The sequence below is a fragment of the Thermobia domestica genome, chromosome 3 (assembly GCF_964235325.1).
Source record: "Thermobia domestica chromosome 3, izTheDome1.hap1.1, whole genome shotgun sequence".
In the NCBI taxonomy this organism is placed as follows: domain Eukaryota; kingdom Metazoa; phylum Arthropoda; class Insecta; order Zygentoma; family Lepismatidae; genus Thermobia; species Thermobia domestica.
Genome location: NC_137456.1, coordinates 20,413,527 through 20,701,884, shown reverse-complemented (window position 1 = coordinate 20,701,884; position 288,358 = coordinate 20,413,527). Strand labels below are relative to the sequence as shown.

Sequence of the window (288,358 nt, the reverse complement as noted above, 5' to 3'; positions counted from 1 at the left end):
TTTTATTCGTCTCAACACTTACTTTGTTAATCGTTTCAGCACCTGCCTTTATATTCATTTCAGTACTTTGTTATTTATCTTAGCATTTACTCCGTTATTAGTTTCAGCACCTGCCTTTTTTTGTCTTAGGACTACTTTGTAATTCGTTTCAGCACCTACCTTTTCATATCAGCACTTATTTGTTATTTGTCTCAGCACTTACTTCGTTATTCGTTTCAGCGCCTGCCATTTTTTTCGTCTCTGCACTTACTTTGTTAATCGTTTCAGCACCTGTCTTTATATTCCCTTCAGTACTAACTTTGTTATTCGTTTCAGCACTTACTTCGTTATTCATTTTAATACGTGCCTTTTTATTTGTCTCAGTACTTACTTTGTTGTTCGTTTCAGCACTTACTTCGTTATTTATTTTAATAACTGCCTTTTCATTCTTCTTCGTACTTACTTTATTAATCGTTTCAATATCTACCTTTTTCTTCGTTTCAGTACTTACTCTGTTATTCGACTCAACACTTTCTTCGTTATTAAGTGTGAGCACCTGTCTTTTTATTCGTCTCAGCACTTACTTTGTTATTCGATTTAGCACTTAACTGACTTGGTTGAATTCGAGTTCATCATTTTCTCTCAGCGCCAAGATTATATGAGACTTAAAGGTACAGCTTAAGGTGGAATCAGAACTAGCACCCTGCGTTCAAATTTTTATACTTTCATGCCTGGAATCAAGCCCGGAACCTTGTATCATCAGAAGCAGGGAAGCTACCCACTAAACCAGGGACATAGCATACCGGTATATTATTAGTTTCAGCAATTACTTTATTATTCGTTTTAGTGCTTACTTTATTGTTAGTTTTAGCACTAGCACCTACTTTGTCATTTTTTTCACCACTTACTTGTTATCCATCTAAGAACCTACTTTATTATTAGTTTCAGTCAGTGGCGTATTTAGGATTTCGTTTCGGAGGTGGCTATGCACAACACGTGAAGAAGCACTTATATTTTTTTTCCTTTTGGGTGCCGACAAATTTTAATGAAGTTGTGCATATAAAAGATTTATTTCAGGCAGGATTGAGCCCGATAGGCACCCCCTAAATACGCCACTGGTTTCAGTTATTCAAAGTCACTAAGCCAATACACCACATGTTGAATTGCCAATCTCTTTCCCGTGTTGACTAAAGAATATATGGCAAACTATGGAGATTTCCTATGTAGTATTGCAGAGACAGATTCTTCATAAAGAGTACTTTTTATTCAAGGACGGGAGTGCGCAAATGAGAGGGGTCCACCAGATCCGAACTCCTTCCCAAAATACGTTTTAATTTTTTGTAACATAATAGATTTGTGTCTAATTTGCTCCAGAGGCGAACGCATGCAGGATCCACCCGGCACACCAGTAGTATTAGGATTCGTAAACAAGAGGTACGAGATTCAAAACAGCGCCCCCTCTATATTTATACCGAATACAAAAAAAAATTACACTAGGGATGGCCACAAAGATTCCGTTTCGGCGAAACCGGTTCTTGAAGACCCGGTTTTCAGAACCGCTTCCAAACCTGGATCCAAAAACCCGGTTCCAGAACCGAATCTTAGGAACCGATTCCAGTCTGGATCCAAAAATCCCTGTTCCAGAACCGGTTCCAGACCTGGATCCGAAATCCCTCGAAGACCCTAAAGAAGGCACAAAGTTCCCCCTTCAAAACACTTCGATGAGGACCACGCGCTTGTGCCCTCCCCGCAGAGACCCACTTGTGCCCCCCAGAAAAAAATTAATGCATCAGTGGGTGTTTAGCCAAATGAGTTTGCCAGTTTACCCAATGAGTTTGCCAGTTACACAGTTTTTTTTTTTTTTTTTTTTCAGGCAAATGAGACAAGCGGCCACCGTCTGGGCGCCTGCCTGTCGCTTCCACCATTTCATCTAGCACACTGTTCACAGCCTGCCAGTAGCTCAGATTTAGCGTAGGGATGGCCACAAAGTTCCGGTTCTGGCGGAACCGGTTCTTGCAGATACGGTTTTCAGAACGAGTTCCAGACCTGATCCGAAAACCTGGTTCTGGAACCGAATCTTGGGAACCGTTTCCAGACCTGGATCGGAAAACTCGGTTCCGGACCTGGGTCCGAAAAAAACGGTTCCGGAACTGGATCTTCTAGAGCCGGATCCGTTCAGAGCAGAAAACCGGTTCCACTAGGAACCGGTTCTGGCCATCAATATTTTACAACGTCTTTACCAAATGATGTGACTAATGTGCAATTTACTGCAAAAGCAAAGAAAGTACAGAAGCAAACCTGTTTTATTCACATCAAATTCCAAAAATTTTTAAATTTCCTAATTTTCCAATGATTCATTGATCGTTTGCACAATAAAAGATTCACTCGTGCATTTCTCTGCTAGTAGATAATGCATCATATTAACTTTTTATAGCAATTTTATGAGTCTTAATTATGTTTGTAAGTTTAATAACACAGTATAATTAGCATAAGAATTTTTTTTATTGCAGTTTGTGCACACACCCTTAGTAAAAAGTATCCCACCAACAAAACTATTAAGGCCTCTATATTATTATTATTATTATTATTATTATTATTATTATTATTATTATTATTATTATTATTATTAATAATAATAATAATAATAATAATAATAATAATAATAATAATAATAATAGCAGTATTAGTAGTAGTAATATTTGTTACGATAAAACGTAGAAATGATACGAGTTATTATTACATACAATATTTTTTTTTTAATATATGTTCCGAAAGACGAAAGTTGACTTAGGAACGACTATTAACCCTAAACGTCATTGATTTCTGACCTCCCTTCAAAGTAATACCATTCATCTTACACTCTAAACAGAAAATGAAATGAAATCTTTGAGTTTTACGTCCCATGGTTATGCCGTTTAGGCTAAAAGAGACGGTGATGCTGAGAGATGAGTGAAATGAAGAAAGTGGGAGGAAACGGGAGAACCCCGATAAAACCCACGAGCACGGTGTTTGTCCACCAGAAAGTCCACACGGCGCGAGCTGGGATCGAACCAGGAGCCCCAAGCACCAGAAGTGAACGCTCTACCACTGAGCCACCGCGCCTCCCACACTCTAAACAGAATAAACCTAGTTTCTCTTGTGGCGCCGATAGAATAAAGGTTTATTTATTTTTTTCTTTTGGGGGGGGGCACGTTGGCACAGTGGGGTCCCTCAGTGGGGTAGAGCGCTTACCTCTGGTGAGTGGGGTCTCTAGTTCAATTCCCGACCAACTAAGTCTATCGTGTACAACATCGTGTTCATGGTATTACTCTAGTTATCCCATTCCAGCATTTCTTTCATCATCACTCACTTGCCTTAATCATTCGTCGCCCTGAACCTAAAAGGGCATAATCGTGGGACGTTAAACTGAAAGATTTCATTTTAATTTTTCTCTTGTTTGTACTGAAGTTTGTATTGTATGGGTCAGAAATATAGACATTAGGCGAAAATGATGAAAAACGACTGGAAGCCTTCGAAATGTGGGTGTGGAGAAGAATGGAGAGAGTTAGCAGGGTCGAACGGTAAACGAATGAGAGGGTGTTTAAAAAGGTGGGGGAGAAAAGCACAATTTTAGATATTATTAACAGGAGGAAGAGAAACTGGTTGGAACATTGGCTAAGAAGGAATTGTATCATGAGGGACGTAGAGGGTATAGTGGTAGGAAAAAGAGGGAGGGTGCGAAGGAGACTACAATTAATGGACGATATTAAAACAGAAAAATCGTACGTGAAGATGAAGAGGTTAGCAGAAGGCAGTGGAGGATGGAAGCTTCTCAGTTGCAGAAAGTGACATGCCAATATTTTCAGAATACCTATGATAATGATAATCTACTGAAGTATTTGTCTATGTTAAAGATACCAAAGTTAACAGTTGAGTTTACAAAAGAAGCCTCTGCAAGCTATACGCTTTGTATCTATCAATACAGTCCGAAATATTAATATTTCTGCACAAGTTGATGCAGATATTAAGATTTCAGTTTGTGATCTGGCTTCATGTTGTCAGGGCAACCATGAAACAAGATGAGGTATGGCTATACTATCGTACCCCCTCTGCAGCCGCCAGTGACCCGGTCCGTACTTCTTCCAACCTTTCGCTTTCAGAGTCCTCCTCAGCGACTCAACTAGACTAGTTGTCGACCGGGGCTAGAACTCGCCTCAGCACCCTTCCCCTTTTGACCAACCAAACGAAAACTCTCCCCGACTACATCTGGTATTGGCATCACACAGTAATTCTTCTATTCCATTTTTTCTTCAAGTAGTAAATCTCGATTTCAAAATTGCAGTACATAATTTAATTATTAATACAAGATAAAACACCGAACTAATTAGTATTTGATTGCCAACTCACCTGTGGATAACATGCTTGACATATTCTTACAGTGGGACCGCGGTGGCACAGTGGTAGAGCGTTCACCTCCGGTGCTTGGGGTCAATGGTTCGATCCCAGATCGCGCCATATGGACTTTGTGGTGGACAAACACCGTGCTCGTGGGTTTTCTCGGGGCTCTTCCGTTTCCTCCCACTTTATTCATTCCACCATTTCATTCATCCCTCATCATCACCGTATCCTTTAGCCTAACCGGCATAATCGTGGGACGTAAAACTTAAAGATTTCATTTCATTTGCATATTCTTACAGTCTTATCGTAATAACTAGAAATCACAATGTTTTTTTTTTTTTAATTCTATCGAGATGTGCATATGTGTAGAATGAATCAACAGTCTGTTGCTTTAGAATACAATATTTAATTATGACAAACAGTCAAGCTGTTGTCTCGAGTATTATACTTGGACATTTTGCAGATTTCTTAAATCGATGTAAGTTAAATGAAAACACAAAAAGCTGGAACTAATATTTACCTTTGCGGGCTCTTTTGACTGCAAAGATTTTTACAATGTCCTCAAAAGATAGCTTTAGCAAGTTAACTTATACTTTATGGGTATGATCCTAAGGTTGGTGAGTTGTTGTACTGTTAAGTTTCTGAGGTAATTTTTATGATCTTTAGTTTGCTAAAACTCCTTTCCTTACTTTATAGTGAAAATAAATATTTGCCCAGTTTTGCGCCCCAAATCTGGCTCCCGAAGCACAAGCGCCGTTTACCCCCTTAGTTACGTCACTGCCCCCCTCCCCCCCAGCAACAAAATTTCTATATACATACCTCTTCAAGGATATACAAAATATGATTTTCCTCAAGAAAGACGATCAATAACCAGAATTTATAAGATTGCAGCACTGATGCTTAAAGATCGCGCTTTTGTTCGTTTTTAACAGCGCAGAAGGAACGAAGCAATTAATGGTAGAAAAGACGCTGAATTCATTTGGTGTTGACGTACTCCTACGCACAGAGCTTGTTGCCTAAGGCTTGTTTTCCCTTTCCTTGCATCGTTCGATGATGCTGACGGAGCGCTGTATTCACTTCTGTTTTCTCTTAATTCCCGAAAGGAATCGTAGCATCACAAAAAAAAGTAAGAACTTCCCTATAACTTTGTTCATACACAAAAGAGAAAATGCTAAATATAGATTCTCCATCCACTGTGTGTTCTTATTTCCTTTTCAATTGTCAACCATATTATTTTTCTTGCCGGTCGAGAATAAAAAGAACTTAATGACTGTTAAATAGTATTTAAGATAACCAGTACGCAATTTCTCGGTGTTACCAAACCTGAAAGCAAGATTAACACAAGATAAAGGCTTGTGATTCTTGATTCTTATCCACAAGAAAATGTTAAATTAGGTCTATAACAGTGGCGGATCTTGCCCGGGGCCGGGGGGCCTAGGCTCCCCCAGTTTTTTGAGTGCCAAAAAGTAATTTAAACTATTATTTATCTATTTTTTTGAAAATTTATAATAGACTCATGATATCGTAGTCTGAGTTGTGGCTGCCCCCCCCCTAGTTTTTACCTTCTAGATCAGCCCTTGGTCTATAATTTTTGTTGATCTTATTTCTTTTAATTTTGAAGACAATATTTTCGCTAGCAATTTAGAAAAGTAGCAGCTGTTAGGAGCAAGAAATTAGTGTAGGAAGTTAGGTTAGAAATGTTTAAATAATAGCACTAGCCAGAAGAAGAAAAGGAGGACAAGAATTTTTGATGTGGTTAGAAAACATTGTTGATTTTGAGTTTCAACAGAGAGGATAAGAGATAGCGCTGTAATCAGTAAGTATTGGGGAGCTTTGCTCTCATTTTTTATTCAATTTTTACTATTTACAATTCATTATTTTGGACAATTTCATTATTCAATTTTTCTGGTTTTCAATTCTGTGCATATGCGATCACGAATTATAACGAAATAAATATATATATTTAGATACTTAAATATAACAATGAAATTTAATCATTGAAAATATTAAATGGAAGGTATAAGTTACTTTCTGGAAAATAAAAGAGAACGTACAAATCCTTTGTTCTCTCATCACGCTAATACGGCTGAACCAATTTCTTTTATTTTTGGGGGGTTATTAGGATTTGGACCCTAGATGGTTTTTATCATATCACTTTAATTTTTAATTACCAGTGTCTTGAGATAATTGACCATTCAAGTGTCCATAACGTACAAATCCTTTGTTAGTTCATCATAGGTATAAAAATAAACGTATTTATATGCAACCCGCATGACCGTGTCACTCGGCGGGTTAACATAAATGACAGGCGATATAATATCACTTGAAAGCGAAAAAGTAAAAATTATCTAAGTAACAAAGTTTATTGCGTTCCGGGGTGACCGCAGCGAAGCGGGGTGAACGCTGCTAGTATACTATATTTCATTTTCAATATGTTCATGCGCCGCTTATCCTTCTGTATTCTTACATTAATACTGTGATAAACAATTTTATTTAAAACAGGCAAATTCGACCATCTTGGCTCGTGCCATTTTAGTACATTTACTTATTTCAAACAATTTATAATTAAAACAAATATAGTGACGTCACAAGGGCCTAAGGCTGGGACTTCATTTATAAATCTCCCGTAAGGGAGGTAACTGAAGGAAAGAGAAATAAAGAGTTTAAACAGATTGAAGTTAAGGTAGTTGATAAATAGTAAATAGAACTTCAAGAAAGTTAGATGTAGAGAAGAATTAAATAAAAGTGAATTAGTAGAAATGTGAAATGATTGATAGAAGTGAAGTAAGGAGTTGTGTGATAGTTGTAATTGTATAGGGTGGCCCAAAAGTAGGTATACAGTCCCGCACTGATCAGCTCACTGCATTTTATATAATTTATGATTGTTATTCATAGTTTCTTTATTATTTGTTCGAAGTATGTTTAGTAGAAGGGGTCCAGAAGCACGTAAAAAAACACAACATTTACAGGAGAAATGGGTCATTCAAGTACTTAGACGTAACATAACGTATCCAAATCTAACCTAACCTAACATAAACTAACCTAAGCTAACCTGAGCTAACCTAAACTAACCGAATGTTAGTAGAAATATGCGAAATTCTATCATTTTTTGAAAATATGCTGGACCCATATACTAACATAATACAGTGAAACCTGTCTTTAGCGGAATCGAGTGGGATTCGCAAAAATTTCCGTTGAAGTCAGGTTTTCGCTTAATGGAGGTAGACCTTGAAATTGAAAAAAAATACATGCTTGTAACGCACATACTGAGAAAAAATATTGCTGTACGTACCTTGTTTAATTATATACTTCTTTCTTGTACGTGTTAATATATACACATTTTTAAATGAATACAAAATATGCTATGTACACGTTTTCTCTATTTTTTTCCAATAGTCAAGCAGGGTTTTCTGTATACATTGCTGCTTGGCTGCTCAACTTTCCAGTCACACTTTAGCCTGAGACACTACAGGTGAACCTCTGATTGGAAAAAGGGAATAAGTACAATTTTTTGCGATTTTAACCTGAGATAGCAGATGTGTTCCTTTAAGATAGTTACATCGTTGAGTAGAAAATAAGAATGTTTGGGCAACTCTATATGGCCAATGTAGAAGACAAAATCTCTCGCTGATTAGAAAAAGGGAATAACTACGTTTCTTATTCCCTTCTTCCAGTCACTACAGGACACCACCACAACTGTGAGACTGTGTGTAAGTAGACAACCACCAGAGCCCTGTGCTGTCGTTACGATACTTCGCCTTCTTTTCGCATTGCACAATCTATAGAAAACTTTTTGCCCCAATCAATTACAGATTTACATGTTTTCAGTGATACAAGTGGTGGTCAAAACTGCAATCGTTCAATGACATGAATGCTTTTCAGCCTGATCGTGTCATAACGGTTCAGCACTATACAGCAATATTTGCCTGTCAGAGGTCACAGTTTTTACCATGTGACCGAAATTTTGCTGTTATCAAACCAGAACTCAAACGACACAATCGTATTTATTTACCAGCACAGTATAACCACATGATTGCGAATGCAAGAAATACTAATTCTCCATTTCAGATTTACGAAGTTGTCAATGAAGAAATCTTAGATTTTAAGCATGGATGGCAACCGTTTTACAAGAAATCTTCAGGTAGCATTGTGGACAAAACAGTGAAATTCCAAGTAAATAGAGACACTGTTTACAAAGCAGAATCTCCAGGTTATTTGCAAGATCATAAGTTTATCAATGGACTAAGAACTGATATTTTTCGATTACTCAAAAGTAATGTCACAAACGTTCCACTGCCAACGTCAAAGGCATACGATTGGCAAGTCTCTATCAATCAGAAAAAGATCAACGATTCTTCACAAATCATCAAATACATACCTGACCAATACAAACAGTTTTATAGGATGATTTGTTCATGGAAAACCACTGACCAAGAAACTGTAGAAAACGAAGATGCACACGGATAGGACCCTATGTAAAGCCATTCTATTGTGACAACGTATTTTGCTACGTATTTTGTTCAGCTGTCTATTGTATTACTTTTCTTGCTGTACGAATAACATGTGTTGTACAAAAAAAAAAAAACGAACGGTGACAATAAAAGTGTTAGAAGCCTAACATTCGTGATAGTTCGGATACATGTATCCATGATTAACATACAACATTGTATTCAGCATGTACATTTTCATAGCTCTCTATCATAAACTGCACATTACATACCCTACACACAATTACAATTGCGTCCAACTCTAATTGATTGGAAAAAGAGAATATTTTTTCCGTTTTTAAGCTTATCTAACCAATTGCTAATGCAATACAAGATTCTTCTTCTTGTCTTAGTGTTTGTTAGTTCTTTTGCTACAAGTAATCAATTAGACACTTTTTGCAACAAATAGAAACAACGCATCGGGAAGGTTTTTTTTTTTTTAGCGTTTTTGAAAACTTAGATCTTATGCACTTATTCCCTTTTTCCAATCAGTGATTCAGGTAAATCAAGTCATGTTTTCGTAAGGCAAATTGTTGCAGTTCTTTTAAACTTCTGAGAGCATCTTAATACTTCAATGTTCTACACTCTTTTTGGAACACGGTACCACTCCCCTTCTTCCTCCACCTTGTCTTCTTTCCGATTTTCCGTATGATTGTTGATGAAGATGGGGGGATTAAAGACAAATTGTGTGTGGTGAATATGAGTAGTGGTTGGCAAAGGTCAACAGTGTCTAGGAAGATTTAACAAAATAACTAAGACTTTATCGCAGTATAATGTATATGTTTACCCTCTCATAGAATATCTCAACATTTTCTAGTCCGGAACTCAAAATTTTCCGTTAAAAGTTTTCCGTTGTCCGCATAACACAGTTTCCGCTTAATGAAGGGTCCGTTGAAGGCAGGTTTTACTGTATAATATAAACTAACCTAAACTAACCTAAACCTAACCTAAACTAACCTAATGGTAACATAAATTACCAAAATCGTAACATGTTTTTAGAAGAAACAGCTGGACTGCTTCTACTAAACATAGGCCATTTGTTCTTAAAGCCTTTTAAGCTTGAAAAAGCCGAAGCGAATAAACCTGTAAGCTAGAATATTATACTTGATCAATACAGGGGAGTATACCTACTTTTGGGAATATACGTTACCTTTGTACTTGTGTAAAAGTGACAATAAATAGCTGAAGGCAAGAAATATATGGAGGCATTGGGCGCTCATATGTTATGAGAGATATGGTTGTAAACTATCTCAGGAGATAATAAATTAGCGGGAACCAAACCTAACAGTTGTTGTGTGAATTAGAGAACTTAACGTAAATACGAATTTAATATTATTTAAAACTTTTTACACCTTATCAGCAGCCACCTATTGTGTAATCTATAGTATCTTCAAAGTACTTTTCTTTTCCAGAATTTAATAAAACAGGGGCGTCATTTAGGGAGGATAGGGAAGCAATTGCCCCCCTGAGTTTCAAAAGTACGTCTTTTTTAATAAACTGTATACTAATATACAAGTACTTAAAGAAAGTAAAACTCTTTATCGATCAACAATCTTGTCTCCCCTCGTAAACTCTGAAATGCCTCTACTGATAGCGAAACTAGGCGTTTCTGTTAATAAATGATGGTGCACGGTGGTTCAGTGGTAGAGTGCTTACCTCTGGTTCTTAGGGTCCCTGGTTCGATCCCAGACCAAATAAGTTTGTGCTGGACAACATTGTGTCTGTGTGTTTTATCGGATTATTCCCGTTTCCTCCCACACTCCCATTCCATCTTTTTTCCATACTCAAGCACATGCCTTAATCATCTGTCTGTCTTAGCCTTTCGGGCATAAACGTGGGACGTTAAACTGAAAGATTTGTTAATAAACGATTCTAATGGAGAAAAGTTCCAAATAAATAGTTTTATTATTAAGGGCCACGGTGGCTCAGTGGTAGAGCGTTCACCTCTGGTGCTTGGGGTCCCGTGTTCGATCCCCGCCCTCGCCAAGTGAACTTTGTTGTGGAAAAACACCGTGTGCGTGGGTTTTCTCGGGGTTCTCCCGTTTCCTCCCACTTTCTTCATTTCATTCATTTCTCATAATCACCGTCTCCTTTAGCCTAACCGGCATAAACGTGGGACGTAAAACTCAAAGATTTTTAGTTTTATTATTACGTAGAAATTAGTTTACTAACTAGTATATATAATATATATGGATTTTTTTTAAAAGTTTAATATCCCACGGTTTAGGGATGTAAGATTTAGATTTCTGGGCTTTCGGCATCTAAAGCCATGTTAGCCCTTCACGTTTTGAGGGATGACGTCCCTTGGCGAGCACACAATCCAGGGAAAGGGAAGGAAGAAAGGATTGGGGAAGGAAGGAAGCGGCCTGGGACCTATAAGTTAAGTACACTCATGTCCAACATGATTGTCGCATATCTATAACTGTCTTCTTGTAAGAATATAATTTGATAATAATTTTGTAGGGTACTTTCAATACTGATACTATGTGTATCATCAAGAAATGTATGTTTGTGGTAAATTTCACAGGTAAAGAATTATAAATACGAAAATTAGAATAAGTAAAACAAAATGTTGCTAAATGGAAAATATGTTTTATTTTCGTTTCATTGTTCTTATTTACTGCTCTTTTGACATGAAATTTGTCACATGCATGTCTTCGCCGATTATACACATTAACATTGTAAGAAATACCGGGCGAATTCGTCATCAAATTATAGTCCTACAACATATTTATAGACACGCGACAATAATTTTGGACATGAGTGTACCATCCCGGCATTTGCCTGGTGTGAATGAGGAAAACCCAGGAAAACCTCATTCAGGGTGGCTGGCCTGTAAAAGCTTTTACACTTTTTCGACCGTGTGCCCCCACTGGGACCGCTCGCACCAAAGGTGAGAGCGTTACCGATTACGCTACGCGGGGTCACTTAATATCCAACGGTTATGCCGTGTAGGCTAAAGGGAACGGTGATTATGAAAATGAATGAAATGGTGAAATAAAGGAAGTGGGAGAACCCCGAGAAAACCACGCACATGGTATTTGTCCAGCACAGTCAACTTGGAGCGAACTGGGATCGAATCAGTGATACCACGAACCAGAGTTGAACGCTTCATCACTGAGCCACCAGGGCTTCTATAATATATATGGAGAGAGAGAGAGAGAGTTTGAGAGAGGGGGGGAGGGATATTTCGGAGTAAACTTAAAAACTATTTCTAATTTATTTTCAGATCTGCATTCCCAACTAAAGAAATTTCTGTCTTCTCCCCTCGGTATGGTTCCAAACAGGGCCGGATTTAGCGGGATGCAAAGGTGCACGTGCATCTCTCTTCGTTGTAAATATACACAACCAAAAGTGAGAAGCTAGGAGTGGAAAGAGCAACACTCCGAATATTTCTGCTGTTATGTTTCCGTTTGGGCTTAAAGAGAAGTTTTGCAAAATCGATACTTCAAGTAAATTTTCTAAAAGTTGAAAGAAAATTATTCACCGAGAACAGACACTTGGCATTTCCAAGGTATTTCTTCATTCACGCCACAAAAGTTTAAAACCATTTTTCTAAAAAATCAAATTCAATTCAAATGTACTGATAGTTATGGTGCACCCCGTCAGAAAATCCTGGATCCGATCATGGTTCCCAACCTTTTCTGACTGACGACACACTTTACTCAACTTTCACGACAATTGGACACTCTTTTCGATATTTTCTTAATATAAATTATAATAATCATATTACAAGAATCATATGATAAGTTTCTATCTGGTGACTATAAGTATCTATGTTGAATTGAGTATTGCTGATGTTATTCCAAGTGTTTACTATACAATTTGTCTCAACATTCATTTTAAAATACATTTATAATAACAAAATGGTTCAAGATTTCATAGGAAAACTAGAATGTGTCGTGTAAATACGTAGATTTATAGGCCTTCTGGAAGCTGTAAAATTTCTTTTTAATTCTAAAATTTCGCGACATACGAGGGGTTATCGTAAAATTGAAATTACCACCACCAAGTTATTAAGATATGATAACGATATTTTGCCTGTGTTATATTTGGTTCTTATGTACATGATGTTAAGGAAATTAGCTCCTAATGATTGTTATTTTTTTACAGGGTGTGTCAAAAGTGACCAAAGTACAAGGTGGATAAGACTGAGGCTCGCAGTCTGATAAAGTTTCTGAATTTGATGAGTAATAATGCCAGACAAATTCATGACGAGATGACGGCTGTGTATGGCGATGATTTCCCATATATCAGTATGATCCGGAGACCAAAACCATGAGAATGCAGTGGAAGCATGCCAATTCACCCCCTTCCCCCCTTAAAAAGCAAAGGACAAAAGTCAGAGGGAAATGTCATGTTGTCCGTTTTTTTGAAATTTCGTAGGATAATCCTCATAGATTACATTGCAAAAGGACAAATTGCCACTGGAAAGTACTACAGCAATCTCCTAGGCAAATTGAGGCCGCGGTGGATCAGTGGTAGAGCGTTCACCTCTGGTGAGTGGGATTTCCTGATTCGATCCCAGCTCGCGCCAAGTAAACTTTGTGGTGGATAAACACCGTGTGCGTGGGTTCCCTCGGGGTTCTCCCGTTTACTCCCATTTTATCCATTCCACCATTTCATTCATTTCTCATCATCACCGTCTCCTTTAGCCTAACTGGCATAACCGTGGGACGTAAAACTCAAAGATTTCATTTCATTTTCCAAGACAAATTGCGTGATGCTTTGAAAATTAAACGCCGCGGCATTCTCTCGAAAGGCATTCTTCTTCTAGTTAACAATGCACCAGCTCATTCTTCTCAACTTGCTGTCGAAAAAGCAAGGGCGACCTGTGGTCGCCATTTTGACAACACAGATGACATCATACATGAGGTGGAAGAGTGGTTTAAAGCACAATTTGCAAATTTGTATAATGACAGTATACATAAAATGAAGAAACGCTGGGAAAAATGTGAAAATCTGGGTGGTGACTACATAGGGAAAGCTTAAGAACTACAAATCACAAAAAAAAAAACCTGTATCCTAATTTTTTTACTATGATAATTAAACATTACGATATCCCCTCGTACCTCACGGAATCTAATTAAAATAAAAACCTTAAGTTTAGAGTTTCTTATAGATATACTACATTGAATAGTGTGAACTCTAGCAAGTGTAAATACAACGGGTTCAACAGACGGACAGAGATCAAACATTCATCTTCTGACTTTCAGAGACATTTCAATGTGTAAATCCATTGAAACTTCGAAATTGATTTTTTTTTTCACCATCATAATCACATTTTTTTTCCTACTGTTGCTCGAAAGTAAAAAAGGCGTTGATTAACAGAACATATTTACCTTAGATCATCTGAAATGTGTTAAACACTTTTTTTTTTTTTAATCCAAATTAACGTAGCTCTGTATATGGCTATATGCAGTTGCATACTAATTGCTAATTGTGAAAGTGTATCAAATATCGGTGTTGCCCTTTGATAATGCAGCTACAACATGCTGTGCAGAAACGCATATTAAACTGAATTTTCCGCATGGTAACAGATGCTTAAATATCTTCGAAATTGCGGACAGGTTCAATGACATTTTACCAGGTCAACATTTTTGCCCAACGATCTGAATTCTTGCTGTTATAACCTCCTTTGGATTTCATCATTTCTAAAAGCAGCAAAGAGAATTTGTTATTAATATAATCACTTTTAATTACCTTGTTATAATATTATGCGTATTACATTCAATAATACCCTTGAGAATAAAAAATTATATCGGTTATAATTATTATTAGTACTGCAAATGAAATAACGGGCTCTGAAATTTCGCACATATAGAATCTACATAAAACAGATGTCAATATTATATATTCATACAATTGAGGCCCCGCGTAGCGTAGTCGCTAACGTTCTCGTCTTTGGTGTGAGCAGTCCCGGATTCCATACTCGGTGAGGACATTCAGTCGAAAAAAGTGTGAACGTTTTTTCAGGCCAGCCCTCCTGAGTAAGGCTTTTCTACGTTTTCTCACTCACACCCGGCAAATGCAGGGATAGTACCTAACACATAGATCACCGGTTCCTTGCTTCTCTTTCTTCGAATAGTGTGGTCGCCAGAGAATGTCATCTCTCTTAGGTGACGGGCTAACATGGCCATAGATGCTGAAAGCCTAGAAATCTAATTCCTAATCTAATCCTAGTGACGGGCTAACATGACCATAGATGCTGAAAGCCCAGAAATCTAATTCCTAATCCTAATCCTAGTGACGGGCTAACATGGCCATAGATGCCGAAAGCCCAGAAATCTAACTCCTAATTCTAATCCTAGTGACGGGTTAACATGACCATAGGTGCTGAAAGCCAGAAATCTAATTCCTAATTCTAATTCTAGTGATGGGCTAACATGGCCATAGATGCTGAAAGCCAAGGAATCTAATTCCTAATCCTGACAATCATACATTTTTCAATCTATTTTTATCGTTTTACTATTAAATAATTAGTTCACTTTCTTCTGTTTTTGTGTTTGTTAGATTAAAATTTTTGAACTTTAATTCCATACCAACTAGAGTTTTGAAATTTTGAAAAGATATGCGTACCGTATACAATAGTTTTAATCTGATGATTATATAATAGTTTTTTTTCACCTAATTTCAGCTGTAGTTTATCGTTTTCCTTAAAATTAATTAAGTTTTGAATTCTTCTCTACTAACTACCTAGGTATTATATCCTATTCCGTTATGGAACCAGTATTGCCATTAACGAATCCGGCTAGAATAATCGCTCTAGCTATCTACACTCTGTAAAGAAAAAATAGCGACACTTCAATTCTCAAGGTAACTTACACAGAAAACCATAGTTGCTGTCGGCTAGAAGAGGAATAGAAGGAAAGTATGACTGTGATAGTTCATTTGCATTATCTGTGACACCTATGGTGTACAACGGCGGTTACTAATTATTTATGTATCAGTAATATTCTCACCAGATGGCACCTGGGAATATCTCTTAAGTTATTGAAGTGAGAATTCTGCATTACATTTGTGATGTATAGACCCAGGTAATTAACATTTTGTGATTGTTCTCTGCTTTGTCATAGTTTGAACAGTGTCAAGTGGCAATATTGTTGTTGTGCAGCGTTGTTTTTGTATGAAATTGTTGCTACATGTGGACTGTAAACAAGTATGATAGGTAAGAAATGTGAACTTGTCGCCACGTGAACAAGACATAATTCTTGCTTTGCACAGCTAAGTTACATCTCTAAGGGAGATGGCTGGAATACTCAAAAATCCACCATTCGACCGCAGAAAGAGTAATTTACAAGCAAAAATAGTATAAGAAATCATTGAGCAGATCACCAAATAAAATCAATAGCGGTGCAGAATTAAGGAATGACTTCCCCAAAAATCGTTCCTATAATTTGAGATGATCTTGGAACTGCAGTAACTCCTACGACTGTATTATCTTAACTGTATGAAGAGGATATTACGAAGAAAAAACCGCCTGGAAAGTCGAAACTGACAAAAAAAAAAACAGAAGACTTAAACACGTAGATTTGTAAGACGATTTGCTACTTGGACTTATGACAACTGGAAGCATGTTGTTTTCTCCGTTGAAGAAAGTTTAGAATAGTGGAAAACTATAGTGGTGTAAAGTTGTGGATACGAATGAACGAGGAACTTCATACGGATTTTGTTTAAGAGATGCAAATATTCAGTTACTGAGTGATGGTATGGGCTTGCTTCACGCCAAAGACGTCAGAACAATGTATATATGTGAAGAGTCATTTGATGCACAAAAACGTCTTCAAATTCTGGTACGTAAAATTCTTACAACAGCTAAAGATAACTTTCCTGAAGAAAATATGGACTACTTCATTATCCAGGACGTTAATGCTTCATGTCACCGAGCGAAAATCGTTAATACGTGATGCAAGAATGTGACTATTCAAAGACTCATGTGGCCTCCAAACTCACTTAACATGAATCCAATTGTAAAATTTGGGTCAATATGAGCAGAAGACTCAATAGACAACTATCTCGAATAGAATGGAACTCACGGAACAGATAATCCGGGAGTGATTCCATGAAATCAAGGATGCATAATGCAATAAGCCTTGTCACCAAAAGCCCTCGACGATTCCCTGCATTTCCTAAAGCCCATGGTCCACATACGAAATCTAGTTTGATGTATTGTACCTCTCAATGTTCGTACACAATATATATTACTCTTAAGAAATTACATTTTTTGTTTTGTGCTATTATTGTTGATCTTTCATACTTTTATGTATAATTCTTCTCACAGCCGTTTTTGCTGAAAACACACATAGCTACAAATATATACATATAAATTCATTATGTGCATATAAAAAAAACCTGAAACTGCAGCGCAAGTATTAAGAATGAACTGCTCATTAAGAATATGCATTGTCATATTATCAGCAATTCATGTAAAAACTCATATTGGTTAATGTATGTTGTAAAAACCATATGCGAGCAAGTGTCGCTATTTTTTCTTTACAGAGTGTATTGCAAAGGAAGAAAACACAATTCAAAATTTGGTTACATATTAATTGATTGATTGATTATGGTTTTAATGGGGACGTCAGCATCGAGGCTACTTGTCCCCGTCACGAGGTTTCATATATAGGATATAGGATACAGATAACCATTGCAAAGGTCACCGTTAACAGTTATGTTAACGGATTGACTCAAGTAACGAATTCAAACGACATAACGGCTTTAAATATATGTCCCAAAGAACAAAATTCAAAACTTCACTTTCGTATGTGAGACGTGAGCTATAGATAGCCACTATTTAAGTAATGAGAGCTATAAATACCCACTGTTTAAGTAATATGAGCTATAAATAGCCACTATTTAAGTAAGGTGAGCTATAAATAGCCACTATTTAAGTAATGTGAGCTATAAATAGCCACTATTTAAGTAATGTGAGCTATAGATAGCCACTATTTAAGTAATGTGAATTATAGATAGCCACTGTTTCAGTAGTGTGAGCTATAAATAGCCACTATATAAGTAATGTGAGCTATAAATAGCCACTGTTTAAGTAATGTGAGCTATAGATAGCCACTATTTAAGTAATATGAATTATAGATAGCCACTGTTTAAGTAATGAGAGATATAAATAGCCACTTTTTAAGTAATGTGACCTATAGACAGCCACTGTTTTAATCACTGTTACTCTTGAAGATTTCAACGGATTGATTCCATTAACGAACGCGCCTGACATAATTGTTCTTGCTATGTATTGGAAAAGGTCTAGTGGTTAGAGTGCTGGACTCACGTCCGCGTGGTTCCGGGTTCGATTCTCGGCCGGTGCTCGTGAGGAAAATTGCTGGGAAGTCGCGTGAATAAAAGACGTGATGGTCACTAAGTCTATACCGCTCGTGAGACGCCTATTTGATACAGGGCGATACAGCCCGCTGACTACATTATTAGTTGCTAGGCTGCAGGTAGTTTAACCGGTAGCTAACAGATGGCGTTAGGAGCGGCTTACGCCAAGTGGTTTGGCTTCGCTTTTTAATCAATTACAAAAAAACAGAATTTAAAAATTCGTTTTTATTCAAGAGTTATCGTGTCTCACTGTGTAAATTAATAAATATATACACGATCTTTTGCCAGTATAAAATAAAGAAATGAAACGAAGACTATTAAAGCCTTGTGCGCGATTAATTATACTAGATTATAGCGGACCACTTATGAGCCTAAAACTTTTAAAGTGTTAATTCCATTTCTTTTTCATATCCCACCTAAACAAATTGTCTCCATCTTCCGTGCATTTTAGAAAAGAATTGTATATTTTCTCCCACTGAGTTAGTCGAATTTATTTAACTCTATTTTGTTTAAGTAAATCATTTTTCTTCTCTTTCGTTTTTCTCTCTTTTTTTTAATATTATTTCTTCATTCTTATTCAAAACATTACATGAGATAGATCGTAAATACATAAATTATTTATCTTTTCATTAATCACTGCTAATACAATTTTCAGTGAGTATGGATTCTAGTTTTGTATATTATGAAATGCAATTAATAAGAAGTCTTTCTGGATTTTGTTGTTAGTTTACATTGAAAAAGAAATTTTGTTAAAGACAATACGGAAGCTTACGCAAAGGTATTTATCTTTTATCATAGGCAACCAACAATTCTTTGCTGATGTACAGGTTGCATAGAAGCTAGGGAATGTCATGGTTTTATTCTAAACAACATGTTGAAAGTCATCGTTATCCCTGTAGTAGCTCGGCAAACCACTAAAATGCTTCGTTTAATGAAAGCATTGAATGTAAGCTTATGAATCCGGTAATATTGTGGCACTTCCACCCAACAATGTTGTATTCACCTTTAAAAATGATATTTAATTTATTTTTGTTGCCATGTGTTTCATAAGTGATGTATATGGACTAAACTGACAGAAATCTGGATTTTGTTTTATAATTCCAGGAGTGAAACTGTCAATTTCATATACGAATGGAATGAAATCTTTTAGTTTTACAGGTTCAATGGTTATGCGGTGTAGGGTAAAGGAGACGGTCATGAACCCAAGTGAATGAAATGCTGGAATGAAGAAAGTGGGAGACAATGGGAGAATCCCAAGAAAGTCCCACACACATTGTATTTGTCCATCACAAAGCCCATTTGGCGTGAAACTCGGATCGAACCAGGAAATCCCACGTACCAGAGAGGAACGCTCTACCACTGAGCCACCGCGTCCTCACTGTTAATTTCAATGTTATACTTATATGTACAGTAGCGGTATTTAAGAGTTGACTCTGATGAAAGTTTGTTGATAACAAGTAAGGTTCTTTTTGACATTGTGAAACTATGTTAAATCAATATTGAAACCAGAAGTAGTATATGCATAAATTTCGGTTGCTATAGAGAGATCATGTGAGAGATGGAACCTGTTCATCGGACTCTGAATCCTCATCAAAAACAGTTTCTTGCTATCTCCTACAATAATAATAATAATAATAATAATAATAATAATAATAATAATAATAATAATAATAATAATAATAATTATTATTATTATTATTATTATTATTATTATTATTATTATTATTATTATTATTATTATTATTATTATTATTATTATTATTATTATTATTATTATTATTTTGAAAACAATATGGAAATCGCAAGTAGTATTAGTTCTTAACTATTTCCGGTTTCAGGAAAAGAATGAAGCTAAGAGAAAATTCGAGATTCTTGAAATTCGGAATACCAAACACCGTATGTTATCTCTTATTTACCGTTCTCGCTCTATCGAAATCAGTACTATTAGAACCGGAAGTGGAAGTTGGTTTCTATCAATTTTGGTTGCATTAGAGAAATAAATTCGGAAATAGAATTTATTCTTGTGGTATTAATTTAATATATATGTATATATTTTAAAAAAAACAGATACACTTCTACGCTTTCTTTTACAGTTTTTCATTATGGTAATCAGTGTTGAAACATATTTTTGGGACGCAGAACCGCTTTGCGATACCCTTTACCGTTTTTTCTCTATCTATCGACAGACAGACATTTCTGTTGTATAAGACTTCCAATGTTTAACGCAAAGCATAGCTTGGAAGTCTTAAAAATCATTTCCAATCTAGAAGATTTCAATATTTTTTTTTACCTTCTGAAAGCCTTAAACTGCTTCGTTGACAATTATCTTATCCATACTTACTTATGCATAAGTATAATACATAACGTTCCTCTCGAGACAAAAGGGCGTATCTCATTTTCTTAACTTTTTCAGGAGGCAAGTTTAACTCTTTTCTCATTATATCATCTTTTTTTTTAAAAAAAATTAATTTGTTCTCGTAACGTACATACCTGACACGAAGGATATCAAACTAAATTTTAAAAGAAGAGGAAAGAACAATAATGGGAAAAGGTTTAAATTTGTCTCCTGGAAAAGTTAAGAAAGTGAGATACGCCCTTTTGTCTCGAGAGGGACGATAAGTATAGCAATTATATGATGTATTACTACTACTACTACTGCTATTACTAATACTACTGCTATTACTACTACTACTGCTGCTACTACTACTACTGCTATTACTAATACTACTGCTATTACTACTACTACTAATGCTACTACTACTACTGCTACTACTAATACTACTGCTACTACTACTACTACTGCTGCTACTACTACTACTGCTACTACTAATACTACTGCTACTACTACTACTACTGATACTACTAATACTACTACTATTACTACTACTACTACTACTACTACTATTACTACTACTACTACTACTGCTACTACTACTACTGCTACTACTACTACTACTACTACTACTATTACTATACTACTACTACTATTACTACTACTACTACTACTGCTACTACTACTACTACTATTACTACTACTACTACTCTTATTATTATTATTATTATTATTAGTAGTAGTAGTAGTAGTAGTAGTTCAATAATAATAATAATAATAATAATAATAATAATAATAATAATAATAATAATAATAATAATAATAATAGTAGTAGTAGTAGTAGTAGTAGTAGTAGTAGTAGTAGTAGTAGAATTGGTTTTTAAAGTGAAAAGCATATTTAATTTTCCTGTTCATTGGTAAGAGATATAGGTCAGATGTTGGACATTCATGCATGACATTTGATTTTTTTTTTTTTTGTATTATATCTGATGATCAGGATGTACGCATGAACGCATGAATGGATAACAATCCACATAATATGTGGTAGGAGGTTAGTATACGGTAATGACCCCCTTCAGAGTTGATCGGTGAGTTTTTAAGTTAACAATAAAGAAAAAGAAAAAAATGGAACAATGAATTACCAATTTCGATTTTCCTACATGCGATTACCCAGAATTTAAGTTGTAAATCTAATCTTTGGTTGTTCTTGATAGTGTTTTTATGCCATTTTTGAGCCTTTTTCAATGTCTTGTTGCACTGTGCACTTTCAAAGAAGAATTTTAACTACATTTTAATTACGTAGTGATAAAAATGGCTGCGTCAATTCAACATAGTAACTCTGCGTTGTCCAAGTTGTATTACATTTTGACTCAAGTCTGATGCTATTCCACCTCCATCGCACCGCGGAGTAAAATGTTAAAATGGTAGTCGATAAATAAACCATCTGACATGATTAGGAGTCATTTTACTAACACACCATTGGTATTGATTTATACAGTGTGTTTCGAAACAACACCGACAACGTTTGGGAGCTAATTCTTGACACCCAGATAACACAAAAGTATAGACGACCAACCTGGGTGCATAAATGCTTCCTTTCGGAGTTATAGGCTGACGAAAACATAAAAAAAAGAACTTTAAAGGTCCATAGCTCCAAAACTATAGGATCTAGCGTAGTCCGGTCAAGACTTCACTTAGGAACTAGTATGTGCACTATGCAAAACTATATGTTTCAGAATCCTAAGATACTCACAAACAATTTTTATTGAGTGAGTTTGGCTACGGAAATTTAATGTGAAGTACTCATAACTATCTCTATAAAAATCGTTGCGGAAGTACCGCAGGATTCTGAAACTTAGATATTTGGATAGGACACATACTAAGTGAAACCCAACTACGCTAGATCCTATAATTTTGGAGCTATGAACCTTTAAAGTTCTTTTTTTTTTTTCATGTTTTCAGCAACCTATAACTCCGAAAGGAACCATTTGTGCATCCAGGTTGGTCTATACTTTTTGTCTTGTGGTGTCAGAAATCACCTCCCAAACGTTGTCAGTGTTGTTTTGAAACACCCTGTATACAGTTGCCAAACAACTACTTTTACAAAAAGAATATTTTGTTTCTTATTTAAGTGGACATGACACTTATGAGAGATAATATGTTCAATAAATGTTGTGGTTACGAGAAATGAACTACAGTCGACGAGAAGAGAAACATAGTTGCTGGTTTTCTTGTTCTGCAACTTATTGCAGCTAAATAGCTCCTCAAAACTTCATAATTCAATCAAAAGTATATATCGAAAAGAGAATAGTTTTAAAATATTAAACGGCGTGACAAACATCTTGGCATTTGAAGGCGGCGCTCCAAGTTCCCTTTAAATACTGCTAACAAATGAGAGGCCAACGTATTGCCATGTTTATATATATATATATATATATATATATATATATATATATATATATATATATATATATATATATAAAAGTTGCCTCACCTCAACCTACTGAGAAATTGACAACCGAAAAGAAGAGAGAGATACAATGAAACAAAAGCAAAAGAAAAAGGGAGAAAAGAAATACAGAGACAACGTTGTTACTATCCTACAGTAAGTCTAAAACTAATTGACCAAGGTAAGGGAAAGTAGACACTTTTAAAACAAGAAAGTCTAATAGCTCCTCAGTTCTTCTTATGGAGCTGGGTGAACGCCGGACGATGCGGCTCTAGCTCTAAACGGCACAAGAACTAAAAAATTAACTACTTGCACAAGCCCTAAATGGGAAAAGTTCTAAGCAGCACAAGACCTAAATTCATAAGCGCTAAAAACATCTTGTGGCGCTATCGGTGGCTCAATATTAGAGCGCTTACCTCTGGCGCGTGGGGACTCTAGTGTGAGCACCGACCAAGTAAGTTTGTGGTGAACAACATTATTCCCGTGGTGTATCTCGGGGTACTCCAGCTTCCTTCCACATTTTCATTAGAAGTAAGAGGTTTTTTTCGACATAAACATTACCAATATGTCAGGAAATACGCTGATGCATTAATCAAAATCTTAGTACAAATGACTCTGCATAGATCACAGAAAGTTTATCTCCGTGGCTTAGAAGTACAGCGCTTACCTTTGGTTGAGAGAGCCCTGGTTCGATCCTCACCCAAGTAAGTTTGTGGTAGACAACATCGTGTCCGTCGATTTTCTCGAGGTTCTCCCATTTCCTCCCACACTCTCATTCCACCAATTCTTCCATCATTATGCACTTGCCTTAATCATGTGTGTGTCCCTTAGCCTAAAGGGTAGGTTGTTAAAACTGAATATGTTACTTGTAACATGAGTGAGAAACAGCATTCGTGTTGAATTCCTCTTCTAATTGTAATATCTGTCCTCCATTGATTATAGCACTTACGTACTTGCTGATTGTATTCTTCCAAAAAAAAAAAAAAAAAAAAAAAAAAAAGAATCACGACTAACAAACCAAATTACATGCTGCATTCCGAAATTAGCTTAATGAAATTCGCTTATTTGGCAGTTTTGCAGTAATGCCTGTACGATATGCTTCTGCTCCAAAAACCTTACGAAAAAAAATGTTAATAGCTATGTGTTTGAACGTTGACACGACATACAAACAATTCTCTGCTCCAACTAAATTTATAGAAAAAAGATGCGAAAGAGATAACATTTCGAACGGTTATTACACTTTTTCCCCGTTTTTCATTTTAACTCCAGTTACAAATAAGGTCAATGCTTCAAATGCTATTAGGTCAATAACACAAGTGGGTTAAAAGAGACGATACGTTATAAAACACATTTTAAGCGCTAGGATTTTTTTTTCAAATAAAAGGGGGAAAACAACTGCGGTTTGATTATCGTGCTTAATTTGGTGTTTTCAAGTGGACCGTACTGGAAACATTACACAGTTCGTTACCCTCTTTAATCTCGATATTTGAAAGGATATTTTATTTTTCTATGGCTTTTTTTTAAAAAACTCCCACACAACATTACAAGCAGTGTGTGCGTCAGTGTTGGGAATAGGTGTGGTCCATAAAGTTACTATCTAACCGCTAGAGGCACAATTGGCTCCACTATCTATTTGATTCCAGCTGCAGCACGTTGCCAATTGAATGTTCGTTTGTTTTCCTGGTGTGTGGCAAAAAAGCAGCTACGTCCTATTTGTTTCAATGTATAAGCGATGTTATGAAATGGAGAAGATCCAAACAAGATTTCTGACTAGAAGTCACTTAAAACTTATAAATTATATACGACGCTACGTGTCACAGATACGAGTATATGTGTCAGGGGTAAAAGTGGATGTGAAAAAGTAAGGGGATGTATGACATCACGCTGTTCCCCGTGCCTATCTTTGCCCATTGTATTTTTTATACAGTAAGGGGACGCATGACGTCACGCCATTCCCCGTGACTATCTTTGCCCATTGTATTTTTTATGAAGCGAGGGGACGCATGACGTCACGCCATTCTCCGTGCCTATCTTTGAACATTATATTTTTTATGAAGCGAGGGGACGCATGACGTCACGCCATTCCGCGTGACTATCTTTGCCCATTGTATTTTTTATCAAGTAAGGGGACGCATGACGTCACGCCATTCTCTGTGCCTATCTTTGAACACTGTATTTTTTATTAAGTGAGGATACGTATGACGTCACGCCATTCCCCGTGTCTATCTTTGTCCACTGTATTTCTTATAAAGTAAGGGGACGCATGACCTCACGCCATTCCCCGTGCCTATCTTTGCCCATTGTATTTTTTTATAAAGTAAGGGGATGCATGACGTCACGCCATTCCCCGTGCCTATCTTTGAACATTATATTTTTTATACAGCGAGGGGACGCATGACGTCACGCCATTCTCAGTGCCTATCTTTGAACATTATATTTTTATACAGCGAGGAGACGCATGACGTCACGCCATTCTCCGTGCTTATCTTGAACATTATATTTTTTATGAAGCGAGGGGACGTATGACGTCACGCCATTCCCCGTGCTTATTTTTGAACATTATATTTTTTATAAAGGGAGGGGACGCATGACGTCACGCCAATCCCCGTGCCTATCTTTGAACATTATATTTTTATACAGCGAGGGGACGCATGACGTCACGCCATTCTCCGTGCCTATTTTTGAACATTATATTTTTTATGAAGCGAGGGGACGCATGACGTCACGCCATTCCCCGTGCCTATCTTCGAACATTATATTTTTTATAAAGGGAGGGGACGCATGACGTCACGCCAATCCCCGTGCCTATCTTTGAACATTATATTTTTATACAGCGAGGGGACGCATGACGTCACGCCATTCTCCGTGCCTATTTTTGAACATTATATTTTTTATGAAGCGAGGGGACGCATGACGTCACGCCATTCCCCGTGCCTATCTTCGAACATTAAATTTTTTATGAAACGAGAGGACGCATGACGTCACGCCATTCTCCGTGCCTATCTTTGCCCATTGTATTTTTTATGAAGCGAGGGGACGCATGACGTCACGCCATTCCCCGCGCCTATCTTTGAACATTATATATTTTATTAAGTGAGGAGATGCATGACGTCACGCCATTCCCTGTGCCTATCCATGAACATTATATTTTTTATACAGCGAGGGGACGCACGACGTCACGCCATTCTCCGTGCCTATCATTGCCCATTGTATTTTTTATGAAGCGAGGGGACGCATGACGTCACGCCATTCCCCGTGCCTATCTTTGAACATTATATTTTTTATAAAGGGAGGGGACGCATGACGTCACGGCATTCCCCGTGCATATCTTTGAACATTATATTTTTTATAAAGCGACGGGACGCATGACGTCACGCCATTCCCCGTGCCTATCTTTGCCCATTGTATTTTTTATGAAGCGAGGGGACGCATGACGTCACGCCATTCCCCGTGCATATCTTTGAACATTATATTTTTATAAAGGGAGGGGACGCATGACGTCACGCTATTCTCCGTGCCTATCTTTGCCCATTGTATTTTTATAAAGCAAGGGGACGCATGACGTCACGCCATTCCCCGTGCCTATCTTTGTCCACTGTATTTTTATGAAGCGAGGGGACGCATGACGTCACGCCATTCTCCGTTCCTATCATTGCCCATTGTATTTTTTATGAAGCAAGGGGACGCATGACGTCACGCCATTCCCCGTGCCTATCTTTGCCAATTGTATTTTTTATAAAGTAAGGGGATGCATGACGTCACGCCATTCGCTGTGCCTATCTTTGCCAATTGTATAAGGGGATGCATGACGTCACGCCATTCGCTGTGCCTATCTTTGCCCATTGTATTTTTTATCAAGTAAGGGGACGCATGACGTCACGCCATTCTCTGTGCCTATCTTTGAACACTGTATTTTTTATTAAGTGAGGATACGTATGACGTCACGCCATTCCCCGTGTCTATCTTTGTCCACTGTATTTCTTATAAAGTAAGGGGACGCATGACCTCACGCCATTCCCCGTGCCTATCTTTGCCCATTGTATTTTTTTATAAAGTAAGGGGATGCATGACGTCACGCCATTCCCCGTGCCTATCTTTGAACATTATATTTTTTATACAGCGAGGGGACGCATGACGTCACGCCATTCTCCGTGCCTATTTTTGAACATTATATTTTTTATGAAGCGAGGGGACGCATGACGTCACGCCATTCCCCGTGCCTATTTTCGAACATTATATTTTTTATAAAGGGAGGGGACGCATGACGTCACGCCAATCCCCGTGCCTATCTTTGAACATTATATTTTTATACAGCGAGGGGACGCATGACGTCACGCCATTCTCCGTGCCTATTTTTGAACATTATATTTTTTATGAAGCGAGGGGACGCATGACGTCACGCCATTCCCCGTGCCTATCTTCGAACATTAAATTTTTTATGAAACGAGAGGACGCATGACGTCACGCCATTCTCCGTGCCTATCTTTGCCCATTGTATTTTTTATGAAGCGAGGGGACGCATGACGTCACGCCATTCCCCGCGCCTATCTTTGAACATTATATATTTTATTAAGTGAGGAGATGCATGACGTCACGCCATTCCCTGTGCCTATCCATGAATATTATATTTTTTATACAGCGAGGGGACGCACGACGTCACGCCATTCTCCGTGCCTATCATTGCCCATTGTATTTTTTATGAAGCGAGGGGACGCATGACGTCACGCCATTCCCCGTGCCTATCTTTGAACATTATATTTTTTATAAAGGGAGGGGACGCATGACGTCACGGCATTCCCCGTGCATATCTTTGAACATTATATTTTTTATAAAGCGACGGGACGCATGACGTCACGCCATTCCCCGTGCCTATCTTTGCCCATTGTATTTTTTATGAAGCGAGGGGACGCATGACGTCACGCCATTCCCCGTGCATATCTTTGAACATTATATTTTTATAAAGGGAGGGGACGCATGACGTCACGCTATTCTCCGTGCCTATCTTTGCCCATTGTATTTTTATAAAGCAAGGGGACGCATGACGTCACGCCATTCCCCGTGCCTATCTTTGTCCACTGTATTTTTATGAAGCGAGGGGACGCATGACGTCACGCCATTCTCCGTTCCTATCATTGCCCATTGTATTTTTTATGAAGCAAGGGGACGCATGACGTCACGCCATTCCCCGTGCCTATCTTTGCCAATTGTATTTTTTATAAAGTAAGGGGATGCATGACGTCACGCCATTCGCTGTGCCTATCTTTGCCAATTGTATAAGGGGATGCATGACGTCACGCCATTCGCTGTGCCTATCTTTGCCAATTGTATTTTTTATAAAGTAAGGGGATGCATGACGTCACGCCATTCGCTGTGCCTATCTTTGAACATTATATTTTTTATACAGCGAGGGGACGCATGACGTCACGCCATTCTCCGTGCTTATCTTGAACATTATATTTTTATGAAGCGAGGGGACGTATGACGTCACGCCATTCCCCGTGCCTATCTTTGAACATTATATTTTTTTATACAGCGAGGGGACGCATGACGTCACGCCATTCCCCGTGCCTATTTTTGAACATTATATTTTTTATGAAGCGAGGGGACGCATGACGTCACGCCATTCTCCGTGCCTATCTTTGAACATTATATTTTTTATGAAGCAAGGGGACGCATGACGTCACGCCATTCCCCGTGCCTATCTTTACCTATTGTATTTTTTATGAAGCGAGGGGACGCATGACGTCACGCCATTCCCCGTGCCTATCTTTGAACATTATATTTTTTATAAAGCGAGGGGACGCATGACGTCACGCCAATCCCGGTGCCTATCTTTGCCCATTGTATTTTTTATGAAGCGAGGGGACGCATGACGTCACGCCATTCCCCGTGCTTATCTTTGAACATTATATTTTTTATAAAGGGAGGGGACGCATGACGTCACGCCATTCCCCGTGCCTATCTTTGAACATTATATTTTTATAAAGGGAGGGGACGCATGACGTCACGCCATTCCCCGTGCCTATCTTTGAACATTATATTTTTTATAAAGGGAGGGGACGCATGACGTCACGCCATTCCCCGTGCCTATCTTTGAACATTATATTTTTTATAAAGCGAGGGGACGCATGACGTCACGCCAATCCCCGTGGCTATCTTTGCCCATTGTATTTTTTATGAAGCGAGGGGACGCATGACGTCACGCCATTCCCCGTGCCTATCTTTGAACATTATATTTTTTATTAAGTGAGGGGACGCATGACGTCACGCCATTCCCCGTGCCTATCTTTGAACATTATATTTTTTATACAGCGAGGGGACGCATGACGTCACGCCATTCTCAGTGCCTATCTTTGAACATTATATTTTTTATACAGCGAGGAGACGCATGACGTCACGCCATTCTTCGTGCTTATCTTGAACATTATATTTTTTATGAAGCGAGGGGACGCATGACGTCACGCCATTCCCCGTGCCTATCTTTCAACATTATATTTTTTATAAAGGGAGGGGACGCATGACGTCACGCCATTCCCCGTGCCTATCTTTGAACAGTATATTTTTATACAGCGAGGGGACGCATGACGTCACGCCATTCTCCGTGCCTATTTTTGAACATTATATTTTTTATTTAGCGAGGGGACGCATGAAGTCACGCCATTCTCCGTGCCTATCTTTGAACATTATATTTTTATGAAACGAGGGGACGCATGACGTCACGCCATTCCCCGTGCCTATCTTTGCCCATTGTTTTCTTTATGAAGCGAGGGGACGCATGACGTTACGCCATTTCCCGTGCCTATCTTTAAACATTATATTTTTTATAAAGGGAGGGGACGCATGACGTCACGCCATTCTCCGTGCCTATTTTTGAACATTATATTTTTTATAAAGCGAGGGGACGCATGATGTCACGCCGATCCCCGTGCCTATCTTTGCCCATTGTATTTTTATGAAGCGAGGGAACGCATGACCTCACGCCATTCCCCGTGCCTAACTTTGAACATTATATTTTTTATACAGTTAGGGGACGCATGACGTCACGCCATTCCCCGTGTATATCTTTGAACATTATATTTTTTATGAAGCGAGGGGACGCATGACGTCACGCCATTCCCCGTGCCTAACTTTGAACATTATATTTTTTATACAGTTAGGGGACGCATGACGTCACGCCATTCCCCGTGTATATCTTTGAACATTATATTTTTTATAAAGCGACGGGATGCATGACGTCACGCCATTCCCCGTGCCTATCTTTGTCCATTGTATTTTTATGAAGCGAGGGGACGCATGACGTCACGCCATTCCCCGTGCATATCTTTGAACATTATATTTTTTTATAAAGGGAGGGGACGCATGACGTCACGCTATTCTCCGTGCCTATCTTTGCCCATTGTATTTTTATAAAGCAAGGGGACGCATGACGTCACGCCATTCCCCGTGCCTATCTTTGTCCATTGTATTTTTATGAAGCGAGGGGACGCATGACGTCACGCCATTCTCCGTGCCTATCATTGCCCATTGTATTTTTTATGAAGCAAGGGGACGCATGACGTCACGCCATTCCCCGTGCCTATCTTTGCCAATTGTATTTTTTATAAAGTAAGGAGATGCATGACGTCACGCCATTCTCTGTGCCTATCTTTGAACATTATATTTTTTATACAGCGAGGGGATGCATGACGTCACGCCATTCTCAGTGCCTATCTTTGAACATTATATTTTTTATACAGTTAGGGGACGCATGACGTCACGCCATTCTCCGTGCTTATCTTGAACATTATATTTTTATGAAGCGAGGGGACGTATGACGTTACGCCATTCCCCGTGCCTATCTTTGAACATTATATTTTTTATGAAGGGGGGGAACCATGACGTCACGCCATTCCCCGTGCCTATTTTTGAACATTATATTTTTTATGAAGCGAGGGGACGCATGACGTCACGCCATTCTCCGTGCCTATCTTTGAACATTATATTTTTATGAAGCGAGGGGACGCATGACGTCACGCCATTCCCCGTGCCTATCTTTGCCCATTGTATTTTTTATGAAGCGAGGGGACGCATGACGTCACGCCATTCCCCGTGCCTATTTTTAAACATTATATTTTTTATAAAGGGAGGGGACGCATGACGTCACGCCATTCCCCGTGCCTATCTTTGAACATTATATTTTTTATAAAGCGAGGGGACGCATGACGTCACGCCATTCCCCGTGCCTATCTTTGCCCATTGTATTTTTTATGAAGCGAGGGGACGCATGACGTCACGCCATTGCCCGTGCCTATCTTTGAACATTATATTTTTTATTAAGTGAGGGGACGCATGACGTCACACCATTCCCCGTGCCTATCTTTGCCCATTGTATTTTTTGTGAAGCGAGGGGACGCATGACGTCACGCCATTCCCCGTGCCTGTCTTTGAACATTATATTTTTTATGAAGCGAGGGGACGCATGACGCCACGCCATTCCCCGTGCCTATCTTTGAACATTATATTTTTTATAAAGCGACGGGACGCATGACGTCACGCCATTCCCCGTGCCTATCTTTGCCCATTGTATTTTTTATGAAGCGAGGGGACGCATGACGTCACGCCATTCCCCGTGCCTATCTTTGAACATTATATTTTTTATGAAGCGAGGGGACGCATGACATCACGCCATTCCCCGTGCCTATCTCTGCCCATTGTATTTTTTATCAAGCAAGGGGACGCATGACGTCACGCCATTCTCTGTGCCTATCTTTGAACATTGTATTTTTTATTAAGTGAGGGGACGTATGACGTCACGACATTCCCCGTGTTTATCTTTGTCCACTGTATTTTTTATAAAGTAAGGGGACGCATGACCTCACGCCATTCCCCGTGCCTATCTTTGCCCATTGTATTTTTTATAAAGTAAGAGGATGCATGACGTCACGCCATCCCCTGTGCCTATCTTTGAACATTATATTTTTTATACAGCGAGGGGACGCATGACGTCACGCCATTCTCCGTGCTTGTCTTTGAACATTATATTTTTTATGAAGCGAGGAGACCCATGACGTCACGCCATTCTCCGTGCCTATTTTTGAACATTATATTTTTTATGAAGCGAGGGGACGCATGACGTCACGCTATTCTCCGTGCCTATCTTTCAACATTATATTTTTTATACAGCGAGGGGACGCATGACGTCAAGCCATTCCCCGTGCCTATCTTTGCCCATTGTATTATTTATGAAGCGAGGGGACGCATGACGTCACGCCATTCCCCGTGCCTATCTTTGAACATTATATTTTTTATTAAGTGAGGGGAAGCATGACGCCACGCCATTCCCCGTGCCTATCTTTGAACATTATATTTTTTATTAAGTGAGGGGAAGCATGACGTCACGCCATTCCCCGTGCCTATCTTTGCCCATTGTATTTTTTATGAAGCGAGGGGACGCATGACGTCACGCCATTTTCCGTGCCTATCTTTGAACATTATATTTTTTATGAAGCGAGGGGACGCATGACGTCACGCCATTCCCCGTGCCTATCTTTGCCCATTGTATTTTTTATCAAGCAAGGGGACGCATGACGTCACGCCATTCTCTGTGCCTATCTTTGAACATTGTATTTTTTATTAAGTGAGGGGACGTATGACGTCACGACATTCCCCGTGTCTATCTTTGTCCACTGTATTTTTTATAAAGTAAGGGGACGCATGACCTCACGCCATTCCCCGTGCCTATCTTTGCCCATTGTATTTTTTATAAAGTAAGGGGATGCATGACGTCACGCCATCCCCTGTGCCTATCTTTGAACATTATATTTTTTATACAGCGAGGGGACGCATGACGTCACGCCATTCTCCGTGCTTGTCTTTGAACATTATATTTTTTATGAAGCGAGGGGACGCATGACGTCACGCCATTCCCCGTGCCTATCTTTGAACATTATATTTTTTATACAGCGAGGGGACGCATGACGTCACGCCATTCTCCGTGCCTATTTTTGAACATTATATTTTTTATGAAGCGAGGGGACGCATGACGTCACGCCATTCTCCGTCCCTATCTTTGAACATTATATTTTTTATTAAGTTAGGGGACGGATAAGATCATGCCATTCTCCGTACCTATCATTGCCCACTGTATTTTTTTATAAAGTGGGGAACGCCACAGATATTTTCTGGAAGTAGGGGGATCTCGTCCCCCGCCTTCCCCTCACTTTTACCCCAGGTTATAAGAAGAGAAATAATAGATATTCTAACCAGGGGGTAAAAGTGAGGAAGAACGCTATGAGAATTCGTTCCACAACTTCCAAAAATATCTATGATGTCCTCCACTCCCTAAAAAAAATTACTATGGGCAAAGATAGGCACCAGAGACGGCGTGGCTGCGTGCGTTCCCCTACCTTTTCAGATCCACTTTTACACCCTGATTCCAGCACAGTAAGAGTTATCAATTATTATTGGCAACAAACAGTATACTTTTAGCGCCATAAGAGATTAGTTTTCTCGAATTTGGCGAAAATTGGCTACAAACGTGAATTTACCCTTAAAAGTATCTCACATTGTTTGGCTGGATATGATTTATGCATTAACATAACTTTGGACAATGTGGTAGTTACACAAAAATTAGAAGTTTGAGAAATAATAATGATTGGTACTATATCTTATTAAGCATGTGAGATAGTGTCGTAGTGAAAATATAATGTACTTCAGGGTAAGTTAGATCTCAATAGATAGTGTTGTTATCGCAGGGGTGGCTTTACGCAATTTGCTACCCCTTTCTCCAGAAAGAACAAATCTTAAAAGCCACGATTACCTCATCATAAAGAACGAAGGGGAGGGAAAGTGTACTCGCACTCAGAAAGGCATAAACACTACAAATACAATCTCGTTGTGTCTCTTTTTAAATAATACTCTCTTATGTTATTGAAAGATAAAGCAAACACACCTGTAGAGGAAAGGTAGTAAGTAATCCTTTTCTATAAATTTCAATATTAAGCTTCAATCTCAATATATCAGTTTGCAATTCCAGTGCGACTAGCTCTTTTATCTTTATTTCTAGTGTTCGAAGTGGGTTAAAAGCAGAGACGATATGTTTTATTACAATTTTGACTCCACATATCGGCTTTTTAAAAATGTTGAAATACAGTGAGGGCACGAGTGTGTTGCCTAAAAGATTGCATTTCTATTAACATAATGACTGAGAACCATTAGAGAGCTTCTTTTTAGTTACGGGGGAGGGGGGGTAGACATGGAAAAACTGGTTTCCAGCCAACAGCTCTCTGAAAAAAGAATTTAAAATATCCTCTTATTTTTCAAAAGATAGAAACAATTCGAGATGGCACATCAAAATATAAACTAGACGAACTTCTTTGAAGACACCTCATTTTTAAAGCAAAAGGTAGAAAAAAGATAACAAATATGTCGATATTGTCAACTTAGAAGTTATTTCTACCTAAGAAATAAAAATCTGTTTACGTCTAAAGCTATTCGTCAATTACTGTGTATAATGATGGATTCATTAAAGGTATTTAGCATCTACTCTTCAGTAACGGTATGTAGAGACAGTATGTAGAGACATACCACCGCATACCGTCTCACTTCGATCACTGTTTATTTCTTGGTTTTCTTTCTATATCTGTTATTTTTTAAATTGCTCCCACCTTCAATGATAAGGAACTTGTTTGTGATACAGATAAGACTAGTTTTCATATACAAAACTGAGATAACTAAATGGAACAGGTGTTTGCTACTGTTCAAGAATTCAGTTCTTGTATTTGACAACAATCAAGGAATTCGTGCTGGGATTTATTTGACCATTTGTTTCCATGTGACCTTAAACTAATGCGACCTAAACATGATTTATGAATGTAGTATTCAAATAAAAAGCCAGCTTAGTAAATTTAACTACCATCATCATAAAGTCTGTTTCCAACCAGAAATATTTATTTTAAATAATACAGTTATGACAGATTTCGGCGTCCCTCGAAATTTGGCCCCCCGTCCAAATACATGTTTTGCACATACGGCAGAGCCGGCCCTGAGTTTTCGTTTAGGTTTAAAAAAAACAGTTATTCCCTATTTTCTCGAAAACTACGCTTGACACTTTAATATCATTTTGTTCGGCTGAATAAGAATTATCAACTTGTATTTGTTCCATCTTTGAACATTTTTTCCTTAAACGCTAAAGCATTACAGGATTAGATAGTTCTATTTAGTAGGGATAAATACAAAACAATTATGTACTGTATTTCTTCTCATCCAAATTAACATACGAGGGACCTATAAACCACACTCCCTTTGTCGCTTTATAGGTGCTATAATCGTGGAGAATAGTACTCCTTTCTGCTCAAGTTGCTACCACGCGTGCTTTCTGTATATGTGATCCCGGGTTCGATTGCTGAAGGGAATCCTAGTAATAGTTGGAACTTTACTTTAAACTGTAGGGCACGTCACATATAGCCAAGGTGCTGAGAAGGGACGGAATTACTGTTCTAATCAGACTCATAGTCTGGGAATCTGTTAAGTCTGCTCTCTCGTTATGACTCTCCCTGTCCAAAATACCTAATCAACTTAATACATCTGTGTCCTTGTAAGTTATCTCCAAAATGTCTAAATATATGTAAAAAATTATACCTGTACATTATCTGCAAAATTGCTAAATTCAACGAGCCATATATCATTACTTTAGATGTTTACTGTACAGAATTATTAAAGTTCATAACGATAAAATCTTATTGTGGGCCATCCTGTACATAGAACATAAATAGAACGGGTACTGTTAGGGGGTATTGCTTTCTCAACTTTCGGATTTTCTTTTTTTTTTTTTCTTTTTTTCTTTTTTTTACTTTAATGTTCCACGATTACACAGTAAAAAATGGTTGTGTTAATTCAACGCAATTTTAACATAGGGCAGTGGTTCCAGAGGTCTTAGTTCAACACAGACAGACCCCGTGGTGTTGGCGTTTAACACAGAGGGTGTGTTACGTCTTTATCACACAACCGGTGTTGAGCGGTGTTAAATTCGGATCTGTGTTAGTATTTTCGGTGTGGATTTGACACCATGTCAGGGTCGGTGGTGTGGAGAAAAGTGTTGAGTGTAACTTGTGGCGGTGTTGCACCAACACGAAGAAAGTAACACAGTGTGTAGTGTGTTAATTATTTTGTGTTAGTATTACACCATGTCAAGTATCAATATAACACAGTCTCTGTGTTACTTCATTTTCATATTATTTCAACACACAATCTCTGTCATAATTCAAGATCAGACCACCAGATTAACACCGTTTTTGGTGTTACTTCGCCTCCACTTCTGTGTTACTACGACACCTATTTCGGTGTTGAAATAACTCCGTGTGTGGTGTTGATGTAACCATTTTCCTGTGTTGGAAAGCCATGTGGTGTGCATGCTTACGCTTACCGACGATTCTAATTTTAAAATAAGAATAGTAAACTACAGAATACTTCATATAGAAAATCTTCATAAGAATTTTTGTCGTCCTCCCAAACATTTATTGTGACGTATTTCTTGATGGTGCGAAACACAACCTTCACCAACATCTTGTTCAAGAATGATAGGAAACTCTTACCTATATCTTTATAATATCTTTTCCTCTTAATCGGGACTCTACTTGTTTTCCGCCATTTTTGAAGCACAGTCCCCGGTCTTGACTGGTGAGCTCTAGTGCAGTGTAGAAGTGACACAGTAATACAGTGTTGTTTCTCGCTGTTGACATATTTCTTCAGAAACATTATGTAAAACAATTGAAAACACATCGCGTGGTTTGCATGTTGAAATTTTGCGTATACCTGGATTTGTTTAAGTATTTCTTTCTACTGTGTTTGTCTGTAGCTTCAATTTACCTGTATAAGCCTTTATAATTAGATGCCCAACATATTTGGCAATCACGCAGAAAACAACACCGAAGATTCTACACTTGTGTTAATTTAATACACAGGCTGTGTGTCATTTCAACTACCGTCATTTGACACACAACTCCAAATGGAGAGTGAGTCGGTTCTAACCACCTGTTTGTGTTATATTTTAACACAATCGTGTTAACACGTACGCATGTCGTTGAAATAACACAACCTTTTTTTACAGTGTACCACTAACCACATAAGCACGAAGAGTTGTTAATTCACGCCAATTCAAAGAACTTGGTTCTTGTCGTGGGTTCTTTATCAGTTATTAACAGGACTAACTAGGGAGCAAACGGTGCTTGTGCCCCGGGCGCCGGGTTGGTGGAGGCGCAAAACCGGGCAAATATTTATTTTCACTATAAGGCCAGGAAAGAAGTTTTAGCAAACTAAATATCATAAAAATTATCTCAGAAACTTAATAGGACAACAACGAATCACCAATCTTAGAATCATATTTGCATAAGTTACCTTCAAAGCTATTTTTTGAGAACATTGTAAAAACCTTTGCAGCCAAAAGAGCCCACAAAGTTACATTTTAATTCCAGCTTTTAGTGTTTTCATTTAACTTACATCGATTTAAGAGATTTGTAAGATGTCCGAGTATAATACCCTAGACAACAGCTTGACTGTTTGTCATAATTAAATATTCTATTCTAAAGCAACAGACTGTTGGTTCATTCTACATAGGAATGCGCATGAGACAAGTCGAGACAGAATTTTCCTGACGAAATTCGAGTTGAGAAACAGCTCTTCCAATAGAAAAATATATATTTTTCGAGTCGAGACATTACTTTTACAGCACATTTTCGAGATGAGACAGTCTCAAATCTTGTCTCGTGCGCATCCCTAATTCTACATATATGCACATCGCAATATAATCCCAATATAATTCCATTGTGATTTGCAGTTGTCAAGTATAGTACTCTCAGATGAGTTGGCAATCAAATACTAATTAGTTTGGTGTTTATCTTGTACTAAAAATTAAATTATGTACTGCGACTTTGAAATCAAGCTTTACCACCTGAAAAAAATGGAATAGGAGAATCATTGCGTGATACCAATATTAGGCGTAGTCGGGGAGCGTTTTAGTTTGGTTGGTCAGGGGAGGGCGCTAAGGCGAGTTCTTGCCTCGGGCGACAACTAGCCCAATTGCGTCACTGGTTATTAATCTTTAATACTGATGTGGACAGTGGCGTATTTACGAATTTGTTTTGGGGAAGGGGGGCTTTGCTAATTTTATTCCTTGAAATGTGAAAATTCTGCAAGATATTTCATTTACTTTAAAATAGTGAATAAAATTTCGGAGGGGCTTTAGCCCGGAAATTCCCCTTAAATACGCCACTGGACGTGGGTATGCAAAGAAATCAGTTCATTAATATAGGATTTAGGATTGCGAAACTTCCGAATCATATGAACTCACATTGAAAATCGAACACTACTTCTCATAAGTCAAAGGTCAAGAAATGCTAATTGTTAAACCAATCCAAAACTCATTTTATGAACAAAAAGAAATGTTGCACGTATGCCTTCCCTCGGTTAGCTTTTGTTAAATAAACCTGACCTGATATTTTTCACGTGCCTGTTAATTCGTTTCCAGAAAACATGATCTTATTTCTGTCAATTTCGATTTCTATTCTCGAATCACGAGTTCAGTGCACAAGCACCAACACGTAATTTTCTAGATCATTTGACAGGAAATTAGCAGCGAAAAGAAAGAAGAAGAAAAACCTTAAGCGATAAGAACTGGTGAGAAATACAAATTATAACACGTGAATGAATCTCTATCTTTCTTCTGAACTCTCTGTTGTTATCATCTGCTCACATTGACACGACAAAATGAAAAAGAACTGGAGAATTGTAATGATTCACGTTGTCGCTGACGTCACTATCAGATAGCGTGGCACGTGATTGGATAATTTCTTTTCATCTTTTGTTCAATGACATGACGCTAACATCAAGTTCCAATTGCTTTCGTCGAGAACGTTCCCAAATTGTAACCTTTAAACATCACGTGCGATAAAGAAGAAGAAGAAGAAATTGCATTCGTCAAATTGTTACATCACAGCATATAGTTCCAACAGGAAATGAATCCATACAACGACAATGGTAACATTAAAGTAGTCGGATTAATATTTACTACTGTAGGCAGTAATAACTGATTCTTTGTTACTAATTAATTAATCTTTAATAAAACGAAATCAAATTCACGTTTGAGGTTAATGTTTCTTCATCGAATAAACATTCACAGGTGGGGAACGGTAGAAAAAACAACTTGGATTTCCGGTGTAATCACACGTTCCAATTAATTTACGAAAATTGTTTATTTTCAATTTATACTTGTATTCATTGTATTCAATGTATACTTGTATTGTGGGTAGTAATAAAAATCCCACATAAAAAAGTAATTAAGAGCTGAAATTCTCACATTTCAAATAATTTCTAGTCATGCACTATCAGACACGTTTTACTATTCAAGATTTAACCCTCGCACTAACAACAGGGGCGGGGAATACTTTGTGCCCACCACAGTATATTTTTTGTGATTACTCTTCTCAGTGGCGTATTTACGATTTTGTTTCGGGAGGGACTTTGCTAACTTTCGGGGGGGGGGCTTTGCCTGGAAATGTGAAAATTCTGCAAGATATTTCATTTACTTTACTATACTAAGTAAAATTTCGGGGGTGCTTAAGCCCGGAAGCCACCCCCCTAAATACGCCACTGACTCTTCTAATAGTTTCTTTAAAATTGTAAAAAAAAAAAAACTTTTATTGCTCAATGTTTAGCTGAACATATACCTTACTATGGTGCAAATTGAACGTTAGTGTGTCTAATAAATTTGCTACTTTAAATTGATGGGCACAAAGTATCTGCCCGTTGGTAGTATATGTGACTGACATTTAGAAGCATCAGTCCTACATGGCAGTTTAATAAACCAGCTGGATCCCATCTTTTCTGAATTTGACGGTTAGTTTTATCCCGTGTGCTGTTCACTTGTCACTGTATTAGTGTGTCACATAAATTTGTTATTTTAAGTTGGTGGATACAAGGTAGTGATGGGCACAAAAACCGGTTTTTCGGTTTTCGATTTTTAGAAAAGCCGAAACCGGTTTTTGAAAATGTTCAAAAAACCAGTTTCGGTTTTCCACCGAAACCGATTTCGGTTTTCTCCAAAACCGGTTCGTTTTATCACCGGAACCGGTTTCGTTTTCTTCAAAACCGGTTTCGTTTTTTCCAAAATGTGTTCTGACCGAATAGTGTTTCGTCGTTCTCCGGAAACCGATTCCGCTTCCACAGAAATAGTTTTATGTGTTTTCCAAAAGTTTTCACCGAAACCAGTTTCGGTGAAAACCAAACCGGTTTTTGGAGAAAACCGTAACCGGTTTGGGTGAAGAACCGAACCGGTTTTGAAGAAAACCGAAATGTCGGTTTTTCGGGTTTCGGTTTTTCTAGAAACCGATTTTGCCCATCCCTAATACAAAGTACTTCCTTGGTTGGATACTTTGTCACTAGTGTGAAGTGTCACCACTAGATGGCAGTATAATTTAGAAGTGTCACTACTAGATGGCAGTATAATAAAGAACTGTTCACTTAAGTGACTGTAGGAGAGTTTCTAATTTGCTTCTTTTGCGAGATTTAATCTTAACAGGTGGATACAAAATTACTCCCTTGGTAGTCCGCGTTACAAAAAATATCTAGGTAATGCATGGGTTAAAAGTAGGAATGGCCACAAAGTTCCGGTTCTCGGAGATTCGGTTTTCAGAACCGGTTCCGGACCTGGATCCGAAAACCCGGTTCCAGAACCGGATCTTAGGAACCGGTTCCATACTTGGATCTGAAAACCCGGTTCCAGAACCAGATCTTAAGAACCGGATTCAGATCTGGACCTGAAAAATCCGGTTCCGGAACCGGATCTTCTAAAACCGGATTCGTTCAGACCCGAAAACCGGTTCCACTAGGAACCGGTTCTGGCCATCCCTAGTTAAAAGAACTCGTTATCTAAAAAGTCGCGAAAACTATGAAATGTGGAATGAATGTGGCCAATCCCTATAAACAGTGGTCGAAGTGAAACGGTATACGGTTGTATGCCATACCGTCTCTGGTTTTCCAGTGATGAAGGCATACTACCTCTTGTTTTTTTTTTTTTTTTTCGGTGATCAAGACATACCGTCACTGGAAGTAGAAGCTAAATATCTTTAATAAATCCATTTCTATACAGAGTAATTTACGAATAGCCTTGCACGTAAAAAGATTTTCTTATGAAGAATTAATTTGTGAAACCGACATTTTTCTATCTCTTTCGTGCTTTTTATTTTTAAAAAGAGGTGTCTTCAAAGAAGTTCATCTAGTTTATATTTTAAGGTGCCATATTGAATTGTTTCTTTCGTATGTATGCAAGGGCGCACATGTTGTGGTTTCCAAGGGGGGGCAAATATAAGCGACGTTTCAAATATAGTTTCAAATTTTGCTGTAACTAATGTAAAAATTCTATTGGGTTTTCAATATTCCCAAGTACAATTTTCTCTTCTTCCCCTCTCCACCTTGCCCATTCTGATGGGCGCTCCACCTTGTATGTATGTGTGCACCTTCTTGTCTTAATTCATATAAATGTCTTGTTTTGAGCATGGGCCGATTTAGGGGTTGTCTGCTGTAGAGGCAGATCTCACGGGGGTTTGGAAAACCCCTCATTCGACTGGGGTCCGGGAGTTTTCCCAGAGGAAATTGTTAATAGTATATAAAAACTTGTTTTTGAGCATTTTCGTGTATAATTCTCGATAATACAACGTAAGGAGATTTTTATTTAAAAAAAAAAATCAGAAAGTTGTTGGCGAGAATCAGTCTCTCCATGTCCCCCCGTAACTAAAGAGAAGCTCTCCAGTGGTTTTCAGTCATTATGTAAATAGAAGTGCAATCTTTCAGGCAACATACCCTCACTGTATTTCAACATTTAGGTAACCGGTATGTCGAGTCAAAATCGTAATAAAACATACCGCCTCTGCTCCCCCCCCCCCCACACACACACTTCGAACACTGCCTATAAATGTAATTTTCCATCTGAATACGGAAAAACTAAACCTTTTTTTTTACCTGATATCTAATTTATTCAAAGAATACTATAATTTACAACTTACAACAGTGATTAGTTAGGTAAAGATGTGAATTTTCTAAAAACTTTATTCAATTTCAAATAATATCTTTATGGATTTATCTCACGTCTGGTGCTCAAATTAAACCACATTTGAGTTATTGAATTTAGACATGAGCTCTTTTTCTTATATGGCTTCTGTCAGACCCTTTTATGAACTTTTAGCCTATATATAGCGTTCATATTATATCTTATATGTTTTATCTTGAGTACATTCCTTCAATATAATTCCTCAGTTTAGACCTTACAGAGGATTTGGTTTCATGTCTGGTATCTACTTTCAGAGAGAGAGAGAGAACATGATGTCTGACTGCTATACATCTTCATAACTTGAGCTCCTTCGTGGCTAAGCGGTTAGCATACACACCTGTGCCGTGGGAGACCGGGTTCGATTCCTGATAGGAGCTCATGTGGCCGTCTCATATAGATTCGCTGCTGAAAGGGACGTTAAACTCCAAATCACCTCTGAACTTGATGGAACATGATAATATTTGAATACTTAGATAATTTTAATATTTGCAGGTTGTAAATTTAATTCACCAAGCACTGATACAGTGAATACAACACCGTGTGCGTGGGTTTTCTCGGGGTTCTCCCGTTTCCTCCCACTTTATTCATTCCACCATTTTCATTCATCACCGTCTCCTTTAGCCTAACCGGCATAACCGTGGGACGTAAAACTTGAAGATTTCATTTGATACAGTGAACACATTTTTAAAATAAAGTACTAAGCATGGACGTTCTAGTGAAAAGATGACCTAAACTATATTGGAATAAAAACTCTTTCACATTTAAAATTTCCCTGCAACCTTTAGGTGTAAATAATCTGTAGTATAGAGCCGTATGTATCACACTCAGTGGCGCATTTGGGAGGGCTATCAAGCTCAAGTCCCCCGCCCGCGAAATAAGTTTGTTAGTTGTTCGCATTCCACGTATAACAATAATCCTTCTTACTATTTCTAAAAATTTCATTGACTTTCCATTTTTTATGCTCTTTGTTCAGAAATAATACTGTATTTGTCAAATTTCATTCCATGTAAAAACTACGTTCTTTTTTCCTTTCTTTCGTCCATTCTGCTCGTATGTTTCTTTTTCTTAGTTGTTACTTTCTTTCGTTTCTCCTGTCATATTTTCAACTCTTGTTAGTTGTGATTCAAGTTGGCCATCGTCAGTAACACCAAAACTAAGAGAAGCTGATAAGCGAAACGGGTGTTCCACACCAATTTGCACGGATATACACATAACGGGACTTTAGTTATTATAGCAAAGAAATATTTACATCGTTTAGTTAAAGAAAGGTAAATGTTTGAATTTTAAAAAAATCAAGGGAGGGGAATAAGTAGCCCGGGAAATTAGGTAGGCCAAGAGGATGTTTCCTTTCTGTTCTATGAATAGAATAAAAGGTTAGATTCACTGCTAAATGTTTATGTGAAGCATATCACATAAAATTCACTAGTCTGGAATTCTTTCCATTAAAACTGCAATCAGTATATTTCAGCTTCAACTTGTCTCAACATTTTCTTTCGGGTGAAAACGTACACAGATAAAACTGAATATTTCCATTTTTTCTGCTAAAATGAAATCAGTTAAGTTGAAATGCGATTACAAATATTCAGGAGCGTGATTTTAGACTTGCCTGGGGGCTAAGATCTTTTACCGACATACGAGTTTCACGTTTTTTCCTAGTTTATTAGTAGACAATCGGTTAAAATATACTTAATTGTCGAACTCAGCTGGGCAATTACCTCTGCTTCCCCGTGTTAAACATAGCCCCTAAACAAAATCCTAAATACGCCACTGACCACACAATATTAATATACGTATCATATTCATATAATGTAAACATTTCTGTTGTCTGTAAAACAGAAAGATTTATTATTATTATTATTATTATTATTATTATTATTATTATTATTATTATTATTATTATTATTATTATTATTATTATTATTATTATTATTATTATTTCAATTCGTTTCCTATGAACCCCAGAAAGATTATTTAAACACCAGCCCAACCGTAAAAGCCATATTGATATCTCAGACAGAACGATTCATGTTTCCTTCCAAGAAACACAGAAAAAAATCAGAATAAAGTAAACTCAAAGGGCAACTGAACGAAAATTTAAAAATAAAGTCTGTGCATACTTAGGTATTGGTTTTAGCAAATGCAAATAAACTTTCAAGAGACGCTGACATTTACAGATATCAATTTTCAGCTAATAATAAAACGTTAAGTGCAGTTACAACAGCACAAGTGGAATTATGGGATAGTTCCAGTAGACAGATTCAAAATGTGGTTTCAATTAGGAAGTTATCTGGTTCTAGTGTAAATTTCTCATCATCAAAGTACACGCGAATGCTCATATGACAACTCAAGTGGAGCAATGAATAAGTATCTTGTAAGCAAGAAAGATGGATTTGGGGCATGAAACTCATTAATAATTCTGACCTTGGCCTTGTTTAAAAATTGCATAACCTTTTTCTTCTATGAAAAGCTTGCAGGCAAAAAGAAAGTTTTGCTCACACACAGAAAAAGCTTTTATGATCCTACTAAAAGAACGATTGAAGTACATCTTCCAGGAATTTCCGTGACAGAAGTTGATCGATGACTGAATGCTTTGTCATCTAAACATGGCCTCTTGTTTGTTTAATTTCTTTTGTCTTACTGTGATTCATACTATTCTAGTTCTAATCAGTTGAAACCGGTTGTTCCCTGTATAGACCGTATTTAAATAAGTAATTGAACAAATTTTTTTTGCCTTTATTTACTTTTATTTTTGTTTGGGCTTTAGTCAGTGCCGGTCTGGAGCAATCACGGGCCCTCGGCTAAAGTTGGTTGTGGACCCCCCTGATCGAGAAACTTTTCACGGCGTATCTTCGGTACTTACAACAATGATTAAAGGTTTGTTTATGAAAAAAAAAGTTTCTGAAGTATTTTAAATCTATCTATGTTACGATAAATGACAAGGTAAAACATACTTAAGCAATATAACGCAGATATAAATCATAATATACGTTTCGGCGTCAGTTCAGCATTGTACTATATGATGTAATGATGCTATGAGTGAAATAAAGAGAAATATATTGATATGGCAAAATTATGCAAAACCCGCATAGTTATAAACATTTTTTTTATTCAATGAGAACTAATGACAAATATTTAACGTGTATTACAACATTTATATGACCACATAACTGTAAAAAGACGAAAATATTGGTATGCACTAACAAAGTGAAGCTTATTCTAGATTTATATTAATACAAACAGGCAAATTATTGATTACTACTAATAAATGATTACAATATCATCAAGCACATAATTGTAAAATTGAAAATGACTCAGACACACACAGAAATTACAAAGTATCAGGAGAATATGGGGGATGGCCGAGCAAATTGTACCCCAAATCCCTCAATTTTCCCATCGCCAACGCACCCTTGTGCACAATGCGTTGTCCTGGTCAAAGATGATTTTCTTCCTCTTCAAGCCAGGCCTCTTCTCGCGAATTTTCGCATCCAGCTGGTCAAGAAGGTTGGAGTAATATTTGCCTGTAATTGGTCTCCTTTTGCAAGGTAATCAATTAACAGGATCCCTTTCGCATCCTAAAATACACTGGCCATGACCTTTCCGGCCGATACGATCGTCTTCGCTTTCTTCGGCGCTGCACCACCGGCTTCCACCCACTGCTTGGACTGCTGTTTTATTTCTAGCATGTAGTGATGAACCCATGTCTCATCCATCGTCACAAATCGCCGCACAAAATCGATCAGATCCCTTTTGAATCGGTCCAAAGATTGCTGCGAAAATCGTTTCCTCATTTGGTTTTGGTCGTCAGTCAGCAAATGCGACACTCATGTTGCACAGAGCTTTTTCATCCCTAGTTCTTTGTGCAAGATGTTTCGCACCAGTTTCTCCGATATCCACACACTCTCAGCTATCTTACTCACCTTCACTTGCCTGTCTAGCGTGTAGTGATGAACCCATGTCTCATCCATCGTCACAAATCGCCGCACAAAATCGATCAGATCCCTTTTGAATCGGTCCAAAGATTGCTGCGAAAATCGTTTCCTCATTTGGTTTTGGTCGTCAGTCAGCAAATGCGACACTCATGTTGCACAGAGCTTTTTCATCCCTAGTTCTTTGTGCAAGATGTTTCGCACCAGTTTCTCCGATATCCACACACTCTCAGCTATCTTACTCACCTTCACTTGCCTGTCTAGCGTGTAGTGATGAACCCATGTCTCATCCATCGTCACAAATCGCCGCACAAAATCGATCAGATCCCTTTTGAATCGGTCCAAAGATTGCTGCGAAAATCGTTTCCTCATTTGGTTTTGGTCGTCAGTCAGCAAATGCGACACTCATGTAGCACAGAGCTTTTTCATCCCTAGTTCTTTGTGCAAGATGTTTCGCATCAGTTTCTCCGATATCCACACACTCTCAGCTATCTTACTCACCTTCACTTGCCTGTCGTCCAACACAATATCATGCACTTTTTCGATTGTTTCCGGTGTGGTTGCAGTTTTCGGCCTTTCTTCACGTGGGTCATCTTCGAGGGATGTGCGACCACGTTTAAATTTAGCTGCCCACTTTTTAACGGTTGGCATGTAAGGAACAGAGTCCCCGTAAACTTTTGTCAACTTCGGATGAATTTCCGTAGGGGTTAATCCATCCAAAACGAAAAACTTGATTACCACACAATATTCAAGTTTATCCATTTTCACAACTAACACGCAAAACGTCTCACTGCAACAATGCCTGCACACAAACTACTTGAGAGAACAAGTTGACACTTGTTATACGAACAACTGAAAAGCACCCCCAGGCAAGAACAATAAAATTTTGTTGATTGGAGTGCCATCTCTAGGTCAGACCGAGAACTTTTCAACCCGCCCTCGTAGTTTCACCTCAAGTGACATCATACTTGTAGTTTTGCCTCAATAATTGGAATGCTATTTATATAGTTTCGCCTTAATAAATGACATGCTACTTGTATAATTTCGCCTAAATAAGTGACATGGTACAGTTTCGCCTTAAGTGGCATGTTGCTTGTACAATTTCACTTCAATAAGTGTTATGGTACTAGTCTCAATTTTTAGGTTTATAAATTATTTGGTCTTTCTCCAGTTTCTGGAAAAGAAAGCATAAGCTTTTTCATTCATGCATATCATTTTCTTTTTCTTTGATTCAGTAAGACCTACCTTCTGGCATATCTCAACTTTGAATATTCTTTTTTGTTAAATGCTAATATTGTTGCATTAGATAAACATTTCACAAAAATAATTGGGATCATCGGTATGAATGAGGATAATTATCATCATTGCTGTAATAATAATGAAGTAATTTTCTTTCATACTTGTTATTACTATATAATTTCGTTTGTGTAACATTTTGCCTTCTTCGGATTATATTTGAAGCAGAAAATGACTCTCTCTTTTTCATTATACGCTATTTTTAGCTATCTTTCCTTTCGTTTCTTTCACTTTAAGGAAAAAAAAAAAGGAGTAAGTAACAAGCCAATTATGCTTTGTATTTTCCAAGGTCCATATTAACAATGAAATACTTTCCACTGATGTATATATTCGCTCAATTTCCTTCTTCTTCTTCTTCTTATTATTATTATTAATTGTCGAAGGACTTATATAGACATTTTCGTTTTTACGCATAGTAAAATGAATGGAGTAACCTTCACGCTAACAATTAAAAAGAAATCATATAAAGATAAAATTTACTTCTATAAATAAAATTTTGCATTGCAATTATCGTGAAACAAAAAAAACTACATTGATTTGGTATACCTCCTACCTGGGGCTCTGAGATATACGTTTTGTATTATCATCCGTAGATACACCGCCGCCATCATCGTCATACCTTCAGCTGGGCTCGATTGACATCCATACATTTCTACAACCTCCAGTGAAATCCGTGAATGCTATTCCGTCTGGCGTCGTCAGAAATGTCATGAATCACTTCACTAATCTTAGCTTTCAGATTAGTGCAAGTCCTTTGTTTTTTTTTTTTTTTTTGTTTTTTTTTTCGCATACACCTATGTCTTAACGTGACCCCATGACCAAAAGTCACAGGGTGTCAAATTGACGGACCTGGGGGAGGCAATCCACCTGCGCCCAATCCACCTGCCAAATAGCTTACGGTGAAGGTAGTCCCTGACGACTTGTGCAAAATGTGAAGGGGCTCCATCTTGCTGGTAGTAGATGCGATCCTTGATTTCCAACCTAATCAATTCGAGCATCAGGAAATTTGTAAGCATTTAAAGGTATGTCTCTCCTGTCATAGTGTTTTCGTTAAAGAAAAACGGGCCTATGAGATGGTCCATTGATACGCCACACCATACATTTACTTTCGAGCTGTCTCTTTCGTGCGTTTCATATTCACGAGGGTTTTTAGTTCCCCAAACAAGACACTTGTGTCTGTTTACCCTCCGTGAAACATGTAAAGTTGCCTCATCTGAGAACATGAGTAACTGCCGAAGTTCCCTGCCATCTTCCAGTCGTTTCAGCATCAGTTCACAGAACTCCAATCTCGTCTCTTGATCTTCTTCTGTCAGTTCATGCACACATTCAATCTTGTACCGTTTCACTTTCAAATGTTTACGCATTATCTTGCGCGTTGTTGACTGAGGAATTCCCAACTCCAGCGACTGCCGCGGAATCGATTTTCTTGGACTTCTCCCCAGGCTGTTGGCAACCCTTCGCACCGGTTTGGGCTCAATTGCAGCCGACCATTTCTTTGCATATCACAAACACTCCCGGTAGTCAGAAACTTGGTGTGCCAACTCTTTATACTTCTGACACCAAAAGGTACTTTTTCGTACACCCGTCTGAAGTTTGACTGCACCAACACACACACATATATATATTGTGCTTTCTCTTGTACCGTCGCCATTTTAATTACCTTCAGCGTTGCCAGACTACGGAAACAAATTTATCGTCACAATACCTACAAATTATCGAATATCGGAACAAATTATCGTATATATATATATATATATATATATATATATATATATATATATATATATATATATATATATATATATATATATATATATATATATATACATTGTGTGTAGCATCCTTGTTTATTCACCCTCTACATGATTTGTAAAGTTTTTATAAGGGAGGGAAAAACTGAAAAAGCACTTAGGATCGTCAATTCTCAAAATTTGATGTACCATTATTCTGTTGGATTGGCCAGAAAGCCAACTCTCTATTTCTTGTGTAGAGGTACAGACATTTGTTAACCTTGTCCACCAAAAATATAACCTAGTTTTATTGAGATTTTATGGTCATCTTCCTGACCCGAAATTTATTCGCTGAAACGGATATGGATTCAAAAAGTGTCATTTTGCTTGCTCTTTCGTTTTATTGTCGAGTTTTTTTTCTCTGTTTAACTCCGCCCAAACCGTTGTTCCTCCTTATGCAAAAAGAAAATAGGAGTGGAAAATGTATATTCTATCCAATCCTAAAATTATCGTACGTTTTATAATTATTATTTTCTATCAACCGGAGTACAAAATTATCGTATGTTTTGATAATTATCGTACACTCTGGCAACGCTGAACCTTTGTTGTTACTAGTGTTGCCAACCTCGTCATTGTGATAGTGTTGCCAACCAAAAAAATACAGGTTATCATACAATTTAAATTGTATTTCACTGCAATACCATTATTTTTTTTTTTTTTAAATATAAGCATTTGTTTTATAACAAGGACTCTATAACAGCCTTGTATATATTTCTTCGCGTGTACATACATTCATTAAAAAATGTCATAATTGGAAGTATCAGCGGCTAGCACGCGCCCTTGGTGGCATGGGATTCCGGGTTTGATTTCCAGTGGAAGAACTTTGAAATTTAAATGCATTACGGTTATTCGGATTCCATTTTAAAATGTCCTCATCTCATATATCCTCAATCCTGTAAAGGGACGCTAAGCTAAAACTAAAATAAGCTAAGTTTAAAATATACATCGGGTCATAAGAATAGACAAGTCATTATTTTAACTTTTTTTAAAAAAAGTGAACTGTTAAACCTCGTCCCACCAGTGCTGTGTTGAATCCTTTGGCTAGCCATTTTGATTTCTATTTTTTCCAGTTTCTGCCTCAGTTTCATAAGGAAAGTGGTCTGTTGTGCCTTTCTATTTCAGATGTGCCCCTTCTGGTGCTGCTGTCGTTTTTTTTTTTTTTTCTTATCCCTCGAAAGACGAAGGAGAAGTTGCTGCGGCCGAGATCTTTCAATTGTTGGGTGCGGAAGCGTTGCCACAATGAATTACTTCACGGATTTTGCTGTGCTCTATCTTGTTATCCATTCTAAGTAGTTTACGATTTTCTCTCATCTACACCAAACGACAGTGACAAATTGGCAACGCAGCTGAGGCTATACACTTCTTTTCCCTAAGCGGGTCTTCTCCGTTAGAGGGTGGCGGGGTGAAGCTGAAGTATGTTTCGCATATTTTCCGAGGACACGCCTGTAATATCTAGATCTTAAAACAACTTAACGAAATATGCTTTCCATTTTACGTTGAAGTTTCTGCATGTTTATACTTCAAAAATCATAATAGAGACTGTATTACAAATTTCCCTTTTAGCACTGAGGCGAGACTTACTGAGCAAAGACCAATCAATATTTCTAATGAAGCAATAAAGCATAAAATAATACATAAATAACTGTTTAATGTGCAACCTAAACTACTACGTAGGTCTGTATCAGAAACAAATATTCTTCCCAGAAATCAAGAATGGACCTACACGTACAGAAAAAAAATGAAATAAAATCTTGTTTTACGTCCCACGGTTATGCCAGTTAGGCTAAACAGACGGTGATGATGAGAAATGAGTGAAATGGTGGAATGAAGAAAGTGGGAGGAAACGGGAGAACCCCGAGAAAACCCACGAGTACGATTTTTGTCCACCACAAAGTCCACACGGCGCGAGCTGGGATCGAACGAGGGACTCCAAGCACCGGAGGTGAACGCTCTACCACTGAACCACCGCGTCCCCAACACGTACAGAAGGCACGTATGGTAGTCACACAGTCAATAAGGTGTTCGCGTGGACCTACACTTTAATTTGTAATCCAAACCGTTTGTATTCACAGGTGATCAAACCCGTGACTTCCATGACATAGGCCGTTAAACTAAGCATTAGAGTTCCTTTTGAAGATATTGTGTACCTATTAAATAGCCTCATTCAATTGTGTGTATTTAGTCTTATTTCTAATAATAAAACATTCATAAGTAATCTATATCGAAGTCCTTGAGTCTTAATTTGCTTCTATCCGATCTCGGAAGCCCATAACTGCTATTCTTTTATACCTCATTTTCCATGGTTGGAATAAGCGGTTGAGCGATAAATGATATCAGTGTAGATTTTCGGCCATTATTCCTCCTTCAAACTTATTTATATTTAAGCCCTTTATCAACAGTGATGCTAAATAGCACGATACTTAACTTTAAAGTGTGATCTGAAAAAGTATTGTAATACGATACAATGTCTGGTAATTTAGAATTGGAAAGAAAAAGGGGCATGCTCCACCACTCGCAATAGCACGAACTAAATTGAATATGAATTGCAACTAAATACCATTGTTGAGGAATGAAGTACTGAATGAAAATCCTCAAGTTAATTTTGACAATTAGTAGCAGCTATTCAGGAGTCAGGACAAACAGGTAATGCCACTTTTTATGGTTAAGTCTCACCCATGAAGTCGGTAATTTTCTAAGTTTCACGTCTTCGTATTCTCACACATCGTGGCATGAGGATAAGAGGAACGCATCTCCATTTTCGTAGGTTTACAGGCGAGAGGACAAGAATATTATTTTCTTAGAAAGATGTGTTTTTAATAAGATGGTAATTGAGCTACAACAGATGATCGACAAGGAGAACAGATGGCATTACGTTCCATTTACACTAAGTGAGGCTTTCAAAATTATGTCCAAACATGAAAAAAACGAAAACCGCATTTTTGGAGTTACGTGCTTCTGGTTCTCATGCGACGACATGAAGTGCACTCTCCAACATAGTTAGGATCCAAAGTCCCCAATCTCTGACTATTCTGCACGTCTCTCTCTATCCCCAGTAACTCGTATTCAATGGTTTTGTTCTCGACTCGTGTGTGACGTAAGATAGAAAACGTCGAAAATTTTCCACGTGTGGCCAAACGTCACCCTGAATTTTTACGAAACACAAAATCAAAACTTCCTTTGACAATTTAACGTTTCTGGCATATTAAATATTCGATTATATTTTGTCTTCAAATAATAATAATGTAAAATTAAAATAAACTAACTGTATGGCCTAGGGAATCCGGCGGTTCAATACACTATTCACAAAAGCTCTCCATTGACTTCTGGCCATAGCCAACTGGATCCAGTTTCTACTTTGTATTCCTATTTCTGCGAGATTCATCTTTACATTGTCCTCCTATCTGTATCTAGGTCTTCCTAATGGTCGTTTTCCGATTGGACTTCCAGTTAAGACTTTGAAGATGTTCCTACTTTCTTCCATTCTGGCTACATGACATGTCCACCTGAGCCTCCTAGACTTGATGACCCTAACAATGTTTGGTAAATGGTATTAATTATGTAGTTCCTTGTTATGAAGTTTCCGCCATTCCCCCTTCCCATTCCTCTTGGGTCCGAATATTCGTCTCAGGATCTTGTTTTCACGTACTTCCAGTCTACATTCTTCCCTCCGAGTAGCGACCACGTTTCGCAACCATACAGAACAACAGGCAAAAGAAAGTTTGAATAAAGTTGGGTTTGATAACTTACGTTTCAGTGACTGTGTATCAATCCAATCAATTTCACCCTCACTGTTTTGCTGTTAAGACTGTTTTATGCTTCCAGTTAACTATAGTTCGAAATATTTGCTGAGCCATTTCATACTGTTCGAACGACTCGATATGGTGTCAGAAGTATCGAATTGGCAAGAGCGATTTTAGAATGCTTACTTCTTCATAGCTACTCTCTGTCCCACCCTAGGAAGATTATAAAACGGAAATGACGTTCAACTAGCGCGATGTTGCCACTTATTATGAGTAGGAGGAAGCCGATTTGAGAAAATAAAAAAGAACACAAACCAAACTGCGCAGCGGTAAGCGACTCAATAATAATAATAATAATAATAATAATAGAAGAGGAATTGTAATTACTTACCTCACGTAATCTATTCCTGGAGGCAAGAAGCACCCAAATCTTTACTCCACACAAGTTCAGTGGGAGGGAGTTCGCAATGATAAGGGGGAGACGAAGAACTTAATGCCTTCTATTCTATAGGAGACTTCTGTGTTAGAAGCAACTTTATTTAACATTTGTATTACTTCAAATTTGTTGCAGCTTGAATCACATTCAACACTTTTCTTTTTAATCACTCTACAATTTCTTTTTTGGAACATGATTTCGTAAGGATTTTTTCGTCTTTTATTGAGTATGTGCGGTCATTATCTATAACAATCACGAAATTTGGTGGTACATTCGGAAAGAGTATTTCTTGGAAATATTCATATTCTGCTGCTCAAATTCTTTGTGATAATCAGCTGTTTTTGTGCCGCGAAAAACGAGGTCAGCTCCAGGAATTTACCCACTCTCAGTCATGGTATGAATCACACTATTACTCCTCCCCCTTTTTTTTTCAGAGATGCCTTGACGCCTAAGGACAAACCCTCTCTCCAGCTTCACTGCCTGGTTTCGAAAATATGAATAAACGTTTAATAACATGATTTTTTCACCAGTAGAAAGAGGTTTCCCTTCTTTCTTTGCTTCTTATAACAATGTGGGAATTTTTAGCCACTGTCTCCAAAAATACCACTATAGCAGTTAAACACAAAATTAACTACTAACAGCACTAATAATAACACAGATAACACGGAATAACTATAACAAGAAAATAACAAAATAAAACAAAACAGAAGAAATTTGCACAACAAAATTCACTGAACTATCACAGAACACAATGAATCAAAACTGTCATCCCGCTTCCGCCGACGTGGCAACAACTGAGCTCATGTTGCCAAACTTACCTTATCGTAAGAAGTTAAACTGATAAAGAATGAGTTTGCATACCTCTATTATTATTCTAACAGTCAGTCTTACTTTCTTCGTGTATCTACTGCAAAAGTAGCTCCATTTTTAAAAAGTTTTTCGATACACTAATATTTGAGTGAGAGTAAATCTGACAATCTTACTTGTGTCATACTTCTGCTGTTGTTGTCGGCTACCGTTAGGGTTGCAAGCACTTATATTAATATGCTAGATGAACTTACCAGCTACGCTGGACACACGAACAATTATAAACTGCCGCGCAAGTCAACTCTGAAGTTTAATTTGTTTTTATCACAATCTTCAAAAACATTTTAAATTCTGTCACTAACCGAATTCACCAAAATGTTTTTGGTCTTAAACCGGCTCGTTTTTCTACTAAAAAACGGTTCGGTTTTCTATTAAAATCGGCATCAGTTACAAACGCAACAGTTTTCAAATTCGAAAGAATTTTCTCTGAAAATCGGAATTTTCGTAATCTTCCCAGTTTTTGAAAAAATCTGTCGGTTCTTTTAAAAACCGTTATTTCTTTACGCACCAGTAGTATGGAATACCACACAGGATAGTGGGTGGTCCGGAACCCTCCCCCGCAAAAGTTGTTTTAGGCTTCATTTTTTACAAATTTATATTCCCCCACCGCTTCAATGACTTGTTCAAGCGAATTTAGTTTTGCTTAAATACTTTCAATAGAGAAAGGGCAAGCGCATTTAAACAGGTTCTACATCGTAAATAACAATAAAATACATAAAATACAGTGCACTGAAAATAAGAATAGCATAGGCTATTAACTTTGACAGTTTTAAAGTTGGCTACCTATAACTTTGACAAAAATAATAATGCAGGAATAAAAAAAAAAAAAAACTTTTAGGGGTGTATAGCTCCGGATCGTCCTCCCTGGCCACACTACTGCTACAAAAGTTAACATATTTTAAATGTTTGTTACCTTTCGTAAACCTTTCGTGATGAGGAAGGAATCTCATAATTTGTGGATGAAATTAAGAAAACTCAGGGCATAAATAAATTTACAAAACAATCCGAATAAATTTTGAGATAAGACGAGAACTAATCCTTCGATAATTGACACGAGAAGTAAGTCTTCCATGATCGAAACGAGACGAGAAAACCTAATTTCTCGTCTCGTGAGCAACACTATTTGCACAAATTGGAGATTGTCACTATTCATCTAGCGACCACGAAAACTATGAGTTCTACACTAATCTTAATGAGTTTGGACATTTTAATTTTCATCCCCACCATGTGGATGGGGCTAAGCTTAGACTTGAACAGCTTCGGGAGAGTTACTATTTATCTCAGTGACCCCTAAACTATGAATTCGACACTAATATCAATCGTTTCCGATTATTTTTACATATCAACCCACTACCAACTCGTAATATACTAAAAGCGCGACCTCCCACTAAAAAGGGAGTCAATACGTACGCCAGGAACTTTTTCTTACAGGGATGTTCAAAATAAAAGGGGGTGTATTCACAAAGCAATATATTCTGTAACTCAACTATTAGTGATAACTGGTTTAATGGTCTCTTCCCTTTCAATCTTCATTATACGTATCAATTTTCCTTAAAAAAAAAAAGTTAATTATTTCTCGGAAGGAACTGCGGCGCCCAAAAGAGAAGGATTAAGCATGTCTATTTTGTTGATTGTCTTGATCGAAACTCCGAAACAATGAAATCATATGCTTTACAAAACCAGACATGAGCATGTGTTTACTTCATATTTTGAAAGGAAAGAAATTAGCAAACCTTTTTTTTTAATTGATACAATAAACATACAACACTGATTGATGGAAAATGATGGAATTGGATTTGAAGAAAGAATTGGATTCCTTTTCTATCCAGGGGGGGGGGTGTAAAAAAAATTGAATGTTAGAAGGGTTTAGAATCTGAAGGGAATTCTCAAAAACGCTAAAATTCCTGGGCTGTCTGCTTATTTTTAAAAAATGTCAAATTTCAGCTTTCTAAGTTGAGCGGCTAGTGAGATACTTAATTTTTTTTTGCAAAAATTCGGACTCCTCCCCACTCCTCCTTGGTATGCTATTATAATTAATGTGATATGATAACATCTTAATTGGGATTGGGGTCTAATTTAAACCGAAAATCTTTTCATTCTGCTTTGCCGTTTGGCCATACATAAAATTGGATTACACACGCTATTAAGTTATTTTAAGTAAAGATATAAATAACTACATAAAGTGACTTGTGTTGTTCACTTCCCACTTGTTCTACGAATAGAGGCAACCGTAAGGTCTGTAACCTTGTTGTATGAGACTATATGCACATGTATAAAGGGACAATAGTCTTTCATCCTTTCTGACAGAAAAGTGCACTTTTTGCTACTGGCTACACTGGTTTGACGCGTTTGACGTATTTCCGTTTTATATTCTTCCTAGGGTGAAACAAAGATTAGCTCTGGTACATTGGCTAAGAAAATTGGGCCAATGAGCACAGGTAGAATAAAGTAAAGTTAAACAACTTTATTTTATTTATTTACTTATTTAAGTTAAACAACTTTATTTTATTTATTTACTTATTTATTTTACTTGCTTCGTATGCGAAACTTAAGTTTGAAAAATATACGAACATAAAATAAACTATGGCACTAAAATTTATAGCACTTTTGAAGGGATTGGGTTGTTTGACAAGAACTCGAACGAAAAAGAACTTAATATTTTTTTAATCAATTTTTCTCAGTACAAAGTATAAAGAAAACAGGGCTACAAAATTCGGTCTGCAACCCAGCCCTGGTATTTCCTTGATTTTCGGTATTTTTTCTTCAAAACTTTTTTTTTCTACTATCATCAGATTTCCCTCAATCTTCCAATACTGTTAGATTTGATGTTTTGTGCCCACCGTTCCACATAATTTAACAGGATACGATTCATCGCAGGAAACTTTCTCGCTAACTTCTTAAACTGAATCACATCGCACTGTATTTATAACGGAAACATTTATTTAATATGAAATATGAACAAGACTAATAGGCGTTTTCGATATCTACGTAGCGAAGAAACCACCCCACAAGCAAAGTATCCCCTGTGACTTTTTTTTTTTAAAAATGAAATATAATTTATACTATATTGTAAGTTTGTTAGTCAAAAATATATTTATGAAATACTGTATGAACAAAACTGTCTGAGTAGTTTTTGAGAAAATCGTCTGAGAGAAGCTCAACTGCAGAAGTAAACTACCGCTTCTGGATTTTTTTTTTTTTTTCTTTCTTCAGAGAAACGTTTTATACTATACTATAGGGTTGGTACTGAGATATTGATTTATAAAGAACACAAAATCGTTCCAGCCATTTTCGAGAAAATTACATTTTTTTAATTTTCACTCTTCAGTAAACTACCCTTATTTTACAGAGGTAGGAAAATAATTCGGAACATTCCTCTGGAGAATAAGAAACATACAAAGTGTAATCAAAAAGTACAGTGAATGTAATTGCACAGCGCCATCTATTGACATTGTATCCATTTCAACTAGTAAGAACGGTAGCCTAAACCTTTGGTACAGTTAATATCGAGTTTGAACGAGTTGTGACATGTTAGCAGTGTTGCCAGATCTACTGATTTTGCAGGAGATCTCCTGCTTTTTCTACGTTCTACTGATCTACTGCGAAAGAAAATGAAAAGTGAACAATCTCCTGCTTTTTCCTTACTTCGAAAAGTTAAAGAAATATATTATTATTAATATTGAAGTTTTAATGTTTCCTCACATAAAAAGACGTAATTTCTGTTATAATACACAAAGCTCTGTAGAGCATATAGTTATAGAGTTTTACTGTATATAATATGAATCCAAAGAATACAACTGTACGTCATCTTCTATATGCATTATGGTTAGCGTTTTTATGACTTTCTGGAAGATTTTCAAGTAAGTGTTGTTTAGATTTGGACTTGGGTTGGAAGAGTGGGTTAGATCGTTTCTCCACGATCGTCAGCAAGAAATCGTCTTACGTCACGATGACGTGTGACTGCACAACACAGTTACGTTATCGCTACGTGCATGAAAAGACATTTTCCCACTCCACTTTCCTCTTTCACTACGGTTTACGGTGATATATGTGTGTATCAAATAATATTAATATAAATCGGGACTTTTCCCTTTCATTTGCTCAACGTAGTTCATCGGAAATGAATTCTGGACTGCTTGTTTTGACTACTGCCCCCTTAATAATGGCAAATTTTATTGTCTCCCCTCGGATTTACATTCAAGCGCCAACACTGTATGTGTCTACTGATTTCTCCTGTTTTTTGTCTTCGAATCTCCTGCTTTTCCAACTGGCTGGTCTGGCAACACTGCTTGTTAGTTGGCTTCCAGAGGCAGAAGAGTGAGGACGTGTTAAGAGTGTCTGTCGCGCACCAACATTAAAATTTGTTCTAAGCATCAAAAAAAGAAAAAAAAAGTACCAAAGAAGCTCACGAAATGTCGAAATCAAGGTATGCTGATGAAGTGGTGAAATTGAAGACTGTTTACAAGTGGTATGAACGATACGAAAGCGTCAAGGAGTCGGTTGGAAAAGAGCAACGATCGAGACGTTCTTCGATGTCAAAAACAGACAAAAAGTGGCACAAATGATTTGAATGACTATTCGAGAGCTTTCTGAAGAACTTAACATCTCGTATGGATCCGTAAAAACAATTTTAACCGTCGATTAAATGGACACGTGCTTCCTTCTTCACCACGAAAACGCCGTACGACACCTTGCTTTTGATCCTCGAGTTTTTGGCCGGGAAAAGTGTTCCTGTCTGTCCACATCTACCTTACTCACCAGATTTAGTACCATGTGATTTCTGGCCCTTTCCCAAAATTCAAACCGTGCTTAAAGGAAAACGTGCAGGGTGTCTACCAAGCAAGCATGATCAAATTCCCTGACTTTCCCTGACAAAATTTTAATTTTTTCTGACTCGCTTAGTATAACTCATGAAAAATAACTTATATTTAACGTAAACTGTTAAGTTTTCATCATGGTTTATATGCTTATACAATATTCTACAAACGTACAAACGAACCAATTTATTTATCTGTAATTTATGACTATTTTAGTGGACTCCCTTCACCCCTCACAGCCACCCTTTTCACTCCTATTTATTTAGTCATCACACCATAATAGAATTTAAATGCAAAAACTTTTGGGAATGGATTTTCCTAGACAATAACTTTCTTGTTTAAACAGATGGTTAACTTAGACCATTGTCACAGACGTTATACAATTTTCCACATAGATGCATAACTCTCACTGAGTAGTATTAAATGTTCACGAACAAATATACAACCTTAAAACTGTATTTACATGCACTTCACAACGTTAGTCAGATTCTTTACAGTTTCTGCAACACTTCTATTTGGTTGTCCCAGCTGGGAAGCCTGGGTTTCTGATAGCCTTATCTAAGTAACAAAAAAGAATCAATTTTAGGTGGGTTTTATGGAAAATTAAAAAAATCTTTCCCATGTTCTTTAAGTAGCACATATTCTGCACCCCAAAATGTTGGTACTTCCGGTAGGGCTATAATGACGAGATTTGGCATGCTTGTACGTTTATGAGGTGCGAGACCGTAGCCCGAGCTAGCGCGAGGGTCTTGCGGCGAAGCCCCAGCTAGCCTCAGGCTAGTTCCCATTATAGAGGTCCTGGGAAATATTTTTCCCTGACACATAATGAAATTCCCTGACTGGTAGACACCCTGTTTGACATCATTCCCGACATTGAGAGGACCACGGAAGAGCAGCTGAACACCCTTCCAAACGAAACCTTCCAGAAATGCTTCCAGTCATGGATTCAACGCTGGAATAAGTGCATTGTTAGTCAAAGATAGTACTTTGAAGGAGATTAAATCAAATTCCATTTAAAGCGTATAACTTTGTTTCTAATAAAATGATTCACAGTACTTTTTTTTAATCAAACCTCGTTAGTTTAAATTTTGGTCCAGATAGGTTGAAGAGTATGACCTCTAAGCCAGTGTACATCAGGACGAACGAACAGATAGACATCGAAAAATTACTTTTTCAGTATGTAGGTGCCATATGAAACGCAGATCCGCTGAAATCTCGAATTCGAATTCTGTTTCATGATCATCATACTTCCTTCTTTCCTGTCATCGCACAGTGAACTGAAAACCCAAAAAGCTGGTAAAAATATGAAAATGTTGGTAAATTTGTATATTATATATATATATATATATAGGTATTCGAGGTCACTGTTAACGATTATGAGGTCACAAATCAAAAATTTAAAATGGCGGATAAAATATGGTGGGTAAACATTAAAAAAAAATAATCTCCAAATAGGCTGAAAACTAGTTTCTTCATATATTTGAGGTCGCTGATAATGATTATGAAGTCAAAAAACAAAAATTAACATGGCGGGTGGAATGTTTTAAAGCTTCTCCAAATAGGCTGAAACCTAGTTGAGTTGATTTTAGTTTAGCGTCCCGTTCAGCAGCGAGGCTATATGAGACGTGGACCTACTGATTAACGTGGAATCCGAACCACATGAGCTCCCGCCGGGAATCGAACCCGGGTCTCCCACGCCAAAGGCGCGTACGCTAACCGCTTAGCCACGAAGGAGCTCAGGCTGAAACCTAGTTTCATCATATGTTTGAGGTCGCTGGTAACGATTATAAAGTCAGAATTTCAATACTCAAAATAGTTATGAAGTAAACTGCAATATAACAATATAGCATATATATTTATCATTGCTATAGTGTCAAATTACCAAAAATTGTTACATATTGGTATTCTTGACATCTACCGGGAAACACGTGCATAAATTTTGCAAGGGCTCCTATGGGCAGCTGTTTTTGTGAATTCCGTTAGCGTATATTATTATGTATGTCGTAAAATTAGTATGTCAACAGAATTATACGAATTCATAACTGATTTTCTTCATTTATGTACTTTCTTGTTCTTCCTTTTTTTTTTTTAATTTTTCGTTAACTGTATTGATACTTTCATCTATTTTATCAATTTTTGAAAATCCAAAAAATGTTGAAAATTAACAAGGTTATGATACAGGGGCGTCATTTCAGATTTTGCTTGGGGAAGGGGGCAAGAGCACCACCGACATAAGACTTTCACGTTTTGTACTAGTATATTAGTAGGCAATCTATTAAAGTATATGTATTCTTCAAACTCTTGGGGGGGGGGGGGCAATTGCCCCCTCCTGCCCCGCCCTAAATGAAGCCCCTGTTATGATACTTCAAATCAAAGTGTTGTTTTCACATTCACTACATCCGAACTGGTCAAACGATACTTTTCAAATGATTGCCTGCCCGCTGTGTAACAAAGGAACGGATGTTTTAACGAAATTTGATACTTCAAACATTTTACTACGAGAGCCGTTCGGAAAGTGACCTCCGATTCATTAACAAAGAAACACCAAAGTAAATAGGAAAAAATTATTATATATGTCTGAAAACTACTTCTTTACTCTATTTTTTAAATCTAGTTTTCATAGTCCATTCAAGCACTTATCATATCTCTGCACTAGCTTAGAAACTCCATGAGCATAAAAATCTCCCGCCTGTGCCTTGAGCCAGCCTGTGACCACATCTTTCACCTCCTCATCATTACCAAAGCGCTGAGATCTAAGTCACTTCTTCATATGTATAAAGTGATGATGCTGGATGCCAAATCTGGGCTGTGAGGTGGATGACTGAAAAATTGATGGCCTGCCACTCCTCTCTTCGTCATGAATGTTTGTTCGTTCACTTTTAAATGAACGAACTCCTTCACTCATCACACTTGGTCCATACGCGGCACAATGTTCCCGATGAATAGCTACTGCCGAATATATTTTTTGCCGTAAGAAAGCGTACAACAGCTTGCACTTCATACCTGGCGGGGTCTTCTACTGCAGCACACATTTTCAGGCGCTACAAAAGTAGAACGAGTGATCAGACAATCTTCACCCTACCACGGTTGGATGAAGACTGATTTACCGGGCAGGTCTGTGCAAAGATGGTAGTGCTGCCTCCCCACTACTTCACGCACAGTGACAAATCGGAGGTTACTTTCCGAACGAGCCTCGTATATGACCTGAAAATTCTCAATTTTGATTTTTGACCAGCTTTTTTGGGATTTCAAACCTCTGTGTGTCGCTCGAAAATAAGAAGTTCTATAGAACGTTTAAGGAACACCTTAAAAGAATGCTTTTATAAATAAAATTTAATTTCTGGATAATATATTTTAAAAGTACCTCATTTTCACAGCATGTGAGATTCATTACAACATTAAGCTATTCATAATAATAAGAACAAAGTATTTCTGAATGTAGCTTATTGCAACTTCACCTCACTTCTCCAACTACATTCCAAACATTATGCATCCACTTAGCTAGAATTTAAACCCTTTAAAATCATAACAAGATCTTTAGAATATATAGTCATTGATAACGAAAAATTTAAAACAATAGTTTTCGTACCAACAATTAATTTAGTATACATATATTCTTCGTGATACAACCTTCAAGTAACAACACTTACAGCTAATTTTTAGTTCAAAATATACACAACTAGTTACGATAGGACACAACATAATGCCCAGGAATACCAACAAACAAATTTTACTTGCAGCATAGCAGTTTAAAATATTACTATATATAAAATATTATATTATTTTAAATATTGCCGTTGCCTCAAGCACCAACCTTCTTATTGCGTTTAAAAACATTTTAAGATATCCTGCTGCCAAACTATTTGATATATACTTGGACGTTTTTATAACACAATTTATTATTCAATTGACACTTCGTTAAATAAATTTTGAAGTGAATAATATCATCAAAACCAATCGCATCCATTCGAACACAGGGCGAGTACACGTAATTTTATAATAATAACAATGAAGTTTAGGTCAAAAATGGATTTTCTCTCTCTCTCTCTCTTTGATTAGATTTTCTAGCGTCCATAGAGATAGGTCGATCTCAAAGTTAGGAAGTATACATCGGTATTTACAGCTCTACCGGTGCTCCCGCACACGTACCACAACTAACTAATTCTATGGCCTATGGAACCAGGAGGTTCAATACCGCGTTCACGAAAGCTCTACATTGACTTCTGTCCTTAGTAAATTGGATCCAGTTTATTTATTTTTATTCTTATTTCTGCGAGATCCGTCTTAATATTGTTCTCCCATCTGCGCCTAGGTCTTCCTAATACTTGTTTTCCGATTGGATTTCCAGTTAAAACTTTGAAAGCGTTCCTACTTTCTTCCATTCTGGCTACATGACCTGCCTACCTGAGCCTCCTAGACTTGATGATCCTAACAATGTTTGGTAAACGGTATAAATTATGCAGTTCCTAGTTATGAAGTTTCTGCCGTTCCCTATTCACGCTCCTCTTGGATTCGAATATTCGTCTCAGGGTTCTATTCTCAAATAATTTCAGTTTGCGTACTTCTCTACAGTAAGCAACCATGTTTCGCAACCACACAGGACAACAGGCTTGATCATAGTTTTATATATATTTTAAGCTTCAAATTCAACAGAATTCGCAACGACAAAAGATTTTGAACTGAATAACAACACGAACTCCCTGATTTTAGTCGACATTTAATTTCTTCGTGGATATGATTTTGGTCTGTTAATATTGATATTTGAAAGTATTGTTTGATATTTTAACACATCCATAATTTGCCTTAATTAGGATCCCAACGAATTTTTATCTATCTATTTTTTTCTGCATTTACTTCTAAACCCACGACCCTGCAAGCATTTAATAACACCTCTGCATTTCTTTCTATTGTTTTCCTATTATCCCCTATTATATTTATATCATGAGCATATGCCATAACCTGGTGAATGCCATTAAGCTCTAGGGCCTGGCTGCTATCTTTGATTTTCCTTATAGCTTACTCCAGGACAAAGTTAAATAATAATGGCGACAACGCATCTTCTCGTTTTAGGGAATTCTCGACCTGAAAGTACGTGGATAAGATTTTTCCTACTCCGGCTTACCAGCTCGCTTTACTAAGGACAAAGTAAAAAAAAGTTTGGCGTAGAGCATGAGAGGAAACGAAAGCAGGTGGTGGTAAAGTGGTCAAACACAGAACACCATTTAGCCTAAATTCGATCTTTAACTGTTCAACTGTTCTAATTGGTCAATTCATAAATAAATAAATAAAAAAAAACGGAATATATTTTCGAATATATCTATGCAACATCACAAATCTGTGAATTTCTCTGTACTGTATTCGATCCAATCGGTACGGCACTGTAATTATTTCAATAAAAACAGCGATATTTTGTGAAACACGCATGTTTATATTACACTACGTGACCGTTTCTATTGTTTTATATATATATATATATATATATATATATATATATATATATATATATATATATATATAGAGAGAGAGAGAGAGAGAGAGAGAGAGAACGCAATTAGGACCTCATGAACCAAAAAATAGAAATACAGGGTGGAGCAGAGGAAACGCATGTTTTTTAAACCGCTAGTACTCGTCGACGAGTAGGAGTATTGATTTTGAGCGACCGTTGGCAGACAGCTCAAACAATGTTAGTTTCAGTCGCTATAAAGCGTTGGAGCGTAGAGCAATTCTGTACATTAACATAACCATCCAGATGAAAATGGGCTTCGTCACTTATGCATAAGGAGCTCATGTGGTTCGGATTCCACGTTGATCAGTAGGTCCACGTCTCATATAGCCTCGCTGCTGAAAGGGACGTTAAACTCAAAATCAAGTCAAGTCAAGTCACTTATGAATACTGTGACATCTGCATCTTCCGTAAGAATAGCGTCCATTATGCCACAAAATTATCTGCGCTGCATAAAATCCGTTTCACTTAGCTGCTGGACAATCATTATTTTGTACGGGTGAAATTTGGGATCACCATGTAAGATGCGACGAAGCAAACGACGTGACATACCCAGCAATACAGCCAGTCGCCTGGCGGACTAGCAAGAATTGCCCTTTTTGCTCTGTCGAACTGAACGTGGAAGACCAGGTGGTTTCTTTTCTATCACGGATCCAGTACCTCTGAACGCTGTAACCCATCGGATATATGGTGTTTCGATCTGTGACTGTACCTCGACGTTTGACGTTAAACTTTCGACGGAAAATACGTTGAACCGTGACCACAGAATCATTGTTTCTAAAGAACTGCTCGACCTCGAACACACGATGCTCTACGCTTCAACGCACCAACATAGCAATTATTGTTTGAGCTGTCTGCCAACGGTGGCTCAAAATCAATACCCCTATCCGTCTCCGAGTACTAGCGGTTTAAAGAACATGTATTTCCTCTGCTCCACGCTGTATTTTCGGATTAAGTCAACATCAACGGAGCACAAAATACATTATTTCAATCAAGAACAAATCATATTCATTCTCTTTCGCAAATACATAAGCAATTTTAAGCAGAATCTTAAGACATGAACACAAATTATATATTGGTCCCTTTACGTCAATAACAAATAAGCCTATCTTATTAAAATAAGAAATTTAAAAAAAGCTGAAAGAAAGGAAAAATCACCAAAGCACACATTTAACCTTCATTTTACATATACAATACCATATTTTTCTCAGATATACAGATATCAAATATATCACAATGCGCGAGAAAAAAAAAAGCCGTACAATCACATTTTTCATAAAACGACTAGCAACATTATTATTTATTAACTTTTTTATTTACAGCAAATATTACTTATTTTTTGCATATTTTAGTGGTAACAGTTTACAACAAAATGCCCATACTTATTTATATATATACATACAAACGTACACATAAAAGCATATGTTGTATACATATAATCATATGCACATACCGAATTAATTTTATCATAAACGACCATCTAGAAGTGAAATCGAGATCGAAAATAAAGTTTTTTTTTTTTTTTTTTTTTTTTTTTACTTAAGCAAAAGGGTCAGTTATAAAATTAATCATATAATTAATAACGGAAAATCAAATTACCTCTCACTTAAATTTGTAATTTTATACAATTCTATACAGAAATCGTATACCAATGGTAAAATCACTTGTTGGTACGCAAATTGGGAGAAGGTGGCTTGTAGAATGTAGTCATTATAGTTATCTGACTTTAATTCCGTAGCAGGACCGGCCCTAGGTAGTTTGCTGCCCCCTTCCTTTCTTCAGAAAGACCAAATCTTAAAAGCCATCATTTTAAGTATGCTACTGCATCATGAACGAAGGGGAGGGAAAGTGCAGTAGCACTCAGAAAGGCATAAACACTACAAACACAATCTCATTGTATCTGTTTTCTTTTTTCTTTAAATAATAATTTATTATGTTAGTGAAAGATAAAGCAAACACATCTGCAGAGGAAATATGTAAATTCTTTTTACAGAATTCAATATCGAGCTTCAATCTCAATATATCAGTTTGCAATTCCACTGCAACTAGCTCTTTTATTTCTATTTCTTGAATTTCTTTCTACATCTGTTAGAAAATTTAAAAAAAAAAAAAAAAAGAAAAAGAAAGAAAAAGAAAAACTTGTTTCTACCTTCAATGATAAGGAACTTATTTATGACAAAGACAAGACTAATTTTCATATTAAAACTGTGATAACTAACCAAATGGAACAGGTGTTCGCAACTGTTCGAGAACTGAGATCTTGTATTTGACAACAATCAAGCAATTCATGCTGGGATTTGTTTGACCATTTGCTTTAGCACTGTATGATGTGACCTTAAACTAATGCGACCTGAACATGATTTATGAACGTAGTATTCAAATAGGGTTAGCTTAGTAAATTTAACTGCCATTATCACGAAGTCTGTTTTCAACAAGAAATATTTATTTTACATAATACAGTTATGATAGATTTTGTCGCTCCTCAAAATTTGTCGCCCCATGCAAATGCACGTGATGCAGATATGGTAGAGCCGGCCCTGTTCCGTAGCTATACCATATGAGTATTTTGAAATCACGCGTATTATGTACAAATTCGAGCAGGAGACAGGGCTCATAGCGAGTCACTTTTTAAACTAAAAGTTACTTTTTTTTTTCAAGTTGGTCACTAAAAGTTACTTTTTGGGAGGTAAAGTGACTTTTTCGTGTGATTTATGTTTTGCTTTGGCAGTTTTCTAAGAAAAATATTACAAAAATAAATGGAAAAAGGCAGAAACTTGTTACTCATCATTACTTTTCTGAAAGCTTCAGTACTTGCTGCCATATATAAAACAGTCAGCTTTTATTCTTTCTAAAGCACAGTGGATGGATGCTTAAGCTCTCAAAATGGGGTTGAGAACCCATCTGTGTTTATTCTTTCTTCTGTGATAATAGACTTTTAGTTTTCTCTCGTAATGGTTAACGCTCCGCTCAACGTTGTGTGTGTGTGTGTTTGTGTGGTTCATCATGTTCGTCTTGTGGTATGCTTCTTGTATGTTCTTCTTAAGAGTAGGTGATAAAGTTGACTATTTCATGGCTTTGAGAACTCTTAATGCGAAGTTAAATATAATGTCTGGGATGAGGAAATTCGGAAATAGGCCAGAACTGGTTCCACTTACTCAGAAGCTTCTTACATCTGCTAAGTTTGCTTACCGTAACTACAAAGCATACTTAGAAAACCTAATCAAAGAGGAAGCTCAAAAAGAAGAAGTAAAGAAGAAAAGATGAAACAAAACAACAAACACAGAGAGAGAAGTGATGGAGAAATTGACAAAGGGAAAAAGGGTCATGATGAGATTTTGGTCACTTTTCGTGTGTTTTTAGTCACTTTTTGGTCATTTTTTTCGTGTGCTTTTGGTTCACTTTTCAACTATTTACAAGAGACCAGACCACTATGAGCCCTGAGGAGATAATCATCATAATGGAATATTTCAAATACGTAGGGTACAACCTTGTTCAAGAAATGTTGGCCACCCACCTTGCTTTAAAAAAACTATATTCTGGATACTGTTCATAGGAAATTCTAATGCTGTAGCTTGATATAATTCCAACTGTAGATACAGTCAGCGACAAAAGTTCTTTCAAAATTGTAAAATTTATTTTTGGGAATAACGGTGGTATGACTTGAATGTACAGAATATTATATCCTTTTTCAATTGTACTCAAATTGTTCTCCCATTCTGAAGTTATTTACGAAACTAATTTCATCAAATTTTTGTCCCTGACTGTACAAGGCTTTTCAGACAAAGATGGTTGGCCAAATTTCACATATACATAAACAAAATTGTACAGCATTTGAGTAAATATGTTGGAACAGAGGCAAACGTGTAGTTCATTCATCTTTTCATGGCTTGAGACTTTATAGCACATATTATTATAAAAACAGTAACTAAGGCGTCTGGAAGCCAATATGGAGTTAGATATGACAATCCACAATTAGTGCTGCTGCTTTCTGTAATATGTATTTCTCCCTCCTTCTTCAACTTCTTGTCTGATGAAATGTGAGCAGAAGAAAAATGAAAATGAAATCAGTTAAGTTTTACGTCCCACGGTTATGCCGGTTAGGCTAAAGGAGACGGTGATGATGAGAGATGAGTGAAATGGTGGAATGAAGAAAGTGGGAGGAAACGGAAGAACCCCGAGGAGAAAATCCACGAGCACGGTGTTTGTCCACCACAAAGTCCACACGGCGCGAGCTGGGATCGAACCATGGACCCCAAGCACCGGAGATGAACGTTCTACCACTGAGCCACCGCGCCCACAATGTGAGCACAAGAATCTGGTTATAAAGTTTGTCTTGTTACATTTTTATCAAATTTCTGGCAAGGAATTTGATTTTCATGTACGCTTACGAATTCTCTGTTCCTACCCACGTGCATAAATTCATATTTACGCATATCGTTATGACTTTGGATCTAAGTCAGATAATAATTCCAGGAATGCATACTATACAAACCTTTAAAAGTTTTTTTTTTTTTTCAAATCTCATTTCGTTTTACAATAAATTAACTGTAAGACTATTCATGGCTTTGGATTAATTGTTTTAACAAAAGAGACACTGACCAAAGCTTAAAACTTTATTTTAAATTATAATTTGTAACTGTTTCGGATATCTAGCATATCCTTCTTCAGACACAATCGAAATTCTTCAGACACGATACGAAGAAAATGGAGTAGGAACAGAGAATTTCGATCGTGTCTGAAGAAGGATATGCTAGATATCCGACACAGTTACAAATTATAATTTAAAATAAAGTAAAGTTTTAAGCTTTGGTCAGTGTCTCTTTTGTTAAAAAAAAAAAAAAAAAAAAAAAAAAAATTAACTGTATAAATCAATTTCAGATACCTAAGATACACTATACTACACATTTTACTTTTTTATGTTAAAAGTTTATCCATTTTTTGTGTCGATATGGCTAGGATAGCCAAGTTTAACTATAGTACTCGATTTTATTTTATATTTCACATCATTATTAGTTCATAGACTATGTCTGAAACTCTAGCTTTATACTTTGAACTTTTCAGATACTAATTTCCTATTTTTCATCTAGTTTCCAACCACTATCTATCTTCAAAGATGTTTAGGTCGTACCTGAAACAAAAGTCTATAAAAAAGTTCGATTGACTATAAATACTGTACAGGGTGACCCAAAAGTAGGTATACAGTCCCGTACTGACCGACTCATGGCATTTTATATAATTTACTTATTGTTACCTATACAGTGACTTACAATTTCTTTATTATTTGCTTTTAATCCCTTTTCACTTATATCTAAGATTGGAGCAAACAGAAGCAAATAAACGAATTATCTTAATGAACTAAAATGTCATACTTTGTAGAACTGTATACCTACTTCTGGGTCACCCTGTATATTGCACTTGAAAACTGTATACCAAACCTTACGGAATCTGAAGGAAATGTTACCAAACCACTTGGCGTAGCAGCCTTTTTTAGGTCTGAGCCGCTCCAACGCCATCTGTTAGCAAGCGGCTGAAGAACTACGTCCAGCCTGTCGAAGGCCACGTGATCAGCAGGCGTATCGGGAACTTTCTAGACTTATATAATGGCCGTCACGTCTTTTATTCACGTGACTCCCCAGTTTTGTCTCACGACGTTGGATGGACGCCGAAAGTTGGGGAATCGAACCCGGGACCACGCGGAAGTGGTCCAACGTTCTAACCATTATCCTATGGTGTACCCTACTAAAGAGAAGGTGTTCCGAGTTGTGAGCACACACTCAGCAAAGGTTTTATTTCCTGAAAATGCATTCTGAATGGTCAAAATAATTATGCACTTATTTTGAAACTGAATTTTCTAAAGGAAAGACAAATCACTCGCATAAATTATACTATAAGGACAAGAGAACTGGCTGCCACAGAGCAGTTTGGTATTACTCTTCAAATACCTCACAAAAGGAATTTCTGAGCATTCAGATCTGTGTAAATTTTCTCGAGTTCGCCCTTACTAATCGGGACACCTCACCTCATCGTAGGCACATCAGAGCTTTTAAGCGCCTAGAAATGGTCCACTATCACTTTCAGTCCTACTATAATATTTTTTTCCTTCATTTTCCTTTCTTTCTTTTCATGAATGTCCCATAATATTGCACAAATCAAATCTATGGAAAGCGCATTCAATAAAATACATCCATACTTTGTCGTGTCAAGAAAATAATGGATATCGAAATGAACAACTACCAAGAATATTGTAATAAAGTGTACGTTAACATTCATATTGAGCACATCTCTACGTGTACCAAACACAACATAAAAACATGGATTTTTCATTATCCAAGAAAAGGGTGTCTTCTTTGTTACTGTCTAATAGACTGACCACTTTACGTTACTGACCATTTTATACAGGGTGTTAGAAAAATTTATCGCAATATGTTAGGAACAATTCCTCATATCAAAATAAGAAAAAAGTTTATATGGACCTTGTGCTCAAAAACGGATAGTTTCGCGGTTATAAGGTGTCGAAAACGTGAAAAAATGAACATTAAAGGTCTATAGTTTTACTCACATAAGACCGATCGTAGTCAGGTCAAGACATCAGTGAGGAACTAGTATGTGAACTATCCAAATATGAATCTTTCAGAACCTCCGGTACATGCACAATCATTTTTAAAGAGGTTGTTTGGGAGTACTTGATCACTCTCCATCTACCTCTCTAAAAATTGATGTTCAAGTAGTGGAGCATTCTTAAACATGGATATTTGTATAGTCCACATACCAGTTCCTCAGTGATGGCTTGACCCGACTACGATAGGTCCCATAGTAGTAAAGCTATGAACTTTTAACCCTTTCCAGCCCGAATTTTTGTGTGTGATGGGAAAACATAGGTTCACAGTATTTCCTGTTGCAGTGATGCCACGTCCTAGATCCTCTATTTTGCTTCACCGCGAGTAACTACAGTTACCAACTTATGAGACTGACCCGAAAGAAGAGTGTAAGGATTACATGGGGAAACTGCATGAATTAATATTAGATTTATGATTATAAAAAGTTAGTGATTCCAAACGTTATCAACGTTCACTTATTTCTCGTTTTCGGTACCTTAATAACTTCGAAACTATCCACTTTTGAGCACAGGTCCATGCGAACTTTTTCCTTTATTTTGATCTGAGAAATCTCTTCCCAAAATATTCTGACACATTTTGTAACATCGTGTATGTAAAGAATGATTCTCCTGTAATATCACATACCTCACTTTAAAACAATTAACATTTTACAAACCACACTCAAAAACATATGGTGACCCTTTATGTTACAGGTATGTAAATTAAAACTAAAATTCTTTTTCTCCCTTCCGCTGTCTTACTTCTAGATCCTAAACGCGAAGGAAGAAGAAGAAGAATATTTTATTTTAACTCGTATTTTAAGAATAATTTATACGCTTACGGCTACAGCTATTCAATAAATTCTAATGGATATTAACCCAATATAACTTGACACTAAGATACCTTAGTTATATAAATGCATATGTCATAGGTAAATTAAAATAGATAATATCGTCTGTAATGACTAATCCCTTCGGTGCGTAACACTACGTTGTTTGTTTACGAAATCCTCTTGCACATATATGTTGCCAGCCTCCCTGTTAATAAATAAATAATAAAATATGAATTAGTACGGTTCTTAGGAATCGAAATGTTTAGTCTTAAAGCACTCACCAGCATGGGCGCCCAAAGGGGAGGGCAGGGTGGAGCCCCCCTTCCCTCCGGCTCACGAAAATGTATCGTAATATAGCAAACCACGTATATTAAATACCAGACGTAATATAGCGAAAACGAAATGCCCCCCCCCCCTCCCTCTAGAAAATTTTCTTCGAGCGCCTCTGCTCACCAGTTCAGTCACTTTTATTATTTTCAATTTTAAGTTTTGTAAAAATCGAAGACTAACATTAAACAGCGATAAACTGTTTCAACGAACCATCGTCATCTTCGTCAGCATGGCTGAATATGAAAAACTTGAGTTGCTGAAAGTTCACATTATGAAGCTACCGCCAACTCACAGATGATAAAGAATACAGGGTGTTTCAAAACAACACTGAAAATGGGAGGCGATTCCTGACACCAAGATAAAACAAAAAATACAGACCAACCCGGATGCAGATATCCGTCATTTCGGAGTTATAGGCTGCCGAGAACATGTAAAAAAGGTATGTGCCCTATCCAAATATCCGAGCTTGAGAATTCTGCAGTACTTCCGCAAGTAGTTGATGAGTACTTCAAATTATATGCCCGTAGCCAAACTCCCTCTATAAAAGTTGCTGCGGAAGGATTCTGAAATATGAATATTTGGATAGGGCACATATTAGTTCCTAAGTGAAATCTTGACCCGATTACGGTAGGTCCCATAGTATTGGAGCTATGGTCCTTAACTCTGAAATGACGGATTTCTGCACCCAGGATGGTCTATACGTTTTGTCTTATCTTGGTGTCAGGAATCATCCAAACGCTGTCGGTGTTGTTTTGAAACATCCTGTATATACAAATGAAAGGGATGAGTTCTTGAACAGTATATACAAGTGAAACAGTTACATTCTGGATTCCTTGAACTGAAGAAAAATGCATAATATGAAGTGATCAGCAGATTACGAGTTTTGTTTTCAATATACACTGACGAAGATGGAAGTGGTTCATTGAAACAATTTGATACTGTCTACAGTGTTACAAGATGCTTACAAGTGAGTTTTTTGATAATCTGAATATGCGTTCAATATTATCTTTCAGCAATATTAAAATCTTTCGTTCTAAAAAGGAATTCAAACCAAACAATCTACTATTAAACCACCGTCTCCCAGCGTTTTTTAAGAGCACTATAAAATATTTGTGTACTTAAAATGAGCCTGTAGCCACTGCTGTAGGTGCCATGGCCAAACTATCTCCAGACAGCGTCAAAGGAGGTTGATCTGACCCACATTCGGTCGACACATGAGGGAAATATTCCAAGAAATTCTCTTCAGTTCAGTAGTAATTGCAATAACGTGTCACAAAAAGAACATAAATGTGCTGTTTATGGCTTTTTAGGGGAGTTGCGTCATCGAAAGACTTTCTTACTTGAGTACCAAGACAGCCAATCGGAGATCCATTAGCAGCATCTATTATACGAACCATCGCACGGAAGGAACAATTTCTGATGCTGGAGTTATTATTGGTTCCCTTTAATAGTATATAATGCTTCAGCTCTACCTGACATGGAATCCAGTAAGTCATCGATGACATTTTGTGACATGCTGTTTCATTTTTCACAAACTGTCTCAAGTAATTCTTCTTCGTTTAGGGCTCTGTGAGGTTGTTTCTGCAATTTTAGTAATAAAGGAAGCCAAACATTTTTCTGTAAGAAAGTCCGGGTACTGTCGAACCACAGCAAAGTTTGAACCCCATTTTGCTTCTTACAGCGAGTGGTCAGCCTCGCTCTATAACATGATGACATGAATTGCGTGGAGTTCCGCAAGTTTTCCTGTTGCATTTCACAATATTGATGTGCTTACCGTTAATATATATATATATATACGGTAATATACTTACGTTAATATATATATACAATAAGTTAATACGAACCGTGCGCTGGTTCGATATATGACTACCTATCCAAATTGCACCAACACCATAACTTCTGCCGTTGCATTTCACCGTAGGATGGTTGAGTTGTGATGATTCGTAGTTTCTCGACCACTGTCCAAGAATTGGCGAAGCTGACTTTCATCGGAGAGAATGTACTATTATTCCAAAAGTTCTTGTCGCAAATACAAGGGACTTAATTGTATCCTAATGTCAATTAGTGATTTTGTAAGCAGTCTTCTATTTTGGCGATGCGTTAGTATATTTCCTTGCCGTAGCGTAGTGTACAAACACCGCTCGACGCTTCACGCTAATCTGTCAACCTCGGATGTGATGTTATTGGTACACTTGGATGGCTGGGTCCTTGCATTCAGAAAATGTCCCCAGTTTCAGGTGTCACGTTAGTCAACGATCCGATCGATCCGATCTTCAGCATACGCATGTATTTTCGACCAGCTTAAACTGCAATCATGGAGGAAAGAGATAGGGGAATAAAGCTACATAAGAGCTACATGTGCATCTTGCTACTAGTGACATCTAGCGTGCGTTGTTCAAACTAACTTGATACTTGTTTTTTCCATCAGTAGATAGCAGCACATGTCCGATTCTCATCCCAGAATTAGAGCTGATTTCAACGAGAAAGGGAGACAGGAAATTTACAAAAAAGAATCGCTGGCCCTTGCGATGTAACATTAAGGTATACCACTTTTTGTCCGCACAGAAGGAAAATTTAATTCTTTTTTTAAATTTTATTTGAAAAAGATTCATGAAGAGCACGAAATAACAAACTGTAATAATTAAGTATATGGGCTTTTGTTCTTAATATGGACGCCTGAAAAACGTGTTCTGTGCTTAAAAACACGAATTTCTTGTTTGAAAGAACGAAGAGGTGGGTTGAAGTTTGTTGCCCGAGCACCATGGAGACGGAAGGAACCTTCTGTTTGAAGCAGTGCGAAGGTGGGTTGAGTCTCGTGGTCGAGTAGCGCGGAGAAATATTTTTTGCCCAAAGCAGCGTAAAGGTAATATTCCCCCCCCCCCCCAATGCAGCGCGGAAATACGAAAGGAACCTCTTGCCCGAGCAGCGCAGAGCTGAGGTTAAGGCTTTTTTCAGAGCAGTGCAAAGAGAAAGGTAGGAGTTATTAGTAAGAATTGACGTTTTCCTAGTCTTAACATGCTCTTCTATAGCTGTCCCTTGGTGTGAGAACTTGTGGAGGGGTTGTTAGAATTTTCTGTTTTATTTTGTATTTCTTTGTACATTTTGTAGGTGGCTTTTATTGGTTGCTTGGGGATTTTCGTGGGGGAAGTACATACTGTTATTTATAAACATGAGAGGATATTGCAATATATATATATATGTGTGTGTGTTTTTCATCTTGTTAGTACGGTAATGTTATCAGTTCCTTAACTCTTGATGTCTGATTCATGGACAGTAGGTCACCTCCTGCGAGAATACCCACATTTTCCTGTTTAAAGAAAATAATAATAATAATAATAATAATAATAATAATAATAATAATAATAATAATAATAATAATAATAATAATAATAATAATAACACGTACCCCAATGCCGTAACTCCAACTTGTACCCGTAGGATTCTCTGATGAAACACCATGCCTGCGACATATGACGCCAGTAACTCCAGGACTTCCTGTGCCAGCTACAGCCCACACTTCACCCTCTGGCCCTACCGACACTTGTCGGAAACCCTCTGCTACTTTCGAATCAGGTTTCTTTCCTTGATCTACCTGTTGCCAGCAAGTTCCTTCCGGAAAAACCACCGTCACTTCTCGCCTCACATATAATTGTCCATTCTGGTCCACCACCCACACATTCCAATCGCCTACAGATACTTGTTCCAACAGTTTTCCAGCCGGTGGTTCTACTTGCACCCATACTTCACCTAGAAATTAACATAATAAAACAATTAATAAGTACAATATTTATTTTTATCTATTTATTTATTTTGTAATACCGCGAAAGACTAGGATTGAATGAAAGACATCAGTACTACAACATATATGAACTTGGATATCTATGAATATGCAGACCCAAGAGGAACGGGAATAGGGAAATGGAGGAAACTTCATACTGAGAAACTGTATATTTTGTACCGGTTGGCAAACTGTATTAGGGTCATCAATCTAGGATGGTCAGGTGGGCAGGTCATGCAGCCAGAGTGGAAGAAAGTAGGAATGCTTTCAAAGTTTTAACCGGAAAACGACTATTAGGAAGACCCAGACGCAAACTATTACGATGAATCTCACAGAAATAGAAATGCAAAGTAGAAACTGGGTCCAGTTAGCTAAGGACAGAAGTAAATTAGAGAGCTTTTATGAACGCGGCATTGAACCTATGGGATCCATGGACCATAGAGTGAGTGAGTTAGATATCAACAAATCAATGAATGACTAATCCAATTTGACATTCGAAGTTATTATTTTTTTCTAAACAGACTAAATTTACGGGAGCAATATTAATATGTCATCACGTTCTCCGTCAGCGATTTGATTTTTCTCAACAAACAAAACATCAATTCCAAGAATAATCCATATAGTATGCGATCTACAGAATTCATCCAATTTCGACCAAACGTAATATGGAGGTAGACCTTGGCTAATTTTTAGTATACCAAACGTAATATGGAGGTAGACATTGGCTTATTTTTAGTTAGAGTTGCAAATGATGAATTGATGTTTTTTTTTTTTTACATAAAAAGCCGGCTTTTTTGGAAAAAAAAACGAGAATTTTGAAAATTTTGGCTTTTTTCATTTTCATGATTTTTCTATCTAAATAGCTTTCTTATGGTATACTCTATAGTTAGATAAGATTTCCATGACCTAAATGTCATATTTCGCTCTGAAATTCACCAAGATGAATGGAGCATGTTTTACGAATTAAAGCAAACAAAGAATGTAGTATTTGAGGATAATTTTAGAGGTTATTTAACTTTATTTTAACTTTTGAGTTAACATTTTTTTTTCTTCTTTGGATCATTTTAGTTTGTCATCCGTGTTTCATTTCTAAGAGCTTAGTAATATAGGGCCTTATGCAGAGTCGTTTTGACGTCTGATTAACGCCATACTACGGGGTTGACTAACGGTTGGTTATCAAAATTGTATTCAGAGTCTCTGATTAGGACGTAGTATTTGACGAAGTTAATCACATTTGACTAATTAATCTAAAGCAGAGGCTAATCTTTTACCCACGGTTTAGCGTGCGACACAACATTTCGTATTTCGTATTTCATGTGTTTTCATTTTTACAGACTACGCATGCACTGATCTACTTTTCCGTAGTTTCCACATTTATTTTTCTTACCCGATGCATTGGGGTTATATAAGTTAATCATATCTAAAACATCTTTTTAATTGTACTCAAAGTAGATTATGAATACCAAAAAGTGCACCATTCTTAGTAAAGAGTTAGTATGCTACTAACTAGACTCTGACTAACACTCGATTAACGAATTCTCTCTGAATACCGGCCATAGCTTCTAGCTCAAAAGTTAAACTTATGTTTTTCTATATATCCGTCAAACCGTACTTCCACATTTCTGTTATACTGTAGCTGTGCAATGATTTAGGAATAATTTTTCGGATACAACCTTGAATACCATTTTATACAAATAATCAGTAGCGGATTTAGAAAAGTACTTTGGGAGGGGTTTCTCTGATTGTTTCGTTTTTTAAAAAATCCTTAATTTTTATTTGGGAGGAGCTTGAAGTTTATGAGTACAGGCATAACTAATATTTCATTTTTTTATATATTTAGCAGTAATCCTCCGGATACAACCTTGAAGATCATTTTACACTGAGAATCAGTGGCGGATTTAGAAAAGTATTTTGGGAAGTTTTTTTTTTCTTTTTCTTTTTTTTTTTTTTTTTTTTAATATTTAGCTTTTCTAAAAAGTCCTAATTTTTATTTGAGGAAAGCATAAAGTTTGTGAGTAAAAGCATAACTAATAGATATTTCGTTCACTCAGTCATGTTTGTTGTGCAGTTGTGTTTGGCTTAACTTAAATATATTCCGTAGTTTTTATGGGGGTGGGGGTGGGGGAAGGGTTCCGTAAAGATATGAAAGGTGTGAGGTAAGAACATGGTCACCAGATAGAGCAACGCATACCGCTTCGTTTAATCCTTCATGTATAGTCTTACGTGAAAAGTCATCTTTTCGACTTTGAAAATGAATTGTGCACCAGAAAACCTTTAATTTCTTAAAATAGTAAAATTGTGGGTTACCATGTTCTTGCCTCATACCCTTCATATGTTGAATTCCTCTTGTTAAAGATTCAGAAACCTTGAGGACTGGGTAAACCATGATGGTGGTTATATAAAACTTTACTTGTAGAATTTCAAGAATATACAGAACCACCCAAAACAAAGCTCTAGATATGCGACCTTTAAGTGTATCATATAAATGTAAGTATTTCTCTTGTTTTATTTTAATTTTATTTTGTTTCAAAAAGAAGGTATGGAATATTTTGTAGTAAAAATACTACATACAATTTTGCTAGTTATTTGTGTGTGTTTTTTTTTTTTTTTTTTAATAAGTATTTACTTTCAGGGTTGGCTGGTTTACACCAGGTGGTTTAAAAAAAGATTCAAACCTAAAAAAGTAGAAAGAACGACAAATGTGAATCGTGTGAACTTCATGGTGACGTTTCCAAATATCAAACCATCTGCATTAGATTTATCTCCTTTTACCTTTTAATCAAGGTGTCCCATGTTCAATTCCTGGTCGAACAAACCAAGTAGCGGTTCGGATGTCACTTTAAGCAAAAGTCTTCTTGATAACCTCGGTATTACGTAAGGATGTTAAGCCTAAACATACGAAACGAAACTAAATTGTATATTTCTGCTTGCCAGAATGCCTATTGTTTTATAAAGAAGCCAAGGTTGCTTAAATATATTGATAGAAATTGGCAAAATTTATCGACTGCCTACGTAGCTTCCAACATTAGCTTGGATTGGATTTTCAATGATACCTACATACTAAATTTGTAATTTAGTACCTGTTTTGGCGTACTGATTATGATACATGACCTTAAATTTTACATGCAAAGCAATAACAGGATTTTTCTGTTATTGTTTTACATTTAAAGTAATGACGGGATTTTCCCGATGGCTAAGGCGGGAGTTTCCCAATTTATGAAATTTACTGACCGGATTTCTTTAAGCTTATGTGACCTCTTCCAGCATAACCCTGTTGCATAATAACACCAAGGCGAAACAAACTTGTTTCTGTCAATATGTAATATAAATACATACAGCAAAATACTTAAACCCAAAAACCCGATTTAAACAAACAAACAAACAAAAAAACTAATTAACCCCTCCTCCCAAAAAGGGTTTTTTGGCTTTTTCAAAAACAACCATGATTCTTGCCAACCCTGCTTACTTTTGTATATAAAAGGCTAAAAAATTCTTATTATATACATTAGTTAATCCTTTGGAATTCATAATGCAAATATGTTAAAAATTTAAATTGTTTGAAATATCTTTTCGAAATTCATGGTTTATTTTCGGTTTTATATTATTATCGGCATCAACCACTAATTAAATTAATTTTTCTGTTATAGAGAAGCGAAACAAAGTCTACTTTATCAATTTAAAGCAGAATTTTGAAAAAAGCCCAAAATTTCCCAAGCAAAAAAGCGAAGCAGAAAAAACAGAGTTTTTTTTCCAAAACAGCCGGTTTTTTCCGAGCTCTTGCATCTCTATTTTTTGTATACCAAACGTAATATGGAGGTAGACCTTGACTTGCTTAGTACGTATATGAAATATCTTTCTGTACAGACCTTCGATTCCCGAATTATGGAGCCTTCAAAGTTGGGGCTTCGACTACTGCTCATTCTAGTTTTGGAACTGTGTACAACTTAATTCAAAATGCATGTAATACAGGCAATGATATACTGACAAAACTACGACCGATACGATACGTTTGCTTTAGCCACATTATCGTTTGCTTGCTCGCTCGCACGCACTAACTAACAAAAAGCAATAACAACAATCCTCTCATTCTAGTTTTAGAACTGTACAACAATGTTCTCCAATTCTGTCACTGATTCCAGATTTTTTAGCTATTCTTATTTTAATACCGTAATACATGTACAAAGATAACAAATTTATTTTTGCATGATACTGCTAGGCATCACGCAGCAAACACTGTGCAAGATCTCCTGGGAGGCATTGCCTGGGGAATGTGCTGGAGTAATTGTCAATGGGAAGTACTCGAACATTTTACGTACGTGACTAATTGTAAATAGATATTATAGCAGTTTATTAACGGGACAGAATATTTTATATGAGCCATGAGATAGTGATTTTTGCCATTGACTTGCTCAGTGCTTGCTGCAACCTGCTGTAACCATTTTGAAGCAGACGCTTTTATCTTTGCCTCCTGGTCTACAGAGAAAGCAAAGCTCGTTTTCATTTCTCTAACCATCAGATGGAGTACAACTCAAAGCTAAAATTGCTATGGTAACTTGCCATCCCTTATACTGTAATGAAATAGTTCTACCATAACAAGGGCCATCAGAGAAGTCAGTCCTCGAACATAGGGCCCTGCAAAACAACGATACGTATTTCCCGGTGCAATTATGAGCACTTTGCTAAGATAGAAGAATAACTTCGTGGGAAGTATTAGAACGAAGAGAAGCCACCGGTACCATACGGCGGTCCCTGCGAGACATCGACAAAGATGGACGTGTTGATAGTATGCGACGCTTTTCATTAGTGTTATATAAGATCGTAGATGTGATAAATCATATAACTCTACTTTAATCTATTTACTCTACCAATAAGCCCAGACAAGAAGTATAACACTGTTATTACTACTTTTCATTCAGCCTTTGTAGAACCAATTTTCAACAATACTGGAAGCTGCTGACACATAAATCATTCAGAAAACATTCACTTAATTTACCTGTAGGTCTAGCAGATGAAATACCAAATCTCCAGAAAGCAGATCCATTTTTTCCAATCGCCCACACTTGCTTTTTAGCACCAACACTAATGCTTACTAGCGGTTGCTCACTTGGAACATGTTCCCACGCAGTACCCTATAAATAATAGAAGAAAGGATTTATTTGCTTTCATGATTGTAAAGACTAGATATCTAAACAATATAAAAGCAAGTTTAGAACAAATGAAATTTCATTTCACACTACGAAACAATGATACGCGAACTCCCAAAGTATTGACAGATTTGTAGCATTTCTGTTTTTAACAGTGATAAACAAGGGAATGTAATCTACGGTTGGAGCAGTGAATCTACAGAGTGGCTCTCAAAAGTAGGTATACAGCCCTGTATTGATCAAGATAGCCCTGTTTACTAAGATAATGAGTTTTTTTTTTTTGCTTCAATCTATTCCTAGTTCAATATATGAGTAAAAAGGAATTAAAAACAAATGATAAACTAAACTTATATGGATAACAATAAGTAAATTAAATTTTATAAAATGCCATGCGCCGATCAATATGGGACTGTACACCTACTTTTGGGCCACCCTGTATATTACGAAACCGTTTCTTCTTTACTCTTAACTCTCGACAGACTAACAGCAGTGTTGCATTAACCCTTTTAAAATCCTGCCTTTTTTAGGTAAATTAGAGACTCTCAGTTAACTTTCATGGTTTATACCTCGTTTCTTTTACAATGGAGCAACTTTTCAAACGGTGCCATTCACATTCCCCTATCATGTCCCCCAGGCGGGAAATTATGAGAGAACTCGGGATTTTTATTTTATTTATTTATTTATTTATTTATTTTTTCAAATTTTGAACTTTTCCCCTGTGTTAACGCATAGATCTCAAAATCAACTGAAAAATACTAAGGAATACACTAAATATGTATCCAAAATTTCAATCTTTCAGATGCAAAAGTAAGCCCGCCAAAAAATAGTAAAAGTAGGCCTAAAGGAAAAAAATTCAACTTGTGGCGTCATCACCCCCTATGTGTCGACGCAGAGAGGCATGAAACCATACATAACATGTTGTACAATGCCTCCATGCTTGCAAAAAAAAAAAAAAAAAAAAAAAAAAGCTTTATTAGTACTTTTTTTAAATCGAATAATGAAGATACTAAACTATCGCAGTTATAACTAAGGAAGATTTTTAAAAGGGTAAAGAATTCGAAACTACGCTGAAAGTCTAAAATAATACTTTACAAGGAACTGTTACATACTTTCAAGGTGCGACTATATTTATGTTTCTGCATCATAATAGCTTTTTACATACCATGTACTTTCAACAAGCCACTATCTTAAATGGAACGTGTAAGGTGCAGGAATTCTCATTTTGCAAAAGGTTCGTTCTATGTTAGAATCCTACAACCGTCCACTCTGATTACATTTTTCCTCAATCACACAAGTAAGTACTGGAAAGGATTTTTGACCAATTTCTTTTCATCGAATACAAAAATAGCATCGAAACTTGCTTTCTTTTTTAATCTTACCATTATAAAATAACGTTATCAGCTTTGTTCAGAACGCTCGAAATAAACGAATACCTGAGTCACCGAATCAGAAACGCTCTTAATCGTATCACAATGTTTCTCATAGCATGGAGACAACGCACGATAGACACACGTTGTATGGAATGTAGGAAAGTCCTCTCACCAAATATAAATTGAATTAAATTGAATCTTTCAGTTTAACATCTCACGATTGCCAGGGGCGTACGCACGGGGTGGGTCCTGGGGGTCCGGACTCCCCCCCCCCAAAAAAATCATGACTTTTTTTTGCAAATGTGGTCTACTTTTAGGGGCAATTTTAGAAATGTTCATATAATTTAGCCTCAAATTGTATTTGGACCCCCTCAAGACGCTTTAGACCCCTCCCGAAATAAATTCCTGCGTACGTCCCTGACGATTATGCCCCTTAGGCTAAGGGAGAGGGATGATAAAGGCAACTAAGTGATGAGGGAAGAATTGGTGGGAGGGAACGTGAGTATCCCTAGAAAACTCACGGGAAGCACCACAAACTTATTTGCCCGGGGATTGAACCAAGGACCCCACACACCAAAGGTAAGCGCTCTACCACTGAGCCCCCGTATATCCTATTCCTCACCAAATATAAATTGAAGAGAGGGTTCAGGAAGAATTTCCCATCCCTGCCTCAAGAGCAAACAGGTAACTTACACGTAAAATTTGAAATCTGGATTTTTATTATATTAATGTGCTAAAAGAAGAACAGGTGTACAAATAAAGCATCCAGTTCCCATTCCTCAAATTGATCGAATTGAAAATGTTTTAACTGTTCACTGTTTTGCACTTCAGGACACACGAGTTCCTTAAACTTCATAAAGATTTCTGAAAATGTATTTGAACGTTCGAAGCTACGAGGGCTGTCAGAAAATACCAGACGTTTTGGCCTATCGCGGCAGTGAGCGTGGCTACAGTCGCCTTTTTGGTGTCACAACGTTGCCACACTCAGTACGCATCCAACTGTGGTAGCGTAAGGACTGTGACGCTCTTACTGTGCTTTCTGTGACGTGTTACAATGTGCACTGCAGGAGAAAATCCCACCTCTTGTGAGGTGTGTTGTGTGATTAAGTTTTAAAATTAAGGAGCCCGATTCAAAACAAGCGCCATGAAAAACTTAGCGGAAGGTGTTGCTTTTTTCACGGCAACGCACGTCCAAAAATGGCCAAGCGCACCCGAGAGCTCTTGGATGGTTCTGGATGGAAAGTGTTCGATCATCCACCATACAGCCCGGATTTGACTCCGAGCGACCACCACCTCTTTCCAGCGATGAAGACATGGTTCGCTACACAATGCTTTGATACTGATACTGACACCGAACTGCATGTCGGTGTAAGCCACTGGTTGAAATTGCAACCGGCAGATTTCTACTGCGACGGTATTGAAAATCTTGTACCACGGTATGATAAGTGCCTTAATTTGCATGGCGATTATGCGGAAAAATAGCTTAAGATTGTACCTTTCAAATGTATATAATACAATTTGGTTTGTTCATTCTTTTTACTTTTTTTTATTTATTTCAAAACGTGTTACTTTCTGGAGAGCCCTCATATTTATTGGAATTTCAATTAGTCTGATGACCAGAGCAATTGATCAACTGTAAAATTAAAATAAATCAGGGAAATACTGGAAGGATGGGATTGATTAAGGAAGTTTACTACTTATTTTACAACTCTTCCATTTTCTATCCAAGGAAAAATTTATATATTGCCTCAACTTATTAAATCTGTCTATTATAAATAATTAAAAAAGAAAGAAAAAGCTCACCTCAGGACAGGACTTGGTTACACCTAGTCTAAATAACGCATCACCATTTACAGCAATAGCCCACACGTCAACGGCCTCTTTCATATCTCCTGAGTGATCCACCTACAAAACGATACATAAACATTTTGAGCATTGTCATTTCATTATATTCTGAATACATGGTGTTCCAAAATTCATGCAAGATTTGAATTTTACGTCATTTGTGTAGTAAAGTGTTACCAACGCAAAAAGCTTGACAACTAACAGTTTAGGGTTATTAAAAATGTAGCGCTACACGAAAGAACAAAGCGTTTTCATTATTGAACAATATTTTTAAAATAATGCGATTTAGCGCCGTTGGACATTTTACTTTGGAGTTTTTTTGAAGTCTTAAGTTTATGCCAACAAACCCACGACCACCCACATCTAGAAGGAGAAAATTAAGCGCTGTATCAACGTAATTCAGCCACGTTTATGCAAAAACGTCATAGACTGCATATGTGCCAGTAAAGCCGTGGAAGCCATTTACCCGATATGCTATTCCATACATAACCCTATACTGTATACTTCATGAATCAACAAAAAAAATTTACTATTTTTAATTATAAACCTGTGCTTCCTATGAAAATTACTTCTTGCGTGAATCTTGGAACACCCTTTAGTAAAATCTACTAAACACAATATACTTACAGAGTATCTATGAAACAGTTTACTGAATAATCTGATAACATGAAACCAATTTCGAGAAATATGTTTTTCTTACACAAAATGTATATCATTCTAATATTCTAATACATTGGTTAAAAAAATAAGTCTGAATATTTTCCTTTCAATTTGAAACCTGAGAGGAAAAATGTGAGATGTGTTAATGGGAGATGATAGTATATGGAGAGCTGCAACTTGTAGGGTGCATGGCGACCGCACTTGCCATGTCCCTACAAGTTAAGGCATTTCAAACAGGAAGGGGGTATGCTGTATATCAAATAATGCCGGTGTGACCTCAGGGATCCAAAATTATAATAGCTTCTTTCGTATGGTTGGCATTTATGAATACTGTACTGAAAGTTTTAAAATCATTTATCTACTGTACGCTTCAGCACATGTATATGGTGACTTTCTAGTCTAATGTACAACTATAGTCACCCTATCCACTCGAACTGCATGGAGAACGTCCGGTGAAATGTGGGCACACGCATGCTGAATGCGTTCCTGTAAGTGCCTTACATTAGGGAGATTCTCAACACACCTCTGCTTCAGATGACCCCATGGATAGAAATCAAAGACTGTGAGATCAGGTGATCTGGGCGGCCATTCCACAGGATCACGGCAACCAATCCACTTACCTGGGAATTGTGCAATGAGACAGTGACGCACACCAACACCATAGTGGGAAGGAGCCTCATCTGTAAAAAGTAAGATGGAAGTTGCAGTCTGGCTTCAGAAGGGAGGAAAGCAATTGTTCCTGCGGGAGCGTCGGGTACTGTTGTGCCCTTAAGGTAGTGACAATGAAAAATCGAGCAATCATGCAAGTATCCCATATGCCACACCTCACCATTACCTTTGCAGTACTATGTTCATCACTCGGGTCAACCCAGTTCGGATTACTGTCACACCAGTACGACAGTAATGCCGATTGACTTCCCATTCAAACAGAAATAGGCCACGTCACTGAACAGTATGGCATGTATAAACGAGAGATCTAGTCGTGCTGGTCCGCAGTTCACGTGCAGAACTCCACTCGTCGATCTGAGTAATCCTCATTAAGTCCATGTTGCATGTACAGCTTATAAAGATGCCAGCGATTTGTATGTAATGTGTGGACAGTGTAAGAGTGGCACTTACAGTTAGGAGAATAAAAATCACCAGTTAGGAACAGGGTTTTTCGTTCACAAACGAATATTACCAGCAATTAAACGGTACTGACAGACTTTCTTTTATTACTCTTAAGGGACGGTGGTGTGATATTATTGTTTTAAATGTACATGCTCCAACTGAAGATAAGGTTGACGATATAAAAGATAGTTTTTACGAAGAAGTGGAACGGATATTTGACCAACTCCCGCGATACCATATGAAGATTCTATTAGGGGATTTCAATGCGAAGGTAGGACGAGAGGATATTTTCAAACCGATTATAGGGAACGAAAGTTTGCATAAGGAAAGTAATGACAACGGTGTTAGACTCGTGAACTTTGCAACATCCAAAAACCTAATCGTGAAGAGTACAAAATTCCCACATCGCGACGTTCATAAATACACTTGGACATCACCAGACGGAAAAACACATAATCAAATTGATCACGTTTTAGTAGATAGAAGAAGACAATCTAGCATAATTGACGTCCGGTCGTTGAGAGGGGCTGATTGTGACACTGATCACTACCTGGTAGTAGCGATAATACGGGAAAGATTATCGTTGATTAAAGGTAATATTCAATGTCCGAAAACGGAGAGATTTAATTTAAAGAAATTAGAAGAGAGCCAGGTAAGAGAGAAATACCAGATTGAAGTCTCGAATAGATTCTCGGTCTTAGAAGACTCGGAGTGCACTAGTGTTGAGGATACTTGGATTGAAATTAGAAATAGCATTAAAAGTTCAGCAATAGAAAAATTGGGACACGCGGAAATACGTAGGAACAAACCATGGTTCGACCAAGAATGCATTAAACTAACAGAGAAGAGAAAACAGGCAAAATTACGGTGGCTACAAAATCCGAATGAAATAACTACACAAAATTTCGCAGATATCAGGCGGGAAACTTCCAAAACTTTTAGAACAAAGAAACGTGATTTTTTGAAAGCTAAAATTAAGGAACTTGAAGATAATAGTAAAAATAAAAATATTCGGGACATGTATAAGGGGATCAACGATTTTAAGAAAGGCTATCAACCTCGTGCTTATATATTAAAGAAATCAGACGGAACAGTTCTCACTGATACGGATAGCATCTTAAATAGATGGAAAGATTTCTTTGACGATTTGCTTAACACGCAGCCAAAAACTAATGTGCGTGGAGAAAAGGAGATACACACCGCAGAACCGTATATTCCAGAACCCAATCGAATAGAAGTGGAAGCCGCTATAAAGAAATTAAAGAAACACAAATCTCCGGGTGTAGATGAAATTCCGGCTGAGTTAATTTTAGCTGGAGGCGAAAAATTGTGGAACAAGATACACAAACTCATTCTCCTTATCTGGAACAAGGAAGAATTGCCACAAGAGTGGAAAGAGTCAATCATTGTTCCAATTCACAAGAAAGGCGACAAAACTGACTGTAATAATTATCGAGGCATTTCTCTTCTGTCAACATCCTATAAAATCCTTTCAAATATTCTGTTAGCAAGACTGACCCCATACGCGGATTTAATTATTGGAGATTATCAGTGCGGATTTAGACGAAATCGATCAACTATCGACCAAATATTTACCATTCGCCAAATACTCGAAAAGAAGTGGGAATACAATACCCCGGTACATCAACTATTTATTGATTTTAGAAAGGCTTACGACTCGGTTAGGAGAGAAACATTATACAACGTTCTTACAGAACTTGGAATACCGAGAAAGCTAATTAGATTAATTAAGATATGTTTAAGTGAATCCCAAAGTAAAGTCCGGGTAGGAAAATTTTTGTCCACGAGCTTCCACGTCGACAATGGCCTAAAACAAGGAGATGCGTTGTCGCCATTATTATTTAACTTTGTGCTGGAATACGCCATAAGGAAAATCAAAGATAGCAACCAGGGCTTAGAGTTGAACGGCATTCACCAGGTTATGGCATATGCTGATGATGTAAATTTAATAGGGGAGGATAGGAGAACAGTAGAAATAAATGCAGAGATCTTATTAAACGCTTGCAGGGACATGGGTTTAGAAGTAAATGCAGAGAAAACTAAATACATGGAAGTGCGTCGGGACCGTAATACGGCAAATTGTGGAGGCGTTAAAATATTAAATAATGCTTTTGATAAAGTGGATACTTTCAAATATTTAGGATCAATGTTAACAGACGAAAATCATATTCACGAAGAAATTAAATGTCGACTAAAAGCAGGGAATTCGTGTTACTACTCGGTTCAAAATCTCTTGTCGTCGCGAATTCTGTCGAGGAATTTGAAGCTTAAAATATATAAAACGATAATCATGCCTGTTGTTCTGTATGGTTGCGAAACATGGTCGCTTACTCTGAGGGAAGAACATAGACTGAAAGTATTTGAGAACAGGATCCTGAGAAGAATATTCGGACCCAAGAGGAACGAGAATGGGGAATGGCGGAAGCTCCATAACGAGGAACTACATAGTTTATACGGTTTACCCAACATTGTTAGGGTCGTCAAGTCTAGGAGGCACGTCATGTAGCTAGAATGGAAGAAAGTAGAAACGCTTTCAAAGTCTTGACTGGTAGACCCATAGGAAAACGACCATTAGGAAGACCTAGGCGCAGATGGGAGGACAATATTAAGATGGATCTCGCAGAGATAGGAATACAAAGTAGAAACTGGATGCAATTAGCTAAGGATAGAAGTCAGTGGAGAGGTTTTGTGAACGCGGCACTGAACCTCCGGGTTCCATAGGCCATAGAGTTAGTTAGTTAGTTATTATTTAATATTTTAACGCATTCATAATTTGGGGGCCGCGGTGGCTCAGTGGTAGAGCGTTCACCTCTGGTGCTTGGGGTCTCGGGTTCGATCCCAGCCAAGTGAACTTTGTGGTGGACAAACACCGTGTGCGTGGGTTTTCTTCATTTATACTCAACGCATTGTAATTTTAACACTTATTACACTAATAGTTTCTAACCTGTAGAGACACATCGATGAGTTTTGTAGTTCCCTGCTCTTCCCATGGACCGCTTGTGCTTAGGCGACACTTGCGCACCCAGCGTCGACGCCGAACATAGTCAGTGAAATGTTTTCGTCCGTGATACGAAGCTGGGAAGTCAACTGCATACTGCCAACCTTCTTTGTCAACACCACCAGGAGTGTGGTAATCTATCGACCAATCTGTCACCTGGAAAGACATATTCAAATTTTAATATTAGAAAACTTAAAGCGTAAACAAATGGTTATGGGCACTGAGATTGAGAAATTAATAATAATAATAATAATAATAATAATAATAATAATAATAATAATAATAATAATAATAATAATAATAATAATAAGAAGAAGAAGAAGAAGAAGAAGAAGAAGAAGAAATGCTGATTCTAAATACTAAAAATTACAAATTTGATAATTATATTCGAATTAAACCTTAAGAGCATACGTTCAGTATTCAGCAAACCAAACGGAATTCAAAAATAAAAAGCACATTTGCTTCTACTAGAGGAAGGGGAAAGTAGATGAGATCAATCTTGTTTCAAGACGGAAGTAAAATATGCAACTGTGCCACGGTTCACCTGAGCAATTGTTGCTTCAGTAATTGTAAAAATGTAATTTTTGCATTTGTCCGTAAAAAGACAGGCAAAAACAAGATGGTTCCAATGTCCTACATCCTTCTGGCAGTAACAGAGAAGAATCCGTTTGGCGTTGTTTATTGCATTGAACTGACGATTGTGCGTGCGATTCCATGAGAATTCATTAAACCATAGGGGGGCATGGTGGCTCAGTAGTAGAACGCTTACCTCTAGTTGCTGGGGTCAATGGTTCGATCCCCGGCCAAGTAAGTTTGCGGTGAACAACATCGTGCTCGTTGGTCTTCTCGGGATACTCCCGTTTCCTCCCACTTTACCATTCCACCAACCCCGTTTCCTCCCACTTTATCATTCCACCAACCCCGTTTCCTCCCACTTTCTCATTCCACCAGTTCTTCCATCATCATTTACTTGTTTTAATTATCGTCTCCCTTAGCCTCACAAGCATAATTGTGGGACGTTAAACTCAAAGATTTCATCTCTTTTTATTATTATTATTATTATTAAACCATCGTCAAGTAGCGGATTGTTCTTATAAGTCTAATAATAGTTACTACCGTCAGTGTGTTATTGACGTTGATATATCTTATTCGCTTGCATGTATACACGTCCCATTTTCTGAATTCGATTTTGAGTAAACAAATACTTTCACTGTATATTATAATGATTAAAAAATATAACAAATTATATTTGAGAAAGAAACATGTATGAAGTTAACAATATTAAATTACAATAGCACGCGCGTCTAAAAAATGTCTTAAGCGGACATACGTCCCGAGAAAACGGCGAATAAAGCGATTGTATCCAAACTATATTTACCGAGTCACTGAAATGTACGTAGCTGCAATCGTGTCGCACACCATAAGGTGAAAAATGAAGGCACGAAACAACACAACAAAATTAGAAATATAGGGTGACCCAATGTAGGTAGAAATGTGTTTATTCAAAAATAATTTTTTAAAAAGTATTGAATTCAGTTTGTAATCGCTTTTTTTCTGATTTGAAATGAAAGAACTGACAATGCAATTTGAAGACGATTTCTGAAGGCTAAAGTTTGTAATTGCTCAATATTCTCAGACATACGAGCACTTTTAGGTCGGCCAGATTATTATTATTATTATTATTATTATTATTATTATTATTATTATTATTATTATTATTATTATTATTATTATTATTATTATTATTATTATTATTAGTTTCAAAGGTGAGCCCGTTGTTCGCAAATTCTCGATCCACTGCAAGTTAGTCTTACGCATAAAAGTAAATTTTAAGTGATGAGCTCTCTGCACAATAATCACAGAACTGTAGCTTTTGAAAAACATTTCGGCGATGAGCACAACAAATTATAACGAGGACTGAAAACAGCAGGAGAGATAAGCGGAAGGTATAACCACTTCTCTCGCTTCTCCTCTGACAGCGCTGCAGCAGATAAAGAAGTGGAGGGTTTTATTGAGTATTATTGATAACAACTGTACTGTCAATTGATGTATCATTCCAACATATAAAGCACTACAGCAATTTAAATCAGAATAAAGTAATTACACACTATTATCAACGCCATTTTATATCTTCGATAATCAGTCACATTAGTTTTTTAACACACCATGTATTTAACACACCCTTTGCCTAATTTTGTCTCTCTATACTTTGATACCTTTGGAAATTCAATATACTAGTCTAATTTGCACTATATTGTATTTTTCTTGTCCTTTAATAAATAAATAAATAATGATAATGAGATGATGGAATCATTCTTCTTTTACTGGACTCTTGACTGGAATGCTATTACTTATTACACTAGATAGTACGGTAATACATAAGATCATGGGCTTGGTGATGGTGAATGAGTGAGTCTTTTGTCTTTTGCGTTCTTCTACAATACCGGGGCTTTCAAAGACGGGCTCCGAAACACGACTTGGGACTTGAATTCAGTGCAGTTTGTGTGTACATAGCCCATCGAACACAATCAATCCTCACAGTATAAGCCGTTCCCACCTCACTATCTGCACCGGTCCTAACTAGAATTATAATTACATTATATGGTGACACACAAAATCGTAGGCATGACATGATGAATGACGTATAACTTACGACATAATACGATGAATGACGTATTATATCACATGGTGATATATATAAAAATCACAGACATGGAAGAGAATATATCACAACTTCACTACGTTATATAGTGACACACAAATTCATGGATATGAAGAAATATAACTTGATTATATCACATGGTAAAAGATAAAAATCCCATACATGGAAGCGAAGTTATCACAATTTCATTATATTACTTGGTGACAGAAACCATGTTCATGATAAAGTATAACTTGATTATATCACATTGTAATATATAAAAATCACAGACATGGAAGAGAAGTTATCACAACTTCACTACATTATATAGTGATACACAAATTCATGGATATGAAGAAATATAACTTGATTATATCACATGGTGATATATAAAGATCACAAACATGGAAGCCAAGTTACCACAACTTCATTATATTACACGGTGACACAAACCATGGGCATGATGAAGTATAACTTGATTATATCACATGGTAATATATAAAAATCACAAACATGGAAGAGAAGTTATCACAACTTCACTATATTACATGGTGACACAAAATCATGAGCATGATCATAAAGTATTATTATACCGCATTATTACAAGTGACTGACCCAATTCCATAAATTCACTGCAGCTTTACTATTGGACATATTATCTCAAAACTTTGCAGATGTATTGAAAAACTCACAAGCTTATGTTGTGCTCGAGTTTCATTCACATCAGTCTGTCCTTACAGTGCAACGACACTTCTGAACGAAGCTCTACCAACTGCCAAGTCCATTCGGCGACGGTATGCGTAGTTTACAGCTTCAGGATGCCTCTGTAAAAGGGAAATCAACTGGTCGCCTACAGTGAGAAATGGTTGAGCGCGTGCGAGCGAGTTTTGCACGAAGCCCACAGAAGTGGACGAACAGCTCAACATTCCACAACCTACCGTTTGGAAGATGTCACGGAAACGAGTGACCCAGTAAAAACCCTGACGCCTGATGACAGTCAGAAGCTTTGAATTTTCGACACAGTTGCAACAGCTTATGGGAAAAAATGAATTTTGTGAGACACTCATCTTCAGTGATAAGGCAACACTTTTTTGTGAATTTTGTGAGACACTCATCTTCAGTGATGAAGCAACACTTTTTGTGAATTTTGTGAGACACTCATCTTCAGTGATGAAGCAACACTTTTTTGTAAATTTTGTGAGACACTCATCTTCAGTGATGAAGCAACACTTTTTTGTGAATTTTGTGAGACACTCATCTTCAGTGATGAAGCAACACTTTTTTGTGAATTTTGTGAGACACTCATCTTCAGTGATGAAGCAACACTTTTCGTGAATTTTGTGAGATACTCATCTTCAGTGATGAAGCAACACTTTTTTGTGAATTTTGTGAGACACTCATCTTCAGTGATGAAGCAACACTTTTCGTGAATTTTGTGAGATACTCATCTTCAGTGATGAAGCAACACTTTTTTGTGAATTTTGTGAGATACTCATCTTCAATGATGAAGCAACACTTTTTGTGAATTTTGTGAGACACTCATCTTCAGTGATGAAGCAACACTTTTCGTGAATTTTGTGAGATACTCATCTTCAGTGATGAAGCAACACTTTTTTGTGAATTTTGTGAGACACTCATCTTCAGTGATGAAGCAACACTTTTCGTGAATTTTGTGAGACACTCATCTTCAGTGATGAAGCAACACTTTTCGTGAATTTTGTGAGATACTCATCTTCAGTGATGAAGCAACACTTTTTTGTGAATTTTGTGAGATACTCATCTTCAATGATGAAGCAACACTTTTTCTGAATTTTGTGAGACACACATCTTCAGTTATGAAGCAACACTTTTTTTTTGAATGTCACTAAGAAACTTTTTGAATTTTTTAATACGTCTGCATATTTTTGTGGCAATGTGTCCAATAAATAAAGCTACAGTAAATTTATGAAATCGGGTCAATTATTTGTAATAATCCTGTACTAGACGGTGCATTAAAAAATGGTAAAATACCGACAATAAAATCATTATTGACAAAATCCATAACATAAAAACTATTTAGTTACTCAAATTGTGTACCTTTAGTTCTCACAGTGACAGAGAATAATATCTTACCCACTGCCAATGCATTGATAATAGTTTGACTGTATCCATGGATCTCTTCTGTCGGCCACTCTTATCACTCCACATATATCGGTCTGTTGGCAGACCCCTAGCCGTGTAGCCAGTCAGTGGGTTCCAACGTTGGTTCTCATAAACATAAAAACAATGGGTGTCACTCATTGGATTAATTCCACCACTACTACTGCATAAACCTGTAAGAAAACATCACACACACTTCATTAAAGTTGTTCCAATTGGTGTCCACCTTTATACATCAAGAAAACTTTCTCTTTCACGATACAATGAGGTGGGTGTTTCACAAGATATTTCACTTAGAAGAAAGTTGAAAAGAACATTAATCCGAAACTACAACTATAAGAGCTATTTTTTTAAACCTGCTTTAAGCCATCAGAGATCCCTCTCCACCTGATAGACGAGTTCATTGTGAAATAGTGAGCTTGGAAACATATCGAAAAATGAAATAAAATCTTTCAGCTTAACGTCCCACGTTTATGCCTTTCAGGCTAAAAGAAAAGATGAATACGGCAAGTGAATGATGAAGAAAGAATTGGTGGAATGAGAAAGTGGGAGGAAATGATTGATTGATTGATTGGATTATTGATTGATTGATTGATCGATTGATTGATTGGTTGATTGATTTTGAGTTTTTTACGTCCCGTTCAGCAGTGAGACTATATGAGACGTGGACCTACTGATTAACGTGGAATCCGAACTACATGAGCTCCCGCCGGGAATCGAACCCGGGTCTCCTGCGCCAAAGGCAAAGTGGGAGGAAATGAGAGCATCCCGAGAAAACCCATGGACACGATGTTATCCATCATAAACTTGGACGGGAATCGAACAAGGAACCCCACACACCAAAGGTAAGTGTTCTACCATTCAGCCACCATGCCCACAACACATACTTTCAAAATATAACACTCATAATATAATAAACTTCAAATATATCATCCACAATTCTTGAAACAACAAACACACACATAGTAAATTCATTAACGTAAATAAATGAAAGATTTGAAACAACTCATTATATATCAAAAAGCTTAAAACAACCTGTTTTAAAAAGCATGTAAAAAAAACTCACAAGGAAACGAAAACAATGACTAATCTTTCCTAAAACACAAATCCCTATAAATATTTTTATCACACGTATTTTCTCATAAGCGTGCTGTAAGAGTAATATATTTGTCATTCAAATTAAAACTTCTAATTTCCCATCATCAGAATCATCATTCATAAAATTCTTACTATTTTCTTCCACACTTTCTGTATATCAGACTCAGAGCTTTATTCCTAAGTAAAATAAATACTTTCATTTTCAGTGTACGACTTTGAAATTGGATTTGATGAGCAATGTATCTCCATACCGTTGCAACGGAAATATCTCACTGACTGGCCAGTTGCCCGAATCACAGAGTAACTAACGAAGTAGCTGTCACGACTACCAACATTATACAGGGCTGTTATAAAGTCCTTTCTATGAAACAAATGCTTATAACATTTTTTAAATAATGATATTCCAGATATAATGATATTCTGATATTGTGCGATGATCTGTAATTTTTTTGATTGGCAACACTATCACAATGATGAGGTTGACAACATTGGTGACAACAGTCATGAAAATGGCGACAGTACAAGAGAAAGCACAGCGTGTGTGTTGGTATGCAGAATTAAAATATGGTGTGTTCGTGTAGCGAAACTTCAGACGAGTGTGGAAAAAAGTACCTCCTGATGTCAGGAGTATAAAGAGTTCGTAAACCAAGTTTCTGCTTACAGGGAGTGTTTGTAATATGCAAAGAAGTGGTCGGCCGCCAGTGAGCCCAAACACAGCGCGAAGGATTACCGACGGCCTGGAGAGAAGTCCAAGAAAATAGATTCCCTGGCGGTTGCTGGAGTTGGAATTCCTCAGTCAACAACGCGCAAGATAATGTGTTAACATTGGAAAGTCAAACCGTACAAGATTCAATTTGTGCATGAATTGACAGAAGATCACGACACAAGACTGGAGTTCTGTGAACTGACGCTGAAACGACAAGGAACTTCTGCAGTTTCCCATGTTCTCAGATGAGGCAAATTTCCATGTTTCACGGAGGGTAAACAGGCACAACTGTCTTGTTTGGGGAACTGAAAACCCTCATAATGTGAAATGCATGGGAGATAGCCCGAAAGTGAATGTGTGCTGTATCAATGGATCACCTCATAGGTCCGTTCTTCTTTGACGAAAACACTGACAGGTGAGACATACCATCAAATGCTTACCAATTTCCTGAAGCCCGTTGCAAGAATTGGGTTAGGTTGGGAATCAAGGATCGCATTCACTACCAGCAAGACGGACCCTCCCCCCCCCCTCCCCATACACACATATTTTGCACAAGTCATCAAGGACTACCTTAAAAGTAAGGTACCTGGCGGGTGGTTTGGGCGCAGAAGCCCCAAGCCTTGGTCCCCCGATTTGACACCCTGTGCTTTTTAGTTATGGAGTCACGTTAAGACACAAGTGTATGCGGAAAAACCAAAGGACTTGCCGGACCGGAAAGCTAAGATTAGTGAAGTGATCCATGACATTTCAGACAACGCCAGACGGAACAGCATTTACGGATTTCGCCGGAGGTTGCAGGAATGTATGGATGTCAGCGGAGCCCAGCTGGAGGTGTGGCAATGATGGCGGTGGTGTATCTATGGATGATGATACCAAATGTAAGTCTCAATAAATATCTTAACATCTATTTCACTGCAATATAATTATTTTAAAAGAAAGTTATAAGCATTTGTTTTATAGAATGGACTTTATAACAGCCTGTATATATATATATATATATATATATATATATATATATATAGTTTATAAAACACCAATATGATATTCCATAAAATTTAATTAGGATATCATGTGTAAGTGATTTACCTTTCAAAAACGTGCCTCCCCATCCTCCTGTATAAACCCATGGAGTATTATCATAACCTATACCCCACGACACTCCCAAGGCACAAGTTTCAACTTTTCTTAAGTGGCCGCCCATTTGACGCCAGAACATTTCCATTGGAGATACTATAACCTGAAAATAGATAGTTTTAAAAAAAATCATTACACAAGTTGAAAAGAGAAATGAATTAACATAATACACTCGAAATTCATCAATAAAGACAACCGGAAACTAATAGGATATTAACCCTTTTAGCATATGGCTTAAAAAAAAAAAAAAAAAAAAAAAAAAAAAAAACTTATGTAGCTACTGCTTTAGCACTATTCATTCAAGCAATACGTTTGTACGTCATTTTCTTCAGATTGAAACCAAATTTCAAATAATACCACACATACGTGCTTGACGTACGTAGATAGGAAAATTGGGAATAATTTGAGAATCTTCTCTCCAAAAATCCTTTCTGGGAAATTTTGCTCCTCTGGAGTTGTGGCCCCAACTAAAGACTACACGAACACAATGTACAGGGTGTTTCAAAACAACACCGACAACTTTTGGGAGGTGATTCCTGACACTAAGATAACACAAGAAGATACCAACCTGGGTGCACAAATGCTTCTTTACGGAGTTATAGGTGCCGAAAACATGAAAAAATGAACTCTAAAGGTCCATAGCTCCAAAACTATGGGACCTATCGTAGTCGGGTCAAGACTTCACTTAGGAACTAATATGTGCGCTATCCAAAAATTAATGTTTCAGAATTCTAAGGTATTCACACAACAATTTTTATTGAGGGAGTTTGGCTACGGGCATATAATTTGAAGTACTCATCAATTACCTCTATAATGATTGTTGCGAATAAAAATTACTCCAAATCATATTTATTTCTCCCTATCACAAGATGGCGTCCAGTAGCAATGATGTGAGTACTTGTGCTTCTGTAAAAGTTAAGTTGAAATACGATGAATATTGTGCAAAGTGCAAAAGAATTGTGAAAAATGGAATTTTGTGTGACTCCTGTGACAGATGGATGCATTTTAAGTGTGGTAAAATAGAAAATGAACATAGAATTGATGAAGATTTAGAGTGGTTCTGTCCAACATGTGAACAACATGGCGGCCCAATGAACATGAATTCGTCTGATGATTATTCCAGTAACTTGCTAGAAATCATAAACATTCTACAGGAAGATATGAGGTTATTGAAATCAGAAAACGAAGATTTAATAAAAAGAGTGAAGGTATTAGAATCAAATGTTGATGCAAACAAAACTTCACACTATGAATGGACAAGAGTATGTTATAATAGACATAGGCCGAGATATAATCAACCTGAGCCAGTACTAGCTAGCCCTGTAGAGTGTGCGAATAAATTCAGTGTTTTAGCGAATTTTGAAAGTGAAGCTCTGGACAATCCAAAATCAGTGAATATTAGTAGCAAAACTGTTGATAGTTTGAGAACAGTGAACAAGAAGAAAGGGAATTTCATAAACGCGAAGGGTAGTGCAAGGATGAATATGATTAGTGCAAGGACAACTCCTAAGACACAGCCTAAGGTGCTCATATATGCTGACAGCCATGGTAGGGGATTGGCTGAAAAAGTGAACCAAGATTTGAAACACGATATAATAGTAGAAGGATTTGTTAAGCCTGGAGCTAAAAGCGTAGATATATTATCCAGTGTTAATAGTCAAACAGTAAACAAGGAGGGTAACTATATTGTGATATTAAGTGGAGCTAACGATGTGGCTTGTAATGAAGGAAGTGAAGTCGTGAAAAGAATTAAGTGTAAGCTTTCTGAACTAAACCATTGTAAGGTAATTGTGAGCAACATTCCACACAGGTATGATCTTACTGAAGAATCGTGTGTAAACAAAGCAATTCAAAATAGTAATGTAAAATTAAAGAATTTGTGTAACCGCTTCCAAAATGTCGAAATTCTGGATGTAAATAAATTAAGTAGGGAGATGTACACGAAACATGGCATGCATTTCAACCAACGAGGGAAAAGAATATTGAGCAACATGATTTGTGAAATAATTGATAGGGATCTTTATGGCAAATCTAAATTTAAGGTAGCAATAAGAATGCCATGGTTAGTTCAGGGAAACTAAACACACCCGACTCCATGAATACACTGAATACTATGTGGGGCCGGGTAAAAACCTCAAGTCTAACGAAGAGTGTTGAACTGAATGATGTAAATGACTTAATAGATGTGAAAAACAATCGCAACTTTTTTCAAAATTGTAATAATCATATAGAGAGGCAAAATTTATTACTATTTCATTTAAATTTGCAATCAATAAGGAACAAACTAGCCGAACTTGAGTTATTTTTAGGTATTCTTCCTTGTGATATTTTATGTGTCAACGAACATTGGCTAACAAGTGATGAAATGTACATGTATACGCCAACAGGTTACACGTTAGCTACTATTTTCTGTAGGGATAAAACATTACACGGTGGCGTAGGCATTTATGTAAAAAATGGTATAGGTATTGAATACTCTGTTCTTGACTTAACTTGTTTTTGCATAGAACAACATTTTGAGGTAGCTGGTGTGTTACTTAAACATAACAGAGTAATAGTTATTACGTTGTATCGGACACCGAATTCAGATATGCATATTTTTCTTAGTGGTTGGGAGAAATTAAACAGCTATCTTTATAAATACAAAAATCATACAATATTCTATATTGGCGATATAAATGTTAACGTCCTTATTAGTACACCCATTAAAGCACTACTTTGTGATGTTCTTAGGTCCCATAACTTTTATTACATTAATGATCAGCCCACAAGAAACTTTGCATGTTTAGATAATGTTTTTACTAATGAAAACAAAACTAGCCTGTTATGTGGTACTGTACAACCTTTGTTGTCTGACCATGAAGGTGTATGGCTATTGTTTCCTGTGATGTCACATATGAACGCTACCTATCAAGTAATTAAACGATTCAGATTGTTAGGTGAACTTAACATACAAAATCTGAGATATACATTAGTGAATCTTAATTGGGAAAATTTATTTTCTGAATGTGCCAATGTTTCCGAGGCTTTCCATAAGTTTATCAATACTTTGATTCTATATTTAAATCAATGTTGTCCAGAAAAGATTAAGAGGTATACCACATACGGAAGTAAACATTCACAAACAGTTCCTAATTGGTACACGCCACATCTTAGATCTCAGCGGGATAGACTAATCACATTGTATAATATTGCTAATATAACAGGGTTATCTAGAGATAAAGAGAGATTTAAAATTGCTAAAAAGATGTACAGAAAAGAGATTAAAGCAGCAAAAATTACTGCAAACGAAAATTGGATAAATAATTCAAAAAACAAGTGTGCAGCGGCTTGGTCTATAATCAATAAGGAAATCGGAAAATGCAATATTAAAGACCCCATACCAATATCCGCCAATGAATTCAATGAACATTTTGTAAATAACATAAGGAAATTAAGTGATAAGTCAAAAAGTAAAGACTTTTCTTCTGAAAATCAAATCTATAATTTTAGTAGTTTATTAGCACAGCAAAACCTAAATAACGTTAACTTGAATTTTCAGTGGACTAGAATAAATATCAGGACTATTTTACAAATTGTTAACAAATTGAAATCTTCAAATAGTGAAGATCTTTATGGGTTTTCTAATAATTTGTTTCGAAAAATAATTGATGTTATAATTGATCCTTTGGTTTACTTATTCAATTGGATACTTTTAGATGGAATCTTTCCTGACTGCCTTAAAATGACAGTTACAGTACCTATACATAAGAAAAATGATAAAAGTGATCCTAATAACTACCGTCCTATATCATTAGTCCCAATTATTTCAAAAGTTTTTGAACAATGCATCAAAAGTCAATTATCAATGTACTTTGAACAAAATAAAATATTCCACAGTTCGCAATTTGGATTCAGATCTGGCCTTTCCACGATTAAGGCCGTAGAAAACGTAGTATCACACATATTAGATAGCTTCGAAAATAATTTAAGTACGTGTGCAACATTGATAGATCTAAGTAAAGCATTCGATACGGTGTCACATCATATATTGGTTGAAAAATTATATTATTATGGTATTCGGGGAACTGAGTTGTCATTGATTAAGTCCTATCTTAGTAATAGACGTCAATCTGTCCGTATTATTAACGAAAGATCAACATTTTTGGATGTAACGGCAGGGGTACCTCAGGGTAGTGTGTTAGGACCTTTACTTTTTCTTATCTATATAAATGATTTCCCGAGTTTCCTACCTTGCAAATCTGTGTTATATGCTGACGATACAACTCTTCTAAATACGGGTAAGAATTTAGTAAGTGTTAAAAATAAAAGCAATGAAATGCTTGAAATATCATCTATATGGTTAAAACACAATAAACTTTATATAAATGAATCTAAAACAGAGACTATATATTTTTCTCTTAGTAATCATATGAATGAGATAGATATGCACCATTCCGTAAAACTACTGGGAATCCATCTAGATCCGAAATTAAACTGGAGTGAACATACTGAAAATGTATGCAGGAAATTATCTAGAGTGATATTTTTATTACGTAAACTGAAAACAACAGTTACAGAAACAATGCTTCTTGCAGCATACTATGCCTTTTTTCATTCTCATCTACAATATGGCATAATATTGTGGGGAAATTCACCAGGTGCCCAGACTGTCTTTAAATGGCAGAAAAAAGCCATAAGAGCGATAAAGGGTTTAACTGATAGTATATCGTGTAGAAAATATTTTACGGATTTACAAATTATGACAGTTCCCTCTCTATATATTTATAGTTGTCTTATGTACGTTAAAGAAAATGAGAGCAGTTTAGGTTATCGTAATAATATCCATTCATATAATACTAGACATAAAGATGACTTAAATACGCCTTATATTAGGCTAAGTATAACACAAAGAAGTTATAAATATACAGGAATGAAATTATATAATACATTGCCAGTGCATATGCGAATGATGCGTGACAATGATTTCAAAAAATATTGTAAATCTTTTCTTGTAAGTAATTCTATTTATAGTATCAACGAATTTGAAGACAAGTGTAAATTGTAACTTTTTTTTTTCTTTTCTTTCTTTGTATATATTTATTTATATGCTGACAATGTCTATTGCAACAAATGTTGTTTAATGACAATAAATATTCTATTCTATTCTATTCTATTCTATTCAATTAAATATGAGTCTGCAATGTTATGGCTACAATCTCTAAGATGCGCTGCTAGACCAGACAGCTGCTGAAGGCTTCGAGACTTCGAGGTACGAATCTGTTCAGTTATTCTAGTGCAAATATTCCTTTTTGTTTGACCTATATTACACTGATATTTTACCCGATGGACGCCACTGCTTTGTAGAGTGTCAGTAAAAAATACCTTAAAATTTGTTATGTATTTCTCTATGGATTTAGGAGGAGCTTCTGAAATTTTGATGATGTGTTTTTGCAGAATCTTCTTAATTTTTACCGAGAAATGTGGAACTAGAGAAACATGAATCTACTTGTCAGTTGTAGCATTTGTTGTTGGTTGATGGTTGGTGCCGATGATCTTCTGTTATACCTGTTGGTACCAATTTAATAATAAAGATTTTTGGAAACCATTTTCCTGCCCAATTTCTAGTAAATATTGGATCTGCTTCATGTTTTTAAATCCCCTTTGAATTTTAAGTAAGCTGATGATGGAACAAGATTTAATCGAAAGCGCTTCTTACATGTAGAAGAAAACTATTACTTTTTTTTCCGATGAGTATTAGCCTTTTTGCTTGTTTCTTACATCTCAATTACTTTATTTTTCTTTATTATTCTCACAAATCAATAACCAATACGCTGGAAGTAAAGAACTCACTGTGTCCATCTATTTTTCCTTTTTATTTCTTATCGAATGACAGATTTTCTTTTATTCTTGACAATTTTCATATTTTTCTTCAAAACACTGTAATTAGAGTTTTCTCGCATCATAATGGAAATAAGTGGAATGTAGTTATTTGTTTAATAAAACTGAAATTGGAATTAAAATTCTAAAAAGAAACCCAAAACTTCCCAGACAAAATAGCCAGGAAATCTATTAGCAACAAAATCCTTTTTTTGGGAAGGGGAATCTTGTATCTCTATTTGCTATACAGACAAAGAATACATTACAATAACCAACGATACATGCCTTGCGATCCAAACATCACTATACTCGGATGAAAATAAGAAACGGATTGACACTTAGAAGAGCATGCTTGCCGTGGTGCCACATCGTGCGTATTCCGCTGTGCTTCTTTCACCTCGGTTGAGAAAGACTTCTGAACATGTGTTACAAGGCGGCAACATTGTATTGTTATTTACTCTATCTACAGAAGCCGTTCACTCGTAACTATCACCACAATCTTTAAGACTGGCCCTTCTCTCGGTGTACTTTAATAGTCCCGTGATGTAGTTTCCCTTCTCGACACAGATCTTCACATCGTTTTGAACTGTCAATTTTGCTCCACGTGTAGTATTTGCATTTCAGTTTGTTTACATTAACGCACTTGTAAATATATAGTGTGTCCAAGAAGTCTCTGCATCTCTATGTTTGAGTATTACAGTGTAGTTAAGTACATATAATTTAGTTAGAGATATTGCAATTGACCAAGCGACAGTAGCACATGTTTCCTCATGCACCTTCTTACATCCACTACGCACCATGTCATTGACACATCCTGAAGCAAATGAACATTTCTCAAACCAAGTAAGGTTGCCTTATGAGGTGGATCTTTGCCAAAGCGATATCTAAACGACGTCATTGTCTGTCATTGTTTACCTTGCGTGTGGTCAATCATGTACCCACATACATCCCACTAACCTTTCTTCAACTGTGTATCTGCAACCACCCATGTCAATCATGGCTTCACAACTGAAATGGTTCAGGTGACCTTAAATTCAGGGGTATCAGACAATATTTGCAACCAAGGATATCAGTGTTGTCTGTGACCATAAAAGCAGCGTTACCACTACCACAACTGGCATGGTTCTCTGTAATACTCAAATCTAGGGTTAAAGAAATGATCCTATTTCCTAAAATACTGCTTACGCTTACCATACTTGACTGATACTGCATTCTATTCAAAACAACATCTCCATTGACTTGGACGTACGTTACAAAATCCGGTTTCAATCGATGTGCGAAGCTCACAAATGGTGTATCATCAATTATAATCTGCAAAAACCAAAATAATTTAGGAATAAAATAAAGCTGTAACTTTCTACATTTAAATACACACTCAATTAAGTTGTAATAATACAAATATTTAAGAGTAAGAACACAACAAAACGTTTCAGAAGATTAAAAGTTACTTGTGTGTAGCCGAAAGCCAAACGAAAGATAATTTATTTTGACTTCAAATACTTCAACTTTTTCGCCTCATGTACAGTCACGGACATTAATAAATGGAGGTTGGAGCCATAAGAAATAATGACTTCTGCCTCCATTTATTAATGTTCGTGACTGTACCATAATACTACCAAGATCTTACTAAATGGCAGTCCAACGGGATTTAATTAACTAATTTTAAAAAAATAAATGAATAATAGTTAGTGCAATGGATTTTTATAAATCCCTTGTGCATTGGTAAAATTAGATACTATATTATCTCGTAATAGTTTTATAATAAAAAATGTCTTTCATTATTGTGCATTCTACATAAAAAATTATATACTGTAGTTATTCAATAAGATCATTTGAAGTACGTGACTTGTTAATATTAATTTTGTATTAAAAAGCGCTTAATATGGATACTTTTCTTTAATATAGGCCATTTTCATTGGTCAATTTATAGTAAAACTATCGGTGGCAAACATAGGGAGGTCTCACTGTATTTTTATTTCTTAGTTACGTACTAGTCCGTCCAGGCATTGCATCAGAGATATTTTATTCATTATTTTGTGCTTCTAAAAGTACACATCACTCGTTGAGCAATTACGAAGAAATCAAAATCTTTCCTTCGGGAAGTGAATACAGTTTGTACCAGAAATTGAAACAAAACATTCCATGGCTTATTTCGTTTAAAAAGTACAGACTTCAGGAACCTTTCTAACTGTTTCCTTGACAATATTACTAATGCAATTGTAGAAGTAAAATTCTGGGAAACAATTTGGATATACGAGGGTTATTTCAAAGGTCTTGCACATAGCGCATGAGCGACCGTTGAGTGGTGTGATCAAGTTCAATTTTATCTCAGTTGTAAGTCAGAGTTTGGGCTTGAGGTTGTCTCTGTGTTTGTTGGTTCCCGAGGCTGTTAGTGAGAAATTCAGTGTTAAAATGAAAGGTGAACCTGTGTTACCTCAGGTCGGATTACATATAGTGATCAGCGTTACTATATCAAAATCGAAGCTCTACGTAGAAAGAATCCAACTGAAAATTACAATACTTTGCGAGAGGTTTGTGAAAACAGTGTAGTGGATCGTAGCACTGTATAACGGGGGTCAGCTCGTTTCCGTGAAGGTCGTGTAAGCACTGCGGACAACACAAGAAGTGGAAAACAATCAACTGCAACAAAGGATCCACGAAAAACATGTGAGGCCAGACTGTCTGTCACTCAGTTACAGTACAGACTCAGTTTACACAATCATTACTGAAAAGTTAAAGATGAGAAAAATCGCTACCAGATGGTTTCGCATACTGCCCTACAAGTGAGGGAAACACTCGACAAGTATGGATGGGAAATACTTCCCCACTTACCATATAGTCCTGATTTGAGCCCACCAGCCTTTGATTTGTTTCCCAAACTGAAGGAACCACTACGTGGAAATCGTTTCGATACAACTGATGAAGTTTATACTGAGGTGACCCGAGAGATCAGACAGCTCTACAATGAAGGTGCCCTATCCGGAATACATAATTTACCAAAATGTTGGGAAGCTGATATAGGCAAGAATGGAGATTATATTGAAGGCCTGAAAAGGTATTTTGTACAATAAATTATTTACTTCCATAATATCTTTCAGCGTACAGAACTTTTGAAATGATCCTCGTATTTACACTTAAAATTTTGAACAGAGTGTATGGAAATAAATACCTTGAAACAATCTTGTTCACATTGAATAACTAACGTGAAATCACTACCAGCCTTCATCACCATTTCTCCATTTGATTCTTCTTCCTCCCAAACCCCTTTCCTCATAGAATTCCGTATTATCTCCTGGGAATCAAATCGAGGATTGAAATGCAAAGCAATGTCGCGAGTATCGCCATCCGATTTTTCACCCTGAGTCCGGCTCATCAAATTAATAGAAAATCTGAAAAGTAGGATGAATACTATCAGACACTAATTAAAAATACGTAATCTATATTATATATATATATATATATATATATATATATAGGGTGTTTCAAAACAACACTGCCAACGTTTGGCAGGTGATTCCTGACACCAGGAAAAGACAAAAAGTATAGACCAACCTGGATGCACAAATGCTTCCATTCGGAGTAATAGGCTGCCGAAAACAGGAAAAAATGAACTTTCAAGGTTCATAGCTCTAAAACCGTGGGACCTACCATAGTCGGATGAAGACTTCACTTAGGAACTAATATGTGCCCTATCCAAATATCCAAGTTTCAGAATCCTGCTGCACTTCCATAACAGTTTTTATAGAGGTAGTTGGTGGTACTTCAAATCATATGCCCATAGCCAAACTTTTTCCATAAAAATTGTTGTGTGAGTGCCGCAAGATTCTGAAACATGTATTTTTGGATAGCGCACATATTAGTTTCTAAGTGAAGTCTTGACCCGACTACGGTAATCCCATAGTTTTGGAGCTATGGACCTTTAACGTTCATTTCTCCATATTTTCGGCAGCCTATAACTTCGAAAGGAAGCATTTGTGCACCAAGGTTGGTCTGTACTTTTTTTCTTATCTTCGTGTCAGGAATCGTCTCCCAAACGTTGTCGGTGTTGTTTTGAAGCACCCTATTATGTATATGACATATTTTGTTAGCCAATATAAATGATTAAGAAATTAAGAACTTACCTTATTACATCACTGTACTTTTTTCATGTCACGACAGTTTCAATGAACACTACTACCTTCATCAGTGGGTGAATCTTCGTGTAAATACTATTCACATCACTAATTCATTTTATATACTAATGAAAGGAGGTAATAACCGTTTTTTTTTTTTTTTTTTTTTTATCCAACACACCTAATCCTCTGTAGGTGTGAATTCTAACGTAAAGAGGAAAAAACTGACCGACTGGACAGGGACTCGAACCTGGGACCTCCGATCAGTTCTTTCCTCCTTTTATTAGTAGATATGAAATTACAACCGTCATAAGATGCTCGATATAAGGACACACGATTGTCCAATCACAGCAGGGGTCTGTGGTACAACCCACATGATCCAAGATGAGAGCCCGACATCGAGAGTGAGTGCTGCTCTGGGTGGCGTATTGGTTAACGCATCGGCACGGTATGTTGGAGGTCCCGGGTTCGAGTCTCGGTCCCGTTGGTCACATTTTCACTCTGCGTTTTAATTCATTTTAGTCGGTTTCTTCATTTCAGCTGCAAAATCAGGTTGCTATTCCTGCCAAAATTGTTATGTTGCGAACGCAATAAAATTTATAACGTTTTCACTCATTTAGCAGGACAAATTGACCAAAATGAATTAGTGATGTGAATAGCATTTGTACGAAGATTCATCGATTGATGAGGATGGTACTGTTCATCGAAACTGTATCGATACAAAATTAGGACAAAAAAAGCAAAAAGAGCAAAAAAAAGTAAGCTCTCAATTTCTTAATTTAACAACATATATCAGTTAGGTACTCTCACTTATTAGTCAAAATAATATATATATATATATATATTTGTATATTTCATTTAAAAAACACACACACACGCACTAAAAGCAATAGAGGCACATAGCTTTCAAACCTTACTGTTCGTCAACGGAAAGAGATACGACCGATCGACTAACAATGACACACAACAGGACCTATCTCTCTAATATTCCATTTTCGTTTCTTTTCTCTCTACTCTTTGTTGACGAGCCGCTCAAGGTCTGGGAGGTAAGTTTCTTCATTTAGTGGTTTGTGAAGCAGATCAAAGGACAGAATGGAAACGACTACGAAAGACATAGCAAATGCAAACTATAATACCTTCTCACAAGTAGTAGTTTCCAAATAATATGAATTCCCTAACATCCTACCAACAAAGGTACTATGTACAGTCCGCAGCAAAAAACCTGCAACATGAGCATGTAAGTTTATTGTGAAACGATGAAGTCTTTTGTTCCAAAGTAAATATGCAGGGGAAGACGCCGAGGTTTCTCCTGGCGTTGTTCGTGCACTTAGACGTTATGTTGATTCTCTGCGGTATTAAGCGTAGTTTCAAAGTAAACTTACACGCTCATGTTGCAGGTTTTTTGCTGCGGACTGTACACGGAATTTCAAATTAAAAGATAAATATCATAAAAATTTCGCAGTTATAAGTTAGAATTAAGCATAGAATGGATTATACCTATATGAACAGAAACGTACTTAGATTTCATTGTCATTTACGTCTTGAAATGAAGTGAAATTTCTAGTTTACCATTTCACCGGTAGGCTAAGGGAGATGGATGATTAATGGAAGTAAATGATTATGAAACAATTAACGGAATGAGAATGTGGAAGAAAACAAGAGAATTTTAAGAAAACAGACAGACACGCTGTTGTCCATCACAAGCTTCCATAGCCTGGAAACGAACCAAGGGCTCTTCGCATTAGAGATGGGCGCTCTACCACTGAGCCACCATGCCCCTTTGGTTTATTTTAGGGCCGCAGTGGCTCAGTGGTAGAACGTTCACCTCTAGTGTTTGGGGTCCCGGGTTCGATCCCAGCTCCCACCAAAGTGAACTTTGTGGTGGACAAACATTGTGTGTGGGGGTTTTCTCGGGGTTCTCCCGTTTCCTCCCACTTTCTTCATTCCACCATTTCATTCATTACTCATCATCACCGTCTCCCTTAGCCTAACCGGCATAACCGTGGGACGTAAAACTCCAAGATTTCATTTCATTTCTGATTTTTTTTTATTTTATTTATTCATTTATTTTAAGATTTACGGTTTCACAATACGGATAAGGGATACAGTGATGATGAGATAGATAATAATGGTGGAATGACGAAAGTGAAAAGGAAACAAGAAGCCTGATAAAACCCCCCCACACACAGTGTGTATCCACCATCACGTGGGGGAGCTGGGATATACGGGAATATATGGCATATATCCACCTAACATTTTTAGAGCAAATTTTAGCATTACATCGATGATCAACAGTGATGCAGTTCTTCTAGCTATGTTAGTTATCGGAAAGAATCCACGGGAAGGATGACAATAATCTTGTATCGAAACGTTCACGGTAAAAGTATATTCTGACTGTCTTTGGTAAGTAAATTTTAGTTAATATTTAATACAAAGATTATAGGAGAGAGACTCAGAGATGACACATGACAGCAAAAGAAGTGGTTCTATACCAGATAAAGAAATGATCCAATCTTTGCACCTTAATCCACCTTATGCAGAACACTCAGAAAAGTACATACACATTTTAAATAATTCTGTATTAACACAATTCTAATGATTAAAAAAAAAAAAGAAAGAAAAAAAAAAGAGAAATCTTTTCTTTCAGACTAACCTTTTCGCCCCAGCTTTCACATGTCCTTCAATGGTGAGAACATTTCCAGGAGGAAATCCGTTTTGCAAAGGAACTTCGTAAGCAGTTGCCTTTCCAGCTACATTCAATTCCTGTGTGTACATTTCCCCACTGAACTGATGAGTCTATGAAATAAACAAAACGAAATATGCATACAGAATGAATTCACACAACTAATTTTAGATCCAATGAGTCAAGCAGCAACATTTCTCGTCACATTGAAAAATCTGCGAATCTAACACACATACGCAAGTCTCTCTAAAATAAATGTACAGGTAATAATAATACGGTAATAAGGTAATTCCCTCAACAAATCTATGAAAAATTCAGCCATTGTATAATTGTTTATTTAACGAACTTTAAGATACAGCCTGTGCGATCAATTTAGACTGGCAGTGGCGTACGCAAGGAGAGATTTGGGGTTTTAACCTCCTTCACCAAGACATGTAAAAATAAACTTATGCCATATTAAGATATGTACACAGTGTGTCTACTAAATTTCAAGACTGGCAACATTGTAAGATAATCACTGGAGCCACCAAGCGGTTATTATGTGTAGCTTTTAATATCATTGTGTGAAGAATTCACGAATTCATGCTCCGAATTTTGTGAGTTACAGTGATTTCAGTAAACTGTGTTTTTCTTTGTTCGTCATGGATAGTCTGGAGCAGAAAGTAGCCATCAAGTTCTGTGTAAAACTTGGTAAAACAACCACGGAAACCTCAGACATGATTCAAACAGTTTACAACAATGATGCTCTTTCTCGAGCGAACATTTTAGTGTGACATCGTCGTTTTCGTGAGAGTCGGGGGGTAACCTGGCCGTCTGGTAACTGTTCGAACTGACTAAAATGTTGAAAAAGTGTAAGAAAAACTATCTGAAAATCATTGTCAGTTCCTCAGAATGATTGCGGAGGACTTGAACTTTGGTAAAGATAATGTTCGAAAGACCGTGAAACAAGATCTACAAAAGAGGAAAATTTGTTCCAGATTTGTGCCCCACAGTCTGACAGCAGAGTATAATGAAGACCGGGTATCGTCATGTCAGTAGTGGGTTCAACTGGCCGAAAATGACCCAGAATGGTTTAAGAAAATCATAACTGGTGATAAATCATTCTTCCACGCGTACAATTCTGCAACGAAGAGACAATGCAGACATTCAAAGGGCTGTGACGAATGAACTCAACACTGTCGAACAAGAGGACTTCCAGAAAGGAATCCAGAAACTATACAGCCGTGCAATTGCCTGTGCACAACAAGGAGGCTAATATATTGAAGATTAGCAGCCAATCAAGGTCATTATTTTTGCATTATTTTCTGATAATGCCAGTCTTAAAAATTTAGTAGACACTATATATATATATATATATATATATATATATATGTTATGTTATGTAAGCACCTAAAATTGTATGAACTTGGGAGCATGAGCCCCCCCTCACCCCACTTAAAGAATTTCTGCGTACGACACTGTTCACTAGAATCATTTAACAAATTAATAACAACAACATGAAAGGAAGAAGTCGGTCAGGACTTACATTTAAAGATTCTAACCTGACATTCGCTTTGTAAAACCAGGGGGATTATTTCATTTTATTGCGTTTGCTTTAGTGCAACTAAAGCAAGCGTGGGACAAACTTGATAGAATGTGATCCAAGCGTATGAAGCGAAGACTGTGACGCGACCCTGCCATGCGGAAAAGGAGTGTGGCTGAGGAGACGAACTACAGAGTGAGCAGGTGGCAAATAGACTGACTTGAATGTATGAGGTAACAGTCGTACTTCATTAATATATTTTTTTATACATATTATATTGAACTGTAATGGAACAAAGTTAACCATTTTAATTTTATTGTAATATTATTGGAAATAAGCTTGCACGGCCGGCCTCTCCTCCTAATTGTGAAGTTACCACTTGTAATATTTTATTTGGTCTGCATAACGTAGTTATTATATGTCAACGAAGGAACAGACCCAATGGAAAATTTCAATTGATAATATGTGATGTGGAAGAAACCCAAGGGTAACACAATGTCAGAAGAATGTTCCAGAACCGGATATAAAATAAGTTTTTGGAGGTACTGGTTAAGAAATAGTCACCAGGCCTTACACATGACTAGTACGGTTGTACCAACTATCAATGTATATATTTTTAATGTAACAAAAATACTTGTAGTATACAAGGGTCGTTGAGGTTAATCCAGAACGTTTTCGAAAACAAATAGAACAAATTTTAAAGTGTGGAAAGTGGATTTATTTTTCCTAACTACAGATTACACACCCTTGCAATTTCACGTCAGGTTATGCGACGATTGTCCAGGATCAGCTGTTCCATGCACTGAATGTTCTCAGGAATGACTACCGTGAGCTGTGATCCACCACGACTGGGATCGTCAGTAATAGAGATACGGTCATCTTTGAAGCGCCTACACCATTCAAATGTCCTACTGCGACTGATTGTCTCATCACCATACTGAGCCTGAAGTCTTCTGTAAATTTCAGCAGGTTTTATGCCCTCGTTCACTAAAAACTTCATCACAACACGCTGTTCCACGTAGACGTTCACACTGTTGTTCGCCATCTTCAATAACGATCTATCCAGAAGCGCGGGAAATGAGCGCCGAGTCCCAGTAACAGGACTCAAGTGCCAATTTCTACTGCATACAAAACTTCGAGCCTACGCGTCCATTTAAACCTGGAAAGAAAAAAGTCCCGGATAGACTTGAACGACCCTCGTATATGCACACCCAGCAGTAGTAAAATGAATGAAATCTATAAGTTCTACGCCCCACGGTTATGACGGCTAGGCCAAAGGAGACGATGATGATGAGAAATGAATAAAATGGTGGAATGATGAAAGTGAGAGAGTAGAGCAAATCGGATCTATCAGGACCAGGAAGAGATCAAGGAGAGATCAAGACCCCGCCCCTGCATGCTGATTGGCTGTCACAGACCACGTGACACGCATGCGCACTAGCACAAAAGAAACAAACCCTATAGAACATAGAACATATGAGATTATAAAAAAAAAAAACCGTGACCATGTTGATATGCAAAATAACATAGAAACAAACGACCCGTGATCATCCATCATAAAAGCCGATATCATAGAAACATCCGAATGAAGTCGACATGCTATATTAATGTTCCCTCCTCTTTTATCTGGGCTTGTTCAACCCCTATTTTAACATAGCAAAAATTACGTAAGACTATGAACAAATTTTCCAACCCTATTTAACATAGCAGAGATTTCACCAGGTATAGTAAACTTTTTCCAACCCCTATGCAGCATAGCAGAGATTATCAAATAGGTACGAAAATAATTTGAGCGACCCCAATTTCGGCGGCAACGAGATTTAGTGATTTTTTTGGTAACCAGATTTAGTAACCTTTTGTTCTCTTACGACCCTGCAATGAGTAGCTCAATTAGTACATTGATTAAAAAATAAACAAATCCTTATGCCATTAGCTTGGGAATACATTAAAAAGACCACATAAAACAAAAGAATTGCAACTTAATATCCTGCTTTAGACAAGTATAGCCTAAATAATTCATTTTAGAATACATACAGATTAAACCATTAGGGCAAAAAATATACCATAAAATAAAACATATAAAAGTCTATTTTAAACAACAGTAAATACTACTTTCTCCTTATGCTTATTTAGTGCAGTCTTAAGAGTTTTGGCGGTATTACACTATACTTCGATAACAATAATAGTCTATAGTAGTATAATTAATTTTGCTATTAATAGTAGATTTTACAGGCACAGTAACAGCGGTTTTCAATAGGTTATATTACGCAAGAGTTTCCAATTAATAGCGTGTTTTACAATTCCAATAATATCATTTTTTTAAATAAATTTCACTGCATACAATTCTCCAATTGTTTATTTCTATTATATGTTCTAAGGTTTTCTCTGTTTTAAACTGTTTATTATAGTGTACATTGTCTAGCCACAGATAAATGGTCGCTGAGATTTCTACACTTTATTCTCTTAGAGAGTTACTGGGAGGAAAAAAGAAGACAGCAGCAGATATATTTAACCAATGGTTACTACTGGAAAACTTACACAATAACAATTTACTTACGAACATTGGAAATAATATTTATGCTAGTGCAGAACCAAGACTTAGATCTTTAGAATCAATTAACCACCATTCTGTGATAATTTAATTCTTTTTAAAGTAAGCTCCTGGGAACTATGTTGCAAGGGAAAAAGAGTTAACAATAAATTTCTAATAAGAAGAATGCTTGTAGTTCTTTTTAACACTTTTATACTAACTTCCCTGAGTTTTCTTTAGCTTTACATGGCGTTAAGGCTAAGTTACCTTTCTAAATTCTTCTACAGAAAGATCAATAGGTGTACAGCAAATTGTGCAAAAATATTTGAGGGATATAACTAAAAAGTACAAGGATCCTATTATTTTACCGTATAAAGTAGAATTATAAAGTAGAAAGAGTGTCTTATTAGTAATTTTAATTTTAGACTGGAAGGATTTTCTATAACGAATTTCGAGAAGGACAAGCCTATTAACACTATTTGTAATAACGATGATTCCGTAGGCTTAGATTGTCTTAGATGGAATACTGGTAATTGTTCTACTAAAATTTGCAACAAATTTGTTTGTCAGGTTACTTCTCCAGGGGTATCTATAAAGTTTTGGGTAATCACCTAATTGATTTTATTCATTGTCCAAACAAGCGCTTACAGAGCACTTTCGAGATTAACTTGGCACAACAAAATAGAATTATGAGATTAGAAGCTACCATTTTTAACTATTCTATTGATGAGTGGACAAATTCTAATAAGTGGGATCCGATACACTGCTTAGATCTAATTTTACACATCAAAGAATATTTTACAGAAGCTCCATTTTATAAAGTTCCGATTTCTGAGATGTTGATAAAGCTAACAGATACTTTGCAGAATAGTTGTTTAGTAGTTCATGAGACACAACAGCTTTTAAGTTATGTTTATTGTGGTAATTGTAATACTAAAAAGTTAACAGGTTTCCAAGTAAAGTTACTGGCTAAAAGAGAAGATGGAGATAAGTTAATAATGTTTGTTCTTTCTGCTTTTAGTTTAAATACATTGCCTATTAATTATATTCTCGTAAGAGAGTGTGAGGAGAATCGAATTTCTATACAGCATAAGTGTTATTTAAAAGAGGAAATACATATTTTACTACGACAAATTCTCTTTTCTCTACTATTGCTAAAGACATTGATCTAGCAGCTCTGGGTTTAGTGAACACTAGTAGTGTTCTTCCGGATGTGTTTCGAAAAAGGCTTAATATTACCCATCGTTTGTATCCATTTACTGTTCGAGAAATACCTCCACCTAATAAGGTTTATTTCCAGTCTATTAAGAAGAGAAATATAGAATGAGAGGAGCTTAAAATACAACAGATGCATGCAGAATATCGAGATTTAAATAAGAAAGCCGTAGAAGAAAGAAAGAGTAGATATCTTGAATTATTAACCGTTATTAAAGAGAGAGAACAAGAAGAAGAGCTAAAAAATTTATTTTATAACTTTTGGAGCGAACTCGATATTGAATCTTCTTATTTTATCTTTGCTTTTACTGTTAGAGAGGTTAAGTTTTTTAAATATGTAGGTGCATTGGTAGCTAAAAACAATCAACCGGGAAATAAGCTTGTTTGTTATGTAAAAGGTGGTTACAAGAGTATTTTTTAAACTTATATTCTAATATAGATTTCCTAAAGAAAGAAGGATTTTGTTTTTTAAGGCATAATGAACTTACAATTGTTTAATTCCCAAACAATGTCAGTTTTGCTACTTTGGTAACAGATGGTATAAGTTATTTTAATGGTTATTCTTGAGCGTTGTTTGTCCTCGACCACCTCCCGTCCTTCCTTGAACGCCGTGTGCCAAGTGTAAGCTTAAAAAAAAAAAAAAAAAAAAACGTAGCGTTGTTCCAAAATGCGCTCCATTGTCACCAAAGCCACTAAATGTAAGTTCTCGACGCGAATGTTATTTCGGTGAACACAACACGAGTGACTGCACCTCAACCACTGATTGCAGGCTACTGAGCGAGGCCTTGTTTTGCTCCCGACTGCCACATGGCACTCCTTACCCGCACCCTCGACCGATTCTCGCGTCACACTGCGGATAGTTCGTATACTTTCAGAATAGACCCTGTTCCTACGTGGTATGACCTACCCTTTTTCAAATACTTCCGACCCACCTAAAGGATGCTTTGGTAACGTGGGTTAAAGGTATAAAACTTAAATACCCTTCCGTCTGGTCTAGCTGTGACTTATATTTCCGTGACTTACATTAAGTACAAACAAAGAAGATAATTTTATTATAAGAATTACGCTTATACCCAATGCAAATGAAACTGTCATGCTTACCTCCATAGTTGCGGGATCAAACACAAAAATATCACCAAGGGCAGTTGTGCTCCATATTGAATTCGGACTTGGTGGACCATGAACACCACGAAGCTGACAGCACACTATAAGCACAATATCGAAACAAAATATTAGGGACTCCAAGGACAAGAATCAAGTGATTTCAAGACTATCAAAACAACAACGTTACAATAAGCACATCATAAAATAGACATTTTTGCACAAAACTTCTTTGCATATAAAAACACAAGCGTACGGATCCTTTATCATTAAGACCAATCAGGGATGTCCATAAAGAAGACAATTCTGACAAATGTCGTAGGTCTGAAACCATCATCTGCTTTTGAGTTTACTTCAGTCAACCGTCATTTTTTTAATTCCCGACAGTGACAAAATAATCATAACTTTCCTAGAGATTAAATTAAATAATAATATATATATCTTTTTTTTAATGTAGATTTAATGACCCTTCTACACTCCCTTTGGTGACACGAATAAAGTTTAATCTATTGATAATACAGAAATTTTGCGTCTTTTGAACTGTTACTTGGCTATTTCCATACATTGGCAACAGTACTGACAATCGCTGGGAAAGACGGGAAATAAGGGGTCACGCAGAAATTTGAGGAACCCTCATGGTAATTTGTCTGACAGTGCATGAAATACATGGGCGGCCCTGGGGTCAGGAACTCTAAATTAATTCTGAATAAGGTAACCTAGAAAAGCAATGGGGCATCATAAATTACAGTCCAAAAAAAAAAAAAAAAAAAAAAAAAAAGTCTTACGCTTACTGTTACGGCACCAAAATTTCCACATCATTCGCGTAAGTATCTTCCACGACACATCAATCTAGTTTAATGTCAATGGATATGGAAACAATGTTGTTCTGATAAAGGAAGATGGTGGGAGTCATATGCTCATCATAAAGACTTGTATACAATTTGACAATTTTCAGAAGAGGATAGATGCGTACTGTTCTATTTAATTTCAACTATAGTTGCTAATTTTTTTTTTTTTTTTTTTTTTTTTTTTTTTTTTTTTTTTTTTTTTTTTTTTTAACAAGAGAAAGAAAACATGAAGTAGCAGTTTATGAAATAATCTACAGAATAGGGCTGCATGAATAAATGAACAGTGAGAAATATAGCAGCAAATTAATATACCATGACGTGCCACACAGATAACAATAGTTGTTCTTTCAAATTCAATGCTTTCAATCTGTACCAAGAATTTCTCCTGTGGACCCGACAACACGCAAAAAAAGGACCTTAAGAAATATATTATAAAGCCTCTAAGGAGACTCATTCTTAACATATTTACATGATCTATGCTACTTACAGCTGAAGTATGCAATCAACACACTTTAGTTTTCCAATGTTTTGTTTACTTAAATCAAAGTAGAGTAGACTGTGACTCAACAGGGTTCCCACTGAAGCTGAATAATCGAATACACAGCTCCTTCACAGTTTTCACGGTCTCAAAGTTTGTAATCGCACAACGACAATAAAAAATGTCCTGTGCAGGACTGAAAAAATAACTCAAACCGACTTTATATATTAATGAAGGGAGGAAACATAGGGATTTTTTTACACATCAAATCTACTGTAGGTGCAAATTCAATGATATACAGAATGACACAGTGGGTGACGAGCGGGACAAGAACCTGGGATTTCTTGCAAGCAGTGCCGATGAGTTAACCACTATGTTACTCAGTCCGCTTCCCAGAACAGCAATACACCCTCCACCAGACCTGCAACTAGAAGGAGGCTAGGGGAGCCTGACCCCCCCTAAACTTTTCGTTGCCCCTCCAGATCTCATACAAAAAACACAATTTAGATATTTGTACGGGAATTTTTAATGACTTGGTCCCCTTAACATATTCATGGCCCCCCCAAACCTCTGTGGCTAGTTCGGATCTGCCCTCCACTCGAAGTCAGTGCTCTTTACTTAGATCGCATGGCTTGTACAGTCCGCAGTAAAAAACCTGCAACATGAGCATGTAAGTTTATCGTGAAACTACGCCTAACAGCCCAGGGAATCAACATAACAAATCACGCCAGGAGAAACCTTGGCGTCCTCCCCTACACACTTATTTTGGAGCAGAAGACTTCGTCATTTCACAATAAACTTACATGCTCATGTTGCAGGTTTTTTGCTCCGGACTGTACCCCAACCTAGCTGTTGTGCTTGGATAATCCAATATCCATATTCAGAACACCTTCGACGGTTGTATTATCATTATATATTAATGAATGAAGGAAACAGCTTTTCTTTAACACACCAAATCCTCTGTAGATGCGAATTCAATGATATACAAGAGTGACAAGTGGATGACTGGATCGGGGATTTTCGGCACGCCGTGCCGATGCGTTAACCATTATGATACCCAGAACAAACCTACACCCTGTCACTCTAAAGGTCAGTGCTTTTTACTTGGACTGTATGGCTTGTAGACAACTTTCAACACAACATGAGAATAAAATCAGGGAGACCATTTGTGCTAGTCCTGTATAATACAACAGTCAGCGGACGTGCAGGGCTGGGTTGTATAAGCGCAAGAGGAGTTGCGATACATTCCAAGTAGTCTAAGAACATGGTTCACACTGAAATTCAGATATTGATTTCCCTGAATTTCTACGACTGAGTAAATAATTTTTTCCTGACCGTAACATCACGTACACTTTCATTTGTAGTTAGCTTTAGAAAATAATAAATAATAATAATAATTGACCTCCATAATCTCCAACACATTACTTTTCAATTTTTAAAATAAATTCTATGTTTGCTTTCTTACTGTAAATGTTTATTATGAGCCAAACTTCCTGAGTTTGGAATACAATAAAACATTAGAACCAAACAAGAATTATATACTAACGATATCTTTAATATCTTATCATTCTGAACACATTCATGACGAAATAAATATATATGACAATTTATCCTACATCTTTGATTATCTAAAACGAACGAACCTAACTTATTTATTTTCTTTGTTGAAGTTTTTACAACTTATGGTGCTCCTCAAGCTCCTTTATTTCTAAGCGAAATTTTATTTTTTCTTTTAACCACCTTCTTTCTAAATCTGTCCTGATTTTTTTTTTCGGTGTGTACAAATCATCTGTCAGCAGCTAAAGAAGAAGCTCTGACTCTTCTGCAAAATATAGCAGCACTTCCTGACTTGTGGCACATTCTGAAGCATTTCTCTGACTTTCAAGGTCAGTGTGAACCTTGTGAGCACTGATCTCAAGAAGATGGAATGAAGGAAGCGGACTGGGCTGCGTAGTTAACGTATCGGCGTGGTAAGCTTGAGACCGGGTTCGAAATCTTTCAGTTTTACGTCCCACGCTTATGCCGGCTAGGCTAAAGGAGACGGTGATGAAAAATGAATAAGTGGTGGAATGAAGAAAGTGGGAGGAAACGGGAGAACCCTAAGAAAACCCACGCATACGGTGTTTGTCACCACAAAGTTCACTTGGCGCGATCTGGGATCAAATCCAGGACCTCATGCACCAGAGGTGAACGCTCTACCACTGAGCCACCGCGGACCCGCTAAGAGACCGGGTTCGATTCGGCTCCAATCGTACATTTTGCACTCTCTGTATATCAGAGAAACAAAATATTAAGAATCACACTCACTATTGTATGTACGGAAGAATATCTATCTTTTTCTTTTTCTTCCTTACGGAATTGGATCAAATTTTGTTGCTTATAAAATCCCTACGTAACACATCTTTTAATATCAACTTAACACGTTTTCGCATATAAATATGATAATGAATCCAACTTACCAGAAGTGATATTTGCCATCCAGTCTTCCATATCAACATCACCATAGAACTGCAACCTCGCTGGCAGTAACTCTGCTGTTAATTTTGGAGTGTGCAAAGCAATGCGAGGATTTGACGGTTCACTACAACACGAGATACAGGTTATTTCTGAAAGACTAAACTGCACCTGGAAAAGAAAAGAACGAAAAACTTTTGAGAACGTATTCTTATTATATGTATTTATTTAAGAATAAATTGTCCTTTTACATTACTTTCTTTATCAGCCTCATGAAGTAAAGTTATGTGTACCTAATCCGCACTCAAATTAATTCACTCCAAAATAAGTTCACCCAAATCAAGGCGTCTTAAAAATCTAAAATAATGGACAAATTACAGGAGGTATCCAGCACGACTTCCTTAAAAGTGCCGATAATTCTATTCTCCACTGTTCAATTTGCTTCAAAATACTGCACGAATCAAGTGAATATTAGAATACTCTATGCACAATTTTCTACAAAATACAAAACGTTACTTCAGAAAACAAGTCACAACATGTTTTTGAGACAGTCTTCGTTCTTGGCCAGGACCAGCTTATCCCCTACAGCTACGTCAAAATTGTCTCAACTGATTTGATGACACATCATTCTTTCATTATAAGAACTATATCAAAACCACAATATATACTGTATATATAAAAATGAATGTCATATTGTTTGTTACTTCGACGTTACCTCCTGAACCACCAGATTAATCTCGATCAAATTTTCAACATAAATGAGGTTTGGGCCTGGGATGTTTTTTATCATTTCATTTTGGCGGTGCAATTTAGTGGACGGGGAGTTATTTAAAAATGATCGAAAATGATCAATATTAGTGTCGAATTCATAGTTTTCGAGGTCGCTGAGACGAACAGTGACAGTTTCGATGCCGTTTAAACTCAAATTCAACCCTGGAACTTACAGGACGGAGGAGGGGCGGAGTTATAAAAATGATCGATATTAGTGTTGAATCCACAGTTTTTGGGGTCGCTGTTCGCCGTTTAAATCCCAATTCAGCCCTGTAAGTCCAAATGAAACGTATTCTCACGAAGAACGAGTATTTTGATAGTACTTTCTAAATATTAAATAATTAGAAAGCCACAATTACATATCTAGCAATTAATAACGCAAGGGCTTGGGGAAAAAACAACAGTGCCACTTGTATACTACAAGAAGAAGTTTGGTTTATATGGCGTGATATTTTCTCAAATTAATACTGAAATCGAATGTGGTAGTTAACTTTTACCACTTCCAGTTTTAATACAGAGATTACAGAGGACATGGAATATATTCTTGCAACTCTTAACTGATTGCGAAAATCTGCTTCTCAGCAATCTATTACCGTTTTTACATCATAGCAATCAACGTTAAAACCGGAAGTGGTTGATTTCTGCCACTTCCGGTTAGAATAGATGTTTAGGAGAAAATATGTTAGTTATTCTTAGAACGATAAATCGATTCCGGAAAATCCGCTTCTCGTTTTTTAAAATCATTTTTGCTCTATGTAATGTACAGTATATATTGAAACCGGAAGTTCTAATGAATTTTTATTACTTCCGGTTTTAGTAGACAGTTAAGACAACGATTAAATGTATTATTGGAATGCTTAATCGATTAGGAATTAGCTTGTCGCAATCTGCTGTTTTTGCTGTACAATGATCAACGTAAACGCTGAAAATGATTTATTTCTACCACTTCTGGTGGACAGATCACCTCCATCAATGAACCTGTTCCTAATTTTAAACCCTCTACATCACTACGTATAGTTTTTGAGACTTCGTTTTTGTCTCCCGGACGCACGGACACATATTTTTTGTGTCCCGAATAGACGGAAGGACAGACGGGATAAACTTATAAAGGAGTTTTGGTAAACCAAACTTCTTAATAAAAGAACGTTCATCCTTACATAGCACATACGAGAGACGTTCAGTTTATAACTGGAATTTCTTTTTTTCCAGGTGTTGCTCAGTACAGCTTGGCGTCCGTGTCCCATCCTGTGATAGGGTAACCCTGATACTTTTCTGCGACAATGGGCAGTTGCGGAGATAAAGTCTCAGAGAGCGGCAATGGTCGATAGCAACAAACCTTGCAGAGTTGAGCCGGAGGCCACAGTGGAGCAGCACTGCATTACCAAGTTTCTCTTGAAGGAAGGTGTGAAACCTGCTCAAATCTTCAGAGGATTAAGTGTGCAACATGGTGAAGAAACTCTCTCTCAGTCGCAAGTATTCGAGTGGTGTTGAAAATTCAAGGCGGGAAGAGAATTCGTTCTCTTGTTCGTACTCCACGCCAACATTCGTAACCAACATTCGTCGGATGAAGCATCTCATTCTGAGTAATCGAAGCATCAGTGTGAGAGATTTGAGTGCGAAAACAATCAGCAGAGAGGGAAGTATGGAAACGATAATCCACGAACACCTGCACTTCCGGAAAATCACAACCAGATGGGTTCCAATAATGCTAACGTTCTACCAGAAGCAGTGTAGAGAAAACGTCTCGTCTCAGCATCTCCAGAGTCAAAGCGTTCCAACATGGAGCAGAGGCATGACTCGCCGGAGCCGAAAAAATTCGCGGCATAAGCGTCCGCTGGCAAATTGATGGTGACGGTATTCTAGGACAAATACGGGGTGATATGCATTGATTTCCTAGCCATAATCAATGCGGCGTACTATAGCAACTTCCTCCGGACCAAAGTCAAAGAGGGTTTGAGTAGAAAACGGCCACAGACGGTGAAGGATGTCGTCATCATCCTGCATGACAACGCGTGTCCTCATACAGCCACGGCAACGGTCACATCTATCACCAAACTTGGTTGGGATATCCTATACTATCCCTCATATAGCCCCCATCTGTCGCCTTGCGACTTCCATCTTTCTGGTCCTTTCAAGGAGCCCTTGGGAGGACAAAAATTCCACACCGACTACGAAGTCAAAACGTGCGTGCTGAAATGGCTCAATGACCGTTCCAAAGAATTTTATGCCGCAGGATTAGGGGATACGTGCGTGTGTGTACATGGAGGGTACCTTGAAAAAGAACATATCTTGATTTGCATGTTGTCTTTTCTATGTAAAACACACACACACACACACACACACACAAAAAAAAAGAAATTTCAGTTATAACTTGAACGTCTCTCGTAGGATTTCAAAATGTACATACTTGCGTCTTATATTGTTTAATTTAAGTATAATTGCCATCTTCATATTTGAGCTACTATGTTTAGGTAATAATCAATAGTTAAACAGTGACTTTATTATTAATGTTTTAGGAAAGTCCTACTGTAAATAACACGTAAAACTATTTAGAAACCATAGTTCTTCAATGATGACGGCGACAGGATTGGTTATTCAAATAACAGGATGAAAATAAGTCATCAGAGTAGGAACCCCATGGCATATAAAAAGGTTTGTGATTTTTTTGACTTGCTATTATACTTAACTTACCATAGTCCTGGTTTTGCTTGGTGAGAAGACAGTGAGTGTCCCACAATCTAAGCTACCTTGATCGCTACCAACCCACTCTAACTCCACTATACAATCTTGGAAAGTGTGTGATGCTCCTTTCAGAGAACATCGAGCTTTTCCAGTCTTCACCCATGATGATCTAGCAAGAAGTTAAAAGAAAATACACATAAATGTTTCTGTATATACGAGAGCACTTCGGAAAAAAAACGCTGTTTTTTTATTAATGGCATACACTTGAAGAAACAAAACTTTTATTACACACATTAGAAAAGTACAATATTACATTACTTTTCAACTTATTCACCATTCAAATTGAGGCACTTGTCATAACGTTTTACAAGGTCTGAAATTCCTTCTGCAAAAATATCCCCCCCCCCCTTCCCTTTGGGAATAAAGCCACCCGCTAACAGCGTTGTGAAGCGCATTGTCATTGTCGATGCAAGTTACTGTTTCATGTAGCTGAAGAGGGGGTAGTCGCCTGGCGTCAAATCTGGGCTATCGGGAGAATCATCAAAAACATCCTAGTGGAAATGCTTCAAACTTTTTGAGTCCATCTTTAAACATGCAACACCATTCACGTACGATATCTTTACTTATTACGTTTGGTCTGTAAACACCATACAGTTTGCGATGAATTGCAAAGTTTTTTCGCCATCAAAAATCGTATTACCGCAAGCACTTCACATCTGATTGGATTTATTTTTTATTGGAGCGTTTATTTTCAATTGTTATAGCGGATGAGTGAACTGCAACGCAATCTTCTTCTTCCACTGCCTACTTAACTAATGCACATAGTGCCACAGACGTCGCTCTTCTTGGTCATTTCTTGCACATGCGCAAACGGAGGTTTTTATTCGAATTGCTCTCGTATTTTTAAAGAAATATTTGTAGCCCAGATTTTATTTTCTTTTTAATTATTTTAATACATATAAATACTCTGCTATTTTAAAAGTTCAAAATTAGAATATATATATATTATATGTTACATTCAAAGAAGCAGTGGCGCCTTGTGAGAGAAGTCATATTAGTAGAAGTTCATCGCCGGAGAAATAAAGGTTATTACGTTCAGAAACTAAGGTGTTTCTGGAGTTTTGTCTGTTATAGAAGAATAAGAAGTGTGCGGTAATTTTAATACATAGAGTTGGCAACTGTGCAGTTTCAGTAACCCGCCACTTGCGGCGCTAGTTGTAGGTAAACACAAATGGCGACTCCTTTGGAAAACTGGTCTCGCAAAGAAGTCCGCTCAGTTATTCGATTTCTGAGGGCGAAACATGTAACCGTGGCTGAAATTCACCAGCAGCTGGTAAAGGTTTAAGGAGGGACTGTAATATTTCGTCAGTATATCGCAGAATGGTGTCGAAAATTTGCAGCTGGTAGAGCAAACGTCACCGGCGAGGACCGCAGTGGCCGACCCAGCACGGCATCAACAAATTTGAACATAACTCGCGTGGAGGAGCTAATTCAAGACAACAGAAGGATCACGTTGCGGATCTGATGGCAGAATCGAGAATGTGGTTCGGAAGCGTTCGCCACATTGTACCGTCGCTTCGCTTCAGACGAGAAGGTGAAGCACTTTGTGACAACGTGGCTGAACATACAAGGACAGGATTTTTAACAGGAGGGAATGTTCAAACTCATCACACTATGTGATAAGTACCTCAACCAAAATGGAGATTGTCGAAAAATAACCTAATGTATGTATTATCGGTTGGCTGTATTGGTTGTATGAAATAATATATACACGTTTCACTGCAGGCTTTGTAACTTTACTTTTTGATCATTCCTCGTAATACCCACTTTTTTAGATTTATATTATCTTTTACAATTTTCTTCGTCTACTTCGAAGTTCTTTAACTACAACAGAATTCTATTAAACCTTGTTTGTGATTTGCATGTTAGCAACATACCTCGCTCGACATCAATCGTAAATTTCATTTTAAAAAATCATTAGAGCGATAACATGAAGTTTCGCGTTATAAAACTTTCTCCATTCACCCCTTGATACATGTACTTTTTGCTCCAAATATTTTTGTTTTTAAAAACTATCAGTGTTCAACAGCATATATGAGTTTCAAATCAGTCAGAAAATTAGTTGTACTCCTTCGTAAATATTTTCAGTCAAAGGCTGAAAGTGTGTGGCAACACTACGGCTATATACAGTCATGTCCAAAATGATTGTCGCATATCTATAACTGTCTTCTTGTAAGAATATAATTTGATAATGATTTTGCAGGGTACTTTTAATACTGATACTTAAATGTATAATCGGGAAATGTATATTTGTGGTAAATTTCATACGAAAAGAATTATAAATACAAAAATTAGAATGAGTAAAACAAAATGTTCCTAAATAGACAAGGTTTTATTTTCGTTTTATTGTTCTTATTTACTGCTCTTTTCACATGAAATTTGCCACATACATATCTTTGCCGATTATGTACATACTAACATTATAAGAAATACCAGGCGAATTCGTTATCAAATTATATTCCTACAACATATTTATAGACATGCGACAATAATTTTGGACATGAGTGTACCTGTATCATGTAGCTCAGCGGCTTTCACGAGGCAAGTAGAGATGTTCTGATATCAGCCGTAAACATGTCTCGACAGCTGCAAGTGGCGTCCAAATTGGAAATGCGTGCAGTGATTCATTTTGTGTGGGCGAAAAGGTGTAGCTGCACTGAAATTTCTAGGCAGTTGCATGAAGTGTATGGTGAAAATGTAATGTCACGTGAATCTATCGCGAAGTGGTGCAACATGTTTGAGAACTGACGTATAGATATTGATGATGCTGAGCGCGAGGAATGACCATCAACTGCAACACAAATCCGAAAATCGCTGCTTGCGTGAATGAATGCATTCTTGCAAACAGACGCATAACAATAGACGAACTTTCAAAGCGATTGTACCACTCGGATGATGAGGTGAAAGCTGCAGCCCAAGAATGGTTATCGGGCATTGGACGGGATTTCTTTGCAGAAGGCATGGAAAAACTTGTACCACGCTTCGACAAATACTTAAATAACGGCGGTAATTATGTTCAAAAGTAACTTGTGAATGAAACTGTACGATACAAATAAAGTTATATTAAAATTTCTATTTTGTTTTATTTTTTTTAAGAGCCTTCATCCCGGCGAAATTAAAATACCGCTAATTTTACAGTAATTATGTGATATCTTCAAATAGATAAAAGATAATTGAAATATGGGACAAGAGCGCCCTAGACAATATTATTTTGCGTGAGATACCGTTATCACAAGTCACCTAGCGGCTTTCCATTTTCAGCTGTTTAGAAACGCGAAAATAAATGCCGATTTTCAAAATGGCTCGAAATCGAAAGCAGATAAGTGAGTCGTGATAACGGTTTCTCATGTAAAATAATATTGTCTAGGGCGCTCTTGTTCCACATTTCGATTACCTTTAATCTATTTGAAGATATCACATAATTACTGTAAAATTAGCGGTATTTTAATTTGGCCGGGATGAAGACTCTTAAGCAGTGAAACTAACTTTATGACTAAGCCTCGTATTATAAAACACATATACACTATTTATTATATTATAAAACACCTATACACTATTTATTATATTACCTTTCCACAGCCCTTTCGTAGTCTTCGTAACCCGAAGTTTCTCTCTCAGATCGCTTGCGAAGCTCTTCTACCACTTTCAAACGCCACGGCTCTAAAACGTGTGTCTGCTGACTAGGAAAAGCTTCGGTAAACCTGTAGAAATGTAACAAATTCATTTAATACTCATCCAGCACATTATTCGCTACTTCTAACCACGAAATAACATTGCCTTGCTCCGTTATTTTATCGAAGTTCTACCAAGCAGAAAAATAAAAGAAAGAAAAAAATATGAAATGAGATTATTTAGCATTTTCGACAATTGTTCAAAAAAAAAAAAAAAAAGTTCGGAAGTCAGAAACGAATACAAACCGAACAGCAGGAAATATACTCTTTATTTATTTATTTATTTTGAAAAGACACATTTTTTTTTTTTTTTTTTTCACGAAACGATGGCATGGCATCACAAAAGATCTTCACTCCACGTTCAGAGTTTTCCTATGCTTACAGCAGAGTTTTCTAATCCTTACAGCTGAGTGCATACAACTACACAGTTTAGAATGTTAAGTTTAAAAATGACATAAAAACTTTCAGTTTATCGTCCCATGATGATGTCCTTTACGCTAAAGAAGATGATTGATTCAGGCAAGTGAAAGATGATGGAAGAATTCGTGGAATGATATGTGGGAGGAAATGGAAGTACCTCGAGAAAACCCACGGACACGATGTTGTCCACTATAAACTTACTTGGCCGGGTATCGAATCAAGGACCCCGTGCACTAGAAGCAAACATTCTACCACTGAGCCACCGTGTCCCTCAATGTTAAGCTTGAGTTTTTGTGTTTTCCGTCCTCAAGTAATTCCGAGGTTATGAAAGACATGGTCTGTCCAAAAAGTATTAAGACTATTTATGAAGAAAAAAAAAAAAAAAAGAGAGAGAGAGAGAGAGAGAGAGAAAATATTGCAGATATAAGCACAGTGTTTCGAAATTCTTCGAAATAAAATCCTTTTGCGTCAAAATACCGTTCTGTCATGCTTGATACGTCTCTTGGAAGTCTGCAACCAGAATCTTCTTCAGGCATTATGTCGAAGCTGCTCGCACTCTTTATAGTCTCTTTACAGGCTCCATTTTATCCGAAAGGAGAGAATGAAATCGGGTGGAGCCAGACGTGCACTATAGGGAGTCAGTAGCAGCATTTCCACGCTTTTCTTCACCAGAAATTTTCTTACGTGTACTGATATGGGACCCAATGCATTGTCATGGAGTATTGGATGTGATGAACCTTACTTCAACCGCTCGAGCACCAGCACAGAATTGACAGTTTACTGTTTGTCTAGCACATACAAACTCCCTGCGGGCTACACCCTTTGAGTCAAAGAAAACGATGAGAATTACTTTCATTTTCTTTTGATTTGTTCCTGCAGACCTTTGTGGGAGACGAGAGGTCGAAGAGATGTGGTTGAGTGCCACCTAGCGCTTTGCCTTTTCATCTTGGGACCATACTCGAACACACATGTCTCATCACCAGTTGTCACACTGAAAAAATCAGGTTCACATCCCACACGTTTCATTAGTTTGTAAGGGACCGCGGTGGCTCAGTGGTAGAGCGTTCACCTCTGGTGCTTGGGGTCCCAGGTTCGATCCCGTCTCCCGCCAAGTGAACTTTCTGGTAGACAAACACCGTATGCGTGGGTTTTGTCGCGGTTCTCCCGTTTCCTCCCACTTTCTTCATTCCACCATTTCATTCATTATTCATCATCACCGTCTCCTTTAGCCTAACCGGCATAACCGTGGGACGTAAAACTCAAAGATTTCATTTTATTTTTTTTATTAGTTTGTATCAAATCGACATACGAGTTTCGTTCTATTAAACGTACAAAACTTTTGGAGCCACTTTGGAACATACTTTCGTCTGCTAATGCTCTGATAACTGGATTTCGGTAAACACAACTTTTTTCGCTATCATTCTAACATTAAGACATCATTATTTTACTTTTACCACATTTTTCTCATTTCGGCTTACTAATGGACGCCCTGCATGTTACTCGTTTCTCGACGACTTCACTTCCTTCTTTAAACTTCTTGTGCTACTTGAAAACTTGTGTTTTGGAAATGGTATCCCCCCGCAAGAGTCGCAGGCATCGGCTGTTATCAGTTTCATACAACATTTGATCGCATACTACTGTTCAATGATGCGCTGCATTTTGATTCCTGACGACATCACAAAACAATTGCTTATTTCGGGTGTGACACACTCTGTAGTAGCGGAGGCAACTGAGCCATGTCGTGTTGGATTCCTGATACCGCTCTACCTACATTCATGCTCACGGAGACCACGTTCGCTAGAAACAATCACTCCCGATATTTTTTGGGGGGTGGGGGGCAGACCCTGTATTAACATGGGCTCCAAATCACGACGGGAGCTTGAATCTGGTGTAATTGGTCAGTGCACAGACCAATCGTCATAGTATAAGCCGTTCCCCACCACAATATATTGCCTCCAAAAAAGCTAGATTACGGGACAGCTACTAGCTTCGGTAGTTTAGAATGTGAATATTACCATATCAAGTAAGCCAGTTCACGTACAGTTTTTAGTAAATTAAAACCCAGGTAATTTTCTTTACGAAAACAATCATAGCACAAAAATTAGTATCAAGATACAGGCGCGTCCAGAAAATGACTATTAAGAAAATCAGAGATTGTTTTTCTTGTCGGAATGGCCGACAGCGGATACAGAGCTTTCCATATATTATTTGTTTTTTTATTATGCTTGAGCTTCGATAGTCGCTAACATATTCCACAGTTTTTTCTATATTGCTTTGTCAGTAATTTCGGAATGAATTAATCTTTTCAAGCAAGCTTTTCCTGGCCTTGGGAAAACGTACTTTTATACATGGAACAAGAAATAATGCTCAAACTGGTTTTAAAATGTTCTGAAGTTCACAACAAAGCAACTATTATAGACGGAATATGTTACTGGTGTACACAATTTCTTGATTATTCAGAACTGAAAGCAGAAATGTGATAGGGAAATCTCTTCCCTCATAAATTGACGCAACTGTTTCAGTATTACGGAGCACTGAGGGAAGTTCCTGTCATTAGCTTTCTGAGGCACGATATCTAACACGATATGACTATTCAGATAAATATCAACACTATGGGCACACGAATTATCAATCGTAAAATGATGTAAGAAGCAAATCAAATAATGTAACGGGTTATGTAACATGATTTCCTAAATTTTCTGACTTTTAGTTGAGACATTTCGGGTCAGTGTTTTTAAGACGCATCTGATAAAAACGAGAACGAACTCGACGAAGTGTCTGCTTGTATCGGTGAAACAAATATGCTTGTGAAGGTATTAGTTTACTTTTCAGGACACTGAAGGGAGATGAAGCCAAAATGTCTTTACTTTTTGACTAGAATTAAGCCATAATACTTCAAGTGTAACCCATAAGATTAACACAGCATTCGGCGAAAACAGAAATGAAAATGAAATTTTTGAGTTTTACGTCCCACGTTTATGCCGGTTAGGCTAAAGGAGACGGTGATGATGAGATATGAATGAAATGGTGGAATGAAGAAAGTGGGAGGAAACGGGAAAACCCCGAGAAAACCCACGCACACGGTGTTTGTCCACCACAAAGTCCACTTGACGGGAGCAGGGTTTGAACCCAAGACCCCTAGCACCAGAGGTGAACGCTCTACCACTGAGCCACCTCGGCCCCCCGGCGATATACTAAAAGTTCCTATTCGGGTGATTTCAATCTCAATAATGAACGTGGAAGATGATCGTTATGTAAGAACGAAGAACAACTGAGCGCAATTTTTGACAAAAACCCATGTCTAACGATACAAGAGGTATCTCCCAGATTTGATGTTTGCCCCATTATCCGACGTTTCATGTTACACAATCCAGTAAGTAATTCAAATATACTATTTACAAAACTCTGCTTAGTGGCATTTAAGATTAGAGTGTAAACGTTAGGAACTTAGCAGCTCAGACCGTATATTTAATTTTCACGTTTTGATTTTATGACGTTTTAATTTTTCAATGCGAACCATCTTTTCATAGTACGACGAAGCTAAGAATTCATCAAAAACTTGCAAGAATCAGTTATTTTAACATTAAAACTTAAAATGTTAACAAAACAACATATTGAATCCTGACATTTCGTTCCAAATGAAATAGTATCAAAGGACAGAAAAAGTTCGTAAAACAGATAAAAATCTGAGAACTGAAGCTTTCCTGGTCGTTGTGATGAATATAACTGATTACGGGCCGTCACCCAGGTGAATTCCACGTCGTCCAAAATTTAGAGAACTGACAACATTGTTCTCGTCTTCATACAGTATCCCCGAAACGTTGGACGACGCGGAATTCATCTGGCTGATTGCCCGAGATATTCAGATAAAAGTCTGCATAAACAGCTAAGCAGTGATTGTGCTACTAGCAGCACTACTCGTACATAAAAGAAGGTTGTGTTAAAAATGATGGAGATCATTCAGCTGCAAAGATCAAACCCACGCAAACAGTTTCTTCCACCACAAAGCTCATTTAGTGGAAGATGGGATATAACCAGGTTCAGACTCACCAAAGGTGAGCGCTCTACCACTGAGCCACAGCGGCTTATTGTCTGTTTTCAGATTAATGATATCGTTCAACACGAGATTTCAACTCTTATTAAGACTGACTATTCTGTACATCATTCTGTGATTGAATAAAGAATTATTCAAAAGTGTTTCTCCTCCCAAGGTATTTTCCGATTTACGAAATATATCACTTGATAAATTCTCTAACCTGATTCCTGGAAGCCTAAGATGGAATACTTTCTAATGAGTATCATGTTCTGTTCAATTCTTTCTTACTATTCTTTTTAAACACTAGCTGAACCTGTGCTTCCTACAAAGCGCATCATTCACATATGAGCATGAATCTCCTTGACATTTCCCACAGCATGTCCCTTTACAGACACAAGTGAAAGACGTCTTGATAAAACCCGGCAAGGGGTAACATAAAGGGGAGATATTCCTTTTCAATATCTCGTACCGTTTGCAAGATTTGAGCCAACTTCCGATTGGAGTTTCTATTTCATGTACGATCAGCGTTTTCTTTCTTCTTGCACGCAGTATGTAATAAGCAAATATTTACACAGACAAGTAGTTATGTCTGTAATATATGGTGTTCACTGGGCAAAAAAACTCCTAACAATAAAGATTCATCTTAGCCTGGAGAAATGGTTATACTTCATTTTTCATTATCATTTGGGCATGAAAGAAACGCCGGATAATTATGCAACCCCTATATACAAATATGCGCTGTTGGAATGTATAACTCGTAGAATATGGTGTTTTACTTTTTTACAATTTCAACACTTCCAGTGTACCCCTAAAAAATGTACAAAATAAAGAAACATGGGCCATGTTTTATATATATATATATATATATATATATATATATATATATATTCGAAAAGAACTAAACAATCTATACAAAATTTGCAATCGATCAGTGAAAACGGCATTTTCTAGAGCATATGGTTCCCGAGAATCCACTGTCGAAAGGATTCGCCACAAACAGACAAACTTTTCTAGCATTTCAATGTATAGGTAGCAAATAAATTTCATTACAAATGCAAACGGCTGTGAAACTTTACAAGAAGAATCAGTCTCAACAGAATATTTTCTTAATTTGGTAAGTGAAATTTTTGTTTTTAACTTCTAATATGACTCAAGCTAAATTAAAATTAGTTGTTATAGAATGTGTCTCAACCTCTTACGGAAAAAAAAAAAATATGTAATTTGAACCTTGGAAGCATGTCTTGTTAGACTTTTATCAAGATTGCTAAAAATTTACCAATACATATAATTCCTGGAAACTACACAATGGCTACAGAGTCAAACCATTCTAAATGATCAAGCATGTGCAGCTCGACCGTCTCCAAAAAATCTAATTTTTTCGTGAATGTTTATCCTACATCAGGGTACTTCAAAACCTCAATTAATTATTTTTTACAACATCCCATGCCGAAACAAGGGCTGCTTCCATTTTGAGTTTTTTTCGATTTTAGGCGTTTACGCTGTTTTGAATATCTCAGTATGCATTTGTCCTACCAAATTGAAAATTGCTGGACGTCTCCAACTCGTGCAGAGCTAACACTTTGATCTCTTAACATTTTTTCCTAAAACCACTTGAAGGGGGTGAAATCAGGGTCTGCAGTAGCAACATTTTTGGACATTGAAAACATGTTTGGGAACAGGAAACAACTGACGTAGAGGTCTGAATTTGTGTGTGCATGTAGTCCGGGATCATAAGTTAATACACAAAATTTACAGACCTGTAGCTGCTCCCAAAAGCCTGAAAAAAAAAACGTAAATTTGGGGAATTATACCAATTTAGCATATTTCACTGTCGAATATCTCCAATGGGCCTGGATAAAAAAAATCTGAAATTTTGGGAATAGTTAGTCCTTTAGTATTGCATAACACAACGAAGCGCGTTTTGTGTTTTTGAGCAGAAGGGGGTCAAAGTATTAAGTAATGGCATTCCGCAGGCAGTGTTTACAGCAAGTACGTGTTCACTGACTTGAGAATGTAGATAAAACGAAAGGACAACAGTCTCCTGCATGAGTTGACACTTAAAACAAGAATAAACATGATTGAGTATCATTTCATTGATACAGCAAGCAGCAAGATCATGGAGTACTTATGGACTTTTTTTTTTTTTTTTTTTTTTTTCAAGGGAGCATTTTGACTTTCCTCGCCTTCTACCGCTAGCGGCATTCTTCACCAGTGCTGCTGTGGGTGTGATAAGACAGTGTCACAACTAGAGGAAAGAAACGAGCCTGAGAGCTTTGACTGGACTAACCATTCATCCTACTTCATATTTCTTCACAACAACAAATTTCAAGTAGATTTTATCAACAAAACACCTCCTAGAGTAGGACGTCATTACTTAATACTTTGGCTGCTCAAAAACACAAAACATGCTATGTTGTGTGTTATGGTATACTAAAGGAAGGACTAACTAACTAACTAACTAACTCTATGGCCTATGGAACCCGGAGGTTCAGTGCCGCGTTCACAAAAGCTCTCCACTGACTTCTATCCTTAGCTAATTGGATCCAGTTTCTACTTTGTATTCCAATCTCTGAGAGATCCATCTTAATATTATCCTCCCATCTGCGCCTAGGTCTTCCTAATGGTCGTTTTCCTATGGGTCTACCAGTCAAGACTTTGAAAGCGTTTCTACTTTCTTCCATTCTAGCTACATGACCTGCCCACCTAAGCCTCCTAGACTTGACGACCCTAACAATGTTGGGTAAACCGTATAAACTATGTAGTTCCTCGTTATGAAGCTTCCGCCATTCCCCATTCTCGTTCCTCTTGAGTCCGAATATTCTTCTCAGGATCCTGTTCTCAAATACTTTCAGTCTATGTTCTTCCCTCAGAGTAAGCGACCATGTTTCGCAACCATACAGAACAACAGGCATGATTATCGTTTTATATATTTTAAGCTTCAAATTCCTCGACAGAACTCGCGACGACAAGAGATTTTGAACCGAATAGTAACACGAATTCCCTAAAGGAAGGACTATTCCCAAAATTTCAGATTTTTTAATCCAGGCCCATTGGAGATATTCGACAGTGAAATATGCTAAATTGGTATAATTCCCCAACTTTACGATTTTTTTTCAGTTCTTTGGGAGCAGCTACAGGTCTGTAAATTTTTGTGTATAAACTTATGTCCTCAGACTATATGCACACACAAATTCAGACCTCTACGTCAGTTGTTTCCTCTTCCCAAACATGTTTTCAATGTCCAAAAATGTTGCTACTGCAGACTCTGATTTCATTCCCTTCCAGTGGTTTTAGGCAAAAATATTAAGAGATCAAAGTGCTAGCTCTGCACGAGTTGGACACGTCCGGCAATTTTCAATTTGGTAGGACAAATACATGCTGAGATATTCAAAACAACGTAAACGCCTAAAATCGAAAAAACGCAAAATGGCGACAGCCGTCGCGTCTCCATGGGATGTTGTAAAAATAATTGAGGTTTTGAAGTACCCTGATATAGGATAAACATTCATGAAAAAATTAGATTTTTTTGAAAAGGTCGAGCGGCAATTTTTCTTTTTTCTCGATCACTTTGCATGGATTGACCGTACAATTATCACATGGTGGTTCAAAGGTAGGCCGCTCACCTCTAGTGCGAGAGGTCCCAGGTTCGACCACCAATCATGCGAGTTTGCGGTGAACAACATCGTATCCGTAAGTTTTCCCAGAGTTCTCCCGTTTCCTCCCACATTCTCATTCCGCCAATTTTTCGTCATAATTCACTTTCATTAATTATCCACCTCCTTTAGCCTAAATAGAATAGTTGTGATACGTGAAACTAAAAATTTCACTTAATTCCATAGCTATTTCCTAGAACTTACCAATTAGGAAGCTGCAAGGGATCTACCATACATGCACGTGCACACATCCAACTCCACAACACATCACATTCTCCAAAACACAGTGAATCATCATGATCAAGTATTGCAAACACTCCAGAGTCCGCATCCGTTTGTCGGTCAGTTTCATCATCAGGGAATGTGGCAACAGTATTATTATTAAAACACTCGTTATCTTGAGTACTAACTGAATCTACATGTAGTTCACTCATTTCCGACGTAACACCTGTATCACCCGCATCGAACTGGGGTTCAACCGGGTCCAAATCGTTCGCAGAAGGAACTGCATCATCACAAGATTTCGATGTGGTTTCTGTAATGTTATCTTCAACAATTGGAGGTATTGGACTTTCCCTCCCAGCTGCCGAAGCTATTTGAATTAAGCTTTGGGTAACAGTTATCGATGTTCCATCAGTACTTCGTTGCCACGGTGTCAACGACTGAAGAACAGGAGAGCCGCTAACTGCCGGTGGAGTTGATTTCATTTCATCGCTTCTGCTAAATGGTTCATTTCGTGAAGCACTGAAACTACGATGTCTCTTATCGCGTGGGGTACTGTTAGCACTACTGCAACCTGCACTTTTGGTGTTGGACCACAGACTAGCATTGCTACTCGTTCTACTAAGCTGCGTTGGTAAGCGGATCTCCTTCCATGTTTTTCCTGTGAGTTCGGACGGTAAAACACCTGTTCTGTGGTATATAACACGATCTTCAACTCCAAGACCCCATACCTAAAACATAATAAAAAAATTAATCAAAATTATTGTGTTTGAGTGTACACAACAAATGAACTGAACTCTATAGCAAAGCTGAGCTCCTCCGTGGCTAAGCGGTTAGCGTACGCGCCTTTGGCGTGGGAGACCCGGGTTCGATTCCCGGCGGGAGCTCATGTGGTTCGGATTCCACGTTAATCAGTAGGTCCACGTCTTATATAGCCTCGCAGCTGAACGGGACGTTAAACTCAAAATCAACTCAACTCAACTCTATAGCAAAGTTTCACAGGAAGAAAGGAAAGCAACCTTATGCACTAAGAAAACGACATACAGTATTTAACACAAGAATTACTCCAAAATTTAGCCAGACATAACTGTAGATATGTTCAACTTTCAGAGTACTAGATTTTTATATCTTACGAAATTAAATAATTTAAACGTGTTTTCAATTTTCCCTTCAAATCTATTACGAGGAGTGATCGGAAAGAAAGGTTACAAAGCCTGCAGTGAAACGTGTGATCAGAAAGTAAGGTTACAAAGCCTGCAGTGAAACGTGTGATCAGAAAGTAAGGTTACAAAGCCTGCAGTGAAACGTGTGATCAGAAAGTAAGGTTACAAAGTCTACAGTGAAATGTGTGATCAGAAAGTAAGGTTACAAAGCCTGCAGTGAAACGTGTGATCAGAAAGTAAGGTTACAAAGCCAGCAGTGAAACGTGTGATCAGAAAGTAAGGTTACAAAGTCTACAGTGAAATGTGTGATCAGAAAGTAAGGTTACAAAGCCTGCAGTGAAACGTGTGATCAGAAAGTAAGGTTACAAAGCCAGCAGTGAAACGTGTAATCAGAAAGTAAGGTTACAAAGTCTACAGTGAAACGTGTGATCAGAAAGTAAGGTTACAACGTCTACAGTGAAACATGTGATCAGAAAGTAAAGTTACAAAGCCTGCAGTGAAACGTGTGATCAGAAAGTAAGATTACAAAGCCTGCAGTGAAACGTGTGATCAGAAAGTAAGGTTACAAAGCCAGCAGTGAAACGTGTGATCAGAAAGTAAGGTTACAAAGTCTACAGTGAAATGTGTGATCAGAAAGTAAGGTTACAGAGCCTGCAGTGAAACGTGTGATCAGAAAGTAAGGTTACAAAGCCAGCAGTGAAACGTGTAATCAGAAAGTAAGGTTACAAAGTCTACAGTGAAACGTGTGATCAGAAAGTAAGGTTACAAAGTCTACAGTGAAACGTGTGATCAGAAAGTAAGGTTACAAAGTCTACGGTGAAACGTGTGATCAGAAAGTACGGTTACAAAGTCTACAGTGAAACGTGTGATCAGAAAGTAAGGTTACAAAGCCTGCAGTGAAACGTGTGATCAGAAAGTACGGTTAAAAAGCCTGCAGTGAAACGTGTAATCAGAAAGTAAGGTTACAAAGCCTGCAGTGAAACGTGTGATCAGAAAGTAAGGTTACAAAGCCTGCAATGAAACGTGTAATCAGAAAGTAAGGTTACAAAGCCTGTAGTGAAACGTGTAATTAGAAAGTACGCTTACAAAGCCTGCGGTGAAACGTGTGATCAGAAAGTAAGGTTACAAAGCCTGCAGTGAAACGTGTGATCAGAAAGTAAGGTTACAAAGCCTGCAGTGAAACGTGTGATCAGAAAGTAAGGTTACAAAGCCTGCAGTGAAACGTGTGATCAGAAAGTAAGGTTACAAAGCCTGCAGTGAAACGTGTGATCAGAAAGTAAGGTTACAAAGCCTGCAGTGAAACGTGTGATCAGAAAGTAAGGTTACAAAGCCTGCAGTGAAACGTGTGATCAGAAAGTAAGGTTACAAAGCCTGCAGTGAAACGTTTGGTGCCTTCCATTTCAATTCAGGCAGAGCATGTACCATCACCATCTCAGATATTGTTGAAACTTTTTTTATAGCAATTAGACATGTTTTTAAGGGACCCATATTTTTTGTTTTGTCGAAAAAAATTTTCCCGCCAAGTAATGGGCCATCAAAGACGGGGAGTACAATTTATGAATTGTAGAAGACGTGGAAAATGGTCAATTTCGGAGCCTCACCGTTCGGCTATGGAGACAGGTAGAGTTATAATTCTTGTTGTGGTATGTACATAGGGATATAAATAAACTATATTTTATTATAGTTTGGTTTGCGCATGCGTATCTTTTTGTACATAAATTAACAAATGAACGTCAATTTATCTGAAAAGTCGAAGTTTGCGAATTTTTTTCGAGCACTTCCGGTTCGAATTTTAAAATTCTGTTTTCACGGTTGGTAAGACCTAGTTACCCGCTTTCCGAAAAAAGTTTTGTATCGCTTCTGTGGTCAACCGTTTTGTCGCAAAAAATTCGAGAAATTGTAAAATTTTCAAAAATCGCCATTTTTGGGCGCCATTTTCTCAAAAACACCATTTTTTTAAATTCTGAAATTTTGTCAGATGGTTCAACTTTACCTGAATAATAAACACACCAAATATCATTCTCGACCAATGCTTCATGGATTAACTGTAGCCTTTTAAAGTTAGCGAAGTTTCGCTAATTTTGATGTCACAGTTAGCAACACTGGGAACAATAAAAGTGCAATGATTTGATGGTGTTTGTGGTTCATATTCATTAAATGAAGAATAAAAGGTTTTCTTGGCTAGTTTTTTATTATTTTGAACAAAGAGGCTCTCTGAAATAGTAAAATGAGCCCCCCCCCTACTCCTCCGTTTTCTTAAACTGAAGTAATCTGAGGTGGAAATTACGATTACGAAACACACAAATTTTAAGTTTACTTGAATTGGCCATCCAATGAATTCTGATGATCTATAAAAGGCCTAAAGTATTACCTCAGTATGATTTGGGATGCTCCAGACAAAGTCTCAATTAAGTGCGATGTCATTACAGTGATCGAAAAATGACAGAAAGTTAAAAAAAATCGAAACGTTTTCTTACGCGTTCCAAAGAAATTTACTGAATTTTTAAACAGAACAATCCCAGCATAAAAATGGGTCACTCGGAATTTTATAGTATTCGACTAAAGTGTGTCAGTCCGCAACCTGAGAGGGAAGTGTGTGTGTGTGTGTGTGTATTGTGCAAATTTTAAGTTAGCTGCTACTGCGTTGCTACAAATCAAAGGTGCAACCTGTATTGAAGCTGTCATGAGTGACCTATTTCCTTTAGTAGTATGATCCGTAGAAAATGACAGCTGTCTTCTTCAAGAATGTGGTGAATGTCCTGGAGTGGAAGAAATAAGTGTGGTGTCTTTAATTATTGATCCTGATGAAAATGAAAGTGGTTACGTATGCCATATGGGAGGATAATGATCTCGTTAAAAAAAAAAAAAAAAAAACTGTGCCACTTTCTGTTTTCGTATCGTACATTGCCGGTTTAACTGTAAGAATTGTAATTCATGACTACATCAAGAAAATTTAAAGAGAATCAATTGCTACCGAAGACCACCGTATAAAATTTCAAGATACAAATTCTATTTTACTTCATGTGGACTTCGTTGAAAACTGGACTGTTATTCTGCAAAGTGAAATTCAGAGTTATCACCGAAATATGAAACAATTGACAGTTGTTGTAATAAACGACGATAAAACACACGATTCGGCTCATGTACTCATAGTCATAGACAAGATTCTAAACACTCGAAGAAAAGCGAAAATATATTTTATAGAAAAAGGTTTGAATACGTGAAAATAGGTGTCTACAATTTCCCAAACCGTGTCAGTGATTTCTGATGGTGCTGCATCCCACTTTAAAAATAGCTTTCAGATGTTCGAGATGCAGACAGGTGAACTCGCATCTCGAACATCTGAAAGCCATTTTTAAAGTGGGATGCAGTGTTTTTGCAGTGAAATCGGCCATGCAAGAGTCTCTGCGACGGTAGTGGGGAAGGAGGGGGGGGGCAAAGAATGTGGCAACGCATCATAGCCTTAGGCTAAAACAGATACACAGTATTAAAACCGCAGAAGAAAAAAATGAAATGAAATCTTTAAGTTTTACGTTCCACGGTTAGGCTAAAGGAGACGGTGATTATGAGAAACGAATGAAATGGTGAAATGCAGAACGGCACGAGCTGGGATTGAACCAGGGACCCCAAGCACTGGAAGTGAACGCTCTACCACTGAGCCACCGCGTCCCCACTAAAACCGCAGGAGAATTCGTGAGTATAGTGCAAGTACAAACTCCGGGCATTACTCTCGTTTTGTTACCTGGAACTGAATTCGACGACTTCCGGAAGAAAAAAGGGAAAGTATGCGACCGGTGACTGGTATTCAACGAAGTTATCTTTGGCTTTCGGAAAATTGCGAAGTTTTTATGGCAGTAACGGGTCACCATGAACTAACTTCATACTTCCCCCAAAATCGAACTTTTGCAATTCAAAGTGTAGATTTAAGAAATCTGCAAAAAGGAACTTTTGTTATATACATATACGTATGATAACCAGTGGTGCGTAGCAGAAATATTATGAATAAATCATGAATTACGTGAAGTTAGGATGCTGTTTATGCTTCCACATAAACCTTCAGCAGGATACAGGTTTCCAGAAGAGCATAAGGGAAGTGAAAATAAGTGTTTTGTGACTATCGACAATGTGCTACGCAGGGGCGGATCCAGGACGGACTTCTGGGGGGGGGGGGATTGTAATACTGCTACTTAGAGTTACTTTTAAGAGCTCCAAACTCTGGGATGGGTTTTATTTATATATAAATAAGAAAGTTTCTTCTTCTGGGGGGGGGGGGGGAGGGCGGCAATCGGCCCCCTAGATCCACTCCTGGATGAGTTATGAGTGAACCAACATCTATTGGAGCATCTGCACGGTTACATGCTATTAGCAAAGAAGACAACCAAGCAAATGATTGGTCCATGTAAAAAAAAAAAAAAAAAAAAAAAAAAAAAGTGGAATTTTGTTTTCGAAGACCATTTTAAGTAAGTGAACTTGAAATTTGTGTGTTTCGTAATCGTAATTTCCACCTCAGATTACTTCATTTTAAGAAAACGGAGGAGTAGAGGGAGGCTCATTTTATTATTTCAGAGAGCCTTTTTAATCAAAATAATAAAAAAAAAACAGCCAAGAAAACCATTTATTCTTCATTTAATGAATGTGAACCACAAACACCATCAAATCATTGCACTTTTATTGTTCCCAGTGTTGCTAACTGTGACATCAAAATTAGCGAAACTTCGCTAACTTTAAAAGGCTGCAGTTAATCCATGAAGCATTGGTCGAGAATGATATTTGGTGTGTTTATTATTCAGGTAAAGTTGAACCATCTGACAAAATTTCAGAATTTAAAAAAATGGTGTTTTCGAGAAAATGGCGTCCAAAAATGGCGATTTTTGAAAATTTTACAATTTCTCGAATTTTTTGCGACAAAACGGTTGACCACAGAAGCGATACAAATTTTTTTTCGGAAAGTGGGTAACTAGGTCTTACCAACCGTGAAAACAGAATTTTAAAATTCGAACCGGAAGTGCTCGAAAAAAATTCGCAAACTTCGACTTTTCAGATAAATTGACGTTCATTTGTTAATTTATGTACTACCATGAGCAAAATAAATGACGCGTCTCTTTATTTTGAAGTTTTTTGAAAATATCTCCGTTTTCTTTATATGTTCGAAATCTCGGAAGGTTTCCCCAGCAGGACAGGTTAATAACAAACCCGTTTTTAATATTTGTGTTAGATATTAGCTTAAAATAAAGAAATTAGAAGCAAAAAACATTAAATCGACAGAAATCTCGAGAATTACCAACTCTGCTAAAGTGGGAAATTTTCAAGAACGCGAGGGAATTCTGCATTTCAACACGAAGCAGCGACATCTATGTCAGTGAGAGAAGCGTGGATTAGATCTACAAACGAAAATTTTAACGAAATATTTCTAGTATGTCTTATTATATGCATTATCAGCGAACTCCAAATATATGAATCTATGCTAAGTATTAACGTATAGATAGTGCAAATAGTGGAAATTACCTATGGAAAAAGACGAATTGTTAGCCCAATCGTAATGAAAAATAGTCTTTCCTGTAGAACAGATTCAGCTTACGTAAGAAAGCAAATAGCTCAGTTAGATAAAGCAACGAGTTTGTATACCGAAGGTAGACGGTTCGAGTCCCGTGAAGGACTGTTGTCATTTTTATCACTAAGGTTATTTTATTTATTTTTTATTTGGGAAAGAATCAAATTGTAACATATGTGTAAAACTCATGACGATACAAAAAAAAAAAAAGAGAAAATATCGTCGCATTTGCATTAGTGTCTCTAATTTTTGTTTGCAAACAGATTCGTAATTATTTCCCCTGTGCTCACTGATGCATAACGAATGTTTTCCAGTAAATGTTAATTCTAATTTGGAGAATTTTATAGTTTCACAATTCCTCACTACATAGTCTTCTATCTACGTGTTTGGATATTTTGATAACAGATGTCCCTATTAAATGTTTAATTTTCTCTATAAATATTTGTCTTAAATTGAAATTGTTTTGAATTTACTACATAAGCAAAGTTGCCCGAAGGAGGAGAGCTCAAGTAACAGATATTCTACGTAAAAGCAACCTATTGTAGAATGATGATGCTTCTTACCTTCAGCACATAATCTTAACGTTAGAGAGTCAGAGAGAGAAAAATCCTGTTTTTCCTCCCCTATGACCACTCATCTTAAAGCTCTACCTATAATGATTCGTGTCACATAATTTCGGCTCTCCAAAGACATTCATATTTATTATTATTATTATTATTATTATTATTATTATTATTATTATTATTATTATTATTATTATTATTATTATTATTATTATTATTCCTGTGACTTTTTGGCGCCCTTCCCCTAGTAGTAGCCTATATTTTACATTTTATCATAGTGTTTTTAATAGTTTAAACCAGGAGCGTCATTTCAGATTTTGCTTTGGGGGGGCAAGACCTCTTGATATAAGTAAAATTTCGCGTTTTTCACTGATTTACTACTATTCTAATGATAAACTCTATATACATCTCAAACTCAGGGGGGGGGGGCAAATGCCCCTCCCTGCCCTCCCTAAATGACGCCCCTGTTTTAAACCCATTTTCAAAAAGAAATCCTTACCTAGGAAAACTTCACAAAGAATATGGCCCGCTATAAACAATACCAACTCCACCCCCCCCCCCTGGTCTAGTGGCTAGCACGCCTGCCTTCTGTGGTACCGGGTCCAACTCCCGGTGGATTACTGTTGAACGATAAAAGTGGTTCGGATTCCACTATAATTAGTATCCACATCTCCCTTGCCCATTAAGGCATAACCGTGGAACGCTAAACTCAAGCAAACAAACAAACAATACTTAATTCCCGGCACTCTTTATTCTACATGCCATCTCTCAATTTTTCGATACAGCCCCCTTAGTACTATGAAACTCTCTTCTTCCATAGTGAAATGGAAAAAGATCATATAATTGCCACTACTTTACAAGAATATAAACCAAAAACGTCAGTAGAAAGCACATTATAAAATTTACTTTTTGAGGCTCGTTTTGGTGCCCCTCTTTCTTTGGCGCCCCGGGCAGTCGCCCGGCCCTTAGTCCGCCCTTGAAAGTACGGACGCATAACTAAGGACTGGGGAGGAGAGGTTAACCTTCATGTTATGCCACTGGTTTGACGTGTTTGAAATGTTCAGTAAGTGATCGGTTAGTGAAATAATTTCGACAGTTACTGATGTTTAAAGTTTAGCTAAGACAAAGCTACCTAATCAAATACATTTGATATCGGGATGTCACAATTTGATTTTTCCTCACATAAAAAAGATAAAAACAATAGTAATAAAAACCCTTACTCGTACTGGGCTCCTAACTAACTAACAACCTAATTCTTACAGACTAGTTGCTCTGACCAACTGAGTTTCGATTTCTTACGCGAAAGAAGTCTGTTATATTAAGAGGCATGCTTTTCATTATCAAAACTGTTCGAAGTAATACGAACATGGCTTAAGAATAGAGACGGAACTGAATTACCACTCGATTGACCTTGAGGGCAAATCACCAAAGCGTAGCTATAAACGTAAGTTCCAGCATGCATTTCTCTGGAGTTGTGTTCAGTATTCCTATCTGCCACTCATGCTTGTTCGTAGGAGTAATATGTTACAAACCTTACCTTTCGATACAGCACAATAGCAAAAGAATAAAAGGGAAGGAATTCTTGCCCTTGTGAACAGTACCGGCGGAAAGGCCGGGCGAGCCGGGCAACCGCCCGGGGCGCCAAATTTTAGGGGAGTTTGGGGGCGCCAAAATCCTTGCTAAATTTATATTATTGTAAACGGTGAAATAAAAATTAAATTTTTCATAAATTTCGTAGCAACATTGGTTACTACCTCATGCCATAGGCCTCACTCTTTATAACAACCCCGGTTTCTTCTTGAATCTCCTATAAAGGAAATCCCTTCATCCCTTCACCTTATTTGTCTATAAAAAGATCTCCGCTGACAAAGCTAAAGGCTATTGTTGAGAGTTGGGAGTTTTGAGCAACAATAACACACTCTGACACTTACAACCGCCGCGGTGCCGACAATTGCACTCCTTGCGATAAAGCTATGTCGGCCGCTCTAACAATACACACAAACAATATTGAGTTATCGGCAACCAAAAAGAAATTAGTCCTGTTTGTACTGTCAAATGTCTCGTGAAAGAAAATTATAAACCAGAAGTCATGTACATGTAGTGCAGGCTTCATGCTGTGCGTGTTCTTCTTTTGTCTCCTGAATTTCGACTCTTAGTAGAAGAATCATGGCGTTAATGTGTTCTTTATCAACATGTCGAAAAAAAAAGCCTTCTGGAAATGTATACAGAAAAAGAAGAGCACAATTAGCGGCTGAAAATGAGAAACAGGCAGCAGCATTAAAGGAATTGTTTCGTACTCCTGAAACAGACAATAATGGAAGTGATGGAAGTGAAAACGTAGAACCAGAGAATGAGGAAACCAGCAAGAAATCGACAAATATTCCAGAAGATAACAACACAGTACAGGTAAGTAGGCCTACAATACGTAACGTATTTTCGTTTTATTATGTTTAATAGAGAAGAGGTGTTTACACACGTAGCGTCTTAGCAGGCTGGGGTGGGTAGGGTGGCGGCCTCTCAGATAGGCGGCGAACTTCAGGCTCAAAGAAAGTTCTTTCCCCATTGATATAAGTAGCAATAATTACATTCTATACCAACACTGATGCTTGATACATGTACCAAAGCGATAAGACTTTTACTCGTTAGATGTGTATTAACCAGCTTTAGCTGTATTTCAAACATTCATATATTAATTAAGTAGAGGGCCTCAATAGTCTACAGGTTAAAGCGTTGGACTGATGTCTACGTGCTCCTGGGTTCAATCCCCGGACTTTCCGCTTTTCAACGGCAGGAAAACTGGAGAGTCACATAAATACAGATATGACGGTCACTTGGCCTTCTCTTTGGCAGTTAACAATGTTGTGTATGTATATATGTGTAAATAAATGCTGTATCGCATCATCAATCTTAATTTTATATAAATCGTTGTTTCTTGAATCGTTCTGTAAATTTCTAATCAGTGACGTAGAATATTTTGCATGCTCATGTGTAAATAATTGTTTCGTATATCGTTTACCAAAACTTACTCTGTGTATTTAACTGACAAAAGTTAAGATCTTACTCAGTTTGATAATTGATTCTTATAGTTATAGTTATAGAGTTCAAGGAGTTATCCTTTAAAAGCAGCTATCTGTAAGGTAGCATAGCAAATTTAAACTCAGTAATACCAATGGGTTGTAGGGGGCGCCATATGGATTCTTTGCCCGAGTGATATTTTCCCCTTCCGCCGGCCCTGCTTGTGAACGTTGGATACCACCATGTGCAATAAAACTGTCGCGTCTCCTTGAAGTGATATTTTATGGAAAATAACTCGTTTTCCTTTATATAGTCTATCCGAAGTTTTTGAGGGTTTCAAAATGAGGAAATGTTACTGACAAACAAGGACGCATTCAGGGGTGGGTCCAGGGGGTCCGGACCCCCTCTGAAACCCCAACTTTTCTGTAAATTTAGCCTAATTTTGGGGATTATCTTTTAAAATTTTATTATAATTTATCCTAATATTGAAGTCGGACCCCTCCCGAAATAAATTACTGCATACGTGTCTCTGACAATTTTCAATATATTCGTTAAATAATAAAGTAAAATAACTAAATTAGGAGCAAAAAGCTTTAATAATAATAATAATAATAATAATAATAATAATTGAAGCGAGCTTAACGAGTTTCAACCGTACGACTCAACCAACGTTTGGGTGCCTGTTCGTTCGTCTGCTCCTCTCATAAAAGACATTTCATTTTAATGAAACTAGTAAGTGCCTTCTTTTAGCTCTGCGGAGTAACTATTGCTTGGAATATGAATCTGCAAAACATAAGAGGTAAAATTAACCAAATGGTGCAAGTTTCCACTTATATATATAAAACAATTTTGCAATATCAACTACGTGAATCTTGTCCCATAAAGAAGCCGAAACCCCTACACCGAAGAGCCCTCCGAGATTTGATCATTGTCCACACGGACTGAAATTGTCATTTGAAGCCAAGACTTTAATATGAAGCCAATAATTTCTTTAAAATAGACGGAAAATTCGGAAGTTATAAGCATTTTCATATTTTTGCCTTTTCCCATAAGGGAGCCGTAGCCCCCTATACTGAAGAGCCCCCCCCCCCCCCCCCGGAGATTTGATCATTGTCCACTCGGACTGAATTTGTCATTTGGAACCAACACTTTAATACGAAGCAAAATATTTCTTTAAAATAGACGAAAAATTCGAAAGTTATAAACATGTTAACAATTTTGCCTTTTCTCATAAGGGGGCCGTATTAGCCTACACTGAAGAGCCCCACGAGATTTGATCATTGACCACTTGGACTGAAACTCTCATTTGAAACCAAAACTTTAATATGAAGCCAAAAATTAAACTTTTACATCAATTTAAACTGACTGGGTTCCGGTTCCCCCCACTATTGTTTAGTTTAGTTAAGTGGTAATTTGTGACAGCTTCACATCATCAAAAGAATGTTTCACTTCCCCTCCCCTCCCCCAGGAGTTCGTGCTGGATCCACCACTGGAATCAATAGACACTTCCTATTCTTTTTGTCACCCTTGATTGTGTAGGAGCTCCCTCGTACAAATAAAGAAGCGGTAATATTACAATCAAGGGGCGCTATATATTAGGTATTCTTTTAGTTACCTACCCCTAACCGCACAGGGCCATCTTTCGTAGAATAAAAAATATTACGTGATATTCCAATCATGAAAGGGGAGAGGATGCTGTAAATATATTTCTTATTCATTTTGTCTGTCCTGCTTATCAAAAATTACTTTCTGTTGGAAGGGTACTGAAATGAGAGGGGCAAAATAAAAAGTCGTACCCCCTCCTACATGGTTGCTCAAATAAGTACTAAAGAAAGCATTTTAAACTAAGATATTTAAGATTTAAACTAGGAAACTAAGATATCCTTACATTATGTAAGGATGGCATATTCAGGATTATTATTATTATTATTATTATTATTATTATTATTATTATTATTATTATTATTATTATTATTATTATTATTATTATTATTTAAATGTTTTTGGAGCACCGAAATTTTGTGAGACGAACAACGATATGTAGAGGTTTAAGATGGGTGGTCATAGAGGAGGAAAAACAGGATTTTTCTCTGTCTGACTCTCTAACGTAAAGATTATGTGCTGAAGGTAAGAAGCATCATCATTCTACAATAGGTTGCTTTTACGTAGAATATCAATTACTTGAGTTCTCCTCCTTGGGTCTACTTACCTTATGTAGTAAATTCAAAACAATTTCAATTCAATACAAATACATTGTAAAACTTTTCCGTAATTAAACATCTAGGGAAAATTAAACATTTAATAGGGACATCTGTTATCAAAATATCCAAACACGTAGATAGAAGACTATCTAGTGAGAAATATTGTGAAACTTTATAAAATTCTCCAAATTAGAATTAACATTTACTGGGAAATATTCGTTATGCGCCAGCGAGCATATGGTGAGCAGTGAGCACAGGGGAAATAATTACGAAACTGTTTGCAAACAAAATTAGGGACGCTAGTGCAAGTGCGACAACGGCATTTTTTCTTTTTTTGGTATCGTCATGAGTTTTACACATACGTTACAATTTGATTCTTTCCCACATAAAAAAATAAATAAAATAATCGTAGTGTAGTGATAAAAATGACAACGGCATTTCCAGGGGGATCGAACCCGCTACCTTCAGCATACAGACTCGTTGCTTTAACTAACTGAGCTATTTGCTTTTTACGTGAAATGAGCCTGTTCCGGTAAAGGCGATATTTCATTACGATCGTCCTACCAATTCGTCCTTTTCCATAGATAATTTCCACTATTTGCTCTATCTTTATGTTAATACTTAGCATATATTCATATATTTGGAGTTTGCAGATAATGCATATAATAAGACATACTAGAAATATTCGTTAAAAGTTTAGTTTGTAGATTTAATCCACATTTCTCTCAATGACATAGATGTCGCTGCTTCGTGTTGAAATGCAGAATTCCCTCGTGTTCTTGAAAATTTCCCACTTTAGCAGAGTTGGTAATTCTCGAGATTTCTGTCGACTTAATGTTTTTTGCTTCTAATTTCTTTATTTTAAGCTAATATCTAACACAAATATTAAAAACGGGTTTGTTATTAACCTGTCCTGCTGGGGAAACCTTCCGAAATTTCGAACATATAAAGAAAACGGAGATATTTTCAAAAAACTTCAAAATAAAGAGACGCGTCATTTATTTTGCTCATGGTAGTACAAAAAGATACGCATGCGCAAACCAAACTATAATAAAATATAGTTTATTTATATCCCTATGTACATACCACAACAAGAATTATAACTCTACCTGTCTCCATAGCCGAATGGTGAGGCTCCGAAATTGACCATTTTCCATATCTTCTATAATTCATAAATTGTACTCCCCGTCTTTGATGGTCCATTACTTGGCGGGAAAATTTTTTTCGACAAAACAAAAAAATATGGGTCTCTTAAAAATATGTCTAGTTGCTATAAAAAAAGTTTCAACAATATCTGAGATGGTGATGGTACAATTTTATATTTTTTTGCCTGAGTTGAAATGGAAGGCACCGTGTATATATTGTTTCATATAACCAATACAGCCACTATGTTATGTTTCGACATAGTCTCCCTATTAGTTGAGACACTTGTCGCATCGTGGAATGAGTTTGAATATTTCCTTCTGGTAAAAATCCTGTCCTTGCGTTTTCAGCCACGTTGTCACGAAGTCTTTCACTTCCTTGAAGCGAAGTGATGGTCTCCTAGGTGCTCCTTCAAGTGACGGAACACGTAAAAGTTGCTTGGAGCGAGGTCTGGGCTATAGGGAAGGTGGTCGTTGAAGTCCCAGCTGTATCCAAATCTGTTGATGCCGTGTTGGGTCGGCCATTGTGCTCCTCGTCGATGACGTTTTCTCTACCAGCCGCAAACTTTCGACATCATTCTGCGACATGCTGACCAAGACATTACAGTCTTTCCGTAAAAACCTCTACCAGCTGCCGGTGAATTTCAACTGCAGTTACATGTTTCGTTCACAGAAATCGATCAAACTGAGCGGACTTCTTTGTGAGACCATTTTTCCAAACGAGCAGCCATTTCTGTTTAGATATAACTAGCGCCGCAGGTGGTGAGTGGCTGAAACTCTGCATAGTTGCCAACTCCATGTATTAAAATCACCGCTAACTCTTCATTCTTCTATAACAGATGAAACTCCAGAAATATCGGCCTTGTAACCTTCCTAGTATATGAGAACTTAGTTGCGAACATATATTAACTGCCGATACAAAATCAGCGTTCGAACATAAATAAATATAAGAAAAGAAAATGAGACTAATCAACCCATCTTCCCTACATAGTGTCCCTTATAGGGTGCAGGTTCAACGAAAATTCCCAGTAAAAAAATTCGACTACTCCGAGGATTCGAATCCAGGTTTTCAGCTTATAATGTTGGTGCCATAACCATTACGCTACCCACGCAGTGGACTGGACAGCGTATTGGTTAGCGCATCGATACGGTACACCGCGGACCCGAGTTTGATTGTCAACTCAGTTCACTATTTTATTCACTCATTTATTTCATTAAACTTTGAAACAAAGCATTGGATGAAAAAAAAAAAGTGGGTAAAATGCAGGAAAAGAAAAGTTTAAATAGATGAAAATGAAAGAGAACCACATATATGGAATTATACAGGGTTAGCATAAATGATTAATTTGTTTTGAAAAGATTATATAATATTTTTAAAAGTATTACACGTACACACATGAAAGATATACAGGGTGTCCACTAAAATTCCAAAATGAAATTTCGTGACTTTTTCGTGACCTTTTCTTTACCAAACCATAAAATTTCATAACATTCTCAAGAGCGAATTTGGGTGCGAATTAGGCCGGATTTTCATGCACGCGATAGAAGCGTGCTTTGCTTGCGATTTGGTAGCGTCTAAGGCCGACCATAGACATATTTGGTGGTGAATTTTGATGTTTTATAGAACAAAATTTTTCAGTCTGTATTTATATTTGTACGGATGGAAAAAATCGTGACCCAAAAGCTAAATTTCGTGACTTTTTCTTGACTTTCATGACCGTTTTCTGATTTCGTGACTTTCGTGACCGATAGACACCCTGATATATGAAAAGAACCACAAACCCATCAAGTTCGCATTGTGTATTCAGGGTGGCAGCACGAGGGTCACAAGACAGGGCACCCCTCATTAGCACATCCAGCATCGTTGGGCGTTGAGTTGACTTTGAGTTAAACGTCCCTTTCAGCAGCTAGGCTACACGAGACGTGGACTTACTCATTGACGTGGAATCCCAACCACATGAGCTACCGCCGGAATCGAACCCAGGTCTCCGCCAAAGGCTGGATTGCGGATATTGGTGATAATGACATAGTTCCCTTGGCCTCCCAGATCTCCTGATCTAACGCCCTACGACTTCTTCCTGTGCGGGTACATGAAGGATCTTGTTTACGTACCCCCACTACCACAATCCTTAGTCGAGCTCAAAGAACGCATCAGTGTTGCAGTGCAGACAATCGATAGGACTATGCTACAAAATGTATGGAATGAGCTCGAGTGTCGTCTGGTCGTGTATCGTGGCATCAAAGAGGCACATATAGAACATTTGTATAGGGTGTATAAACTTGGTGAGTTTGTGGTTCTTTTCATATATTTTCTGTGTGTGTATGTGTAATACTTTTGAAAATATAGCCTTTTCAAAACGAATGTATTATTTATGCTAACCCTTGTATATCACAATTGGAGAATTAACCGATTTTATGTCGGCCCAATTCTTCTATAGACATGAATTAAATGACATACAAATGATGAAAATCTGCACGACTGGACTGAAAGTTATCAAGAATAAATACATTAGGATTTTGAAATATCACCCTACTTTCAATACAAATGAGCAAATCCTAAGTCAAAACTTGATTCAGAACAACTGCATAAAAGGTAATGACAAATCGTGAATTCGTCCATAACGAGAAAAGGGATGGTAACATCAATGACTCAGTTCCATTTAGGACTTCTGTTCGTTGACAACAGGTCGCTATTTCAGAAGAATAATGTGTGTATTTACACACTAGAATCTTAAATAAGGTAATTTCGTGTTACGATACGCACACCCGTTAAATGTATTCTATGTGACTGTAAACACGCGTTAGTAAAATAGCAGCTCCCTATGAGAACGTTAACCCATGCCGACTTGATGACAAAGTCATGAAATGACGTTTCTACATTATAATTTAGAATGTCTAATCGTGATAATAGAGAAACCAAAAGAGACAGAGAAACGAAACTTTACACTAAACAACTAAAGAAAGGAAGACACCTGCCCGTGTATTGACAAACATTACCGTGTGTTGCGATACTTCCGCAACAATTTTTATAGAGGGAGTTTGACTACGGACATATACTTTGAAGTACTCACTAACCCTCTATAAAATTGGTTGCGGAAGTACCTTAGGATTTTGAAACATGGATATTTGGATAGGGCACATACTAGTTCCTAAATAAAATCTTGACCCGACTACGGTAGGTCCCATAGTTTGGGAGCTATGGACCTTTAAACTTCATTTTTTTCATCTTTTCGGTAGCCTATAAATCCGAAAGGAAGCATTTGTGCACCCAGGTTGGTCTATCCCTTTTTTATCTTGGTCAGGAATCATCTCCCAAACGTTGTCGGTGTTGTTTTGAAACACCCTGTATAAAGGAGTTTGGGACATACACACACACACACACATACAGACAGGGTAAATATAAACGAGTTTGGGACATACACACACGGACAAACAGGGTAAATATACAGAAGTTTGGGACATACACACACATGAACACACAGGGTACATATAAAGGAGTTTGAACATATTCATACGGGCAGACAAGGTAATTATAAAGAAGTTTGGGACATACACGGACAAACAAGGTAAATATAAAGGAGGTTGGAACACACGGACAGACAGGGTAAATATAAAGAAGTTTGGGACATACACGCACACGGACAGACAAGGTAAATATAAAGGAGTTTCGGACGTACACACAAGGACAGACAGGGTAAATATAAAGGAGTTTGGAATATACATACAAAGGAAGAAAAAAGTACCTGGTCATTTGCAGCAACAGAGACCATCGCCATCTTGCCAACCATTTCCACCCATCCAGACCCTCTGGCAAATTCCTCGTTGCTACCAGAATATTCGCCACGAATGCCTTTTCTAAACCACACACGGTGATCTCGCGTGACAGCCCACACGGCATTGACACCAACAGAGACCTGAGCGAGATGGAGACCTTCGCTTGGAGGTGCAACTTCTAACCAAAATTCGCCTTTAAAGAAAATAAATAATTAACTATCTTTTCATACCAATTATGTCCTGCAATACTACAACTAGATTTATTGCGAGGGCTGTCTAGGAAGTAACAGACATTTTGAAATAAAAAAGTAACAGAATGGACAAACGAAATTGTATTATATACATTTGAAAGGTATACTCTTAAGCTATTTTTCCATATAATCGCCATGCAAATTAAGACACTTATCATACCGTGGCACAATTTTTTTAATACCGTCGCGGTAGAAATTTGCTGCCTGCAATTGCAACCACTGGCTTAGACCAACATGTAGTGCGGCGTCAGTATCAATGCGTTGTTTAGCGAGCCCTGTCTTCGTTGCTGGGAAGAGATGGTAGTCGTTCGGCGCCAAATCCGGGCTGTATAGTGGGTGATCGAACATCTCCCATCCAAAACCATCCAAGAGCTCTTGGATACGCTTGGCCGTGTGTGGACGTGCGTTGTCGTGAAAGCACAACACCTTCCATGTCCGTACACTTCACAGAGTTGGCGATGAGTTTCAACTGGCTTGTGCTTTTTGCCAACAAAAACCTAATCACAGAACGCACCTCACAAGAGGCGGGATTTTCTATTGAAGCGCACATTATAACACGTCACAGAAAGCACAGTCAGAGCGTCACAGTCCTCACGTTACCACACTGGATGCGTACTGAATGTGGCAATGTTCTTACACCAAAATGGCGACCCTGGGTTTACCCACTGCCATGATACGACAAAACGTGTGGTACTTTCTGGACAGCACTCGCATATACGCGAGTTACTCCACAGGTCCTAAATACGACATGAATGTTTGAAAGATTAAAATGTAATAATTCTCTCACCGAACATACAGTAATTATATTAAACAATGTAAGAAAAAGTAATGACCATATTCTTACAAAATACCTAGAAGATTACGAAATATATTACACTGGTCAACAAAGAATTTGTCTCAGAGCTGAAATTAACTAATTTTGCTGAAGCTGAATCAGTACTCGAAATTTATCCATCACCCACAGTTTGTCAGAGTCAGTATATGTATATACAATACAACTAACCCTGTAAACCCGCTGCAGGTTTATAAGAAAGTAGCTACTGCTGCAAGACTATCCATCCGAGACCATAGTTCGTACGTCATTCTCTTCAGAATGGAACAAGCTTTCCAAGGGTATCATGTGCATATGTGTATGATGTACGCAAAAGGGAAAATTAAGGATATTGCGGGAAATCTGCTTCAAAAAGTCCCTATTGGTAAAATTTGCACCTCTGGAGCTACCCTGGCTACAGGTATCAAAATATGATGTAATACTATAGGTTAGAGGTAATTTGTGTACTAAGTTGCATTGCAATACCTTTCTTTGTAATGGGACAATCGGGACAGGCAGAATCACTATGTTAAGTAGGTATGGCCGAAACGAATATCACTGACTCCAGGGGAAAAGAACGTCATGTATCTTCCTTTAGTTGATCTGCAAAAAATCTTCCTACCCCTTCTACACATAAAACTCGGTCTGATTAAGAAGTTCGTCAAAAGCATGGACAGAACTGTCAGGGATTTCTAACATCTGAGAACTAAATTTCCCAGAATGAGTGATGCTAAAATCAAAGAGGGTATTTTTGTAGGCCCTCAGATCAGGGAATTGTTCTGTGATGTGCAATTCATTGACGAACTTAATGAGCTCGAGAAAAAAGCATGGCTGGCATTTAGAACAATGCGCAGAGATTTTTGTTGAAGAATCATAGGTCCGACAATTTAGGCGACGTTTTGTTTGACCTCGTGACTGTCTATCAGGCATTGGGATGCAATATGAGCCTTAAAATTCACTTCTTGGATTCCCACATAGACTTCTTCCCCCAAACCTTGAAGCTGTGAGTGACGAGCATGGTGAGAGATTTCCGAAATGAAGAAACTTTATCAGAGTAAATGGACCCCCTCCATCTTAGCTGATTATAACTGATTGTGCAGAGGAATACTCCTGACGCCAAATACAGACGAAAATCATACATCCAAACATCTGAGAGGTACGATTTCAACATGTTTACATTGCAAAAGCACTTTCTTGCATTCATAAGTTACGTGAACCGCAGTGCACATTTCTTTCCCCTGTCTCATCAAAACTGTGGGTGACAGAAAAAAAAAAAAAAAAAAAAAAAAAAAAAAAACCAGATATGAAATCACCGCTGTCAATACTACTAGATTCAGCTATCGGAGTTCTTGAGACAGGAAAAAAAAAACTTTTTTTTGCCACTGTTATCGATTGCGAATATAAAATAGTTAAATCTGTCTACTTGATTTTATAAGTTGTTTGTAAAAATAAAAATTAAATATGAAGGAACAAATGTAACAAAAAAAAAAAAAAAAAAAATTGCAAAACTTTTAAGAGGTGTATCTCAATTTGAATTAGTATATGTGTCAATTTGATATAAATTACTATAGCATAATATCGATTGTGGCCAAATCACAAGTTCCATATTATTTTAGTGGTGAAACATAATGACAAATTCCACTCAATCAACACAAAAACACAGTACTTTTAGCTTCAACACGGTACATGTCAAATGGGCAATGGATATAGAAAAGAAATGAGCCAGTCAGTTTTCGTATTTAATCGTTTCAAACTTGATGGTTGCAACTGTGCACTTCTTTTTTTGTTACAGTAGGCCTATGCGGCAAAGAGTATTTTAAATATCAGTAAATCAATAACAGATTGAAGTTGTTGTAAGAGATGGTCCGCATACTGGCTATTTGCAAAGAGCTAAGTCTCAAATCTTCGGTCAGCTGGCCCGCGTACTGGCTATTTGCAAAGAGCTGAGTCTCAAATCTTCGGTCAGCTGTTTGTTATCGTGTATCACCATAAAATTGCAACATCAAAGAGTGGCCGAAAAATGTCCCAGAAAACAAACATGACTTTAAAAAAAAAAAAGTTTTGTATGATACAGTATGTATGTAAAACGTATTGTGTATTTTTCTATGTTTTAGTATACTGCAATATGCAACTCCTGTATTTTAAAAGATAATTTACAGTACGTAGTACTGTACCCAATAGCAGTTTATTTCCGTATTATCCGAGTTTTTGCTTATCCGTGGTAGGTTCGGTTCCAATTACCTCGGATAATCGTGAGTCTACTGTGTTAATTTCTATATAGTATGAATTGTAAGAGATAGCAAGGAACTTACATCTTTATCGTCATTACTTGGGTTTAGAATTTAGATTTCTTGGCTTTCGGCATCTAAGGCCATTTAGCCCGTCGCGTTTGAGGGATGACATTCCTCGGCGAGCACACTAACCGAGGAAAGAGAAAGAAGGAAGCGGCCTGGGATCTATAAGTTGGGTACCATCCCGGCATTTGCCTGGTGTGAATTAGGAAAACCTCATTCATGGTAGCTGGTCTGAAAAAGCGTTTTACACTTTTTTGACTGAATCGAACCCAGGACCGCTCGCACCGAAGGCGAGAACTGTCATTACTTGGTTGGAAGCGCTTTAACATTACCGACACCTTCTTTATCATTAATTGCTCGGAAGCGCTTCAACATTACCGACTCTTATCGTCATTACTTGACTGAGAGTGCTTTAACATTATCGACATCTTTATCATTATTAATTGGTTAGAAGAACTTTAATATTACCGACACCTTCCTCGTCATTACTTGGTCAGAAGCACTTTTAACATTATCGACACCTTTACCGTCATTTCTTGGTTGGAAGCGCTTTTAACTTTACCCAGAGCTTCCTTGTGATCACTTGTTGAAAACACTTTACTATTACCGACACCTTCCTCAGCATTACCTGGTTGAAATCGCTTTAACATCCCAACACGTTCCTCGTCGCTTCGGAGATGAGAACACATCAATGCTCTACATGCTTACGGATTTAAACTCTTGAAAGTAAGCAGATTTCTAAAGACAACATATAAAAAGTTATGTTTAAGTCTTTCTTTGTTACCTCATCTTATCTGAAGAACATTATTCACCTTTGGGACTATGTCTTGTTACACCTGCTCGCACGAGAGCTCTCCCGTTCCATAGAACACACCACGTTAATCCAGTCGGCCCCGTACTGATCTGGCTAACTTCACAACCTGCAGGAATGCTAATATTGGACCAATGCGTACCTTCGGGTGAAGTACTCGTGACACCAGCGCGCTGCAGTACCTATAATAATAACAGTAATAGTAATAGATAACATCAGAGTTTATCAAGTACGCATTCGTACACTTTTAAAACTTAAATACTTATTTTATTAACCAACACATTCTTCTACAGTTTCTCAATCACTGGAAACGCGACCCATTGATGAATTATGCAGAACGTAATTGTTGGGTCACGAATTCCTCGTATTGGGTGAGGCAAGGCGCTCCAAACCTCCTTAAAAATTTTACAACTGTATGTCAGTATATATAGTACAGTATTATTAGCATTATCATTTTGGTAATGTTTACTTTCAAACAATGACCGGAGTTCTGTCATGACGAAAAATGTATAATATCAGATTTTCGTCGGAGCAATCAAATTCATTACGAATATGGAAGACAAGGGCCAGAAAGAATTGTCCCGACTTTGCAATGAAATATATGAAACAGGATAGTGGCCAAAAGACTTCTTAAAGACGATCATGATACCGAAGGCTACGAAATCAAACCCACAGAGATGTGAGGATTTTTAGAACTATTAGTCTCATATCTCACGCAGCAAAAATTTTGCTTCGAATACTGAACAAAAGATTGTATAGAAGACTAAATGAAAAAGTTGAGAGGAACGGTTCTGGTTTAGGAGAGGTAAGAGCACGATAGATGCAATTGGATTAAGGGTGATCGGTGAAAGGTTTTTAGAAAAAGGGAAAGAGGTGTATGTTATATTTATTGATCTAGAAAAGGCTTTTACCACGTGAATTGGGAATTGTTGTTGGAAGTTCTAAAAAAAGGTTGGTTGAAAAGGAAAGATTGAAAACTCATATGAACCAAAAAGTGTTAGAATAGGGGAGGAAATGACAGAGGAGAGAGCAATTAGAAGGGGAGTTCGACAGAGATCTGTCTCTCACTAACATTATTTAATATATATCTAGAAGAGATAGCGAAAAAGAGCCTATATAATGAAGATAGCGCTTCAGTACGAGACCGAATGATTAGGTGTGCAGTATATGGTTTGCAGATATGACGTTTGTTGCGGAATCTTTAAAAAAAAAAAAAAAAAAAAAAATGTTAGAAGACTTGAGGAAGGGCTGTGAATACGGGAAAGAAAGACAAAAGCTATGGTGATTGGAACGAAGTGGTCGGTGTCAAATATAGAAATAGGAGGAGAGAAAATAGAACAGGTGACTAGACTTCGATACCTGGGTAGTAGTATTAAGAGATGATATGAAGTGCGAACGTAAAATAAAAGCAAGAATAGGAATAGCGAAAGAAGCCTTTAGGAAGAAGGAAAGTCTATTTTGTGAGACCTTGAATAAAGAGTTGAGAAAAAAAAGTGATAAAATGCTTTGTGTGGAGTACTGTATTGTATGAGGCAAAAACATAAACACTACGCAAAAGTGATGAAAAACGACTGGAAGTTTTCGAAATGTGGATGCGGAGAAGAATGAATAGAATTAGTTGGGTCAAGCGGAAAACGAATAAGAGGATGTTAGAAATGGTGGGGAGAAAAGAACAACTTTAGACATTATTAAGAAGAGGAAGAGAATCTGTTGGGAGATTGGCTAAGAAGGTATTTATCTTGAGAGACGTGCTAGAAGGTATGATGGCATGAAAGAAAGGGAGGGGACAAAGGAGGTTATGATCGATAGACAGTATCAAAACAGAAAAATCGTACGTCAAGACGAAGAGGTTAAATGAAGATATGGAGCATGGAAGCTTCTCGGTTACGGCAAGTGACCTGCCAATAATGGCAGAATACCTATGATGATGATTATGATGATATATATGGTAAAAATAAATGATTCTGACATTAAAATTAAATGTGTAGATTCGAACTTGACGACTTTTTCAAATTTGCTACCGCAGACAACCTTCGTTGTTTAATTTTAAAAGTAAATTAATAAGTTCTGCCTGTTGGTTAATCAGTCCAAATCTTCAAACTGTCTAAAATAAAATTTTTCCAATATGAATTCGTACAGCATAGGTACAAAGACAGTCCTTGATTTCCAAGGAATATAATATGTTAACATTATTAGAATGTTCTTAATATTGGTAGTTACAGTTACATCAATTATTTAAGTGACATGTGGTATCAGTTTGTATTATACAAAATTTGTGTGTGTGCCTATCCTGTAACTCGGCAAACATCAATGCGATAATATACCGTAAACAAGACTCTCCAGTATGATCAGTTCACAGTTTCAGTGCATTCCTACATATCATCCAACGTTGTGGGTAATGTTGGTCTCATACACTCTGTTTTGTTGGATTGGAGTTTAGCGTCAGAACCAAAGCTATATGAGATAAGGACCTACAGCTTAACGTGGGATTCGAACCACATGAGCTCATATCGGGAATGGAACTCGGATCTTCCGCGCCAAAGGCGCATAAGCTAACCATATAGCTACGAGGGAACTCGCTATACATTCTATCCTTCACGTACCCCTAAAGTAAAGTCACCAACAGTTAAGTCTCGTGAACTTGTGGATCATTTCCAGAACAATTAGTTATTTAGTCCTCGAGGCCAATCTATGTGTTTGACAAGTGCTAACTGATATCTTTTTTCGGATAGCTAAATATAGGTGCAGCAAATCGGTATCTTGCTGAAAAGCAAGTCACAACCTCAGCAGCTAGTTTCGGAATCAACGAGATGGTAAGCATTTCTTGGTTAACTTTGGTCTGTAACGATTCGACTCCCAAAGATAAACGGTTGTACATAGTCCGCTCTGATACGACACAAAACACACTGATTTTGGACAATCACGTTCAGCTTAGAAGGTGGCACGCGAATTCTCACTTTTTTCACATTGTGACTGTGCACCTTTCCATTTAACTGCAATGTAACCTCATCACTGAAAAATCAACTTTTGACAGCAAGTTAGCATCATTTTTCAATAACATGTGGAGATTTATGCAAATTTCGAGTTGTGTTTGCTTTTGGATTAATTCCAGTTTGCAAGAGTGGGACTGCAAGCGTAGCGTAAGATCCTGTTCACAGTTCTTTGCTGGACGTATAACTCTCGGACAGCACTGACCACTGACTTCTTGGGGCTGTGCAGAATGCTTTTCAAACGTAATCAGCAACTTGCTTCGAGACTGACAGCCTCCTTTCTCTCATCACAGATGTACCCTTTGTCAATTGTGTACCACTTCAAAATGAATTGTATGAGGTGTAATCAGAAAGTTAGGTTACAAAGTCTGCAGTATATTATTTCATACAACAGATAGTACATTACGTTATTTTTCAACATGTCCCCATATAGGTTGAGTCACTTGTCGCATTGTGGGACGTGTTTGAAGATTCCCTCCAGCTAAAAGTTCTATCCTTGCGTGTTCAGCCACGGTTAGGAAGTATTTCACATCCTCATTTGAAGCGAAGCTACAACAGGAGAGAGAACGCTTGCACACGACATGCCAATTTTGCCATCAGATGCTGTAACGTAATTATAATTACATGGGCGCATGGGAGGATATTCAAAATTAACAAAAAATTGGCTACTTACCAATGAATCCTCCCTTGAAAAATTTACAGATTTTGACGTTTCGGAACTCTCAGCTGGTTCCTTCCTCAGTGGCAAGGTAAAAAGGATTAAAACGAAAAGGAGATAAAAGGAGTAAAACCAGGAATACATACCACTATATAAAAGTAACGTACAAAAAAGATCCTGAGATGACCAGAGCAGAGTGAAAAAAGAATGAACTGAATCAAAAAGAACACGGTGTCTATGTTAGGCCACTATTGCCAGATCCAAAGTATGCATCAAAGGTAGGTACCCAAGTTCGATCAATGTTGCCAGTTATTGATCATTGGCAACATTGATCGAACTTGGGTAGAACCCTGAACTGGCAACATTGATCGAACTTAGGTACCTACCTTTGATGCATACTTTGGATCTGGCAATAATGGCCTAACATAGACACCGCGTTCTTTTTGATTCAGTTCATTCTTTTTTCACTCTGCTCTGGTCATCTCAGGATCATCATCCCAATGATGTAATGTTTGTTAATGCTGTAACGTGATCTTTGTGTTGTTTTAAATCAGCTCCTCCACGCAAGCTATGTTCAAATCTGTTGATGTTGTGCTGGGTCGGCCACTGCACTCCCTGCTGGTGACGCCTTCCTCTACCAGCCGCAAACTTTTCGATGCCTTCTGCGACATGCTGCCGACACATTAGAAAATTTCCGAAAGCTTCTACCAACTGTCGATGAATTTCAGCCTCGGTTACATGTTTCGCACGCAGAAATCGAATAACTGAACGGATTTCTTCGCGAGACCAGTTTCCCCAAACGAGTCGCCATTTGTGTTTACATACAACTAACGACGTACGTGGCGAGTACTGAAACTTTGCACAGTTGCCAACTTCATGTATTAGAATTACCGCACACTCCTCATTGCTCTAGACGAAACTCCAAAAATATCAGCATTGTAACCTTAGTTTCTGATCTTCCCTCGTATATACATGAGTAAAAGATATTATTGTATACACATAACCTTAAAAAAAAAAAAAAAAAAAAAAAAAAAAAAAAAAAAAAAAGTTAAATGCAATTCTTAGAACTTACCCTTCCGTGAGCAGTGACAGCCCATACTAGAAGATTGCCAGGAGTGCCACCTGGAAGCTTCTCACCTCCAACAGATATGTCGATGAATGGCTCCTAAAATGTGGAAAACAATGGCTTAAATTCAATGTGTTCATTAGGAACTGAATGTAAAATCAAAACTATTTACAGTCTTTATGAAGCAGAATCAATGTTTTACTTCCTAAACCCGTGACATGCCTACGTAACGATTTTCTTGAGATGTTTCAAGAGCTTCTGCTATCATCGCTAGTCACATTTCGGAATAGTGAAAGCTGGTGTCACTGAATTAACATATCTACATTCCACAGTAATGGCATAGCTAGGATTATTTTTAGAGCGGGCCACTAAAATTGTGAAGGGAACACACACCATAAAGGAAAAGAATAATAGACTCATAATAATTAACTATTACTGTTTTAGTGCTCATCTGAAAGGTCATAAATGGGACTAGCTGTAGCAGCCAGTCCATTAAAATATAATAGTTTAGAATGTTCGATAGCAAAAAATAATTATCGACCAGGGGCTTCATTCTGTCTGGTTTCGAAAAATTTGCGGATCAAACCACAACGCAAAAAATGCCACAAAGAATTGCTATGTTATTTATCACAAACTAAAACGCATATTTTGCGTTAAATTGACGGAAACTGTTATTGAATGAGGCCACAGTACTACGTTTTTCAATACTTCTAGTTATAAATATACCACATTGACTTGACATTTGGCCTTCCGTTCCAAGCGCTGTTATCGGCTGAAGGAATTCCACTCCCATGGCTGCAAAGCTCCCACGATTAGCAACAACTCAACCCTTATTGGCGCAAAGCGTGGGTGTGAGCTTAAGTTCTCACTTTTGCCACGGATCAAGACATTTTGGCAGCACTATAGTAGTATAGCATAACCAGGGGTGCTACTAGGGAGGGCAAGTTTTCAAGTAGGGAAGACTGGCCTCCCTTTAGCTCTGCCACTGTTAAGTAGAAAAGCATTATAAATTGAAAGAAACGTTGTTAAATATCAGTCTCTAAAATTTTAAAGTTAAATTTGAATAAGGGCAACCTTGATAAGAAGTGGGATTGTATGCAAAATGTGGGTTTCACTTATATGAATCTTACGTAATAATATCTCTATTTTAGATTTAAGCTCGGACTCGAAAAAATCATACAAGAGCAACATATAAAAATTAGCAACATTTATTCTACGTGAAGTATATAATTCGTTTATATGTACAGTGTCCGGTGAATATTTAAAATTGTATATAGCATTGATGGCACAATGTCCCGGTCTGCCAGTAATTTTCATCTGGCCTGTGAATACAAATGAAAAAAAAATGTATGATTTGTTCGTTTATAAGGAGTCTGATTTATCAATCACAACTCCCTTTATATATTTACTCTTTCTGTGTATCTATACGTCCAAGAAACAAAAAATTTGTCCGTGTATCCGTCTGAAAAAAAATAAATAAATAAATAAATAAAAATAATCAAGAACTATTTAATGGATTACCATCAATTTGAGTCAACATGTAGAGAATCGAAAGTTACGAACAGAATTCGTGGAGGGGTTGATACTCAACCATTTCCGGTTTTAACGTTGACCACTATAGACCTAAAATAGCAAAAAGTGGTTTCCTCCAATCGATGAAGTGCCCAATACATTTCATCTCAATCCTCAACTGTCTTTAAAACCAGAAGTGACAACCCACACCAGAAGACTGCCAGGAGTGCCACCTGGAAGATTCTCACGTCCAACAGATATATTGATGAATGGCTTCTACAATCCTACAATGTCCTGTTTCAATATTGATCTACATATAGCAAAAATGATAAAACACAGCGAGAAGTTTTTTTTTTTTCCCTAATAGATTTAGCGTTCGAAGAATAGGTAAAGTCCGCAGCAAAAAAAAAAAAAAAAAAAAAAAAAAAAAGAAAACTGCAACATGAGATGTTAGTTTATTGTGAAACTACACATAACAGCGCAGGGAATCAACATAACTTCTAAGTGGCACGAATCACGCCAGAGAAACCTCGGCGTTCTCCCCTGCACATTTATTTTGGAGCAAAAGACTTCGTAGTTTCACAAAAAAAAACTTACATGCTCATGTTGCAAGTTTTTTGCTGCGGACTGTACCATAATCATCTCTCTTAACCCTATATTCAAACCAGAAGTGGCAGAAATAACCACTTCCCGTTTTGAAGTTGACCGCTATGGAGTAAAAAAAAATGTAACAGATACCAAAAGCACCCGGTTGGAAGATCGTTGATACTAAAGTTTTTATAGAGAATTGCAACCGAAAACTTTTCACAAGTTTGACGCACGCGCTTCATTCTATGGAAGTAAATTAGTAAATAAGCCAAAAAGGCACAGTTTGACCTTCTATCTCCATCTTGTTATAAAATCATCAAAACTTTACGAAATCGCTCTCTTTTAAAATACATGCAAATGACTCTAATATGCCAAAATGACCAAAATGAATAACATCATCTGTTGCAAAAATCTGTCACTCAAGATTAATCCGAAAACCCAATACAACGATTGTGGGTAATATTTAATTACTTCGACACATACCTGTGTAGGATCTTTATGTAGAGGTTCCACTGCGCACCAAGAATTCAAAGCACTATAGCGCCTATAACGAATCCATTTCCTTCTGCGAACACAAGATTTCCATTGCTTCTTCGGATGGTAAGTTGCTGGGAAATCAAGGGCATACGTCCAACCCTACAGAGAAAGAAAGAAAAAAAAAAATGCAGATCTCAACGTGACAAGAGTCCAACAAAATAATGTCATTTCAAGTTTATATATTATGCAGGTGCGCGTTACCTTTAAGAGCAAGCAAAAAGCTTCTAAAAAAGAAAATTAAGATCTGTCGGATTCTTCTGCTATTTCTTTTGAAAAGGAAACATTAGAAAGTAGCTTTGCCCTTTTAAAAAATAATTCTTTGTTCAAGCCCCTATGCGCCATACTTCCTACGCAATCAATTCAGTGAACTTGATCAAAAAAAGGCATAGGAAAATATAGCCAAGTATAAGAAAGCTAAGGTGGGCGAGGGAAGTAGTGCTGTAGCTTTGCATTGCATATAAAGTTGAATGATTTCAGCTCTTCACAAGTATAATCCATGCTTTCCCTTAGGATAGATATATCTCAGTCCACCCCTTTTCTTAACTATGACAAACTCAAGATCCACACATGCACACAGGGGAGGAAGGTGCCTCAATAGTAGAGCGCTTACCTCTGGTGCGTGGGGTTCCTGATTCGATCCCCGGCCGGTGACAAGATCGTGTATGTGGGTTTTTCTCGGGATACTCTCGTTTCCTCCCACTTTCTCATTCCACCAATTCTTCCATCATCATTCACTTGTTTTCATCATCGCCTCCCTTAGCCTATCGTGGGACGTTAAACTGAAAGGTTCCATTTAATTTTCATTTCAAGATCTATACTTTACTTTTTTCTATTATTATTATTTGGCAGTGACAAGAAAATTCCATCTTCCGTTCATTATCTACTCTTTTTCCTCCATTTTTCTCCTATACCACTTTTTTCTACAATCCACCAAACGAGATCCTCTGCTCAATATATGTTCCACATGCAGGGACAACGATTCCACATGATTCTGTCAACGGCATACTAAATAAAGATCATGTATTTACTGCTCACATTTATACTGGAGTTCACAATTTACAGATATATAAATCAATAAATTCTACAATAATTAGAAATGAAACTTAAATGCATCAAATCACAGTTACTGTGTTTAGAATTTGACGCATTCGTGCATTTCCACTCTGTATTATATTTACATTCAGTTTCTCTGATTTGAAATGATTACGAAATTGGTCAGTCATACTCCAGTGAAATGGAATAATTAACGATAGTGGTAAAATTTACCTATTTCTCTTGAATCTCACTTATTATTTAAAGGTAATAAGTGCTGAGGTTTAAAATTATTCATGTAGAAGTTGGTAGAAATAGCTCCGAATAGACTTCACCATTCAAAAATAACAAATTAAAATTTAAATTAGTGATTGTGTTTCGATTAAAGACTATTTTGAATAACTGGGAGCAACTATTTTGTCCATATTCAGATGCAATGAATTAGATTTGTTTTATTTTCCATATCTACTGAAGAGTCTCAAAATAATTTCCCAAACAGTAATTGACATTTAAACTAATTTCGAACGTAACCTTTACAGTGTATAGATTAAATAGTACTTGCATAGGCAAGTTCTACAATGAAATGAAATGAAATCTTTGAAGTTTACGTTCCACCATTACTACCGGTGATGATGAGAAATGAACGAAAATGGTGGAATCAAGAAGGTGGAAGGAAACGGGAAAACCCCAACTAAATCCACACACACGGTGTTTGTCCACCACAAAGCTCATTTGCAGCAAGCTAGGATTGAATCAATGACCCCACGCACCAGAGGTGAACGCTCTACCACTGAGCCACCATAATCAAATTTTCTAGTGTCGCCACAATTTTAAATTTTCAGATTTATTTTTGAATTTCCTGATTTTTTATAAAATCTTCCATTGTATTAAGATACCATTAATACGAAATGAATATTAAAATTATTTTCTGTTTAACCTCGAAATGCATTTCCAATTGACTTGGTTCGAAAGAGCATATAAATAAAATTTAGGGTATTATTTAGTTTCTCCCCCCAAATCATTTCGTAGTGATTGGCTCACTTACTATTGATCACGGTTCGTTATTTTTGATTGTGATGAGTATAAATACAGTATGGACAGATATAATAAAAACTACAGTGCATAAAACACGAACCAACTTGTGCTAGGTGGCCTCTAAAAAGCACGAATGTTATCTAACCGACTCAGGGCAGCAGAGAGGCTCGAGCGGTAGCAAGGGTGTGCGTCCGCAGGGAGCACACTGGTCAGCGATGTTGGTTACCTATAAAACGAAGTTGTTTACAACGGCTCACTAAAAGTCAAATACCAACTCCGGAACCGTTGATGGATTGGGAGGAGATACTAAATGCCATCTAAAATTTATTTTTGTACTTTTTGCTTTGTCTATTTATTTATTTATTTATTTATTTTGAAAGGTTTACAGAACCGTACATGTGATTACTGGCTGGTGACGTACACCGTCGTCTCAAATAATTTGGCCCTGATCTTTAGACAAAACACGCTGTGTCAAAGGTCAATCTGAGAACCAGAGTTGAGAACTGACAAGTATCTAATTTCAGTTTACTAGTTGGCGTGGCTATCGTACAGGATCTATTTTTAGGTTTACAAAAAGAGTTTTTTTTTTTTTTTTTTTTGTCGGTTTTCTCAAAAACTACACATTCTCATATAATCTGATCCAGCTGAATGAGATCTGTCAATTTGTGTATGTATTTCGTGGACAATTTTCTTTTCTGTTTACTGCTAATTTTGTTGAATTATTTTGTAGGTTAGATATATTCGTCTACAATCGACAATGGACATCTTAAACAGTTTTTACTGTAGATAACATTTCACGTCTAAATATTAATATTTATTATTATCTATGAACAACTAATATAAAGAAATTACAAACAATAATACAAACCTCATTATCAAGTGGATGTCCATCTAGTGTTAATTCTAAGTGCCAAGGTCCTTCCCAATCCCACGCCATGGACGGAAGTGGGATTTTCTCAAAGCTTCGATCTCGAGTGCCATCTTTGCTCGAGTAATGGAATCTGTCAGTAGGTAACAGCTTATCACTAAAGCCATCAAAGGGCGTCCAACGCTAGAGAAAAGAAAGAAACGTACGAAATGTTAACAACTGGAGCTTATATCCTTTAGACCAGTGGTCACCAAACATATGAAGATTCTGAGCTACCATACCGTTTTTAAATCCTTCTGTAAGCTAACAACCAAAAGGACTACCAACTTAAAAAAAAAAGTCTTACGTTTGTCTATTGCCTATAAACTTACATTTCTAATAAATACGAAATCAAACTATCCAAGTTAGCAAATGTCTAATATACACACGAAAAACAACGTTTAGCAAATGTCTAATATACACACGAAAAACATAACGTTTAGCAAATGTCTAATATACACACGAAAAACCTAACGTTTAGCAAATGTCTAATATACACACGAAATACATAACGTTTAGCAAATGTCTAATATACACACGAAAAGACATAACGTTTAGCAAATATCTAATACACACACGAAAAACAACGTTTAGCAAATGTCTAATATACACACGAAAAACATAACATTTAGCAAATGTCTAATATACACACGAAAAACACAACATTTAGCAAATTAATATACACACGAAAAACATAACGTTTAGCAAATGTCTAATATACACACGAAAAACATAACGTTTAGCAAATGTCTAATATACACACGAAAAACATAACGTTTAGCAAATGTCTAATATACACACGAAAAACATAACGTTTAGCAAATGTCTAATATACACACGAAAAACATAACGTGCACAAACGCGTATACAATCAACTGTGAGATAAGGTTGACAATGGCAGTTGCGCGGGAGACAGTGCGAGAATTCTGAGAAAAGCTACAAATAAGATGCTGTTTACTACAAACACATGGTCTGAAGCACTCACAACAGATTTTACTGCTATTACTACTGAGATACCGTCTTTCAAGCGATTCCATATCGAAATAAGAATAATAAACCGTAAAAAATAGATTTAAAATGAATGATCTTATCAAATGCACTAAAAAGAGCTGTAGCATTTATTCTGTCTGTTTGCACGAATTACTTAATGCAATGGTTCTCAATCTAATTCTTATCACTACCCCCATTTTATCACACCCTCTTGCCCAAGACCCCCTTATAATTTCTGGTTTGTATTAAGCTTGTATGGGGTTTTTAATATACCTATTGAGGATCTCACGATATCCATCTATTTTTATAATAGTAGAATCTCAATTTCTTATATATAGTGGACACAGTAACTTTCCTAAAAGCGAAGGGATTAAAACCAAATTTGGTCAGTTCATTTATATTACAAATATCGAATCCGTTCCGTCATGTTGTTTCAAAATGAATACCATTGGCCGGAATGTTTTTTCTTTCATAGTAAATACTAAAACAAAGACAAAACATTGCTTATCAATTGAAAATGATTTGATAATGTGCATCACGAAGATTGAACCGGACATTGCCGCACTAGTGAAATCACACCATGCTCAGGTATCTCATTAGTTTTCAATTTTAAATGTATTTCAATATGTAGGTTTTGTTGAATTTGTATTTCTCTGGTATTTCAATATGCAGTTCTCATTAGTTTCATATCGTATCTCTTTCATTTAAATTGATTTTTAAACAACTCTGCACTTGTTGGAAATGTTAAGTAGACTTTTTTCTCTTTTGTTCTTAACAATATGAATAAAAACACAAAAATATATACCTATCAGAACAAAATTCAAAATAATATTTAAAAATATTGTCTGGTATTAGATTCTAATTATCTCTTCCGCTTATCTTCATGACCCCCATGAAACCCTCTCGCGATCCCCAGGTTGAGAAACCCTGACATAATGGATCAGCATCTATATTGCTCAGGATGTAGGGAGTCAAACGTTAGGAATCAAGTTTGTTGATCCATCCAGTTGATCCCAAGATCATGAAAAATCGGTTCCACATGCATTTCTATACGAGTGTGGGAGTAGTTATTATCCTAGCTTGCTAGACTACCCGCAATTCAGTTGAGATTAGTGGATTAACACTAGAACGGCGGCTGGGTCATTTTTGACCCATTTCGAACTTTACGTTTTAACAACTTTTCTATTTTCTCACGAATCGGGTCGAATTTTTGTGACTTTTACTCGTTTTCTTGAAGAAATATTTGTGCTAAGTATCACGCTTATCCACACTTTGCCTTTCGAAATAATAAACAATTATACTAGAACGGCGGCGTGGGTCAATTTTGACCCAATTCTTTTGTTAGTGATATTTTGTTGCATTGTAGCAACACTGCTGGCTAGTGTCTTTATCTATTCTTTCTCATAATACTCTCCCAATCCACCTCGTGTTCAAGACCAGCTTCTCAGCAATTTTGTCAGTTTAGTTGGAGTTAGTAATACTTTAGAAAGTCTGTTGATTAGGAGAATCTCATTATTTTCGGACTGATGTGCTATTTCAAACACTCATTATGAGCAAGAAACTGATGACACTGGATGAAATACTTGCAAATTTCAATTACATAAGTGAGGCCGAGTCTGACGCTGAATGCCTTGATATTTCTTCAGATGAACACTACTTGCCGAATAACAACGAATATGATGATTCGGATGAAATATTGAAAGAGGAAGAGATAAGCACAGAAAACCATACTTCTGCAAATAAGCGTCGTAAAATAGGTAAGACTATTATTATTATTATTATTATTATTGTTAAACACAAATTATATGTCTTGCATCGTAACAAAATATTCATAATAATTTCAATCATTTTAACACAAAAATTGCAAACAAATTGCATGCTATTGTGAAAATATATAGCTAGTGTTTTTTTTCTGGTATCACTATGTTGAAATGTTTCATGAGAAGACGTTTATAGCACAAATAAATAATAATAAATAAACCACAGCCATATTCGATCCACTATTGGATGAGGCATCTCCCCGGAGGGAGGACTTGGTTTACTGCTCCCACGCTGACCAGACGGGTTGGGACAAGGTTCTTATATACCAGACGGGTTGGGAGAAGAAAGCCGAAGTTCTCACTGTGATCGCTACTATATGACCGCCCCGCTGGTCTAGTGGTGAACGTGGCTGAGTACGGATTGAGGGATCCCGAGTTCAATTTCCGGCGCTGCCAAGAATTCTTAGACTACTAGCCTGTGGCATAACACGAAATTTCGAAGCTACCGAAACCAAAAAGATTAGAGGTCTAAATGGGAGACAACTTACTTTCTTGTATGTTTCGATAAATTATATTTCAACCAAAGAAGTAGAATCTCTAACGGAGTTGTTCGAAAGAACAGGTAGTTTACCATTCTTTTCATGTCAGAGCTTTCATGATTAGAAGCTAGGATATCCTATTTATAAAACAATCACTAAATGCTGACTTTTTCTGGTTTGAACTACTGCAAGTTTACGACTGTGTATGCTACTTTAGGTTATGTGTTTCCACAAATGCTAAATAGGGAGAGGAAAGTTATAGAAATGTATAGATGCGTATTACAACCATATTAGTAAAATATTTTTTGTGTAATACGTCACGTTTTTATTTGCGAACAATGTTTTTGTATGACCCTTCTCCTTGTAGAGGAGTGACTGAACTTTGTTCTGTGTAAGACTGCAAGTTTAGATGTGTGCAGATTAGGTTAGTTTAGTTCAGTTAGGTCATGCGCTTGAACAAACTATCTAAGTATAATACCTATGTAGGAATTAGAATGATATATAACATTACTATATAATAAACTGACATTGTATATAATACATTCAATAATATCATTCTAATAATATTATATTCATAGAAAATAGCATGTTTCTTAAATTTGTATTATTGGCAAAAAACACATTGATCAATAAATATTAAGCTAGAGTTCAAAGAAGTTTTTTGTTTTATTGAATGAAAGTCACGTTTTATTATGCAATAAATGTTAGTGGTTTACAATACAAATATTTAATAAAATTGGAACGGGTCATTTTTGACCCACTCCCGCCGTTCTAGGGAGTATCAAAAACACCGCCGTTCTAGTGTTAATGTAATAATTAGGATCTGAAATACTAATTTATACGGGAAATAGAACGATAAAATGAAACAAAATGAGTTTGTATTCGACAAATCTAAAAAGTAAAATATCTTCCATTTTCAAATAGTCTTTCACCTTCCTGAAGTGTTTGAGTAAGGGAAACGAAGAATGAAAAAGGAAATGGAAAAATTTAAACTTCAAATTCCACGTTGTGCACATTGTCACAAACCAAGCTCCTCCCAACCAGCTTCAGGTGCTTGGAGATCTTTATAAATTACTTTTGACTCATTTATTATGCGAAGTCTTTCTATAAGTATCGAAATCGAATGTACAGTCCACAGCAAAAAATCCTGCTACGAGTAAGTTTATTGTGAAACTACGCCTAACAACGCAGAGAATCCACATAACGAATCACCCCAGGAGAAACTTGGCGTCCTCCCCTGCACACTTATTTTGCAGCAAAAGACTTCGTCGTTTCACAATAAACTCACATATTCATGTTGCAGGTTTCTTGTTGCGGACTATACAAGGTAAATATGTTTCTATTTCTTTCACAAGGCCCAGTCAGCTCCAAACAGAAATTTTGTGTCTTTTACACGCAGATATTCACTATACAGTAGAACCTCTCTTGTCCGGCCTCGTCTGGTCCGCCACTCCGGTTGAATCGACCGTGCTCGAGCCGGACTCGTCGGGTGACTCAGGAAACCTATCGTCGTTTACTGCCGTTGCGGCACTGGTGTTTACTTGCTGTTACCGCTTGTCCGCTTTAGTGATCCCTCTCTCTTGTGTCGTTTCTTCCCTTACGCGCGTTTTCCGCATTGTGCTGTGCATATAATGAAATCTTTAAGTTTTACGTCCCACGGGTATGTCAGGTAGGCTACAGGAGACGGTGGTGATGAGAGATGAATGAAATAGTAAAATGAAGAAAGTGGAAGGAAACGGGAGAACCTCGAGGAAACTCACATACACGCTGTTTGTCCTCCACAAAGTTCACTGGGCGCGAGCTGGGATTTAACCAAGGACTCCGTGCACAAGAGGTGAACGCTCTACCACTGAGCCACCGCGGCACCCTGTACTGTGCACTTTTCAGTGCTTACTTTTCGTTGGTTTTACGACATTGTTCTTCTGTGTTCGTTATACTATAGGTTTTCCTAGTAAATACTGTACATGCAGTATGTATTGCTCTTTACAATAATAACAGAACAGTTTTTATGTGGCTTTTTGCAATATTTTTACTGTGGAGAACAATACAGTCATTTTTTAGTTTAGATATCGTTCATTTTATTGTAAACTCGTATTTTTCTGTATTTTCTGATAATCAAACCCTTTTTGCCTTCCGACCATATCCTCAGTCCTAAAGGTGATGGATTAGAGGGTTTCTAATGTACTTATTTATTTCAAGTTACGAATGAACTGACAAAAGAACAATAGAGCAATTTATTCTCAACTGCTACTGACACATAATTTAACTTACCTGATTCTCGTAAGATTCTTCTTTCACGCGGATTGGAATTTCCAATCCGTAGACGTAAACGTATACTTGTCTATCTCCACCGATAGCCCAAACAAAATGAGATATGGCTGAAAGATGTTTGAATTCTATTCCCAAATACGGAAGTTCTGTCCATTTATTGTCCGAAGTCGAAAGAGTGAAGACTCGCCCTCCATTGTTAATAGCGAAGAGGAAGGTTCTCGGCATCAGGCATCATCAGACCTGCAAACACACAGTCATGCACCTTTTAATAATAATAATCGTGAGTTTTATTTCATAGGGTGAAACTACGGTAGACTTACAAACTATACGAATGCAATATTCAAACTTGTACTAATACATCTACAACTATTCGCTGAAATCTATATTATAAAGTTGAAAGTGACTATGATTGTGACTCCTAATCTCTTGAGTTGAGTTGAATTTGAGATTAACGTCCCGTTCAGCAGCGAGGCTATATGAGATGTGGACCTACTGATTAACGTGGAATCCGAACCACATGAGCTCCTGCCGGGAATCGAACCCGGGCCTCCCACGCCAATGGTGCGTATGCTAACCGCTTAGCCACGGAGAGCTCTCCTAATCTCTTGAACCACCCGACAAATCTCGATTAAATTTTTCACATAGATGAGGTTCGGGCCTGGCATGGTTTTAATCATATCAATTTGACGGTAGAACTTAGGGGAGGGGAGGAAAGCAAGGAGATATAAAAAAATAAATAAAACTTAGTAACTCTTGAACCATTCAATCGACCTCGATCAAATTTTCAATATAGATGAGGTCTGGGCCTGGAATGGTTTATCATCTTACTTTGGCGGTGAATGGATGAGGTTTGGGCCTGGATTGGTTTTTATCATCTTACTTTGACTGTGAAACGTAGGGTGGGAGGATATATATATATATATGTAAAAAATAAATAAATTAAAGTGACTGTCTTTGTGACTTCATCACTCTTGAACATCCGACTGATCTCGACCGAATTTTCAACATAGATGAGACATTTTAAAAATGATAAATGACCGATATTAGTTTCGAATCTATAGTTTTTGGGGACGCTGAGAAGAACAGTGACACTTTCGATGCTGTTTATATCCAAATTTAGTTCCGAAACTTGGGGGAGGGGAAGATTATATATATATAATGATCAGTATTAGTGTCCAATCCATAGCCATCGGGGTCGCTGAGATGGAAAGTGGCACTTCCGATGTGCCGTGTCCTGCAACATATATATAAAATCCTCGGAAATGACCGATATTAGTGCCGAATAATAGTTTTCGGGGTCAGCCACGCACCATGGGAGAGGAGGAGGGGAGAGAAATATAAAAATGATCAAAAATGGCCAATACCAGAGAGCGCTTTAGTAATAGTAAAAAGTGACTAATCAACGGAACATATTAGTATTTTTTCTTAATTTAACCCAACAAACCAGGTAATTGATGCTAGTCAATACATATCAATAACAATAAACAGAAAGATTAGTAACAAAGACAATAAATAGTACTAATAGTAACAACGCAAAAAATATATAACAAGAAAAAGACGGTAATAAGAATTAAGATCTCCAACAAGTAAAACTTCAGAGGTTAACGTTTGAAGAGAACCCTTTCATGGGGGCCAAATACCGTTTACCCAGTATCCCTCAGTTCGTCTCCCACCATGTCAGATTTCAAAGAGACTATAGGCGGCTTACGAACAAGGTAGATTATGTTGAAACCGGAAGTGATTAAATCGAAGTACTTCCGGTGTGAATAGACGGTTAACGGAGGAAACGATACCTATTCTTGGGACGATGATTCGATTGCACGGTGACTCAGTGGTAGAGCGTTCACCTCTGGTGCATGAGGTCCCTGGTTCGATCTCACAAGGAAAGGACATGAGCATTTCATCCAGACATCCGAATCAATCCTAGTTCATTCGATAAACACAACGAAAATATGTTCATGCACAAAAAAATACGTGCCATGAACAACGGAGTAAGTCTCTGGGGCCCACTAACCCTGTTAGTATGAAGAAAATCCTAAACACGCAGTGAAATAGCTATTGCATCAACACTGTTCATAGGAAAGTCATGATTTATAGTTAAGTCTCTTCAGCATGAAACAAGCTTTCCAGAGATGCTATGTATTGATGGAAAAGACATGAGGGAAACCTTGTATAACAGTATACATTTTTCCCCTCATATCTATTCCGTCTATCAATACAAAATTTGGTACACTCTTTCCTAACCCGTATAGATTTTCAGAAATACATTTGGATCGTGTGCTTTTATCCAGGGCCACTCCAGAGGGGACCAAAATTTATGGTAGGGATTTCTGGAGGGAATTTTCCCGACATTCTCCCAATTTTTCCTGTTCAAGTACATTTATGGGCCCCAATACATAGTATCTCTGGAAAACTTGTTTCATGCTGAAGAGAATGAACTATAAGCCATAGTGTTGATGCAATAGCTATTTCACTGCGAGTCTACGATTTTCTTCATACTAACAGGGTTAATGGGCCCTAGGGACTTACTCCGTTGTCCATGGCACCTAATTTTTTGTGCATGAACGTATGTTTGTTATGTTTATCGAATGAACTAGGTTCGATTCGGATGTCCGGATGAAATGTTCATGTCCGTTACCTGTCAGTTCGAGCCAAGTGAGCTTTGTTGTGGACAAAAACGTGTGCGTGGGGTTTCTCGAGGTTCTCCCGTTTCCTTGCACCACTGCGTTCATTTCTCATCATCACTGTCTCCTTTAGCCTAGCCGGCATAACCAAAGGACGTAAAACTCAAAATATTTCATTTTCATTTCATTTCGATTGCAAGAAACGGTTTCCCGATATATTTTACCACCCTTGCTCTATGAAAATAAGTATTGAAACTAGAGTACTATAAAATTTCAGCTACTTCCGGTTTTTGGTAGAATGTTGTGCTTGGTAATGGTATGTTCTCTTGAGACGCTGAATTGATTCCCCCCCCCCCAAAAAAAAAAAACCTTCTCGATAACTCTTTTACAGTTTTTGGTCTGATCTAGTCTAAGAATGACAAGACAGACCAACGGACATAGCCGTTTCATAAGACTTCCAAAACTTATGCACAGCCCACTGAACAAAAAACACAGCAGTAGAAAGAAAGTTATTGACGAAGATTTCAAAGAATGTTGAAATAATTTAATAAATATAATACATTGTTTAGAAAACAAGGTTAGTAGCCTACTTAATTTTAATTTAGATACTCCTGTATTGATGCATTATACAGTATATATGAGAGCCGTTCGGAAAGTAACCTCCGATTGGTTAAAAAAGAAACACCAATAAATGAGAAGAACTTATTATATACATCTGAAAACTACTTCTTTGCTCTATTTTTCAACATAGTTCTCATTAATATTCAAGCACTTATCATATGTCTGTACTAGCTTAGAAATTCCATCAGCATAAAAATCTCCCACTTGTTTTTGAGCCACAATACTTCCTGTAGCCTAACCTATGTGTCACTACATCATATAACACAGTCCTGGAAATTTGTGTAAATTCCTCAGAAAGCTCCGAGATTATGAAACGTCGATTTTCACGAATTTTTCCATTAATTTTCTGAACGAGTTCATCATTGACCACTGATGGCCTGCCACTCCTCTCTTCGTCATGAATGTTTGTTCGTCCACTTTTAAATGAACGAACCCATTCACGAACAACTTGTTCACTCATCACACTTGGTCCATACACGGCACAAAGTTCCCGATGAATAGCTGCTGGGGCCGAATATTGTTTTGTCGTAAGAAAACATATAACAGCTCGCATCTCGCACTTGGCGGGGTTTTGTATTGCAGCACACATTTTGAGACGTTACAAAAGTGGAACTAGTGATCAGACAACCTTCCCTCTACCACGGCTAGATGCAGACTGATCTACCGCACACGTCTGTGTACAAAAAAATGATAGCGCTGCACTAACTACTTCAAGCCCAGTGACCAATCGTAGGTTACTTTCCGAAAGCGTCTCGTAACTCCAGTGATAAAGAAAGAGCGGTATCAGGCAGTACTATTATTTAACTTAGCAAAAGAACCAAACCTAACAAAAACTCTCCCCTCCTGGATCTAACAAGAAGAGCAAAAAAATTAATTCCGGGTTTTCTTCCTCAATGTGCGCTAAAAATACTCAAAAACTGAAACGCTCATGGAAGAATCACAATACTGAAATGGTTTCGGATATCGCATCGTTCTCTTTCCGTTCACTGTGGAAGCATTTGAAATCAAAATGCTCGTTTACGTGCATACCAACCGTCGCTGATGTACCAGCTTTTTACGCAAGCAGCTCCCGAACGGGCTCGGTTAGATGCAATTTGTTTTAGTGGCATCCTAGCACAGATTTGTTGGTATTTTCTTGAATTGCAGCTTTTACACCGTAAACCGGACGCTGTATTTACACCCATAACGACTAAGTGAAAATGCATGGTTGGCATCCAGGACATAAAATAACGAAATTAACTATGTAGAGTAGCAAAGGGTGAGATATTACATTTTAAAGCAATTTGTTACGTGAAACATTCTCACTCATATATGTGGAAAAATGAAATGAAATGAAATCTTTGAGTTTTACGTCCCACGGTTATGCCGGTTAGGCTAAAGGAGACGGTGATGATGAGTAATGAATGAAATGGTGGAATGAAGAAAGTGGGAGGAAACGGGAGAACCCCGAGAAAACCCACGCACACGGTGTTTGTCCACCACAAAGTTCACTTGGCGGGGGCTGGGATCGAACCCGGGACCCCAAGCACCAGAGGTGAACGCTCTACCACTGAGTCATATATGTGGAATACATCCCAGAATCTCCTATCAAAGCTGGATATCTTAACAAGAAAGAAACTTGGATCGCTGTTATACAACTAGCAATACGTCCAATATCTCATATTTTTTTGTTTGACAAAGAAAAGGTACAAAGCATATAATACTTCTGACATTCAACTGTGTTGTTTAATATAAATTTGATAATTATATTTGAGTATAATTAAAACTTTTTTAAAACTCATTTAAACATAAAGGCAATAGCAACACTCTTTGAAAGCCAGATATTTCATCAGACGTATAAATCTTTGTAAACAATTTGGTGAAAGGGAAAGTGTCTTGCCACAATCATATAAAAGGACTCACTTTTAACAACAAAGGATGGAAGTAAGATTCGAGTTGATTCGACAACCAAGGTTCTTCGAAGTCTTTCAAGAATGGCAGCACACTCTCCTGGTCAGTAAGTTGTCCTTATTCTCCTAACTGCTTATTTGTTATGATGACATTTGCTATGCCAGATTGTTGGTAGGTCTTCCAACAACAGGCTTCACTTATACTACTGAGCATTCAGATTTATAATTTGTGTAATTATCATGATTGAATAGTACATTTGTTTTGAGAATGCAAATCTCAAGTTGGCTCCCATTTATTAATGTGTTTGTTTAAAAGATATCTGCTAATGCTAATGGCACATATATATAAATAATTAAGTAGTGTCTATAACTGTGCCTATAATAGCGAAAAGGCAGAATGTGACTTTGTATTTTATCTGTTCATTATCAATATAATAAATCTGTTAACAGATCCCAACCATTTCATTTAACATAATAATAATTATGTAAGGAAACAATAACAAATTTTTTAAGAGACGAAACACAACAGTACAAAGAAACCTGTTATATATTACGTTACAATCTGAAAGTCCACTAAACGAAACAAACAAATAGAAATAAATAAACACAACACACAGAACAGAATTATGTTAAGCTACAAACTGTAATGACGGATTTAGAAAAATGTCTTCATGCAGATAGAGAATACGGTTGATGAGTGTTCTTTCTGTACGTTATCTGTTTAGCACCTTTTTCAGCACCGAAACTCTATGGAACATGGCCCTACAGTTTAAGGTGGAATCCGAACCCCAATAATGCGTCCATATGTTCATCTTTTCACACCGGGAACCTAACTCAGGACTATTAACCATTTTACATTATTTTACATTTTACTACGTAACGAAACACGTTCCGGCTATTGTTTAGCTTTGGGGGCCCAGTTTTTTTTTATCGATTTTTTCTTTTTGTTTTGCGATATTCAAATTCGGTTAGGTTAGGTTAGGTTAGTAACATCTAATTCACAGCATTGCCAAGAGAGCGTGAGCGAGTGAAGGCAGGTTAGAGCTCCGCAGAGCACGTTGATTTCTCTTTAGTTTTGTGCTCCCCATTACTAAACAATTACCCACGTTCCTATACCTACTAGCAGGAATAAGTTTCGAGAGAAGTACTACAGATGGAGGTTGTGATTTACTTTAGATCCATGTAGAAAATGAAATATCACTCATAAACTTTACTTCACAGTTATATTTAAGGAAATGGGTTAAGTTTAGAGTTACCCCTCCGCTTTTTATAAAAATCAGGAAAATTTACAGGAGAAATGAGGTAAGAAATGATAATTTAAAGATTTTATTTGATGTTTAGGAATGTAAGTTCGGCAGGAGAGTTATGTTTAATGCGAGAAAAGATATGTGGAAGTTAGTACTATTTACCGGATGCGGAAGGTTTCAGCAGCATGGTAGTTGTAAAATATGGCGAACAGGTGTAACGGATGCGCAAAATTAATGAAGAAAACCTTTTAAATTTTTGTGAAGCCAACGAGTACTGAAGTTACGTGAAATGTAACAATTTTTAATACTTTAATCATTGTTTTTTGTATGTTGCAAAGTACAAGGGCATCTTCAGACTGGAGGGGCAACTCTAAACTTAAGCCAAGGAAATTACTGAAGGTGATTAAGGAAGAATATCAAATAATTTGTCAGTACCATTACAATTCCCGAGATGTATAACCAACCTGTGCTAATTGGCACTGAAATGTACGAACTCCAGTTAACTGGTACACCACAATGGCATAGCAGATAAGTCACGCAATAGCGCGTATCAGTAGGGAGCATTGCGCGAACAAGAACGCTACACAAGAGTAATACTGAATTTTTCACTCCACGATGATCATGATAATGATATAATATCCGAAACCATTTCACTACTCTACTCTAATTTTTCAATTTTTGAGTACTTTTGGCTCACATCTGCGGAATAAAACCCAATTCCCATTAGAAGCACTGCACACAGTATGGATAGTTCAGTATGTGAATTCCAATCTTGGGTAAACTTTACAATACACGCTCGAGCTCTCATCAATAACTAGGACCACTTTAAAGTAACTAGATATTCAATAAATAATTCCTAAAAGTGTGAGGTTTCTCGTCCTTTCCTAAGCAGGAAGCGCGGCTTCTTAACTATAACCTCTTTCTCTACATACTTTTACAGAAGACTATAGTAAACCTACAGTATTATTACTTTGATTACTCATCGCCCTTAATAAATAAAATGTATATTATACTTTCCTTCTAGCATTATTCATTACCGCTACATAATTTTCAAATTAGCCAAGCCCAATTTTCAAGACACAAGAAAAATTAAATACAATATTTATTATAAATACAGGTATGCTCCTCTATTCTCATCCTGCACGTATACCTATTCTAACAAAAGAATAGGAATTATTTCGCAACACTTACTAATTCCACCAAATTAAAACGTTTTGTGGGGTTTCAATTCTCCAAATCCTATTTTTCAGTATTTCAGCATTTTCTTGATATAAAATAATATCAAAAAAGTGTATGATTCACTTTAATATATAAAGGAGTTTCCTCCGTATCACTATTTCCAATGACACCTCGCAATTCAAACGTTCAACACCGCCCTGAACCTGCCGAACACCCTTCTCGACTCGACTGAATGCGATATGAGTAATAACGAAAGAGAACTGTTTCATACAATAAATGTTTATGTTTATATGTCCCGAATCTATCCTTTAACTATGAAAAATTTATGCTTTTAAATCATGCGAGCACCTTCAGTAATGGTTTGCATCAATGAGTCTCAACATTTGCGATTTTGTTTAGTATAATACAATAGCAATCATAAAAATGTTGTATGTGTGCAGATGTCAAACAAACAGTCCAATAAAAACTATTTCACATCTTGTAAGTGATTTTCTACAACATTCTATGGGAGTTCGGACGGATCTGACGTCGGGGTTGGTTGGTTCGTCTCAAGCTCAAATTTTTGTGTTATGAGTTTATCTTCAAGAAATGTTTTGTGCATCGTCACACTTTTTCTACAATTCTTTTACCTTACTATTTTGCCTAACACGAGGCGATTTCGGATTTCCGACCAACGTCATTTTGGTCGTGCTGCGGCATAACCACGTTTTATTTCAGTGTAAACCATTTTCAGTTTAATACATTTTCCTGTTTCCCCCATTTTTTAGTGTACTTGAGGACATGGCTACTACCGCCGCCTCGCACTTTATCTAAAACTTTAAGGGTTTTAACTAGGGATGGCCAGACGGATCCGGATCTCGGATATCCGGATCCTGTAAGATCCGGATCCGGATCCTATAAGATCCGGATCTCGGATCCGGATCCGAAATTTCGGATCTTGGATCCGGATCCGGATCCGAAGTTTCGGATCTTGGATCCGGATCCGGATATCCGGATCTTGGATCCGGATCCGGAATTTCGGATCTTGGATCCGGATCCGGAATTTCGGATCTTGGATCCGGATCCGAAGTTTCGGATCTTGGATCCGGAATTTCGAAGTTCAGATTCGGACTCCTGTTTTGAATATTTTAGGCCTTAGATTGAGACCCAGAACTAAAATATCCATATGTATAAAATTTACTAGGTGAATTTTATCTAACTCAGTGGGAAGACAATTCAATTCAAATGAGAAAAGATTACATCAAAATCTCATTTTCACATTTTTCGGGGTTAGACCACTGTTGCGCACACCCCATCCATCATTTAGTCTTTAGTATATCTTTAAACGTACTACAAGTATGCCACTTTCATCTCAAGTCAGTAGTTGTATAGATCTGCCTTTTGTTATACTATATTAATCAAGTTAGGATTAAAATTCGATTGTTTGTGAGACCTATGATAATATTTTCAGAATGAGTTAAAACGTTGAAAAACTGCATAGTAATGCTGCATATTTTCTTTGTGCCACATTGGAAATTAATGTAGTCTATCTGATACAGTCGGCTTTTATGATTAATCCAATGATCTGAACTCCTGCAGTATTACGCTAAAATCATGGATGTCTTTGAATTTTCATCGTTTCTATTTTTTTTTTTTTTTTTATTACGAGCAAAATAAATATCATAAGCGGTATTTTACATAATACATATAGACGCAGATCAGTCAGTTGATTGCTTAATGTTTATAGCAAAGCTATTACATTTCTAAGACACTGGCGGCCTTAGAACAAAATCCATGGCTTTCCTATAAAATCTTAAATCTCTCTATATAAAAAGGGCAAAGTCCTGAGTGAGTGACAGATCATCGTACAGGCCAAATCGTTTAAGCTACAAATTTGAAATTTGGACAGTTTATAGGCTTTGTGACGTAGGATACCACTAAGGAAGGACTTTGGGAAATTCGACGAGGAAGGGGGAAAATGGGGTGGAAAATATTGATGATTCTTGACGTTAGATACTTCAAATTTGGTATTTGGGTTTCTCATTGAAAATAATTTGATACTTGTTTAAGTGTTTTTTGATATTTAAATTAGAAGGGACAGAGAAGATGTAGAAAGTAAAAGAAGGGGCAGAGAAGATGTAGAAAGTAAAAGAAGGGGTGGTAATAGCAATTATTGCAATTAGTATAATAATATGTCTATATCTCGGAAACTTAAAGGTTTAGAAACATGGAATTTGATATTTGGACTTTTCACTTAAAATAAATAGATACGTATTTCAACGTTTTTTTTTATATGTGCTCCAGAAGGGAAGAAAAAGGGCGAGAAGAAAATTAAGTGGGGATTACAATTATTTTATTAATATGTTCAATCCTTTGAGGTTAGAGACTAGAAATTTGGTATTTATATTTCTCATTGAAAATAATTTGACATGTGTTTCAGTGTTTTTTGACGTTATAGTAAAAAGGAAAAGAAAAGAGATGGAAAAGAAAGAGGGTGGGGATTGTAATTATTATAATAACATGTCGATATCTGGGAACCTCTGAAGGTTAGGAGCATAGAATTTGGTATTTGGACTTTTCATTTGAAATAATTAGGTATGTACTTCAGCGTTTTTTTTTTTTTTTTTTTTAATGTATGTCTTAGAAGGGAAGAAAATTGACGGGGAGAAAAGACTTTTATATCTCGGAATCCTGGAATGTTATAGAAATGAAACTTGTTATTTGAACAAAAATTCGTTATGAAATGAAATCCTTGAGTTTTAAGTCCCACGCTTATCCCGGTTAGGCTAAAGGAGACGGTGATTATAAGAAATAAATGAAATGGTGGAATGAAGAAAGTGGGAGGAAACGGGAAAACCCCGAGAAAGCCCACGAGCACGGTGTTTGTCCAAAACAAAGTCCACACGGCGCGAGCTGGGATCGAACCAGGGACCCCCAGCACCGGAGGTGAACGCTCTATCACTGAGCCACCACGCCCCCTTAAAAATTCGTTATGTTTGCAGGCATATGATGTGCGAGGCCGTAGACCGAGCAAATGTGTGGGCTGGGGGGAAAGCCCCCATGTACTCGCACTGAAATTCGGTATATCTCGGGATACCGGATATTACATACAACTTGATATTTGAACTGAGATTCGGTATGGTTGTAGGTTTACGAGATACGAGGTCATAGGCCGATCAAATGAGATATCAGAGGGTCTAAGGGCAAATCCCCAGACATTTCTTTTTAAATTGATTATGATTAGAGGCTTTTGAGGTGCGAGGCCCTAGTAACGGTGGTCTAGTGGCGAAGCCCCCAACTAGCCGAGGTCTATTAAGTATATAAATGTATTTGCGTAATGACTGGAAATTGCATGTATGCCTGTGGACAAAATTGTATAAGTAGCCACGAGAAATGACAATCCTTTAAAATGAAAATTTTAAAAAAGCCACCAAAATGTACTCTTGAATGAGTTGTATATTATGTTTACGCAGGGGCGAATCCAGAACGGACTCTTGGAGGGGCCGGATGGATTCTTAGGGGGCGGTTGGGGATGCTAGTAGTGAAAAATTACTTAGATGATCTGAAATTGCCACAAATTACTACTAAAGTACACTGTTAATGGTGGCGCTGGGTAGGGGTGAACGACTTTTCGCCCTCCCCCTGGATCCGCCTATGTGTTTACATGAATGATATAGCTCCTTATACAACCTATGCAGAGTTAATAGTAGTGGATTACTAATTACAAAGATACGTGTTACTGCTCGAGGCTCCATATGGTATTTTGTATACATTAATACATTGATTTTGATACCTTAATTGCCATTTAGAACTTTATTTCTACTATAATTCTTAATTCTATCTGGAGTGGTACGGTCACAGAGAAACGTATTTTTAAAGAAAGAAAAAAAGTTTATCAAGAGCAAGAAAAAGAAGTTGCTCCTTAATTTGATTTGATCTATATTTTATGAGCTGTTCTATTAGCAATGGCCTAGCCCATCACGACTAGGAAATGGCCTCATTCAGTGACCACAATAACTCAGAAAGAATTAGGAAACTAAGCATCCTGAGCCTAATGAAGAAGCTTGTGCTTGAGACTGTTTCATCCCAGCATTTGACTAGTGTTACAGAAAACAAAGGACAAATTTTTCCACTAGAATCGAATCTGACAATGAAATTGCTCTCACCAAAGTCGACAGTTTTATTCAATCAAATTTGGAGTAATTGTGACATATTAAGGCACGAAAACCAAATATCAACAGAATGAAGAGAACTCAAGGCTGTCACACGATAACATACCAAAAGTGTCTTAAAATCTTATTTTAAGCATAGGAATGAAAATCACTTTGTCAATAATTTCGAAAATTTTGCTTATTCGGAACACCCTAATTTTCTGACACAGAGTTTCGGATCCGGATCCAAGATCCGGTTTTTCGGGTCCGGATCCAAGATCCGTTTTTTCGGATCCGGATCCAAGATCCGAAATTTCGGATCCGGATCCAAGATCCGGATTTTCGGATCCGGATCCAAGATCCGTTTTTTCGGATCCGGATCCAAGATCCGGATTTTCGGATCCGGATCCAAGATCCGTTTTTTCGGATCCGGATCCAAGATCCGAAATTTCGGATCCGGATCCAAGATCCGTTTTTTTGGATCCGGATCCAAGATCCGTTTTTTCGGATCCGGATCCAAGATCCGAAATTTCGGATCCGGATCCAGTGTCCGGATATCCGGATACCGGATATCCGGACCCAAGTGGATCCGGATATCCGGATCCAAAAATATCCGGATCTGGCCATCCCTAGTTTTAACCTAAACATGAACAAGGCAAGTCCAGTGTGACCACCCCTAGTACTTTGGTACTAGATCTAGTACCTTTTATAATATTTTAGTGTTCTAGTACGTTCGTTAACAAATCCAGTACTTTTCTCCACCTTTTCTTTTCTCATAAAGACATGTGGGAGAGAAAAAGAAACCTCATGAAAATAGGACTAGCTCGGGAGAGTAATGCTCCCGGAAGTAGAAACGAGAAACACAGTTCTTGCCACGTTGCGTTAAAATCGCAGAAATCAAACGCTTACTTCTGTCGGCCTTGGTGGCCGATTGGGTTAGCGGTATATGCTAGTAATAAAAGTCTATTTTGGCGTGAGTTCAAACCCGGCCCGAGGAAAGTTTTTTAAACATTTTTTTACATTTTTATAACAGATTAAATTATAATAATATGAAAATAATACTTTAAAAAAGTGATTTATTTACTTTTGTGCAGATAAGTGGTTGTAGTACTTATGCCCTTGTACTCCATGATATAGGGCTCGTTTTGTTCCCCTTGTACTTCATGATATAAATTTTGTGACCAACTTAAAACAACTGGTTAGGATAGCGCGTAAAACAGCTGGCTAAAGTAGCGCGCGGAAATACGTACTTCCGGGAGTATTACTCTCCCGAGCGGGTCGTATGAAAATTTGGCTTGTAGTTCATTCTATTGGGGAAAATAGGAAGTACGAAAGTGCCAAAGAACGAAAGTTAAAACTAATAAATGAACACAGTAAACAGTATTACATATTTGGTGATTCGTTTAAACAGTAGGCAATTAAGGAATTAAAACTCGATTTTCTCAATAAGCCCATTTTATGATTTTTTTTCTTCCGACATCCTCTATATTTGTCATACTTTTGTTACATATATATATATATATATATATATATATATATATATATATATATATATATATATATATATATATATAGAGAGAGAGAGAGAGAGAGAGAGAGAGAGAGAGAGAGATAGATAGATAGATAGATAGATAGATAGATAGATAGATAGATAGATAGATAGATAGATAGATAGATAGATATAAAGTTCGAGTTTCTTTGAAGAATGTGGAGGAGGTTACTCCGCAGTTCTCATCCACATGGAAAACGAAGCTGCCGGAAACCTTCTAATAAGATATTAATATCGTAAAATGTCATAAAGTTTGAAACGGAAGCAGATAAAATTTTAGTACATTTTCCTCAGATCTAGTACTTTTTTCTGCATAGGTTAGTACGAAATATTTTTACTCTGTGGTAACACTGTGCCCAAATAATTGCGTTCAGATTGATATGTGTGAACTAATGCGACACAATATGAGTATAATTACACATCCCAACGAACGCTATAAAAACTACCGTACGAAAAATACTAACCAAATTGTATTAGGTTACCACTAAAAGACACAAATCAGTATTCTGCAATTGAGCTTCCAAAAGAGTGATACCTTATGATGATATTAGAAGTCCATGATATCAAATTTATAACAGGAATCGTGTACAAGTTATAGCACTTGTCATTTTTCTCGCTAATAACTATATATTTCTAAGAATAGAATATACGTTCCTTACATTGTACAGAAAATCTGCTGGAAGAAATTTAAATAAATACCTTTCATATGCACTTACTCATTTTAATCGTATGGTAGCACTTGTAATTTTGGTACGGAATGACTTGTTTCCAAGGTAAAATGGCACTAGAGATATTTAGTTAGTTAACTTTACACGTGTAAACGTAAAATACTAGTTTCATGCATAGTATAGAAAGGATTCGCCAGTATAATTTATTAACTTAGACTGTCTTTCATATGAAATTACTATTTTAATTATAAAGTTACCACTATTATCACGGTGTATTTTAAATCTAGACCATTCTAAGAATTTTGCGGAATGACTAACATAACACATGGTATAATTTAAAATAAAGTGGTTTTTAAGCTTTGGTCAGTGTCTCTTTTGTTAAACAATACATGGTAATTACATTTTCAAGTATTCAAAGAAAATAATTAGTTTTCACTGGTATACGTAGGATTTAATTTCAGAGGCGACTGGAATTGTAAAATACATGCACATATTTAACAAGTTAATGGAAACATCTGAAAACACATCAAGTCAAGGATCTTATAAAATAGAGGATCTACCTTTACAACAAAATCTTGAAGCCATACGTCACAGTTTCGCCACCCGTCCTCTGCCCACGCCCTCCAATAGGACCGCTATGTTTTGAGCCAACAATCATGGCGGAAACGAAAGTAACAAATCAGACGATAGCGGAAACGAGAGTAGCCAATCAGACGTGCTGATGCTCGCTTGTTTTTTGGCGTTGCTGTACTCAGAATTTTGGTTCGCAATGACCGGTATGCTAAACCCTGTTCGGCGTAAGCTCTAAACTGCGGTAAACAAAGCTACGTCACGACAAGATGCTTATCAAAATGCTACCGTGTAAAAGAACAATATACTTTTATGCCATAGAATATTATAAAGAGATTTTTGGCAACACATCTACTACGAGAAATGCCACGATACATGGTCCCGTATAAAACTAGCCTAAGGTACAAATAGATTTTAGTTGTTACTATGAATTTGATATAGTTTTGATAATGATTCATTAACTATATTACTTGTAGTGCTTTATGGCGTATATAGAATAGAACTACACTAAACAACGCATAAGTATATTTCTACTCTGTTTCATTATCCTCAAAATTGATGTATTTATATAATCTCGTAAGACACATCTTTTATCATCATCCAAATCTAATGCTAGTTTTTAACTTTTATAGTTTATACATCATGCTTACGATTCTAATGATATTATCTCTATACGTTTTACATTATTGAATAAACAGTTTTAATAGCCATTAAATTGTATTTCATTTCGACGGCTTAGTGTCAAAGGAACGTATCTACAAAAAATATTTTTTGAGATACGAACATTTCTGACATATCAGTGGTCGAATGTTTCTTTCTGTAAAATGATTATACTTCCGTGTAAAAATGGTTGATAAAACAAAAAGCATTATATATTATCAAAAAGTAAAATCAAATACCAAAAAGCAGATTTCTTTTCGCGATTCTAAAAAAAACTAACTTTTTGTAACTATAACTTCCTATAACACTAAGCCGTAGAGTTAATATTACACCCTCAGTTATTCCCTTAGTTTTCTTGTCATTCACATTTTCTGCTTTAAATGTGTACATCTTTGATTTTAATTCAACAAATTATGCCATCATTTTTCCTTCATCCTCATCCTTTATCTTTGCTAATACTTTTTTCTTTATTAAATGGTTTGCCACATTTATTATTTTCTTCACAATCACTTGTGTCGAGTTGATTAATCATTTCTTTTAAGTCTTTATAGAAATCATCTGTTTCAATTTCGTATATAAAATATCAGTGTCCATATAACATAAATCTATATTATTCCCATATTTCGGTTTTATAGAGTTATGATAGAAGTCATACATTAATAATTTTGATAATTCTAATACGTTCATACGCACACATGTCGGCTTATTAAAGGTTAGTATTTCTTTTTTCATATGTATTGAACACAAATCTTCAGTAAATACTGTTCTATAATCGAAGTTGGCTTTTGGAATTAATTTTCTACTCTCTTTGGATCAGATTCCAATTGAATTGGTTGTTTCCGTTTTGAATGTTTTCCACTGTCTTTCCAAATACATCAAATGCCTTCCCGAATTCATTAACTTGTAAAAGTCCTTGTCAAATATATTCTTAGCTTTTGTTCTCATTCCTGTATTAAACTCAATGCACTTTTTAACTACTCTGCATTCTTAAGTTCGAATATTCTAAGCAACTTTTTCAATATCATTCCAAGTGATATGTACAATTTTAAATTTCGATAGTGAGCAATATACCTTTTTTATTGTAATGTGTTCTTAATAGTCTTGATTGCTTTAATGTTGGTGGTATTGTATTTTCCCGAGATAATGGTAAATCAGAATGTTGTTATGTAGTGTTTTGGATATTTAAAATAATAATAGTTATTAGCAATATCTAGATTTGTATTTTCTTTAGCAAACGCCTTATTCCGTCCATTTACTAAATAAATGTTCTTCAGTTTACAATGATCACATTTACTAGCATCTTTAGTCTCAACTTGGCTTCTATCAGTTGGGAAAGTTACAACTACAAAGTCAGGCATATCGAATTGCCTTGAGTTAAACTATATAGTTACAAGAAACTCAAAGAATGAGCCTGTTACTGCGTTTTGAATATATTGAAATATATTAAATGAATATTTGGATTTGGGTTCTTTCAATATTTCTAATTTTAACTTATTCTCGTTAACAGGCTCGTATTCAACTAGAGATATTCTTCATTTAGTAAATGTTACTCGCAATCCTCCTTTCTACATTATATCTTTATAATCGCTTCAAAAGCCGGTTAATAGACCTAGTGGAAATTGAACATTAAAATTATTTTTCAATTCTAACTTTCCATCTATTTCGAAACCGGCTTGTTTTAAACATGAAGCTTCAGCTTTAGAATTTTTTGATGTTCCAATTACATGTAATGCTATTCCAGGCAATGCAATTTTATTTATAACAACTCCATGCTTTTAAATCTCTATTTGTGAGAAGAATGCAAAGAAATTATCTATAAGTTTTATCATATTATTTGCAACGTATTTTCCTCCGGTCTGTGCACCTACAACTTCAAATTTCATGTAACATTTGCTTTGTATGAATGGATAAACGCATCACCAATTTCTATGTCAGACTGTTCTATTTATTAGGCTCATTCAAATTACTAAATGTTTGTCTGTTTGGTGGAAAACTTTGTAATTCATTACTCTTGAGTATTTTCAATTATATCCATTTATTACAGAGAAAATCTTTGTTCGTAAAAGCATAGTTGTAGTTGTTCCGCCAAAATCCAATTGGCATACTCATCTGTTATTTTTATTTCAATTGCATTAACATTATCTCTTGTTACAGGGTAAAAATAAAGAATAAAAAGATTTGTATACAATTCTATGCTTGAACTCTGCATCTCTTGTAAATAATTATAACTTTCGTGTCTCTGTGCATAATCATCACTTTTAACAAGCATTCCATGAGCTAAATTACAGTAAATATTTTATTATGTTGAATGGGTTATATTTTGCAGTTTGTCTCCAATATATAGTTGATTCTTTTCTAAAATTTTAAATCTCAAAACCAAGAACAAAGCCTATATTTCATATTGTTACATCATCACTATCTGTTTTTGTTTCCACCAAGGGCGGATCCAGGACCGACTTCTGGGGGGGGGCGGTGGGTTGTCATACCACTACTTAGAGCTACTTTTAAGAGCTTCAAACTGTGGGATAGGTTTATTTATATATATAAAATAAGAAAGTTTCCTCTTCTGGAAGGGGGGGATATCCCAGATCGCCCCCTTCCTGGATCCACCACAGGTTTCCACTCAGTTTTTAAAGTATTCTCTGATAGTACAATACTTGCATTTATAGATTGAGATTCTAAATAATCGTTAAGATCTTTTAAATTGCATTGCCGTGTAACGCCCCATTGTAAACGATTCTACAATTGTATTATTAGTACAAGTTATTACTTACCTCTTGTAATCCTCTTGTATTTGGCAACCCTGCCGAAGCATCATGTTCGCGGGTTCGCGCAAGGGATTCTGGGTACCCGAAGTTAAACATGAAGACATCATGGTATGATTAATTTGGTGCGCGTTGATAAACTACGTCAAATCTCTAATTTACAGCCGCCATCGTCACGTTTAATATTGTGTGTGCTTCACTTTATGCTTCAAGGAACTGTTTCACATGTTTTGGCAAGTGTGACACTATTTAGCATAGTATGAAATTCCGAATGTAGTTGGGATATACTTATTAGCCCAGGCTGCCACATGAATCATCTTTGTGTAGATGTATGTTTTAAGTTGGCTCTGTTTGGTTGCTTCTGCATATTCAAATATCTAGTGACTAACATTCTCAGAGTGGACTGCTCATCATGTTTTTCGGTGAACTATATTTTTACTTGCAGTCAGAAATGATGTATCTAATGTCTAACTAATTTCTTAGCAGCGGGCTCCCCCAACTCATTCGCAATGTCCGTGAAGCGCCTCAGAAGTAAGTACATTCCTCATCAGTTTTATTCAGAAATATCCGTGCCTTTATGTAATATGGAAGCATCAGGAGTTTATGGTAAATTTGCCAGTGAAAATATGACATTCCGGAAGTGGAATCCAGAACATTGTCATCGTTGTGATTTATTCGAGTGGCAAGTACGGATACAGGTTTATCACTTGTTCCTGCTAATTTTGCTTGTGCTGTTTAGCCATTTAATCGTACGTAACCTGGTGACTTATGTGATCCAGTTCTCCCGAGTGATGATTTAAGAAGTCGAGAATTCAGCATTCTCCCAAGAAGTTGGAATGGAACTTTGTACATAGGCTTACAGTTTGAAGTGTCTATCCATAAGAGTTAATATCTACACGTTTAAGTTTCATCAATACACTATTTGTGTCTCTTACGAAGCGTTCAGTTAATATGTCCTCAGTAAGATGTTATAGTAGCGCCACTTATTAGTTAAATCTCCGTGAACATTCATAATATATACTGTATCTTCATTTTGTCTGTTATATTGTCCAGTGAACGTCATGGATTGTCAGCATCAGGATCGGTGTGTTTACTTTTGGCGACGATGCCCCCCGGCTCTCGCCTGCCCAGATCTGGTCGTGTGCAAGACGAAGAATTCTCTTCATGTCCTATCTTCTAGACGTTATAGCTTAAGGGAAGTTCTCCACAACAGTGATCAGTTATTCTGTCTCAGTTTCTGTGCATCGTATGCGTTTTGAATAGCAGTTAGTGTGTATTTCTTTTGTTTCCAGTTGGAAATGTGTTCCGTTAATAGTGCAAGTGCATTTATGAAAGGTATAGCAGTCTCTGCTTGTTTACACCTGTCAGAAGGGTAAGTACCCTGTGTTGTGAGTGCCCGCCTTTGTAGCAGGCTGACCATAATTCTGCTTTGTACAGAATTATCTTTTCTGTTGCTGATTCATTGGAATCGTAATCGCATAGCGCCCGTATGGGGATTCGCTGATGCCCGTCTTAAGAATGTAATTTCGACGATTGTCTGTTTGCACTTATCAATGCTGAAGTAGGCTATAGGAACACCACTACCTATATGATTGTCTAGTTAACTGCTGTGTATTGAATTTATCACTGTCGGAAGCAGGAGTGTGCTTTCAGTATTTAGAAGACACCTGGCCGTCTAGCACAAGTTGATTCGATATGTTATCCTTTTGTTTCTCCACTTAAAGATAGTGTGACTTTTACTTTTATCAGCTTATATGGATCACGTTACCGTCGCTTTCTTGCAAGTTTTGTTCAAATATGCCACTACTTGACGATTACATGGGTTTGTTAGTCATAGCATCACGTCTGTAGAATTATGATGCTCACTTGTACCTAGCATCCTGATCAACACTGGCGTTCAGCAATACATTGTCGGTTTTACTTATAATGTCTAATATTTACAGTTGTTTAATTTGTCCACCCTTTTATTTTCATTCATGTCCTCATTCATTTGGGACGAATCACTTGTGTTATGTTTACATACTATGTAGCGAGAACCTATCTAGCATGATGTTTCTTTGGGGTTCCTTACGGTTATGGTGGTTACTAGTAAGTGCATCATATTATACTTCTGAGTATTACATAATTAGTGTAAACCCGACTAGTCGTGGTAAGTAAATCTACGTTTGCTCGAGCCATTTATCCTATTATCTGTTAGTGTCATATTACTCGTTATGCAATTTTATAAATATATATATGTATATGTTCCAATATTTTGTTCTATATGAGTGTTGAAACCCATATCATTATTTTCAATTGCAGTATAGCAATATGCGGGGTGTGAATTTATTCAGTTAAGTAACTGAGCAAGTCACTAAGTATAACATTGCAGGGTTATCTCAGAAAGCAGTCACAATGGTAACTTCAATATGATTTTGGTGTAATAATTGATGAGCTCCCTTATTCTAAATCTGTGAATGTTCTTAAGTCAAATAAAAATGTTGCAACACCCTACCATAAGTGTTATGTTTTGCGAAATTAACTCTGCAGTCTTGTATTTCAGCTTTGGCATTCTCATAAGCTTCAAATAGGTAAGGAAATCACAGCACAAGGGAAGGGCTGTGTTCTGTGCATTCGTAGAGTGTACAGGGGGCAGTCTCGCACATGTTGGATTCGTTTTACCGTTGTACTAAAAGTTTGTTTTTTTTTTCTTTCTTTTTCTCGTTCTTTTATTAACGCATTGATTTAGCGCAATCTTATGCAGTGTTAGCATCTTTTGCTATTCTCTCCTGTGTTCTAAGTAGATCACAGGTGGCGACCCCTTTTCATATATCTATCAACTCAGTGCCCCGGCACTGAACATCAAACTTAGCGGTAGCCTGCCAGGGATTAGGGCCCTCTGGGGCGCTACAGCCGTTCTGGAACAACAATTTCTCCATCACCACATTTCAGTTGATTTATTCCTTCTCTAAAGTTGGAGGTCAGGAATGTGCTATAAAAACCAAACAAACCCATATTTAAATCGTTATTACTATTCTGAAAATATCGCGTTGGACATGATGAATCATGTGATTTGTGGATTATTATTATTATTATTATTATTATTATTATTATTATTATTATTATTAATAATAATAATAATAATAATAATAATAATAACAATAATACAAATTTTGAACGTGTCATATTGGACTGAAATTCTGTGAAAATGACAAATATTATCTATTTTATTTCATGGACAGTGAATTTTCTTTATAAGATCGATGTTAAAATTATATTTTAAATTTCAATTTCTTTTAGTACAACTTACTGTACAGTTCATTTACATTCTCAGACATAAAAGAATTTCTGTATTATGTTAACCTTTTGCTTTTATGTATTTCTTAATGAATAAATATACAAATTGTCCCTTTATCCGCATTCCTAAAGATTGCCTCATCTGACATCAGTCTACACGTACCGCCTTTCATCAGCCTTTCTTCGATTCAACGAACTAGGAATTCAATGGCCGATGCCTTTGAACAAAACCACAGGACACATTGTGTAGAGGGGAATTCAACGACAATGATGACGATTTACAAAGGTATACTCCGTAATCCACGATTTTTAAGGACTAGCTCGGGAGAGTAATGCTCCCGGAAGTACACAGTTCTGATTGGTTGGCGTTATCCATTTCTTGCCATGTAGCATTCAAATAGCATAAATCAAACGCTTGCTGCTGTCGGCCCTCGTAGTCGAGCGTGCTAGCGCTATGTGCTAGTAACGAATGTCGCTTTTGGCGTGGGTTCAAACCCGGCCCAAGGAAAGTTTTTTAAAATTTTCATAACACTTTTTAATTAAAATAAGATGAAAATAATACTCAAAAAAGTGATTTACTTACTTTTGTGCAGATAAAGTAGTAGTATTAGGAGTAGTAGTAGTAGGAGGAGGAGGAGGAATCGGTTAGAAGCCCCACAGGGCTCGTTTTGTTCCACTTTGACCCCCATTATATAAATTTTGTGATAACTTCCCCACGAGCAATTGTCCGCCGCACATCGTCGGGCCGATAGCTACTATGGCGGTATATAAGCGGATTTCGAGCGGGAACGAGCCGGGAAATCGAGTCGGTTGAGTAACTGCAACCACTGGCGGACCGATGACGGTTTTGTCGGGGTACCCGCCAACGTGGTACTGCGACGGATGTAGCCTTCGGACCATACGCTGATCGTCGTGGTTGTCCCTGATTACGGTCGTGTGGCGGGAATGGATCGACTTTGCATTACCCACAATTCTTCACTCTTCGCGTGGTGAACGTCATTTGTTCTGGTTTTCATATGAACAGAAGAGAACTCGGAAACGTCTGCTGACCTAGGATATAAGAGCAACAGGTAGCAGCACTGTACTCTATTGTCAGACAGTTCGTTGGCTTACAAAACTATTTCTGCTGTGACCGGTTACAGCAGAACATGTTACGTTATTTGTTACTTGGCAAAATGTCAAATATACTGCCTAAAGCGTTGCTCATTGCAAACAATCAACTCCAAAATTAAAATTCTCACTGACAATTACGAGATATTTCAGATATGCTTGGAAGGTATTGCCTTCTACAGCCCACCCATCCCCGGATGTGAATGGAATTTTTGAAAAAAAAAATGGTGTTAAATCTTTGTATTTAACCATGTATTGGTATAAAGGTTTCAGCGCTTAAGTGCCAATACGTTGGGGCCAAAATTGAGAGTAGATGATTAAAGGCGGCGTGAAGAGAAATTTCTGGGGGCAATCCGCCGTAGTTTGCGGTAGATCCGATTACGTCTTGAACATGGAGAAATACGTGGGGGGATTTCAGCGGCTCGGTATCGGCTAAAGGCGGGGGAGCAGCGGAATTATGGCGGATACCCCGCCGGCAGGACGAAGGTGTAATTAGTGTAATCGAGCAGGTGGCCCGGTGGCGTCGTCCGCCAGCGGCCCGCCATTCGCACGTCGATGCGCCTACGGTGGTCTTCTGGCGGAATGTTTATGAGGTTAAAACAGCTGATTAGAATAGCGCGTAAAATAGCTGGCTAGAGTAGCGCGAGAAAAAAACGTACTTCCGGGACCATTTCTCTCCCGAACGGGTCGTAACTTTTGGTGCAAAGCTCTTACCCAAGTCGTTATTTATTGACGTAATTCGTTACGGAATGAGGCTCTCGAACTTAGTAATTCTAGGGTTAAAAGCCAGCTATGTTGGAGAGAGAATTGTAGCACAAGGTAATAATTCTTTTCTAACTTGTAGTGTAACTATTTTTATTATTCCTTAGCAGCACATGTAGTAAATCCAGTTATCATCAGCTACAATAGATATAGGGCCGTGTTCTTAAGTGCATCTTAATGGAAAATTTTCTCAAGATCTGTTTTGAGAAGTGAATTGCTGTTTCATAATCTTACTCAGGCAAGATTTTGAGATATAGGTTTTCAGTAAGAAGGACTTGATGAAAATAAAATTTTGACCTTGTTCATGAACATTTCTCAATACAAGCTTTCGATCTCGCTAATTAATACAAGACAGGAATAGCAATATGCATTTTCGCTAAGAACTTCAAAAACATATTTATGAATAAAAGTTGTCTCGAGACCGAATGTTATCAAAGATTAAGTTTTACTGAAGACACGATATTGAGTGGACATTATCTATAAATACGACCTTTAGTGCTTTTCTAAATACCATGGACAAGCGATGGATTAGTTCCTTTAGCGACCACTGTGGCGCTAGTTTCCTGTAGTAATATTTTCTCTGGCTATGAAGTTGGCAAATGAAATACAGAGTGAGCCATAAGTCCCAAAATGGTTCGAAAATAGCGTATGTTTGAAATGTGTATTGAGATGCTGGTATAACGTACATTACATATAGATTATTTCTGTCATCTACGTGTGAAAAACAATTTCACGTAAATGTATACCATAATGCAGTTCGTATGCCGAAGCTCTTACTACAACATTCGTCATTACACTTCTCACAGTTGTTGGAGTCATTTGGATTTCCGCGCGAATGTTCTCCTTGAGCTGTTGTATTGTTCGAGTTTTATTTGCATATACCCGTTCTTTGAGGTGGCCCCCAAGGTAAACTACTGGTTCCACAAATTTGGTAATCATGGTGGCCAAAGAATGTCTGCATTTCTTGAAATGAGTTAATTCCCTAAAATAGTTCGCAGAAGTGCGATTGTATCTCTGAATGTGTGCCATGTGGCGTCATCTTGCTAGAACCAAATGTCTGACATGTTCTTTACTGCAGGGCGTAAAACTTCTTGAATCATCGTCCGGTATCGAGCACCGGTGATAGTCATTGCATTGCTATTGCCATCTTCGTAGAAGGCAAAATAATTACCTCGAACGTATCACCACACCATACCATACATTTCACAGGATGTGGTGGACGTTGGTGCATAACCTGTGAATTCTTAGTACCCCAAAACCTACAAGCTCGAGATAGTGTTATTTAATATGCCGCATGCCCCTTCCTATTAAAAAAATCGACTTGAATCCAAGATGGCGTCCATGATTGACATATACCCCAAAAGTTGCGGTCCCTCACCCAATATGGAAAGTGATGCCATACTCATTTTTCACTTGTTCCCTTCCGGTTTCAAATTATGAGGCTGTCCAAGGAGTTCTGACTCACCCTCTATATATTAGTCCGGTCAATTGTCCTAAACATGTATTAAAAATGTCATTAGATAGAAATGATGTATAAAAATAATTGAGCATTGTTGTGGAAACCTCATGTTGGTTGAACTTACACTATCATTATTTTTTTTTTTTTCAGAGTGAAGATGGAATGCGGAAAGAAAGATAATCGTGTTGCACTTTTGGCCCTACACAAGTGCGGCGGACACCCTCTAACAACCATCTTTAACTTACAGAAATTCGTTTATTGCACCACACAGCGATAAAATGAAACATCGATATATAATGGTCTGTCCAGGATAAGCTTCACACTAGTAGACATCACTCCATTAGGACACCAGATATCATTACGGTAGTGAAGGCAAGAATCGCTCGAAATCCGGTCCATAAGCAGAAACTCATGGCTCTGTAAATGAGCATGTTTCGATCATCAATGAAAATCTAGGACTGCATGCCTATCGTAGAAGCACAGGCCAGCGTTTAAATTAGCGATTAATGAGAATGCAGCGTAATAGATCAAAGTTAATCCTGCAGCAGTGCGCGGATAACAAGCATCGACAAATTTTGTCCACACATGAGAACGTTTCCAGTTGAAAAACACCTCAGCAGACAGAACGATAGGGAGTATGCTACAACCAGCGCTGCAGCATGTAAACAAATTTTCCAAGCCCAGCGAGGCCATCACCGTGCGTCAGTGATGGTTTGGCTGAGTGTGCCGTACCTGCGTTCCACTGACATCCATTTTTACCAAAAGGGTGTGAAAACAGGGGGCCAAAATGAACCAGGACGCTCTCGACAAGGTAGTGAAATTCCTTGGCATCACTTGGTTCAAAAATAAGTCTAGGTGTTCCAACAGGACTCAGTACCACCCCACAAGATGACGACGTAGTAGTAGTTTCGTCGCAACAAAAATGCGTTCATCACCACCGAAGAATGGCCCTCATATATGTAGTGCGTGCTACCATTAATGGTTGGCAATGTCGTTTACGAGCATGTGTCCAGGGAGGACATTTTGAATAACTGTTGTACCCATTGGTTTGTCACTTACCCTCGTATATATTGTATTACACATTTCACATTTCTTTCTCTTCTTAGTTTCATTTTTATGGTCTACTAACTTCGAGACAGAACTTTTGATCAGACTAAATACAGGGTGTTTCAAAACAACACAACGTTTGCGAGGTGATTCGTGACACCAAGATAAGACAAAAAGTATAGACCATCCTGGGTGCACAAATGCTTCCTTCCGGAGTTATGGGCTGCCGAAAATATGAATAAATGAACTTTAAATATCCATACCTCTAAAACTATGGGACGTACCATAGTCGGGTCAAGACTTCACTTAGGATGGAACTAGTATATGCCCTATCCAAATATCCATGTTTCAGAATCCTGCGGTACCGGTACTTCCGCAACAATGTTTATAGAGGCAGTTTGAGAGTACTTCAAATTACATGACCGTAGCCAAACTCCTTCTATAAAAATGCTTCCTGAGTACCTTAGGATTCTGAAACATGTATTTTAGGGTATTCATGCTGGTTTCTTCTTCATACTTTATTGCAGATTGGAAAAATAATCCTAGAATATATACAGGGTCTTAGAGAAGGAATGATATGATTTCGGACTCCCATGCAGGAATAGTGACACTTGTGTTGAATGATACGCTGTTTTGTTTGGCAATTCACTTAGTTCAATGCAAAAATAAATGCAGTGCAACCAGAACACACATAGACAAAAAAAAAAAAAAAAGTTGAAATACGGTTCATTTCATGTGACGATTTTGTATGTGCACCATTCACTCAGTACTGTACACGGTCCAGACAATAACCAATTTCACACCAGAGACTGTCGAATAGGACTGGCGTATTAGTACCAATTCACTCATTGATTTTTTGTCTTCAAATTATCCTTTTTAACAGTTTTTGATAAATTCACACAAGAAAAAAATCCAGTGCTATAAGGTCGGAGCTTCTTGGAGGTCAAGGATAGGTCTTTGATGGCGAACCATTGGTCTTCAAAACGAAAATATAAAGTACGTGAAACAATACAAGCAAAGTGCCCAGTTAATTTTAAGGTAAGTGTTATCTTGGTCTCGATTTATGGCAAAACAAATAATTCCAACATACCTTGATATGAATTAGTGGAGACGATGTGTTCGGCGAAAAAAAGGGTCCAATGGTTTCATTCTTTGTTAGATTATACCAGACGTGGATCTTAGGTGAGTATCTAATGTGTTCGTGTATGACATGTAGTTGTTCAGATCCCATATGTGACAGTTCTGCCTATTAACACTCTTATTGACTTCGAGTTTTATCAGAGAAGAGGGTACGAAATAAAAATTGATCAATAGTATTTATTATCTGCAGCAAGCTCACAGTAAATTCACGTCTTCGTGGTTTGTATTCTGGTTTTACTTCCTGCAAAGTTGGAATTTGTGCGCATGCAACAATCTCCTCTTGCGAATCACATTATAAGACTGTCGTAGATGCAAGACTTAACTGGATATTGCGCTGTGCAATTGACTTCTGTAGACTACGCACAAAAGACTGCCTTATTCTTTCCACAGGTACCTCTTATATACGTAGTCTGCTGGTAGAGCCTTGTTTTGCCACACGTGGATCAACAGCGTCACGTGAAATGCGAACGATATGAGCTTCCACCGGGAATCGAGCCCGGGCTTCCCGTGATGAAGGTATGTAGGTTAACCACATGACTAGGAGCCTGTTACCTTGAATTGTTTGTATCAACGCCGTATGTTGGTTACATGTGCTGGTGGTTTCTTATACTGGCGTCTGAAAACTGCCTTTCACCTGTAGTCACTGATTTGTGTTTGGCCTAGTCACAACACACACGTGTCTTTTTCCTGCACGATTATCATCGTTCTTGTTCACGAACACTACTCGTACTAAACTACACTAAACGCCACGAGTACAGCGCGAAGTTAGTTTATTTCATATATACTAACGGCCTTGCCTTCTTGAATGGGCTTAGTGACCAAAAGGCTGAAGAAAATATTTCTCAGTAGAAAGCACAGTGCGAAATTAGACCTTGCCTTGTTGAATGGGCTTAGTGACCAAAAGGCTGAAGAAAATATTTTCTCAGTAGAAAGCACGGTGCGAAATTAGACCTTGCCTTGTTGAATGGGCTTAATGACCAAAAGGCTGAAGAAAATATTTTCTCAGTAGAAAGCACAGTGCGAAATTAGACCTTGCCTTCTTGAATGGGCTTAGTGACCAAAAGGCTGAAGAAAATATTTTCTCAGAAGAAAGCACAGTGCGAAATTAGACCTTGCCTTGTTGAATGGGCTTTGACCAAAAGGCTGCGAAATCAGACCTTGCCTCGTTGAATGGGCTTGGTGACCAAATGGTCAAAGAAAATATTTTCACAGTAAACAGTAGGGTGCGAAATCATAGCAGTCGAAGTTGGGTAAAACAGGAGTGTAACTCTTCCACATAAAGACTTCACATATTTAGATTCATAATTAATTGAACTATGTACGATTAGGGATACAGCTACGACTAGTTCAGCAATTAATTACATATGAAATACATGTTAATTACTATAATTACTTGAATTCTAAACTTCTGGCAATAATCTTACTTAATTCAATCGCCAGGAAGTTAAGGAGGGGATATTTCTCCCATTCCATTAGGCTTTCTCACCCTAGTTATATGTCAAATCTTAATTCAGATATTTCACGATGGCCAGCTTCATTATAGGAGTTTAAAAAATAAAAAAAATCATACTTGTTTCTTCATTTTTACCGCGGGCCAGGTGAAAATACTTGCGGGCTGCTACTTGGCCATTCACCTCTGCTGTAGAGAATCCCAGCTAGAAGTAGTCTCCAAAGATTCGTTTATCTTTTTAATATTTTATCATCTTCATCTAAGTTTTAATAGACAAGCATATTAACATTTAAATATGAAAAAATCTAAAGGATCTATTCCTCTTCCCCCCCCCCCCCGTAAGATTCATATCTTTGAGGGCTCTTCGGAAAGTAACCTCCGATTGGTTGGAAAAAAAGAAGCACCAAAGTAAATAAAAAAAAATAATTTATTATATCCATCTGAAAACCACTTATTTGCTTTATTTTTCAACATAGTTTCAATAAACATTCAAACACTTATTATATCTGTGCACCAGCTTAGAAATTCCATCAGCATAAAAGTCTCCTGCCTGTATCTTGAGCCAGCCTGTGAACACTGTCCTGAAAATTTGTGGAAATTCATAGAAAAGCTCCGAGATTGTGAAACGTCGATTTTCACGAACTTTTCCATCAATTTTCAGAACGATTTCATCAATGACCATTGGTGGCCTGCCACTCCTTTCTTCGTCAAGAATGTTTGTTAGTTCACTTTTAAATAAACAAACAACTCAAAAAAAAAAAAAAAAAAAAAAAAAAACCAGCACCTTGCACTTGGCGGGGTTTTCTATTACAGCACACATTTTGAGATGCTACAAAAGTAGAACTAGTGATCTGACAACCTTTATTCTACCACGATTGGATGCAGACTGACCTACCGCGCACGTCTGTGCAAAGATGGTAGCACTGTCCCCAGTATTTCACATACAGTGACTAATCGGAGGCTACTTTCCGAACGCGCCTGGTACAATGGAAGGGTATTTACGTATAGTTTCTGAAAAAAAAAAATAAAAAATAGCAACTTGTGTCTATATACAGTTTATTTACACCAACAATTTGTAAAATGGTCCGGCCGTATAAAATTGAGAGCAATTTTTTTAAGCTTTCAATAGTCTTAAAGCTGTTCAACACAATAATATAATAAACAGGAATGTGATGACATATATTTTCCCCATACATTTTTTTCATTCTCATATGCAGAAAAAACAACACTATTATACAACTTTCAAAATAACAATAAAAGAACACAAGTAATAAGATAAAATTCCCTGCAAATAATAATAATAATAATTAATAGTTTACAAACAAGAGTTCGTTTTATGAGAGAAAAAAAATTCGCACACATATACTTGTATACATTGTGTATACTCTTACAACGTATGTCCAATATGATGCAAGCAGCTATGTATTTCTATATATTATGCACATTTTATATTATATTTGTACGCTTGAAGAAAACAAAAGCTATAATACATTATATATATACTACATACAAATGCTTACGTATGCATAATTTATCTATTACTTTGGAAGGAATGACTTAAGTACATGTACTGGCTGTTTCAGTTATTTTCTTAATTATTATTATTATTTAGTGTACAATGAAACGATCATGTTTCAGATTGACTTCTTTGAGGTACCGAAGTACCACTTACTTGCACAAGATATCTGGAAATCAATTTGACTGTTCATCAGAGTTCCTCAATGATATTTCTTTCATTCACAGTCCTCTGTACCACTTAAATCGGTTTCTACTCAAAGCTTATCACGAGAAACAATTTTACTGTTGGATAATACCACTTCAAGTCGTTCTTTAATAAAGGCTTTTCATAATGACTCCTGAATTTTTATGATGATGATTCAGACAGATGTGACCTTCGTCCGTATCTGATGATATGCACTTTGTATACTACCTGCAAGTTTTAGTAACAATTTTGTGCCCTGACTGATTAACACGCTTGACTTTGATCCACGTGATCGCGTTATGAGTACAGAAGTTCCGATATTCACTGAGTATTCAGATATTTCTAATAATAATTTTTCTGACATCAGGGCTGATAAAGGCAACGACATATTGCCGAAACTGTAAAACAGATTAGTAATAATACGGGTTTCTTTTGCTGTGTGCCGAAACTGTAACATAGATTAATAATAATAAGTGTTTCTTTTGTTGATTGCCGGAACTGTAAAACAGATTAGTAATAATACGGGTTTCTTTTGCTGTGTGCCGAAACTGTAACATAGATTAATAATAATAAGTGTTTCTTTTGTTGATTGCCGAAACTGTAACACAGATTAGTAATAATAAGGGTTTCTTTTGCTGTGTGCCGAAACTGTAACATAGATTAGTAATAATAAGTGTTTCTTTTGTTGAGTGCCGGAACTGTAAAACAGATTAGTAATAATACGGGTTTCTTTTGCTGTGTGCCGAAACTGTAACATAGATTAATAATAATAAGTGTTTCTTTTGTTGATTGCCGAAACTGTAACACAGATTAGTAATAATAAGGGTTTCTTTTGCTGTGTGCCGAAACTGTAACATAGATTAGTAATAATAAGTGTTTCTTTTGTTTAGTGCTGAAACTGTAACACGGATTAGTAAATGTTCCTTTGGTTCAGTACTGACACTGTAACACAATTTAGTAATAATAAAAGTTTGTTTTGCTCAGATTTTATTCTTAATTAAGTCATTTTTTGTTATTTTTGTTCAAGATAGTTTATGCCGACAGAAGTAACTCGAAACCTGACTACCAATAGAATGAACTTTATCAGGAGACGACTAGCTAACTGTATATTTTTAAGGCATTAATGTAAGTCTTTCGCTTACTTTACCGAATTCAACTGCCTAAATGGGTATTGGCAATTATAGTCCACTGTACAATCATGAATGAAAAAAAAAAAAATAATAATAAATAACAGTATTTCTGAAATACACATCACTGAATCTGGGATTACCTTAGTAACAGTGTATTGTGTCAATCTTATCTTTTTGCCCATATACTGTACATATCTATGAACAATATACTCTATATACATTTCGCCTTGTTTCTGTATATTTAACAAAACACTTAGTCATTCTTCCCTTGACTTTAATTATGTTATGAATTCATTATGTAACTAATATTTCAAGTAACTATTTGAACATTATATTTCATACTTAAAAAATAAACAGAAATAAATTTTAAAAAAAGACAAATCAATACTTTCTGTAAGAGTGTGTATTATCAATAAAACAGTAAATACAGAATTTGTGTACAATGCTTAGTCAAAGGGGAAAACTATATTAATTCAGTAACCTTGACTAAGGTTATGTACCAATTAGGTCAAAGTAATCTACGTATGTTTAGAGTCCATTACCTCTAATCTCCTGCAAGTTGTTCATTTAAAAACTGGAGGATGAAACCAAAACATCTTCATACGGTCTGTTCCAATAAAGTTTTAGAAGTCGCCTTCCAACAATGTTACGTGCCTTACGGAATTTACACTGCCATATACGGTTATTCAAAAGAACAACAGAAGCTTCGAAATGAATGTAAGTAGTTTTATTATACAGATGTGCTAGTATGTTATGAATATAAGGAGGGAGTAACTCGAAAAGGAACGAATAATAACTGTCCACGCTTGGATAAATTGCGCTTTTTATATTAATTTGAGGGTACTGAGTCCAATGACACAATTTGAAACTTCTCTGTCCATGAGGTCACCAGAGAAATGACCTCAAAGTTGGGACCTTTGAAGTACTACTTATGCCAATAGTAGAAGTCTCTACACTTAGATAAATTTCTATTTGGGCTTTTACAGTAATTTAAAAATCTTGAACCTAATGATATTTTTCCACATATTCATCCAAGGAATCACGAAAAACCTTACCTCAAAATTGGGATTTTTATATTTATTTATATCGCAAATTTGAGATGTTATTTCCTGACCCCATTGACGCATTAAGTTTCATTCGATTCAGCGTTCTCAAATTAGTATAAGAATGCAATTAGGAATTTATTGGAGGATGGACGCTTTTTATTAGTGGTGTAATGTGATCGTTAGTTATTTCACTGACCAGCTACAACTGCAGTACTTGTCAGAGACTAATTTTCCCACAATGGTTGCTACCTTCATTGAAAAAAGCCATGTGTGTTAATGAATTCGGTAGGTATATAGTACTACAAACTAAACCAACTTTTCTCATTAGCAGTAAAACTGTCAAAAGGGCGTGCTACGGGCGGATTGTTCAGTGAATCAAGTGTTGCCACCATTATAGGGTTAGCCGTTTTACCTGTTCTTCCCTTGAATAATGTCACCCGTCGATCCTCACCTTCGAGGAAACAAGGTTTTTCAGGGGCGTATCCACGCAGCTGTAGTGCATATCGATGCATACACGTTCAAGCTAGTCTGGGGAGTATTGAAATGCTACTGAAATGAATTTGCAGGAAGCACTTTCAAACCTGAACGACCTACTGTAAAAAACGCAAAAGGAAGATAGATAAGAAGAAAACCAAAGAGAAAAGTGCAAAAGAGCAGGACAGAAAAAGACAAACATATGGCTAGAGGAAGAGAAAATCGAAGACGTTAAGACGTTCCCCTATTTAGGAAGTCTAATATCCTTGGACGGAAGAAGTGAAAAACACATAAGTTCAAGAATAACGCACGCTAAACAAGCATTCAATAGGAAAAGAGGACTACTGACATCAAGAAATGTGTCCCTGGACGTTCGTAAACGATTTATGAAGACACTGGTATGGAGCGTGGGGCTGTACGGATCAGAGACGTAGACATTGAGAAAACCTGAAATATCCAAGCTGGAAGCATTTGAAATGTGGTGTTGGCGTAGAATGTTGCGCATTATTATGGACCGAAAGGAAAAGGAATGAAGACGTACTAAAGGAAATTAATGAAAGACGACAGATCATGAAGATAATATGAAAAAGAAGAAACAGTATGCTTGGCCATCTTATTCGACACTCCAAATGGATCACCGTGATGATAGAGGGAAAGGCAAAAGGAAAACCAGGAAGAGGAAGACGAAGGATGGAACATCTAGATGCAGTTACGAAGAAAAGAGCTTTTCAAAGTATAAAACAGTTCTTCCAAGGAAGAGAAAAGTTTTAAAATTTCCATGTTGCTCACCAACCTATGGTTGACGAGAGAAAGAAGGCTCTCACGAGGCGTAGAACACTTGTGAACGTAAATGTATCACACAAAATTTCAAAATGTGTTCTTTATTCAATATCAAGTAGCTATGTGTTCTCTTGAACACAATTTGAAAAATTCTAATTATGATTGTGTTAATTCTTCTATGTACACACCCTCGAATAAATTTTAATTTTAGGTTAATCCTCATATATATAATATATTGAATAACCGCTAATGTTTCCTGTCATAACATAGGCATTTGTCTCCATAATACATGATTGAATTGTTTTATATGTCTACACTGCACACCTGGTTAGTTTCTTACACAATTCTACAATTACTCTCTGAAGAACTATCTTTTAAAATTTCTTTTGTCTTGATAATGACTTCCGTTTCTTCAATCCAAGGAAGATTAAGGGACCCAACATTTCCTCAATCTACAGAATTGTATTTTACTTTTTCAACATTGGTAAGTCAAAATTATTGAATTAATGTTTCTTCACATTGAAAAAAATTAATGTCCCACGATTTTACCGGCTTGACTAAAGGAGACGGTGATGATGAGAAATGAATGCAATGGTGGAATGAATGAAGTGGGAGGAAACGGGATGTTTGCCCATACAAAGCCCATTTAGCGCGAGCTGGGATCGAATCAGGGACCCCACGCACCAGAAGCGAACGCTCTACCACTGAGCTACCGTGTCCCCACGTTTCTTCACATTTTACCTATGGAATATACTAAATATAGGGATTTGCTGTTTTATCAGTAATGCGTATATAATATTTACAAACTATTATTAATAACAAAAGATAAATATACATTGGCACCATTAAACACTGTACTCTGCATTTAACACATCAGATACAGTAAAACCTGTGAACATAGCCACTTCCCTAACTTGACAATATGGCCTTGTATCTGTGGATATATATATATATATATATATATATATATATATATATATATATATATATATATATATATATCTCAAGCGGCCATCTGCGTAAGTTGGATTTTTCTGTAACACCTAAGTGACCAACTTACACTGGCTTTTTCTCAAAGCGTCATACCCAAATGTATAAACAAAATTACCCTGTACATGCTGTGTGTGAAAATAATTAATAGTGCATTACAATTATTATAATGCATGTAACATTATAGTTTAAATACAAAATATGTACACTCGTACAAAATAAATATGTTTATTTATAACAAAGTATAATAAAGTAAACAATTATATGATATCTGAAACAACTAACTAACAACAAAATTCCTATGTTTTACTAACAAAGAATTTAAAACAATATCGTACTAGTTTCGTGTATATACATACAGGAAAATGTGAAAATATGTGAGTGTGTTACTTGTATATTATATATATATATGAATCATTGAAGATGTGTGTGTGTGAAAAAAAAATTAAAAGTTACATTTGCGATTGTACTGTAACACAAAAATTACTTTAATTACTTACAAGTAAAAAAAAAATATATTTTTGTGTCTCAATGGATTTTTTCTTTGGCATTTCTCCATGACATTCGGCTGACTTGAGTCCAAAAACAGTCAAAGTTTCATCCGGTAAATGTGTTTCACTACATATTAAGATACTCATAAGGGTGTGGTGTACGATTACGTCCAAAATAATACACATCTCTCTTTCATCTTTCAAAACCTCTTCCAAATATTTGTCCGTAGAAAAATTTTACACAGATCGAACAATACTTATATTTGTGCTTCGTAGAGACCGGATCTTAGGCAAAATACCTATTCTTTAATGTTAAAGATATGATCAAAAATAACGTTTTCAAGTTTATATGGAGGTTATAGTTTCAATTTAAGCCAATTTTATTTTTCTTATTTCGCCTTTTCCTGCCTAAATAATTGCTTTAGTGCCTAATTCTTCTTCAAAAGAAGACTTCATTGGGAAAAATATATAATTTTATATTTTAAGAGAGGATTCTGCCTCTTCCAAGAAGGTTAAGATCACGCTTCATCCTGCTACAATAAAAGAATGTTGTCGAAAACAATTACACAGTACAACCCAAATTTTCTCCTCCCACTTCCTCTTGTTTGCAACGGTGTTGAACGGTGATGCTCAAAAGAATTAACGGTCTTTAAGTCTTCATTTCACCATAGTGTTTGTCTTGTGATCGGCCGTGTAGTTTCTGATACCGTATATGCGTGGTTATGTGAGTAAAATAATTTTTTTCCAAGATGCCTAAGGAAGTCATATCTTTGAGTAGTAAATTGAATAATTACGTGAAGATCTTTGATTGTGATGTATTTAGAACTGACTGTTATTGCAAGTTATGTGAAAAGACAGTAAATTCTGCGAAAAAAAAAAAATCAAGTTACACAATACTTAGAAACTGCCAAACATAAATCTGCGTCAAATGGAACACAAAAATTAGGAAACCCTTCACTGAATACCTCGTACGCTACTACGGGCCTTAGTTTTCTGCAGATTTGTCTAAAGCATTCATAGAAGCTGGTATACCTCTGTGGAAATCATAAAATGACCTCTTGCAGCGTTTTTCTTGTTAAAGTACACAGGTGAACATGTAGTCAACACTGCGCAAAAATTACGTAGACTGTTATTGAAAGAATTAAGAGAAGTGAATGAAGAAAGTGGGTTTCGCTTGTCAAAACGACTGATGACGTGGGACAGTTCCTTGCTAATGTTGTATACGGTACAATCGAACACGATCAACAGTCCAAAATATTTCTTTTAGCATGTGAGGAACTGCCAAAAACAAATAGTACAGCAATTGCTCAGTTGTTCACTTCGTCTATAAAAGAAGATATTAACAAACAGGTAGGTATATTTCTACATGCTTTGAACATCATCTGACTTGAATTTAATTTTTTAATTGTATTGAGTATGTATTTTCATTATTTCGAGTTACATTTTAGTCCTTTTTTTTTTTTTTTTTTTTAACTAAGTGTCTATTTGCCTGTTTATTTTCACATCCGGTCTCTAGTGCTTCGCTATGGAAATTTAGCTTTGTGTACAATGTCAGGGAGTACGCTGTAATTTTAAAATTAAACGTTTCGTGGAATAACTACTGATCTAAACTTAAAATTATGTTTGATTGTTACACAGATTTGGTTCGTCAAGTCCTAAGGCCGGACTCAAGACATGGGGTAAGTCGCCCTGCGCTTTTCTGTTTATGTGAGTGCAGAGAAGGCAGAGAAGGAACCGGGTCAAGAGGAGCAGTAATTGTATTAACAATCAAATGTCTCCCTGACGCCGAACCACACGCATGTATTACTGGCATGAACCTGGCTTTGATTTACCCAAATCACAGAGTGCTTTAATACCAATAGGCATCAGTTAGGTTACATAAGCTGCCTTGAACAAATACAAACATTATTAAACTTAAAGTAAAAATGTATTAATTAAAAGAAAGGAAATGCATCTTCCCCAGAGTGATGGGGGAACTCATAGAGATTAGACGTCTTGACCACTATTGGGCATGCGCGTAAAAAACCCTCTAAGGCTCGTGCAAGCTCGTTACATCAGCTCTAGAGCTGCGTCAGAAAGTGAAAGAAATGCGTGGGACGACCTCAGTATATAAGCGACGAACGTCCCTGAGCTCGGGTCTTTCTACGTTATCCAACAGTGTGTTCAGTGGGAATTCGTGTCGCCTGCTATTACAAAGCTTAAGGTATGTAACTTTTTTTTTTTTTTTTTACTTCGATTGGCAAGAATGATCGGAGCACTTAGGAGTTTGATCACATGAGGGATTCAGCCGTAATATCGATATGGAAGTAGATACTCTAATCGGAATAGCCATTTTTTTCTCCCCCAATGCAAGTTATTGGTCCAAAAATTTTAAAGTTATTACATTTTCTTAAGTATAAGATAACTTCGCGTTTTTCTAGCAGCACAGTCTGAAGAAGGGTTGTACCTGTACAAGCCCAAAGTTAAGTTGTAAAATCCTAAATTCGTATGATTTGTAATGGATCACTGTGTATCTCCTTTGTTATTTTTGTTTTACTTCATTTTTTAAAATAAAACTAAAAATGAAAATGACTTCTTTAATTTAGCAATGCAATCCCTCTGTATTTTAACTCAACATGCAGTCGTCATATATTACCTGGTATTCAATCAGCGGTACATGCTCTTTCTCTGAGATACAACGTTCCCCTATTATTAAAACTATTGGTGTTATATCTCATCATCTTCAAACCAATAAAGCTAAAGACGTACTTAGTACCGAGACTTAAATGAAGTTAAACCATTAGTACCAGCTTTGACATACTGGGTAAAGGAGCAAAGCAATAGTCACAAAAACACGAAACCACAAACACACGTTTACACACACATGTGTAAAGTATATATATATATATTCATTCTAATATTTTATATGAATGCTGTGCAGTTTTCCCCCTACAATGAGATCTCATTTAAATTAAGAACTTTTTTCTAAGCTTTCTTTAGAATCTCCAGTCTAACAAATTTCTCTCAGAATTCTTATCTACAACTTTTAATATTACTTTTTTAAAAAAATACTTTCTTTCCTTACGATTACCTATTCCAAATTACACTCTACTTTGCTAGTTATCCAACAAGAAGAATCATCACTCCTCCTTTTAGTGTTCTGTAACTTTCTGTCTTTAGTAGAAATTACGCGATATGAATTATGTTCAGATTTCTAATACATTTTTAGCGTGTAGAAATATACCTAACGTAAGAATGTCAGCGTATTTCTATTTTTCTTTTTTCTAATTTAGCCATTTAGCTGTTGAAGCTTTCAAAATTATTTTTTTAGCGATTGCCTAAGAACTAAGAACAATAATTCTGCCAAATTTTATATCAATAAGTGAAGAGATTTCGAAGACAACCGTTCGCCAGCCAGCCACAGAGATGGAAGTTTGTTTTCATTTACATAGACCTATAGATGAAACAGTAACTGAATATTGATCTACCGGTCTTCAACTGAGCCAAATATGGCTTTTCCTCATTGGAAGAAAACTTATACAGAACACCAATCAAAGCCTTGCTAACCAACTCAGCCAACCATCCAATCACAATTGAGGCCACAGACTGACCATGATTGGACGTCGCCATTAACCAATCACACTCCGCCCCCCCCCCTCCCTTTTACCAGCATCTGTATAACAAAGGCTTTTGTTTCTGGTCTCTCAATACTTACCCTGAAGACGAGAACAATACTGTCAGTCCTCGAAACGTTGGACGACGTGGAATTCACTTGGCTGATTGCCCGAGAACTATATAGATCTATCGATGTTCTTCGTCTTTTAGAGGACCTGCTTTTTTTTTCGTATAGGAACGACAACATTTAAATAGAGAATGTGTATTTATTTTTAGTAATATTTTCAATAGCATGGTGACAACGACTGGTGAGGAAAGTTACATTGATGAAAATTTAAATTTTATTGTTACGAACTAAAGGAAGAAGGATTCATACAGCTTCAGAAAGCTGCACACATGAATTGTCTTCTTTCCTTAGCTTGTGAGAAAAAAAAAAAAAAAAATCTCGATGTGATTCCCCTGGAGAGTCGCCACTGAAATAACAACGAAAGTGGCGGCTATTGTTTCACTACAAGCAAACCCACAGAAAGAGCTGATTTTGCCAATGCTCAAAACTAACCTTCTCAAAGCGTTGTGGAAATCTATTTTCTTAAAAGAATTTCGCTGGGAATTTTCAGTTTTTTTCCTCATACACGAAGATCAATAGAAATTAAAAAAAAAAAAAAGTATTTTATGGTTTCCAACTGTTGTACTACCACGGTGATACAGTGGAAACTTATAAAAAAGCTGATGAGTCCGAATGCTGAGAATAATGCAAACCATGTGTATTTTGAATATAAGAAGACAATTACATTGAATACTTAATTCTTTGAATAAAGATCATTAAGAGAAACACACTTAATTTGCTTTATAAATCTAACAAAAGTTTCATTTTTTATAATTCGGAATCACGAAGAAAAACCAAAAAGTTACAAATATATTACTATTAAATGATAATTTCTCTGTACATTTGTACTTAAGAAAATAAACTTAATTTTATATGTCGACACAGAGAGTATTTACCATAATTTAGAATATAATTTAAATTAGACACAATATGACATATTCCAATACTTGTTCCCGTATTTTCATAAAAAACTGCGTACATATGTAAAACTATGGTGTAAGTATAAATATGTTAACAAAGTAAATTGTCTTCAGACTACACTTCTATCTACGCTACCACTGTTTAAAGAAAAAAAATTGAAAAAACTGGTTTGCTAGCTTTTGTATTTGGCATACTTAGATCAAGCATATACGAGGGTCGTCCAGAACGTAAAGTACGTTTTGACATGGTTAAATAAAAACAAAAGATATCAACACAAAACTTTATTTACAAAGCCACACGACCTTACTCTACTTTTCTATGTAATCGCCATAGTTGTCAAAACACATGTTCTAACGTGGGACCAGTTTTTCAATGTCGATGTTATACTCATCTACCATAAAAGAATTGAGCCAAGCTGTCACTGCTTGCTTCAGTTCCTCATCGTTTGCGAAGTGTTTTCCACCCAACAATTCCTTAAGCTTCGGGAATAAGTAAAAATCACTTGGTGCCAAGTCAGGGCTGTAAGCAGAATGACAAAAGATTTTTCACTTTAGACAATGAAATTCCTGCTATGTTCGTGTTGATGCATGAGTAGGGCATTTTCATGGAACAACACTTGTCTCTTTTGTTCTGGATGGCGCGTCGAAGTAGTTGGAGAGTTTCACAATAGGCGCCGCCATTTTGAATCACTGCAAAAACAAGTAGCGTGACTGCACAACATTAAGATTCGGCTCACACTGAAGTGAAGGAAGGATCTAACTGCCGCGTACGCGATCGCAGAGATGGGGGGTCAGCGCCGCGCAATCGCTCTTTACTTTCTGGATGGCCCTCGTACATATATATATAGAACACACATCACCCATATGAAAGTAAAGGTAATGATTTTGGAACAGACAAGAATAGACAATCAGATGATTTTCGAACGAACAAACGCAACGTTGGATAACTCAATGTACATATAAAATGGCAAAAGTTTTATAACGTACAGGAACATAAATTATCAGAAAAGACATATTATATTAGCCCCTCAAAAAGTAACTATTATAAAATAATACATTAACTAACAACTATACAAAAGTAAGCGACTTATCTGCTTTCTATCGTCACATGTTCAAAATTCGCAAACTTATTGACAGATAACCAACCTATATCTAGATAACGTCTACAATTCTGATTATCTACAGTATCGAGGACATTACTGAATTCTCAATACAATTTAATATAAAATGTACATTTATATACGATTCTTTGTACAAACGTCCATTTTTTCAAATAGCAGACTCATATAAAATATTTTAAAACTTTGATCTATGGCTGTCACAGACTCTGAATGACAGAATAACTAACTGTTCTAATAAACGACCAAATCTGTCTAGCATTTCATTCTACTTTCCAAGTGATCACTTAAATTTCCTTGAAAGTGACTATTTTCTATAATACGTTTCATTCCAAAATCACTGGGATTACATTTTTTCGAACAGAAACTAAAATTTAACAAGCTTTTTTTTTTTTTTTTTTTTTTTTTTTTTGTAATAGGAGCAGTCAGTAAACTCAGATATCAGTACACTAATTTTTTCTTTCTTATTTTGATAATAATAGTTCAGTAAAATAGTAGTTCTCGAATGGCCACCACGCGGATTCTTTGCTGCTGAAGAAGTATTTTATGAATGAAAATGGAAAGAGCAAATAGTCGTTAACTGAGAGTGCTCATCTTTAGTTTTCAATCAAAAGTGAAAAAATAAATGTATTTTAAAAAAGATACATTATGATGTCATGTGTAAAGGTAAGTTGCCATGCTACAAGAATCTTGTAGTTGTCATTAAAAAATCTTGCAACCCCGTCTTTCTATTTACTGTTTATACAACTTTCTGAAAGCAAGAAAGATATTCCCGCTTATGCAGCACTGCACTCTAGTGGACAAATAGTGAAGAATCTGTCCACTGTTCCGGAAGCGGCGAAACTCTTTTTTTAGTTTATGTCAGTGGGAGGGTGATAGCAGATAGCAAGCAAGACGAGCCAAGAAGTTGAACATGGTTTGACTTCTTGCAAAATGAAAAAAAAATTGATGCATGTCCCTGTCAAGATTATGTTTACATGGAGAAATATTGTAGGGTTGCAAGATTTTTTTAAAATGACAGCTACAAGATTCTTGCAGCAAGGCAACCTAGCTTAATTAGTTAGCTGTGCATAGCACAAGGGAAAAAGAAAACACGTAGGTCCTATGTAGAAGGGCAAAAGTGATGAAAAAAAGACTAGAAAATTTCGAAATGTACGTGTGGAGAAGAATGGAAAGAATTAGCTGGATCCAGTAGAAAATGAATGAGAGAATATTAAAAATGGTGGGGGAGAAAAGAACAATTTTAGACGTAATTGAGAAACGGAAGAGAAAGTGGTTGTGAAACTAGCTGAGAAGGAAATGTATCATGAGGGTCGTGGTAGAGGGTAAGGTGGCACACAAGAGAGGAAGGGAGTGAAGGAAGCTACAGTTGATAAACAGTATTCGAAGAAAAATCGTATGTGAAGAGGTTTAGTTGAAAATCGTGATTCATAGGAGTTTCTCAGTTGTGGCAAGTGACATATCAATAATAGGAGAATACCTATGATGATGATATGTTGACGAAGTCTGTCGGAATCAGTGGGTTTTCAGAACCACTCAACTAAACCTAGGTATTATCAAAGATAATTCAACTACTGTTTCTTGGAATCAACCCATTTTCAGAACCACACAAGTAAACCCAGCTTTATCAAAGCTAATTCAACTACTACTGTTCCTTGGAATCAAGTGACCTAGCTATTAGCAAAGATATTTCAACTACTGCTCATTGAAATCAGCAGACTTTCAGCACCATTCAATAATTCTAGCTATTGTCAAAGATAATTCACCTGCTGTTCCTATTACATACTACACAAAACGAAGACAATACTGAAATTATAAATATTTATACTATTCAAATATATATATATATAACCATATTTCCCATTACTTTGATGGAATTCTGTCTTTCTTTCTCACACTACCATAATAAATTATTAATTTCTACTAAACCTTTAAATACATAGATATGGCATCTCTGATCGTCAATAGATTAAAAAAATCAGACTGTATCGTCTCCGAATATATTTTGGTCAATATAATATCAAAATTCTTTCCCAATTGCATACAGCAAAGATTACTTACATGTTCAAGTAATCTCACAAATATGTGTTTACTGTGTATGACTTTCACGTTTGCTTTTGATTGAAGTAACATGTACTTAGTTACCAAACTCACAAAAAAGAACAATTAACATGTATGGTGCGTACATGGTTTCTTTCCTCGATAATCTTTCAAAGCAAACTTTGCGCCATTTTATTTTTTCTTTTTCTTTTTAATATTGAAACAAAAGACAAAATTAAAATTTGGAGAACACAGTGTCCCACAAAATTAGAAAGTACTATTTGTTCAGATGTTTAGAGGAGCGAAATGTATGTTAAACATTTGTAGAACTCTGATCGAGACTGCATTTCTCAGTTGCAAATAACAGGTTCAAAAGTTTGAAGTTCTGAGAACGGTAAAGTTTTCCAGATTTTAATTTTGACTTTGTTCTATATTTATTTTGGATTTTTAAACAATGAAAAAGAAAAGTTGCACCAATTTTATTGAAGTGCTTCTTAATGCAGTTATTTATTACTATTTGAAATAAATTATATGTGTCAGTTCTGCAAATGCCCCATGACACTTTGCGTCTTGTACTCTTGGCTAGTTTGTAAACGCTTTGCTTCTTTATCCACTAACGTTCTAAATTTAACCTTTGGATATTACTTTAGGTTTGATACACCAGATTGTCTACAAATACAAATTACTTATATCTCCTTGGATAATTTACAATTGTTTAACCTTTTCACTTCTGACATAGCACAATAAATCATACTTCTTTTTACGCCTGATAAATGACAGATGATGATGATGATGATGATGATTCAGAACTTATATTTTAGGTCATAGAATAAAGCTTTCCAGGCTTAGTATTTTTGACAAACGCGCAGTTGTGATGTAATGTCCAAAATTTTATTGCACACAAAAATGCGTAATTTTGGTGTAGGCATGTAAAACAAATATTTATTGCACAAAAACGTAAAATATTTTGAATTTGTTCATGTACAAGCATGTGTTCTGAATTTATGTTTATATGTGGTACAATACTTGGTAAATATATATACACAATACATGAAGTTTCAAGTCAGCAATTCGAAGTTTTTGTGTTGCACTATAAAGACTGGTACTTTTTACAAGAGCGCAGAAAGTGTGCACTCATGTCCAAAATTATTGTCGCATGTCTATAAATATATTGTTCTAGGAATATAATGTGATAACGAACTCGCCCGGTATTTCTTACAATGTTTGTATGTGTGTAATCGGCAAAGACATGTATGTGGCAAATTTCATGTCAAAAGAGCAGTAAATAAGAACAATAAAACGAAAATAAAATTTTCTTGTCCGTTTAACAAAATTTTATTTTAGTCATAATTTTCGTATTTATAACTCTTTTCCTATGAAATTTACCACAAATATACATTTCCTGATTCTACTCATGGTATCAGTATTAAAAGTGCTTTGCAAAATCATTATCAAATTATATTCTTACAAGAAGACAGTTATAGATATGCGACAATCATTTTGGACATGAGTGTACATGTAGTGTCAACGTAATGTACGAGATGAACCCATAAAGCTCTGATCGGGAATTGAATAATAAATAAAATTAAAAAAATAATAACTTCTACAAAAACAGTCAACTCCCTTAACAATGTTACCGTAGTATGATAAAGTGGGTACAAGCTTTGTCCAAGCATCCTATTAGTGCCTATTTAAACCGGTTTGATGCAGTTTGTATGTGGGTAAGCCTGCGACAAATGTATGTAGTGTATGAAGTCGTCGTACGGGACACATGCATCGAAACAGAATAACATTGTAATATAAAGTTTTGTTACAAATTGGATAAATCTTTCACCAATGTTGCAGATGGTAAGGACACTGTGTGGTAATGTAACCAAGAATCCAAATGTATCAATGGTAGAGCCGCTTCGAATATGGACGCAGAACTCTTGGGAATGATGCACGATGGGAATTCTTTTGAATGTCAAGGACTAAGGAAAATATGGAGAAATTTCGTGCACTGGTGAGATCTGATAGAATATAACCACGCAGCAGCTATTAATTATGCTTCAGTTTAAAAGAAAGTTTAGGTCACTTTTAACCAAAGACATGAAACATGAAGAAAGTGTGTACGTGGTTTGCAAAATGCATCCCATTTTTGACAGAACAGCAAAAAGCCAATAGGAAAAAGTACTGTGAGGATTTTTGGGTGGCTACTGCAGTGCGAGACGACAATTTGCTAAAGGGTATCGTGGCGGGCGATGAAGCCTAGCGTTCAACAGTTTCGTACGACCACTTCACACTGTTTGCACTTATTGTACGCTTACCCAGACACAAACTGCATCGAAGCAGTTGCAGTGTTGTCATTCTATGGTAACATTATTAACCCCTTTCTGCATGATTTTCTTTTAGCGAAAAAAAAAAAAAATCAGTACTGGAAATCCTCATATGGGACCTTGAAAAATGAATTAAAACTTGAATTTTAGATTTTTCACTTAATTCCGACCAGAAATAAGTATGTGCCGTATATGGCACACTATGCAGTAAGATAAACTTTCCTAGAAGTGTACAGGGAAAAGATCTTGCCATATATATCACTTCATGCTGTAATATCTATACCATATTAAAGGGCTACTATATCTATACTATACTCTTAGTTCTTTGAGAAAAGTGCGCACAATGTATCGCAAAAATTCACTGACAAAAATCCACTGCTTCACAAAAACCACATGTCAACGTTTAATCGCCTAATACAACTCACAAAGTACATGCCAGGTGACACCAAAATCTCTTATTCATAGACGTCAATATCTCACACAGCAGACGAAACAGTCATTTGGCGTCTTTGATAAATTACACAAAAGCTAAAGTGAAAAAAGGGGATGTGCCATATATGGCACGGCATACGGTAAGGGGTTAAGGGAGAGTTGACTGTTCTTGTAAAAGTTTGGTTACTTTACGAGAACTTTATAACTGCTATTATCCCGTTCTTCAAATATCCACGCTTGACTGCCATAATGGGCAATGGTCGTTTCCATTAAGATGATCGACCATATGTTGAATGGATAATTTTAAAACATGCTTTGTTGTTCGTTACCATCAAAACTCAACAAGTATCTAAGATCACTGGTTAGTGTCTCCTTGCTTTCCCGATTTTTATGATTATAATAAAGAGTTCTTTTTTCTTTAAAAAAATTAAAAAAAAAACATATTTTAGCCACTAAAAATCCTCTCTATTTTTTTTATACTACTCCTGGTAGAATATACTGATATGTAAGCATGTAATAAAGATTTAGAAAAGTTATATATCCCATCTTGTATCATATTATAACCACCACTGATACAGGACAATGTTCCTGAACGATGAATAGAAACAATTTGATGCGGAACACAGAAGTTGCACAGGAATAATCTGAGTGACAATCATGAATTACCTTAACAAAACGAAAGTAAAATATTGTATTGAAAATATGAGTTATAGTATGTTTCAAGCAGAATCTTAAAGTATCTGAATTCCACACAGCAAATAATGACGTGTTAAAACAACACAAAATCACTACCACTTTAGTGTAGTTCTGCCATCTGTTGTTCTTGTTCTAGTACATAAGAACAACAGATGGCAGAACCGCTTTTCACGTAACTGTTATGTCCTAGCATATAAGAACAAAAGATGGCGGAACTGCTTCTCATGTAACTGTTGTCAGACAATTCACAGGCTTACAAAACTGTTTTTGTGACCGATTACAGAAAGCATAATACGTTATTCGTTACTTGGTATAAATGTGAAATATACTGTGAAAAGCTTTGCTTATACAAGACAATACAAACCGATGCAAACTCTCATAGCCAATAAGTAGTTATTTCTGATATGCTCGGAAGGCGGTGTTCTGGGTGTCGATTTAACACATAAGTAACACATTAAAGTGGTAGTCATTTTGTGTTGTTTCAACACCATTTTTTTGCTGTGCAGATTACGATCATAAATTGAGTTCAGTCATTAGCTCCAGTAAGGTAATTAACACAGTGAACATCACACGAAAAAATAAAATTAAGAATTTCTATACATAGGTGCTTTTGTATATACGAAAAAAAAAAAAATCAAAAATTTAACAAAATAATTTACAACAGAAACATTTTCACTTTTCATAGAACAACATGGTATGGTGATCAATATACTGGTATAAAACTTCCAAGTCAAACCATACTGTCAAATTCATTGAACATGTTTCATAATATACATTCTCTTTATTATGCAAAGCAAAGTGCATAGAAAACTTATTCGAATATTATATTCAGTTTATAACTCATTAAATAACGAAATAAATAACTTATAGAACAAAAATGCAGTATCAATATCAAATTAACATATTATCAACCCAACGCTAAAATGCTAGAGGCAGTAACGCTATTACGAATTCCGAAAATAGCTCTCAGCACTATGCTGCTGAACATCATGACAGAAACAAGTAAGTATAACAAGACATTTTAACATACATATACTTATACAAGATGTTTCAAAACAACACCGACAACGTTTAGGAGATGATTCCTAACACCAAGGTAAGTAAAAAAAAAAAAAAAAAAAAAAAAAAACCTGTGTGCAGAAATCTGTCATTTCCGAGTTATAGGCTGCCGAAAACATGAAAAAAAAAAAAAAAAATGAACTTTAAACGTACGTAACACGGAAAACTATGCGACCTACCATAGTCGGGTCTAGACTTCACTTAGGTACTAGTATGTGTCCTATCCAAACATCTACGTTTCAGAATCCTGCGGTACTTCCGCAACGACTTATACAGAGGGAGTTTGGCTACAGGCATATAATTTGAAGTGACTTCCTCTATAAAAATTGTTGCGGATGTACCGCAGGATTATAAAACATGGATATTTGGATAGGGCACATACTAGTTTTTTTATAAGTTAAGTCTTGACCCCACTAGAGTAGGTCCCATAGAATTGGAGCTATGGATCTTTACAGTTAATTTTTTTCATGTTTTCGGTAGCCCATAACTCCGAAATGACGGATTTGTATATCCAGGTTGGTTTATACTTTTTGTTTTATCTTGGTGTGAGGAATCATCTTCCAAACGTTGTCGCTGTTGTTTTGAGACACCATGTATAATACAAATTTCCAAGAATTATCGTTTAGAATAGAACCCCAATGATTACATGACCATGGTTTTTAAATCCCTCTCTCGTATTACGAAGGTCAAACCAAAACTTGTTGTCAAAAATAGAAGTAAAAATACTCAGTACGTTCAACAAAATATGAAGATCTCTGCACCTTTAAATCTTTTTTGAGATTCATGTTTACATCTTATAAACAAGTGATGTATAAAGCATATAATTATATAGACATATATATTTATACATATATATAGTATTCCTTAAAACAGTCAATATATAATGTATATATTGCACCTGCTGAATATTTTACATAATATATGGAATTTTTGTGTACAGATACTGTATAATGACAACATGAGCAAGTGTTTGAGTTATACATAAGTGTTTCTTCTTTTTGATGCAAGAGAACTTTCCTACAGCCGTCTCTCAGAATCTTTGGTAAATAGTTAAGTTGATAAAGGAGGCAAGTACTACGACGACTTCAACAGAGCCGCTGAAAAAAAGCGAATCATCTTTTTTCTTCTTCTTTTTACGTACTTTAAGTATCACTTGATTCTTCAAAAAGTACTTATCATCTGGACAGCTTACCTGAAATGCGTTTTCTCTTCAGAGTCCCGTGTACTGAGGTGATCTTTCAACGCTACTTTCGTTTCGCGATGAACTGAGACGTGAAAATGGATTTTTAGATCGTGGTCTCTTTATCCGTGCACGGTCATCCGTATTAGTTACTTCTCTACAAAGATAAAATACACGAACGTAAAATAAATACAATGAACAAAGAATTTCTTTTAATTGAAATACATTAATATATATGATCCAATACCAAACTTACCTTGTAATACGTCCTACTATTTATTTACCAGAACGATCTTATTACGAGAGTTAACCAGGAAGTATCAGACATTTTGGCCTAGTGCGGCAGTAGGCGGGGCTAGAGTCGCCATCTTAGTGACAGGACGTTACCACATTCAGTACGCATCCAACTGTGGTGGCGTGAGGACTGTGGCGCTCTTACTGTGCTTTCTGTGACGTTTTACAATGTGTTCTGCAATAGAAAATCGCGCCTCTTGCGAGGTGCGTTCTGCGATTAGGTTTTTGTTGGCAAAGAAAAACACAAGCCAATTGAAATTCATCATCAAACAAGTGCCGGGGAAAACTTAGCGTGAAGGTGTTGTTTTTTCACGACAACGCACGTCCACACACGGCCAAGCATACTAGACAGCTCTTGGATAGTTTTGGGTGGGAGGCATTCGATCACCCATCATACAGCCCGGATTTGGCACTGGAGCGACTACTACCTTTTCCCAGCTTATGTCCCATTAAGACATGGCTCGCTATACTGACGCCGAACTGCACGCCGGTGTAAGCCAGTGGTTGATTTCGCAAACAGCAGATTTCCACCGCGACGGTATTGAAAAAACTTTTGTCACGGTATGATAAGTGCCTTAATTTGCATGGTGATTATGTGGGAAAATAGCTTAAAGTGTATACCTTTCAAATAAATATAATAAAATTTGATTTGTTCATTCTGCTACTTTTTTCATTTATTTATTTATTTCAAAACGTCTGTTACTTTCTCGATAGCCCTCGTACTTACATCAACTGGTTAATTTTTACCTTTCATTTCCTAGTGTAATTTAATACTAACTTCAAAACTTTACCGGTACCGTTCAGATGTAACTAATTGTGTTTTACCTTTTCTTTCATAAATTTCCTCTTTCAAAAATAAAATAAAATATGCTTGTTAAGTCAAATTAAACATGAATTAAAACGTGACCATATTCATTTCTCTTTACGTACTATTGTGTAATTATCAAGTATTTTTCTTACTATGTCTTTTATTTCCTACCCATTATTTCCGTAACTCTGATTATTATCTTCAAACAAAAAATCGAGGTTTCACCTGGTTACACTGTTGTTGTTACGCACAATTGCAAGTTAACTATCTTGTTGTCAGATTTGTCTTTGGTACACTACCAAGTTCTTCAATTTTTGTATAAGTTTTCCGTACTATTTAGCACTAATAATGGAAACAAGCTAATATATATTGATATTAACCATGAATCACCTAATATATTTTCGCATCCATTTATTGCAGTGTTGTCACATCCTACGCAAAACTATTTCCTCTTCATGAGCAGCAGAATACCCTCAATATGTTAATGAGTAATATTTTTATTTCCTGGACAATGTTAATTCTGTGCTTTATCATCTTGAATTATGTAAACCCATTGTTTATCTAACATGCCAATATCCTGGTTTAATTCTGGGTTTCTGGTTCTAATAACATATGGGTTCTGTTCCTTTTTCTCGTCAAATTCTCGTCCCTCGTCAAATGTAACGGACAAAAGTTACGGTAAAAATAAATGAATAAATAAATAAAAATAAAAGAAGAAGTACTAAGGTAAACATTTTATTTTGCTTTATTATTATACGAGTCGCCTTCAAGTTATAACACCTCCAATATTTTTTCTGAAGACTGGTAACAGGTATTAGAAACATGCTGTTTGTTTTAAAATACGCGAGTACTCGTTATCAGTGATGACAGAGATGTGAATACCGTACGGTACACAGAACTCAAGCTGCAGCGCTGAGAGTAATGACTGTTTTTGATACTTACGATACTCGTAAAATGGCAACGTTTTCATTACACCGCGTAAGCATTCGTTTTCTCCATTTGCATTGAGTGATACATGTGATGATCGTGTCATGGATGTGTCTTATGTGTGTTCGTAGATGCAACAGTTCAAAAGTAGAACGTCGTGTAACAATAAATCAAGACCAATAAATCTCGCACAAGCCGACAGATCCCACCAAATGCCAACTTTGGAGGTGATATGTTCTACATTCATTTGGCGATCCTCCAAAACAACTTTCTCCACCCGTATGATCACGTCGTCATACCGGCTTGTGCGAGGCCGAGATGTCGTGATTTGTTGTCGCATGACGTTTTGCCTTCTTTGAACTGTCGCACTCACGAACGCACATTAGACACATCCATGACACCATCACATATCTCACTCAGCTGGCGATGAATTTGAAGCGATGTCACATCACACAAATGGAGAAAACGACACGTATCTAAATATCAAAAACAGTCATCTCCCTCATCGCTGCCGCTAGAGCTCGTGTGTGCCATATGGTGTTGCCATCTTTGTCACGTATTGGCAACGAGTGCTTGCATATTTTAAAACAAACAGCATGTTTCTATCTGTTACTAGCCCTGAGGAAAAAAAAAAAAAAAAAAAAAAGGGGAAATGTTATAATTTGAATGCACCTCGTACATTAACACAGGGTGTCTACTGAGTTTCATTTTCAAAATTCCAGTACATTTCCAGTATATTCAGTATAACTAACAGCAAAATTCCAGTATCTAATACAATGATTTTTTTAAAAGTTCTTGAGGAATAATCACTCTCTTGATGATCTCAGGTTTGTAATTGTTTTACCATCAAAAGAATATTTTACGTATGTATTTTTAATAAATTCAGTTAGTTTTAATTTTTTTGAAATACAAATGATTTTTAACATTTTTTTAAAGGGTCTCCTAACTCCCCTCACAGCCCTCCACTCCACCCATTGCTTTAAATGTCTAATTATAAAGTGTATGCAACTCTTGCTTTGGAAAAATTTACAAATTCAATGAATACAAAATAGTTTCTAAGACTATTAAAACAGCTACAAAAAAGTATTGTTGACAAATTGCCAGTTTCGTGATTTTTCCAGTATGTGGATAAAAATTCCAGTATATTTTTAGTATTTTCAGTATCAGTAGACACCCTGTAATATGAATTAAGAGTCTTCATCCCGGCGAAATTAAAATACCGCTAATTTTACAGTAATTATGTGATATCTTCAAATAGATAAAAGATAATCGAAATGTGGAACAAGAGCGCCCTAGACAATATTATTTTACATAAGAAACCGTTATCACGACTCACTTATCTGCTTTCAATTTCGAGCCATTTTGTAAATCGGCATTTATTTTCACGTTTGAAAACGGAAAGCCACTAAAATAACTTATTATAACGGTACCTCAAGCAAAATAATATTGTTTAGGGCGCTATTGTTCCACATTTCAATTTTCTTTTATCTATTTGAAGATATCACATAATTACTGTAAAATTAGCGATATTTTAATTTCGCCGGGATGAAGACTCTTAATATTCCTACAGTAGCCTCACTATAAACTCTACTTTCCTTCAAAGAAATGCTGTTCTACTGAGTATGTTTTTCGAAATTTCATCCATCCTGCACTTTCTTACCCCTCAAATTGGATTATTATTGGTACTTCTTAGATAAAAAGTAGTTGGTGAACTAGTAATAGTAAGATTCTTCACTACTATTTCTTCCAACTACTAACAAAAGCTCGCTCACTGGGAACATTATGGACGTGGCTACTACACCAACATGTTAAAAAAGATAGTACAACTGAATTTTCTTACTCAAAGAAGGGCATTAGGCTGATCAGAAGGTCCTTGTCTGGTGAAGTCGCCAAATCAGGATTGCTCTGGACTAGATGATTAACTACACACCGCAAATAATGCTGCAATCTACGCCGGCGTTCTTCCACAAATCGTGCATCCTACATACACGAAAAAAGAACATTTAATTAAGAAATGAACAGTCCCTTATTTATTTGAATACTCTACAAGTAATTAAAATGATAAAATACCATTGTAATTTCAAGTCCTCCTTAGAATATATGAAACAATAACATTAAGTAATCTTTTAACCCTACGAATTCCAATGTGCAGGGCTACTCGTACTCACATAATTTTCGTTATTGAATAGTGACTAAATTTTTTGACAGCTAGTCTTATTCGTTTACTTATTAAGGCCGTCATTAAAGGCATTGAAATTTACAAAAAGCTCACTTTTACGTCCCACGTTTGAGACGGATGAATCATTAGAGAAAAAAATAAATAAAATCTGTAAGTTTTGCGTCCCACGGTTATGCTGGGTAGGCTAAAGGAGACAGTGATGATGAGAAATAAATTAAGTGGTGTAATGAAGAAAGTGGGAGGAAACGGGAGAACCACGAGAAAACCCACGCACACGATGTTTGTCAACCACAAAGTCCACTTGGCGCGAGCTGGGATCGAACCACGGACTCTATGCACCAGAGATGAACGCTCTACCACTGAGCCACCGCGGCCCCTCATTAGAGTCAATCAGTATGAAAGTACTGGTGGAATGAGAATGTAGAAGAAAACGTTGCAAACCAGGTAAAACTTACGCACACAGTGCTGTCTACTACAAATTCACATGATATGAGATCGAACCCAGGACTCCATGCACCAAGGCACCTCCTTCGTGGTTAAGCAATTAGCGTACGTACCTTTGGCGTGGGAGACCCGGATTCGATTTCCGGCGGGAGCTCATGTAGTTCGGATCCCACGTTAAGCAGCAGGTTCACGTCTCACATAGCCTCGCTGCTGACAGGGACGTTAAACTCAAAATCAACTCAACTCAACCCTTGCACCAGGGGTAAATGTTCTAACACTGGGTCTCCCATGCCCTCCTAAAACTAAAAACAACAATACCATCTTTTCGCTCCCAAAACTAAAATTAATTGTGCTAACTGATAGCCTCTGACTTTCAAGAATAAATCCCACTTATATAGAGTCCATATTTAAAAAAAATTATATATATATATATAAACTTAAGTATTATCTGAAGTAAATAAGTATTAACTTTGCAATCATATGGCAAAAGCTTAGGAAAAGCTTGCGAAACATGGTCGCTTACTCTGAGGGAAGAAGAACGTAGACTGAAAGTACTGTATTTGACAACAAGATCCTCAGACGTATATTCGGATCCAAGAGGAACGGGAATGGGGAATGGCGGAAATTTCATAACGAGGAACTATATAATATACAATTTACTAAACATGTTAGGTCATCAAATCTAGGAGGCTCAGGTGGGCAGGTCATGTAGTCATAATAGAAGAAAGCACGGCTTTCAAAGTTTTAACTGGAAGTCCAATCGGATAACGACCATTAGGAAGATCAAGGCGCAGATGGGAGGACAATATTAAGATGGCTCTCGCAGAAATAGGAATACAAAGTGGAAACTGGATTTAGTTGGCGAAGGATAGAAGTCAATGGAGAGCTTTTGTGTACGCGGCATTGAACCTCCGGATTCCATAGACCATAGAAAAATGAAAATGAAATCTTTAAGTTTTACGTCCTGCGGTTATGCCGGTTAGGCTAAAGGAGAAAGTGATGATGAGAGATGAGTACAATGAAGAAAGTGGGAGGAAACGGGAGAACCCAGAGAAAACCCACGAGCACGGTGTTTGTCCACCACAAAGTCCACACGGCGCGAGCTGGGATCGAACCAGGGACCCCAAGCACCGGAGGTGAACGCTCTACCACTGAGCCACCGCGCCCCCACCATAGACCATAGTGAGTGAGTTAGTTAGTTTAAAGGCTTAGGAATAAGATTCATCATATTAAATTTAGAAAATTATATTGAGTAAAATAACTTCTAAAGAGAATTATTTTTCTAATATTTTTCTAGCTTATAATTGCTGATGTACTGATGCTCTGGTGAAATTGGCTTAAGTTCACAGTGTAGCAAAACAGTCTGATCCCACCAAACTTGCATCTCTCGATCTTTGGCTTTCAATTCTGTCTTTCCGAACCTTAGTTTGATTAACTGTTTCGGATTTAAAAAGTTAATGGTGCAAACTGAAGTTCGTGAAAGGAGGAATTAATTAAATAACTCCGGAAACATTCAGATATTACAGCAAGACTCAAGATTGATTTTTTAAAAATGTTAATGTAAAGACTGCCATCACTAACAAAATACAAAATGAGCTCCCCGAATGACACTTTATGAACTTATGCTTTTATCGTCACGAAGGCACTCATAATATATTCACTTTCTTCATTTACATTTTGCATCTAAGCAGTTGACGCGGTACAAAATAATCATGAAAATCTACTTGGTGAAGAACGCTTAAGAAAAAATATATATATATATTTGTCCTATTTACTTACCTTGTTGCCTATTGTTTTCTTAGGTGGAAAATCAAACGTATTGACAACAGCATCTTTCTTTTTAAGTTCTTTATGCAACGCATAAAATTGAGCATAGCGACGATAAATATTCCATTCGTCATCTCTAATACGTATGTACACCTACAAAAAGGAAGAAGTTAAAACAACAATAAATTTTGGCATATACCTTCACAAACTATCAAAATGAACTGAAACACTGGTGTAAAACACACTAATCTGTAACTACTATAAACTGTCATTCTAAACAAGTTTTTTTTTTTTTCGATTTATTTGTAATGGAGTGCTGAAATACATTACTTCTGTACATATAAAGAAAAACTTTTGTGATTTTTTTATTTGTTTTATCCTTCTCTTGCAGTTAGTTTCTTTTTGCACCTACCTTATTTATTATAACAAAAGAATACTGACTAAAGCTTCAACACACACTGTATTTTAAACTATGATGTTGCAGTTTCGGATATCTACCATATCCTTCATCAGATACTATGTTGACTATATAGTGTCTGATGAAGGATATGATAGATATCCGAAACTGTAACACATTATAGTTTAAAATACAGTGTGTGTTGAAGCTTTAGTCAGTATTTATTTTGTTATAATATCCAATACAAAGCCGTGGATAGTGTTCTTATTTATTAGTGTATAAGAAGCACTTTTTTTCCCCCTCTGGGAAGAAGTCCACAAATGGCACGTACACTCATGTCCAAAATGATTGTCGCATATCTATAACTGTTTTCTTGTAAGACTATAATTTGATAATGATTTTACAGTGTACTTTTAATACTAATACTAGGTGTATAATCGGGAAATATATATTTGTGGTAAATTTCATAGAAAAAGAATTATAAATACGAAAATTAGAATGAGTAAAACAAAACCTGGCTAAATGTACAATAAAGTTTTTTTTTCGTTATATTGTTCTTATTTACTGCTCTTTTGACATGAAATTTCCCACATACATGTCTTTGCCAATTATACACATAATAACATTATAAGAAATACCGGGCGAAGTAGTTATCAAATTTTATTCATACAACAACATATTTATAGATATACGACAATAATTTTGGACATGAGTGTACCTCACCATGTCGATACGAAGATTTTGATTATTTCAATTGTATTAAGTATTCCCAATTTTGTCTTGTTTCATATCTTTCTTATTTCTTTACGGGCAGGTTGCCAGATCTTACGTTTTACCCTTAAATTTTACGTTATACGATTTTATTTTTCCCATAAAATGATTTCTTCGTTTTTTTAAATAAAGAAAGGCAGTCTTGTACAATTTTATGCTTTAATCTAAGATAACGCGGAAAAAACTTATTAGAGGAATTGATTTCTCCCATAGTATTAACAAAGCAACTCAACGAAGTAACTTAATATTCAGAGAGGAAGTGCAACAGATTGTGTTTTTACCTCCTATCCAACCGGTACAACAACAGAGTTTCTGAGTTTAAGAATAATTTGATTTTAACATCTTAGCCTTCGTTTACTAATACAGTTTCGATTGATCGTAATATACTGATGTTAGGAACAGAAGCTATTGTGAACTAATAAAAGCAGAATATACTGATGTCAGGAACAGAAGATACTGAGAATATCCCACAATTTCCAATAAATAAAAATGAATATTACAGAATGTTACTTTTTTTTTTTTTTTTTTAAATGTGTAGTCATTTTTCACCCATCCTAAATGTTTGTTATATGTAAATTCTGAATATCATATGCCTTCTTTTTTCTCTCTCTCTCTCTCTGTCTCTCTGAGAAGTTTGGCAACCCTACGTTACGGTGTGTCACAGCATTCCAGCTACACCTGCACATGCGGTTTAGCGAGAATCCCTTTTGTTTACGGTTTCATAGTATGTATGCTTTTCTCTGGATGAACATGCGCTGTATTTGAACATTGTTATCTCTGCACATACGTTTCTTGCTAAAATATCACTTTGAATGTTTAATAAAATCTCTGTAATAAGCAGTGATTTTTTTTTTTTTCATCTCAAAATTTTAATTCAGAAAATGAGGTGCGTCTGATACGCCGTCAAATATGGAAATTTTTTCTGAAAACGCCAACCAATTGCCTTTGTGAAATTTGAAGATAAACCAGTAAGTGGTACATTCAAAAATGATTGTTTCAAAGTTACTATATATATTTTCCCAAATATTATTTTCAGAGTCCCTTACAAGGATTCTTTAGTTGTGAAACTGCTTACCTGATATACATGATGCACATCCGAAGACCCTCCTGTCAAAAAGGCAGACGGAATCCAAATATTAATAAGCGCCCGTGCTGCAGCACCAAGGGAGCTTGCGTCATAATCACTCGTGATACTAATATCATCGTCTGAAGTAGCTGCCTCGTCAGGTAATGGACCTCGAAGATCTACAAGCTCCTCTCGTAGCCTGCGAATACTAGCATCTTTCTGTTGCAGCAACCTGTGCAGGCGTTCATTGAATTCCATCAATTCTCCATGCATTTCCGCTACCTGAAACAAATATAAATTGTCTCTTATTTTAAAATTACGAAACATATTTTGCAAGCGAACGTAGATGAACAGTTAAATGTTTTGGTTGTCTCTAGATTTGGATATCTTCGGTCTATATCCCTCGATCACCACCTAATGTTTCTTCCAGTTCTACTGGAATGATGAGGTTGTACCTATAAAGACTGACCAACTTTCTTCCAAAATTTCTTTAATCAACAAATAATATTGTCATTGCGAAGTGTCCTCACTGCTGAATCTAAAATCCTGTTAATAAAATATTTCCATATTAAAATATAGCACTTAAAATCTGAAATGTTACACTCAAAACAGTCTGTATGACATCCAGTGGCAAAAGAATTGCAATCTGCAATTTTGGCGAAATTGAGTAATTAACTGCAGATCAATCATATAACCATGGGGCATTGAAGACAAAATCAGAAAGCCGTATCTATAATATTTGGGACGTTATCTAAGTATAAGTCTTACCATGTCTGTAAGATTGCGGCTTACAGCTCAACAGAAAGTTATCATTTTCTTAAAACTACATTTTTCTTTTTATTTTTTATTTTATTTTATTTTTAGCAGATATAGTCTCTTGCCTTTGGATGGTAGATGTGAGTCACAGCACTACTCCTGAGCCCTCCAAATGTATGCTTAGACCATATTGCAATATTAAAAGTAAGATCGGAAATGGGTGTGCAAGCCGCTAAATTCGAAAGGCGATATTTGAAAGAGGCAAAGGATCAAATATCCTGAAGTTGAGAGAATGGATTTTCTCTAAAATATTTTGTCTGCCCGTATCTATGATTATGATAAGTTGCATTTCATTATCTCCATTCACTTATGAAAAACAAGCAAAATAAAAATGGTAAATTTGGTATTATTTTCAGTATGTCAGGCTCTTAACGTTTAAGGATATTCCCGTTAAGAGTCCAGATACTAGGCCCATGGACTACTATGCTTTTGGACTTCTCAAACGGCGCCTCTCAACCAGGGCCGTGCTGGGATACTAATGAGGGCGGTGGACAAGTCTACTAAAAGGGCGCCCATATAAACGGGAATATACGGTGTATATATATACGGTGTATACGGTGTATACATTAATACTAAAACAAATCACCAGCAAATTTGTTTTAGTATTAAAGTAAATAGCTAACCTCGAATCGAAATCCTCTTTTATGGAGAAAATTTTTTTAGTTCCTGTAATAACATTTCTGCCAAATAAAAAGAAGCTAAATGTATCAACAACTAAATATAGCTCTATGGCCTATGGACGTAGGAGTTCAGCGCCGCGTTTACAAAAGCTCTCCATTGATTTCTGTCCTTAGCCAACTGGACCCCATTTCTACTTTATATTTCAATTTCTGCGAGAACCATTTTAATATTGTCCTCCCATCTGCGCCTCTGTCTTCCTAACGGTTGTTTTCCTATTTGGATTTCCAGTTACAACTTTGAAATCGTTTCTAATTTCTTCCATTCTGGCTACATAACCTGCCCATTTGAGCTTTCTAGACTTAATGACCCTAACAATGTTTGGTAAACGGTATAAAATTATACAGTTCCTCCTTATGAAAGTTTCCGCATTTCCCCATTCCCATTCCTCTTGGAGTTCGAATATTGGTTTAAGAATCTAGTTTCCAAATACTTTCAGTCTGCGATTTTCCCTCAGAGTCAGTGACCATGTTTCGCAACCATACAGCACAATAGGCATTATTATCGTTTTATATTTTGAGCTACAAATTCCTCAACAGAATTAGCGACAACAAAAAATTTTTAACTGAATAATAACACGAAATCCCTGCTTTCAGTTGACATCAAATTTTTTAGTGATTATGGGTTTGGTCTGTTAATAATGATCCTAGATATTTGAAAGTACCCACTTTGTCGAAAGAAAATATTATTTGGTATTTTAACGCATCCATAAAATGCAGTACTACGATCTCGACAAACTTCCATTTATTTAGTTTTCTCTGCATTTACTTTTAAGGCTATATCCGTGCAAGCGTTAATGAAGATTTCTTCATTCCTTTCTATTGTTCTATCATTCACTTCTAAATTTACATAATCAACATACGCCATAACGTGGCAAATATAATTCAGCTCTAGTACCTGATTGCTGTCTTTGAATTTCCTTATAGTGTTCTCCAGTACAAAATTAAATAATAATAGCGACAACGCATCTCCTTGTTTCAGGTCATTCTCAACGTGAAAGCTCGCGAACAATAATTTCTCTACTCGAACCTTTCTTTGGAATTTATTTTAATATATCTTAATTAATCTACCTTTTTCGGTGTTGCAAATTCTGTAAGCATGTTGTACAATGTTTCCCTCCTACCCGAGTCTAAAGTCAATAATTGATGTGCCAGGATATTGTATTCTCATTTCTTTTCAAGTATTAGTCGAATGGTAAATAACTGGTCGATAGTCGATCGATTTTACCTACATCCGCTCTGATAATCTCCAATAATTTCATCTGCGTATGGAGTCAATCTTGCTAATACAATGTTTAAGAGGATTTATTGGATGTTGACAGAAGAGAAATGCCTGGATAATTATTAAATCTGTTTTGTTGCTTTTCTTCTGAACTGGAACAATGATTGATTCTTTTCACACTTGTGGTAATTCCACCTTGTTCCAGATAAAGAAAATGAGTTTGAGTATCTTGCTCTACAATTTTTCCCCTCCAGCTAAAATTAAATCAACCAGAATTTCGTTTACACCCGGAGATGTGTGTTTCTCTAATTTTTTAATAGCGATTTCTATTTCTGTCTGGTTAGATTCTCAAATATACGGTTATGCTGTATGGATTTCACTTTCACCACGCGCATTAGTTTTTAGCTATGTGTTAAGCAAATTGTCAAAAAAATTTTTCTTTCTATTTAAGATGCTAGCCTGATCAGTGAGAACTGTTCCGTTAGCTTTCTTTAATATATAAGCACGAGGTTGATAGCCTTCCTTAAGTTCGTTGATGCATTTATACATGTCCCGAATGTTTTGGTTTCACTATTATCTTCAAGTTAATTAATTTTAACTTTCAAAAGTCGCGTTTCTTTGTTCTAAAAGTTTTGGAAGTTTTCCGCCAGATGACATGAAATTTTATGTAGTTATTTAATTCGGATTTTGTAGCCAGCGTAATTTTGCCTGTTTTCTCTTCTCTGCTAGTTTAATGCATTCCTGGTCGAACCACGGTTTGTTCCTACGTATTTCTGCGTGGCCCAATATTTCTTTTGCTGAAATTTTAATGTTAGCTCTAATTTCAACCAAGTATCCCGAACACTAGTGTACTCCGAACCTTCTAAAATCGAGAATCTATTCGACACTCTCTGGCTCTCCTCTCACCTGACTCTCCTCTATTTTGTAAAAAATTAAACCGCTCCGTTTTCAGATATTGAATATTTCCTTTATTCAACGATAGTCTCTCACTTACTATCACAATCAACTCCTCTGAACGACCGAACATCAGTTGTGTTAGACTGTTTTCTTCTGTCTAGTAAAACATGATCAGTTTGGTTATGTGTTTTTCCATCTGATGAAGTCGAAGTATATTTATGAATGTTGTGATGTTGGAATTTTGTAATCTTCACGATGTTTCTGGATGTTGCAAAGTTCACGAATCTAACGCCGTTGTCACAGCCTTCCTTATGCAAACATTTATTCCCTATAATCTGTTTGAAAATACCCTCTCGTCCTACCTTCGCATTGAAACCGCCTAACAGAATTTTCATATGGTATTGCACGAAATGATAAATACCCGTTTTATTCTTTCGTAAAAACTGTATTGTTTTTATCGACATCCTTATTTTCTGTTGGGGCATGTGCATTTAAAACAATAATATTACACCACAGACCCTTAAGAGAAGTAAAAGAAAATCTATCATTAACAAATTCAACCCATGCAATTGCTGATATTACGTATTCGTTTGTGAAAAACCCTGTTCCTGGTTGGTAATTTTTAACTTGTTCCCCGTAAAAGAACGTAAAATTTCCTGACTTGACTACTCCATGTCCTTCTCATCTAACTCCCTGATATCACACTAGGTCCATCCTCTATTTCTAAAATCATTCTTTATAAATTTTAACGCGCCTGCTCTATAGAGACTTCTTATACTCCATGTTCCAAATCTCATGTCTATTTTACTTTGCTGAGTTTGTGCCAAGTTATCAGTTCTGATCCGAGGATTCTGCGAACTTATCTGAACATTTATATATATATATATATATATATATATATATATATATATATATATATATATATATATACAGGATGAGGTTGTTAGCCCCACACCAAATCCCCAAGTTGGAGGATCAGCCTTTGTTTGTCCGCGACTGCTTATTCAGTATATTCGCAGCTAACCTCTATATCCCAGAGGCCTTTTCCTCGATCCACAACCTGAGGACGCGCCGTGCAGTGGTGACAAGGAAACTACATTTTACGGAAATTAATATAACTATATTTCAGAAATAAATAGGTACTGATTATCCGAACAGTTTTAAAACACGCAGGAAGACTCAATATGTTCGGATATATGGATGCATATTAAGACTGTGAAAGTTTCGATGCCATAAAAGTCGTAAATTAGAGACTAGTATCAGTGTAGTATTACATAAATGCATCGTACGTTTGACTATCCGAACTATTATTGAAGTATCACATTGTTTCGTTTTATAGCTACATAACTTTACAATATTTTATAAGTGATTATACTCTTTATTTGTTCTCTGCCAATAACAACTGTATGAATTTATAATACAGAACTGAAATACAGAAGAATAAAATAAAAAATATATAATGTGATATTTCGCAGGGCATCTTATGTAAAGGGCGCCTTGTATTCTTCACAGGTTCTGTACTACCAGTCAGTATTTGAATTGGCTATACAAAGCTGGTATAGAGGATAACTAAAACCACTTATCTATAATGTGATGTTTCGTAGGGCGCCTTATGTAAAGGGCGCACTGTACCTTTCACAGGTTCTTTACCAACAGTAACTGTATGTATTTATTGTACAAAACTGTGCTAAACAGAAGAGTAAATAAAATCGTTCATCTTTGATGTGTTCTCGCAAGGGCGCCTAATGTAAAGGGCGCACTGCACCTTTCACGGGTTCTTTACCAGTAAAACTGTAAGAATTTATTACTAAAAACTTGTACCTTCGTTTATACTATGATATTTAGGAGGGCGCACCGGGACACGTCCCGGTGTCCCGGTGGGCCAGCACGGGCCTGCTCTCAACATCAGGTTCGCACGGTAAATGGTCACTGGAAAGTCTGCTGGAAGGAGTGGGACAATATACTCCTGTTACAGTTTATGTAAATTTATATACAAATAACAGCAACGTATATTAACCATGTTAACAAATTAGAAAAATATAAGTAACTTTAAAAAAGAAAAGAAATATTTTTAGATAGTTCAATTAAGAAACCATATATTTTGTTTTGTAATATTAGAATTATATTTTTGAAGAAATCTTATTATTGTCAAATTTCTAATGTTAATTAAATAACAGCAATAACCAGTTTCTTTTTGTGTATGTAACGGTTAATTGATTAAAATATATATTACCTGAATGAGTTTCTTCTCGTATTCCATGGCTTCATGATGGTAATCAGGATACTGATTTTCTCCACTCTTTGGCTGCGACGCTTCCAGTTTGGCAAGAGCTTCATGAGCTTGGCTTCCATCTCGCTTCAACATTTGAACTGCTCCAACGTATTTTCTTAGTTGATGTTTCAATAACTCGTTCTCTCTATATCCAACAAATTGAAAACGATTAACATTTTGTTTGCCCGTTATGTTTAAATTACACACTTCTTGTTTTAAATTACATATGTTACCAATAAATTTAAGTAAGAATTTGGGAATCTGTAATAAAAATTTAAAACAACATGCAAATTAATACTGATGTTTATTAATTCAAGAGTTGAAATTCTGCACAATGAATTTACAATTTAAAAAATGATTACATCGAATGAACTGATTTAGGTGTTTTTTTAAAATTATTATTATTATGAGGAGCAGTCAATAAATGACGGGGCAGAGGAAATCACAGAGAATGTTTTACACTTACTTCAAAAGTGTTGAGGCATTTATCCCACTGTGACACCAATCGCACAATGCCATGCTCGTGAAACTCCTTTGGCTGCTGCTTCCACCAAGGGAGCTTTGTGGTGGATAAACACTGTGTGTGGGTTTTCTCGGGGTTCTCTCACTTTCTTCATTTCACCATTTCATTCATTTCTCAGCAGCACAGTCTCCTTTAGCCTAGCCGACATAACCGTAGGACGTAAAACTTACAGATTCCATTTCATTTTCCTTTGGCTGTTCTTCGAACCACCTGTGCACGCACTCCTGGACTTCTGCGTCCGTTTCAAACCAGTGTGTCCGCAGAGCTTTCCTGAGCTCAAAGAAGATGTGAAAGACATGGAGACAGATACGGACCATAGGAAGGATGGCGCAGGACTACCCACTTGAACTTCTGAACATTCTGGTCTGTGACAAGCTTTGGTTTTCCGCTCCGCTTGTCATCCCCGAGTGACAACATTCGTACTTCGCGACAGCGCTTGTTCCATTCCTGAACTCTTGACAGTAACATACAGTACTCCGTATAAATCCTTTCTATTGGACGACGGATTTCATGCCCTCCTAGACATTCCTGTCAAAAACCGAGCCACAGACCGCTGCTCCTTTGTCGATGCTTCCATTACGCGTTGCTTTAAGGATGATTTAAAGGGACAAGTTTTGGCGATAGATGTCACTATAGTCTTTGTATATCTCTAATGTATTTTTTAACTTTCATGAAAATTTACAATTTCTTTTAAAAATTGCAACCTAGAGCCTTCAAATTTTTAGAGAAGGAACTTCATAACCTATGAAAGGCAACAATCTGTGGCGATTTTTTATTCAAAATTTTCTTCATTGTTGAAACAGTTCCATTCTTAAAAGTCTGGATATCCATTCCAACAATCAAGCCATTTCAACAATGAAGAAAATTCTAAATAAAAAATCGGCACGGACTGTTGTCTTCGATAGGTTATGAAGTTCCTTCTCTAAAAAATTGAAGTTTTGTAGGTTGAAATTTGTAAGAAAAATCGTGAATTTTCGTGAAAGATAAAAAATACACTAGAGAGACGAAGACTGTAGTGGCATCTATCGTCAAAACTTGTCCCTTTAAACTAACCTTAAAACATGAAATGAAATGGACACACTGCTGCCCGATTATTATTGTTTCCTCAACCCTTGCACGACACATAACGCAATCTAGCAAGTAAACGCGTGAACATCGTTTTCGTAACAGCATCAACTACATTTCTGGTTCATCTTCATGTTTCTAGACACCATAGTTTTTGTGCAATATTCTCTGCCTCATTATTTAATGACTGCTCCTCATACTTAAAAAAATGCAAAAATAAGAGAAATGCTATTATTTTTAAGAAGGGAACTCTTAACTGACTATTTCATTCGAAACGTATCGAAACTTTTTTTTAAAATTTCTACTGTACATTTAATAATGGTTCTAGTACATACTATTAGATAACTTGCATATATAGTGTAACTCAAAAAGGCATGCATATACAGAAAAGCAGAATTACGAACTCCTTTTAGCATGCATGTTCAAATTAATGAGAATGTGAAACAAAAACAAAATTTCAAATCTTAAAATAGTATTTAAAAAAATGATTAACTGGAAAACACTACATCACACTTTCAGTCATACAAAACTGAATGCTAAATTAACATTATAAGCAACACGCTAAATCATTTTCGAGTCATTTTTACCCATCTTCACTGTTAGTAAAACAAGATTGAAAGAGCTCAAGTTTTAGATCTACAGCAACAAAACTAATCTAGGAAATGGTATAGTGGTTCTGTATCCACACTTATTTTTAGTTCAAAGGATTAATAAATCCTCTATCTTCCTGATATAACCAGTGTTGCATTTAGGTTTGCTCAGGAAAGACAGCTTTTAGCCCTGAGAAAATATATTTTAACACAGAGCACACAATAACAATGGTGATATCCCTTATTTTTGGAACTCGTCCTACCCCTTGGACCCCTTGGGAATGTCTAAATTCAACACTAATATAACTGATATTATTTTTTTCTTTTTCCGTTTTACTCTATTGTAGCGTTTATTCTTCGAAATTTACTAGTATATACTCCAAATACACAACAAGAAAATACTGACCGTGTTAATGCCTGAATCCTAGCTTCAAGCCTCTCTACTTTCTCTTGGAAATGTTTTCGTTGCTCTTCTATTTCTGCTTTAAGACCTGAGTTCAAGTCCTGCTCTTGGTCCAATAAACTTCTCAGAGATCGATTGTGGGCCTCAAGTTCTTCTTTACGTGATAGCAAAGCAAGTATAGCTTGTTTCATTTCGCCTGTTGAAAGAACAGAAAGGAAAAACATTGTTATCAACAAAATGCATAGACAGCTCTACAGGGTGTCCTAATGGATCTTCATCATCATCATCTCTCTCTGCAGATCAAAGAGGAACACACTGAAGTCGTTCTGATAGCTGCGGTTTAACTATGCGAAATGGTCGAGGACTTAAACCCTTTTATTACCCTGACGTTCAACGAATCACCTATGACTAACATAATTTATGAAAATATTCCATGAGACAGAAAGTGTATTAAAAAACATCTGTAGTGGTCAGAAATCTTTAAGTTTAACGTCCCACGATTATGCCGGTTAGGCTAAAGGAGACGGTGATGATGAGAAATGAATGAAATGGTGAAATGAAGAAAGTGGGAGAACCCCTAGAAAACCCACGAGCACGGTGTTTGTCCACCACAAAGTCCACACGGCGCGAGCTGGGATCGAACCAGGGACCCCAAGCACTGGAGGTGAACGCTCTACCATTGAGCTACCGCACCCCCCAAGAATGATGTTGGAAGAACTGATGGAATGAGAAAGCGGGAGGAAACTAGAGTGCCCAAGAAAATCCACGGACAAGATGTTGTCCATCACAAACTGACTCGGTCGGGGATCTAACCAGAAACTCGACGCACCAGAAATAACCGCTCCACCACTGAGCCACCGTGTCCCCTACATCATCATCAGTTGAATGTTATTTGAATGAAAATATCGGGTGGAGCAATGATGGTGACATTTTGAACATGCTCTATCGGATTTTAATATTCATCTTTCTGCAAGGGAAGAAGTTCTATCAGCGAATACATTTGATGAGATCCTTTCTATGTCTAGACCAGGGGTGTGCAACTTGGACAGTGGGCGGGACAATCACAGAGCACTAAATGGAGTCGCGGGCCTCACTGTAGGTACATCATTTTTACGACAATTGAATAGTATAGTATTAAATGATGGGGGAACATGTTCATCGTAATTGACATCACAATAACACGAAACAACTGTTATACTGGTAACCAAAATATTTACTCACTATAGAGGAGCAGAATAATGTATTTAGAACTTTGTCGGTACATCTGTCAATCCTTATACCGAAGGAAATTTCCCCCAAGTACCTGCGCTTGCCAAGCGCTTGTCTTCAGGGCGTTACCAGGTTTCGCACTGTGTGATCGATGCAAAAAATTTCCAATTCACTCTTTAAAGGTTTTGTAAAAAGAAAAATTATAATAATTATTCTTTTCAATAACTGACCAGCGGGCCGGAAGACACGGTTAGGCTGTTGCACATGGCTGGTCTAGACATTCATTGGAAAGTGTGCATACAACTGACAAACTACTTACAATACAACTTAAAATCATAAACCAAAAGAACTGTTTTTCAAACTTTCATGTTCGCATGGAAAATCTAAAAATTAAATTTAGAATAAGATAGCTTTAATAAACAATGACACAATATTATATTTACGTACACACACACACACAATTACAATAAAAAGGAATACAAGGGAAGTGACTTAGTGACTGACTTTTGTTTTGACAAGAAGCCAGCCACCTGCTTCATATATTTTATTTTATTTTTAACCTTTTACTCATTCATATTTCTTTTCCATGTTTTAAATTCACTTCAAACTGTTTTAAGCTGAAGATGGAAACAGGGATTTTCGAAAACGCTACTTAAAGAAATACTTCGATTTGCGGCGAGTACTAGCTTTCTACTTATATTTCTTTCTAAATATAATCATTGCTTGCAATCGACATTGATATTCCACAGATTTTTATTTATTTATTTATTTATTCAGTTTGACAAGTTGAATGTGGAGAAGTGTGAAAGTATTCTATTTGTTACTATGACTCATGATATATCACTGGGAACCGCACAACATACTTTTATCAATCGCTTGTAAGCAGGGTTGGCTGGTTTAAACCAAGGTGGATTAAACCATGGTTTACACCAGCTGTTTTTTTTCCCCCCCACAAAAACCAACTGGCTTAAACCAAAAAACGAAAAATGTTCGTAAAAGTGTAAGTGTTTGTAAAATCTTGATGAACACACATTTGTGGGTTATCACGTTTCACTCCCGTATATTATTCGTATTATATTCAGACCTAAATTCCCCATTTATTACTCAAAAAGATTATACTACAAAAGCAACTATTTTATAAGTTTATAAATGTTTGTTTTGTGATTTTTTTGTAGTTGTTATTGTTATGTAATTGCAATCAAAGAAAAATTCTAAATATTGTTTCGTTTCAATGTTTACTATTGATAAAATATATCGAAATGCCGTACTTGTCTGTGTGTGTGTGTGTGGAGGGGCGTCATACAGACCCCACGAGAGGCATTTAGTGAAATGAGAATTATCTTTGGTATCTATTTATGTATAAATGAGTCTGAGCCAAAGTGGAGTTGAGTTGAGTTGAGTTGAGTTTAACGTCCCGTTCAGCAGCGAGGCTATATGAGACGTGGACCTACTGATTAACGTGGAATCCGAACCACATGAGCTCCCGCCGGGAATCGAACCCGGGCCTCCCACGCCAAAGGCGCGTATGAGCCAAAGTGGACTCAAATAATTCGTATCTTTGTTCACTTTTCTTACTGATATGCAAATTAAGTCGTTGTATTTCTTTAATTTGGACCAATAAAAGTCGTTGTTAACTAACTTGAACTAAATTAGTGCTTCTGTATTCCGTAGTACTTTGAAATTGTTCATATGTAATTCTGTATAATGGTTGCACTTGTGCAACTGTTTATCTTTCTGTCCTTCTGAAATGACTCTTGACAGTTATATTAAGAAGCATGTCAAGATCAGTAGAACGTATTTTTATCAGGATTCCTTCGAGAGTGAGTCGGCAGACGTATCGCATTTGTCGCCAATTAGTCCTGGTTCAGGGTTCAAATGGAAGACAATTTCTCTTAGATGTAACTAGAGAAGCGGTTTTTATTCCGCTTTAAGCTTATGTGACCTCTTCCAGCATAACCCTGTTGGATAATAACATCAAGGTGAAACAAACTTATTTCTGTCCATATATATGAATATATAGAGCAAATTATTAAAAAACTGGTTTAAAACAAAAAACAGTTTTTTTTTTAAAAAAAAATATAAAAACCATGTTTTTTGTCAACCCTGCTTGTCGAAACCCTAACAATGGCTCAAGAACAAATTTCTATAGTTGAAATTCGAAGATCAACTGTAATACTACAAATAAAAGTGCTCCCGGGTGATCTTGTGTTCAAGTATTTCAGGAGAATTCTCTTCCAAGATGAGAAAGTGAGATAACACGACCAACTAGAGATATTACTAAGGCCCCAGAGAGGGTCGTAATTAATGGGAATAATTAATAAACTTTTTGGATACAATGAGAATATACGTTAACTGAATATTTTCTTTATTTTCATACATAAAGAAAGAGCAAGATAACACTTAAAAATATATCAAAAGATTTCAAAACGCAGAGATTTTGAGTAATTCCGCTAATTCAATTCCTTTTCAATTGAAGAATATCTGTTTGTGGACTCTTTTCTTGAAGTACTACACTTTTAAAATAACAATAAAACACGTACTAAAAACATGAGTTAATGATCTTACTATTACTCTGCACTGATGAATCCACTATATTCCAACTGTTCTTCGACGTAGTTTCTTGACTTTGGAAATCTACGGAATTCGCCTGCATCAACTTCTGCGTTGCCAGTAGTGCTGCTGCAGCAAATTCAGTATCCTAGCAAAAGAAAATTAAAAATCGTGCATAGCGTCTAAAGAAACTACAAATGTAAAAGTCAGTAATAATACATAAATAGTATAAACCTATCAGTAACACTACGCTCCTTTGAATCCAGAACGGCGGAATGCGACACGTATCCTTAGGAAATACAACTTCTAGGCATTTCCTTGACGTCTTTTTTTGCTAACCTGAATATAGTGTAACGTTGTGGACGAAGACGCAAGAATCTGCATGCCCCAGAGTGATCCCAAGAACTTGGCTGGAATATGTATAGCAGTTACCTTCGGCAGCATATGCAAACGACAAAGCAAAAAGACATACGAGGACATAAAAATAACCTTAAACCCGCAGATGTTGATTTCAAGAGAAGGCTGATTCCTGGAGGATATACAGAGAAGACTCAACCATTGGATATGCACTTCTTCAGGCAGTACAAGTCACTATCCGCTACGTAAGTGGCACACTGGTGTTGATGAGTGATGTGAATATCTGGTATCGTGCCCGATTTCTGGTATTACAGTCGTTCACCATCTATCAGTTCAGAGCTGCCAGGTTCAGGAACTGGATTCAGTACGCTTTCTACAAAGCTGGTTACTTGGACAAAGCAGCGGGAATGTGGATTTCCCCTCACGATTAAGTTTGGACTCAAGAGACAGTGACACATGTTCCATATGTAATGAGTTAGCTTTTGTCAAGTGCGCACATTGTGAGGAACTTTCTATGCTTCTCATGCTCTGTTTCTCGATCTGCACATCGACTGTTCTTTGTAAATGTTTCCAACGTGCCTTCAATAACAATAATTTGATTTAAACCAAAAACAGTCTTGTTGTCTGTCTGAATGATTATCTTCCATCTGCTCTCGTGTTTCATAGACAGAATGGTTTCTATGTAGTATATTACATAACGTTAGCAGAAAGAGAAGTCAAAGAAATGCCTAGATGCCGTATTTCCTCTTGATTCCTATGTTAACTTTACAGGCCCATAACTCCCGAACCCACTGCTGATTGACATTGGAAACCCATCTGTATCCTAATTAGGACTGGCTCGTTCAGGATGTGTGTCGCATTCCGCCATTCCGCATTCAAAGGATCGAAGTGAACACTTCTGTTGCTGAAACTTCGGTAACTGCTACCTTCAGTTTAGAAAGGCTGAGATAGGAAATACAGGGTGATTCTTTATAGAGTTCACAACTTCAGTCAGTTATAATTCTTTATTGGAACTACATACAGACTTGGTTTCTTTATTGGAACTACATACAGACTTGGTTTCTTTATTGGAACTACATACAGACTTGGTTTATATGTCATTATACTGAAAAATACTTCAAGTTTGACTCACGTAGTAAGTAGTTGCGGAGTTGACCACATGTGGCGCCACCGGTCAGTCGATGAAAATGGATACTTTCACTGGTGCGGAAAGAGCTAAGTGCGTGTTTTGGTTTGAAGAAACGAAGTCAGCAACGAGTGTACAGCGTAAACTTCGCACACAATACGGAAAGGAACCACTCAGCAGACCAACAGTGTACATATGGCACCAGACATTTGTTGAAACAGGTTGTTCCGTGCGACACACAAAGGCACCAGGGCGCTCACCTATGATTGACGATGTGGTAAAAGCAGTTAGGGAGAGTTTTGTGGACCAATTGCCTGGCCGCCACGGTTTCCATAGTACACGCCACTTGACTTCTTTCTGTGGGGGGTTTGTGAAAGATAAGATGTACACCCCTCCCCTACCTGATAATGTTAATGAACTTGAAACATCGCATCACAACAGCCATCGTGGACGTTACCTCCGAAATGCTGGCTACTGTTTGGCAGGAAATCAACTTTCGTTGGGATGTGTCCAGGATGACCGCAGGTGCACACATCGAGCCATAATGGACTTGTCACCAAAACTTTAAGTGTTTTGCAGTATAATGACATATAAACCAAGTCTGTATGTGGTTCCAATAAAAAATTATAACTGACTGAAGTTGTAAACCCTATGAAGAATCACCCCGTATAAGATATTACAGAAAGTAAATTTATATGAACGGAAAATGCTCTTATCTTAGTAAATTGAGAATGTTGTTTTCGCAAGCCGCTCTCATCTTAAAGTCTCGTTGTCTTTATACCGCCATTCTTAAGCTTTCTTTAATTTAACTTTAGTTACCGTTGCCAGATCGTAAACTGTTTTAAATGATTACGGATGAAATTTTCAGTAACTATTGTGATAATGTAATATTGTCTTTTGTTAATAAGGCTGCCTCATCGTAAATATTCAAAAAGTTTAAGACTTAATAAATACCATTATTTCAAGCATAGTATGGTCTTCCTTTCTCATAAGACAAATGAGATAAACAAAGCTTTATGGATCTTACATAAGTAATTAGACCTCCTATTTATATTTTTAATGTCTATTATGATAAAGAATTATGCTCACTTGGGTGTTTTCATTTTATGTTTACTCATCAATCTGCTTACAGATAGAGTGACCTGAATAAAATTTTCTGATTATTCTTGCAAGTTCTATTGTTGTGTCATGGGGTCACTTAAAAGCTCTCAAATGAGCCCACCATAAACTCTATTTCCTAGTCAATTTCTAACCCACTTTGACTGACACTGTATAAGTCAGAATTAACGCAAGAATAACTCATACGCCAATATAATTGCAGTTTTAGAAGGGGAAAAACCTACCAAAAAAAAAAAAAAAAAAATTCTACCAAGAGCTGCCAAATATTTCTGCTTAAAAGACAACTTGCTTTATCGTACGCAAAAAACGTCCAGAATTAGGACTACTTCATCTCTTGTGTATACCAAAAAGTTTAGTAGGTCAATGGTTTGATTTCATTTACAAACATTTGTTAGCACCTCATTCTGGCTTTAGCAAAACATACACGACTATTCTCAACAAGTATTATATGCCAAACAAGAAGTTATATATAGCTTTTACAATCAAAAGGTGTCAAGTGTCAGCTACTCAAAAAGCTACAGAAAAAAAAAAAAAAAAAAAAAGTTGTTATACCACCTAGTAGATCTTATACGTGAACGAAGTATATTTGACGCCCTAGAGCCATTTCCAACTGAAAAAGGAAAGGTAAAGTATGTTTTGGTAGCTACAAAAACAAACACTCAATATCTAGACACGAAACCTGTTAATAACATTACGACAGATGCAACTGAACAATTTTTACTCGTAGACATTATATTACGCTCCGGCGCCTTTTGTTACATCTGGACCAATACCTACTACACTAAGCGAAGAAACTGCAAAACTTAGCAAAAACGTACAGTCTTGAATTCAAATTCTGTCCTGCTAATAATCACCTAGACATAGGCCTCGTGGAAATCTCTAACAAAATTCTACAGAACTCATTAAAATACTTTGTTCACAACAGAATCACGAAATATGGCCATATCTATTACCGCATGTCACATTTGCTCTAAATATATTTGTACAATCAGGGATGAAGAAACCAAGCTTCCTTTTATTACAAGGGGACAAGCCATACACAATTTCAGACTGGCGCTTACAAGTAACTTCTCAACTAGAACTTGAAAGAGGCTAACTAATTAAAATAAGAGACAAAGTGAAACTGAATCTACTGATGGCCGACGAAAAGCAAAATAAATATTCTGACAAAAGACATACACAGACTGATTTATATCCTATCCAGAAAGTTTTAATTCATTTTCCGTTTAAACATAAAGGCAAATGTGAACAATAAATAAAACGTCAGTATGGTCCCGCGATTCTAATCTCAAGATTAGACACCAACCTATACAGAATTGAAATGCCTGAAAATTTTAGGGATAAAATACAAGACATTTCGGTTGACAGAATAGAGCGTTCCTACGATGACAACGAACCCACATAAAAGAGTTGATTTTGAGTTTAACGTCCCTTTCAGCAGCGAGGCCATATGAGACGGGACCTACTAACTAATGTGGAATCCGAACCACATGAGCTCCCGTCAGGAACCGAAACCGGGTCTTCCACGCCAAAGGCGGGTAGGCTAACGGCTTAGCCACGAAGCAGCTCTAAAACATAAGAAAGAAACAAATAAGATGAACAATATAGCACAAACGAAGACGAAGAAAAAAAAAACATGTCTATGGAAGAGATAACGTGGCAACACAGGCCAGCAATAGTTCCCACGTTTTAGCAGCAACGAAGAGAAAAATGGAGGGGGGGAGAGAAGAAGAGAACAAGATGAACAATAAATAAATAAATAAATAAATAAATAAATAAATGGTAAATCTTTAACGTGATAGAAATCTTGTACTTACCGTAGTGTATCAAAAAACGAATACGCCTCTCCCCATCCAAAGAAACAAATTTTTCATAACGAATAGTAACTACTTCATTCTTTGCAACGACCTCCTTATAAGTATTCACTACGTTTTCCAGTTGTTTCCACAGTTTAGCCTCATTTACACTTTTCAGAAATTTATACGCTTTTACAACCTTTCTCTTTTTAACACTTCTAATCCCGTGACGTTCTAAATACTTGTCAATTTTCGATAATATATTGCTATTCATAGATAAATGAAACATCTCTCTTCTTTAATGATAGAAACTAAAGTAATATTAATTCAATAAATTAAAATGTAACAACAGCACTTTTTTCTTACAGAAATTGCAACAACAACTACTGAAATTTGAAATTAGCATTTATTCTTTTGTTGGCCCTCGTGCGTGAAAGGTACCTACCGTAGGCAGTAGAGTAGCGAGGAGGAGCATTTGTTAAAATAAAGTGTTTGTAAGCAATCGCAGGCCGGGTGTAAAGTACTAGTTTTCTCAGTATATTAAAGGATTTTTTCTCTCACCTCTGAATAGCTAGGAACAGACAACGAATCCTCTTCAGAATGAGCTTCGTCTGCTAGAGACACTGGAATGAGTTCTCCCACGCTTACATTGTTTACAGGAGTCAATGTCTGCGTAGGCTTAACGGGAATGGAAGTTCCACTGGAAAATCTACAATTAAAAAAAAAGTCTATAGATAATCGGTAGTGGTTTTTTGAGTAACTCCATTATTAAAACATAATATATGTTTAGTCAAAATACAAACAGTTCGTAATCTTCCAAATGTTGTTTTGAGATATTTATTTTTGTAATTCTGCTTGAATTTTGGAAGAGAGAATTTTGATAAGTGAACTTGTATTTATATCAGCTTTGGCCGATAGAGTTATTAATGCTTGTAGCGCCAATAGTGGCGAGCTTGGGAACTACTGCTGTTGTTAATTCGAATGTTAAATTCCAGGCGTCAGTTCCAAACTAGTATCTAACCGGTCGAAAGCAGTTTAAAGTACCTATTTAGTGTATTAGATAATATCGGATATAGTAAGTGTTAACTTTTGAAAAAAAAAAATGGAATGAAATCTTTTAAGTTTTACGTCCCACGATTATGTCAGGTAAACTAAAGGATAAATTGAGTTGAGTTTTACGTCCCACGGTTATGCCGGCTAGGCTAAAGAAGACCCACGCACGCGGTGTTTGTCCACCACAAAGTTCACTTGGCAGGAGCAGAGATTGAACCCGAGACCCCAAGCAGCAGAGGTGAACGCTCTACTACTGAGCCACCGCGGCCCCAGGTAGGCTAAAGGAGTCGGTTATGATGAGAGATGAATGAAACGGTGGAATGAAGAAAGTGGGAGGAAACGGGAGAACCCCGAGAAAACCCACGCACACAGTGTTTGTCCACCACAAAGCACACTTGACGCGAGCTGGGATCGAACCAAGGACCCCATACACCAGAGGTGAACACTCTACCACTGAGCCACCACGGCCCTTTAACTTTTGAATGCCAAGAGGTTGTAATTAACATTGTTTAAAATATCTGGTTAGTTGAAGAACTATTACATTTGTTATATGTATCAAATTGATTTTTTATGTACTTCTATTGCGTGCAGATTGAAATTGAAATGTAAAACAAATCAGTTTTGGTCAAATGGTTATAGGATTTAATTACATGTATATTCTGTTATTAATTAGTCCTTTATAGTATTATATTTATTAAATTCTTCCAGAGATATATTTCAACAAATTCAGTTATTGTTAAAAATTATTATCATCAAATTTTGCGACTTTATAAAGGATAGTTTTCTAAAAATCAGATTTTCTTTTATACCAGACTGCTTTATCAGTGCTAGATATTAAGATAATTCTTAAACTGATCTTATGAAAAAAAGGGTTTAAATTATCTGAAAACAATTAATGTAATTTATATGTAGGGAACGTTTAAAATTAGATTTGCATTTAACAGGTAACAGTGGGGCTATTCTTAAATGGGTCTCTCATGTTACAATGCTAACCAATATTAGGCTTGGAATCATTTCGAAAACTGATTCTGCCTTCTTCATTAGTCACATTTGAGAATTTTAGTGTTAGAAAATGAAAATTCGAATACTGTATAAATGTGAACTCCTCTACACTGACGTTGAAATTTGAAGTTTGATGGGATAAAAAGCCAAATCAGCTCTCGAAATAATTCCACACCAAATATTGGTAGGCATATGAAAAGTTAGTAACTATTTTTATTTAATAAAATGTGAGAAGCATTGTTTATTACTGCATTAGTTTGTTTCGTAAAAATAAAACATACTTCAACTATGATCGTAGGCTAACTCTTGTACATTTAAAAGTTTATTTCATCTCCTGCAAAGCTATACGTACAATCTATATTACTTTTCCGCGACCGTGCCGTACTGTTGGGTGATAGGTAATGATAATGCGTCATGCCCGATTTGACTGACACCTAAAATTTGCTATTAATGCATTTTCCCAATACCTCCACGAGGTATTTAAATTGAACTGAGTATACTTTCGTAACCACCAGAAGAAGGTGCAGTAAAGATTGGGATTTGAATCTTAAAAAAACGAACTTCAAATTGTAAAGTTTTTCATTAAAGTGTAATATTTTAAGCACGTCTTGAAGCGATTCAATCTCGTTTTGTGAGGTACTTAACTTATAAGGAAACCGGACTACATTCAAAATTCGAAAAATATACCGACCTCCTTCGTAAGCACGATATCTCATCTCTCGAAGATAGACGTATCACCCAACTTTTGATTTTCTTAATGAAACTATTGCAAAATAATATAGACTCTGAGTATTTACTATCCCACTTAGAATTGCATGTTCCAGGTAAACGCACGCGCTCTAGAAATGTTACTTTTCATTTACCTACAGCTAGAACAGATACGCTATACATGTCACCTATTAGGAGCATGTGTTATATTCTTAACTCCTATGCTGAAAGTAATCCTGAACTTGACATATTTACTATAAATGACCGTTCTCTAAGAACTATTGTGCAATCTTATTGAAGATTCATTAATTAAAATGGCCATATCTATAAATGTGTATTTGTAATTATGTAAGTGAATTCATGCATGCTCTAACTATATACAAACTGACTAGGTCACTATCATTAGGTAATATACCTGTTGTAGTCTATATGTAACCATAAATAAATAAATAAATAAATAAATAAGCTGAGTATTTTAATCTTTCTATTAACATCACTTCAAAAAATTAATATCATATATTTGAAGTTGTACTACAATCGGGCTAATACGTTATATGTTAATTATTTGGCTTTACGTATCTGGAGCTCAACAGTCGACAAATATAAAGACAGTTTATAAACTGATGCTCTGCACTTCTACAGTTAGCATGATGAATCATTTCGAAATGAGAATAAGACTGACTTCAAAGCTTTACCAACCGTTAACACTACTGATCAGCCTACATACTATTTATATATGGTTAACCCTGCTGTGCAGTAGTATTATTTGCAGCAGTTATTAACATTGGTGACAGTAAGTTCTATATTTGAGGGAATTTGTAGAAAATGAAATGAAATCTTTCAGTTCGTCCCACGATTAGGCCTGTTAGGCTAAAGGAGACGGTGATGATGAGAAATGAATGAAATGGTGGAATGAAGAAAGTAGGAGCAAACGGAAGAATCCTGAGAAAACACATCAACACGGTGTTTGTCCACCACAAAGTCCACACGGCGCGAGCTGGGATCGAACTGGGTACCCCAAGCACCGTAGGTGAACGCTCTACCACTGAGCCACCGCGCCCAATTCGTAGAACCGGATTCGATGACCTATAAAAGGCAAAATGTACGGTATACGATCTTATATACACGTGACCACATTCACAGTTTCTAACATAGAAGCGAGTGTTTTACAGTCAAGCCTGCTTATTAACTGCTCGTGAACATGTTTCTAAGGGTATATACATCTTACCTTCGTGGCTTTTCTTTTGTTTTTTTTATAACTATGTTAGAATTTTATTCCCGAAAAACAAGTAGCAAAGATACGCAAAATATAGAAGAGAAAGATACTGAAATGAATACTTTTATATATATCGTCGGCGTTCGAGCAGAACTTACGAACTCCAAAAACATACATATAGAGTTAGGCACTTTTTCCAGTACAAGGACAATATAAAAGGTGAAATATGCGACGTTTTGATACGTATTATGAGGCTAGATGTAGCAGATGCTTTGTTATGCTAAGGATAACCATGCTTAGCATCACAATCTCAACTGCTACATCTAGCCTGACAATGTTAGAACGTCGTGTATTTCACCTTGTGGATCGTTATCGTACTGAAAGAAGTATCTGAATCCATGTTTTCGGAGTTTCTAACTTCTGCCTGAAACCGATCGTTTTTTGTTTTCAATGTGTCATGTGGACCTTCCTCTTCCGTCAGCAGTAACCAGTTCACCTGTGAGTGTCGTGGTGTGGTAGAATGGGCGACCTGACAGACTTCCAGAGAGGTATGATCGTTGGTGCCCGTCTGGTTGGAACTTCAGTGGCGAACGTTGTGGGGGTATCGAAAGGCACTGTGTCCAATGTCACGAGGGCATACGCAATTCATGGGCAAACGACGTCTGCAAAGCACAACAGTGGTCGAAAGACAATCCTGTCAGATAGGGACCGGAGGGCATTAAAACGAATTATTGCAGCTAAAAACACCACTGCAATGAAAATTACGTCTGAACTCAATTCCGTCCTACAGAACCCGGTTTCATCGAAAACTGTGCGACGGGAACTTCATAAAATGAAAATTCATGGCAGGGCTGCTATCGCCAGATCCCTGGCCACAGCAGTAAATGCGAAGAGGCGTATCCAGTGGTGCAAGGACCACAAGGCGTGGACTTATGAGCAGTGGAAACACGTAATGTGGTCCGATGAATCGACCTTCACCTTGTTTCCACCAACTGGTCGTTTTACGTATGGAGAACACCGTCGCAGACCTATGATACAGACTGTCTGTTCCCAACTGTAAAGCATGGGGGTGGTTTCTATTACAGTATGGGCAGTGATATCGTGGTTTTCTGCAGGTCCCATCATAGCCCTGCATGGAATGATGAATGCTAAGGCGTATGAGGCCATTTTGGGGGACCAGGTTCTACCCATGGCCCAAATATTGTTCCCTGATGGTGATGGCATCCACCAAGATGATTTGGCACCCTGTCACGCTGCAAAAACGGTGAAATCATGATTTGAGGAGCATGACCAGGAGCTAGCACAGCTCCCCTGGATCCCACAATCACCAGATCTGAACATCATTGAGCCATTGTGGTCTGAGTTAGAAAGGCTTGTTCAGTCTCATTACCCTCCACCAGCATCTCTTGAGGAACTGGAGCATGTTTTGGAAGAACAATAGTACAAAATTTCACACACCACGATTCAGGAGCTGTATACGTCCATTCCACGTCGGATCTTGATGGACGCAAAAGGAGGCCCTACACCATACTAGGTATGATTTTCGATTTTCACACTTTTGCAAACGTTTTAGATTTTTTTTTTGTCAAACCCCTATATATATATATATATATATATATATATATATATATATATATGGGGGGAGGGGGTGTTTCAAAACAAAACCAACAACGTTTGGAAGGTGATTCCTGACACCAAGATAAGACGAAAAGTATAGACCAACCTGGGTGACAAATGCTTTCTTTCGGAGTTACAGGCTGCAGAAAACATGAAAAAATGAACTTTAAAGGTCCACAGCTAAAATACAATGGGACCTACCGTGGTCGGGTAAAGACTTCACTTAGGAACTAGTATGTGCTCTATCCAAATATCCATGTTTCAGAATCCAGCGGTAGTTCCGCAACAATTTTTATGGAGATAGTTTTTGAGTTACTTAGGATTCTGAAACATGTATTTTTGAATAGCGCACACATACCACACATTATATATATATTTGCTAAGTTACAGTAGTTAATATTGAGATATGTGACACGATTAAAATTAAGAACATATTTATTCGTTATTGATGAAGAGATTTAAAAGATACCCAAGAAAAGAATTCCACGGATATGGTAATTGTCCGCCACGAAATACACACCTGAACAGAATAAAGCAAGAATCTCATACTTAACACGATGAAAACATCTTATCTTACATTTCTATAATAAATAATAACACACACTCATTAATGCAGGACTTAATCCGCCTCTTTTCAGCTATGCTGCTGAACCTGTGATATGTTGATTGAATTTTTCATTCTGGAAAATCGTATAATTCAGATAAAACAGCTCTTAAAATTAAATCCTATGCAAATTCATTTCACTTTCATGGTGAACACGACCACAGCTTAAATGGCCGAAACTGCTCAGTAAAAATCTTATAGATGCAATCAACAGAATTACCATTATTTATCAATGCAATCATTTCCATTATTTATTTGTAGTTAACTAATTCTATTAGTTAACTACATATATTAACTAATAGATACTCGATTAGATTTATTGCTTGTTTTCTTCTTAAACCAAATCAAATCGATATCACTTTCGGCTTAACAGAATATAATTTCAACTCTGCAGGAAGAGCTCGCCAAGAGATGCTACGACTTCATTAATTCCTTAAGATCTGCTTTTATATTATTCTCTCATCTCCATGGCCTTTTTTTCTACGCACATCAAATCAACACCCTGCAATCCGCGTATATTCCCCATGAAAGCGACGTCCTCCATCCATCTTACACACACACACACACACACACACACATCCTCCCGGGGCATGAGAGGTCCGTTCCACTCTAGAATGGGCGACTTGCGTCTCATTTGTTCCAGTAGTGTATGTAATATATTTGCCATTACGTATAAAATTTTTTAGGATTTAGATTTCTGGGCTTTCGGCATCTATGGCCATGTTAGCTCGTCCCGTAAGAGGGATGAAGTCCCTCAGCGAGCACTATCCGGGAAAAGGGAAGGAAGGAAGCGGCCTGGGACCTATATGTTACGTATCACCCCGGCATTTGCCTGGTATCAATGAAGAAAAGCCTCATTCAAGATGGCTGGCCTGAAAAGGCTTTTTTACACTTTTTCGATTGAGTGTCCTCACCGGGAATCGAACCCGGGACGGCTCGCGCCGAAGGTGAAAGCGTTACGTATAAGCGACAGAGCCGGAATTCGAACCTCTTCCTGAATTCAGGATGTTCCTGCATTAGATTTGGGTGTCGAATTGTGGTCAACTTATAAGATTTGCTACCAGTTGCTGTTGGGATTATCCTCACACTACTGTCCACTTGCTCTAGAAACTTCGATGCAGACACTAGAAATATATCTGGGAGATGGGCTTTGGCACATCCGCAATAGACGTATCCCATTACTCCTCTGCGGGAAGTTATTAGTAATATCCCTAGAAATAATGGGAGATTGTGTATAACGGAAGTGAGCTAATCGTTCCAACGAATGATAAACTGGTGCGTGGGCATTAGTCTTTAGTGCTTCAAACGTACTCTAATCATTCACACCATCCTCGGATGGATGGGGTAAGCTCATAAACTAATAAGGTACCCACTGTAGAACAGCCTGGAGTTAACCTAGTCTCAGATTCGCACTCACAAATAATCTTAAATTCTCTATTTTTTTTAAAGTTTATACTTCGATGGATGGATGAATTTCAGCAGTGAGGCTATATGAAATATGGGATCCAAATTACATGAGCTCCCGTCAGGAATCGAACCGGATCTCCCTCATTTATACTTCGAAGGTAAGGGAGACGGTGATGAAGATAATCAATGAAATGGTGGAATATGAGAGAGAGAGAGAGAGAGGAAACGGACGGACCCCAATAAAACCCATGCTAACCGTCTTTGTCCACCACAAAGCTCACTTGGCGAGAGCTGCGATCGAATCAGGGACCCTATTCAGATTCGAATCAGAGGTGAGCACTGACATTAATTATATACGTTGGAAACCATTATGTACTGTAGAACCCCGCGTTACTTATCCACTTCTGACTTGTTCGTGTACTTTTACACCGAATATATTACTTAACTGTTTTCAATACTAAGCTCTTAAACTTACCTAATATCATTATTTCCTGAGTTGGACGATGCATGAGAGTACATGGAAGAAGTGAACGAGTGGGCCTCTTCACTTTCTTTACCCCACTTCTCATCATCCGAGATCCAGTTCTCCTTTGAGCTTTCGTCCTGAGACAACGGAATGTTTTTACCTTCACAAAAGGCCTTCGATGAACTAGCATTAAAATTCTCACGAAGAGACAACTGACTGGGCCTCGAATCACTTCTCCGCATCCCGGACGATTTCACCAATTGTTGGTCCACGTTTTCTTCGGCTTCCACCACCACTTCTGTGCTATCCGACTTTTCATTCTCCTCTTTCGCTTCCTCACCGTGCTCGGCTTGCATGTTCCAAAACACACTTGTACTCTGCGGTGAAGTATCCTCTTCACTGGTAATGTTCCCTGGACCATTTGCACGATAGATGATCGGTTCTGCCATTTCCTCACTTCCTTCCCGTCCGGATACAGAGTTTTGTACATGGTTTGATAACTTCTTGTCCTGAAGCTGATTGTTTGCTGGCGATGTGAGAGAAATTGGCGAGTTGAGACAAGTTGGAGGGGCACTGCAGAAGGACGGTAGCACTGGGGATGGGGTGCTTGTGGACTGGTCTCTAAGATCATCATCGTCGAAGGAGATTATATGTGGAGGAACTTTCCGTCGTCGCTTCTCTTTCTTCTTCCGATCTGAAACAACCAAGAAAAATTGTAATTAATGAAATAACCTCAGAGCCTCAATGGCGGACGGAACTCTTCATAATTTAAAAAGGAAACAGTTTACAAGAAGTATGGGCGTTACTGTTAGGGGCATTTGCATCAGTCAGAAGACATTTACGTATATAGTAGAGGGTGTCTGGGAAGTAGGGACGAATATTAAAGTGCTATAAAACTAATATAAAATACATTGAAAAAAATGTTTTTTTATAAACATACTGAGTAACTTCTCCCATTTATGTATACATACACATAAGGTAATTTTCTCATATTTATGTATGAAAAATTGTATCCAGCATATGACCACCCAAGGCTCGTTTTCGTTCTTCGCTTGTCGAGCCAATACCCATTGAGCAAATCGATGTCTCTTTCCATGATCTGTAGACTTCAACTCTTGTGTAAGTTGAATCTTCTATGCATGCATTCTCAGATCTTTCGACAGGATTTCATGCAGTGAACTTGGTGATAAATTCAATTGTTGAGCTCGTCGGCGAACTGATTTCATGGGGCTTACTGTCACACTGTCACGCACGACAGCAATGTTTTCTTCTGTTCGAACAGAACGCGGTCTTCCAGGTTACTTAACATTTAAGATTGACCCCGTGGTCTCAAACTTCAGGACCAACTTCCGAACTGATGATTCAGTAGGGGCAACATTGCGTCCAAGTGTCACACGCAAATCTCGAACGGTTGCCGTGGAACTTTCCTTGTTTTGTAATAACTTTTAATCACTTGGATGCGTTGCTTTGTTGTCAAACGCTCCATGCCGAATTAAACACCAACCAACAATGCTCACCACACAGCCTACTAATCGGAAGGATAGAGGATAACAAACATGGTAAAACCACGGCTGCCAACCGTCATATGACAAAATGGTGCGGAATTCAAATTCGTCCTTATTTCCCGGACACCCTCTATATAAATACAGTAAAACTGTCTTCAACGGACTAACGGAAACCTATCTTAAACGGAAATATTTCACGGTCCCTTTAGTATAGGATCGAAAGACGTGTCAATTTCCTCCATTGAGCGGAAACAATGTTACGCGAACAACGGAAATCAAAATGTGACTTTTAACGGAAAAATTCAAATTCCACATTGCAGCATTTAGAAAGTTTTTGGGCATCCATTGAGAGGTAAGATACATATACACAATAGACTACGAAATATATAGTGATGTGCAAACCGAAAGAAACACAACGGATGTATGTAGATGTCTTAATTGAGAATTATATGGAAATCTCAAAGTAAAAAAGGAGATGAACGAAGAAGGGAAATATGGCATTTAGCTAGAACAAGAGTGTAGGGTAAAGAGTTATCAAGATGCTGGTAAAAATTTAAAGAAACTGCACCAATTTGCCTTACGTCAAAATGACACCGATATATTTAGTATTTCTCAGGTTAAAGTGTTTGTGGAAAGTCAAGCAGCTATGCAGTAATGTCTACAGAAAACTCAAAGTGTGTATAAGGAAAAGTAGAGAAGGGAAAAAACTGTGTGATGGGCGAAACCTCGCTGTGACGTAGGTGAGGATATAGACCAAACCACAGTACGTGTACGGAGCAGACGACTTCTCTTCTCGAAGGCGTGTGCTGTTTGGAGTGGTATATTGGGAACAATTTACATTCTTTTCATACTTGTCTTTAGTATTATTGAGTAATTAGGAATGATAGTCACACATGTTGCCAGAGTATATGTACATATAACTCTGTGGAAAGTTCCTTCAACTTATAATTGCGGCTAGTCTTTTTTTTTTTTTTTTTTTTTTTTTTTTTTTTTAATATTCTATCGCTTGCCGGGAGCGGATTGGAGAGTGCGAGAGACAGAACAACTTGAATCCTAAACTTCTAGGATGTGTTCAATTCATTTCAAAGATAGTAACTATGCGAAAAGTTTGAAAGATGTGTTGTTAAATTGAAATACAACTCGGACCTCCTAATTGCAAAACGAGAACTCCGAACATTCATATCCGTTCTTAATTTTTGAATGTTTCCATGCAGCATTTTCTGGGCTTATAAACATTTCTGTGAAGTCGTGTGTTCATTTTCCCCTCAAATAAATAAATAAAAAATGTCTATGTCTTGGCGAAATTCCTAATTCAGTACCTTATGTAATTTTAAGAAGAACGATTTAAAAATATATATTTATCACCTCTTCATCACCACGCTCCCCCCCCCCCTCCCTCTTAATTTCCGTCCCTGAGTATTATGTTTGCCTTTGCATTCAGACTTTCAGCATTTTTTCTCCGAAGAGTGTAAGACTTTTCTATAAAAAAATAGGTAATCAGGAATTTGATATTTCTGTCCTTAATTATTATTATTTACCTCGTGAACAGTTTTCACAATGGAAACAAATTTTATGTGATAATTTTGATGCCCAAATGATAAACAAATATATAGAAGCGCTTCAGAAGATATTAAGAATACAGTTTCGAATCCCACGGATCCATCAAGCAATATTTCAGCTTTTGTTGATGAACCACATTTTCTGAAATTATTAAAAAATATTATTTTGATAAGCTGTTTGCTGCATTCGCAAATATTTTAATAACGAAAACAATAATTACCTATTTTAGATGAAAAATACAGCGAACTGCACTTGCCTCCCTCCGTATCAGATATATTTTAGTTAAATTCAGCAAAAGACAACGACTTTTATATGCAACTCAATCGTTTTCTCGAGAAACAAATATAGTAGCCTTAGAATATTTTCTAATTGCCGAGAAAGAAACTGCTATGTTTTTCAAAGTAACAAATACGAGGGTCACTACGAAAGTTTTGAGATACGCATTGTTGTGGCGCAGTATTTGAATTCCAATAATTGCGTTCGGTACTGGTATCCAGAGAATAAGCGAAGCAAGTTTCAACTCGCCTCGCTTATCGGCGTGGCCATATCGCCTTCACTTGTTTGTTGATGTGAGCAATATTCGGCTGTATAGAATGGAGCTCGAAAGGGAACATTTTCGGGCAATGATCCTTTACGATTTCAAAAATGGCTTGAACGAGACACAAAGCCTTGACCGTTTGCAGGGGGCATTTAGGGACCTTGCTCCTTCCCGTGCTACAATTTTTCGGTGGTTGGGTGAATTCAGAAGAGGCCGGACATCGCTTAAAGATGAAGAGAGAGCTGGACGTCCGGCAACAGCTGTGTCAGATGAAAACATTACCGCTGTGGAACAAATGATTCGAGAAAATCCTCGAACAACTTTCAAGGACATTGAATCTACAGTGAACATTGGATCGCCAGCAGTAACAGAAATTCTTCATGATCATCTTCGGTTCAGGAAGGTTTCATCTCGTTGGGTGCCTCACTTTGACTGTACAGCAGAAGCGAATGCGTGTTGAATGGTGTGAAGAAATGCTTGCAAGATTTGATTGAGACAATTGTCGACGCGTCTCTGACATTGTTACTGGTGATGAGACTTGGATCTATCAATTTGACTCTGAAAATAAACGCCAGTCTACAGTTTGGATCTTTCCAGACGAAAATCCACCCACGAAAGTGAAGCGACCGCGAACTGTGGGGAAGATGGTCGCAACTTTGTTCTCCAAATCTGGCCATATTGCAACTGTTCCACTTGAAGAACAAAGGACTGTTACTGCTCAGTGGTACACCACTGTTTGCCTAGCAAAAGTGTTCCAGAAGCTTCGGGAACGGCGTCCAAGAACTGGATTGCGTGGGATCCTGCTTCATCATGAAAACGCGTCCGCACACACGGCCAACGTCACAATTCAGTTTTTAGAATCTACCGAGGTCAAATTTATGACTCATCCGCCGTATAGCCCTGACCTGGCCCCGTGTGATTTTTATGTTCCCCAGGATCAATGATCGCATGCGTGGGAAGAGATTTTGCAACCCTGAAGAAGCTGTAGTGGCTTACGAGAATGAATTTTCAACACTCGAAGAAAAAGACTGGCAACACTGTTTCCAAAAGTGGTTTTCGAGGAAGCAAAAGTGTGTACAGTGTAATGGTGAATACTTTGAGAAAATGTAAGTGTTAAATTGATTTTAAGTATGTAAGTTATTTCACATCTCAAAACTTTCGTAGTGACCCTAGTACTTAGGTAATTAGTCTGATGTGATGCACTTGCATTGACAGAAAATTGCGTTAATAAATTCAGAAGTATTTTCGATGTACATTCCGCATCGGACCTGCAACATGAGCATGTAAGTTTATTGTGAAACGACGAATTCTTTTGCTCCAAAATAAGTGTGTAGGGGAGGACACCGAGGTTTCTCCTGGGGTGACGCTATGTTGATTCCCTGCGCTGTTAGGCGTAGTTTCACAATAAACTTACATGCTAATGTTGCAAGTTTTTTGCTGCGGACTGTACAAGACATCTCGAATCCCGGAAAAGTTCAGCTTGTAGTAGGCCATAGAAACCTACTACCGTTCCAACAACGTATCATACAATCATTAAATATACTTCTTCACCTGTATGATGCAATGAAGAAGAACCAAATGTATATTTCTTTATGACAGCAAAGCTGAACCAAAATGTTTTAGAAAATTTCTTTGTAGAATGGGAAGATTTTATGACCATCAGTTACCCATAAAGCTTAAATATGGGGTATACTTTGTTACTTACTCCTGAAAATACCAGATAAGTGTAGCGCGGCTATAATGAACAAACAACGTATCGAGAAACTGAACAAGAAAAATCCTATCATTGAACATGGAGTAATGGTATTACAGCTATAATGTTCTCTGGTTTGATAACTAACTTTCCAACGAAGACGAACATGACTCAGACGAAATACTGAAAACTTCGAAACTTTGTACATATGCCTACTGTTGCTCACGAGACGAAGTTTATTTACAAATTCGAGACGAGACAAGAAACATTACAATTCACGGGCAACACTAATTTATTGTCTTAGATCTCAAACACAGAGGGAAAACACACACACACACACACACACCAAAAAAGATTGAAATACATTTGATCTTGTATCAGAAGCCACATTTTTGAACGGCCCTTAAATCGAGTTTTCGTATTTTTTTTACGGAATAACCACATCATACTTGATAGTTAAGTGATAGTTTGGGTTTGGCTACACTGTATGTAGTTCTCCAGGTATAAGTAGTACAAGAAAATTTTTGATTGAAACATATTGGATCTTTTGATCAAAAAATCCATATAAAACTTTATGTTGGGTTGGCAACATTGTTAACCTGCTCATATCACAGAGTATATCAAACAATTTTCCCCTGTCGGTATTTGCATGGTACAAAATTTCAACGTTTTTTGTCTATTAGTTTAAAAGTTACAACAGTGTAACAAGATAAATGGTCCACCCTGTATATTAACTAATGTAAAGCGCATGGATTTCTGTAATAAACTCTTTTATGTCTATTTGGAACAATAGTAAGATTTTCAACCTAGAATATTTCATGACATTGGACCATACCTCGAATATAGAGTTTGTCCGGAAAGTAGTAGTATAATTTTTAAAACAAATTTATTCCCAATTCTGACACATCAACTTAATAGTTTTCAAAATATATCCCTTCTGCATCAAGACAGAGTTTCCAGTGACTCTGTCAATCACTGAAGGTTCCCTGGAACGCAGAAACTGGAATGCTCATTACCTCCCTCGTCACGGCCTCTTGAATGGCCTGCACCGAGCCATGGTGCCGTCCTTTCATGACCCTTTTCAGTCGGGGGAAGAGGAAAAAGTGCAGGAGCGACATCTGGGCTGTAGGGTGGCTTGGGGAAGCAGTGTGATGTCCTATTTAGTCAGGAAGTCTATGACAGCAAAGGCTCGACGCATTGTCGTTTTCGGTTACAATTTCGTGCACAATGGTTTTTGGCAAATTTAATTGTTCTGATATAATCCGCACACTCAATCAGCGGTCAGAGTTCAAAAGATTTCACACTTTCACTAAGTTTTCGTTACGTTTTGCCGTTGAAGGGTGTCCTGACCGTTGCTCATCTTCAACTTGCTCTCTTTTCTCCCGAAACAATTTGTGCCATTCAAAACCACTTGATCGATCCATGGCATCACTCCCATAAGTAATCTTGATCATGTCATGGGTCTCACTTGCAGTTTTACTCAGTTTTACGCAAAACTTCACCGCGTAACGCTGCTCTAACAAAGGATTCATTGTGGAGATGCCAAGGTACCTTGAAAGGGGTTCACCTTAAACACGATCTACACTCCGTAAAGGCTTGGAGACGACTGGCGACTGGTGCGCTGGTAGCTAAGACCCCACTATCACCCAACAAGTGTAGTAACAAACATCCCCCTCCTTCACCATGTTTTGGCGGGAAAAAATCATTCCGGACAAACCTTCTATACCAGTGCTATTCAACCGGGGGTACGCGAAGAGGCTTGTGGGGATCTGCTGGAAATGTCTATTGACAGTTCACTGCAAATAAAATTCGATAATGTGACTTTTGTATTTATGCCCGAAAAGAGTACAGTGAAATTAGTGACAGTGCTATTTCACAACTTCTTTTCTTTCCACCAACATATTTGTGTGAACAGAGTTTCTCTGCATTAACATCAATAAAAACAAAGTACAGAAATTGCTTGAATCCAGAATTAGCTCTGACTCTCGCACGGCCAAGAATGGGAGAGTTGGGAGTCCCGGCAACGAGCTCAGCCATCTCATTAACAGGCGAGTTTTAAAATTTCTTTTCGTTTTTGAACTTTTAACATTGTCCTCAGTATACGAATTATCAGGGAGGATGAAGCGAAAATATTACTCAGTAGAACTGGATGTCTCCCATATGTTTTGAAATTTCTCATGTTAATTTTTTCAGATGTGCACTTTATCCTCCTGTAAATAGTCTTTTGATTGGCACACTGATTGTCTTTTTGTTGGGTCTCTATTTGCCCCCCTCCCTCTTTTCAGTCAACAGAACATGTGTATTAAGTTTAATAAGTTAATTTCGATTTAATTTCTTTTAAACAGCTTCAGGGATACACAATTGGATGACGAACTGTGTCTAGGGGTACGCGAGAAAAAAGGTTGAATAGCACTGCTCTATACTAGATAGTTACATGAAACAATGCACGATACAGCTAGAAATCCTGTCCACTACTGCTCAGAATTCTATTAAGTTACAAGTTTTCTTTCAGTCTGTGTATTGATTGGAAGTCAATTGATCTGAAAATATAATTTTAAATATAGACAACCATCGTTGAGAATGTCCGCTATGAAAAAGTTATTTTTTCTATTATTCTGTAGCACAAAAGTCGCGGCCAGAAAACAAAGTGTCCGTGACAAGAAGTTTCACTGTGTTTGTTGCTAATAAGGCTTACAACAAAAATGATTCTATGAAAATGTAAATAAGAAAGAAAATATAAACAAAAAAACATGGCAGTTAATTTTTTAGTAAGTATTTTTACTTACCAGGAACAGCAGCTGGAATGACTGGTTCGGAACGTGTCAAACCCTGATGATTTGCTATTACTGGTTCACCACCCTCACTTTGTCCTTGGCTTTGGTTTAATTCTGGATTGTCTATGCTAATGGCGAACAAAATGGACCCAAGTCCTGGAAACAGAAAGCAAATATATATTTTTTTCTTCAAAAATCAAGATAAAACACATAAAAGCGAAGAAAAAAATCAATAGAATTTTATTTTGATAGTGATTTTTTAAAAAATTGTGGAAAGCACTGGTCCTTACTCCACGTACCATTAACAGTTAATCTCTTAATTATTTACAAATATGAACTGTCGCATGCTTAAAATAGTTTGTAAATATATTGCAATGTACAATCACCCACATAAGTACCTGGACCCCTGACTTATAATTCAATTACTTGGGATCCAGGTACTTATGTGGGTGACTGTATCACGTACTTCTATGTACAAACAATGTCACATGCTCCTGTTCGTAAACATCACCACATGTATTTACGTCGGAGTACTACACACCCCATGGGATTACTACGAAAAGCAGACGGCGGAGCAACAGCACCTTCTTCAAGGCACATAATGACATGGCAGCAGCAGTACCACCGCCGGCCAGGACATCTATATAATGGAGAGCATCCAGCGGATAGTCACCAGTCTTCGATTCTCCCTTCCTCTTGCTTGCCTGGAGCACTAAGAGGACCCAACCCCAAAGCCTCTATTCTGCTTCGGGACTCTTAGCTATTCCTTTCCTCCTGGTTTAGCCTGCTTCGGGGCTCTGTCGGGATTCCAACCTCAGTTGTTTAGCCTACTTCGGGGCTCTGTCGGGATTCCAACCTCAGTTGTTTAGCCTACTTCGGGGCTCTGTCGGGATTCCAACCTCGGTTGCTTAGCCTGCTTCGAGCCTCTGAGACTTTTTATCCCCCTCATTGCTTGCTGTGAAACACTGAGGATTCTTACGTCACTCTAGTTAGCTTGCCAATGCTCTGTATAGATCCTGTTCTTGACAGCACGGTCTTGGACTACCTAAGTTCTACCTCACTATAGAGAAAATTGTAGTACTAAAGTATTTCTGTAATTATTGTTATTAGAGGATTTTTATAAACTGAACCGATAGTGGGAATCGATTCCGGACTCTAATTTTATGAACCTAGCTCGCCTCATACCAGCACTAGCTGAATTTTACAATATTCTTTCTTATTCAATTCGTCAAGTATTTATTGACAAGTGGAATAACAATAATAATAATAATAATAATAATAATAATAATAATAATAATAATAATAATAATAATAATAATAATAATAATAATAAAACATATAAATCAGAATTAGAGAGCACATTAAACGTAAGAAATGAATATATTGTTATGCTATGTTCTCGAAACATCTTACTTTATCAATACACAACATTGGACTGGTTAAAAATGTTACATAAAGCGTCGTCTTACATTGAAAGATATGTATATATGCCATTCCTTGTCAAAACGAGGAATCCAAATTTGAATTTGGACGATGAGATTTTATCATCAATAATAACGATTTTTAATATTCAAATAAAAATGTGTGTTTATTTGCCCCCAGAAGAACCCCGAGAACTCTCACAGACAAGACTCTGTTCATTACAAGCTGAAATGACCTCGGATCAAAGGAATGATCTCGCGTTCCGGACGTAACCGCTCTACCACTGGGCTTTCGTCCACTTGTACGCCTTATGTGATTCGAGGTTTTTTTTTTTTTTTCGTTCTTATACAACACGAAGATTATGAAGGATGGGATTTATTATCAGTGTAGATTCTGAAACACGACCTGACATTAAATATGGTCGTTAGTACATGTGCAGCCAAAATTCACAGTATAGTTCCTCAACACACTATCTACTTCCAAGAGTTGGATTCCAGGACTACGCAACTTACGAGGCTATACATGATCCAATTTGTTTTTAGTTGTTTTAATATACAGGGTGGGCCATAAGTCCCTTACCACCCCTTGTAAAATCCGTGTTCATGTAAAATAGTGAACAACAACCATGTAGTAACATAGTAGGTCGAGGGGGGAAGTCGGATTGTGATGGTGACCAAGATGGCGGCCATCTTGAATTCACGTCAAGATTTTTAAATGGAAACATGGTCATGCAGCACATCATTTTAGGCTAGAATTTAAAGACAAACACAATGGTGAAATCGGTTTGTTGATATCTTAATTCGTTCAAAAGTTACAAGCATTTCAAATTGCTAATTTTACCTATCACGCATGGCGGAGCACGTGCTCTACGTGGACCCCATCCCGAGTTATGCACAAGGTAAGTCGTTCAACCCAATTGTCCATGACCCTGAAAAAGAGTTTCTGGTGAAATATCGGCACAGACTGCAAATATGCGTTCTTCCAGGTGTTCACGGTCCCGGATCTTTTCGGCGTATACCTTTGCCTTCAGATGACCACACAGATAAAAATCCAAGGGCGTCAGATTTGGTGATCGTGCTGGCCATTCAATGGGACCACTGCGCCCAAGCCAACGTCCAGGAAATTGTTCATCCAGATAGGTACGGACATGTAATTCGTAATGCGGAGGGGCACCATCCTGCTGGAAAAAGAGTGGAAATGTGCCGTCCTCGGACAATATGGAAGGGAGGATGAGATCCCGCAACATATCCAAATACCGTTCAGCAGTGAAGGTACCAGGAATGATGAAGGGACCAATTAATTTGGTGCCCCATAGATCACACCACACCATTAATTTGCCTGTACCTACCATTTTGCAAGGGTCAACCCACTGAGGATTTGTCGGGAACCAATAGCGACAGTTTTGCTTATTCACTTCTCCAGTGACATAAAAATTTTCCTCATCGGAAAATAAAATTTGTGTGTGGAATGTGGGATCCGTTTGCGACTGTGCAAGGGCCCAGTCGCAAAATTCCACACGACGATGAGGGTCATCTTCAGATAGATTATATTGAAGTTGCAATTGTACAGGATGTCACTTGTTTTTATGTAAGATACGTTTGATGGACGTAGGGCTGACACCACATTCCATGGACAGACGACGAGTATTGCGGTGTGGTGATGTAGCATATGATGCCAGCACTGCTACTGATGTGGCTTCATCTATTTCGGTCGTGGGTCTTCCACACCTGGGATTATCTGCTATGGAACCAGTATCCATGAACTTCCGGAAGAGTTGGGCGACACTAACATGGGACACAGGATGTTGATCTGGGTGCCTGGCATTGAATTCAGCTGCTACAGCCCTTGCACTCCTTCCTCCCCATGCCCTGATTAACTCCTTCCACTCTGCTGTCGTTAGCGGTATAATTATTCACCTGCAACAACAGAAACAGTGCAGTAAAATTAGCAATTTGAAATGCCTGTAACTTTTGAACACATTACGATATCAACAAACCGATTTCACCATTGTGTTTGTCTTTAAATTCTAGCCTAAAATAATGTGCCGCATAACCATGTTCCCATTTAAAAATCTTGACATGAATTCAAGATGGCTGCTTTCAAGATGGCCGCCATCTTGGTCACCATCACAATCCGTCTTCCCCCTCGGCCTACTATGTTACTACATGGTTGTTGTTCACTATTTTCCACGAACACGGATTTTACAAGGGGTGGTAGGGACTTATGGCCCACCCTGTACAGTATGAATTTGTTGCTCTGCAAAAAAAAAAAAAAAAAAAAAAAAAGGAAACGTGCTGCCATCTAGACACCTTACTATAATATATTTACCTGCAGCCATCGTGGGCAGCATATTGCTCCTCTCCTCGTCCATAAGGAAAGCCCAATCCTCGTAGAATATGGAAATGTGTGCAGGATTACCAACAAGGCAATGAAAATACCGTTCTAGCGAGCGTTCATTCAGAGCAGATCGCAACCACGCCCTTCCTCTGCCGACATCTGTCCACACCTGCTTCAAGAGGAGGTACCGTTCGTACTCATGCCGTGTTAGATGTTCACGTACATAATGCCAATACACTGGAAAATAAGAAACAGAAAACATTTGTTTCTTAAACAAGGAGAATCATTCATTACTTGGTATGATCATTGATAAGGGCACTAAACACAGATAATGTTATGTACTTAAGACTTACCAATACTGACAGATACAGCACATGTGTATATTACTGTCAAAACATTTATTTGAAAATCAAAATAACCTTGAAAGTGATATAGTAATTAAAGAAAGTAATCTCAACAAAACAAGGCTAGCATTGTTGATAGTTTTTTTTAATTACTTCTTTTTGGCTTTTGCAAGATTTTTTTATGTCTCAACTAAATACATATAGCATTATTCAAACTTCTATAAAATTACGATAATAATTTTATGTTAAATTGTATAGTTGTTAATGAAATATTGGTTTGCAAAACAAAATCATAAAAGAAATTTTAGAGGAAATCGCGAACTTTTAATCTTTATCCACTACTATTATGTTGGTAGTAGAGGAAAAATTCGAGAATCATACAAACAATTTAAATTTACTTTAACTCTAATGCATTGAATAGTAAGTGTACAAATATTATTTTCCTTTTATTGTCGAACTAAGTAAAAGTACTGATTGTAGGAAATGAAACTACAACAAACTGCAAAGCTTCTTAACTGCTTAAATATTTCTTTTTTTAATTCTAAATGTTTCAACATATCACATTTTAGCTGACCATTTTTTATTAAAGAACTTTAAGTACGACATTTGGGCTTTAGATTTGCACTAAACGCGAAAACTAGAGAAGGATGTCGATGCTGGAATATGCAACCCAACGCACCAGAAATATAGAACACGTTTTATTTTTCCAAGGGAGGACGGTCGCTCAGTAGTAGAGCGCTTACTTCTGGTGCGTGGAGCCCCTGAATCGATCCCCGGCCAAGTTAGTTTGTGGTGGACAACATCGTGTCCGTGGGTTTTCTCGCGGTACTCCCATCAGTCCACTAATTCTTCCATTATCATTCATTTGCCTTAATTATCGTCTTCCTTAGCCTAATGGGCATAATCGCGGGACATTAAACTGAAAGATTTTACTTGTCCAATAGTAATGTTTAGTTAAACCAAATGTAGTTCCGTACCTTATAATTTAGCTGTCTATAATAAGTTTTGTTTACACTGACGGACAAAACTTTCTTAAGCAGATAATTCTCGGAAACATAATAACATCCGTTTTAATGCTCTTTGATGGTCTAGTGGCCAGTGCGCGCGCCTTTGGTACACGATCCAGAGTTCGATTAACAGGCGGAGAAGTACACTGAACGCATTATGGTTCGGATTCCACCTTACAACTGTAGAGCCAAGTCTCACATAACCTCGATGCTAAAACAGGAAACGCTCAACTTCACAAACAACATTGAAATCAGCTATGAAAATAAAGTTTTGCATTGTTATTATTTGTACATTAATTACAGTGCTTTTGTATTCCCTTATTCGCTATATACGAGGTCTGATCAAAAAATACAATGATTAATTTTATTAGAAACAAAGTAACAGGCTTACATGGAATTTGATTTAATTTCCTTCAAATAACTGTCCTTAGCTAGCAATGCACTTATCCTAGCCAGAAGTCGCGCCATGTTATATCTGGAGAGTAAGTACGGTGGATGTGGACGGACAGGAATATTTTTTTCGCCAAAAACTCCTGTTCGTCAGTCAAAAGTCGGAGAATGAATTTCGCACTCATTCTTCTTATCTCCAAATCAATGGTTAAAATCCTTTGTATGGACCCGTACTAGATGTTTAGTTTTTTCGAAAGCTCTCGAATAGTTATTCGCATGTTTGAACGAACAGATTTTGCTACTTTTTGCACGTTTTCTTTTGCTTTTGAAGTTAATGGTCGTCCGGAATGTTGCTCGTCTTCTTCCGACTCATTTTTGCTTTTAAATCGCTCTTACCACTTGAAATAAGCCTTCAGAGTTATAGCATTATCGCCATACATTAATTTCAACATTTCATGAGTTTCTTTGGCATTTTTTTTTTCCAACTTGAAACTGAACTTAATCTTTATGCGTTTTTCGAATTCCATGATGCGCGACGGACACGGAAAACACTTCACTCTAGCGGCTCTGGATGCTGACTGACAAGTCAGAACACGTTCCAACTTCACGCTGCCTGCTTTAATGGATCATGCTATCGGACAAATTACATCAAATTGTTGTAGTATCAGCAGATGCTGCTACATTAAATAATAATAATAATAATAAAATAAATAAATAAATTTAAAAAACATCGTATTTTTTATCACACCTTGTAAAGTAGATAGCATATACAATAGTTGGACAAAGAAATCTAAAACGTTCGCGAAAGTGTGAAAATCATACCTAGTATGGTGTGGGGCCAACTTTAGCGCCCAAAACAGTTTGGATCCGACATGGAATGGACGTATACAGCTCCCGAATCGTGGTGTGTAGAATTTTGTACCATTGTTTCTCCAAAACATGCTCCGGTTCCTTAAGGGATGCTGGTGGAGGGTAATGAGACCGAATATGCCTTTCTAACTCAGACCACAATTGCTCAATGATGTTCAGATCTGGTGATTGTGGGGCCCAGGGAAGGTGTAATAGCTCCTGGTCATGCTCCTCAAACCATGATTTCACCGTTTTTGCAGCGTGACAAGGTGCCAAATCATCTTGGTAGGTGCCACCATCATCAGGAAAAACAATATTTGGGCCATTGGTAGAACCTGGTCCCCCAAAATGGCCTCATACTCTTAGCGTTCATCATTCCATGCAGGGCTATGATGGGACCTGCAGAAAACCACGATATCACTGGCCATACTGTTACAGAACCACCCCCATGCTTTACAGTTGGGAGCAGTCTGTATCATAGGCCTGCGACGGTGTTCTCCATATGTAAACACGACCGGTTGTTGGAAACAAGGTGAAGGTCGATTCATCGGACCACATTACATGTTTCCACTGCTCATGAGTCCACGCCTTGTGGTCCTTGCACCACTGGATACATCTCTTCGCATTTACTGCTGTGACCAGGGGTTTGTCGATATTGGCCCTGCCATGAATTTTCATTTTATAAAGTTCCCGTCGCACTGTTTTCGATGAAACCGGGTTCTGTAGGCCGGAATTTTGTTCAGACGTAATTGTCATTGCAGTGGTCTTCTTTTTAGCTGCTACAATCCGTTTTAATGCCCTCGTGTCCCTATTTGACAAACGACGCGATTGTGCCTTGCAGACGTCGTTTGCCCATGAACTGTGTATGCCCTCGTAACATTGGACACAGTGCCTTTCGATACCAACAAAATGTTCGCCACTGAAGCTCCAACCAGATGGGCACCAACGATCATGCCTCTTTGGAAATCTGTTAGGTGGCCCATTTTACCGCACCATTTTCACACCATGACACTCACAGGTGAACTGGTTACTGCTGACGGAAGAGCAAGGTCCACATGACACATTGAAAACACAAAAAACGATCAGCAACCACAATCCGTGTTGTACAGTGGACGGCCAAACTTGCGTGTCCTGTATGAAGTGTTTTTAGATTTTTTTTTGTCTAACCCCTGTATATGTATAACAAAAATTGGTTTTCACTAAAAAAAAAAAAAAAAAAAAAAAAAAAAAAAAAAAAAAAAAAACCTCATTATGACTACATAATTTATTTATGACAATAAAGATTAAATATTTCCTTTCTTTTAACTTAACTTCGTCAAATGACAAATACTAGTTCAGCACAAAATGTACAAAAAAAAGTACTCACCTGGTGGACCCTGAGAATTTCTGCTTAAATGAAGACTACTGGAGACAATTTCTGTTACCTGCCTAAATGATTAATTGAAATATTATTTTAATTGAACAGATCTATATATGGCATAAACAATAAAATGAATTAATTACCAGCAAATTCTAAAAACATTATGAGATACACTAAAAAAAGAATAATATAAGAATTTTCACTAAACACACTATCAGATAGGGAGAGGAAAAAGTAGGAGGAAATTGAAAACAAAAAATAGGAAAGTACCATTTAAACTCAAGTGAAAAGGTGTTAACTTCATCTTCCCTATCCTTTTATGTAATATATAGGAATGAAAGTGATTTTGTGTACGATCAAATCACGGAAAAACGACTGAATCGTTTGAAACGAATTTTTGATTGTACGAGGAATGATCGGAAAGTAAGATTACAAAGCCTGCAGTGAAACGTGTGTTTATTATTTCATACAACCAATACAGCAAACAGATAGCACATACATTAGGTTATTTTTCGACGTAGTCTACATACCGCTTGAAGCACTTACCGCATCGTGGGATGAGTTTGAAGATTTCCTCCTGGTAAAAGTCCTGTCCTTGCGTGTTGAACCATGTTGTCACGAAGTGCTTCACCTTCTCGTCTGAAGAGAAACGACGGCGTTCTAAGTTCTACTTCAAGTGTGAGAACATTGTGCGACATGTTGACGAGACATTACAGTCTCTCTGTAAACCTCTACCAGCTGCCGGTGAATTGCAGCCGCGGTTACATGTTTCGTCCACAGAAATCAAATCATTGAGCGGACTTCTTCGCGAGACCAGTTTTCCAAACGAGTCGCCATTTGTGTTTACCTACAACTAGCGCCATAAGTGGCAGGTGGCTGAAACTCTGCACAGTTGCCAACTCCATATATTAAAATTACCGCACACTCTTCATTCCTTTATTACAGACGAAACTCCACAAACATCGGCCTCATAACCTTAGTTTCTGGTCCTTCCTCGTAATTAGTATACCTACGTCCAATAAAATTTTTATCATGTCACTTTGATTAAAATGTGTAACTTAAGGAGGGAGCAGGAAGCATAATAATTTATGCGAAAAATTCAGTATCTTATGTGTTCGACAAGTTGGGAAGACGACAGTCGGTATGTAAACTCATCATTAAAAATAGATGGAGAAGTGTCCCAGTGTTTTTGAAAATTTGCATTTCAAAGTGGGGAAGGGAAAGGCTGCAATTTCTGTACCCTTATTTTTAAAGCGGTGTTATCTTTTGTTTTTATGACTTCATCACGGGAAAACGGTTGACCAGTCTGAAATTAATTTTGGAATACAGAACCTACCTCAACCTGACTTTCTATAATTTCACTTACACTAAGAGGGTTTCAGAATTTATGCCAAATATAGAGTATCTCCCGGCTTTCTATCACCACACTTTCATTAAAATAAGTATCATAAGGACGAGAGTGAGTTCAAATATTTTTCATAAACCTATTGTCCCCGTTCGCCGTGTAACGAAGGTTCCTCTCACAACAGCATGGCGCGTTCTCAGGTCATGGATCGAAGAGAAGGCCCCTAGACATAGAGGTTAGCTGCGAATATATTGAATAAGAAGTCGCAAACCGACTAGAACGGATGGTGAAAAATCTTTGAGAAACCTCGACCCACTAGAAGTAGCTTAAATAACAATGGGGACAGAGATGGTGCGTGAGTATTCTTAAACGGAGGATATTTCTGGACATCCACACCAATATTATGTGTGTGAACTAAAAACTTCACTGCATCTAACGGGAAATATGGATACTGTAAACGGCGTTCTGTTAGCTTAACCGCTGCCGAAGACGGCACTGCACTAAAGCAGACTTCTTTACAGCCTCCTCAGCTTAGGGGGTACTAAGTTGCCCTCTTATTAAGTTCAACTGCATTTCCCATTGCAAATACTTCCTCCTAGGATCCAACCTTCCAGGATCACGTTTAAGGTAACTGCCAGACACAATCGCAAAGTTTTTTTTTTCTTTCTTTCTTTTTGTCATTGTCCATCATCCCTTCAAGTTTTATCAAGGTCAAAGAACATCTTATTTACGAAATATATATATATATATATATATATATATATATACCGGGTGCACCATTTATAATGTCCCACCTTTATAACAGAGGAACTAAGAGAGTGAGAGAAGCGAAACTTTGTACAAAGCAACTACAGGAAGGGGGACATCTATCCATGTATTGGGTAACATCACTAGGTGAACAGTGTTGCCAACCCAATATAAAGTTATGATTTTTTAAATGGAATGACCTAAATTTAATACCATAATTCAAATCAGCAATGAAAACAAAGACGAAAGAGATGACACTCGCAGATCAGTGTTGCATACTTTTTGAGAAATATTGTAAAACATATGTCAAATTTAAACGCCTTTAACACACACAAGGAATGAAGTAGTAACTATTTGTGTACATTAATGAAATACTGGGAAGAACTCTTTAAAATGACTTCAAGTTTAGAAGGATCAGTTAAACAGTGTTGCCACAACAGAAGAGAGAAAAATTGAGTTTGGAAATAGTGCAATAACTTGGAAAAAGTCCCTAGTACAGTATAGGTTTAAATGCATAGAGGAAATCAGTATGTCATAAGGAGCATTGTCACGTTTATTTGAGATCGATAAGTCAAGTACTTACTAAGATATTCGGTACTCTGTAAAAGCTGAGAATTTTGTGCTGTACAAGATGTTAACGCTGTTTTAAAATTCCCTTTTTTCCCCTCAGCGTTGGAGAAATCGTGAAGAAATGATTAAAATGAAATAAAACATTAACCAATGGACATACAATGAAATGAAACCCATTTGAGTCCTTGAAGGGACTAATTAAACGTAATGTGAATATAAATTGTTCTTGAGTTAGTAATATCAATTCAAATTTTAACAGGATGGTAGAAATACGTTTACGAGACCTACCTAATAGCTATTTCGTGCAGTGAATATACTTATTCTCGTGCAACTTTAGGGGAGTAATATCGAAACAATTCAATATTATCTGTAAATATTACCGACTTGTTATTATTTCTTTCTTAAACACGAATGAATGCAATAAGTAAGAGTGTTCCAATTGAAGCAATACAAAGGATGATTTGTGAGCACAATTTCTTTGGCTGTATTGTAGCTGTTGGGTGTAGCCAAGTGGTGTAATCAAGATAATTATTCACTTTCTTCGTTTGCACGTCTAAGAGGATCATTCGGAAGCATTGTTCAAGAAATTGTTCATACAAGAAATGCAAGAAGTCATTATAACTGCTATGCCGATTATCACTAACAAAATGTTAAATATTGCTTTGCGTTGACGTAACCCATATCGGAATAGTTCCCTAAGTCTTTGGCATTACCCATGAGGTCACGAAACAAATTTCTTTGTGTGGTATACTTTGTACAGATGAACTCTCACTTAGGAACTTAAAATTTTAAAGTCATTGGCCCTAACTGACAATTTTTTATTTATTATTATTTTGCTACCATATTATAAATCGCTACAAAGGTTAGCTGTATGAGTTATAGCCTATATGCACCAATGAAATAGGCATTTTTTCTGGAAATACCTAATTATATGTAAAATAAAATTTGTGTATTTTTTAAATTTCTACTTTGCCGCCAACTTGCAAACTTCACGTTATGTTTTGTATTTGTCAGCTCATTTATCGAATGTATAGTTACAAATCATCGAATAAGTTTGAAACGCGCTACTGCCTTTCATGTGAAGCTCGACATAATGTTTTAAGTACATTTTTAGGAAGATTTCTCGTGCAGCTTTACTTTTGCCGTACAACTCGAAATAATTGTTCAAAACTTACAATTATTTACAAATTCCTTATTATTGTTTACTAAATGATTTGCGCTGGCCGACATGGAAACATGTCAAATGGAATAGTTAAATTTCAAGGAGACCATCATAACAATTGTTGAAAAATTAAAATTCTTCTAGGATTTGCGTGTAAATACGGCGTCCGGATGTATGCATAAAAACAGCAATGCAAAAAACAAGAAACAACCTTTGCTAGTAGGCCACTAAAAAGCACGAATGCTATCTAACCGAGTCACTGGGCGAACCTGAAGGGCATCTCTAGAGAGGGGGTGAGTCCGAAGGGAGCAGGGGCTCAGCGAAGGTTGCTATATGCAAAAATAAGGATAGTGAAATGAGTGGATTTTGGTAATGATATGAGTTTCAATAATACTTGTCACGGTTTCATACTTGTAGCGTTCCACTTGTAAACATAAAATACAACTTATGTACACTGTGCACAAATACAGCACCGGTGGAAAATAGTTTCTAATACAACCATTATTTATATGCACTCACTTATTTTATCCCTAGTAAAGTACTCGTAAGAATTTTACACTATACTCCGCGCCACCCGAATTGGCGTGTGGCATCAACCAATAAACTCACAGTGCACTGTTACTAAACCTTCAGGGAGGAATCAAATCATTCATAATTAATTTTGTTCGTATTTGTGGACAATTATGAATGAATAGGTTCCTCCCTGAAGGTATAGTAACAGCGCACTACTATCTTGTTGGCTGATGCCACACGCCAATTCGAGGGACGCGAACTATAGTAATCTATACTTGTAAACATAAAATACAGGTGTATTACTTTGTATTTAACTCTATCGCTTGCAGAAAATTATTCTTTATGTCTTTTCATGCAAAATACGGACTTTTACCTGTAAATCTTTCAAAATTTGTTGCGCCAAACGTAAAAAAGCACCATATTTACTATAAATTCAAAGGTAAATAAATTGAGCAAAATGCAAGTACAGTGAAACCTCTCTAAAGCGGACAGCCGTGGGGAATCAAAAATTGTGCGCTATAGAGAGGTGTCCGCCTTACAGAGGCTGCAATATTTTCTTACGTAAATTAGTAATCAAGATGATATGTGATCAGATTTTTTTTTGTTTGCTTGAATCGTGTATTTACGAATATTACCAAATGTTACTGTACCTGCATTATCCTCCGCCATCCAATACTGTATGTTCAAGGCACAACATTGAAATAACATCTCTATAGTTTACACTTATCAGTACTTACTACGTTTTCAATATGTCGCTTTAATTTGTGGGTTAATTGCAATCCAAAAGTGTCTTTTTTAAGAAATATGCGTTTCCGCGGGCGCAGAAAAAAAAAACTTGTCTTCTGCTTGGTTAGAGATTTCAGAGGAACAGTAGCATAACATGTCATCCCAAACGGTGGGCAACTGTCAATCACTTTTGTGTCTAAAACAGCTTGGGTGGGAGTGGGATGCAAGCAAAGGACACGAGTGTTGATAAACAGAGACGCATCATCTGGGTTGCTGAGCAGACAGTTTAGGAAGCTAAATGTCACATTGCTTCCTTGGTGAAACATATATGAATTACTAAAATGAATTTTTACTATATTTTTTAACTTGTTTCTAGAGAAAGTGTCCGTAATACGGAGTAAATAATACCTATAAAAGACAGGAAAGACTGTCCGTGTCCGTACTAGAGAGTGTCCGCTTTGAAGAGGTTTGCCAATATGTTTTTTCCTATTGTAGTGTTTGGGAATTACCAAATATGTCCGTTACGGGAGGTGTCCGCTTTATAGAGGTGTCCGCTAGTAGAGGTTTCACTGTACTAGCAAGTAGTAAGACTGATGTAATGTACTGTACACTGGCTCAGGCACAACAATGCGTGATATCAGGGCCGGATTTCCCAATAGGCAAGGTAGGTCCGGGCCTATGGGCGCAAGCTCCCAGGGGGCGCACGGCCGAGAGAAAAAATATCTAGCAATAAAAATAAATAGCCATAACTTATTTTTTGAATTGATTAAAAAATCAGGCTAATAAAGCATTCTGATTTTGAAGTTTTGTGTCACGTTATCAAAATACTTCATGTAAGCTGTGTTTCTTAGATTAAACCTATTTTATAATGTATTACAGAGTTTTTTTTATTTATTTATTTGCCCAAATGGCTAAATTGAACAAAACCAAAGTTATTCGCCAATCTTTTGTTAATACATTAACGGTATTTTGTTAAGCCCAGAACCAAGTAAATTCCTCAAAAAAACTTGCAATGATAAAATTGCATCGTGGAGTGGTTTAAGCAATTAACTTATAGGCCTAATATAATTTTTTACTAAAAGGTTTTTAGGAAAGTAACTTTAACCAGACTAGGGGGCGGAAAAAATATTGGGCCTAGGGGCGCCAAAATGCTAAATCCGGCCCTGCGTGATATGTTTGTAATATAGTGCTGATGGGATTCACTAAAATTTTACTTAGGTGTTTTTTTCTTTCTTTTTGTCCTTGAACATAAAATATGAGTTAGGATACGTAGGTTGGCTTTGGCTAGCTTAGTTTAGTATACATTTAGTAAACTCCTTCTATGATACTGCAGCAAACGTAAAAATTTGTGAATTTTGCATTAATATCACAAAAATCATTGGTTCAAGTTTTCTCTTACATACACAATTGCTAGGTCGTAATTACTGAATGTCTTAAAATGTTTTATACGGCATCATTCTGCAGTGAATTGTGTTAACGAAATTTAAAATATGGCTTTTTTCCGATTATCGGTATGCTATAATAATAATTATTGCATCGTTTCTGCGTTCGTTTGCGATTCGCAAATTTTGCGAACATTATTACGAAATTAGGCTCATATACTGTTATTTAGCGTGGCACATAGACTGGTATTTGTTATGGTACCAATAGCTTCTAATGTTTGCAATTAGCATTTAGATGTACCGCTACGTACAACATTATGTCCTAGCAACTGTTCGGAAAATTTTTTGCAATATATTGTACGACAGTCACTTCGAAAGTTCTGCACACTGAAAGATGTTATGCAAGCTAATAATTTATTGTACAAAATATATTTACAGGCGTTCAATACAATCTTCATACTTGTTTATGACAACTTCCCAACATTTGGCAAATTCTGTATTCTGGACAGGGCACCTTCATTGTTGAGGTGTCTGATCACTCGGGTCACCTCACTGAAAGGTTCATCAATCGAATCAAAACGTTTTCCACAGAGTAGTTCTTTTAATTTGGGAAACAATTCAAAGTCTGGTGGGCTCAAATCAGGACTATATTGGGAAGGAAAGTATTTCCCATCCATACTTGTTAAGTGTCACTCTTACTTGTAGAGCAGTATGCGGCCTTGCATTATCGTTCAAAATACACCAGCTGCAAGAATGTCGGGATTTCTTTAAATACTTTTCGGATGCAAAACATTTTGCAGAAACAGCTTGTAATATACGCCTGGTATAGACGTCCCCTATATCACTCTATTGTAGCCATCTCTCCATTCGTATCATACGCGAAGATCATCGTGAGTAAAACGTTTGATTGTTGCTAGCAGAATTTCTTCGGGCGTGAAGAGTCTGAACTGTTTTAATGTGACGACTGAAACTTCAGTTCTGGTTCAAACTCTCGTATCCAGGTTTCATCAATTGCAACAGTCGTTTGAAAAGCTGATCTCCTTCTGTTTGATAACGTTGAAGCAATTTTTCTGCGATTCTTTTGCAACATGCTTTCTGCTCTTTACTCAGATCATGCGGAGCCCATCTCGTCTTCATTTTCAGCTTTTCAGTAATAATTTTGTAAAGTGAAGTGACAGATATTTTGGTCTCATATGCAATTTTCTTACATATTTTCGTCGACCCTCTCTCAAAATGTCGTTCACAATAATCTCAGGAGTGTAGTCTGTCTTTCACATCTTGAGGTGTCCGCAATGATTACACGACCTTCACGGAAACGAGCTGAGCACCGAAATACAGTGTTATGATCCACTACACTATTTCGACAAATCTCCCGCAAAGCATTGTAAATTTCAGTTGAATTCTTTCCACATAGAGTTTCGATGTTGATGTAGGAACGCTTATCATCATGCGCATATACACTGTCGCTGAAATGCCTCCTCCATACGGACAAAAGCCCGTGTGAGTTTGCAACTTCGTTCAGTTCAAATAGATGAAATGATAGTTTCTAGTGACCACCATGCATGGGTTTGCACGTATTTTTCCGAGAATAATCGCTTTTCAGACATATCATTTTGCAATATATCATAATTCTGTATTCAATTATTGTGAACCATTGTACAAAAAACAAAAGATTTTGATTGAATTATAATAGGAAAATTGTGTGGTTAAGCCTTCTTAAAGTTAAACTGCGAGGGCTCGGTTGCTCAGTGGTAGAGCACTTACCTCTGGTGCGTGGGGTCCCTGATACGATTTCCGATCCAGTAAGTTTGCGGTGGATAACATCATGTCCATGGGGTTGTCGGGTACTCTCGCTTTCTCTCACATTCTCATCCCATTAATTCTTCTATCATCAGTCACTTGCCTTAATCATTGTCCCCCTTAGCCTAAATGGCATAAACGTGGGACGTTATACAGAAAGTTACGCTGCGCTAAGTAATACGATGTCGTATATAATTTGCAGAACTATGGAATACTCTTTACACAGTATGTTTACACTATTTTATTTACAAGGACACCCACCCTTGCTAACGCGCCTGGTCCCTATAGACACCTTGATTTTCCACTACTTTGGCCCAGCCCTGACTTGGTTAAATACTTCCTTGTTTTTTGTGGCCATCCAGCATAGATTTGAATTTTTTTACACTCTATTCGTTTACTCGTCAACTCACTACGGATCCAATCGTTCATGGGCCCACCAGGTTCTCCATTTCCGATCAGATACATTTCCTGTTTTTAATGGACATCTAACAGGGGTTGTTTGGTGTTTGTTCCATTATAGCTTTTATGGCATATTTCTACTTGTTGTACTTTTACTCGTAACGTTTAGGTCCTCATAAGGGAGTCGGCACCTATGAATCCATAAATGCAACTCACTTCTTAAAAACAATTTATACATTATTTGTAGTTAATTTCGTGGTGAATGAAATACAAAATAAGTTGTGTATGGTCCCCTAAAATTGGTCAGTACGTATAAATATTGGATGATCTGAAAACTTTTGCTACCATTTAACAGAACTTAGCCTATGTATTTTCTATTCAAATTTTACAACTATTAATATCTACGTTTTATTGTCTTTTCCAACTTATATTCAGGAGAAAGAAATTAAATTAAAGAAATATATGTTTATGATGATCAAGAAACAATTATTTGTAACATACATTACAAAATTCATGAAACAGAAAAAATATTCTGTTTCCTTATTTTAAATATTTTGCTTTAATTCAGCATGTCACAGAATATAACTTGTGTCACAGATTAGTACTTTAATATTCCTCCAAGGCAGAGGGAAAAAAGGGAATTTTGAAACAGCGTTACATCTTGTACAGCACAAAATTCTCAGCTTTTACAGAGTACCGAATATCTTAGTAAGTACTTGACTTATCGATCTCAAATAAACGTGACAATGCTCCTTATGACATACTGATTTCCTCTATGCATTTAAACCCATACTGTACTAGGGACCTTTTCGAAGTTATTGCACTATTTCCAAACTCAATTTTTCTCTCTCCTGCTGTGGCAACACTGTTTAACTGATCCTTCTAAACTTGAAGTCATTTTAAAGAGTTCTTCCCAGTATTTCATTTAATGTACACAAATAGTTACTACTTCATTCCTTGTGTGTGTTAAAGGCGTTTAAATTTGACATATGTTTTACAATATTTCTCAAAAAGTATGCAACACTGATCTGCGAGTGTCATCTCTTTCGTCTTTGTTTTCATTGCTGATTCGAATTATGGTATTAAATTTAGGTCATTCCATTTAAAAAATCATAACTTTATATTGGGTTGGCAACACTGTTCACCTAGTGATGTTACCCAATACATGGATAGATGTCCCCCTTCCTGTAGTTGCTTTGTACAAAGTTTCGCTTCTCTCACTCTCTTAGTTCCTCTGTTATAAAGGTGGGACATTATAAATGGTGCACCCGGTATATATATATTAACATTGGTAACGAAAAACTTCTTGCTGTTGCATAGAATATACATATCTTAAATCTTAGTTTGCGAGAAGAACTTGCCAAAGTAGCTGTGAAGTTTTCAGGTGGGCACTGCATACCGACATGGACTCACTTGAATGCTTCACAACCTTCTATGATTTAATATGATATATAATGATCTTATTACTTTTATCCCCGACCAAAAATTGTCATTTAAATATTGTTTTGAATGTACATGTAAGCAATATTTATATAAAATCTTATCTCAAGTTAGAAAGAAAATGTCTATCAAATCCAAACAAAGAAAATTACAAAAAAAAGTGTTCCTCTTTCAAAGTAACGTAACTGTGGGTAATAACCCAGCTACACTTTTATCATTATACTCAAGAACATATACAAGTACTTGTTAACTACTATATTTATCTCGTAACCGATAAGCAAGTTCAAATAGCTCTTATCTTAAGGACTATTTACATCAAACTCTTTGTTCGAATGTGCTTACCTAAGTGCCGATCCGCTCTTATTCACCGGTCGAAGCCGTAATCCATGTTGAAGAACGGACTCTAAATGAGAACAGAGGACAGCGACCCGTGGATCAGACTCCGTCGCAAGTTCAGCTCTGCCTCCAAATCGTATCTGACACTGTTTCACTGCGTCCAAAAGATTCGTTAGGAGCTGCTGTCGTTCTTCGGAGTATGATTTCTCTGGCACCACACCAGGCACCAGTGCCATCATCGCAAGACGCTGCAACAGAACAAGAACAATTCTAATATATTTCATCGATAAACAACTTTAGAAACTAAAGTGACGCATGGTTGTAAATACTAACTTGCACTAACGTTGGTTTATGTTCATCTATAGGAATAACAAGTAGCAGTACCACGTGTACACCACGTGAAAAAGTTTGGTTCATAAAGCGTGATATTTTGTGACTATTGAAACCATAAGTTATAATATATTTATACCACGTCCGGTTTCATTAGAACGATTAAGTGCAGAAGAAAAATATTCTACACTTCTGCAAATACACTATATTCATACAAACCCCTTATTTGCAAAATAAACATCATTGTTCACATAATGAAACGAAAATAATCTTTTCTGTTTCCATTGAGACAAATTTATTGAGGAAGTTTGCGTTCATCCAAGTGCCGATCTTTAGCCATGATACAAATCCTAAGTACTGGTTTGGTACATTTATCGAACTTTAGAGACCCCATAGCTTCGAAGAGACTTTCGTAGATATTCAGTATTCGTTGGCATGTGTTCACCTATTATCATTGTGAAGATCATCCTACATGAGCTCGACGAGTGACAAATCATGAGACCGTGGCGGCTATCCCACTTTTGTGATGATGTTAGCTTGTTCTTTGCTTTGCAGATAATTACTACATAACTTACGAGAATGTTTGGGATTGCTTGGTTGTTGTACAAAGTTACGGACCAAAATCAGCGTTCCTAATAGTATTGCATGCTTTACTTAAATGCTGTACGTTTCTGTTAATTATTTTGTTGATTCGACACTACCTTTTTGCTTGTTTTAATGTAGGTATTACACAGTCGAAATGAAAGCCATTTTCGGAACAAACATCTGGGGTTGGAAACCGAAAAGCAGAAATTTAGATTCGTCGGTGCTGAGTATCTTCTTCCATTGTTCATCAGTCCAATCTTTATGTTTTTGCCCAAGAGTACACTTTTGCAATGCTTGCTCTCGTTACTGCAAACGCACCCCCAAGACAAGTCTGCAAGTTTTGGACCACTGTCCCATCTGATACTGATTGGATGGTTCTATTGCTTCTTTGGAGTGATTAAACGTCTTTTTCGATTGCTTGTAGTTCTAATGAATTTGTCTTACGAGAAGCTGTTATTTCTGGACGACCAGTTTTTTTTTCTGTGTAACATTTACACGTGTTCGTGACTTTGTCAAGAGTCAGGCGCATCGCTCCGACTAATATCTGCAACCACTGAGCGATTTTCCACAGAGAACATCCTCTTCTCTCAAAATAACCACTTGCCCGTAATTAGCATTTAGTTTACAGTTTTTCTTCCGTATTTTATAGTACTTTCACGTTCTTCACATCAATTTATTAATTCACGCGAGCATTAGTAACTAGATACACAGAAGCATCAAGGGATTTTTTTAAACCCATAGTCTATATAGGTAGGTATTCGATAAAAATTCAGAATACGAAATTGTGACTGGTTCGTACAGGGTGTCTACTAAAATTCCAAAATGAAAATTCGTGGCTTTGGTGAAGTAATTATCAAACCATAAAATTTCGTACGCGATAGAAGCGTGCTTTGCTTGCGATTTGCCCTTCCAGCATAACCCGGTTGTTGCATAATAACATCAAGGCGAAACGAGCTTATTTCTGTGCATATATGATACGAATATATAGAGCAAAATATTTAAACAAAACAAAACAAAAACAAACAAACAAAAAAAAAACTGGTTTAAACCAAAAAAAAAAACTTTTTTTTTCAATAAAAACCATAATTTTTGCCAGCCCTGATTTCTGGGATAAGAGAATCTGATGTTATAGGTATACTTCCACAACCAGATATTGCTGCATCAGGAGCTAGGTTACGATATTCGTTCTTGAGGCTACGGAAGAAACCTGCCAGCAAACATATTTTTCAATCTTATTTTTTAAACATTTGTTAAAAAAAAACTGCGAACTTTCATTAGCAAATAGGTAGGTCCTATTTGTATTTTTACAAAAAGACTTTTTTTTAAAAAAAAAACAAAAAGCAGATTTTAATTACACAGCAAGAATTTACCAGATTTTCTCTGAAGATTTCATCTTATCTAAAAATGTTTATCAATACGCATTTAAAAAAAATACTGTTCTTCTTGTTCAAATTCTGAGAAAATAACCATTCAAATTAAATTTTTGTTCTTCTTAAAAAAAAAAGATCAAAAGTATATCGCTATTCAGATATATAACACCATAATAAAATAACTAATTTAGGTGTTGTCAATATTACTTAGCCAATTCTACAAAGCTACGCGTGTTTATCACCTTCATTTTAATTTTTAAAATGATAAACTTAGCAGAAACAAAGAAAACACTGTGAAATAAATTCTTACTAAAAAAAAAAAAAAGTCATATTTAAAATAGTACTAAAACTGTCCTAAAATAGTACTAAAAGCGAAAAACTATCCATCACAGAATTACTTAACTTGTCTTTTCAGACAGAGGATCCTCGCGACTATCTTACAATAATCTTCACATATTCGTATGGTCATCTAGGCCTAAATAATAAGCACGTCCCGTAATAGCCCCAAATGCGAGGCTATTATGATACACTGGTTTTATTTATTTAAGGCAGAATCTCCTCTGAATCAGATAATTGAACCTAGTAGAGGAAACAATTCGCTGCATTATATTTTTTTCTTCCAAGCATTAATAATATAGGAGTTATAGCAAAACTTTTATATTCTGTCTCTTCACCTGAGCCTCCTAGTTTTAATAACGATTTACAATAGGGGAGGTTGTTATTTGTAAAAAGCTACAGAATATGTAATATTACGTTGATAGAGCAATGTATGAATGATATAAATATGTAAGGTGCGCAGTTATGAAAAACTGAAGAAGGAAAATGAACAGTGTCAGCCACGAAATTCTCCATACGGAAATCATTGTTTACGGCAGCCCTACTATGTGACAGTGAAGGGAGGTACTAGTTAATCTGCGTTACTTAACCAGAGAAGTGTGCGAGATATAAATACGCGTAAAATATTTGACGACTGAATTGTGCTGGTGGTGGTAGTAGTGCGAGTAATGCCGTTGTCAACAGATCTCGTATACAAATATAAACATTTGACGAAAAAGTTGGAACTACCAGAAGTTCGAAAAGTCTGATTCAGCGACAAAAGTGCAATTCCCACATGTCCAAAATTATTGTCGCATGTCTATAAATATGTTCTTGTAGGAATATAATTTGATAACGAATTCGCCCGGTATTTCTTATAATCTTAGTTTGTGTATAATATGCAAAGACATGTATGTGGCAAATTTCATGTCAAAAGAGCAGTAAATAAGAACAATAAAATAAAAATAAAACTTTTTCTTGTCCATTTAGCAACATTTTGTTTTACTCATTCTAATTATCGTATTTATAATTCTTTTTCTATAAAATTTACCACAAATATACATATCTTGATTATACACACAGTATGAGTATTAAGAGTACCATGCAAAATCATTATGAAATTATATTCTTACCAGAAGACAGTTATAGATATGCGACAATCATGTTGGACATGAGTAAACCACGATGTAGAAACACCTCTCATCCACGAAAGAAAACAAAAATGATATTTTGGTAACCATTTAGTACAAGTTTATGCGTGGCTTTCGTACTAGTTCTCATTATGTGCATACCCAATGTCACCTTGCACCTACTCTTTACGGATGCACAAGCCCACCATTTTCGCCCTACCGTGAGTAGAAAAGTACAACTAGAGCTTGTAGTAGCCACTTAGCACATGTTGTGCGTATTTTTCGTGCCCGTCGTGTTTGTAAAATATTATAAACCTCCACACTATTCTTTTACCGGTCAATGTTCCGTTAAGGGGGTCCAGTAATTTCTTCTACACGGAATTTGCAATTTCTCCACTTTTTTCTATCGATTTTCGTTTGATTACATAATATAACGTTATATTAGGTTAGTAGGACCTCCCCCCCTTAACGGAACATGGAACCTTTTACCTAATACGAGTTACATCCTTTGCACAAATAACTTCCAAGCAGTTAAAAGACTTTGTGTATTAATTTTGTCACTAAATCTTCCAAATTTTCGCATTTCTACTCAATCTTTCCTTTTTGAATATGAAACGATGTAACATTTTAAGTAAATATCATTCTAAACTATTTCTTTCAACATGTCAATTGAAATTACAGGTTAAGTATAGGGTTACCTCTCAGTTTTTTATAAAAATTAGGAAAATTCACAGGAGAAATGATGATTTGGAGTTCTTATGTGATGTTTATGTGTATAAGTTTAGCAGTAAAGTTATGTTTAATACGAAAAAAGATATGTGGAAATGGGCACTACTTGCAAGACGCTCAAGGTTCGATGATTCTGGAGCATGCCCATTTTATGTCGAAAACAGAACCCGTTCATACTCCTACTACTACTTATAGTACTATGGATTAGTATAGTAAAACTGTACGTTTTAATGTTTTTACTGCTTTTTTTTTTTTTTTTGTATGAAACTGGAGGGGCAACTCTAAACATAAGCCGAAATTACGGTAAATGTTTTGCAGACGGGGTCCAGAAGCACGTAAAAAATACAAAATTTACGGGAGAAGTGAAAGATGCAAGTACTTAAACCTAGCATAACCTAACCAAGTCTAACAGAAACTAAACTGAACTAACTTAAACTAACCTAGTATTCATAATAAAAAAAAAAAAGCAAAATTCTATTACCTTTTCGAAAATTGTAAGGGATTTCTACATTAATATAGTATAACATAAAGTAACCTCACCTAACCGAAATTAGCCTAACGCAACTAAAGTAACCTGAACCTAATGTGAACAGAAACTACAAAACTGTAACAGTTTTTAGAAGAAATATCTGGACCTCATCTGCTAAACATTGTCCGAAATTACTTTTAGTAGTGGTACTTATTAAGGAAGCCAAAAATTTAAAATACCGTACTTACAGCGCTCATTACTATTCTCAAAGTTAAGCAAAATTTTTACAGCTGGCCTTGATTTACCATTAAACTAAAACGTCCTTCTCCGCTTTCGTTAATTATGTTATGTAATACGACGCTCAAATTTACATACATAAAATACTGAAAAATGAAGCATCTCACGTCCAAATACCTAGAGTAACTTACCTATTTGATTACTTCACTAGCCCATATAGCCTACGTTAAAAACATATCACCTTCAACACAAAACAAACCACATCTCAGAACGGATTGCTTTAGTATTACAGAAATAGTTTTGTGTTTATATAATAACATTTCATTATATCCAAGTTAACAATACATAACTACTCTGACAGTAACACCCATCCTCGAGGCTCCAAACTGCGAACAGATTAAATTATTTCAGATGTACTTGAACACGAATTATTCAAGAACAGATTTATAAACAAAAAAAAAGTTCAGATTCCTCCCTTGTCATTCTGCTATCGAGTTACATTTAATGGCTGAACGTCACTTTCCATTACGTCTTTTTCTTCTTCCTATTCCACGGCTGATATGAAAAAGTCAGCTTTCAAAAAATACTACTCATTATTGCAACATATTTCAAAATAGTCATTCCGTACCAGTATCCGAAAATTCTACGAACAGCAACGCAAAGTATAAAGTCATTGTAGCTGCTATATGAAATTTAGCAAATAGAAAGATTTTGCGAAACGTCGGCAAGAATTTTCAAATTATTTTGTGACAATTCGGATAAAAAAAAATATACCGACTTGTTGCATTTTTTTCGTTGCTTTACTGTGTATAGAATGTTGCTAAACTTTTACAACGTCCTAACAACTTGTAAAGCGTTACGCTCACAAAAGTTCCATAAATCAACCGTCACTGTTATTATCGAAATGTAACATACAAATTTTGTTACATTAACGCAAACTAGTACGGAATGAAGCCATACGAGATTTGTTCAATAGGAATCATTTAGTAGGAAATTGAGTCAACGCATCGGAAAGCTTACGTTTTATTTGCTGATAATTGGTGAAGCCTAATGTATCTTGTGGGCGTTTTTCGGTCCACAAAGTTTGCGAAGCCTCAAACAGAATGTGGCTCAATGAACCGAATGGAAATATGATTATGAATTTTCTAGCATTAGGTTAATTGTAGTAACCTTGTGCTTACCCCAAGGACCATATTTTATGACAGTTTGCGTTAACACAAACATAACATCTACGTTTCAGTCATTGAGATATATATTATCTCAATGGTTTCAGTTTGCGATTTTGTGATGCTTTATGCGCCCCAACTTTTGGAATGGCTGGTACGGAATAAGGCATAATTTTCCACTTACGATCTAACACAAGACAACCGAGAGCACATTCCGTAACGGTTTGCCTTAACACAACTCCGAATTTCCGTTAATCTGCTAGACAATAACTAATTGCATTGTTGTACGCACAATGTTACGAAAACTTATAAGGAATGACCCTTACGCATGCGTTGAAAAGGGTTCTCTTTGGGATACATTCTGTAACAGTCTTTGCAAAACTTTGCGGACTGCAAAATAGCGTAACGGTCCGCAATTATTGGAAAGGTTACTACATGGGCATCCAAATGTATTAGAGCATTTGTGTGCATCCATTATCTTACGTTCTCGTGCCCCTATGTGTGTAGATCAGTGTGATTTTAAGAACATGTTTTCTAAGAACACTGTGCCCAATGCTGAGCCATGTGTCTGCCTCCTTTCGAGAAGTGAGTGCTAGTCCCGAAGTTAATTGAATGTTGCTCCTAGTGCTCGTATGGTTTTTCACCGGCACTTTAATTACACCTAGGGTACACTGATAACTGTTCCCAGCATGTCGATGTGTCTTAGTTTACAGATGGTCCATTCATATCTACTTTTATACCCTGTGGCCTGTCTTTTAGTTCACCCTGTATATCTCCGGAACATAAAGGATAATTTTATTATATATCCTTAGAGACAACCTTTTAAAGTTTTGACACAAGTCAGTATACCATCCTACATTATATATACGAACGAGGGACGGTGGCTTAGGGCCCTTTTCATCATAAAGCATTTCTTGTAAATAATTTTACTTAGAGTATTAATGAATTTGAAGAAAAGTATAAATTATAACAAATAGCCTGATTTCTGTATATTGTTGATACTGTCTATTGCAATATTCGTTGTTAATAACAAAAGTTATTCTATTCCTAGATGTATCTTAATGAAAATTTTTCACAAGATCTATCTTAAGAGAATTGCTGTCTCATGAGCCTACTCAGGCAAGATTTTGAGATACCGGTACCGGCATAGGTTTTTCAGTAAAGAGATGTTCGTGAAAATGACATTCTGATCTTATTCATAAACATTAGCTAATTCATACATACCAGGATAGCAATCTTGACCAAGATCTATATTCGCTAAGAAATACGTTTATGAATATGTTTTGGGACTCTTCCAAAATACGTTTATGAATAAAGACTAAGGGACTTATGTTAGTCGAACTCTTTAGTATGGCACTAATCACTGTTCAGAATGACTCTGCATAAGGCCCTAAAATTTTATCAAAGATTGAGTTTTACTCAAGGCACAGTCTTGAGTGGGTATCATCTATGCAGGGGCGTCGATTAGAGGGGACAGTTACCCCTACTTTTTTTGAAATGACCCCTTAATGTAGGCCTATATAATTTCATTTGGAAATGTAGTACCTTACACAGAGTCGTTCTGAAGCATGATTAGTGCAATACTAAAGTGTTCGACTTACATATGTTTCCTGCAGTAGTCAGACCTTTTGTATTACGCTAATCATATGACAAAACGACTGCATAAGT

The 288,358-nt window shown here is 36.9% G+C and overlaps 3 protein-coding genes across 4 annotated transcripts; all 3 read right to left on the bottom strand.

Annotated features, from left to right (window-relative positions):
• Positions 1-46,369: 46,369 nt before the first annotated feature.
• On the bottom strand, positions 46,370-46,726 carry LOC145681703 (protein GVQW3-like). Its single transcript, XM_081753320.1, has one exon. It carries the CDS (start codon positions 46,724-46,726, stop codon positions 46,370-46,372), a length of 357 nt encoding a protein of 118 aa, XP_081609446.1.
• Positions 46,727-62,225: 15,499 nt separating this feature from the next.
• Positions 62,226-180,408, bottom strand: Pex23 (tectonin beta-propeller repeat-containing peroxin 23). Its single transcript, XM_081750542.1, has 22 exons — positions 180,166-180,408; positions 172,594-172,833; positions 166,995-167,177; positions 164,006-164,158; positions 161,429-161,521; positions 156,710-156,890; positions 152,511-152,734; positions 135,115-135,863; positions 126,700-126,831; positions 123,080-123,239; positions 119,623-119,788; positions 115,838-115,941; positions 109,440-109,582; positions 105,844-106,063; positions 103,866-103,985; positions 96,768-96,918; positions 93,851-94,050; positions 89,044-89,253; positions 84,267-84,368; positions 80,943-81,078; positions 75,578-75,918; positions 62,226-72,046 (listed from the first exon to the last, which is right to left on the bottom strand). The coding sequence occupies exons 2-22, from the start codon at positions 172,816-172,818 to the stop codon at positions 71,996-71,998; spliced, it is 4,044 nt and encodes a 1,347-aa protein (XP_081606668.1). The 5' UTR covers positions 172,819-172,833; positions 180,166-180,408; the 3' UTR covers positions 62,226-71,995.
• Positions 180,409-201,492: 21,084 nt separating this feature from the next.
• LOC145680223 (sorting nexin-29-like) lies at positions 201,493-286,063 on the bottom strand. Of its 2 annotated transcripts, XM_081750541.1 has the most exons (15): positions 285,716-286,063; positions 280,366-280,607; positions 269,946-270,007; positions 265,981-266,226; positions 262,243-262,386; positions 254,170-254,854; positions 246,649-246,796; positions 241,705-241,837; positions 237,934-238,126; positions 235,311-235,494; positions 229,475-229,747; positions 227,244-227,384; positions 224,682-224,821; positions 220,825-220,969; positions 201,493-201,750 (listed from the first exon to the last, which is right to left on the bottom strand). In XM_081750541.1, the coding sequence occupies exons 2-14, from the start codon at positions 280,596-280,598 to the stop codon at positions 220,843-220,845; spliced, it is 2,709 nt and encodes a 902-aa protein (XP_081606667.1). In that variant the 5' UTR covers positions 280,599-280,607; positions 285,716-286,063; the 3' UTR covers positions 201,493-201,750; positions 220,825-220,842. The 2 variants fall into 2 exon arrangements, with proteins under 2 accessions (XP_081606667.1, XP_081606666.1); XM_081750540.1 differs by lacking the exon at positions 201,493-201,750 and having other exon boundaries at positions 202,829-220,969.
• Positions 286,064-288,358: the final 2,295 nt, after the last annotated feature.

What these genes read in the sequence shown, in the direction of transcription:
- Pex23 (XM_081750542.1), bottom strand. Translation starts at nt 172,818, where the DNA reads ATGCCGAGAACCTTCCTCTTCGCTATTAACAATGGAGGGCGAGTCTTC. An exon ending in CAAGCAAAACCAGGACTATG is followed by an intron (nt 119,789 to 123,079) that starts GTAAGTTAAGTA and finishes TTTCTTTTCCAG; the next exon opens with GTGCAGTTTAGTCTTTCAGA. An exon ending in GATGGCAAATATCACTTCTG is followed by an intron (nt 115,942 to 119,622) that starts GTAAGTTGGATT and finishes TTGTGCTTATAG; the next exon opens with TGTGCTGTCAGCTTCGTGGT.
- LOC145681703 (XM_081753320.1), bottom strand. Translation starts at nt 46,726, where the DNA reads ATGGATAAACTTGAATATTGTGTGGTAATCAAGTTTTTCGTTTTGGAT.
- LOC145680223 (XM_081750541.1), bottom strand. Translation starts at nt 280,598, where the DNA reads ATGATGGCACTGGTGCCTGGTGTGGTGCCAGAGAAATCATACTCCGAA. An exon ending in ATGTGCATCATGTATATCAG is followed by an intron (nt 227,385 to 229,474) that starts GTAAGCAGTTTC and finishes TCCTTTTTGTAG; the next exon opens with GTGTACATACGTATTAGAGA. An exon ending in AGCCTAATGCCCTTCTTTGA is followed by an intron (nt 220,970 to 224,681) that starts GTAAGAAAATTC and finishes TTATCTTTGTAG; the next exon opens with AGAAGTAACTAATACGGATG.